This window comes from Falco rusticolus, chromosome 4, assembly GCF_015220075.1.
Source record: "Falco rusticolus isolate bFalRus1 chromosome 4, bFalRus1.pri, whole genome shotgun sequence".
Lineage (NCBI taxonomy): Eukaryota > Metazoa > Chordata > Aves > Falconiformes > Falconidae > Falco > Falco rusticolus.
This window is the reverse complement of record NC_051190.1, coordinates 54,027,458-54,315,815: the sequence shown is the minus strand read 5'-3', so window position 1 is coordinate 54,315,815 and position 288,358 is coordinate 54,027,458. Positions and strand designations below refer to the sequence as shown.

General features: G+C 43.6%; 1 protein-coding gene across 1 annotated transcript; it reads left to right on the top strand.

The window, feature by feature from the left end:
• The first annotated feature begins 114,540 nt into the window (after positions 1 to 114,540).
• On the top strand, positions 114,541 to 230,570 carry VIPR1 (vasoactive intestinal peptide receptor 1). Its single transcript, XM_037382537.1, has 15 exons — positions 114,541 to 114,652; positions 152,783 to 152,879; positions 171,146 to 171,253; positions 188,649 to 188,752; positions 193,159 to 193,259; positions 195,169 to 195,301; positions 209,175 to 209,328; positions 211,321 to 211,381; positions 213,789 to 213,863; positions 215,524 to 215,528; positions 216,825 to 216,896; positions 217,570 to 217,579; positions 221,670 to 221,799; positions 223,181 to 223,222; positions 224,774 to 230,570. The coding sequence occupies exons 1-15, from the start codon at positions 114,596 to 114,598 to the stop codon at positions 224,963 to 224,965; spliced, it is 1,341 nt and encodes a 446-aa protein (XP_037238434.1). The 5' UTR covers positions 114,541 to 114,595; the 3' UTR covers positions 224,966 to 230,570.
• Positions 230,571 to 288,358: the final 57,788 nt, after the last annotated feature.

Genomic DNA, 288,358 nt, shown 5'->3' with positions numbered 1-288,358 from the left:
CCATGTAGCTGTTGTCCTGTTAAACTTATCTTGCCATGGGTTTCCATCCAATTCAGCTTCAATTTGTTTGTCCTTTCCACCTTTTTTGAAAGTCTTTAATTGATGTTCAGTGTCCTTCTGTTTTCCTCTAAAATAGGTAGTGTCAGAAAGATGGGGAAGCAGAGACCAGGTTGTTTGCAGGAGTGGAGGAGAGAGAAAAGACTATAAACATGATACATGGTGCTGATGCGATATTTTTTTTCATCTTGGTAAGAGTCATCTGTGCATCACAGCAATGGACACAGGAGAAAATACAGGTATGTATTCAGTCTTTGAGTACCACTCTCACACACCTTTATAGCTGCACTATATAGTGCACATCTCCCTTCTTTGAGTATCAAAGACTTAGTGCTCAGTTCACATGTCCCACATAGGTGCCTAGAGCTATTAGATGCCATAGGGATCCCTCTTCCTTTCCAGATGTGCATGAGTTTCCTACAGGTCCTGTGCCAAATCTCCCTCTCTAAGCATGAGATTCAGTTCAAGATCAAGACATCCAATTTTAGGACTTTAAATGGAGGTTTTCCCATGTGAAATGGGTATATCAGCTGTATACATCTACAGTCAGTGGAGATCTACTCTGGTTGGTTGGTGGGTGTGATCAGTCCACTGGGATGAGCTTCAGTTGTGAAACAGAAATATACCATGTCCTTTTAGAGATTGTGGGGTACCCACATATCTTCCACTTACAATACCACATGAGTGCGTGAATATGAGATATGCATCTTGTGTAGTATCTAGCCCCGTGCAGATGTGTTGGCCTAGATTTACTACACTGGGAGATGGTCACCCAGTTCACATGTAGACATCTACATGTAGCTGGCCAAATACAGAAGTCTTAATCTCAGACTGTAGTCTGCCCTAAAAACTGTCTCACATGAAATACCTGGCTTTCAGAGGGCTGCATTTAGGTTGGAGGGATTCTGCTTTTAACCACAAAGCCATGCTGTTTTGTCTTACATGCCTGAATTTTCTTCCTTTTCTCTTTTTTGCCAGACTCAAGAATGTCAGCTCAGAGAAGATTAAATTTACGCTCTTTAGCATTGCAGCGATAATGCTTGATTAGACTTTTTTTCTGTTCACATCTGCAAAGGCTGGTGCCAAGTTAAATCACTTTGAACTACTCAGTGTCCCAGATCATGTAACAATCAGTTAAGGACAAAGCTGCAAGCATGATTTTTTTCTTCAGTAGGCACAATCAGATGTATTGACTAGGTGTTGCTTCCTGCCCCTTTTACAGAGGAGTAATCCAGCCTAGCAGATGTGTGCTGTGCTTCACTTTTAACACCTCAAATCAAAAGTGCATTTAAACTTTTGGGGGCTTTGTAAAGGTTTGGTGTTTTTTTTTTTTCTCTGAGCCAAATTGAATGTAAATGGGAATGAGGTTCTTCAGTTTATCATATCTGGCTTTCTATTTCGAATTTACACAAGAAAACCTTAATAATTGCCTTGACAACAACAGAGAAAAGATGCAGGGTTGTGTAAATTTAGGCATTTTGAAAGCCTTCCCCCAAACAGGGAAAAAACTCTGCAGACAGTGGGTCAGGATCCCTTTATTTGGTTCTAATACTCAAAATTGCTCGTTATTCTTAGAATTAATCACTGAAGCCAGGTCTTCAAAACCATGAAGTGGATTAAGATTAATGAGAATTTAGAACAGGAATATTTTAATCTATTTTACTCACCTTCTGGTGTTCAGGACTCACAGTGCATCCCTGACGTCTTTTTGGCCGTGACCAAGAGATCACAGGGACTTTCTTTAGACAAAAACAAGCAAGTGAGACGAGTTTTTCACACGTTTGTGTGACTTATAAAACTACAGATCCTTGAAAAGCTAGCATTAAAACCTAATCATTCAAAATTCTTAAAGTCTTCAAACTTTTTGGTTTTGACTGATTATATTTACAGCTCATTCAGACGATAAATAAGAATAAAAGCTGATACTGCCAAGGCTGGAAATGAAAATGTTAAGGAACGTTTTACTAGAAAGTGGCTCTTTTATAAGCCTAGACATTTTCTTTATCGGTTTGAGATGTGATGGGGATGATTAGATATTTGTCTTTTTGTGAGTGAGTGCAGGATGATGAGTTCCTCAATACAGACCGCCAATGCTTTGAGCTCATCAGGCTCTTGCTGTAGTTGATTGAGGTGTAATGATTGAATTCACCGATCATGTTCAGGAGCAGTTCGTTGCCGCTTGGGAAATAAGGTCAAGATTCCCTCGATAGCAAAATCAACCCTTGAGCCTACCGATTGTGATGTAAAAAACCCATGTATTAATTACTATTGTTATTATCATAAGCAATCCAAATAGTTTGATAAAAGCCAGCACAGGTTTAATCCATTTGGCATTTTGACAGAAACTGACAATGCTAAGAAAAGATAACACAAAGCCTGAAAGGAGTTCTTTTTAAATTACCAACCACCAGCAACTCAAGTCAAGTTTGTCAGAGAAGGACTTGAAGGACAGTAGGGACCGTGCCCAGCAAATGTCATGCTATCACCAAATGAATCATTATCTCTGGGTAAATTAAGTCTTGAGTGGTTAGCTCACTGCAAATTTCTTCCACGAGCAGAGAGGAAGAGACACGTATCTGTTGAAGCCCTGAATCCAGTTGCCATAAAGGTTAATATGATTTTTCCCATTAACTGATGCAACCGGAGAAACCTTAATTGGTACAAATTGCCTGGTGGAATTATAGGAAATAATTTTTTTACCTTAGTGGAAACAGAAAGATAAGCATTGGATTGTCCCAGGTGTTAACTACTGCAGCAAACCTAACATGTAAGAAAAGTAAGAATAAGATTAAGAAGAATTAACTTTATTAATTGCTTCGTAAATGTATGGTTGCTCAGACCTTGGGAGGGTGTCTTTAGTATGAAAATAATATATTGAAGACAAGCAGGCTTTTATATTTCTTTAAGGACATTCAGGATATTCCCTTCCAGCACACATAAATAATGGATTACCTAAGCTTTAGTACCTTTTTTTTTTTTTTTTTTTTTGCCATGATTTCTCCTTCTATCAGGTTTCTAGTTCTTAAAATTACATTTGCAATTTTACCATTTGCCACGGCAGTGCTGGTTCCCTCCTCCCGGCAGCTGGCATTTGCTTGTAATAATGTTCATTGCACAGTCCTCTGAGCCTATTTCCTTATGCTCCCTGCAGTCTAATGAATGGTCCATGCCGTTATTGCAGGCTCACTAATCTCCAACCAGCTATTGTTCCACGGATCAGTGCTTTCAATGTGATGACTCAGCAGGCAGCTCCCTAGTCCTAAAAATCATTGTTTTGATAATGAATTCAATCCAGTCCAGCATTTCAGAAAGGCTGCTGTGTTGCTGAGTCAGCACAGAGTGGGAGACAGCCTAATCTAGCTAAAAGACGCAGGGCTGGGGGTGTGGGGGGGGGGGTGGGGGTGTGGGGGTGTGTGGGGGGGAGAGGGGAGAGAGTACAAAGAAGAAAATTTAAAAATCATCCTGAATCCTGCAAGGGAAAAGGGATGATGGTGCCACAGTGAAGCAGAGCAACCCTGGGATACCGAAGCGGCAAGAATGTCCGTGCCGATTACATTGTTATGGCCCCATCTTCCTCTCAGCCACCAGCCAGCCTCTGTAAAATCTAATGTCTTTCTTCTAGCTTACTCCATTTCAAGGAAGAATTTAACTTCTTGGCAAGACCTGTAAATCTCATCGCCATAGTCTGTCTTCCTCACTATTGCACAGCTAGCTGTTTCAGTATCCATGGAGGGACCTGTGAATCTCTTGCAAAAGAGATGTAAATGCAAAACCAAAATAACAGACCTATTCCCACACAGTTTTCAAGCAAGGCAAAGTATAGACTTGGCTGCAAGCATTTAACAGCTAATTTTAGTCCTGATTATAAAATAAAATGAAGTATATAAACCAGTAACATTTTACTTGCTCATGGTAATGTTAAGTAAGTTCACCTCCCCTACTTTCACTTTCCTTCGATCACCAAGACATGGAAAAATGTCCCTGGCTTCTCTTGGGTGTTCTTTCAATTAGCTATAAATAAGGAATGCAGTCCAGTATCATAACACGCTCCTAAGGAAATGGCATGTCTTTATTTGACTATGCTTAGTGAAAACAGCAATTTTTTATTTTTTTTTTCACTACAGCCAATATATAAACTACACCTTTTCTGGATTATAATTAATTGCTGAAGGTCAGTAATGAATCTTTGTTTTACAAGACAGGCTGCACTCAGCTTCATGGAGACACAGCAGCAAGGGGGAATACATGCAGTAAGGTTTTCTTTGGCACTGTATGCAGGAATTTTGCTATGCACGGGTGGCACCAAGCTGCTAATGAGATCCAACCACTTCATTTAAATAGGGCCCTCTGGAGATCTTTGAGCAGACAATCATACTTGCCCAGACCACCACCAGCCATGAAAAGATGCTTTTTCTTGAATATGGATTTTTGGGAGCAGGTCAGAATTCACAACCTGGTACCATTGCGCTTCCTTCTATCGTCTTAGGATGGTGCCAGCCCACATACTCAAAGTCTTTTTCTCCACTTCTTGGGTACTTACTAACTAGCAGACATGGGGAAATGTTTAACCCACATAAGTAGTGTAAAAAGTGAATTCACTCCTTCAGAAAAAAATTAGTTGGGATTTGAATCTCATTCTGGAAATAATATCTGCTTGAAATACTTGCATCTGTACAATGAAATAATACTGAGAGCTTCCACACTTCTGAGAGCAAAAATTCTCAGCACACTTTTTGCATGAATAAGAGCAGGAACCGGAGGACTCTGGTTTGACTCTAAAATGGATGACTATAAGTTGCTTTCCTAAATCCTTCATTTTTTCAAGCTGATACAGTGTTTTTCACTTTTGTTTTGTAAACATGAAATAATTAGGATACAGTGCTCTCCGCAAGAAAAGCTGAAAGCTGTTGCCTACTTCTGAGGTTTTGAATGTCCCATATAGTTCTTGCTTTTAACTCCAAAGTTTTTCACACTCTTAGTTTGGTGTTGTAAATTGTAATGCTTATTTCTAGCATATGGAAATCTTCATCAGTTTCTAGTTTGCAAGGTGTGTTCTGGAATGTCAAAAAAACCCCAACAACAAAAGGCACAAACTTCACTGTTCCTGCAAATACTGAAAGAGGTGGGTTAAGCAATGCCTTTTGTTTAGGAATAGGAAGTCCATGAAAACATGCATTGTAGTGCTGCCAAAAAAAGGTCTTAAAATGGATGTTGACAATGCAAACAGAGCAGAATTCACCATAACCAGCAGCTCATAACTGTACCTCTTCAGCAAGTTTTCATCAGCCTGCAAGTATTGATTTAGCTTTCAGCACAGATGTGAATTAGACCTTTTGACCTCATACAGTACTTTTCCAAGGTGGCTAACCAATCCACATGACTTTCTAAGACTCTGTGAGTGTCCATGGAAACTAATTAAGAGTGAGAAGTTTGCAGTCCCTGCTGTTTGGACCAAATGTATGCCCAGTAGAGACCATCCTCCAGATACGTACTAGGGGATACACCATTAAAGCCTTTTCAGAGCAATGCCTCTAAGAGTCAGTATAGTTGGATAAATACACACATTCAAATATTTCAATCAAAGTGAGGAGGGAAATAAAATAATCAATGGTAAGTGTGTTCCAGATTTACTCCAGAATAATTACCTTGTAAAAACACACGCCTGGGTAACTAGCCAATGGAAGAGACAATTGTGGTCTCTTCTCTCCTGCTGTGCTAAATGTTTGCCTTTCCTCAACTTTCATTAGAGAAAAAATATTCACACGTGCTCGTGTTTCCATTCTCTTATGGGGTTTCTCCCTTTTTTTCCCCTCCCTTGGTGCATTTTTAGCTCGCAGTGACATTATGAAAAAACAAATAGACTCCACCCCAACAAAATCATTCTGCCTTGAAATGGCTTTTGTGTTAGTGTTCCAAGCAATTATGTTTCAGAAACAAATATTCTTTATTATTTTAAACATAGAGCAATCAACAAGATGATACTTTATTAAAAACCGGGGATATTTTGCCATAAAAGGAATAGGAAGAAGAAGTCTCAGAAGAAATATTCCTCCAGCAAATATTTCTGCTCTGTGAAATGTGTCACTTCCATAATTCATTCTGTGCTCTGGGTAATACACATGACTGTACTGGAAATGAGCATTTAATTAGTGCTCTAGTACAAATACCAACCACCTCCTGTGTTAATAACTAACGTCTGGGGCTGTAAATGTTTATCAGGTAAATATCATGTAATTATAAGAATCCATCTGACCTCAGGCACGAAAAATTAGTGTGATAAATTTGCTGGCACCATCACTCAGTGACCCAGAGAGATCAATTGATGGCATAACAGTGCGAGCTGAAGATGCCAGAGATCAAGGAAAGCCCATACAGTGGTTCAGGGGAGAACGAGCCTCAAGCACGACAGTGACAAAGCACAACAATTATTTTGATGGAGTTAAAAGTCACAAAAAAGGGTTTCACATAACCACACAGCGAATTTTATCAGAAATACAGAGGTGGCTAGCTTCTGTGAAACAGCCTGGGCTCAGTGCTCTCCACCAGGAATCTGGAGACTTGTCCTCCCAGAGGGGTTCAGGGCAGTGCTTCTGGAACTGCCAGCTTTTAAGTGTTGTGTGGATGGAGACAGGACTCCATGCAGGTGGGAATGCAAGGTTCAGGAGCCCAGAGAGACACTATGTAAGGAAGAGCTTGGTTCTGTACCAAGCAGTAAAGAAAACAGTAGCTCTGGAGGCCAATAAATTTATATGTGTTTTCAGATGGATTTTTAGCATGCACTAAAAAGAAATTGCTGGAACTAAGTCTTCTTCTTCCAGGGGAGAGACATAACCAGAATTCATTAACCAGAAAGTTGCTATACCACTGGTGGTAATGAATTCATACAATTATTTATACATATAAGCTGAATTTATACAAACAGCTCATATAAGCATAATCTCAACCTTGAGTTTACACACCATTTACAATGCAATTGCGTATCACTCACTTCTGGCAGCTATCCATGGCCATATCTGAGCTTGAGGGGCTCTGCTTCTGCAAAATCTCCTCAGCAATCCCACAGTTCCCCATTCCTGGGGACCTGTGGGACCTCAAATGTAATAGTTGAGGGTGACTCTTAGGATGAACCATAAATATTGGTGTAGACCCATCTTAAGGCCACAAAATAAGAAAAGCTGATTTCTGCTTCTGAGACATTGTTTCAGGACACCTGTCTTAGGATGTATGTCAGCATGTCCCTGTAGGAACGTCTACCCTTTCCTATGTCTTTGTTGGCTGGTTGAAGCACTCAAATAAATGAGTAATGTGGATCCCAATAGGAAATACAGAGCTTGATTCCCAGGAAAGCTATGTGAACTTGGGCACTTTATGCTGATCATCTTCAACAGGTCTAAACCCAGGAACAGAATTAATAGGAAAGACAGGGAGACTAAATCCCCCTCCTTAACATTGCTGGCTGCAGAGGGAACATTTCAACCACTGCAACTAGCTCCCATCCTGCCCAAAATCTCTGTGCAAACCTGACCTACAGCTTCCTATAACATAGTCCAGATTTGCTGTTGGACATGAAAAGTCCACATATAAGGAAAATTTGGCACCTCAGAATGGAGACTAAAATGCCTTTCTGTACTTTAAGAGCCGTAGTGGGGCAGCTAATAGGACACAGTAGACTAGAGGTGGGAGAGGGACATCGTTTAAATTCTTGTCCCTCTCCAGACATCAGCACTTCACAGAATTCTGTAAGAAAATTATTTTGACTCTGTGGTCTCCAGAGCTGGGAAACCTTTCCTCAGAAGAGGCTATGACAACTACGCATTCTGAGCACAGCCAGGAAAGTTCAAGCCAACCATGCTGGAGCCCACCTCAGATATGATAGTCTCATACTTAGGGCACACACAAAATAAGGCACTGGGATCCCAGGTCCTTCTCATTTCCATGGCCTCAAATACAGGTCTTCTAAAAAAGCACTCTAGGCACCAGACTCTAATTAGTGTCTGGATTAGGGAACCACTGTCTTGCCCTTTCATCAAAGTCCTTAAATTAATCTGGAGAAGAAAGTAGAGTGATAAAACAGTCTGATGCAGCCGAATCCTCAGCTGAGGAGCTGACATAAGTCTTGGGCTCTGGGTTTGAACATATTCAGTGCCAACAGTGGACCACACTGAGGGTTAAACAGGATTGTATAGGCACATAGACTGTTCTCTGGGATGCTTTTTTCCTTCATCAAGCTGGATTCATCTGAACAGATGTTGGTATCTTCTCTATAAATCTGTACATCTGAAAAAGTGAAAATAAAAACCCCCACATTTTTAGAGTCACTGGAGATGTATGGCATAGAGACACAGAGGAACATATTGCAAGTCAGGGTGTCCAAAAGTCAACATCTAAAGTATGTCAGCAGAGTCATCTTTTAAAATGCCTTTTCTTCTCCAAGGAGAGGAGTCCAGAGTGACTGGTTCAGCTAATGTTAACTCTAACATCACTGGTTACACCTACCCGTAGTCAGTCTAACATTTTGTCTATCAGATCATGCACTGAATTCACTTGTTTTTTATTAATCTTAAACTCTCTGTGTCTTGGTTTCCACCTGACAATGGAGATCAACATAGCACCTCACCTCACCATGGCTGTGAAAAAGAATTCCTTTGATGATTGTACAGTTAGTGTGGTGACAAGAACCTGGAAGCAGTTTCTACACTTCTATCTTCAAACCTTGGAGGGTCTGAGAAAGAATTGTTCGGTAAATAAGACAGGGAGCTATAGCAAAAATAAGATTAAACCAAACGTTGATAAGCTGCCCATTTGAAAGAGTGCCAGTACACTGAATAGGAGCACTGTCCTACTGAGAAAAGTACTAATGCAGCCCAAAATATGGTTAAATTTTAGGTAATCAGATAGAAAAGAAAACTAACGTTGCATAGGCAAATGCTTCTAGTGTTTCCAGACTTCTGAATGGTTTTAACTGCAGCTTCGATGTTACTTTTTTTTTTCAGATGAAACCTGCACATAGTATGTTCAGCACTATATATTCCAAACAAAGGCATCACTATATTACCAGATGAAAAACAGATTCTGTTGCTACACTGAAGATTTAAAAAACTGTTTTCTGATTTAAAGTTAGAACACAAATTTTTACCATCTGCAGTGAATCAGAAATTGTGAAAAGCAGATCTATTTCAGCATTCAAGTATGGAGTTTTAATGCCAGCTTCATAAAAAAAGAAAAAGAAAAAGAAAAAGAAAAATTAGGTCTTTAGAAAAGAAATGGGAGGGGAGGGGGATGGGGAAGGTTGCCTATAAGTCTAATTAATTAAAAGAAAAAAAAAATAAAACTAAATAATGACATTTTTATCCCCTCAAAAGTAAATGCTGGGAAAAAAACCCTAACAAATATCTTTTCAGTGTCACTGATGTTGATCTTCAGTTAGTAGTGAATTACACTTTTTGATGAGTTCAAGCTTTTTCATCTCACTTTGAAAGCATTGAAAAAAATGTTTGTTGATTAAGTTGGATCAAAATATATCCCAACATGTTTGGGATATATATGCCCAAATAGGCTTTGCATCATATTGCTAAAAGGTTTTTTGTTGATTAAGCGTATGCTACTGTACAAATAGTACACAAAATATATTCCTGACAGGATACAGCTAACAGTGAAAGTGCAACTGAACGAGAACAGATTTTGTACAGTGATTTTGAGCCCAATCTGCCACACTGAATCTTGGCAGGAAATCTCAAAAGTTTGTTAGGCTCTGAGCTATCGGTGCACAGAGATGAAACACATTTATCACATGAAATTTTAATACTGAAAGGTGCTATTTTAAAGGTCAAAGCCAGATCCTAATGGGTGGTGATGGCTGGAAGTTAACTATGACATGTAGCAGATACGCACTTCATTGACAGTTTATGGGATGTAACCCCAGCCTGCAGCTAGGTCAGTTCATCTGAGTGACTGGAGTTGGCAGAAGCAGCAAGTAATTTGGAAATCAGGTATCCAATGCATCTCAGGATGCTCACAGATCTGCAGGTCCAGGGCCGCTTTCAGATACCTCCTCCAGATTAGTTGTTGCTGTTCAAGCCCTGTCCTGGGAGATACTCCACCTCAAGTGTGGGAAATGTGTCCTTCGATATAGAACCACCCAATACACAAGAGCTGACAATCAAGAGTATCCTTCCAGTTTCTCTACCTGGTAACCTTTTCTGTGATGTGGAAAGAATATTTATTTTTATGTGATATATAAGGTGCCCTCTGGCCTTGTTTCTGATAATTATGCTGCATGGGAGAAACTGGCCTGTTACTAATTAGCTGGTTGGCATTAAAAGAATGTTTTGCTTCATTAAAACCAGGTTGGGGGATTTCTGCCTCTGCCCCACCCCATCTCCACACATGTGCCTCTGTCATTTCAACAGTCCCTCTTCCTGTCAGACTGGACTTATTTAAGACATTTGGTATTTTTTTTAAAAAAAAAAAACAAAAAAAAAACCAACAAGAAGAGAGAGAGAGAGAGTACTGTTTAATTAAAAACAGTCTCTGAGGAGTAGCCATTCTTCAACTTAATATTTGTTGAATTACTCTATTTTTGTTCTTGACTATGAAGAGCAGCACAGGCTGTTCATGGCCTTTGACTGAGGACATGACTGTACAGTTTGACTGATCAGTCAGTTACATTAGCAAGAAGTTACCAAAAGTATATATTTTTATTATGTTCTGCAGCATAAATTTGTTTTCAGTATTGTAAAAGCATGTACCTTGACAACTTCTTGTGAACTTCAGTCACAGAGCCATAGCTCATAATGGTATTCTCTGCAAGACTCCTTTTCCCCAGTGAACTTACACTGTCTGAACCTAAATAAACTTTCTGCTCACTGTTGTCAGATCAGCAGTCAGTAATCACACCTCTGACTGTGATACCCAAGAGGAAGTCACACACTTGCAGTGACATCAAAGTTCAGGACAACAATAAGTGTTTTAACCTGTCTGCTATCTACGCTTGTCAAAACCCAGTTTCCATGTACACCGAATGGAGAGAAGTCAAGGTCGTATCCAGATAATCTATTCAGATGACATGCTTATTCATCACGTTTGATTACTTAAAGCATCTTGATTACAGTGGTTGGATTCAACTCATGTATCATTCAGCAGTCATAATAGACATTTACACATGAAGCAGTCACCGCAGTCTCCCCTGTAGTCAGTCAATGGAAAGGAATATAAACCTCTAGGATACCGCTCAGTAGGTCAGTTTTGGATGTGCATTTTAGGATGGGATGGATTGTGCTCTAGACCCTTTTCACAGCTCTAGGGAGCCTAAAGGGAGCCCAGAGAAACAGCTGAGCTGTAACACCTGTGTCACAGACCTCTCTGTTTTCACATTTGAATCATACCCCAGATATTTCAATCCTTCATCCCTCTCTTAATTTCACATATTCCAGCAGTACCTAATTTTATTTGAGGCCACTGTTAGGAGGGCTGAATATGACCAACTTGGACTTACACCTACAACCCCTGTTGTTACTGAAAGCTATAAAAGTGGACTTCAGCAAAGCCTGGTGTGAAACATGCTGCCTCACACAAACAATTTGCCATCTAAGAAACCCAGGGCAGGCAGCCAGTTCCTTTAAATAAGCCCATAAGTGGGTCTCTCTCATCAGTACCCTGTTTCTGAAGATCTCAAAAGAAAGTACTTTTTCCATTTTTTCAGATGAACATGCAGCCTGTTAAACCTCTGGTTTAGGAAACCATTCCTTGGCACAACAGCCTCATTTCTATTTCATCATCCGCTGAATGCCCTTAGTCATCTCCTGCTTTGTCCCTAGCCACCATTCTGGGAGCAGCTGGATTAAGTAAACACGTGCCCAACAGGTTCAGCTTGATTTGCAGCCTCCAAATACAAACCTCCCAGTGGAAAGCTGTTGATATGTGACTTTACATTAAAGGTTATTTCCCATCCTGGGATCTGCCTGGTGTATTAAATCCTTTCCTGGCAAAAGGTGTGGACTACAGTAGCAACAGTTTTAATTGCCCATGAAGGAGGGCAGTGAGAACCCAGACATAGCAGAATGTAGTGAGTTTTATTTTCTTTACAGGCATTAGGGCTGTGCTGAATACAAACAAGGTCTCATGTTCTGGTCATTGCAGCTATAGAAGTGAACTCTAACAAAAACTAACAGGAAATGTTATTCCCCTCTCATTTAATTATTTTGCTAAGGGAACCATTGCTGCCACCTTGTTGTTAACCATGTTTAAATGCTTTAGTTTTGTTGTTGCTTGAAAGCAATTCAGTGGAGTGGCCTTTGATGGGGACAGTCAGAATGAATGGTGATCACTCCCAAAGGTGCCCTTGTTGCAAATGAACAAGAGATGTGGCACCTGGCTGGAGAGCATAGTCTTCCCACCCACCTCCCCTCTTTCCTACACCGTTGCAACCTACATAAATCTCCTCAATATCTCATGGTTGCCAAAGGCTTTATGCTTGTGCTGGCAGAAATCACCGTTACCCTGTTTTTCTAATTTTGCAGATTAATGTGAACACCCCTGTGAAAGCCTAGGGCAAGCGTGCTCTTAGCTACTTACAGACACAAAGCAGAGAAGTGTTAGGGTCAGGGAAAGCAGAGGCTTTTTTGCCCCAAAGCAAGGAAAGGATGATGCACCTGCAGAAGCAGCAGATCAGCTTACATGTAAAATTGTGAAATAGGAGTTTTTGCCACAACAGGTCTCAGCAATTTTTGAAAAATCAATCTTCTGTCTACTCCTTCCTTGTTGTCTTCAAGGCTGAATCACACGATGAAAACTAAGATGTGGGTTTGATTGTTCCTAAGGCTCTTTCAAAACCCAGGGCACCCTTATGTCAGGTGCTGTGCACAGTCAAACCTGCAGAACAGTTTGGGCAATTAATCTCTGAGTTTTTCAGTAACACATAAACAATATGTTGCATAAACAAGACAAAAATGTTGAATGTCAACCCCATGCCCTAAATCTGCTGCCTACAGCTGGCTGAACTCTCCATAGACTGTGGTCAAATAAATAAAGGCCCTTACCCAATTAGCTTTTTATCTATAAGGAAAGGTGCAGTCATGCTCAGAAGTATGACAATGTAAAAGAAGGGAAACTCCTTTTTTCCAGTGATTTCATGTGTCAAAGAAGAGGATTTGGAAATATCCTGAGAGACCAAGAATACAAGATTTTTGGGAAAAAAACTTTCTCAGCTGTCTTCTGAATGTTCTCCCCTACTTCAGTCTTTCCCAAACACCTTCATGTCTCTTTTCATATGTGTCACTCAAAAGGGGAGTACAAATATGCCTGGTTATTGTAGATCTGTAATAGTTTGGTTTGGGTTTTTTTTTTTTTTTTTTCTGAAACTAAACAGAGATATAAATAAAACTCACTGTGGTTATCTTTTACTGGAGCATTTTATGATAGCAGAGCAGTGCCATTACTTTATGGGAAGAAACTGTGTGACAGTGCTAAAAAATGTGATAGCTTGTGTAATATTTTCCCCTGTGTCACCTAGAGGGCATATTTTTATGCAATGCAGATGTTGAAAAATTGTGTCCCAGCTTCTTTTGCTGCTCACTTCCCCTTAATCTTGCCTGACCTACCTTTCAGGCTGAGATGTGTACATATCGTCAACGAAGAGAGCAAAAAATGGGAAAGATTTGAAAACAAAAGATGTAAAACACAGAAAGGAACAATATGTCAAAGGTGTGTGGCAAATGCCATTTTTCCTGCTCAGCAGGGTTTTGAACCATAGCAATAACCTTGAAATTTTACTTTGCTGGTAAGGAATACTTTTACATAGATGCTATCTATTTAGATAGGGTTGTTTGTTTTGGGTTGGGTTTGTTGGTTGTTTTTTTTTTTTTTGGGGGGGGGTGTGTATGTTTCCCTTTGGCTCTGAAAATATCTCCCAGAGACAAGATTAAAAAGAAACACAGGACAGGGTCAGGCTTCCCGAAACTTGAGATCACTTCACTGGGGAACTTCTATCATAATTATTTTTTTAAGCATTGGCAGTTTATCAGGTTGAAGTATCACAACACTACTTCCAATGTGTATGTGGTACAAGGTGTAAGATAGAGAACAAATGAATGACTACCTAGATGGCCAGTAAGGTGATACCAGCTGCATCAAAGTAGATTTTATGACTACAGAAAGGGCTTTAGGGCTTTTTGTCTCTAAGTCCTAGCTCATATTGTGGGCTTTCAATCAAAACGGAGAGATGACTCCAATTGCCATTCAAAATTTGGACATCTCATGACACTACCTGCTATGTCAGAGCCATCCAAAATTAAATTTATGGCTAGACAAGCTATGCTTTGTACAGCTCCTTCAAATCTGCAATGATTGTTAGGACAGGCTTCAAACACAAAACTTCTATTTCTTGACTAAAAAAGCCCAAACAAATAAATAATTAAATTATTATTTCCCACTCACAGTGCCTTCAGTGGGCTTGCCCATCCTCTGATGCCTCTTCAAGTATTTACCATTACTCCCCACCCATGTCTAGTCCAGTTGAAATTAAACAGAATAAAAGGGTTTTGTGCAGTGCTTACTAGTCTTTCATGTCTGGAATTAGGGAATCTAGCAAACTGGAATGCTTTGTGCCAGTCACCATATGTAATACAGTCAGTTTGGGGGTAACTTCAATGCAATAAATAATTTTCTTGAATAAACATACAGAGCTGGAACAATGCTTTATCACAAACCCCAGGAAAGCTCTCAGAAAATTTCTCACTTCCTACTGTACCAATTCTGTTTAGTACAATGTTCTACTGACCACACTCCCATTGAGATCACCTCTGGGCAGTAGGACCAAACCTATGAACTCCTGATCTCAGCCACATCCTGTGCTTTGGCCTCCCTTTGTACTGATGTTTTGTGCAACTGTGCTGTGAACCAGATCAGGGTGCTCATCTGGCTGAAGATAACTTTCCTGTCCTATCTCTTCTGGTGGGTTGATTTTTTTAGCTAGATCAGTCCCTTCACCCAGGTCATTATAAACAAACACATTTACTTGCAAAGATGTTTGTTTACAGGGATAGAGCCGCGGACACTTTCTGGTGTGAAGTGTTGAGATAACAACAACTTTAGGGCATGTCTACTCAATGATATCACTCCTGTTTATGGGGATGTATGACAGATTTTGATGCAACTAGTTCAAGCAGACAAGTAAACTAATCATAGAAATACAGACCTTCATGTGGAAGAACCTGTATCCAAACCATCAATTTTGCAGTTTGGTTTCGGTAGAGACTGAAGAGCCAGTAAGTAAATGTCTGCAAGCTATTATTTCATTTTTGGCATTCTGTGTTAAGAAACCTTTGTGGATTTACTGAGAAAGCTAGTTTTGCACTCTGATAAGTAAAGGGAACAGGAGTCTACAGAAGCAAAGGCTCATGTCTCTTGCTATGAAAGAACATAGAACACAACCTGGGTTGAACAACTTCTTTAGCTCTTGCAATGTTTCACAGGTGTCCTATAAATATAAAGAAGCCAAGATGATCCTGGTAACCTGGTCTCTTGGGTTTGCTGCAGAAAAAGCCCTCAGAAATGTGTTTGAACCAAAAATATAGCACTGTACTATGGCAAACTGACAACCCAACCCAAAACAAACAAAAAAGAGACTTGTAATCCATTATTTTATTTATCTTTGTTATTAACCTGCTTGTTCTGGTCACTCCTCTGTATATCAGTTCACTGTCTATCTGTAATTTGAGTTTTAGGTGAAAATCTGTTAACACTCTATCCATAAATCTTAGTGATGATGAGGCACATTCTTCAGTGTTATTTCACTGTATTGCATTGATAAGATTTTTACCCTTATTTTTTCATCTCAGTATATCCGATCTAATACTTGCCAAAGTAAATGTTGTTTGCTGTGACTCTTTCAGAACACTGGCCTTTACAGGTGCCTTGAATAAAGGGTAAGGACAAAACTCATCACGCTCTGAATGCCCAGTGATTCACACAACAAACAGAAGTTGGCTACATGTTGATATTTTCTTAAATAATTTTTGGAGCCACTTTGTTTCTTACGATGCAAAGAAATTTTGGGAGCTTGCTCAGCTGCTGCCCAGTGTGTTAATTGATCATTCGATATTCCTTAGCATTCCCACACCACCTCATTACCCTCTTTTACCCTGAGGGAGACCTAAGGTTTTGACTGGAGCTGTTGCCATTATCGAAATACAAACAGCAATTTAACATAAAGATGGGGAAGACTGCAGTTTCTTCCCCCCTTCCCACCACTGGAGATCTTTACATATATATTTTTTTCCCTACGCTTTTCTTTGTTATGAAAGAAATTTTTCTTTTCTTTGCTATGAAAAGGTGATGGAAGTCAGTGAGAAGAGGAAGGCAAGTGCACTACAGACGGAACCGCACAGCCAGTGGCAGACAGTGGACCCATTACAGAAACAGATCCCTTGAGATCTTTTGGATGCTCAAATCAGCATTGTTTTTGGCTGGGTCCAGAACTACTGGATGGATGTCAGGCTCATTTTATGTGGGACAAGTATCCAGGAATTCTGGAATATAAGTGTTGGCTACTGTGGGAGCCCATGCTGTAAGCAGACCATCCTACAGCTGGCTCACACACCCGTCAGGCTCGGTGCGGGGCTCCCGGCGCTGCTACCGGGCTCGGCAGCCACGGGCCGGCCCGGAGCAAACAGCCGCCCCACAGCAGAGGCCGGCCGGGCCCGGGCACCGCCAGGTTGTTTCGGGGCCGCGTCCGGGCACGACCGCCCGCCTCAGCCCGCCGAGGCAGCGCCGCGCGCCCCCTCAGAACCCGCGCGCCCGCGGCGGCACGTGCCGTTGTCAGGGCAACGGGCTCCCCCCTCCCTCGCGGGCCGCGCCACAGGGCGGGGCGGGGCGATCCGGAGACCGCCGCCCCCTCAGCCCTTCCCGCGCTCTCCCACCGCCTCAGCCCTTCCCGCGCTCTCCCACCGCCTCAGCCCTTCCCGCCGCCTCAGCCCTCCCGGCGCTCTCCGGCTCCCTCAGCCCTTCCCGCCCCCTCAGCCCTCCCCGCGCTCTCCCGCCGCCTCAGCCCTTCCCGCGCTCTCCCGCTCCCTCAGCCCTTCCCGCCGCCTCAGCCCTCCCCGCGCTCTCCCGCCGCCTCAGCCCTTCCTGCCGCCTCAGCCCTCCCCGCGCTCTCCCGCCGCCTCAGCCCTTCCCGCCCCCTCAGCCCTTCCCGCCCCCACAGCCCTTCCCGCGCTTTCCCGCCGCCTCAGCCCTTCCTGCCGCCTCAGCCCTTCCCGCGCTCTCCCGCCCCCTCAGCCCTTCCCGCCCCCTCAGCCCTCCCCGCGCTCTCCCACCGCCTCAGCCCTCCCCGCGCTCTCCCGCTCCCTCAGCCCTTCCCGCCGCCTCAGCCCTTCCCGCCGCCTCAGCCCTCCCCGCGCTCTCCCACCGCCGTTCTCCCAACGCCACTCTGCGCCGGGAAACGTTCCCGACTGGCAGCGTTTGGCCCCGCTTGCAGCTGCATCCCGCTCCGGGTGTCACACCGAGCCCCCGGCTCGGACCGGAACGCTACATGGGCAGGGCGGGCCTGGCGCCCGCTGGGGCATGAGCCGCTCGGGGTCCCGAGTGTGGCGGCTGGGGCCGGGGGTGCTTGAGGAGTTGCTCCCCAGAGGCGGCCGCCCTGAGGTGCGAGCGCGCACTGTCACTTGCTTTGACCCAGGTGCGCGCCATTCAGGGCCGTTCAGGGGGGGTCTGTAGAACAGCCGAGTACCCCCATGACAGCCCCGCACCGGGGCAGTGCAGCACCCGGGGGACACCCCCATCCTGGGCACAGGGACAAGGGCACAGCTGCACAGTGTGACCGAGTGGGCAGGACTGTAGCACCGGGCTTCGAGCTGGGAAGGGGAAAGCTGCAGCTTGTGCCACGCTGGCACCCAGTCAGTGCTGTGGAGGCTGGAGGCAGGATCCCCACTCACAGAATATTCACAAGGCCTGCGCCAGCCCTTGCAAGGGACAGCTGAAAGGGCAAGTAGCCCAGGCAGATTATATACAATCCGCTTTGAAAGAGTAGCTCCTCATGGGCGAAGACAGTTCTCTGCTCCCCCCCAAAAAATACTATCCCAGTAATGAACTGGAGGAAGCAAAGTCAAAATGGGACAAAATGGAGGTCCCCAACTGTGCTCTGCAACCGTTGGTGAAGGCTGAGCTTAAACATGAGGGTGGTGAGGATGAATATCCTCGAATTACTAGTAAAAAAGTTCCATGTTCTGCTAGTGAGTTGGCTAAATTGAAGAAAGAGTTTAGCCAGACTCATAAGGAGTCAGACACAGAATATGTTTGGGGGAGTGTCACTATCTGGGGGTATCAGATACTGTTAAGCAAAAAAGGAAGCTGAGGGCTACTGGGGGCCAGGGGATTCCTAGCCACTGGGAACTACCGAGTACTCTGGTCCCTGACCCAAAGAGCAGCCTGCTGGGCTGGGGGTCTTTGCCCTTTGGAAAGGGGGATCCGCTTGCTGTTGTGGGGACAGCTGACCCACTGGTAGAAAACAGACAGAAGGCAGCATGTCTGCAAATGATGTATGACTGGGAGCTTAGGCCTAAACAGAAATCCCCAGTGATGATACCGGTAAATGACTCCTCTCATAAGGGGCCTCCGTGACCTCTCCAAAGCGACTGGTATTCAATTACAGGGGAAAATACAGGTGGTATCCCCGGGCAAAGGGGCTGTCACCACATTAGAAGGGGTAGTGACCCCTAATCACAAACCCCAGGAAAAGAAAATGTGGACTTGGGGAGAAGTTGCTCAAGATTTAATATTTTTTGGATGAAAGTACAGCCCTGTCCGTGCTCCATGCACCAAAATGGACCCAGAAGGTTTAAGCCTCACAGAATTAAAGCCTTCCCCACACATAACTAACCGTAAAAGGATGCCTCCCATAGCATCACAAGTGGGAGAGAGATAGGACACAGACGTAAGGCTCTGTGGACCATGGGGTGGCAGAAGGGTATTCCCCGAGATCTTACAAACAGGTTGCCGACTGACAAACTGGAGAAGCTGGTGTTAGGATGGCCTGAAAGCCCACCGGTTAAGAACGAGAGCCCAGTTCCCAGTGCCCCCTTACCAAAGCCAACCGCATCCCCCGGGCCGATGGGAAACCAGCAGCTTTGGCCCTTGTAGCGAGCGGGGCAGTGAAGGGTGGGTACATACTAGGCAGCTCACTGAAAATCACTGAGGTGATCCCTCTCACAGCCGCGCCACTGGGCAGGGCAATCCGGAGACCCCTGCCGGCACTGGGCAAGGGAGCTGCAGGCCAGTGGCTGCTGCCTTCCCACTGCCTCCGGCCCTTCCGCCTCCTCAGTCCTTCCCACCACCTCCAGCCCCCCCACCACCTCAGTCCTTCCCGCTGCCTCTGCCCGTCCCACCATTCTCCCACTGATGCTCTGCCCAGGAAGCGTTCCCAACTGGCAGCATTTGTGCCCATTTGCGGCCGCACCTTGCTCCGTATGTCACACTGAGCCCTCAGGCCGGGCCAGCCCAGCAGTGCCCCAGCAGTGCTCCACCAGATCTAGCAAATGTTGCTATAGGTCTATGTGCCAGTTTTTCAGTATGCAATTAGGGATAGGCAGGCCCACCTACAGCTTAAAAAAAACTTCTGGATTTAGGAAAATTATAGATGTGTAAATCTAATCTAAACCAAACAGATTTTTGATGAAGATACCAGTGCTTACCTGCGCACATATACTAATTACTACCTTCTAATGTAAGACTAATTAAGGAAGCTATTAAAACTCAGTAATATTAGCCTGACATCTGAATTGTCTTTAATTTCAGCATGCGCTTTGGTTGTTCCTGTGTCTCTTCTTCAGCTCCCCTTCCCAAACTGTTTTAGGAGTAATAAGCAAATGAGAAATAGAAGGTGCTAATGCCTTTTCCTAGGTTACAAGATGTCTCGCCTGTATTACAGTTCAAGGTGAAGGTTTGTTTGGTATAGATATTTTCCATGTGAGTGGAGTGTTTAAGGTCGTACGCTTAGTAAAGAGCTAGGCACTGCAGCGTAGAGACCTATTTTGTTGACAAAATGCAAATGGGATTCAGTTGCCAAACAGATTTATAGTAACATCTGAAATACCAAGGGTACCCAAGACATCTGCACAAGGCTGACATAGGTGACCCAAGATTTAAGCCCCCCCACCCCCCGCACCCCCCTTCTGGAGCAGCTGGAGGCAAAGCAAAATAGCCTCGAGTTCCCCAAATGTCGCTAAATATTTATCTTCAGGCAGCTCAATCAAACTAGGAATCTACTGAGGATGAGCTAAATTACACTCTGGGCTCCACTAATTGCCCTGACTAGATTCCAATAGACTATAATGGGAGATTACACATCTGCTCATCTGGAGACATCTATTGGCTAGATTGATTTAGTAAGGGTTAGGCATCTGTCTCACATGCCAACACCAAAATTTCAGCATTTTATGCTATGAGCTGAATCATATACTAAAACAAGATCTCACCTCCCCAAGCCATTATGGCCACATCTATCCAGCTCTCATCTTCTATTAAGTTACCGCATTTGGCACAAAGTGAAGAGCTTGCACATAGCCAATTATTTTATGACAATTACTCCGTAATACCATGTGAAATAATAGCCCATATCTCGGGCACTGAGATCAATATAATGTACTAAAGCTCTCAGGACCTACCCTTCTGAAGGATTAGATGAGTTATGGGACACAGGTAGGAATGAGGTAAAGAAAATGTAAGGATCTCAGCCTGGAAAATTCTTTAGACTAACTCAGACCTTATATGTAAATTTTGCTAAGGAATGTAAGCAACACCATTCTTGAATGTTCTTCTATTGAGCTAATTCCTTCTCTAAGTCCTTCTCTTTCAACTCCTGTTTGTATAGAATAGTGCTGAGAGCCAGAATTATTTCAGCATGCAGCAACCAGAAGGTGTCTGTCAGACTCAGGAACAAAGCAGGATAATCTCAGTTGACAACTACCAGTGCAACAGCCATAACTTGTGTGTTAATATCCTCTTCATAAGGACCACTGCAGTAACAGGCTAATTTATTTGTCCTATAGGACTTTGAGTATTGCCTGGAAAAAGCTTATAAAAATGGACATGATCGATTCTAAATAGATTGAGTAATGTTGTCTGCTTAATTAATTATTAGCAGCATTTTTTTGCCACTGTCCAAAAAGACTAATGATTAAATTGCCTGGATTCTTGAAATTATTTTTATTGCATGCTACACTTGCTTCCAAGAGGAGTGGGTAGCATAGGTCAACATACAAGTAACTACCTGTAAAAAAACAGATTTCTATTAGCTTGTACTGAATTTTTGATAGAGAGTAAAAGGGCGTTTCTTCAGTCACTAAAGTCTTCCAGTAAAAAAAAATAAATGCAGTGGTATTACTACTTATCTTTTTAGTGAACAGTCAAGCAAAAGGAATACTGACTGACTCTTCACAAACCAGCTTCCAACAAATGCAGAGGTGTTTCCACAGACTGAGTGCCCAGAAAGGACGTGAAACTGTTCAAGCTTTTGGGAAACTAGGACATTTTGCATGCAAATAAGGGATTTAAAGGTGCAGAGAAAATATTCTAGCTCCCTGCAGATCCCTCTGGGAGGCTGCTGAGAAATGTCTCCATAATTTGCCCCATTACATCTCTTGGCATAAACACCCAAGTGCTAATGCCTGTGTCTGACTTGCCACAGTGCCAAGGAAATCATGTTGATGGATTTTTCTTCTTGCAAAGTCTCAGGAGGGAAGGCCTTTGAGCTTTCTGTACATGAGGTGCAATAAAAAAAACAAAACAAAACAAAACAAAACAAAACAAAACAAAACAAAACAAAACAAAACAAAACAAAACAAAACAAAACAAAACAAAACAAAACAAAACAAAACAAAACAAAACAAAACAAAACAAAACAAAACAAAACAAAACAAAACATCAACAACAAAAAACCCAACCAAAACCAAATAACTACTTATGTCATTGAGGGCACCAGGCCCATCTACAGTAATTTAAACCATGATAACACTGTAAGATAAGAGCTGGGTTCAATCTGCCATCTTTTCTAAGTCCCTTTGTTGCTCTACCTCCAAGCTATTCCTTTCTTTGAAATTTTCAAAACATGAATCATCAATTTTAAAACCTTCAGAAAGATAATGGGGTTAAATGTGTGATTCAACATGCACATCGATAGCACGTACATTTTATTCTTCTCCCACATCTCAAGTTTTCATGATAACTTGTTAACATGAAGGTGTGCCTTAACCTTAATGACGTGCTACAAATGCTACTTGATGTAGTGATATTTATTAATTTTTCAGTGGGTATGAATAAGCCATATACTTTTCCTGTAACAGTAGCTGGGAAGCAGTTAAATTCATTACTTTTCTAATATCCTGTGCATCAACCTGTTAAATCCTTATCAATAGCTGGATCAATGCTTATTAGTAAACTTCGTAGGGAAGGTCTCCCTGGCAATTGAGTCCAATCAAGAGATTAGCGTCTAACATTCAAAGGGAGCTCTTTGCTTGCTCACATAAATTGAACTATCCATCATGTTGCTGAACTCAGGCCCAATGGGCATTAGAAAGAGACCACGGCAATTTACACAAAGTTCAGTGAGACATATCTACATTCTCTCCAAATAAATGGAAGTTGAGCATGCAATTAAATATTTCAGATGCATGCCTGTGATTATCATCTTCTTTGTTACTCATTCAGCCCTGATATTTTTAAGCCTTTTATCCTTTACTGTGGCTGTGGTCAAAAAAGTTCTTCACATCACATCCAGTGTCACGCAGGGGCTATGTGTTTCCTGTTCTACAGAAAATGACTACTTGAAATGGGGTAATTAAATGTTGTTTAGTTTGGAGGACAGGTAGAAGTCCCCGTGGGATGTTGAAGGTTCCATAGTTCCCAGTGTTTTTCATTTATGTTTATCTCCAATGAAAAATAATAAGATTAAGAAGGGCACTTAAAATGTTTTTGCTCCTTTCCCTTCCCATATTGCAATGGTCTTTTATTGTCTGACTGCTTAACCGAAGGCTCAGGGACTGCATTGTTTATTTGGTTGCAGAACTGCTGGTCTCTTTCTGAAATTGCTTTACAAGGTCAGTTCACAAGAACAGCATCCCCTTTAAGAGCATCTCAAGGGATAATCATTACTCAAACTCAAATAAATTCAAGTTCAATAAATCAAGTTTTTGCTTCATGGGAGAAAAGATTATTAATAGGTATTTTGGGACCATTTGAGATTGTTGGCTGGGATAGGTGGGTGAATGCGCTAGGCCTTGCTAGGCTACTGTCTCTGGTAGGCAATGGCTACCAACTACTGGCACAGCTTAAACAGAAATGTAATCAAGACCAGAGCAGAAGGAGAGTCAGCAGTACAGCAGGCTTAATGAGGGAGAAGCACATGATCTCATCTGTGTTTTCAAAAGTAGCCACACTTTCTAAATGATAAAGCAACACCACATGTCAAAAAGCTCCTCTCAACAAAGTGACTCATCTGCTCTTTTTCCTGCATCCTACATAGCTGCCATGTGTTTATGATTAGCCATGAACTGCCATTTGGGTACATATCTGTGCTGTATCATTCAGCACATGTTTCTGAAGTGTTCAATCAAAGGCAATCATAGGAAGAACTGCATCAAAAATCTATGAAAAAGCAAAAGACAAAGTCCAGACTTGTCCTCGCAGAGCAGCCACTAAGGTGTGACAGCTTCCACTTCCAGGCAACCATCAGGACTTACTGCCCAGGCAGCTCTCAGTATGGGCCCAGGATCTGAGAGGATTCAACTCTTTTCAAAGCTATCAAACAGTTCCAGAAAAAGAAGAGAAAAGAAGAAAGTGAATAGCAGTTTCCCTTCTCTTTCTCATCTCCCAGGAGATCTTTTGGTAACCTTTTAAAAAAAAATACATGTAGAACAGATCCTTTGGGAACTTCAGCTTTCCATTTGGGCATGGGATCCTTGTTTTTAAAAACCTTCCTGCAGCCTCAGAGATCCACGCAAGTGCTACTTCACACGCTTTTCAGTATAGTGCAGTGCTCAGGTACTTTTGACAGTCAGTGCCAATAGACTTGATGTAGGTGCAAAGTGGGGAACAATTCTGTCGTTAAAAGATAGACTTGTAGTGCTGTTCTAATGTGGCTGAGTACTGGGCAACTGCAGAGAACATGCAAATGCAAGATGACCTAAGAGAAACCCATGCACTTCTGGAGACCAAGTGGGATATATTCTTTAGGAAAACTTACTGCCTTGCCACTTATTTCACTGCTACTGCCATAGCTGATACATCTCACAATTTCATCACAGCATCTTTTTCCTGCCAACTCAAAACAATGCTTCCAAGTCATTGTGTCCCTCCATCACTGTAATTGCACTTTCCTCTAGGGAATTTTTCCAAAGCTTATTGTAATGAAAAGTGTCACTGCTGAAGTGCATATGAGCCTTTTGTGCTAAAGATGACACAAACAAAGAACAAAAGACAAACACAACTTCTGGAAACTTAACCCTTTCAAGGGATACAAGAGAAAGAGAGACAGAAAGGAAACAGAAGACCCTGCACTAGACATAATAATGGTCAGAGGTATTCTTCACATTGCTTATCTTTTGGAGACACCTAAGTGAAGGAAGGATGCTTGCTGAGCAGGATTCAAATCTGTTTGGAGAGTCAGAAGAATGGAGTGCTTTTACAGAGATCTTTTCACTATGTTCTGGAATAAAACCTTTAGTTCTATGTTCCAGTTTATACAGTGAATATGAACACTGATTCCAATGCTAGTGATCTTCTACAGTCTTTAACCGTAAAAATCTGTAAGAAAAAACAAATATAATTCCTACTTAGAGACACTTCAAAGCTCTTCTTTTATTCACTTGCAATTAAACCAATATTTCTTGTTGAAAGCTTTGATATAATAGGTTGACTTGAGTTTCATAGATTTGTGTGAATTCAAAAAGGTCAGCATTTTCTGTCCTTAAAAGTATTTGTCAATAATAAGATATGAAGAACACCCCTCAGCATCAGTTATCATTGATTGATCTACGGGGTTGAATGCTTAGGTTACATTGTTGTATTTATGGCTTCCAATTGTTACTGAATTTCATAAATGAAACAGAGATAAAACACAGAAATACTAATGGCAATATATCTTTTGCATAGAAAGAGGAAAGAGTAGAGCAAAGAAGTATAATCTCTTTTTCTTGTCATTGACAGTGTACAAACAGGTCATTTAGCTCTCACTAAGGTAATTTAAACAACTTATATACTCAAAACAGATTTTAAGGACTTCTAGGAACTCCACAGAAAAAATAATGCGATAGATTTGAATTATATTAACTTGAGGTGTGTTTGAATATCAGGCCTTTAACTAGTGACTAGTTGGCCTAGTATGGCAAATCTTGACCTTGATTAGCTTTGGTCTGCTAAGTCCATCTAGGGCTTTAGTGTTTGCACTACTGTGGTCACTAAAAACCTGTTGTAGGCCTTGCTGGGGAATAAGGGAAATAACTACTGACCAGAGGTGGCCCAGCACCCTGTGACAAAGATGGGATATGAATATCTGGATGAAGATGCAAGTGTATTCTAACACAGACTTGTTCTGATATCTGTATATAAAAAGTGAGAAACTATGTGTGCTTTGATATGACTTAGAGGAGCCAGGACTGTGTTGTACCAGTACCACATCACAGATATACAAGTCCTAACAGCTCATGTAGTAGACAGTGAATATAGGCATTAGAAAAGAAATCCATCTTCTGCAGATAAAAAAATGGCTTTGGTGTCTCTCAGCAGAGGGTCTGGTAGCCCAGATGTTTCTGAGATTATCAGTTTGCTCTACAAGTATTGTAAAAACAAAAACCCAGAAAAAAAAATCTGCTTATTTCTTAGGATGTCCATTAACTGCAACCTCAGACTGAGCTATGAAAAATCTTTAAGTCATTGTCTTTCTTCGTATTCATGCTACTTTTTACAGAGAAGTTATTCCTTTAAGACAAATGAACTTGGAGGCAAGGCTGGAAACAAAGTTTGGGAGGAGAGAAATTGTCATTTTTGTCATTGCCAGCCTTGTCTAGTATTTGATTTTGAGAACAAGTTCCTCCCATTCTTCTGAAGGAATAGTACATGGCAGACAATAAACTGAAAGACACAAAACAAAGATCCCAATTAAATCAGAAGTATCACAGGTCAAAGTCAGTTGGCCCTAACCAGTTCATCAGAGGTAATATTGTGTTGGTACTAACAGACTCCTCACAAAATAATTGCATTGTTTTTCCCATCCATATAACTACATTAAAAATTAGAAGCAGGTGCCTAGGAAGTAAAAATCAAAAAAGTCCTTAGATTCTTCTCATCTGTGGCACATGCATGTGCCTCTGTTAGTAGGAAGAAGAGGGGTTATGGAAGATAACCTTGATGAAGGGTTACCATAACACAAGGATCACAGCGTATACCCACATGTCTAGTACCATACATTTGCAATCATGTTACCACTGAGGTTAATATTTCGATGGCAATTCAGAGGCAACTAAGCCATTTTGAAACTCAGTGGGGTACAGCCATTTTCCATGATAATCCTGCAGTTGTTCTTCAAGCCTACCTAACTTGAATCTTGAAGGTAATCAAGATTTCCCAGAAATCTATGACCGGTACACAACATAAGCAGAGAATTACTTAACAGTTGGAACATGAGGCTTAACACATTAAAAATATCTTTCCCCAGGTGTTATGCATGACCTTGTGAGTAAAAGCCATCAGCCTATTCACACTGAGTCACTTCCAAGTAAAACACTAGCGTAGCAGAACAGAAGCAGCCTATTCAAGGCTAGCTTCTTAGCTAGTCTAAATTAGTGCAGCTCTTCCAACGGTGCATTATATTGACTATTTTCCCTTTGAGTGATTGAAAATGCAGGCATGGAAAACACATTTTGGTGGAGGCCACTGGAATGTCTCTGAAACGGTGGCATCATATCCACTGGTGACCATTATGTGCCATCCTTGTTGATGCAGGAGCAAGTTAAAATATCCAGCTGCTGTGATTAGATCAATTAACTATTGGTGAAAGTATGGACCAAAACCCACATTAATCTTGACTCACTATTTGTTTTATAGATAATTGATACCTGCTGATGACAGTCAAAAATCTACTTGTTCCAAGAGATATCTGTCTTGTGAGCACTGCAGAACTCAGTGTTCCTATTCACTGCTCATGACTGATACCTATTAAGTGACATTCCAATGAAACACAGGTAACATATACATAAAATTAGTTGCTTAGTCTGTTCCATGCCAACTCTAAAAATTCTTTTGGCCTCAACAATTTGTAATGGACACAGTTTTAAATGAAGCTGGCTTAACAATGCTTTAAGCTGATTGTATTCGTGCTGATTTTTGAATAGACATTGATTTGATATTCCATTCTGGTCTATCACACCATCTGACTGTTGGTAAAATGAAGAAAATGAAACCTTGAAGAGGCAATTCTGAGCTCAAGACATGCAAGAAAACCGTTTTGGACTAGAAGTACCCTAAACAATATAAATGCATGGAGTCCTGTATGAACCAAGGAAACCATACTTGAGCCTCCCCAGGATTGCCCCAGTTATATTTGGATCCTTGACAGTAAAGGGAAGAAAAGTGCTACCTACAGAGCAAGCAATTCTTAGCTCTAGCAATGTTCATCTCTCCCTGATACTGAAACTGTTTTTCTTTGCTGTCCCATATTATGTCTCCAAATCTGTTTTGTAGGGCTTACCAAGATAGATTGTGGTACATATATACGTACAGCATTTCAGATAAAAACAGCTATCAATATTATCACTGTGATAATACCATAGTTGTAATAAACCAAAACCTACTCAATTTAATTTGCTGCTTGTGAATTTTCCAAAGTTTTTGGTTGGAATTACTTTTGCAGAGGTCATAATAAATACTGGTATGACGCATAATTCATCATGAGCTTTCTCAGATAAAAGCAGAATGATTCACTGGATGATCAGTTCTATAATGATTTAAATGGGGGATTCATTATTTATTTAGTATTTTGAAACATTTTGAGCAAGGTTCATGGAGTGCTTTGGAAACAAAAGGCCATTATTTCCCTGGAGTGGAGTCAGGGTGAATTGCAGTTGATGACTACACTGTACCAAGTGAAGGAGCTTCAACATAGCCCCTTGAAATATTTTAGAGGTAGTTCAAAGAAAGCAAAGGCATAAAATATTTTTTTGCTGGTACAAAAAGAATCTGCCTCCAAGCAGGAGTCTAGGAATAGATTCCCTTGATTGCCAGCCAGCAGATTTACCCATCTGAACAAGTCAATTTTTTACCCATCCAAACAAGCAGTCTGGAAACAAAATATGGACACTGGATTATTTTGTGCATCTTAGCCTTCAGAGATATAATTTCCACCCACCTGTATCCCGTGTTTCAGGCATGTCAGGCTGCTGTTGTCTGCAATAGCTGACAGCTGTCCCTCAGAAGGGGCAATTTGCTATCCTCACCCTCCTGAGTGTCTGAAGGTGTTCTGATTGCTGCCCTCAAAATGTCTTCAGACATTAGGAAAGGGCACAGTTTAAACAAGGTGAAGTGTCTCTGCCTAAATGCCATGTAAGCAGGATACAAATATGAAATGGAAAGATGCTGAGAAAGCAAAACAACTCAACTGTATGCACTTGTGGTAACTTCCATCCAAATCCAAAGAGGGTTTTTGGGGTTCAAGAGTTCAGCAGTACACTACACGTGGTTTAGTTATGTAAAAAAAAATTTAAAAATGGGATGGAGATATAGTTAAAGGCTTGCTTGCAGAACTGGAACAGAGACTTAGGAGATCAGCACCCTCTGGAAGAGATACAGAATGTGACCATGTGAGCACTCAAGGTCCATTTGAATGAGAAGTAAAGCAGACTGGCTGAAGTTCTGATGCACTCAAACACAGGCAGATTTGAGTTTGACTAAAACCAAGTGCTGATGGTCTGACATAGAGGACTATATCAGATTCTGCTTTTCTCATTTGGAGCACATTTGTGGTTTTTTGGTGTGGTTCCTTGTTTTTTGTAAGGAAGGTCATCTGGAGATGAATAAATTTATTTCTTATCCTGACTCATTGCCTGAGTGTTATTAATCGTGAAGTGTGGACTGGATACTTGCAGCACACTGATTCCTTAGAAACAGCCACCCACTTATTGCCATGACATCTAGAGTATTTACCTAAAGCCTGATCTTGACGACTGTGCTCCATGAATTTATGGAGATTTGGTGTCAGACGTGAATGCTGAAAGATAAACCGAAGTTAGGATTCATTGTGGAAAGTGACATATTTAAATTAAGGTGCCTCTATCCCAGATGGTTTAACTTTGTATTATACACATTGGAGTAGTCAATATAGGCAGCAGAGCTCCAACAACAATTCAGTTTATGCTATGGAGGGCACACAAAATGCAGCTTGAAATGACCTGGGGTAGTCAAGACAAGCAGGTGGAACATAAGGAAGACATAAATCATCCTTGAATGAAGCCTGGAGCCCAGAAAAGATATTACATGACATCTCATATAAGCTGTTACCCTCAGGCTGCTAGGTCTGCAGGCACCTGTGACTTTGCTGGCTAGATTTACACTAACTGTAATGAGATCCGAGACGCTCATCTCGCAGGCAAAGCCTCACAAGTAGACATCTAAATCTGAGTCAAATCTATGACTTGAAACACATGTTGTATAGTTACACCATGCATGAACCTTGTATTTTTCAGTCCTATAGCTTTGAATTTCAGGGCACTGGTATTTCACAGTACCACTTTTCATGGTATGAGAGATAAGCTGTGTTTTTACAAAGAGTGCCCAAAACTGATCGAAGGACAATATTTCATGCTCTGTGTATACAGTCTCACACAGAATGCATGGCCCTTGTACGTGGCAGCTTTGCATGTTGTGAAAAGATCAGTAAAGTTTTTCTTTTGGAAATACTGGATTGCCTGTGGAAGCTTCAAGTTCTTCTTCATCTACATGGAAGATAAAACCTTATGTATATGTATTGGACTGGTTTTACTGCTGAAGCACTGAAGTATTTTATTAAGAAACCTATTGCTCTGTCCCTACAGTTTTTACTGCTAAGTGCTGCTCAGGAGCTCACAACCATGCCTCCTGTAATCTCAGAGCGCACCTAAGGAAAAGAGCACCCACCTATACACAACTGAAAAAAGCATTTGATTATTCATTTAATTGGAGAAGGGTGATTTGGGGAGCAGATTAGTAGTTTAGCTGTTTCAGATATGCCACCAATTTTACCTAGCATAGATCTGGATCCGTTTTCCCAGAACAAACAGGTTATTCTCAACCAAAGTATTTGTATGGTACAGACTTACAAAAGCAAAGACTCAATAGTTATTTCCAATATGCAGTCTTATTTGAATTTCTCCTATAAAAGAAAAAGTAAATCTTAGAGTAGAAAGCAATTTCTAAGAAAAATCCAAATGTTAGCTTATGAAAGTAGCAGTCATCAGAGTAACCTGAACTCTGCTCTTTATTTCTACACTGTGCAAAAATGTAATTACAGCTGAAGGCATCTTGATGTATGGGTTCCAGAAAAAGGAGGAAACTATCATTTTAGAAATTTCTGTAGAAAAAGACTAGCATGTTGAAGTGCTTCAAATATGTGATTCTCTACCAGACTTATTTTCCATTTACAGCTACAGAAAAAGGAACTCAGAGGGAGCATTATCACAAACAGCAACAAATTCCTCCAATATATGCTATCAGTTGTGGGCCAGTACTTATTTCTAAGTTTAAAGGACACCTTTTCCAGTATATCTGAGTGATATAAAGGAATAAAAGCGTCTCAGTTATTTAAAAAGATTTGAGTAAAATTGAGGAGCTCTTCTATAATGTGAGTTTTGCATCAGCACTTCTGGCCCTTTGTTCTCAACCCTCAAATTGTTTTCAAGCTCTCCCTAAGAAAGCTCAAAAATTAAAAATAAAAGATACAGAGAAAGTCTTTGCTCCTCTACCTCAGTTTCCCTGAAACACTGCCTTGTTTCTATGTGCTGCAAGTCACAGAGAGTCTTTCAAGTACCATGTACTACCCTATGCAGTTTCACTTGGAGAATCTACTATAAACACCCTTGATACCTCCTCACATCAGCACTCACTATAAGGACCACTTGTTCCTGGATTGCCAAGATAAAGGCAGGGAATTAATAATGTTACCACGCTACCTTGCCAAAATTACCTTCCAAAAGTTAATCTGTTACATAGCAAAATTACACTGGAAGCTGCTATTTGGGACTCTTTTTGTAGAGGATTGCAGGTTACACATGGAGTCGTTCACTCCCATTACCCCGTTGGGACCTACCCCATGCCCCCTTCTAGAAGTTATGAAAGAGCTGGAATCACAAAGAACTGTGCTGATTTATTCTAGCTGAGGTTCTCTAACAAGGATGGTTGCATACATGAACAATTACTGTGATTACATATGTAATGCTCTCTTTTAGACATGGACTGTCTTAATCCCTTTTTCATTCATTTTTGTATTCCCGGAGCTGTTTTTTAAACACGAGGGTGAAATGTTATGCTACTTCTCCCATATTTTGCTTTAATGTAGCAGAATTTAATCTTATTGAACTTCTGCAGTATGGGAGTGGAATATTTTCTAGAACTAGAGAGATTTAAATGAACAGAAGACTTTGAAAATAAATAAGTCACTGAAAGGGGTTTTGTCACCTCACAATTGCTCCAAAACCCACTGAAGGTCATTAGAAAACTTTCTAGTTGGCAGAGATTAACCTTTAAGAATGTATCCTGAATAAGACAGAGGGAAAAAAATAATTATCAAAACAGCTAATCTGTTTTGTGTAGGTCTATAAATCTGAAAATATCACAGATTTTCCCTACAGAGCTACGTTTCATCCAATTCATTGTTGAATAGATTAATATCTTTATAGAAATTTGAAGAAAAACTTCCATTATAATTTTCAAATTTTTGTTATTCCTAATTTTGTCAATTTTTGCTCCTTATTCACTCAGTCCAAACATGATTTTACTTTCAGTTGCTGTCTTATTCCTTTGTGTTCATCTGTTTGTTCATGTAAGCTTGAGCTGAATTAAGCCTTTTCCTTGCTTTCGTCTGCTTTTGTCTGTTCTTTTGTTGAGCACACAAAACAAGCCCATATCATGTTCATTATGTTCTTTCAGAGACTCAAATGCTAAGAGAGGTAGATGCCAAAAGCTGGAAATTCTGCCTAGGAATAGCCCTGGTGAAATACTTCCCTTGTTCCAAAGGAAACCGATTCTGATTTGATTAAACTAGGTGACTTTGACATTTTCATGCTGTTTGCAACCACTTAGTTTTTGTGGGGGGTTATTTGCAGTACAGTCTAAGCCATAATTTAGGGCTGTAAAGAGGCTGCTTGTAAGTGCTGCTCAGGAGCCCACAGCCATGCCTCCCCTGTGATCTCAGAGCACACACCTAATGGTAAGAGTTCTGTGCACAAAAGTAAATTCATTACACACCAAAACCACACTGGGAGCAGTTATTCTGGGCTTTTTATAAAGGGTTACAGGTTGTAGGTGAAGTAATATTTGCATCTCACTGTTTCCTATAGACTAAAATTCACTAATCACATTGCATCCCCTTATAAGTTGGGCATGTGTCCCATCCTTTTCTTCATGCACAGCCATGCCCTGTGGGGGTCACACGGCCAGTAGTTAGTCCTGGGGAAAGTAGTCCAGAAGGGGACCACATCTGTGGGGTCTGAGGGGTGCAGAGGAGTCCTGTTGTGTTGGGAGGAGGACCTCTCAGTGGGAGAAAAGGGAAGCTGAGCAACTGCCAGTATGAATGACTGCGTTCTCACGAAGGTTTTGTTGTGGGTGTCCTTGATCTTTGCACAGCTGAGGTAAGCTGCACCCAGCTCATTTCAGAGTCTGAGAAAGGAGAAGTTCAAACACAACATGTGATAGCACAGCTGCATTAATATCAGACCACGCTTTAGTTGCTGTCAACTGTTGCTCCATGGAGACCAAGCTCCCCATCTCTCCTACCAGCTCAAGGTTTTCCAAGCTTCATGATTTAAGAAGCTTTAATGATTGAAACATTGTATACATGAATGTTAAGGACAGGGAGAACTTTATTTTCTGAGCACTGACCTCGTGAGTTTTTCAGTGTGTGGGCTGCAGGATTTAGCATCCTTCCCATCTACCTCAGCTCCTTCTAATCCTACCAGAGTGCATTGTCTTCATTTGTACCCTGTTGCGGGGAGGAGACACAGCCACAGAATAACTCACTCGGCTCCAGACCACAAAATTTACTTTCTGAGAAAATTGATTTGTACTGTTTGAATATTACATAGGGAGAGTAAACCTTGAACACTAGTGCTAGCTCTCAGCTGTAATGATTGCCTGGTGTCTGCAATCCCTTGGGACTGTGAAACAGGACCAGATCAGATCACTGCTCTAGGAAACCTGGCAATGGGCATCCAGCTGTGAACACAACAGTGCAGAGGTGAAATCCTTTAAAATGACCCAATCTGTTTCTGTAAAATTCTGTAAAAAAGGAGCCTTCAGGTTCCTTAGATGATCTCCTACCTGACCTTCCCCACCCCACCCCCACCCCCCCGGCATTGTGTGGTTCTTCTTTCTCCCAGTCCCTGCCTTTGCCTCAGGCAGTGTGGCTGGAGCACTTGCTGGTGAACAATGAGGCAAAGAAGACATTGAGCACCTCAGCCTTCTCCATGTCCCAGGTAACGAGGTTTCCCGTTTCCTTCTGAAAAAGGCCCAAATTTTCCCTAGTCTTCTTTTTATCACTGATGTACCTATAGAAGCTTTTCTTGTTGCCCTTGATGTCCTTGGCCATATTTAATTCCACCAGGGCTTTAGCTTTCCTAACCTGGACCTTAGCTGCTTAGACAATTTCTCTGTATTCCTCCCAGGCTACCCATGGTTGAATCAAACAAATGAGTGAAGTTAAAAATACTGTGATGATAGTAAACATAATTCAAACCTAAGGCACATCACATTAAATCTTGATGTATATAGCACATTTAATAATTTATGATAAAATAAACCTCACAGCTATCAGTGAAAGTGCTGATATACTGGAAAAATGCATTTTTTATGTGCATGTGAACCAAAAATGAGATTGAAGTTCACACTTCAGAAGCACTTTACAGTGCCTTCAGATCCAGATACCTGAGATGTCTGAATATAGCTTAAGATAGGTCTCAGAGGTGTCCTCTCATTGTCGTTGGAGATCTGGGACAGGATTGCTTAGTATAGACACCAGGTTTTATTTTGGAAATAACAGTGAGTTTTACCTAACTTCCAGCTTCATCCCCCAAAGGGTACAGATCTCCCATAGGTCCTGTATGATACTTGTCATCCTCACATATCAGTCATGAATAACCAAGACAAAAAACCCCACTACACACATATATATAAGCAACTAATTTTAGCTCAAGGTGTCTAGTGGCATCTTAGAAGACAGAGTGAAGAGTAGCTCCTTTCCACAGTCTGTCATTAGGTGACATTCAGACCACAGGGGACTCAAGCCTCTTCAGATTCAAAGATGCTTACATATTGGGAGAGGAGGGTTCCAGAGCCAACCGAAAGTGTGATGCCCAAGTCTGTATCTATCTGAAGACTCCCTCCTCTACATTTTGGCACACCCAAAGTCAAGTCTACGCAGTCACTTAGGAAAATGAGTAAGTTTTGCTAAGGGTGTGCACAGGTCCTGAGTCACTACCCAAGTTGTCATGAAACTTTCATGTTCTGGAAGTGACATAAGCCCCTTTTGTGGTTCACTTCTACATCCGTTGCGTGGCTTTACAATACAGTTATGAACAGGGATTCAAACCAGAAATGCCTACAGCTGTTTAGTATGTCTCTACCCTCATTTGCACAAGCATTTGTGATGTGGGAACTGCAACCAAAGCTTACTGCTCTTCTATCAGCAGATAGCTGAACATCTGGAGATCAGTTATAAAGCTGGTAATGAAGGTGGATTGGTGCTCAGCTACAAGACTTTGGATTGACTTGAATTCAGGGTGTTCATGGTTTTACTTTGCTGACTCTGCTGCAGAAGTTTACATATGGGAACTGTAACTTCCTAAGATAGTCTAATTTAGATTCTGTAGAGTTCACCATGGCTTCACATCTCTTGTGTATCCCCATGGGGAACAGTCTTTATTAGGCCCATCATTCACTACATGTTTTAGTCCTGTGCTATTAAATGTGTTGTGATGGTTAGGACCCACAAACCACTGCATTAAGGGGTATACAAAATAAAGAAACAATACCTGCATTTTCTTAACTATAGGGGTATTGCCTATAGAAGTCCACAGTTACGCACAGCATTATTTTCTTTCAGACCTATTTGAAGACTACCTGTCCATAAAGCCTGCCGATCACTAGGAATCTATTTGTGTGCCAAAACTAAAGTTATGTGATTAAATAACTTTTTTCAGGCCATTTGGAATAAAAAAGTATTCACATTTTCAAACCAACTGAAAACTTACAAAAGCTCTTGAAACTGAATAAAATGTTTTGTTTGAACTAAAAGGAAAATGCTGCATTTTTTTAAGACTTCCATGGTTCATAAAAATACATCACGTTCCAAAAAGAAAACCCATTTTGCACTGAGAAGTGAATATGGCTTTGTTTTGTACAAACGCATCAAGTTCTGTAGATTTCAGGGGGGTTTGTTTCTTATCTGTTCCCTGATGAATTCAGTAAATGTGTGAAGAAATTCACTATACTTCTTGGACCACCTGACCGTATATTTAGAGGGGAGATGCAGCTGGTAAAGTCTGATTAACTGCTCCCAAAAGTTTCAACAACTTCTGTCTGCAGCCACTCCACTCTTACAGCCACTATAAGGTCTTAAAGAGCAGATTAAATGGGGAGAGGAGGAAAGCTGTATTTGCTATAACATCACTGCTACCAGCACATAGTTAATGAAGCACAGCAAACACGGGAGAGCCTGACCAACTAGACAGCTAGACTTTGTACATGCTTGGAGCAAAATTAGACCCTGTTGAGCTGTAGATATTCATTAAAATTGCTGATAGCATCTGGAAAATTAGTTTGGACCATTTCAAGTAATAACTTCCCCTTTTTCTCCCAATAATAAGTATTTTTCTATCTCCTCTACATTGGCCATCTGATTCTCTTACTGTATCCCTAACAGTAAACTAATTCTCCAGTGACTTCCATATGTAGGACAGTTCATTTTATCTTTGGGAACATAACCTGGAAAAGAAGGAACTACTTTCACTAGCAGTAGTAAAACCCATTCATCTGTGTTATTCCCATTTGTCCTGCAAAATCCTACTACCCCCAATTATTTTATTTGGAAGTCCATTGGGACTGCTGTTGAAATAAGCCAAAGTAGTACTTGTCTGCCCTCCAAACTGCATCCCCATATGCCTTAACATCATTGCAAAGTACAAAGCAATTAAATGTGTGGGATTAAAGTTATAGGTGTAGTCCATTCAGTGCAAAACTTGACTGGAAAACAGACTGGAAACAACAAGTAAGAGAAGTTATTTTTGAAGAAAAAGAAAGATCTGTGGTGTCAAGTATTGAGGTGGTTTTCTGGTTTAACCACCTATTGGTGAAAATCAAAATAAAATTATTTGTTCACTTCTCACTATGTACCCAGATGCCTCAAGATAACATATTTTTGTTTTGTTCTATTTCTTAGAGAGAACTCTGTCTCCAGCCTTTTTCAGTGGCCCACAAGGGTGCAACATTAGAAGCTGTTGTAAATATGCATGAGAGCATCTTTAAGGTTTTCATCATGCATCTTTTGGCTGATGTGGACAAGCTGAAAGAAGAGGATCTGTCACCAAGAGAAAAAGAAAGGAAGCAGAGGTTTGATAGCAAACCCTGTTGTTATTTGTATTTGTTAACCCTTTGCATTTAGAAGCTAATGCTATACAATTGCCATTCATAATATGGGTAAGTTAAGTATACCCTGGACTTGAGTAATCTGGGCATATGGTAGGGGCTGTAGGCACTGACAGATCCTCTTCCTCCACCACAGTTATGCTCTTTTGAAAGGCTTTAACAATTTAGAGGTTACTTTGACAGATGAAAAGTAGCAAGTTTGCATTGTCAGAAGGCATAAAGGTATGAGTCTGTTAAGCCTTAACAGGAGCATTAAGTCTTTCCTGCAGTGATAAGCCTGTACCTAGTCTCTTACTACAGCTCATCTGACCAAGAATAACTGGTTAAAAAATAGTAAAGTGATTTTCAGGCTGAACCATTACATCAGACTCTCCTCTTGGAAAGCAAAGAAGAGACTGCTATTAAATGACAAGGACTCCTAGCCTGGCAACAGACTGAAATTTGGAGATGTATGATAAACCTTAAGAAATCATTTTCCTGATGCAAGAATTATTCAGCTGCAGTTCATAGTCAGCCCCTGTGGTAGGGATGAAGTGACATTGTTTTTGTGATGAAAGTGAATTTAAGCTTTAAAAACTCTTCATATACTTTATAAACTCTCATTCTTTACATAAGTATCTGTAATTCTCACATCTGAATAACTGTGTATTGTTTATTCTTTAGCAACTGTTGCATGCTGAGAAAAAGTCTATGGTGGGTCCTATCTTTATGTTCTTTTTATTCCTTCTACCCATTCTGCACAGTGGGTGAATAACAGGATACTGTTCACAGAATCACAGCGTGGCTGAGACTGGAAGGGACCTCTGGAAATCACCTGTTCCAAGCCACTGCTCAAGCAGGGCCACCTAGAGCCAGTTGCCCAGAACTGTGTCCAGACAGCTTTTAAATATCTCAGGGACCGAAGCTCCACAACCTCCCTGGGCAACCTGTTCCAGTGTTCAGTCACCTCACGCTGAAAAAGTATTTCTTGATGTTCCAACAGAACCTCTCGTGTTTCAGCTTGTGCCCATTGCCTCTGGTCCTGTCACTGGGCACCGCTGAAATGAGACTGGCTCCATCCCCTTTGCACCCCCCCTTCAGCTGTTTAAATACATTAATAAGATCCCACCTGAGACTTCTTTTCTCCAGGATAAAGTCCCAGCTCTCTCAGCCTTTCGTCATAGAAGAGGTGCCCTGGTCCCTTAATACCTTTCATGGCCCTTCACTGGAATCTCTCCAGTATGTCTACACTGAGGAGCCCACTTCTGGACACAGTAATCCACTTCTCATTCCATTGAATAACCTTGACCTCATACATGCTCAGATGAGAATAAAGACTTACACATGAAGACAGGTTCAGTCTCTCATAAAAGAAACACCCTTGAGGTACCAAGGAAGCTGCCTGGTTGGTGAGCTCAGGCTGGAGCTGCTCAAAACATAGAGCCATCCTTGATCCATTCTGCTGAGGCTGTGCCTTTTGGTGGAGAAAGATCCCAAAAACTGTTGGACCACCAAGGATAATTTAGGCAGCAGGATGATGCTTGCTTAGTTACCGTTAGGGGTCATCTCCCCAGGAATCAGTTCCTTCTCCAACATGCATCTTGCATACTGTGTGAGCAGGGCTAGAAACTTGGGACCATTTCAACAGCAAAGGTGAAGACTCTCCAGATTCATTCTATTTTTCTCATACCTTTCTCCTGGGAGCAGATGATGTTGCTCCCAGATACCCTTCATGAACATTTTAGCCTTTACATGTATATAAAACATGTCATTGGTACCACTGAGGCCCCACTAGCTGTTAAACAGAGGAAAGAAATTGCCTCTTTCCACTGCAATTCTCTAACCCATTTTTTAACACATGCTTTCAGGAGAAGATCAGTTTCTTCTCTAATGATCTGGATGCATTGAGTAGGTCTCTGTTGACCAGAATGAAAGACCAAGATGACGAGCCTGAACGTAGTGCTCCTCAGTTCTTGAGATGAATCCCACTCCAAAAACTTGGGTGTGGTGATGAATCTGCATCTTCTTTGGAAGATAACTCACAGAAGTACCCATGTCTGAAAACTCCACAGACATTAGCCAGTAGTTGTACTGGTTGAGTAGCTGCAAAAGCACCCTTTGCTCAGAAACTGCTGTCTTGTAAAAATATGGGCAAGGGCGCTAATATCAACCTCTTTGTGGAACTGCTGTGTTCTGGGTCATCTCCTTTTAATTTCTTCATTTACTCCGAAACCATCATATTCCAAACACATTATAGAAAATGCTGAAGCCAGCTTAGAGCTTTTTTGGCATTATACTCTGTGTAAATCTGTTTGGGTTTGGTTTTTTTGGTTGGTTTGGGGTTTTTTTGTTGGGTTTTTTTTCATAAATGATACTCTTTTTTTCAGTTCCTATAATGATTTTGAAATATTTAAACAAGGCCATGCAAAAATGTGCACTATTTTCCAGATTTTATCCTACCGTGATTACAGGAGTGTGTGATACATTTTAGAGCACAAGCCATGCTACTATTGCTCACACAATGACAATAATCATTAACTGGGGTGTCAGTGGCCAGTACCACATCTTCAGGGATGAAGAATGTTTAAAGTCTCAGTTATCCATAGTAACAGAAAATTAAAAAGTGATGAACTTTGGGATCAAGGTGAAGGTAAACACTTTGAGCTGAGTAGAAAATGAAAAGATGAGGCATCCTATAGAAATGAAAGATCTTGGGGTCATAGCACGAAATGTCATGTTCCAAGATTATTGTTCATCTTGGAGATTAAAAAACTGACAGTAAAAGAAGCAAAAAGGAAAAAAAGATTAAAATTGTAAAAAATTATGTGCAAAATCTCTTCAATGTGTATGCTATAGAGAAGTGGTTTGAGGGACTGTTCAAAACCATTCGGTGATTTTTTGTTGTTGTTGTTAAGGGTTTTTTTTTTCCAAAACAACTTTCATCTGTGGATGCTTTGATCCTAATATGTAGCTCATTCATAGTTGTGAGTGAAATGCTGCCAAGTAACAGAATATTTCATCAAATTTTGTTATAAATGAATAATATGATGATACATTACTATAATACGAGGTCCCTACAGAAGTAAGAGACTCATTAGTGTAGAAGCAGGTAGTAAGAGCCAATCTTCTCCTTGAAGGCTTATAGTCTAAACAGAGAAGAGTAGGAAGGGAAATGGGGAAGAAGAGAAGGAAAGTATCATTCATAGTCACCCCTGAAAACATAACAAAGAAGAGAATAAATGTTCCTCCAGCTTTTCAGAGTTCAGTTTATGCAAACTGCTCATTTTGCCAGCCTGACTGACAGGCAGCATCCTTAAAACATACCTCCTTTTGTATATCCATGCTCATATTTCTAAAGAGAGGGATGCAGTTTCTCACCACGGATCTTCAGTGCCTTAGGATGCGGAATAGAGTATAATGAAAGATTGGCTGTCACAGTATGTTTCCAGAAGCAGATGTGATTTATTGCGTGAGTTTAAGAACAAAGCCTTTTGGAGTCCTTTGGGAAAAAACCAGCAACTTCATGGGTTCAGATTTCCATGTTTTTCTTGTCTCTTAGATGTCTTAATTTAAATGTCATATACCACTAGCATCTCCTGCCCACACCAAAAATCATTCATTCTCTACTGATCATAGAATTTTCTTTTTAATATTTTTTAGTATCAAAAGTTCCAGCTTCTAAATAATTTTGAACTTTATTTCTGTAAGTAAAAAATAATTTCAAATCAAATAAAAACTTTTTTTTGTTTTCCTGTTGGAAAATATCAGGCAGTGCATTTGAAGAATTTCAGAAGTGTGAAACTTTTTTAAAGATGGAGCTTTGCCAGGCTTAACACTTTGTTTAGAACAATTTCCCTTTTGGCAAGTTGATGCTGCTTTTAAACTAAACTGACTGTGTCGGATAACTTTCACATGGCTCTAATTAAAACTGTTCCAAATTACTTAGTACAACCAACCACTGTTTTCTTGTACTGACGCCAAGAAGACAGTGGTGGTTGCAGTATACACCACACGGATCATCTCAACCTTTCATGGACAAAGCATGTTCTCTTGCCTAAACACATGGCAAATTCTACTGATTAATAAGGTCTCCTGAAACTAAGCACATGCCACATGTGAATTAGATAACCTATACTTAGACCTGCACAGCATATAGGCTTTTGCAGGAAAATTCCTATGTGTATTCATTGACCTCAAAGATCTGATGTTAAAGTCACTGCTTCAGACTTCCTGTAGAATTTGGGACAAGTCACCTAGATTCACTGCCTGAAGACAGGTATCTCAAAAATTATGGAAGTCTCCAAAACTTTGTATTTGAGAGCAATTATATTCGTATTCAATGGCTGCATAATTACCTTCATTAGAAATAAATCTAATATCATCAAATACAACCCTACTTTAAATAACAGGCTACTTTAAATAACAGGCTGGTGGTAGTATTTTTTTTTAATTTAATAGCACATACATCAACTAGAAGTGGCATAATTAATTGAGGTTTTGTTACAGTCTAAGCCTAAGACAAACTCTACAGGTTCATTCCTCAGGCTGCCGCTGTCTAAGAGTGGTAAAATATTGACCCCATGGGTGAAGATTGGCAGCTAGGGAGAAGGAGCACAACAGTTCTTGATAGTAGCAAACTACCCATATGCCTGGTTACACAGACAGTCTTCCATATTCCATATGCTGCCATTTAGACTACTACCAAATTTTCCCCGTAACAGTTGGAAAAAGAAATTAGGAACAAAAAGTTAAGATTTATGGTCTGAGACTAGCAATCATTATTTGTGCTTCTGCGAGGAAAACCATGTTATAGTTGTTCTTTTATTTTCTTTTTTGCAGCATGGCAGTCTGCCAAATTAAGGTCCATTAGCCCAAATCGCTGCTCTGCTCCCTCCTACTTATCTGTCAGATGCAGTAGGGAGGAATTACATGGGATCTCTAAGGAGATTCATCTTGATCATCAACTTCCAGGCCACACGATCTGAGACATTTACAACATCATACAAAGATTAGTTGAACAAATGTTGAACAAATAGTCATCGGTAATGTTTGACGGAGGAAACAGTCTCCCTGGTCTTGTATTCGTATGGTGTGGCCTGGTGGGTGACCTTGCATTTGTACTAGAAACTGAAGCAATTAGTACAGTGCATTGAGTTCACGAGTGGCCACGTGGCATCGGTATGAAAATGTCACTCTGTAGCCTTCCCTGTGGCCTGCTTTTTTGTAGACATTTATGTAAAGTTTCACAAAGGAGCCCAAATCTCCTTTAAATTCCAGTTGAGAATTTAAATTGCTCATAACATTTATACATGTAATCATAGATGGATAGAATGACATAGTTTGGAATGGACTGCTGGACATCCCCTGGTCCAATATTCTGCTCAAAGTAGGACCAACTCTGTCCAGACCCCTCATCCAGGCTGCCTCTCCAACACTCCCCCCTCACCAGTAGGCTGGGGGTGGGCAAGATCCTGGGGGGGAGGGACACAGCCAGGACAGCTGACCCAGACTGACCAAAGGGATATTCCATACCATATGGTGTCTGCTCAGATATAAAAGCTAAGGGAAAGGAGGAGGAAGGAGTGGTATTAGTTATAAACAGGGTTTGTCTTCCAGAGCAACTGCTATGCAGACCGAAGCCCTGCTTCCTGGGAAGCGGCCAAACATCACCTGCTGATGGGAAGTACTGAAAAACAGCTTTTGTTTCCCATCACTTCTGCACAGGAGACTTTTGCTGTTGCTCCATTAAACTGCCTTTATCTTGACCCACAAGTTTTTATCATTGTATTTTCTCCCCACCTGTTCTGCTGTGATCGAGCAGCTTGGTGGGCACCTGGTGTCCAGCCAGGGTCAACCCACCACAACCACATTTTCAAGCTTTTCCTTGTAGCCAGGAGAGCTAATGATTCTTTTCTTTTGTATTCTCTGTGACTCTTTCTACTATAAACTGGGAACCATGAGACTGAACATCTGCTGAGCTTTACTCATTTTCGGCAGCTAAGATATTTTTTAACACAATCACCAAAAATTAAGAGAATGCAACATCAGCAAAATTCTGGTGTGATTGTTAGGGACTGGCTGTGACTTTAAAGAGCTATAGAAAGCAAACAACAAAACTGTATCTTTTTTCCCTCTTCTTATTCATATGAATAAAATATTTTTCATATTTTTGCATGAGTTAATCTGGTTAATTCTACTAGCATATGCTGTCTATTCAACTTCCAGGCCTCGATAACAGTACAGACAGATAATCACATATTTTAGTCCAAAGTCAACTGAAGTCTTTTGGGGAAAAAAAAACCCAACAATTACAGGCAATTCTGTCCAAACTGTAAGCTTTTTAATCAAATTAGTCTTCTTCCGTGAGAGCTAGGCCCTCATTTCTAATATGGGCTGCATTTTTCCAGTAAAAATTTACTTCATAAATTGTCATACACAGATGTGTGCAACAAAGCCAATTTTGCTGGAATACCAAAACAATGATGTGCTGCACATATTTGTTTTTAATGAGAGACAGCCTGCACTGATTACACCAGAAATGAATTATTAATCCAAGTGTGACAAAAATTTAATTATCAGAATCTTGACTGTGTTTCAAAATCTTAATGTTCCTTTCTGTCACATGCCTTCAGAAGTGTGTAGATCTATTGTTTATTAAAAAAAAAAAAAACAAAACGGTTTGTCTTCTGAAGAAATAGGTAGATATTGGTTTGAAGTGAAATTAATAAGAAAAAAGGGAGGACTGTATCTCCAGGAGACTGTATAGAAAATGATTGACTTTCTATCAAGTTCCCAATCTTTATAAAGTTTTGCGAAATTTGCAGCTAACTTTGCAATTGTCTTGAAAAATTCCTCCAGAAGTAGCCAAACGGCAAACAGGTAAATGGAACCTCTCAGTAGAGGGCATCTTCTCCCCATAAAAATGCTGAATGACATATTCCCTTCCTAGGCAACCTCACCTTACCATGCTTCTCCATTTTAAATAATGGGGTGTGAAGGTTTTCTTTTCCTCCTTGCTCTGTTCCATTTTACATGTTGTTTTCTTTGTATTAATTTGTTTGCTTTGGTGGATACAAGAGGCATTCTGATGGGATATCTTATTTCTTTGAAAAAACCTTTTAGGATATAGTGCATGATGAGACTTTGCCCAGACTAGCTGTTTCAAAGTCAAGCTAAGGCCAAACTTAAAAATAGGTTTTGGGGTTTTTTTCACTTGAGGATACGAGAGGAGAGCTAAATGACAATGCTGAAGACATTTATTTCTCCTCAATGACCATAGAGAAAGTCAAAGAAAGCCTGGACCAGGAGGGTTAGGTGAAGTGTATTTCCTTGTAGGAAAGTGGTTTTGAAACTGGGATCAATGTCTTCAAAGTCGTAAGAAAACTGAGATGACAGAGATATAAAATCTAGGGAAACAAATGCAAGGATAGAGAATATTTCTGCAGCATGTATCGTGATGGGTTTTTGAAACCTTTATTATAGTAATTTTAACTGCCTTTCTTTACACATGCTATCAATTTTGGCTTCCATGATACTCTGTTTTGGACATGTCATTGTGTTCAGTTTTCCTTCTTGATATTGTTACGGGGGGGGGGGTTGTGTTAATTACTTTTCCTCCCATGTTTCCCAAGAATGAACTGTTGCAGCTGTGGTAAATATTGAAAAATCTGTGCCTAAAGGTAAAAAGGCATGTTCAAATTAGCTGACATTAAACAATAGCAAATGCTGCCTCACGGTCCTTGTGGCAAAGACAATAAAATAAGGAAATTACTGGGCATAAATAAGACTGCAAATAAAATTGCAGCTTAATCTAGCCCTCTGAAAAAGTGATAAAGAAGGAAATGGAAAGGATCAAGGAAATTTGGGGGGGGGGGGAGGGGGAGGAATGAAATTATACAAAATCACATTATCAAGCCCTAAGTGCAATTGTCATTTGAGACAGCTTTGAAAAGTGTATGTGAGAAAAAGCAAGAGAACAAAGAGAGAAAGAGCAGAAGATATTCAAAAGAATGCTAAGGAGAGGATGGTGACTCCTTTTCTAGTGTGTTTCAGATCTTATTCATATGGAGTTTTACAGATAGGTGTTTTCAGTCCTGCTGTTGACTCCACAGTGAAACCTGCAAGGGTCTTCCTGTGTAATCATTACAGCAAGAGAAAAGGATTGGGAGAGCAATGACAGTGACATGAACCACAAATGTCTCCCATTTATAAATGAAAAGGAGAAAGGAAGGTAAACCTCTCCAAAAGTACATGTCCAGTAAAGCCCAGCAAACAGGATCAGTGATCAAGAAATAGAAGATCTGGTTTATGGCTTTTTAAAAAGACCTTATTTTGAGCAGTAGTGGCTGTAATTTTACAGTGCAATAAACAACTAGAAATTAATGCAAATAATACTTTTGGGCACCCAGGACTTTACTAGTTGCAGTACATTAATGTTTTAGTCTGTGGTGAATCTATACAAAGATTCATAGGATTTAACAAATAAAAATTGTATATTCTTGTTTTTCTAAAGAAAAACCACCACCCTGGATTGGCCAGGCAGTTGGACTAGATGATCATTGTAGGTCTTTTCCAACTGAAGTGTTCTAATTCTATAGGTTATTTTAGCAGTGAGACCAGCTCTCCTTACTAATGTAGTAGCATCACTTTTGAAATAAGCAACAAGGTAAAACTATTAACTATAGCAAAATCTCCCTTTTTCCAGTTTATGAAATTGCAATCTTTCATCACATCTTTCTTTTCCCATTACATTCCACCAGCATCGTTTATTTTTCCCTCATGTCATTGTGATATAGGCATGCTAGAGTTCCACAAACAGTGTAAACCATTTAACAGGATCTGGGATAGTTCTTGTACCTGCTGAGGTCAAAGGCAAAAATTCTGCTGAAATCACACGACAGCCAAATTACATCTTTTACCACAATTTTGATCTCTTAAATTTCTTTTATCTCCTTATTAAATGCAACAACCACTGTTGGCCTTGCTGGGGAGTTTTGTAGACTGTAACAGGAAAGCTTGGAATTCCAGTAGAGACAAAGCACGGTCCAGCAGACAGGGCACCATGCTTGGGCTCAAGGAGACTTCAAGCTGCTTCCCAGTGGTACCCTGTAATATAAAAATGTTGCCTTCCATGCTTCACACATAGTTCAGCACACCTCTCTGTGTCTGTGCAAAGCATTGACACTGTCCCGTACGACACCTTTGTCTCTAAACTGAAGAAACATGAATTTGACAGATGGACCACTCAGTGGATAAGGTTGGACAGTCTCACTCAAAGAGTGGACAGTCTCACTCAAAGAGTGCAGACAACGGTTTAATGTCCAAGTGGAGAGCAGTGATGGGTGGCATTCCTCAGGGGTCTGTACTGGGACCAGTACTGTTTAACACCTTTGTCAGGGACAGGGACAGTGGGATCAAGCAAGTTTGCCAACGACACCAAGCTGTGCAGTGCGGTCAACATGCTGGAGGGAAGGGATGCCATCCTCAAGGCCCATGCCAACCTCATGAAGTTCAACAATGCCAACTGCAAGGTCCTGCACTTGGGATGGGGCAACCCCCAGTATCAACACATGCTGGGTGGAGAAGGGATTGAAAGCAGCCCCGAGGACAAAGGACTTGGGGTTGCTGGTGGATAAGCAGCTCACCATGACCCAGCAATGTGTGCTCACAGCCCAGAAAGCCAAGCAAATCCTGGGCTGCATCATGAGCAGCATGGCCAGCAGGTCAAGGGAAACCATTTTCCTCCTCTGCTCTGCTCTTATGAGACCCCCCCTGCAGTGCTGTGTCCAGCTCTGGGGCCACCAACATACGAAGGACATGGACTTCTTGAGGCAAGTCCAGAGGAGGCCATGAAGATGCCCAGAAGCTGGAGCCCTTCTGCTGGGAGGACAGGCTGGGAGAGCTGGGGCTGTTCAGCCTGGAGAAGGGAAGGCTCCAGGAGACATTATAGCACCTTCCAGCACCTAAAGGGGCCAACAAGAAAGCTGGAGAGTGGCTTCTTACAAGGGCCTGTAGTGATAGGAAAAAGGGTAATGGTTTTAATCTGAAAGAGGGGAGATTTAGATGAGATATTATGAAGAAATCCTTCCCTGTGAGGGCGGCGAGGCGCCGGCACGGGCTGCCCAGAGCAGCTGTGGGTGCCCCAGCCCTGGCAGTGCCCAAGGCCAGGCTGGACGGGGCTGGGAGCCACCGGGGCTGGGGGAAGGGGGCCCTGCCTGTGGCAGGGAATGGAACTGGATGATCTTTAAGGTCCCTTCCAACCCAAACCATTCTGTGATTCTGTGATTCTCTTTTACTTGTCTTCTTTCTCCTATTTACCACTGGTGCAAGGTTGCTTACTCAGCTGTCTCTCATTGTGATGTGCGAGGTTCTGGGGATTTCTGTGATTCCTCCTCCCCCCAGAACGTGATCAACATACTTGTTGTGCCATTAGATGCTCAGCTTAGTGAGGAAAATAATCACCCATCCCAGAGAAAGGTTGTCTGTCGCCAAGTCTGAAGTTTTGTAGCATAGATTAACAACTAATAGCTAAGGGTAGCTGCTCTTTCTGTCTTTTTTAAACTCTCCTGCCTGCATCCACAATTTGTATAAATTAGTCTCAGCTGTACCTTGTATGTGCAAGTTCCAATCTGAGATACCACGTGTGGTTTCAGCAAGTCACATTGATAGCAGCTCATGTTTCATAAAAGCTTACAATTAGAACTGTGTGCTCATTATATTTTTTAAATGTGAAAACACGGAAAACATGAAATACCTTTACACAGGCGGGCTTTTTTTCCAAGCTATGCCTGTATAGAAGCATTTCCATACAGTATTCACCACAAATACATATTCTGCTTTAGTTTTGACACTTGATGGTAATCCCAGATGACATCTCTTCACGCAAAAGTCTCATGTTCCTTATTATTTCAAACTGCCGTCCTCCTTGTGTGGGGGGTTTGTGTCTGTTTTCTATTTGCATAGGATCCATCTACCCCAGTCACCACACTTCTTTGCTTCAGTGCAAAACCCGCGATCAAGTGCCAGCAGCATGAGGAGTTTCCATCTGTCTGTTCAAGTGCATTAATCAGCAGGGCGAGCGCTCCTTGGGGTTGACCTGCCTGACTTCAGCCAACAGCTGGAGCATTTCCAGGTGTTGCTCCACTTCTGCCAGAGGCCATCACTGCTGCAGAGTGGTTGGGGAACATATAAACTGCTCAAAATGAACAAAAAAGCTGTGTCAGACCTTGCGCTGGAGCAGATGGGGTGTTCTGGTCTGGCAGTGCTTCGTGGAATGGGTGTTCTTCACCAGCTGTATGGAGAAAGCAGCTGAAGGCAGTAACGTCTCAAATGGATTGCATTCAGCTATACTCCCTCAGCTGATAGAGGTAATTGAGCAGCTCATGCATCCATCCCCTGCAACCACAGCAATGGGTTGTACCTGCCTTTACCTAGACATATTTTACACGCTTTGGTTACTCTGCTGTGAATTGACATTGAGATAGCGCAGCAACCAAGGCCGTGGGAGACAAACCAGATAGGAGCAGAGCCGTGAAAGTCATTCTGTCTGCTGTGCCAGCTGATTGCAAGGATTTTTTTTCATAAAGATTTCTCAAGTAAGATTTCAGAGGGTTCACATTTGGAGATGACAGCTGCTTTCTAGAAAAGTGACTCCCCTCACCCCAGGAGGGTGTACTTAGAAAGTACAGCACAGTTGTCTTTGAGACTACTAATGGTATATACCCTGATGTGTGGAAGGATAATGTTGTCCTTAGGGTCTGGGTAGAGAAGACTCTTTTTACCATCAGTACCATTTCATCATCTTGGAGGGAAAGAGAATCAGAGACAACTCATTTTTCATAATGACCTAATTTTAGAAGATTGATATTTTTCAGTATAGCAAATACAGCTCTGGGGTATGCTCACGTATTATAGCAAATTTAATCCACCTTCTAAAAGCACTTTATGGCATGTTTGATTAGCTGCTGTAACTTGAACATCTCTTCTGGTTCTGTCTTTCTAGTTTCACAATGGAAAATAAGGGAAATAAAAATATTGCCTGATATAAATCCCACAACATTGGTATTTCTGTAATGCTGTTTCCAAGGCAGCAATAACAGAATTAATTTGCGGAAGTTGTTGTTAGGAGGGTTCAGATTTATTTTTTTTTTTAATGATTTAACAAAATTGACTAATGCTAAAATAACTGGTTGAGAATAGTTTTGTCTAACAATGGACTAATTTCCCATTTAAGCCTTTTAAAACAGCCTTCCCTCCCAGTCATGCAGCCTTTTTATATTTTTTTCCACAGATGAATAACCTTTATTGCTATAAATTCATTACCTGGCTCTTCTGTTCATTTCGTTTTGTTTTTTTTTTCCTGTTCATCAGCTGCTAAATAATTTGACTTCAAGTTAAATGCAGTTTACAAAAGTACTGATGCCTCCTAAATAATGCCTTTTGGGCAAAACCACAGATGTTCTAATGTCAGATAAGTACCTGCTGTTAATTACATTGCATCTCTAGACACAGTGTAAAAAAGTGTAAAAAATAAAGATTAGGAAGTATATAGATTACATGTGAGCAAGCCAGAACACAGGAAATAGCGTAATCAGATTACTGCTACCTGATCCATACAAGCCCTCCTAGAATAAATACTTGAATGGTCACTCTTAGTTGGCTTTATATATATATATATAAAATTATTCAGACAGGTTTGAATCTTTAAGACGTCTCAAGCAACTTATCCCAAATATGCCAGGAATGATGTGTAAATTTGGCATGCAGAGATTCCTACCCTTCAGTTTTCTTGTGTAAAAGTTGAGACATAATGATTGTGGTACAGAATATTTATCTAAGGATCAAGCAGTATTTTTTTGGACTCCATATTTTGTATGCCTTCTCTGAGGGAAAATGAATTCCTACCACAGTGAGCAGCTAGTTGCAGCTTTACTCATGGAGGTGTAACCTATTTCTCCACAGTCAGATCGCAACAGCTATGAGTTATCTAGAATTAGTCTCTTACTAAGTGGTTCTTTTTCCTACTGCCTGACAACTGTAATACCTGATTTTCTGGAGTCTCCCAAAAGACAAGTTCATAAGACTGACAAGGAGATGTGCACCGTTTGGGGATGTAGAATTGTACGTACACACTTTGTATTCTTGATACTAGCTGTACAGGGCTGTACCAATCAGGGGAATTACTTCCATCACCTCTTCCAGGAGGTTCGTGACCTGAGAAATTCATACCCCAGAAGAGCTGTGGTTACTGTCCTTTCTGTCCGTGGCCAGCAGGTATACACGTGAAGCAAAACTATCCTAAGAAAATTGTCTGACTCTCCTTGGCTGGCATTTGCTTTGTTACTTGTTTGGAAAAACAGACAACGCCATTAGTGAATAAATAATTCATGCTTTTTATGCTTTTTTATCTGTATGCCAGGAATATTTTGCTGTTCTTTCAGGTCTGTTGTAAGCCAGAACTTTAGGGGTATGTTTGTTATTCTCAGCTCGTGCCTTGCACACACCAGCCTTCGGGGGGCAAAGCCCCTTGCAAAGTGAGCCTGGCAAGGCAGATCCCACAGGGGAACCCACTGCAATATGATTTGAACCGAGCAGCTGCCACAGCTCAGGTCATTGCAGTATCTAGGAACAGAGAGGAAGACAGACTCCTTGGTGGAGATTCAGCTCAAGATTCAGATTATCTAAATTTAGGCACTAGATGCGTATGTCTACTCGTAAGTTAGGCATTTAGTTTCCCACGACTGTCATTAAAACCGCAGCCAATAGAGTCAGTGGAGCTTACAGCATGATTCAGTTCACAAAGCTGATACTTTCAGATGAGCTGAATAACTTCCCAGTATCTATTGATGCACTGATCTCCTGCCATTTATTACACAGTCCATTGACATCAACATAATTTTATATACCTAATTCATAGCAAGATAATGAGAGTTAAACAGTATAAATGAAGCAATTCAATTTAGCTATCTATAATACACATTTTCATAGGGTTGTTTGAAATACCATAGGGTTTCTGAAGCATCCAGAAATGCTGAGAGGAGCTGCCAGTTGTAACACAGGACCTGCAAACTTTTAGACTGACAGCTGGAGCCAGATGGGAAGCTCAGGAATATCTATAGTGGCATCGGATGCCTATACAGGGCAATTGAATCAAGTTACAGATGTTTCAAACTCTTGCTCTCCCTGTTCTTCCTCCTCCTCTCCATTCCTTGTGCTTAGAATAGGGCAGAGTTGCAAAGGAATGCTTGCTGCCAGGGACAGAGGCCGTTGGTGCAAGGGTTCAGCTGGGAGCGTTACCTCCTACCTCTGGATGTGAACGTAACAGTGGATGGCCAGTTCACCTCCTGATTCAAAGCCTACAGGCCCAAATCCAGCATTCATATCTGTGGGAAGATACCTGCAGAGTGCAGGAGTGACCCATTCAGTTCAACCTTGGCTAACACTCATCACTGAACATTTGCACTGTATACTAGAAAACACCATCTCATTAAGGCAGAGTGCTTCATGGGTCGTGGGAGTAATCAACCCATCAAAATATGGACTTTTCACAATTAAAATTAACATACCATTTTCCAGTTAAGATATATTTGGTTTTTTTATAAGAAACAGTGCAGTACTACAAGGCAGAAACACTTTTTTGGTATCATTTTACTCCTGCAAGCTTCATAGAAAAAGACACCAAAATTAAAAAGTAAAAAAAAAAGAAGGGAAAAAAAAAAAACCAACCAAAAAACCCAAAAAAACCCCAACCAAAAACCAAAAAGGGAAAATAAAAGGGGGGGAGAAGAAAAAAATAAAATAAAATCAGCAGTTGCCAGACAGGAGGTATACTTACTATTCAGTGGATGCTTCATGCCCAGAGTCTCTTTCTCGTGAAGTTTACAAATGCACACTGCTCTACTGAAATGACCTTTACATGCCATCAGAAAAGAGTTACTGCAAAGAATACATACACCTAATACATCTCCCAAAAGCAAATGCCACCTCATCACGTAAATGTCAGTAGGCAAATCTTTCGGAAGGAATGCTGATAGGCAAAGTCATGTCCTCTTGCACCACAGCACAAGACATGCTTGGAGAGTTCAAGCCATGTATGTTCATTTTTTAAAGACTCCAACTATTTCTTTTGTCTTGTTGGATTCTTCCAGAAGTCTAAATGACTGACAATCCCTAATTAGTGTCTGATGAAAACTTTGAAAATAACAAGCTGCAGAGGAAAGACAAAGTTGAACAGGTTATATTTAAGGGTAAATTAAATAATCTAAAATGACTGGATACCTTTTTCCTTGTCTCATATGCATTGCAATTTTTTTTTTCCAGTGGTCATCTTACACTGTCTCTACCTGCAAATTATGAAATATGCCAAGCATGGAGCAGAACTTACTCCAGAATAAATGTGACTTCTGTGAAAAGCGGGTCTTTAAGAGTTTAATTTCTACAGTGGCTTTTTCTCCCCTACACCCTAATATATGTAAGGATTTCAGATGTTTCAATATAATCTCAGCACATGACTCTGAGAATGGAAAAGAACGGAGAAGGAATTTTTTCTATGACTCCTTGATACTGATATTAAATGTTAGCATTCTTTGCACACACATTTTATTCTTTTCTCATGGACACTAATTACTGTACATTCTGTAACAAGTTGAAAGGCAGATTCTGTCCCTGGAGTCCTGCTGACCCACATTATCGTATCTTCTTATTCAGAAGAGCTACTACAATTTAAATCAGCTGAAAATCTATTCCCATAAATTGTTCAGTACAGCAAGATGTAAGATACACTGTCATTCCTCATCTTTAATTAACTTTCTCTGCCACCGCATTAATGTGGAAGCATCAGAATAAGGAAAGAACAAGGTTCTTGCTTCTTTAAATCCTTCTAACAGATTTCTGTAAGTGCTGTTAAAGTAACCACTATGAATATCTGTAATTCACAGAAGATACTATTCCATGTGTGGAATGACAAACATTCAAATATGAGTTAACAGAACCAAAAAAAAGTCATAGCCTCTGAAAAGTTTCCCCTAGAGAAAGGAAAATCTAACCTAAAGATACAATTTCAAAGGAGTAAGGAAGATTAGCTCTGCCTTTCATGATCTTATTATTGACTTCAGCATAACAGAAGAAAATCTCAAGGCAAAAATTGACTTTCCTAGCACACACACACTCCATTCAATTATTTCTTTGTGCTTTTATGTTGTCCCATTTCTCAGCTTGAGAATGATTGACTGTGTTAGTAATTTTTACTAATTATTGGGAAAAGACAAGAATGACATTTCTGGTACAAGAACAAATGGATCTAAACTGGTCTCCAATAATTTTAGGCTACATTTTGGTAAGCATTTTTAACCACAGAACAGATTCCAGACAAACCTTTTAGTAGGGTGGAGAGGGCAACCAGTCTGCTTAATTTTAAAACAGAGTTTGATTAAATGATAAATATAATTGTTTCAGTACCAGAAGACTAGATGTGGACTGAGACTCCCTCAATAATCAGTAGAGAGAAATACATTAGATCCTATGTAGGACTGTGTGAACTGCTCTCCACAGGTCCCTATTTCTCTTACATTGTTTCTCATGAAGGAGAGAAAGCTGCCTTCAGCTAGACATCAAGCTTGTATATAGCTCCATGTTGGCATGTGACAACACCGACAACCCAATAGATCTTCCAGCCTTTAGCACAGTGCCCAGCTTCACCATGGACACAGGGTCCTGCATGGGAAGTTCACCTGCCCCTTTTACCGTCATTGGTAATCCATCTTGGTCCATCATGACATCATTTACTTGGTCCATCATGACTGGAGTGTGTTCAGGCATTTTGCACAAGATTGCTTGAGTTCCTTGAACTGCTTTGTTCCCAATTCAAACGTTCCTTTTCAATCTCTAGAGGTACAAATAAACAAAACCAGAAGAAAAAAACCCAAACAACCCATCCCTCCCAAAAAGCAGAAACCAAGCAAGTATACAATATTTTCTTGAAAGAGAAGATCAGCCCAACTCTTCTGGAGATCTATAGCCATTTTATCCAAGGATGGGTATCCTTTCTCTAGCTGTATTTATCTGCAAGAAATCACTTTCTCTGATTTGTCTGATTACATTCAAAGTCACCTGACACTGTCTTTCCTTAGTACAGAATATTCAGTGGTAAGACAAATCAGAAAAAAGACAAGTAACAGTAGTGTCCCTAAGTAATAAACTGATAAAATCTTCAGGCTAAATAGCCTACATCCCTGACAAAAAGGGTGGAAGTAGAACCATAACTCTTTTGTACACTTACACTGAAGCTTCTGATCCTTTCGTCCAAGGTAACGAAGGAATGGCTACATTTTAGGTGCCAGGTAAGGACATCTCCCTACATGCTGAGCCTTCTACCTGTTCCTCCTGTGGCTGACTTAACAAACTGCAATGTCAGTTGGTGTTGTCATGACCAATAGTTGGAGCAGAAAAACCTAGACAGAACTGGAGAAAATACTCCAAGTGCTGAAATTAAGCAGGAGAATAGAGTCAAGATATTCCTGAGCCAAGAAGCCAGTGTGAAACTGGGCTTGGAGAAGATGCACAGGGCTATGAATCCTAAAAATTCAGCTGCAGTAAAGGCAGAGAAGATTGGAGGTTAGTTATTTTGTTATAGTTGGTCTGGACTTAAATATCCTTCAGGCTGGCCTGCCGTGCCATCTTTGGGGGATGACAAGGAAATTCGGATGTAACTGCAGATATCTATTGTGTATCTGAGAATGTATGGAGGGAAAACACTTGGTCTTTCTCTGTAAAGCAAGAAGGATGCAAGTGAAGAGTGATGATTTAGATTATTCCTACATCGCAAGCATGCTAATAGAACCTGTAAACACATCCAGTGCAGTGTTAAAGCAGTTTTCTCCACCACTAGTCTCTCCATGACTCAAGGTCAATAGTTTTTATTAAAACTTGCAAAACCTTTCCAAAAGTCCTGAATAATGCAGATCTCAGATCCTGCACAGCTATTTTAATCCTGCCTTGAGAATATACACACTTGCTACAAGACCACCTTTGCATTGCACTGCAAACATAGCTTTAGTCTTGTTTTTCCAAAAGAGCTGGGCATTTAAAATTATTAATGATGCCCAGGAAACCAAACATCGAAGCAAAACCTCTGTGGCTCCACACAGTAACTACTCTGAGTGAAATGTTTGCTGGATACCAAGGCTTAAAATTGCCCCCACTCCCATATACTTCCCACATCTTCCCACTTCTGACGTGTGTTCAGAATTCACCCACATTGCACTTTGATCATGGGGCACACATCTTACCAAAAGTCAAAAGGATTTCCGTTCTGAAGTGACTAAGTAGCTTTTGAAAATACAGTGTGTGCTCCTTAGGGGCTTGGATCCCTTGGGAATAAAACATTATAACAATTAAAGCTCTCTCATCATAATTGCTAAAAGATGAGTAACAGACAAGTGTGGATTTGTCAGGAGGAAATCACGTTAGCAAAGTCTAATTTTTCTTGTGCAATTTGAGAACAGGAAAGAAAAAAAAGGTTGAGAGATACTATGGCATCAGCCAGGCTTCTAACACTATTTCTCATGACAGTTTAATGAGAAATTGGGGAAAAGCTAGTCTTGGTGAAATCATTACAGATTGGGAATAATGCTACTGTATACCATTCCCAAGGATTAGTTATCACAAGTGCAATCTAAAAATGCAAACATATCTCACATAGATTCCATAGGGTTCTCTTTCACATTTGATATTCTTTTCAATGACTTGAATGATCAAAAAGAGAGTATGTTCATTAAACTGGCAAACACAAAGGAGGGAGGGACTGGAAGAACACTAGAGGACAGGATTCACAACACAGAGAAAAAAATCATCTGAAAGAAGGGAAAAATGCAATAGGAACAAGTGTAATATAGTTCCCTTTATCAGTAATAACTGACTTTACATGGGCAGGGCGGTAATTAGCAAGTGAGTACAAAATTTTCAGGAAAAGGGGTTAAAATGGATGAATAAGAGTCAGTGATGGCTTGTGCTTGCTAAAAGTGTAGTTACCAGGCTGCCCAGAGCAGCCATGGGTGCCCCAGCCCTGGCAGTGCCCAAGGCCAGGCTGGACGGGGCTGGGAGCCACCGGGGCTGGGGGAAGGGGGCCCTGCGCGTGGCAGGGGTGGGACTGGGGGGGTCTTTAAGGTCCCTTCCAACCCAAACCATTCTGATTTTATAGGTAATCTGCAATCCAAGGATATGATGTTAAGGTAAATATACTAATGTAAGCATAATTATATGCTTATATATCATTAAACTGAATAGTGAGGTGCCCTCAATGGCATCACCATGACCCAGAGATGCTCATAAAGGAGAAGCTTGAGTTGGTACTCCAGAGATGGGGCCTGCCAGGTGGTACTCAGAATCAGGCATGGATGTAGGAAAAATAGCCCGAATCATTTTGCCAAACTATTCACCAACCTAAGAACTTGGCAAGAGTGTGATTTCCAATGAAAAAGGAAAAGCCACTCAGGGGAGTCAAAAAAATATTAATTTAAACAGTCAGGGCTCAGGAAAAATTGATGAAAGGAGATGGCAGGAATTGTGCTTGTTTAGCCTAAGGAAGAGGAAACTGAAGGAATATACTAGATTCTGAAAGCTTCTTGCAGGGAGGGAATGGGTAGTCTTCTCTGTATCCCTGATGGATGGGACAAGAAGAGATGGGCTTAAATTGCAGCATGGAAGATTCAGAATTTCGGAATTTCCCTATAACAAGAATATTGGGACATGGCCTAAGGGAGGTGTGGAGTACCTGTCAATGTAGTGTTTTAAAAACAGGTTAGATAAATGTTTTTTAGGAATCATATATGGATCACCATACGGGAATGATCCTGTTTTGAGTCAGGCAAGGTGTAGATGGATTTAGCATTTTACTTTTCTATTATTCTACAGCCTGAGTTACTGTAGCTTCATATTTTCATATGTGGAAAACACAGAATAAGAACTGCTGTCCTCATTAATTTTCTTAGTCTCCATTGAATCATTGATCTTAGAAATATGGGGAAAAATTTAATGGTTGAGTTCCACTTATTTTTAAGTAAATCATTCTAACTAAATGCTTTAAAATGCATTAATCATGACAGCAAAGTAATCCTGACTACTTTTCTGTGGTTCTATAGCACCAACAGAAGCATGAAAGTGTCCAGGTGATTTCTTTCGTAAACAAATGCAACTTGAATAGATGCATATGGAGAACATGCTGTAGAAGAATTTGCTCGTTGTACACTGACTTTCAAAGCAGAAGCACCATTTCAATGCAAATGCCTCTGGATGAAAAAGTTCTGATACACTTCCATATGAATTACCTGTGTGTGTGTGTGTTTCACTTTGATAAAGCCAATTAAGCTGAGAGAAGAATTTCCTGAAGGTAGAAATGTGGAAGAAGGCAGATACAGCTTGCTGTTGGGAATTTAAATATATTGAGTATCTTAGAAACCTGATTAAGACAAAACACGGTACCTCCTGGTGCGCTGGCATGGGAGTGACAGGCATTTGTGTGGGTTTGAGTCTTGGGGGTGACATACTGAAGTCATGCTCATCCCCATCGAATTTCTACCCTCAAAGATGCATCTGTTTATTCTTGACCACTAGTCTTTGCCAGAAGGACCCCACCGCATCGCACTGGTCATGTTAACCACCAGAGCAGGACCACAGCAGATTCTTCCTGAGTTTGGGAGGGAATGGGCAGCATTGCTCATCACTGAAAAAGCACATTTGATTAAATTAACCCCAGGCAATCACTGAAGCAGATCACACCCTTTTGATGCCCACAGAATGGGAAGAGAACCAGAAAGGTGGTTCATTTTCCTGCTCAGCCTTGCAAAGAGAGCCTGATTACTAGCCAGGTCGGTTGTAACATTGTGGTGTGAAAGTTCAAGCTGTAAGTGAGGTGGTACCAGCTCTAAATTGCCTTCTCTGGCAAATAAAATGGAGGAAGGTACTGATCTTCCTTCTCTGCTAGATTTTAGTGTGTGGTGGGGCCTAACGCTGGAAAGGACACATTGGCTTTTGACTTTTTCTCCCGTCTGAGAGAAAATGGAGAGAACTATAGCAGTGATATAAGCACCTCTTATATCACTGCTATAGTTGTATAGATATATAGCCACCTCTCTCCTCACCATCACCCTGTGCAGACAGGCTGAAAAGCTGGGGTTGTTCAGCCTGGAGAAGAGAAGGCTCCAGGGAGACCTTAGAGTGGCCTTCTAGTACCTAAAGTGGCCAGCAAGAAAGCTGGAGAGGGGCTTTTTACAAGGGCCTGTAGAAATAAGACAAGGGGGTATAGCATTAAACTGAAAGAAGGTAGATATAGGTTAGATATTAGGAAGAAATTCTTCACAATTAGGGTGACAAGATGCTGGAAGAGGTTGCCCAGAGCAGTTGTGGGTGCCTCATCCCTGGCAGTGTCCAAGGCCAGGCTGGACAGGGCTTGGAGCAACTTCTAGTGGAAGGTGTCCCTGCATGTGGCAGGGGTGGAACTAGATGGTCTTTAAGGTCCCTTCCAACCCAAACCATTCTGTGATTCTGTGGTTCTATGAAATCAGAGATCACTTGAGTTGTAAGCCCGGAAATGAGCAACCATGAAAAGAAAACCTTGAGAATCCTTAGTTTAAGAAGCTATCTTCCTATATGTATGTGCCTTTTCAATGAGTTCAAAGTAGAACTTGATTCTAGTGGTGGTGCTATAACTGTTGCTTTCTTTGATAAATCTGGTGCTTGTAGCTTTTCTCTGGCCTCCTTTTCCACTAAATAAATTTGGAACATAACATCATCACTTCAATATGATTCACGCAACCTGACTTCAAATGCTAATTTTCAAACACCTAAATCTGAACTGGTCAGTATGTGTTCCCTTTAGCAACGGTAACAGGAATCAGCACCTCTAGAGGGCAATTCATCTCCATCTAACACTGTCATAAAACAGCCACCAAATTAATCAATTTCTGGAGGCAACTTTTTCTCTCTATTTTCTGTTTTCTACAGAGAGCTTTCTTAAGCTCAGACCAGCTTAGAGTTGCACACCTAACAGTTAGACATGTAAAATAATAAGATGTGAATCACCGCTTGAGTTGCCTGAACCCCACTCTTCTGGTTTTGTGAAGTGCAACACTGTGCACAAGTTATAAATACGCTGTAATCATCTAGCAATGTTGTTCTAAATATTACTTCTCATAGGCAATACTTCCTCCTTTAAAGGAATTGTGTCTTTTTTTTTTTCTCCTCAAGCATTCATCAAGCAGAAGGTTAGCATGCAATAAAGCAGACAAGAAGAAACACCTTTCAGAGACAGTCCATTTGAATGATGGTCTTAATGTTCTATATCACAAGTCACGACCTTCCCTAAGGTGACTTTTACGGTGGTTTCTGCACCTGTTTAGTTCTCCTGATGGGTTCTTCTTTATTTATAGAGCTGTTTAGCAGAGCCTGTATTTCTAAGTTTCATCTTTTATTTTTTCTCATAAATATTATTTCCACCCTAGAGAGCCATTAACCTTTTTCTCTTACTCTAATACATTAGGTAATGTGATAGTTACCCTGCTCACATCAGGAATGTAATTCATCTTCGAGATGTCAGCCTGATTCTGTAGTAAATTTTCAATGTTTTGAGGAGAATGGAAGAATGTTTTAAAGAAAAGCCTAAGGATGTTTATGACCCAAGGTAAGGGAAGCCAGATTAACTGGACCATGTTGAAAATATTGCCAAAATCTACCCTCAGCGTCCTTGAGCTTTGAATAGAGAAAGCTTTGCATTCAGTCCTCAGCTCCTTACTTTAGGGAAAAGAAATGGGAACTAAGGACTACAAGCTGGAGAAGGGACCTGTCTTAGTTATGTACAACCAAACACCCACTTTTGCATGATATTTTGAAAAAAAAAAATTGTAGATTTGCTATAGACTTTCAAAGATTTCAAATTAAAGTAAGTCAGATTTATCGCCCTTTCTAATAGCTCCCAATTCAGCTACATTTCTCACTATCTAAGGAAGGGTTTTGTGTAGGATTTTTTTTAATGTTCTTTAGAATAACTATTAGGTAAAGAGCTCAGAATTTAACCAAAGGGCAATATTAGCTGCCTCTTCCAGTTAAACCCTGAAACCTCTTTCTGCTATGGCACATTAGATAGTGTCCAGCTTCTTTTTAATTAAACTGGGATTCAAAAGTGCTCAGTTTTATCTTGGGTTCTACATTTCTGTGAATCTCACTTTTTGCATGATCCATTGTACTAGGATCATTGTACTAGGTAACAATGGTTAAACCTGACTCAAATGCAACAAAGCTAAATGAGGTAGGCAAAGAAGCAAGCTACCAGGATTTTTACAGTATAAATATGTGTATATAAGAGCAGGTTAGGAACGTTGTCATCATTTAGAAAAGCTTACTGTGCATGTTGTTGAGAGCAGACTAACCTGTTCCCCAAGAATCTCACAATGTGGAAATGAGGAAGGGTGGTAGGTAGACTAAATATAGATATTTGTGGTAAAGACACCAGATCTGAAATATTAGCCTCCAGTCAATGGAAAGAAATAACCCTTTCAGCGAGTAATTCCTCCTCAAGTAGCCATCAGAGTATCTCGGTCAATCCTGGCCCAAATTCTCTTTTTTCTCTCCACTGATTGTTACAAGGGTCTGCATTGTGCCTAACTCAGCTGAAAGTCCAGGGAAATTATTGTCGCTTGGTAGAACTCACTTTTCTATTCCATTCTCTGCTTGGGAAAATAAATGAGCAATCCTCTCGTTCTCCAGACTAACCCCAAATATAGTGAGGTGCCTGCCAACTATGGAATTATAGAAGCTCAACAAGTAACAGTACCTTGTAAGCCCACTGACTGGGAAATGGCCAAGCGGTAGCAAGAGAATTTAGCCTGTGAATGTACCTGGATTTGAAGCAGGTCTGTAATGCGTCACACTATTCTGAAGTGAATGTTAGAAATGACCATTTGGTGAACTGCCACAGTTCTCGCTGAAAGCACCTTAGGATACAGTCTAGAAAGCCTTGAGCCATACCTGCAGTGCTGGAAATTTCTCTGGTCCCAGCCCAAATGATAAAGCATAGCTCATATCCAGCCTGTTTAAAATCAGCCATCTCTAAAGGACAGCATGGTATCCACCTGACACAGCATTTCATCTGTGTCTTCTCTTGCCTCTGTAGAGTGGTCCTGTGGCCCTAGGATATAATTACTGTTTTTAAAAGCATGTGGATAGTTTTCCAACAAAAAGTGTCTGATACAATGTGAAGGTTGCATCACAGCCCACAAGGCAAATGTTTTTATAGCATGAAATGCATTGCATGTCCAGAAGTAAGACGGGGAGTATGTGGTCATTGCAATGACCACAGTGATGCCTGCTGTTTAGCAGAAATAGATCTTATCTATTGGCTTTTCACTGTGACTTTGTGTCAGTGAAATCACTAAGGTGAAATGACAATAGCAAGAAGGTCTCCCATGGTGGGAACAGCTGAAGTCTGTTCCTTTGGTCTTTCATAACAAAAAGGAGGCAGAAAAGTGTCTTTTCAGTGCAAGTAGAAAGACAGTAACCCCATTATAAAGCTAATAATGGTTATTTAAAACAAATGGGGGGAAGAAACCCCTCTCTTACACAAACAGAAGCCAAACTTTAAGACTTGAGCAGTGGAATGGTTTTGCAATGAGGTGTTTTGCAAAAAGGCATCCTCTACCCATTGCTCCAAAACCACTTCTGTTTGGCTGAGAAACATGAGGTTAAAAAATAAAAGGTAGAAACACCAATGCTTGTCGGTGTTTCACACAGGATGCTTTATATTTTGGCTTGCTGCTAGGTTACAAAGTGTTGACTGCCTTAGTGGTTCAAAGGTCCAAATAAACAGCCGGTGGTTCATCTCTAACAGGGACTGGATGTTGAGTAATGTTTGCAAACAGTGAATACTGAAGGGCACAACCATGGCTGAACTTTAGAATTCAGCTTGATGTTTGTCATTTATTTTGTATTTGTTTTGGAGGAGGGATTCAACCAAATACCAATGACGATTGATGAGATAGTGAAGTTTAAGAATGAAAACTTTAACTCACAGATGCACATAGCAGAGAGCAAATATAAAACATCATCATAGGCAAACAGTCAGAAATTCCCCTTTTCAAGGCATTTCTTTGTGTTTTGTATAGGTGTTTACTGATCCCATAGCTGTGACTTAAAACTCACTCCCTGGAGGTCAGGCAATGGGAACCTTTTTGGAATCTGTGTGACAGCTGATTGAATAGCTGGATGTTTTATCATTCAGTGGCGACATGGTTACCATCGGCTGAAACTGGTAAATGAAAGGTTTCCCTTTTGCAAGAGTCATAATAATACCTACTTTCACAATATTTTTTATTCGGAGACTAGATAAGAGCAAGACAATCAGCCCACCCAAAAATGGGGCTGATCCCCAAACTCCACTTAGTGAAGAGGCATTACAGCAGTAAATCAGGTATACTGGACATTCCATCAAACAGGTTGTGCCTACAGGAATGTGCATCATGCTCTTTTGAATATTAATTGGTAACAAAAAGACTCATAACTTGGCCATAACTGAGGGATGAGGCCGGTCAAAAGAATTTTGAGGGCTTCATAACTGGGCAACCCCTTCACATGGCTCATCTCAGCAGTGACAGTGCTCTAGTGTCTGCCTTTCCACGCCACCCTGGTCCTGGACAGTGTGAGGTCCCACCACCCGGTCCCATCACTGCGGGGGATGCCGAGGGTGGTGATAGCCAGTAGATGTCACTGGTGGAGCACTGGGCTGTGAGACAGACACCCCGGGCCGTCCAGAAGACAAGTTGCAGACCTGCTAAACAAATAAGATGGTTAATTATCTTCTCATTGTACAAGGATCAAACGCAAACACACAGCCGAAAAGACATTGAACTTCAGGAATTTTCTTTTCTAATTATTTTTATTTATTGCTTTATCACATTGCACCTGGGAGAGAGAATTTTCAGACTAGCATCTCTGGAAAATGAGGCAGCAATTTGCTTTTCTGACACGCTTTTAGGGCTATTCTGGGGAAGAAAGAAATTGTAAGAGAGGAGGTACAGCTTGCTTTGTTCATTTTGCATTCTGCTCTTGTTGTGAAAACAGAGTTTACACTGTGCAAAAGGCAGGGGCTTGATGAAATCTGTTATGGGTGAGCGATGCCTGGTGCAGACTCCTCTCTACCACCTGAATGCCAGGAGGCCAGTCTCTCCACCAGAAAGTGCCACGTGTTGAAAGATTTATCTACACAGCAGTCTCAGACATAAGAAGATACCAGAAATGGCAGAACTTCAGCAACATGGAGCTCAGCACATGAGTCTTTGTGACCTTTAGTTGAAGTCTTCACTGAGGCGTTACCGAAATAAAGAAGGATGAGACTTTACCCTCAGTTAACCAGGCTGGAATCAAAGAGACAGAACCACCTCCAAACTATGGACTCCAGGCTCAGAGGTTTGCTGTGGTTATTATTTTGGCTGAAGTGCTGTGCCAACCCAGAATCCAAAGTTTTGTTTCCACTTCTCAACTTATAAAAAATAGAAATAGGTAACAGTTAATAAAAAATAAAAGAGGAAAAAAAAAATAAAAGCAACAACAGCATGGGATTTATCTGCCTAAAAATAAATGTGGATTGTCTCCTCGGCTGCCTTTCAGGTAAAGGAAGTCTAATGAGGACATTCAGAGGAGAGCAGGACATTACAGGTCTTAAAATAAGTGTCTATAATAGGCTGAATGAGTTGTGCCATGGAAGGCTGGGGTTTGCTGTTCAGTCCATTTTTTGAACCCTCTAGCTCAGACAGGGACATCTACACAGAAGGTTTCTAATCTCAGAGGTCTCCCAACAAAAGAAGCACCAACAAAAGGGTGGCCCTGGAAATTGAATATGTGGAATAAATGTAATTTATACCATAAACGAGCCCAAAAGTGTCTACACTAGGATTCTGATACAAGCTATTAATACCTGTGGCTAAGACGAGCATGATCTGTTCCCAAGCATAGTACTGATTCTAACACTTTAATCCAAAGCTGAGATCCTGACAAATCCTCCTAGGAGACTGTTTAATTTCATCAATAACATCTTAATATTCAGATTATGTATTTCTGCTCACTGTGGCATCAGATATCTAGGTCAGTGGTTTATTTTCATTTGCATTAACATTGGTTTAACTTCAGAGACTGGAGGGGGATAGGTTTGGCAAGTGGAATCAAAATATCTCATTTGGACCTGAGCACTTATGCCATGCACTCTTTCCCAGGCTTTTTGATAACCTGTTTCACACATTAATAAGGGCTGCGGTCTGTCTTTATATCTACTTTGTCTAGATTTACCTTCCAAGCCAACAATGATGCTATATTTCTAATTCTTTCCCTCTGTTTAATAAGAAAATCAGATCTAATTAATTTGTTTCCATTAAAACTCTGCAAATTATGGCTATATAATAGAAGCTATCTGATTCATCAGTGCTGATCCATAGATCAGAATAATTGCTTGGAGGTGGAAAGAAGTATAAATACACTGACTCATCAAAACAGGAGTTTTAGCAAACTATGAGCCAGGATTTTCCCCTCGTTTATACTAACAAAGTACTTTTTAAAGTGCCTTGCACACAGCAGGACACAGCAACAATTATGACATGGCTCTGATGCCCGCATCCTTAGGGACATCCATAAAAAGAACACTGCTTCAAAAATAACAGCCCAGGCTTATTTTTTTCTCATCTGTGGCCTGTTCCTCCTCCATAGCGTGTTCCCATGAATGTAACAGACATGTGTCTTACAAGCCTGTACCACAGGAGGGGAAACCTGGCCTTTCCGCTTCAAAAATGCTAGAAGTGAAAAAATTGCAAAACCTGCTACATGCCATTAATCACAATAAATGGAGAAATTTAATTATGCTTTACTAGCTGGTCTGAAAACCTCCAAGGAGAGACAGGCTGTTCCTGAAAGTGATGCTGTGTTAAAGACTGTAATACGATAGAGGGCAAGCACCTGGTTGTCAAGTCATAGGATGTTTAAGTTGGAGGTGCTTTGCCACTACTCCCACTTTACATCATGTACAAGGGTGGTTCACAAACCAATGAACTATAAGGTGGCATCACCCCACCGGAGACAGCAAAATAAAGCGCTGACATAAAGACACTAGCAAACAAAATAAAAATAGTTGATTTCTGATGGCTTCTGGTGGTTAATAAGGTGTTAGGATGGAGGAAGGTGTTCTACATGGATTTGAGCAACCTCAAACTTTGGATGCAGTGAAAAGAGGAGAAAGAAGCACAGATTCTGCATCTGAGTCTGCAAGCAAGCTCTGCAGCTCACAAATCCTCTGTGTAATGCTTCCAATTAGGACTTTGGATGCCACAACTCCATAATTTTTAGCATTTGAATCAGGCTCTTCAGTTTACTATTCAGACAAATCACATAAATAAAATATACAGTAGAATCATTTGCTTTCTTATTATAGCTACAAACAGACTAATAGGCAAATAAATGAACGCAATCAAACTGAATGTTCTCTTAGTTATTTCATGGGAGGTAAAAATCATCTGCAAACAAAATCAGCTATGTTTTGTGAGTTGGAGATACACAAGTATTTTGAAAGGATAAACAAAGTAATGAAACCTGGCTAGTATGAAACTCATTTTAATTCAGAAGCGGAAAAAGAACAGTCTATATGGGAGAAAAACAGACAGCAGCTCAGGCAGAAGTGTGTGGAGAATTCCAGTGGGTTGAGTGGCGTAGGATTGTGGTCATTTGGGGAATAATTTCTTTTCTATGCCTCAGTTCACCATCTTGAAAGTGGGCAATGGTTTACAAATGGCACAGATCTTCCAGTCAGAGGTGCTTCAGAAACTCTTGCCATACCTCGCCATTTTTTCCTGCAAGCCGTAAGGGGTGTTGTAATATACTGTTCGGTGTGCGTGCACGGTCGTGGGCTATGCAATAACACAATACAGTCAATAAGGTTTTATAAACAATGAACAATCCAAACAACAGAAAAGCAGAAATAAAAGTAGTGTTAAGAAAAACAGCCCAGAGCTGTACAGATTGCTTAGATAGTACCTATGAAGAGGTGTTTCATAAGAAATACTTAGTCATCACACAGTCTGGTCATGCAAACATTGTGCTGGGTGTTCACCACCATGATCAGCCTGAGCCCAGGTTTTCCTACACAAGGTCTAGTCTGAATTATATTCTTGCAAGGGCATTTCAAAAGATTAAATAAATCTATTTAACCATTCATCTCAAATAAATTCATTGGTAGAGCAGAGCCTTGTAACGGTTGGATCTCTTCTGCTCTCTTTCTGTTGCTCACTACTGCTGGTCTTTCATTAGAGGGCTTAGGGCTGCAGCGGTGTCAGGAGCTTCTTGTAACCTTGAGGTGATAGAGAAGGGAGGGACATGTGTGGAGCAGATCAAACAAGACCTGATCCATTTCATGCAGTTGTAGCATGGATCCAATAACACCAAATGAACCATTAGGACATGGTTCAGGTTAGTCAGTTGTTCTGGAGCTAAAGGATGTGCTTGGAGGTACCTCTGTAGGAAGAGAGACTCAAGACTCTTCCACCACAAACAACTGCTGCCTTTGCTTCTCTGTGCTCCTTGGACAGGGAAGCCAAGCTTGTAGGAGATGGGAAGAAATGGAGCTTTAGTGTTTGCATTCATAAATGGTCTCTTTTTTTCATCTTTCATATGTAAACCACATAGAACCTTATAATTATTAGTCTTTAACATAACAGGTAAGCCAATGGCTGTGCAAGGGAACAGGTCAGGGAGCAAAAAAGGCAGGAAGACCAGCATATCTTTCATTTGTGCCTTTCATTTAGCGATTGCCCTGATAATAAACAAAATTGTCTGATTCAGGATGCTCCAGTGGTACCACATTTCAGTCTGAGCCTTAAAAGGCCAAATGCCTGCAACAGGCACCAGCAGAAGTTCTTAAGGATGTTTACCATTGGGATCGGTAGGCACTTACAGTGTTAGCTGGCAGCTCAACAGAAATCTCAGGAATGTCAATAATTCCTGAAAAGGAGTGAGCTTGGAACCTTAGAAAACACTGTTAAGATTCTAACACCTTTTTCTATTAAGGTTTTGGTGTGTGGTCAAGAAAGCTGAAAACTAATGCACACTGGTTATTTTGAAGCAGTCCCTGCAAGCATAAATCTAGTTCACAGTAAAAGAGAGTGCAAGGCAACTTGCTTCGCTTTGAGAAGAAATAAATTACACACTGCATAACCAAACTGATCAAAACTTCCTCCAAGTGAGAATTAAATTAAATACCTTGGTCGATCTGGACCTAAGAATTTGCAGGTGAAGAAAGTATGTTTATCTTGCTGAGCAAAACACCTCACACACATATGAGCTCCAAGCCCCTGTGTATGACTTGAATTCTGAGTTTTCCTGCTAATATGATTCCTTGTAGTTAGGCAGCAATAAGTGTCTTAGAGACCAGTTCAGCAGGCTCAGCTTAGAGACCTGGAGCTAAACTCTGTTCTCAAGGTTGAGTCACTGCAGAGTGGGAGAGTGTAGCAAAGTGGTCACTGCCTCCAGGCATCTGCGTGGACCCTCATTCACAGATGGCTACACCCCTTGGAAATCAGGAGCTGAACCGTGCAAGTCTGTAGTACTGCGTTAAAGAAACTAATTTGGTGATGATTTTCTTTAGGAAGACTTTTATGCATGAAACATGGAATAGAAAAGCAAAAAGTTCTTTCTAATCTGCTGCCTCAAGTGGAGCAAAGTCCTCACATGGATCCAAGGTCTCCACTGCACAGGTGCTAATCTGAAGTGAATGGACAGAGCTCAATAGAGCTCAATAGAGGAGAAGAATGTTGCCCAGAAGCTCATCGCAGACTTTGAGCTGCAGGGCTGCCTAGGATGTGCTTGGTGGCAGTCCGTTTACATTATTTTTCATTGACTGCAGCAGTGAAGCCATCAATGTGACTGCTTAGTGACTGCATTAAGTATGTTCCTGACTGATTAAACCCAATAGATTTATATGGCTCAGAGCTGGAACAGGAATTTTGCTTGACGCAAGGGCAACAAGATTTAACAGCAATGGCATTAGCGGTGTCCTTTTGCCTGATGCACACATCATATGTGTAATCACATCAAGGGGAATAAACTCAATCAGAGCAAATGCTGTCAAAGATAACCAGCATTAGGCAAAATCATCTACAAATGAAACCATCACAGGCCTTCAAGCCTTATCTACACATCTGTGTGGCTGGAATAAATAAAGGCCTCAAATCTTGTTAGCATTAAGGCGATTGGCATTCAAAGCATAATGGACAGCTCTTTCAGGGAGATGTATCACTTCTCCCATCTCCTCCTTCTTCAAGGAAATCCTATGTCTATGTAAAGGAAAACAAAATCAGTTGTGCTAAAAGTGTTTGGCTGGGTTTATCTTCTCTTTTATCCATTCTTAACCATATTTTTCTTTCTCATCTCAGCATTTAAGTTCTTCATGGAGGAGTACAAGGTCATACCACTTACCAGACTGTATCAAATATCTGCTTCACTGGGAAATCGACCTTAGCCAGATGCTAAGCAGAGATGTTAAGAAATGTCACTCTGCGGCTGCAATTTATTCCAACATGAAATTTCCTTCTCATGTCTGATCATTGCAAACAGTTGTAAACTTTAAAGCAGGACACTTCTGTCATTAATGTAATTTTCCTCTCATTCTTGACACCATATAATTGTTCCAGACTTTCAGGAAACTTATTAGTACTTATCCTTGAAAACTCACTGCTGCCATAACTATGTCTGTATGAGGATGGCAAATATGCTCAAGAACCTTCCAATCTGAGTCCAGCCACTGCAGAATCACCCATGGGGTAATAATGAACTCTCTCAGCCATCAAAATAACGTGACCACCTATGAAATGCCTATTGAAATAGTCCCTGGCCTGTACTTGGTCCTCAGTGGTGCTAGAGAGGGCTCGCTGGACCAAAATTTAACAGTACAGAAAACGATTCCAGTGTCACTGCTCAAAGGTTTTAAGGCACTAGTATGATCATAGCTAGCAAGATGAATAGTGTAATAATCTGTTGAGTGAGAAAAATAATGCCCTTTTGTTAATTTTGTTCCATTCTCTTCCATACCTGGCTTTATGAGAAAGAAAACAGTATTAGTTGCATTGTTTATCCTTTGTTTTTATTGCTTAATCATTATTCTGTTTCTCTTTGTGAAGCCACCAGTCTTTTCCCAGAATTTTGCTATTTTGGTTACATTCTGCCACTCTCCCTCCGACCAATATTTTGAGCGTTACTTGTATCCTTCTCCAATTCATTTACATTACTCAAATCTTTTTCAGGACAGAGTAATCAGTGCTGTCAAGTGCATCCAGAAGGCACCAACCTGTAGTTCCTTCTGGACAGATTTGACTGCAACACTGAGGAAAAAATAAAGTCACAGTTGCTCATGAAGCAGAGGTGAACAGAGAGGAGACGGACATAGTAACACAGGAGACCAACTGTATAATGGAAGAAGATTACCCTTGCTTTACAGGCTTGGTTTCTTTGAACTCAGTTGTTCTCCATCCCTTCTTCAGGGTACTCTATCAGGAGGTTTGTGTAGCTCCAGTGGACAGAAATCCTCTTCTGGTTGGAGGTGCCTGGTGTGGTCATGCGGGAAGAGGCCATTAGTGCATGTAGAGCAAGTGATCTGTTGTCCTCAGCGCAGGGATCTGGTGTGGAAGCATGGCCACAGGTTGCTCAGGCTTCCCATATTCAAATTTCTGAGCTGGTTCAGTTATTATTCAAGGGATCACATATGAGTTATACAGATAACATTGCTGCTGATCCTGAAAAGCACTTTCTTCCTGGGATGTGTTCAGTATTACTCCAAATGCCACAGAGGAGCAGGAAAGGCAATAGAGCAAGACGTGTCTCCCTTGGTTGTGTTTGCCCACATCCTAATATTTACCGACCTTAGCTAGGTCTAAATAATCAGAGGCAATACAGAGAAATGAAGCTTGACAGAAACGCAGTTTTAGCTGATTATTATCCTAACATTCAGGGTAACATTTATGGTCAGACAGACTTCTTGTGAAAAATGTTACCTTGTGGATATCATAGAATCATAGAACAGCTCGAGTTGGAAGGGACCTTTAAAGGTCGACTAGTCCAATTCCTGATACCTGCCGACATCCCTGGATTTAAAATGTCCTTTTCCATAGTGAGGGTTGATGACTGGGCTTCAGCTAAGCAAAGCAAGAATATAGGAAGGAAGTAACAAGAAGAAAAGAAAAACAAAACAAAACAAAACCCAAAAAATAGGTTATGAAATGAGGCCACCCAACTGGAAAGCAACTCCACAGAAAAAGGACTTGGAGGTCCTGGTGGATGCCAGGTTGAACATAAGCCAGCAATGTGCCCTTGCCGCAGAGAAGGTGAATAGTGTCCTCGGCTGCATTAGGCAAATGATTGCCAGCAGGTCGAGGGAGGTGATCCCTCCTTTTTATTCAGCCCTGCTGAGGCCACATCTGGAGCAATGGGTCTGGTTCTGGGCTGCTCAGTACAAGAGCAACATGGACATATTGGAAGGAGTCCAACAAAGAGCCACAAAGGTGATTAAAGGACTGGAGCATCTCTCCTGTGAGGAAAGGCTGAGGTAGCTGGGAATCCCTGGAGAAGGAAGGTTCAGGGAGGATCTTAACAATATGCATAAATACCTGAAGGGAGGATGTAAAGACGACAGAGCCAGGCTCATTTCAGGGTGCCCAGTTTCCTGAAACTGACTGTCGGGAAACACTTTATTTTTCTTTCCTCTTTCTTTGCAATTCATAGTCCGTGACAGCAATCTGTGAATTGCTTTCACCACATCCTTGGGTACATCAGATGGGACGCCCAGTTCCAGTTCTTAGCTAACTGAATCACAGCATGCTGAGTTCAAGACCTGCTGGCAACTTGACGCTCCCAGGCATTTGTGGTCTAGGTGCCCATGTGCGGATCTAGATGCTCAATGACAGCTCTAAGCATTGTGGCATTGTGGTGTTCCAGCTACCAGCTGGGGAGAAAGTTGCAGAGGTGGGAACAAGCATTCAAATCAATCAGCTCCAAAACTGTTATCCCTTTGCTGTATTTCTGCAAACTGGAGTTAAATATCACATCCTTGATTTCAGCTGAAGGGGTACTATTCATATAGGTGCAAATGTGACCTCAGATTTGATTGCTGTAACTCCAAGATCACTTTTTTTCTTTTATTTTTCTCCTGTCGTCCTGATCAAAAGCACCAGAGAAGCAAAAGTCAATGGCAAAACTCAGTTATGTTAAATATCTTCAGCTGAAGCCTCAACCATAAATGAGATCCAACGGGAAGCAAACTCTTCACAAACGCTTAGGGAAGACTCTAACCAGCCAGTGAACAAAAATTAAAAATAAAAGAAAAAAATTAAAGTTATTCAGAGAAAGGAAAAAGGAAATTCTGAAGAGACAGTACAGTCCAGAGCACTTAGAAAGTGGAAAAGAAGATGAAAATGATATACTGAGGGAAACTGGAAATGTTTTTTGTATATCCACATATATTCAATGATAAAAGCAGGCTACATGCAAACTGGCAGAGCACTGTGAGCATTGCGTTCTTCAAAGTTCCAAGGGGGAAATTTGAGATTTTTGTATCACACAGAAAGCTAAGGCTTAAGGGGCACATTCTGCAGGGCATTGATTACTGGCTAAAAGGATGCCAGGATACTTAGTGCTGCCTTTGGGTCAGCGGGACTGGTTCCAGTATTGCTGCTTGACCTGCTCCTGCATCTCCTCTTCGCAGGCTATGTGCCTTCTGACGCCAGGATGCCTTCCACAGATTAGGCAGAGAAGTCTGAAAGCCTCCTTGCCTTTGCTTTACAAATAATACTTTCTTGAAGACTGAATTATAAGCCATCAAACGTAGTTCCTTTGCATACCCTGGAGTTTTAGCTGGATGGTTTTATACTGAAAGTAGGTGAAGGTTGTTACATTCCTTTTCCTATTCATTGTCTGACTTGCATGCTTAGTGCTCGACAAAGGTAACTTTAGCATTTGGTTTTAATATGCCATGTGCGCTACAGTGTGAAAGGCATGAACATGATTTATGATGTACACACCACGCTCATATTACAATGCTAATGCTGAGGTGCTGTTGTGAAACATTCCTAAGAAACACAGTTCTAAGAAACAAAATTGAGCACAATGACCTATAGGATATGTCAGCAAGTGAAAATAAGGAAGTGCTGTGGTTTGAATGGGGTTTTGCACTGCAGCACACTTGAGTTGACATACTCTGCATGGAGAAATCTAAGTTAAAATATGCAGTCTGTTCATCGTTTCCCTCTTCATTAGAAAAATGAGCACAACAGAAAGAGAAAGCTGTGACATACAAGCAGTGCTTTTATACAAAAGGAGAGAAACAACTCCCACACATTTAAATCCTTAGGATATAAGATGGATTTCAATGCACCCCTCTCAATCTCTTGAAGTGAAGGACCACCACTACTCCAAACTGTGTGTAACCACTACAATATGCATTTAGGTTGCTGCTTCAGATCCTCTGTTCTTCCAACAAGAACTTTACTGTTTTTTCAACTTTTTCTGTTATTCAGTCAATGTCAAATGGATCTTAAGCATCTGGAAGTGATGAAGTTCAGGCACAGCACACTGATAAAAGTAGTAAAGTTTCAGGGGAAAGTGTAACTACTTTCAGGATGGAGCTTGATCAGCTTGTGAAAGAGCTGTGGCTGTCTGTGATAACAGAAGACTAGAATCATTATCTGAACAGGTCTCCCCCATTTCCTAATCTTTAATCTCATCTGCACAGAAACATGCTCATTCTTCCTGCAGAATGATGAGCGGGAGTACAGGTGGCTGGATGGAGCCCAGCGGCACTCAGCCAAGGCTAGACCACCACTAGCCTTGCTCCTGTCAGCTTGATCCATTTGTTTTACATTTCCACTTCTCTGCAACACACCTGGGGACATTGCGCATTTGCTGGACTATTTCATCCTCTGAAAGGCTGAATATCCCGGTATTTCAGTGTATAGAGAAGTCTGAGCCCACTACTCATACGTAGAAGGGGTCGTTTTGTCCTCTTTGGAATTACCCTTGTGTACACAGCTCTCATGTTTCTCTTCTCCACTCTGTGAAACTCCAGTGAGAGTTTTGGCCCATTACAGTGACTCCACTACTTCCATTGAGATGTGAGCAAAAAAAAAAAAGCACAAAAAATTATCTATATTGAGCACATCTTTCATCTAATTGTTCAGAACAGAATGCAAAGGGGGGGTGGGGTGTAAAGTGCTGTGGATGGCGTAACTGCATTGAAGTTGTGTCTCGTATATTCACTGCTTCATCCAGCCAGACTTCTGAATAATTTACTCAACTAGGTAAAAATGTTTTATTGGCTATTCTTCCTTTAACCATCAGTGCAGACATCACAAGGGGACTTTTGCATGCCCTGGTGTAAACTTTGCTCTGCTTTTTCAGAAAATGATTGATACTAGGCTAGAGTAGCACTTTCTGGAAAGCAGGGGACTGACTGAAATGATAACCAGATGACTGCCACTTGCTGCCTGCTTTTAGGATAGAGCAAAGATTGCATGGCATCATATTAGTGACCAAGACTTGACTTCATGCCAGGACTTCCTATGGACTTGAATTTTTACCCCATATTCCATGTCTCATACTACACACTGCACACACACATATATTAGGTCAGCAAACACCTGCTTTTATTTTACAGGTTACATTGCAAGCGGTCAAGCTAACCAAGCAGGAATAAGATGTAAAGAATTGAATAGGTTAGACTATTTCTGTTGGAAGGGACCTGCAACAATCACTCATTCCAATTGCCTGACCAATTCAGGGCTCAGCAAAAGGTAAAGCATTGTCCAAATACCTCTTAAACACTTAACTTACTGTTAATTGAAAGATGAAAATAAAACGATCTTTTTTTTTTCTTTGGTTTTTGCTTGTATGAGGTTTTAATTTGTTTTACATTTAGGATCTCTGCCCTGATGAAATTAAACAGAAAAATCTTTCTGAATCTGACCCAAGGCTGAGTTTGGGGATGGATGAGTTGAAATGGTAGGAATATCCCAAGTTAATCACAACAGAGACTGCAGGCTGCTGCTTCTCCATGTCGCTTCAAAAGACAATTTTGCAAGGCTTTCAATAAGTAATGAAATTAACAGAAACAGGCATCTACATGGTACTTGGAGATGGTTTCAGAATGCGTACTATGCTTGGATACAGCTTCTCCAACCCCATACTAATTATCCTTCAACACATCAAATGCAGAAACAGAATTTTAACTAGCTGGGAAGCCAGCTTTCCACTGGAATAAGGGCATTATGTTGAAAGTTAGCAAGCTGGATGTTATGTTTGCAAGGTTTTTATTTGAAGATAAGTTATTGTAATTCATTAAATCACAACCATATATTGAAAAGACCTTGCAGATAATATTTTCTAAAGCATTTAGCAAAGCTAATGGTGAAAAGAATACATTTCCAAAAGAAATTAATGAGCTTCTCCTTACACCCTAGTTAAATTGTTTTCATTGATTTAGCCAGTCACATATATTCAGTAAAACTTCAGGGGGAAAAAAGAAAGAAAAAATAAAGGAGTGGAAAAGAATTGCTAATAAATGATAAGACAAAGGAACAAAATTGCTGGTGTATTTTAACGCAGCTAGTCTGTCAGAGAGACAGGGATGTTGGGAGCTTGTGAGCAGCCATGTGCAATGGTTACCAGCAGAATGGACTCATGAGCAAGGGGCAAGGCATGTAAAGGTGAGGAGCTAGACCTTGATCAAGGTAAAATGAAACACTGAGAAGAGGCCAAGCTGAAATTCAGGAGTCAGCATATGGACGAGTTTAGGATGGGACATGTGGAATAATGGTTATTAGGAGCCAAGAGCTACAACTCAACAGGAAGAAATTAGGAGAGAGACACACTGTGCTGTTGCCAACTGATAAATGTTCAAACACTGTCCAGTTCCTGACACGTGGTACCCCAGCCAGGTTCACTGGCTGCTCCTTCCTCAGCTCATCAGGCTTCAGGCTCAATGGCCTGCCACAGAACAACTGCTGTCAGATGACTTCAGACTTCAATTATCCAGATGAAGCTTAATGGAAGTCAACAGAATGGGAATCTCGGGTGGAAAATCCAGCTGCATTGCCTGGTGTCAAGGAATCATCTTCACCATTGTTAGCTGGAGATTAATCCTGCTTGGAAGCCATCTCTTGTCGAGGCATGAGTCTCTGTTTTAAATGCAGACTGGCTTACCTTGGAGGGTAAATTGAAGGATGGAATACTTTGGGCTGGAAGGGAACTCTGGATGTAACTTGGTGCAACTCCCTTGAGTAATGTGTAAAGCGCTTTGTGAAGGGGGTGGAGTAGCAGCTCTGACCTCCTGGTCCTCTGAGCATGCGCTGGGTTTATAGTGTGATTACTCTCACTCAAGTTAAATCAGAAGTTGTCAGTATGATTATAAGAAATTTCGGTTAATGCCTCTGAAGACAGAGGCCTGTCTCCACTGTATATTGTGTCTGGGCATTCCCTTTTTTCTAATTTCTACATTTTCACTGCTCTTTTCTGTCATTCACACATCATATGACACTGCTCAGCAATAAAAGCTTGGTGAAAGGAGAAGGAAGAGGGCATTGGTGTTATGGCACTTGTCTTCTCAAATAACTGTTGCAGGTGCAGAGGCCCTGCTCTCCAGGAAGAGGCTGGAATCTGCCTGCCGATGGGAAGCAGTGAAAAATTTCCTCTTTTGTCTCTGCTTGTGTGTGCCACTTTTGTTTTCCCTATTAAAATTATCATTATCTTGATCCATGAGTTTTCTCATCTTCCTTTCATTTTATTTCCCATCCTGCAGGAGTTCCACATAGCCACCTAAATTTACATGTCTTAACTGACAAGTTCAAATCCATCCCACAAAAGGACAGGATCCACTTGCCTAAACAGAGCTGTCTGGTTCCTTCTGCGGTCACAGCACTTCTGTGATTCCTGAACCAGGCTCACAGATGCGATGTGGAACCCACAGAACACCAGTGCCCGTCTGGTTGGGCAGCTGGTGGCTGGGGGTTTATCCAGCAGCATCTCACACAGCTCTAGATGGCTGTTTAGGCAACCAGATCCTACCCTAGCCGTTTGCAATTGTGATTTTAAAATGGAGTTTAGACCGTCTTTGTAGTTGTATCAGACCTGCTGACAGTCTTTATATGGAAAAACAAGGTATGTAACAGCTGGCCAGTAACAGAACTATGAAATAAAAGCAGAGAGCGCCTTGTGTGACAGGATGAGGATAATGGGATTTGACATGAAATGTACCCTGCAGTAAGAATAAACAAGACTGTACTTACTTCCTACCTTTTTTTCCCTCCATTTCAAGTTGAGTGTTTTTGAAATAGAGGAAAAAAAAGTAAGGGAGACAAGGCAGTCAGCATGGCTGAACAGTTTGGTGAACATGTGGATTTGGTATTTCTTTTAGAATCAGCTAGGACAATTGCCTGGACTTTATTATACAGAATTCTGCAAAAAAATTTCTTGATCATAAATATATACATCTCTCTACCACCCAACAGTGAATCACCTGATGCCTATAGCTCCTTCCATGTTTGGGAGTTCAGTCACTTAAGTATAACTGTCTATTGTCTTAGATATTTTTTTACTTGATTTCTTGTTGGGTTTTTTTGGTTTGTTTTTTGTTGGTGGTGTTGTTGTTGGTTTGGTTTTGTTGTTGGGTTTTTTTTTTGGGGGGGGAGGGTTGGTTTTTTTTCTCTAACTGAATCTCCATGTCTGGCTATTAAGAAAGAGCATCATTTTATTGCAGCTCTTAATGACACTCGAAATGTTTGGGGATTATGTATTAAGATCAGGGATTGATCTCAGAATGATTGTTTGATTCACGCTGTGGAAAAAGTCTGTATGAGTATCTATATAACAGCAGGTATGAAGTATTTCAAACATATCTTTGTATTCTTCCTTCTGAGTATTGTCTGCATTCCAGATCCAAAAGCTCCTCCAACCCCATTACCACAGTTTCTGTCTGCACCTGGTAGTAAAAGCAGATGTAAAGTGGAGAGAAGGGTTTCTCATCTCTGTAAAGGCTGCGGTGTTCAGAGCTTCCTGACTCATGTTGGTTTCAGCTGTTTGTGAAACACTGCATTGATGCAATTTAGAAGCATTACAGTTAGAAAGCAAGAACGTTTTTCAGAAAACCATGACGCACTGTGTGACGCCAAAGAAACTGTTTCCCCTTCAACAGCCTTCATGTAGCTACCTATAAAATAGCAGTAAAGGCACTCCTCTTAGCAATAACCCAGCTGAGTGTCTGAGCCTTCTGCAGGCATATTTGTGAAACAAAGAGAAGAAAAAACAAAATGCTGAATGGAACCTACAGCAGAGGTGAAATGGTCCTGTTTAAACTAGACACTCTAATACATACTGCAGGCTATATAGCAGAAAATTACACCATTAGGAAATGAAAACTCATTCCAGCAATATATAATCAGTCTTCCAGCAGCTTAGGGAGTTGGTATTGAGACAGTAAGTCTTTAACTTCAGTGGGTCTTTATTAATGCTGCTGTTAGAGTGGTTGCTACATCAACTTGTTTGCATAAATCCTGTAAAAAATGGGGGGAAAAAAAATATGGCCTTGTAACTGTAACAATTGTGCTGGCACACACAAGAAGTCATGTTGTAGCCAAACATGTAGCACAAATAATAAACTTAGGCCATCGGAGGTTCAAGTTGAAGCCCATTACATTCCTCCCATCCTCCTCAGAAGAAAGTGGACCAGGGTGGACCAGTGATACTCTTCGGCACTGGGTTTGGGGTTGACTTTTAGAGGTGGTGATCTGAGTGAGTCAGGCAGTATCTTTGCAGAGCCAAAGGCCTTTTTACAGACACAAAGCATTTACATATAATGCATATACATAAATATATGCATGTATTTACGTATATAGTTATATTTATACACTCATGCATGTACTCCAAAGGTAGTGTGGCAAAGTACTGCATCTGTAAATTCTCTCTTCCTTTCCCACCTCCTCCCAGATAGTCCCATGATGTTAGGAAAAAATGGGATGAACAACGAAGTAGGAGCACAGGCAGTTCTCCATGTCTGCATCTGGAAAGGTGAAAGGCCACTTTAGTGAGAGATTTTTGAAACTGTGGTGACTTGGGGAAATATATTCCAGCAAAAAAGCTCCCATTCTCACACACTCACTTTTTACAGAGGTCCCTACCCAACAGTGGTGTGTGCCCAGCTGCTCTCCAAGCTGCAGTAGCCCATTTTGAGCACATCCACAGTGAAAAACGACTGGCTGTGCAAGGACCTTGGAGTTCCTGGCTCTTGGATAAATGGCTGGGGCTTTTTGCCTGTAGCTGGGAGATTTTTAGTTGCAGGACTTTGGGCTTGGTAGTTTTTCTTGATTTTATTTTTTAATCCTTCTGCTTATTTATTCTTCCCACCTGCAGACTCTAATTCAAAGTATGTCTTGCTCTGTTCCTAGAATGCTGGGCTATATTTTGTTGCCCTTCATTATGCAGAGGAAAAAGCAGTCCATCTAAAAATGTGAACAGTTGAGTTTAATGTTAACTGAGTCAATGAGAAGACTTTGAGCTTTATCAAAAAAGGAGGTCAGTTAGTTTAGGTTTTCAGCTTGGTTCTGAGCCTGACCTGTGACCTCACTGGTAATTAATGTCACAGTTTCACTATGCAAGGAGACAAATGTGCTGTTATTAGCAATTAATATCATGGCTGACCTGAGCTCTAAAGGTTCACATGTAGCTGAAGGGACATTTAAATGCTTTTTGTTAGCAGCTGGAAATTTTATATATATGCCATTGTGTAGAGTCAGAACATTGTGAAGACTCTTAAGGAATTCAGAAACATGACAAAAATATTTAAATCTATACCTCAACATCCCATGCAAAATATGAAGTAAAGTCTCTGCATTTTGGAAGGAAGCTAATAGGCAATGCAATAACAAGCTGCTCACTGTTCTATAAAAAACTCCAACAAAACAGGTAAAAGAAGTAAAATGGTACCAAATGCTTCCCTCATGGCCTTTCTTTCATAACTGCTATTGGCATAAAGAGATACTAAGCCCTCCCACATAATCCAAATTGCACTTAAAATGGGAATCCAAACAGAAGCCAATACCGACATCCAACATAAGTATCTCAGGAGTCATCTAAACCCAGAGACAAACTCCTACAGCACCATCCCTTTTCCCCTGAACACTTTCTAGACACCTGCAGTGCCTCTCGTGCCTTCAACTGGACCAGTTTGATTAATTCAGAGACACACACTCTTATATGCCACTGGAGCTCTAGCACTAGCTGGAGCAGCAGGTTAAGCCCAATCTCCTATGTTACTTCAGAGCCAAACTACCCTCTGTAGACCCCTAGCTGGTACCTTGTGCCAAGCAGAGGTACTTTCCTTTTGACCTTTGAGTGGGAGAGTGAGACCTGTATTTATGTAATACCCTACTGTTTAGAACACAGTCTAAGACATCTCAAGCCTGTAACACCCACCTGACAAGAGAATGCTGTAACAATCAAAGCACAGATTGAGGAAAAAGAGGCAGAAAATAAGTGGCTGAAGATACTGTCTTTCCACAATAGTGATGCCACATTCATGGGGCTAGAGGAGTCCAGACATCAACAGGTTAATAACACTCCAGCAGTTCATGAACCTGCATCACAAAACACCAGGATCTATAATATAAAGGCACTTATCTGCAGAACCCTGTATGTCTGTATTAGACACATCTTTTATTTTCTCAGTGCAAAACATGTACAGTTGCATTGGCTCTGCCAGTACAGCGATGAACTGATTCACTGCTAGCTCTCCAAGAGTCGTAGAATCATAGCATGGTTGGAAGGGACCATCTAGTTGCAACCCCCCTGCTATGGGCAGGTGTAGGGGGATGAAGACAGTGGGTTGATTTGCATTGATAATATGCAGCTGTGAGCTTGCTTTGATGATGTGCAGCTATAACTCATCCCTGCAAAGTGGTTAAATAGCTCTGAGGAGTAGGAGGGAGAGGAGTCCTAGATGAGGGAGGAGTCTGGAGAAGGATACCTGGGTGAAGTAGAGACAAGGGCTTCTGGAGGATGGAGAAACACCCATGGTAAAGTTGTGTTTGGTGGGGTTTTTTTGTTTGTGTTTTTTTTGGGTTTTTTGTTTGGTTTTTTTTTTTTTTTTTTCTGCTTGCTAGCTTGTTTGTGCTGCAGCAATTGGTGCTTTGTGTGAGGCAAACTGATTTGGACTCAAATTGCAACAGGTAGGGACACTTTCTGCTACACCAGGTTGCTCCAAGCCCCATCCAGCCTGGCCTTGGACACTGTCAGGACTGGGGCACCCACAGCTGCTCTGGGTGTCTCACTGCCCTCACAGGAAAGAATTTCTTCCTAATATCTGATCTAAATCTCCCCTTTTTCAGTTTAATGCCATTCCCTCTTGTCCTATTGCTGCATGCCCTTGTAAAAAGCTGCTCTCCAGCTTTCCTGTCAGCCCCTTTAGATAGTGGAAGGCTGGAATGAAGTCTTCCAGAGCCTTCTCTTCTCCAGGCTGAACAGCCCTAGCTCCCTCAGCCTGTCTGCACAGCAGAGGGGCTCCAGCCCTCTGAGCATCATTGTTCCCCTCCTCTGCTGGGTGGCCTCATACTTCAAGTTGCCTGCTCTCTCCAGCTGTGGCCTGTTGTCTCCCTCTCTGTATTTCACTTGGTGTCCCACCACAAGACCTGTTGGTCACTAGGCTGTGGAACAGCTGTCCTGCCACCATGTCTGCTGTCTACTGGGGTCTCTTGGAGACCTGCCGGATGGGAGACTGATGATGTGTTGCAAGGTTTCTTTTGTGAGGCAGGTGGGTCCTGATGGTCCTGCACTTCCTTGGCAAGGTGATAGTAATTAAGCTACAGTAATGCCCCATGTGCTGACCCTGGCCTGGGGAGCCACACAATTCAAGAATTCTCTATGAAAAGAGCTGCCAGGCCTTTGGTTTAATAAACCAACATTTGTTTAAGTGGTTGTGCTTATGTCACAGGTATTTCTGCTAGAAGTACACCCATAATCTCAGGATTCAGAAAGCAAGAGAAGAACCTGAACATTTATCCTCTTTGGCCCCCACCCCCTAAATAGATGCACTGCATCCACAGCCTGAGGATGGTGAAAAGGTGCAGTGGAAGCTGAGGCACTGGCATATCTATGGAGCACGTGTCCCTGCCAGGCAAGTAGGCATCTCTGTTTTCACCAGCTACCCTTCTGTCAGGTATGTTAGACCCAGTACTCCACAAAAGCAGCACTGATTACTCTGTTACTCCGGGGAAATGGCTCCCTTCTAGCCTTGCCAAGTTTGTGGGGATTTACAGGCCCAATACTTTGCATTTGCTATAGGCTAAAAGACAATCTATGGTGACTCATAAAGTCCTGGAAATGTAATTACCTGTGAAATCTCTCTAACCTCTAAAATTCACCCCTTTTCTCTAAAAATGTCAGGAGAAAATGCAAAGGCAATAAACTTTGCATAATAAGGAAACTTTATCATCTAGCACGCCAATGAAACCTACGTTATCTTAAATAGCCTAAAGTTATTTAGACTAGTCACCACATAACGAATGTCATTAGGATTGAGAGAAGTGAATATGTGCATGCAGATCATTGTAAAGAATTTGGATGCACTATGAGAGATTAAAAAGAGTGAAACACCAAAATCAAAAACCATGGGACTGGAGATAAGGTATTCATTGTCCTGGTACTGCTCAGAGGTACAGAAATTATTTCCTCTATTCACAAAGCACAAGTGGGCAGACATCTCCATTTGCTTGTCATTGTTTCTTAGTAAAATGTGGTTGCTCTTATGCAGAAATTAAAGTTGAGTAAATTGATGATTAACAGCTTGAGGAGGAAAAAAAACCTCATAATAATGTAGCAGTCAAGATGAGGACAGGCGGTTCTGAAAATAAGCAGGTGACAATGGCATTTTCTCATTTTCTCTGCAAATACTACATGACTCCTGAGGCATTCATTAATCAGAATCATGAAACAATTCAGTTGGCAGTTGTCAAGTCACCTAAGTTTGCTCACCTGATAAGCTTTGGTCTCCTGCTATGACCTCATAACTTAATGGAGTCATGATGTGAACAGAAGCCAAAGAATTGCCCCAAAATTCTGTTTCCTGACATTGCTGATATCACACGAGCAACAAGGTAAGGCAAAACCGGTATGACTTAGATGACAAAATAGATGAAGAAACACTTTCCTAATTTTTCTGTGTGATGATGATTAATTGTGCCCTATTATAATTTGCTCTTTGAAAAAGGCAGGGTTTGTAGGCCTTTTTTGGGGCAACCCGGGGATTATATTGTCTTTCCTGGTAAGAAAATACCTACGTTAAAACCAATATTTCTAATTGCAGTTCGGATTTTCCAATTGGGAAAGGTGGGATTAACGCAAAGGACCCCCCGGGTCGGCAGGCGGGCGGGGCGGGAGCGCGGCCGCTGTCCGTGGTGCTGGTGCTGCCCGCGGAGCCGCCCGGCGCCCCCGGCTCCCCTGCCCGCCTGCCCACGGGGAGGGTCTCGGCAGCTTTCTGCGGGTTTGGGGTAACATCACTGACAACACCAGTGATTATTAATCGCCTTTTCTTTGGCAATCTCTAAAGGGCTTCTACACCTCAACGTCACGGCTGCCTTCTGTGGCTGCTAAGCGTGAGGGTCAGTGTAATCGCCCCAGGGAGGATTCTTTCTGATGGCACCTGGATGTCTGGAGCGATGGCTTTACAGCCAAGCAGATCGCAGTCAGTAGAGTCCAGAACAGAATTAATTCGGTGCTAAACAAGATGTCTGAATAGGTCAGACAGGTAATGACTTCAAAATTACTGGTTTTTTTCTTTTGTTGATAAAGCAAGCTGTCTTGCATTGGTGCGGCTGTTTACACTGCTACACATCTAAGTTACATAAAGATAATTCCACTCCATTCAAAATCACACCACATTAATCCGAACTACAATAAACTCAGTCCCTCAAGGTGGGATTTGTCTACTCCACTACTGAAACTCTAACACAGACATCCATTCAGACCTGCATTATTTCAGGCTCCTTCTGAAGTCAGTGAGGAGAGATGGTCGTATTCAGAGTGTGATCCTAAAATTGTTGCCGAATATACATGAGATGAACCCCCATCCCCACCCTTACAAAAAGGATGAGGTCAATTAGCTGAGCAATAAAGGAGAAGGCTGCTGCTTTCGTTAGCATTGCTGTTGCTTGCCAAATATCTCTTCTGTGGATGACTCCAGCTGACTTTGCTGTCAACCCATGTGCCCACATGAGCTACTCAAGTGCCAGCTCGTGTTTTCTTGTTAAACATTCACTTGCTTAGATTCTTTTATCTCTACAAGAATGCCTCTTGTTGCTCTTTAATGACCCTGAAGTAATTTCCCAGATATTGTTCTATCAAATGCAAATCCCCAAATCATGTTACGACTAGGTCTATGTGGTTTTTTTTCTCTGACTCTCAACAAAGCAGACATTTTCCACTCTTGCTACTTTATTGTCTCAGTAACACATACCTGACCATGATGAATTCTAGCAAATTCCCTTTAAAAGTATACAGATTAATTAAAGGTCTGCTGCATATTCTGCTCCTAAGCCTCTAGGCTGTTAATAAACAGAGGAAAATCTTATTTCAATAACCTCTCTTCTAATTAACATTCTTCTCTGCTTTTCTCTGGATATCTTAAATGTCTAGTGCCACACTGGGACTCAGTGTCTTCCTACAGACAGTGCATAGCCCTGATATTAGAAGTTGAATAAATAGCTATGTTCAATTTATGTTTAAAAACTAAACATGCATGAAAAAACCAATGTCTAAAATTATGCACTCCCTTCTTTTCCTTTCCCTTTGACTTTGGCTTGATTTATGGTCCATTTGTTTGATCTGATTATCTTAGGCACCTCAGTTTAGCTGCCTGATAATCTCCTGCCTGAATGCACGCATTGGTTCTTGCAGAGGAGATCATTAAGACCAAATGAACACACAATAAATAAAAAGCCGAATAATTCACCCTCGTATATAAGAAATGCAAGGTTGAACATATTCAAAGCTAGTTTTAAACATGACTTGAAGTCTGCATGTATGCCATCTATTTCACAGATCTCACATACTGTAACTTAAGACAAAAGCAGTTTCAGGTTTCTGAAAATCCTGTAGTGAAAATTTCTGCACTGTTGTTTTAGCTTATGCCTGTGTACAAGCACCAAGTGGCAGCTCTGCAAAAAGACCATCTCAGTGCTTGGTGGGATCTCATGCATTCATCTTATCCCAGTTAATGATCTTTTAGCTTTTCCAAGAAAATTAATTCTTAGGTATGCATATAACCTGACCACTGTAGCAGGTGCAAGTCAGCTGCCAAATGAAAGTCAAGTATATAGAGGATAAGGTGGTAATACAGCAGACCTCATAAAGATTGAAGTTTTCAACAGAAATCAAAAAATCCTGGATTACAGTTTAGTGATATTCTAGAGGGGGCTGCTTGCTTGTTTACCTTCATGTAAGGTGTTTTGGTTTTTACCTAGAAAGTGCTATGTCAGTTGAGTGATGAAATTAGTACAATTAGAGAGCCACAGCTGTCTTTTTTTATTTAATAACCAATCCCACTCCTCAGACCCAAAAGGAAAAGAGCAAGAGAAGGAAAAATAAAGTATATTGAAATAAAGAGTAGTGAGGGGAGCAAAGCTCGCTCTTTCACGTGGTTCTTGGCCACCCCAAATTATTTTGATCAAACTGTAATAAAACCCTGTTTCATTTAGCATTTAGTCATTGCTTTTGTATTAATTCAAATGTATTTTTAGAAATGAAAACTGCAACAATTAAATCAGCTACTCCTTCACTAACAGTTATATAAACAACTGCTTTCAAACACTTCTCCCGGTTCAATGTCATGCTGTCTCTCTGCTGTTTCAAGCACAACAGTGTAATATGGTCAAAAGGTTCAAGCTGCAACACTACTTGTGAGTGACAAGGAGTTGCCGCCAATTATGGGATACATGTGGATTTGTTTCAAGATGACTGATTCTGAAGATTTTTTTCCCCCCTTTGATTTGATCTTTTTGAAAAGGGAACTCATTTTCATTGCAAAGTCATTGAAGGCTCTTCAGTAACAAATTTACAAGGCTCATGTGTCACAGCACATTACTGTTCAACCCATGAGAAAATAACCACAATTATTAGGTTATTTTAGTACCTTCCATTAAACTTGAGAGTACAAATGAAAATACATTAGTCAAATGAATTCAACCGGCTTTGGAGAGATAAAATTTTCAATGGGTGTTCTGATAAAAGTATTTCACTGTGTTCCTTCATGTATTTACAAACATTTGTGTCATAGTCTTCTGTGACGTCTTAGATTTCACCCCTAAAGAACCTTATTTGATTGGAATTATGCTGCATTTTTTTCCCTTTATGCAAGTATTTCTGCACTAGGTTTATTTATTGAACTAGCAGTTTAAACTGGGTTTCAGAGATTGTTTTGCATCTCAAAATGCTATTTTAGACCCCAGCAATTCTGATATTTTGCTGTGTACCTGATAATTTTCTTACAATTCCCTTTTTTTGTCCTGGGTAATTTCTGTTCACGTCTCATTAACCCAGTGAGTCTTCCAACTGCGAATTACTCTGACAGTTTTGGATGGGAATGTATCATGTTCTATCCTGTGGGGCTCAAGTAGCTGCATTTGCTTGGTTGCAGATTTGCCATAGTCTCTGAAAATGATTCCGCATTATTTGTGGGTTTCATAACTTGAGATGAACACAGGCTGATACTCATGGATAGCTTTCATTACAGCTTTTTACATTCAGAACATTTTCAAAATCATTAATTAACATCGTTGTTCAATCTCAGGAATTAATACAGGCATTCGCTGAACGCATGGTGTCTGTGAAAGCAAACCTTGCAGTTTCTGGATGTCATGCATGCTTCATTGTTCTGCTCCACCTTAGCAGCTAATGGGTTCTGCTTGGACACTTCATATTTTCTGTCAATGGTGATAGCACTGGCTGCTTCTTTTTTTCAAAAGCAAGAATATATTTTTTAATTGCTCTCAATTCCTTCAATATTTTTTCCAATTTTTTATCCTAGATCTGCATGTCAACAATTCAGGTTATCTTAAGTTTTCCAGTGAATTTAAAATCAAATGTTGTATATCTGTCTGTTGTAAACTATCATTGTTCGACCATGTGAAAGCACACTATAGAAATTAGTCTCAAACAAAACTAGAACAATGACTGTTTGAAGCCTCTGCTTTCTGCCGTGCAAAGAAAAATTTCACCAGATTCAGTCTCATAGCCAGGAAAACCTTGAAAATCCCTTTGTCTTCCTTAATACACTATCTAGAAAGATTTATGCGTTTCAGAATAATGTACTTTGGGCACCGTGGAAATTCAGTAACTCTCAAAATAGGGCTGACATTTTAATCTTGGCCTGACAGATCATATGGGCTGTGAATGTAAAATCTGGATAATCCCTCTTAAATTAATTTCCGGTTTAATATTCCAGATTAATAATGCTGATCTTTTTTTCATTATTTTTCACTACTTATCAGTATGGCCTGTAATAGAAAAAGCTTTCGCAAAGATTTCTGTAGACTTTGCTGCAACTGAAGGTTGGTGCCACTCCATTCACTGTCTGGCTTGACCATCACCAGGGTGCTACCCTGTCCCAGTGGTAGAGTTTTGGGTTGTACCCATAAGGAGCACTGAGTAAGTCTGGAAATAGTCTGAGACAAATGACCCTGGCTGCACCAGGATTTTTTTATGTTCCCATGTTCTGTGAACATATTTCCAGGTGATTCAGACACTTCCTGACAGAGTTGGACTTGGGGGTGAAGTGGCAGTTTTGAAGATGTCAGAAGAACCTACACACCTCTGGTGATGTGATCTGACACAGCTTCCCTGAAACAGTACTGGAAATTTATCATGAAATGAGGAATTGAAGGCAGGTCCCTCTCACTTCTTTTTAATCACAGATCTGCAAGGCCATCCCCTTTTATTTGTCAGTTCCATTAATTTTCTCCAAAGTGTGTAAAATAATGTTACTCTTCCTGTTAGGTTGATGCCCCTTCAGAGAACGTGCTTGATGTGAGACTCAGTTCACAGAAGGACATCTACATTTTAGGGTGTATGTGTACATAAATTGAAATCCCATTAATAATCTCCTACACCCATTTTCCACTGATCAGGAGCCAAGAAGGGAGGGAACGTGCAACACTCAGCTGTGGACAATATCAATGTAATACAATTAACTATCACAACAGGAATCCAATTAGTATATCTTCTTACTCAAGCTAATCTATCTGACTTGAGCTACAATGGATAATGTTTCTGATTTCTTTAAAGCATCAACTTTTTTCTTCCCTTCTCTCATCTCTGAAGCTGGCAGATAGGTATGGCTACTCAAAACTATTCACCTTGTTTCTCAATCCTCATTTATTCTATCTCAGACTCAAAACTAATGGTGGGGGGATAAAGAGGAGGTATGACCATGGTGTTAATGTCTTCATTTTAAACTTGTCAGATTAAATGATGGATTTAAGAACTGAAGTGTAATCTCAAATTTGGTAATGTTGCTGGGAAAAGGACAGACTGTTACTAACACGTTTGCATTAAATTGGTCTTGACATCATTAAAATGGATATTTTACCTCTTCTTCACCTGCCCAATTGACTAAGCCATTGAAGTCTTAGTCCTGCAATGTGTCTGTTCTGCTCTTCTAGCCCTGATTCCCAAATGAGACAGTGAATTCACTTGAATTGTGAACTGCAGTATGTCTTCCACACTACTGTCATGTGCCTGACAGTTATGCCAGTGTTCATCCATCCTAAGGTAAGCCTTTTTCCTCTCCCAGATATGTGCTGGAATCTTTAGCACTACTGCCATTTGACCAGATTAATGAGTAAGGGAGCCAAAATCACCACTTCTGGGTAGGTCTCAAAGCTGACAGCACAGTGAGTCTCCATTACCACGGGCTGGGCTCCAGGTGATACTCCCTATGATGCAGTGGAGGCTTTGAAGCCTGTCCTCTGAGTGTAAACCCCTAATGCCTACCAGAGCACTACACTATCCAACTGTTTAATAAAAACAAATGAATCAGTAACAAAAAGTACTGAGGCCAGACCCATCACTGGAAGTAATCAGCATTCCTCCATTGACTGTGGTGGTGATGATTTAAAGACATTATCTGACCATCAGCTCATCAAAGCATTAAATCAGTGTTACAGGAGAAAAGAATTCCCCCTACAACATTACTATTGAATAGGTCTATGCAGCACAGTGTATAGGGTGTTCATCTTGGTAATGCAGCCTCAATTCTATTTCACAATAGGGTTGTTTTTTCCGGCATGGAGTCATGCGGTAGCCCATGCGTTCAACAAAGGCACCGCCTGCATTCCAGCCTCTTGCCAACAGGCCCATGATTTGTGGTTGGCTTGGTGTTTGTTGTTGGGGAATTGTTTATGTCATTTAGTGATATAAACAATGCTGATTGTGTGGACAGAAATTTAATAACTGCATTGCACAAGTCTGAGGGTTGCATGTATTTTTAGCATATGCCAGGGTATGTTTGGGTTTTTTTTTTGCTTTGGTTTTGCAATTAGGATATGTGTGTTTAGTTTAGGAAATGCAAAACACTGACATTCCACAATTTGAGATTAAACTTGGTATTTCTGGATTTTAAATTTGAGCATTTGCTGCTGGACTTCATAGTTTCACCCCTTCTGTCTGAGCTAGTGCTCCAGCTGGTTTTGAGCATGTATCTGAACTAACCAGAAACCCGGGTTTTTCTGAGTCCTCATTCATCCCAGGAATTTGATAAAAACTCTTGCACCATGCTCGTGTGGACTGTCTCTCCTCTGCACCACCATCAATATCTCTACACAGCTGTCCCTGCTGAGATTGTCCCTCATGCTAAATCAGAGGCATCAGCAAGCAACAGGGAGGTCTCATGAAACATCTGTGATGTGAATTGACTAAAGAAGGAAGAAAGAAGTTTTCCACTGAATCCTGCCTTTACTTCTTTTCATTAGTTAGTGCAAGTTTTGAAATCCCAGGAAATTGGTGGTTTTCCTCTTAGCTTCATGTTCTTCCAGTGTACACAAGACAAATGAAGCTTACTTATAAACAATAAAAATCTAAGGACAGTTGAAAGGATTTTATCAAGATATATTAGCTTTTTAAGGAGAACATATTTTGAAACCCCTCATGCTTTTCAACCAGCAGTGGGTTACACATAAGAAAATTTAACTGTTACTGACTCTACTGAGTAATAGAGTTATATTTTTTAAGGTGAGTGGGTGAGATCTACTTTTTTTATGCTCAAGGTCTGCTTGCTTTGCTGTTAGCTTAAATGATGATTTTTCCTTTCAAAACCCATGGCAGCCTTCCTCCACCCTCACCTTACTCAGTACTGTGACAAATATATAGAAAACTCATAAGGGAGAAATAACTCCATGCAGCGATAATATTTACCATTGCAGCAACTTTGGTCTCCTAAGCAAGCATCCTTCCCCTCAAAAGAAATATTCTCATCCACCCTGTGCACTTGGCAGCGATGTAGCATGTGTGGCCCCCACAGCCACTCGTACCATTTAATACCAGAGACAGAGTTGCAGAAAATGTGACTTAGGTTGTAAACACCCCTAGTGAGAACTGGTCTCTTTGCTCTGTGTCTGTACTGCACATAGCATAGCAGGTCCTGATATAAGTCTGGGGGCTCCTAGGTCCTGCAGTCACACAAATGCATCCATAGCGTTACTCGTAGCTGGAGATCACAAGGACGGCTTTGAACTTCCATGCTATCTGAACAGTACTGGGGGATGCAAAGAGAATCTCGAACTCTGAAAATGAGGTAACATTGTTCCCTACCTCTGTCACATACGAAGGGTTGTTTGTCTCCCTCAGCCTTCTATGTTAAACAGGTGTGATGGAAGCTGCAGTGGTTTTCAGCTCTTTTGAACCCCCAGCAAGAAGGGTCGGACTGCAGTTTGAAGACTGAGAGATCTTTCTTGCATGATGGCAGGCTCCAATACAGCTGTTACGACTGAAAAATGAGGTCTTGGAGTGGCAATTCTCTTATGGAAATGTCACTTCAGCAGCAAGTAGCAGTCAAGAAAGCAAATGAAATTTTAGGAATTCTGAGGAAATAAATAAAGGATAAAATGGAAGGCGTTGCTGTGACGCTATGGGCAATATGCTCGCATCTTGAAAATTTGTGCATTTCTGGTCACCTTGCAGTAACTCTGAAAAAGCTGCTGGGAAGGTTCATCTCTAAAGGGCTGATCCATCACTGATGTATGGCATCTGAATGAGAAGCAACTGGTTGGTAGCTAGCCTGGCAGTGGGATGGCCGGAGAGGGTATGATGGACACCTATAAAATCAAGAGGGATGTGAGCAGTGGCAGAAAAGATGAAAAGGCAGCAAATGTTCCCTACTTCTCATGCGTAGTAACTATTCCGCATCAAATCAAACTAGCAAGGGTCCAATTAAAAACAAACCAAAGGAGATGCCAAAAAAAGGGGATGTTGAACTGTGAAACTCTCTGAAGTAGGTTGCAGCTAAAAAAGTTGCATCAGTTCAAAAAACAAGTGGAGATATTCAGAAGAAGAAAATGCATAAAACAAAGTACACCACCTCTTCTCAGGACATTCTCCAAGCCTCCGTCTCACATCCAAGTCTCATACTGTGGAAGGCTGAAAGAATATAACAAGGAAGCTTGTCATATTCCTGTATCTGTCCCTGGGCAACTGCTTTGGACATGTTGAAAAGAGGATACCAAGAGGTGGATTTGGGGACTAATCCCATAACGATATTTTTATAGGTTTTACCTTCTCAGTGCATCTATTTTTAATGTTTGTTTGCTGCACAGAGTGGCACTAGAGTGGGAAGTGAGTACACGAACATGTTTGGTAGGTTAAATATATGATTGAAGTGTGGGGAAAAACAGCTTATTAATATTCCTTGAATGAGGGTGTGCTATCTAACCATATACGATTTGTCAGAACACCATCTAAGAGCTGTGTCATTCCAAATAAATAATGACAAGGGAAAAGACTACCAGAGATGGTTTGCAATTATACACTTCCTCAAACTGGAAGCTGGAATGAAAAACATAAGAAGCTTCATATTTACAGGAGACAGCATAACACACTCAGTGAGCTACAAAGTTTTTGCAGGAATGGTTATATTACCTAAAGAAAGGAAAAGGAAAAAAAAAATCTATTAACTGAATGGTAGCTGTCTTTCAGGCCACATCATATTATTTACTAGGGTGTGCAAGAAGTCTCACGGGGGCAGGGCAAGTCAGAGGGTATGCCACAGGTTTGGGAACCAGCGGGGTCCTGTCCTCTCTTTCTAGCTACTGAGATTTTCCCTGTCAGTTCCCTTCTTGATACAAGAACAAGTCTCTGTTGCTTGCAGATGAGTAACTGAATTTTCAGGTTTTTACAGTGCCAAAAATAGCAAACAAACAAAAAGATAGAGAGGAAATATTTGGGGTCAGCCTCAAAAACCTTAATTTCTTAATGAAATAAAAAGAAGAAAAAATAATTTTGAGGCAACCAAACCATTAATCCAAAATAACCCTTTAATTTTAGCTTTTATAGAGAATATTTTTAATAACATATTAATCAAAATCAGAAATGAAATGTTTTAAGAAAAGACTATTCAATGATATCAGTTGTTTGCGGTTGGGTTTTTTAACTGTTAACTGGACATCAACACTCTCAATGCTTTAATTGACAGATTTAAAAAAAAATATCCATGAAAGGATTGGTGCAAAAAGAAATTTTTCAGCTGTATTGCAAAAAATGTAAGCCAGGATTATCTCCCATAACGAGTTTGTACAACACATACCATAATTATATGCATGTAACCAGTGCTAATTCCAAGATAATAATAACAAAGTTTTAAGTGTATATCTGAATTTTACCCAAACCTTCTAATTACAATGAGATTACCCACAGAACTGAGATGCTGAATGAGATTCTGATTCAACAGCTGCGGAGATAAAAATAACTGAAACCTGCCCATCTTTTCACATATTGTGCTTGCCCCAGCAGCTGGTGCCAAACTCAGAAAGTACGGAAAAGGCAGGAAAATGAAGGTGGGTTGGACTAAACACCAGCAGAGTATTCTGACCTCCTCCATGGGCTGGTTTCTAACACGGGGTAAGACTTTTGAAACAGTGCAGCTGAAAGAAGCGAGCTTGAATAGGCTGAGATTTCACAGCTCACTTTCCAAAATAATTTATTTATATCAGATTTGAGCCCAATCCAAAAACCTAGATCTCACACTCCAAACATTAAAAAGCAAGGGAAAACATTCAGCCTTTTAACCTCACCCTGCTGACCTTTACACAGAGGATAACCATTAACCAAGGTTCCCTCTCTATTTTCCAGGTTTTCTGCCCTCAGAGCACTAAACCATTTTTTCCTGCCATCCTGCATTTGTGTTTATATATTTCTTCCATTCTCTGTATGTTTTGAGACTGAAAACTTTCTCAAGTATAATTTGATGGGAAGAAGCAGCTGTACAATAGCGAGCTTTCATGTAGCTTATGTTCCATTTTTTCCCTCTACTCTTCATCAAGGCTGATGTCCTCCTCAGATTTCTTTGCAACAAATGCAGACTTTTCATAGCTGAGCATGATAATCCAAAAATATCACTCTTATAATTAAGAAGAATATGTGTGTTGCATACTAACAAACAGAGTTAAGCTTGCTGGAATAAGTATACCACTTTACTGTGAGCTGGAGAAACTACGTCTCTTCATCCATCGTCTCTACATGCCCTTTCAGAGTTTCCTCAGCTTCTTGGTAGATGATTTCCTTCACCCAGCTGGGTTAAGAAGGCACATTAAAAAGTCTCTCTGCCTCTGAATTTGAGATCGTCCTTCTATTGAATGGCATTAAGGTCTACTGTGGGTTATACCCAGTGTGAGACAAAACCATATGTAAACTGGCTTGTGTCCAAAGTCAGTACATTTCAGCATGTGCAAAGCGAAAAGTATTAAAAAAATGTACAGCTTGAAGCAGCGTTCCAGCCAAAAAGCTGCAGCTCTCAAAATAAGAGGTGATGAAGAGTATGTATAAGACTTCTTGTTTCATGTAGTCAATGTCCCATAATGTTCACAGTAGACTACAAGTGGGGCTTCCCAAAACCCAAGAATCTCATCCCAGAAGGCAAGTGTGTTAAGGGAACTCAAGTGACTAATTTCAATGGGAATGATGTTTCTTATAACCCTTTAGAAATATCAGCCTAGATATGCATTGTTAGATTTCATGAGTCAACCCAGTTGGCTTACAAATGAGCCCCATCACAATCCCAAGACAGATCTTCTCCCCCTGAAGACACAGGAGGAGTCTTTTGTTTGGGATGCATCTCACCTAAGGTTGCATTGACCCAAGAAGGGCGCCTTCTGGAGGCGTCATCCTGCTTTCCTTTACAGTTCATGGAGAGAAACGGGCATTTTGAGGTATTGTCCATCTGTCCACATTCACACAGCTACTTTAGAGAGAAACAGACCTCCACAGACTGTACTCTCTAGGTCTTTCTTGTCCAGAAAGGGAGCTGAGGTTTCTCAGCCCAGCGGCCGATATTCAATGGACGTCACTCGCTGTGACCTAAGTAGTTTCTACGTATATTTCAAAGACTCTCACCCTTTCACCACCCAACCCTTCCTGGTTCTGGTTTGCTTGTCTGGATGCATGATCTACCAGGGCTAGCCTCAGGGCTTTTTCATCATCTAGAGCATTGGTTCACTCCTGTCATCCAAAACCTCTAACCCAGCAACTCCCAAGCTCTTCTCACCTCTCCTTTCTTCCATAATCATAATATTGCTTCCAGTTACACTTTCAGGCTGGCCATTCTGCTTGGGCCCCTGGTTATAGCAAAATAAAATATATGCTATTTTGGATAAGGATTACTATAATCCTGCCCATTTGCTAAATATCTTCAGGTGAGCCCTGAGCTTCCGTCCTTTTCACGACCAGCTCCCTTATTAAAGCACACCGACATTGTGTCCCTGCAATTACGTTGCCTAGGTTTTTTTGGAGGGGATTTAATTTCTATTCAAGATGAGAACACACTGGAGCTAATAAAAAGCAAGTGGCTCCCTGCCACATCTTGCTGGCATCCTAGTTCTGTTGGTTGCTATATATGTTTCTCCAAATGGTTATTAAGCAGATTGCTTTTCTTTCCAACTAGTTGAGAATGTGAATTTTTTCTGCCACTAGTGCCTCCTTCCACCCTGTGGACCTCTCTTGTTGGAGTCATTTCTCTGTAAAGATGACACTCGCTGACGTGCATTGTCCTCCCCGTCTTCCCAGAGGGGAGCTGGCACAGACCTCAAACAACATCTCTGACTGTATTTTGCAACAAGCCAGCCCTCACCACTGATATTAATATGCATCTGCAAAACATCTCACTCAGGTCATCACCACCATTAACTCCTACCTTGTGCTTTCCTCTGGAGAGCACACACTGCTCTGCAGATGGGAAAACCTGAGTTGCCAGTTCAGCCAAGCTCCAACCTGAGGTTCAAGCAGTTACCAGCCAGACTGCCTGCTCTGTCGCTCTGCTGGGGATTATTTTCACCACAGAGTTGGTGGAAATGAGTGTATGAGCTCTCATAAATCACTTCAGGGTGAAGTTCAGGAGCTGAGCTCACATAAATGATTTCAGGGTGAAGTTCAGGAGCTGAGCTCACATAAATGATTTCAGGGTGAAGTTCAGGAGCTGAGCTTAAGCCCTTTCTAATACCTGAGCACCTCAGGCACACGCACACTGCTGTGCAGTCCATAAATGCCACCAAGGTAGCAGGGACAGACCTGGCCCTGGATGTGGTGTAGGCAAGAGAGGTCAAAGGGCTGCTGCTTGCCTTTTTCATACCATCCTGGAAAGCTACATGGACCTAAGAAAGCCACATCCTACACCTGTTGCATCTATCCCGCAACTATTGCATCGATCCTGTCCTGTTCCCACCCCACAGCTCTCCATTCCCTGTACACACAACCTTGCTACGTGAACACAGCACATCCACCTTCCAAACGACACAGCGTGGTGGGCATTGCTGAAAACTGCCGGGCGTTCAGAGGGAAACAACTCAGGTTATTTACTGTGGCTCTCACTCATAAATTGTTTATTCTACCTCTCCCATTCATTTCTTACCCAAAACCATCATCATCATCAGGAGAAATCCTTCACACCAGATAAGTTGTGACGTTACTGGAGTATGACTCATCAGGCATATTTCAGGATTAATTGAACCACAGCCTAAGGGGTCCCTAGGGAATCAAAGTCAGACGTTGGTGTCTAGAGCTGTGTGGAATGAATCTATCTTGTCCTTATGCTGGCTGTTTCCACATTTTACCTTCTCTGTGGCCCCACTGTATTTCCACCAACCCTATGTTGAGGAACATAAAAATCCCTGTTAATCTCTTGATGGTGCATGCCTCTCTGTGCCAGCCATGCAGAGGAGTCAACTCCCACGTGCACCTGATCCTGATGGTTTGGGAGCGTAACCCCCATGTGGCTTTGTGCTCATAACACCTCGAATCATATTTGAACATTTTTTTCCCCAAAACAATGAAAACTTCAGATCTGGGGAGACTGTCATTAAAGCACCTTTGAGGGAGATCACAGGCAGATCACAATGCACAGAACAAGGAAAGGAGTGGGGGATCCATCCGTGCGACAGCACCTGCAGGTGCGGAAGTAACTTACTGACTTCTTATAACCACTGTCCAGGAATAGAGCAGAAAGAGGAATTTAAATAAAGATACCAGTTCTCTCCATAAAACTCTTAGCAATTCCCTTTGGTTAAATTTGGTCCAAAGTTTCTCACTAGAACCACTGACGCTGGCTGCCAATTAAAAGCATCCAAATGGATAAATTTAATTTACCTTTTTGTCATGTTGCAGTGCTAAAAAAGTTCTAAGGCAGACAACATCAGAGAGGATTACTCATGTATCCAGAAGCAAACACTTTCCTTAAAAAGGAATAAAAAATCTCTTTGTGACTACCTTTTGGAAAATTCCTGGGAGGTTATTCAAGGCATCATAAGAGACCAGAACACTATTACAGATATCAGAATATGGATTTTTTTTATTTGTTCAGAGCATATAAGCAATGAGCCAAAGCTAGCAGCTGTACATTTAAGAAAGGGACTGAAAGAATCCTATATCTTTTAACCTCCTTCCCTGGTGTTTGACCTGTCAACACTTCTACTTTAGAGCTTCACTACAGTTATTGAATTTTTCTGTGTCGAACTGGCATCCCAAAGAAATGAAGCAAATGCTGAATTCCCAAGGAATCAGACGAGTCCCGAGAATCGATTTTGTGCGCTCATCGTTTCTCCTCTTGCCGCTCGACAGGTGAATCCATGAATGTGAACAAGACGCTAATGATGCTGTAGAACATCATTTTGAAAACATATTGACTCCACAGGCAGAAATGATCACTCTTAATGAATCTTCATGTTTCAATTATATTTACTTTAGCATAATAAATCAATAGTGAACGCTGTGACAGCTGGAGGATTGCTGCCTATACACCCAAACTAAATAAAAAATGTGAAGACAAATGCTCAGGATGCGGAATCAAATAAACAAGCCTAGAAGGGACCTCAAGAAGTGATTTAAACTGTGCCCTCCCCATGCTAGCCAAGCCCAGGCCCGAGAAATGTTTTTTAACCTGTGCAGAGATCATCGTTCCACACTCTAAGGGTACTGAATATGACTCATGTAGCTCAGTATAACCTACAACCAATACGAACTGATTGGGAATATAACCACAATCTCTTCCCTTTTCTTTCCCCCACTGTAGAGGGTGTGTCAACACAGCAAAGTACAAAGCTCTGTGGGTGGGTGTGGGAAAATCCCACGGATCAGAACCGGCTGGGAACTTCCCGGCAGGTAGCTGCCCTGCTGGACGTGGCCAGGGTGTTATGCTATGTCCCTCAGCATGTTTGCATGAGACATATGCTCTGAGCCTCTGACAGCTTTGGTAGCCCTTTGCTCAATTCCTTTTGTTTCTTCACATCCTTCTTGAGCCAGAATGGATGGGGGAGAGCAGAACTCTACAAGGTTTTAGCAGTGACCTTACCAGTGCTGGACAGGGGAAGGACAGCAGCTTGGCTTGATCTGCAGGCTACACTGACCACCATGGGTGCTGATAAGGGCTTTGCCTTAATCTCAGTTGGAGCACACCTTTGGTTTGTATTGTCTGATGTCCACCATAACATCCAGGCACTGTTACCAGGGCATATAGACAGGAATGTATCAACATCAGAGTTAATTGAAGCATACACGTAGGAGTGTATTTTCTCAATACTTGTTTTGCATTCTTCTATCGCACCCCTTCACACTCATCTCCTCGCTCCCTGCCTTCCCTCTGCCTCATGTGGGAATCCTTCCCTGTCCACCATCATTGCTATCACCTACCCCTGAAGATCTCTTTCACTGCCTACTCAATCTGTTGGGCGATGAGGCAGCCAGGAACTGGGAATGGGGATGGATTCATCATACTAGAATGGGAAGCACACCTTCCCTTGAGCTACTTACACAAGGTTCCCTTATATAGTTAGTGTCAATCCAGTCAGGAATACTTTCTGACTTATTAGACATTAATTCTGACAAATTAAGAGTTTGCTTTCTAATAGCAAGGGTGAGAAATCAGCAGCACAAGAAAGGAACGCTGTGGACTCTCCATCTCTTGACGCTTTCAGGCAGAAACTGCTCACCTTCCTAGGAGCTATGCCTCAGCCAAAAACTGTTCTGTGAACTCACTATACGAAGTCCACAGTCACAGTAATTTATACATCCTAGACTCAAATGTACATAGAGCAAAATGAATTAGCCCATGCAGGGAATAAACCTCTTCCATTGACTGTGAAAGGAGAAGAGGGAAGTCAGCTCATTTTACAGCAGTTAGCCTCTGTCTAACTTCACTGTTTAAATAATGGTGAGGTGAATCCCATCCCACAAACTATGTAAAAGATCAGGGAGGATGAGCTAATGATCCCATTTGCCCTTTAAATCCTTGAAAATCACTGAAATATGAGCTGATCCAAGGGACTACTTTCCCACACAGTCAGCCAACTTAACCAATTTCTGAAAGAAACTGAAGCCAGCCAAGATTTTAAAAAGTGCATGCAGAGTTAAATACTATGATTTTGAAATACTGGAGAGTTTTGGGGAAAGGATTTACATTCTCTGCTTCAGACATGAAGCAACCAAGAAACAGGGATTAAGGAGAAACTACCCATGTGGATAAATTATCACAGAACTGACTGCTTCATGACTCCTTCTGCTTGCAACAAACCAGACCTGTCTCATTTTATGCCGTAATCATAAGACACACATTTTAAATGTCCTGTGTTTGACCCACAAACATTGTGCCAGGACGTCCCGCACTTGCGCTGCTCTGCTCCCTCTGGAGAACCCCATGCATCAGGCATGGCTATCAGCAGATCAGCCAACTGTTCCTTGCATTTCAGTCCCAATGCGAGGAGACTGTGGTGATTTGCGACATCGCAAAGAACGTGACATTTAAAATCTCATTCCCCAATAGTGGATATAAGAATAACCTACTATTATGGGGTTTATCCCTACTGGTGTACCTGAGGCCATGTCCATCGCGTGGCTTCATACAGAAAGTGTGTATTCAAGACATGAACAGCTGACAGTCACCATCATACAGCCCAGTGCATGTCTTGCATCAGGTTTCCAGTAACCTGATGGTCTGCCACATGCTTGTCATGATCAAAGACAGCCTATTGGACCAGACAGACCAAGATTTGATCCTGTATAGTAACAGCTTGTTTAAATTTTACTTAGACAGCTATAATTGAAATGGAGCCACCTTCACAAGGCAAATCTCCATGTTGGATATTTTTTTAAAGTCCAGCATCAGAAGAGAATGTTCAATACAAAGACTAATAAATTAGTCTGAAAAATGAATCTAGGGACACAGTCTTACATTCCTCCTCCCAAATGAGCTTGTAATTAAACATGCTTTTTGCATTTGAGTAATTTTCAGTGAGCTTCAAGGCTTTGGGCTATATACTGGAGTGGAAGATTGATTTTATAGTGCTTCTGATGAAAAACTGGCTATATTTTTGAAATGTATTCCATTTCTATACTATGTCTGAATGAGATTCATCCCCCTTATGATTCCAGTGACTTCACTAGAGATTGATGTGAATTAAATATGACTGGTGGTGCCTCATAAATTTCCAGATACCCATATGGTAACTGGTTCTGCATGGTTACAGAACCTGTGGCTTTGGTTGTATCCACAACTGAAGATATTGCAGCATGTCAGATTGCTCTTAGAGGATGTTGTCACTGACATATTGTTACAGATGGCCTCTTCCACAACTACAAGACAGCTATCGTAGCTGTTTTGGAATAGCAACAAAACACACCCCAAACCCAAAGAGTTGTCTAAAATGTTGGCAGAAAAGCCAGATCTGGTGTAAGTAGTAAACTAATCACATCATTGTGGTGATGTGCGCATGTTAATCAGCCAATTAGTTTATTAATTGATTAATCAATAGGAGCATCATGCTTTCGTCATGTTTTCATTTCACTGTAAAGGCCTGATCTACTTCCTACCTCCCAAAATAGCTTTGGAGAGTGTACATGACACCTCTGAGGAGAGACCCTCCTTGTGGGTGTTTGTCAGCCAAGGGAGATCCTGGGCTGTTGTGCTCAGATCGAAACAGGGTCGTCCTCCCAGAGCTGATTCAACTCGTTGTGGAAAAATACATCCACTTCTGAGGACGCAATCTGTGCTCCCTGAAGTCTGGCCAGATTTGGAGGTTGGGTTCTGCTTTGGGTTCATTCCTCATCATGTTGGTGTTACGTTTCCCTGGTTCCCCTAGTGTAATCAATCTTTTTGCCTGTTGATCTAGCTTATCGATGATGTGGCATGCTCATGAATAATTGCCTGAGGATATAAACACTGTGCTGATTAGACCCAGCATTTGAATGCTGGCTGTGTCTGCATGACAGCCTAGCTACTTCTTGAACTCCAGACAGCGCTCTCCTGAAACCACCTTCTGTGCAAATACCAAGGACTTGATACTTTTCTGCAAGGCTGGAGCCCAGCCCTGTGGGATCGCCTGGCCAGCGTGGGAGAGCAGAGTCCTGGCACTCCCCGATGTGCCATGTGAATCAGCCCAGAAGCCAGAAATCAAGCCCTGAGCAGACACACCTTGTGACAATGCTGAGCAGCAGACCTGGAAGTCACACAGGCACAGTCAAAGTGTTTTGCCACACAGAGCTCACTACAGTGCATGCAAAGTTCATATGTCTGAAGATAAATGCTGTCACAAGTTCTCCGTAGCATATCCATGCAAATATTATCACTGTAATCAGATACATGTGGAAGGGGATGATAAGTACATCGTATGTCAAGGTTTCATGGCTTAGCCACTGCTTCCATGATGTGATTATTAATCCACCCCTGGTTAGGTAAGAAAGGATTTTTTTTAAACCCTTCTAATGAAAATCATGGGGGTTTTAGCTGTCTGCCTCTATTTTTCCCTCTCTTTAAAAAAGAAAAAGAGAAATCTTGATGGGCTTTGTAAATGAATGGAATATGAAGGGTTACATCAATATATCTACATGTTTTATGGTAATTTATCGTCTTTATAGTACATGCTTGTAACAGTGGATCTCAAGCTGATGACCATCCTTCGAAGAATCCCACAGGTTTTCCTCTTTCCCAACTGAAAGCACAAGTCAGTCCACACAGATAATTTCAGCTCAGATTGTTATTGTTTGTATAACCATTGCGCTTATCAGCTTTATGGATTCAACACATAAGCCTAAAACCTAAACAAATTGAAGGGGTAAAAAGAAGTGTCAGCTTGCTGAAATAGCTGAAGTGTCAGATTTGAGCTGAGAGTCCTGGTTCACAGGCTGTGCTGTCTCTCTGAATTAAACCCTCTGTAACACAGTGTCTGGGAGCATTTCAGCATCAGGATTTCCATTCAAGCCACAATTTTAATGCCTGAAGTGACCTACTGCATGGCCAAAAGCAGAGCACAGGGCACGTTTGGAGAAGATATCACTAGCCGTGATATCTTCTCCATAGAAGAAGATATCCTAGACTGATTCCTAGACTGACAAGGAGAAAGGTCTAGACTGTGATCAAGACGAGTGGGTCCCACATGTTTTCTGTTAACTAAATCACAGTTGGAGACAACAAAACTCTGAATCCCAGTGAATTCTTTCTCACCCAGCTCTAGACATCTATGGTCTAGGCTTCTGCACTTGAACCTGCTAACCCCAAACTGCATCACTGTTGAAGGACAGAGATAAAGTTTTTTCCCAAGGAGATTTATCTGACTTTTTTCAGATGTCTACATCAGGATGAGCTACATCCTTACGTGGATTGAAGTGATTCAATTCCCAATGATAGTTGAAAGCCTGGGGAGACATCTGAACAGCTATAACATGATGCTTTGTAGCTCAAGAGCTACAACCACAGTTTGAAAGAGCAACACTTCTTCCAGCACGGTACCCACACCTTGCCCAGCCTTAGCTGCCTATCCAGAAAAGCACCGATGTATTGCAAATCCTGCAAATCCTGTATTGTGTTTGCCACACATAGCTGTGATGCAGCATGACATTGTCTGCCTGTGTTTGAGCAAACAAATTCCACCCAGAAAACCCAACAAAGAGGCTATAGAAGGGAGCAATGCTCTTTTTTATGTACAAAACACACAGTGGTTCCAGTAAAGCTGGAAGATTATCTAAAGATGCAAACTGTGGTGCACTGTGGTAACACTTCACTACAGACTGGCTCTTGATGGGGAATGGGCTTGCTTTTGTGGCCACAATTAAAGAAACACATGTAAATACTGTCTTTTATTACAGGACCCTTTTGCTGTCCAGGAGTAGACCAAGTCTTGCATGGCATGAAAGGCACAGGTAGTATGGAGCATGCACAGTGCTGCGTTTTGCTATCCTGACCACCCTCGAAGATCTCCACTGTGGGGAGATGCCTTGGAAATTAATGTGGTGAGTGGCACTGAGATTTGCTTGCAGTGAAACTCTTCCTGCTAGGGACTTCCTCAGCAAAGAGCTCAGCTCTATGGCCTTGACAAGGACCATCCCTGCAGGGAGGAAGGGAGGTTATCAGAGGAGGCATAAATGCCATTGCTTCTCCTTGAGGTGAAACAGACTTCATCCTGCTTGCACGGAACAGTTAAAATCAGCCATCTCCCTTGCAGAGTGTGTTTTTCAGCCTGTGGTGAGGGACTGTGGCATGCACTGGCAGCAGAGAGGCGATGGGAGACAGCCACTGTTGATATCTCACTCTTTATGTGACGTCTGACTCTTGTCTGGGCCTGACTGGTTGCTGGTACACAGTCCTATCTATCTGATCTGGGATGCTTTTGGCCCAGCTCAGAAAAGCCCTGAGTAAGCCCCCAGACAGCAGTTTGAATGCACGTTTAGCTTTAGACACTTACTATAACCCCACCAGGTTCAACTGAAATCTTGAATAAGTCTATGGTTGGGTTTGTTTTTTTCCCTGACTGTGGATAATTTCTTAAAATTAAGCCTTAGCTGATTATATACCCCAATTAAGAGATTCCTTGTTAGCTTTACATTGTTTAAAAATATTATTTCCTCACTTGTAAGCAAATTGGAAGACTGGACTTCATTTTGGAGTTGATTAGTCTCACATTTTATAGTCATCCTTGGTATTCAGGGTAGCAGAGAACTTTGGTTTGACTGAGGCATAGATAAATGGGTAAATCAGAACACCTTTAGATCTGCACATTCTATCTGTGTATCTGATGCTGTGTCCTGTGTCCACCCATACTGCTGGATAACTGGGATGGAAAGTGTAGAGACTTGATGCAGTAAGTTTCTAAAGCCGCATGCATCATCGATCAGATATGCCTGGAACACACACATAAACAAACGAGAATTGGTAAGCTGCAGTTAAACAAGATGAGGATGACTCACTGCAGAGTGAGTACAACCCACTCACCTCCCCAAACAGTATGAGATATGGCACAGCTGCCTTTGAATTCACCCTCGGAGAACCAGTGGCATTTAAGAGGGAAAAGATACCATAAGCCTTCTAGCCCAGCTGCTCTTGTCAATGGGTTGGTTTATGTGCAAAACACATCCATCAGCCCCAGTTTCTCCTGGGAATCTTACCTGCTGTGAATGCCTGAAAACAGTAGGATCTCAGTGGGGTCAGCAGAGAGATTTTTTCTAAAAAAGTCAGTCCCCTCTCATAAGTGTAACCAAAACCATGGGTACCTGAGAACAAAATTTCCCATAAGCATATCCACAAATGCTTGATGCTGTCCTCTGTATTTGCCTTAGAATGTTTGTTCCTTTGCCAACTGCATACAGCCCAGTTCCAAGCTATCTCTAGCCTGGAATAAACCAGTACAATGATGCCATTCCCACCCTGCATGAAATTGCGGAGCATGAAAGATTGCTCTTTGCTATTCCTAGCCCAAGCACTTGTTTGCTGACCAAAATGTGCGTGAGGCAGCATGCAACAAAAGTGTTAAAAAGTGCTCTGCTCTGAAGGGTTTACAGTCCAAGAAGTGGACACAGAAAAGAAGATGCTGTAAAAACACAGAGGCCTGTGTGTAAATAGAGAGAGAGAAAAGGTAGCCTTTAGGGAGAAGATTGATGTTATAAATGCTAAGGGTGATCTTTCTTGTTGAAGCAAATAAAATTTCACTGAACCCTAACGAACCTCACTGGGGCTATGCCAAGCCTTTAATCTGTGAGGGGTGAATCCAAGGCACGGCAATGTAACACCTTGGAGGCAAAATCCAGTACCGAACTCTTCCGCCTTTCAGAAAAGCCAGTCACCTCTCTGTGAAACCCTTTTCAGAGTCACCAGCTAGTATAGGAGACATCAGCACAGAGCCTACACATCAGGAAAGCTTAATAAATTCAATGCCATTATCTTAGCTCAAAAGCACTGGAGCCTGATGTTTCACTTCTCTCAATGTGTATTATGTCATTTTCTTGGATGATGTTTAGCTCTCCATGGGAAGCATGTCTTTACATGCCTGATATTTTCTAGGTGGCTACAGCAGCAACCAAAGCTGAAACTGAAAAAGCCAGTGCCAAACCTCCTGGAGATGGTTGCAATTCGCAGGCATCAAAGTAATGCCACACACTAACTCCTTCGCTGTCATTCATCTCTTGATACAGAAAATGAGAATGAGACCTCTCTGGGGAAATGATCGCTTCTGGAATATCATCATGTCATTGGCATTTACACTGTCAAAAAATGACAAGAACCATGGAAAATCTGTTGTTGTCAATCCAGTTAACTCTGACACGATTTAGTCTTCAAATACCCCTGGATTAGAAAGGGGTTTCCCTGATTTTTATAGTGAGTCTGGCAGGTTTGAGGCATGAAACTATTTTCTGCTTACATGGAAAGAAGAGTTGTCTGGAAAAAAATCCCCACACCAAAGTGGTCTGGAAAATTACGTTTATGTGAGACAAATTCTTTGCAGACAGCATTCATTCAAGAGAATGAACTGTCATTTCTTATTCCCCCCAGAAAGTGAGTTTCATTTTTCATGTGTATTGAAGGGACTTAGAGTATAACACTTCTCTCCTTTATTAGATGTAATGTTTTGCTAACATATAGTAAGGATGTTTAATTTACTTACAGAAATGTATCCTGGAGGCAGCAGATATATAAGAAGTGCATCAGACGAGGGAATCAAGCATAAACCCCTAACTGTAATATTCAGCAGCTCAACCAAGAGACCTGAACTGCAGCAGACAGTCACTCTTTCTTTAAGATCTGACTCACAGTAAGAAGGGGTGCAGGAGGAGCTCCCAACCGTAACACCAGGTTGGATGCTTCCTCTCCAAGAGATTAGAACTCTGAGCAAAAAGGGACGAGCAGAGCTTATTCTCATTTCTTTGCCGCAGGAAGGATTTTGAATAGCAGGTTTGAATTGGAAACAAGGGATATCCCAGCTAAACAAACAGAAGAAAAATCAATAGTCTTACAAAGGGTGTTCATCAACCGCCAGAAACAAAAAGGGGGGGTGGGTGCGGTGGGCTGCAGAAATTCCTTCATCACTGATATGACAGCAGCATTGGTTTGTTTGAGGTGAGACAGCTCATGGGGGAGCCCTCCAAGCAGGCAGGTACCTTCACACTAACCACTCAGGAAGCCTCTGATTTAATTTTTTTCTTTGAAAACAACCAGATTTCTGAGATGTATGATAGAAAGCCAGCAAGTTTCAAATTCATGTGGTTTCCTACTAAGCTGCAAAAACCCTTTACCTCAATCTGGGGGAAAGAGGGGGCTGTATTCCCCTCTCTCTATTCTCCATCACCATGCCGGAGCCCCAGGCTCCAGCAAGACCCTGTGATCCCTGCGCCATTTGCCCAACTGATGCCAGCAGGCAGCCCAGTGCTGCTGGGGATAAGCCTGCGTGGTCCGGGCGTGCAACACAGCTGGCCAGCTGCCAGCCAAGTGTACCACTCTTGTGCAAGCAATTGACTTGAACACAGCTGAAAAAAACAAAGCTGTTGTCTGCTGAGATGGAAGAGCTCCCTCTTTGCATGCAAAAGAGGGGAATGAAAGCAGGCCGAGTTTGCTGTTCATCTTGGAAGAGGAGTGGAAAATCAGAAAAAAAAATAATATTGCAGGAGCTCTTGTGACAGATGAATCCCAGTGAGTGTCCTGGTGTATGTTCAGTGCTTTGGCTGTCAGCTGGACCTTCCCTTGTGCTGGGGTTGGACTTAGAAAAGAGACAAAGGTAACAGCCCAGCAGGTGTAAAAAAATGGGATAGCGCTCTGCAGTGTGGTCAAAAATGCTCTGCTGAGCACTGACTCCCACGCTCCACCTCCTTGCCAGGGTCTAGATAGTCATAGATCAGAGTCCACTGCCCCCCAGGGCTCTGCCAGCCTGAGGCTCCAGCACACTGTGCACAATCCAGCTGGATGGACCGCCCTGATCTTCATCCGTAGTGTGAAGGCAATGAATAACGCTGACTTTTGAAATGTTACCTTTTTTCCTCTTTCATCTTTGCTAGGACAAACGTGGCAGTTCAGACTTTTCAAAACAGGTTTCAAGGTCCCAGTCAACTCAGGCACATCCAGTCTCAGAGGTTTTGGAGATTTTGTCCACAGCTGGTAAAGCCAGAAGTGGATGAAAGCTGGGATGCTGGAGAACCAGTACAAACAGACATCTTGGGAAGAACCCTGAATCTATTATTCATTATGTATTGCACTTGTCAGTTTACACCATGGCTTACAACATGTATTTACAACATAAACCAACATGTATCACAGAAATCAGTCACAGTGTAGAAATTCATGTTTTCAGCTGGTAAGGTTCATATTATTAGCCACAGAGTTTCTCATCACCCAGTCAGAAACTGGGGCTTGATCTAGGGACAACATTAGCAAATAGTCCCTGTACAGAGCGGCTGCATGATTCATTTGACCTGGCTGTGTAAAATGTTCCATTTCCTGCCTCCTCCACGGAAAGATCAGCACATCCTCTAATGTCACATCCTCTAATGATAAGGTGGAGCCTTTATCTCAATCTCTAGAGCATCGTGTTTTAGCCCAAACTTTCAGCTTGTGCAATCTCTGGTGTCAATCGATAAGCTGGTTGCCCTACTTCATGTGGTTTCTGCTGCCAGACTTTTCTTCATGAAGGCAAAAGGTTTCCTCGTGGTGGTCACAACCTGGGAGGAAACCTACCTCTGCTGGACACAGTTTATCTTAAGAAATATTCTAAAGATATTCTGGGTAGTCTGCTTATTGGCTTTCTACACGCTAACTGCCATTACTGTTGCTTCTCTCTTCTTTTGCTCTGCAAAGCTCTACAGGGAAAGTGAGGAGGGAGAGGCAGACACCCTGTTTCCACTGTGTCTTTAACACATCACGTACCCTGGAGCAGTTTTACCATGTTCCCAGCATAAATAGCACTGTTTTGATAATGCATGGGTTTCTACTCACCTTAATTTATTCTAGTTCCAGCAGACTGCCACCTTGAGTTCAGAGAAAGTTATTTTTTGTTTGTTTGTTTGTTTGCATAGGGGTTTTTGGGTTGTTCTTCCTGAGCCCAAAGAGTTTCTCTTTTTCTGCCCAAATATAAATAAGATCAATTTTTAAAAATAATTTTTAAGAAAACTATTTTATCCAAGTACTTCATGAGTGAATGGTTCCCTGTGGATATGTAACAGTAAGTGCAAAGCTTATTTTTTTGCTCCCAGTGGCATTGATTGTGTGAAAATAAATGTTGAGTACTGTGAAGCAATTAATCCTTAACTCTCCTGGGAGTTTGGTAGGTAATTATTACTATCTTTAGCTTACAGAGTGAGGTGAGCAACAGGAGCTGGATAATTTGCTCTGGCCTCAGAGACCAAGGACAGGATTGTACTCTGCCTGTATCAAGTAGATCCTTTTGATTGAAATATTCCACTCATGCCCTTCAGATGTTACACGTTCTGCTCTGACATACCCACCTCTGCCACTCTCATAGCTTTATGAGGATATGTCATTGGACAGGTGAAGATTTCTAGAACTTCTCCACTGGGTAATTGTTGGGGATGAATGGGGATGGAAAGGGAAGAAGGTCTGAGTTGGGTGGTGGTCAGCTTGCTTTAGATTTCTCCTGGTAGTATCTGTACACCTGGCCACACCACACTGAGCTGTGTTGTTGTACCAACAGGGTAGCTAGCTCAGAGACAAAGCTAGGAGATGAACAGGGACCATCAAGAGTTGCTCCTCTGAATCTCAGAATAACCAAACCTCACTAAACTCCTTGGGTGGGATTCAACTCCACATCCAGGCACCTGAATTTTAGTGTTGACACATAACTCTCTAAAGTTATCCAGCTCATTCTGCACAGACATTTGGTTTGCTGAATATCTCCTAAGGCTTCATTGACTTGAGGCCCCATTTACCTCCCAGTTACAAAACCAAACAGATGGAGCTCATAATTTGTTGCAAGAGGGAAGGAGCCTTCCAATACTCCCTTGCTCTCACAGCTCTCACCTGCACCACTTGCAATGCCTCAGCAGTGCTCTGGATGGTTGGCCTCACAGCCAGGAATAACATTTCTGCTCCAAGGGCAGTGGTCTTCACAGCTGAAGGTTCACCTTTAAGGAACCTTGGTGGATGACATCTACTTATGAAGCAAGGTGTTGATACTTTGAGAGAATTCAAAACAGATGGTAAGTGAAGGAAAGATGCTTTACAGAGGAGGTATTTAGAATTAGGATCACAACTAATTCTCAGAAACACATTCTCAGAAAATGTACCTTTTTCTGGTGGGTGAACCCGGGCATTGCAAGTGATGTTTTTGTTTTGTGCATTAACTAAATGTAATGATTAGATTACTCTGTCTTAATCAAAGCTTGCAAGTTTTCTCTGTGTCCCTTTCCTCAATAGTCTCATTTACTGAGATCCTAAGGGTTCTCTCTTTTGCTCTACTCACAAAAAAAAGTTTAATAAACCAGTCACATGTTGAAGACCTCAATAAACATTTCTGCAACAGACTAGAGCACTTAGCTGCACCTACGCTTATGCCCACAGTGCCTCTAGCCAAAGTATAGTTATTAACACTCAAAGCTCATGACTTTTAAAAGGATAATAGCCTGTTTCTATATTCTGCAGCCAGAAGAAACTGAGAACAGGCCAGGAAATAGTGTTGTAACCCACAGCCTATCGCATTGACGGTATTGCCTCACCAAGACTGAGTCTACGTTCTGTATCTTGCATTTTACTAGTACCATAAACTTAACAGACTAAAACTTTTTTTTCCTCTGTTAGTACAGCATGGTATGATCCTGACCCACAACTGGAGGCTGCAGGCACTAAAATAATACAGATATAAAAATTAACAATAATTTTTAATGACCTCAAAGTGCAATACTGCTTGAGTAAAAGGTAAGTATGACCTATATTTAGAGGATTAGGCTTCCAGATGGCAAACCCCCAAGAAAATCCCATGGATACAACATGATATGATATGATATGATATGATATGATATGATATGATATGATATGATATGATATGATATGATATGATATGATATGATATGATATGATATGACTGATTTACACCAGCTGAAAATCTGGCCCATCCCGGTATTTTGAGCTTGTGCAATTGCTTTTGTAGAACCATCAAATCAAATGTGTTTTTTCTGCATTCAGTTTCATCATTCATTCACTGAAACAACTGGTTAGTGTTTCAGTTGTTTTAACTTCTCTGATTTTGATAGTTATATGTACGCTATAAAAGGGGTTCACCATACTTATTTTATGGACTGTTCATAAAGCTGACAACTGTATACAAATACATTAGACAGCTCGTTTCAGTTTTAGCACCTTGTTTATCTTTCTTCACTTTTGAAAGCTTTTTCACCATAGCATAATATCTCCCTGTACACACATGAAATATTTTTTATTGAAGTGCCATGGCCTTGATTCTTAACTCTTTTTGCTGGGCTTAGTACAGAGTAATCTGAATTGTGAATGGTGAGGACAGAGATAATTCAGGTTCAGTTGGATGCTTGCAGCCCTAGCTACACTGAATGACACCTCATCAGCTGTCTATGTCTGCCAAGAAAATCATTCAGCAAAGAGGTTTTAGGGATATAGGCTGACTTCAGGTGGTGACTGTAGGCGTCTACCTACAAACACCTACGTTTTGTGCTTGTCGTAAGAAATCCCTTTAGTTAGTAGAGATCTCATCAATGCAGTCAATAGAGCCCAGCGCACAAGTCGCTTCATCCCAAAGGACGCAAAATAGATTAAAGAAAATGTGCTCAGGCAGCAATATTTAAACTCTAAACATAGACAGCATTCATTCATTAAGCTTAGAAGGGACTGGTAAAGCCCATACTCATGCACTTCTCAAGTCATTGTCTCTCATTCAGCTGCTCTCCCTGTCCGGAGCCCATGTTCCTTGAAAGGCATCCAGTCATTATGTGAAAACCAGAGATGGAGAACACTAAACTGTGTGGAGTTTGCTTGGATCATTAATTACTTCTGTTAATTTGAGGGGGTTGCAGGTCTCATTCCTCTTTCAGTTGTTCCTGTTTCAACATTGTCTTATGCTATCCTCTTTTTTTTTTTTTTTTTTTTTTCTACTGGTGTCATTTAGTATGCAACATCTTTTTGTGAAGCTGCTTAAATTTAAATAAGTCACCTGCCAGATTTCATTAATGAATTGGAGAATGAAATATTTCACATTCTCCGTTCCTGGTGTTGCTCTGTGAAATGGATTTTGCTCTGATGTAAGAAATGTATTAAAATCTCTCTTGTTGCAATTAAAGACTTGGGAAGTAACTTTGGCTAAGTGCCCCAGCAGGTTTACAGACAAGATGTCCTATTGGATCTGATCAGTTGCTCATATCTGTGGACACCTGTACTTCTTGGCAGAGATGGGTGCACAGATCAACAGAACTTCATTTTGAAAATTCAGATGGCTAAATTAATAAATTCAGTATCACATTGCAGTAGGAGATTGCACTGGATAAATATTTGGAGTAAATTGAGAGATCTCTCCATATAGCAGTGGAATGATGCTGGTTAAACCAGCTCAAGGTGTGGTCCAATGCATCCATAATAAATCAGGGATACTACAAGAAAACCAGGGGAAAAGCTGGAAAAAAAACCACCTTAGATTCAGCAAACCTGAAAGTCTTTCGCTACTGATTGATAAATAAGGAGACTTAAACACAGGAAACCACCAGTTGTTTATGCTACGTTTTGAAATAATCAAGTTGTGTAGGTGGATGTAATTGTCATGTTTGCAAAACAACACAGTGAGTGTTTTCTTGCCTCTAATCCCGATGCAAATAATACCTAGAAATACATTTCACAGTTGTTTTATGGAATGTGATGCTATTACTTTTATTTAAATCAAGTCACAAAATGGAAAGCAGAACAGGTGCACTGTGTTGAGTTTGGAAAGGAAGATAAATAGGGAACATAACCCCAAGGGCACAGAACAGCAAATCCAGCCTTCAGTGAACTACCGCATGAATCAGCTCTCAAATATTGTCCTTCTAGACACTATCATGAACAGTCTTTGTATTTCTGATTTCCAGGGGCAGAGAGAAAAAAAACCCACCACAGGCAGAAGACAACCCAGCTGGTTTTCTTTACCCCTGCTCTCACTTTCCACCAAAATTTCTTACGTTTGCATGATATTTTTCCTCAGCAATATCCAGAAAGATAAGCCATTTTATGATAAATGCCTCAGCTCAGATGTTAATTACCTTTAAGAAAGAGGGTTAACTAATGGTAATGAGGTAAGGCAGCCACAGGCAAGATGTGCTAGCCCAAGATGGCCATCACTGAAGTAACTGTGCCACTACTGATGTGAAGGGGAATTAGAGCAAGACTTTCCTGAATTGTTCATGACTGAGATGAGAAAAAAATGCCTTCTAGTCTGCTACATCTGTTAGCAGAGATCCTGTCCAACACCAAGCAGCTACTACACTCCCACTCCCACATTGCCTAGTAAAATCTTTTGCAGAGATACGGAGAATGGAAACACAGTGGGGCGAGTCCCAACCTCCCAGCAGCACAGCGAAGTGGAAGGTGAACTTCAGCATGGTTAGATGGGAAGTGAAGCAAATGAGCAAAACCTCCCACAACATATTTAATTGATTTACACAGAGATAGGATCAAAATAGAACCATCCTTTGAGGGGAAATACATTGTGGTATTATAACACATCAGCAAGTCAGCTTAATGCTTGGGAATGCTCCTGTCCCCACCCACATAAGGCAAAAAATAAAGGTTTCAACCATGACCATCTACACCACTCCATAAAACCACAGTGCAGCAAAGTTTGAATCCTTCTGGCTCCCTTCCTTGTCTCAAAGAGGATACACGGGCACAAGGATGGGTACAAGAGGTGGCAAAAAGGATGCCAAAGGTATGGCGCAGGCTCCAGGTCAGAGACCATGGGGCGTTTCAGCCTGCAAAAAAGAAGCTGGATACAAAATCTTTAGCCACATGGAGAAGGGAACGTGTGTTCACTGGTACTGGTGGTGTAAGGTTTGCGGGCGGTGGGATGAAATAGCAGGAGGTGGGTTCAGATCAACCCCAAAGGCTGCTCCCAGCACCGTGGAGTTCACTTGATGCCGCGGCACATCGGACTGGCTGGACCCCCACCCAGTGCAGGGCAGAAGGGACCGCCCAGAAGCGGTTGGGACTTTTCCTGGAAAATCACTGCCACGAGACACGCAACCTTCAGATTTGCTCTCTGCAAAGAAACTAAAGAGGAACATCTGTCAATACTTTTGCTTCTCCCCCTCGGGGAAATCTGTCTTTAACAGGCTACTTGAAAGCATTCAGGCTGCATGAATGAATGAAATAAGCACACACAAAGTGGCTATTATTAGCAGCGAGAGGCAGTGACCAGCTAATCGACCATTCCCCTGTCATTTTACCATCGGAACTGAGCTTTGTATAGCTTTGTCGCGTGTTCAAACCATTGTACAACTAATTGATGTAATGAATATCTTGTCCCTCTTTTTACACTGGCAATTATAAGCCACAGTCAAGCCTACAATGAGAAACAAGAGAGAGGACCAGGATTTTTCATACCAAATGCAAAAGAAAAGGGAAAAAAGTCCTTCAGATCCCAACAAAAGCTCAGGTCTTTCCATAAAGAGTAAAGGGGAAAAAAAGATATTAAACTGTTTTTCTGACCCTTTGCATGTTATATTTAAAAAGTGAATGGTTTAGTGATTTGTTAACAAGAGCTAAAGGCTAGATACAATTTTAGGTTTTGAACTATTAAGCCCTTTCCCTAAAAATGGCAGATTCCTGGTCGTGTTAGTAAGTCAAACAGCCTGGAATTAGGGAATTAGACTCTCTCCAGGGCCTCCCAAATCTGACTATTTCGCTTTCTCTCTTTGGCAGGTGGTTTAAAAGACAACAAATCTGTCCATCTGTCTGAGCTGGACAATCTAGCAGGATTGAGGAGAAAAGAACTGCAAGGAGGGTACTATTTTTCTTATTGTTACCTTTATTTATGGGACTTGTTCAGGTGTTTATGCTAAAGCAAGCCTATACCTTTGGGTTCTTGAGTTGAAAAGAGCATTGCCCTTAATACTAACGGAAATGCTCTGTAATGTGCTGGAGAGGGGAGGGATTTCCACATTTGCATCCAAAATGAGGATTAATGTGGTCTTGAGCTGCTCGTCCAAAATGAGAAATTCAGAAATGTCATGTCACTGACCGGCACCTTGGAACTTTCTTTCTTTGAGGAGAAAGACAGAGAAAGGACATACAGACTCACTCAGTCTGGTTGGGATTTCCAAACTTTGGTCCACTTAACCCCCTTCTAACCAAGCAGCTATTTCAGAGGAAGCCAAACACCCCAACCAACCTCTCCTCTCCACCCCAGCGGCGCTGGGTCCCTTTCCCAGCACAGCTCAGCCCCGCTGCGGAGCTCACAGCAACACCGGGCCAGCTCCTGTGCCTCTGCCTGCTGCCCCTGCTAACAGCAGTGCTCCCATCACCCTGCTCAGCCTCTCCCAGGGCCATCCCAGCAGGGACCCCCGCGCTCGGCAGAGAGGGGCGATGCTCTTGCACTGCAGGCTGGGGGTCTGCAGGCTGCTTGCCCTGGAGCTGGGGGAATCCTGCAGTGACCGCGTTGGCTGGGGGTGAAAATGGAAAATTAAGCTTTGCTCTTTTCCTCAGCCTTGGTTCCTCTCCACCCTATTGCAACGCTTAATAAAAAAAAATAAATTAAATTAAAATAAAACACAAGTTAAATGGTGAGAAATTAACAAAGGAAGCAAAAAGGAAACAGAAGAAACCAAAAAAATAAAAAGGAGGTAACAGAAAAGGTATAAAAAGCAGAAGAGGCATAAAAATTAGGGGAGGCGTAAAAAGTGGAAAAAGGGGGAAAGGGGAAAAAAAAGGAAAAAGGGGATAGAAGCGCAAAAAGAAACAGGGAAACAAAGGGGAAAAGGAAGAGGGAGGAAAGGGGGAAACGGAAAAGGAAATATGGGAAAGGAGAGAAAGGGGGGAAGAAAGATGGAGAAGAGAAAAAAAGAGGAAAAGGGAAATAAAGAAGGGAAAGAATGGAAAAGGAGAAAGGAAAAAACGAGCAGGGAGAAAGAGAGAGGAAGGAAAAGGGAAAGAGGGAAAAAGGAGACAGAAAGGGGAAAGAAGGCAAACCAGGAGGACAAGAGAAGAGAAAACCAGAGGAAGAGGCAAAAGAAGGGAAAATCAATAAAGGGTGAAAGAAGAGGGGGCGGAGGAAGGGGGGAGGGAGGACTCGGGTGAGCTCAGCGGGCGGCCGGGGCAGGAGTGGGGCAGGGGCAAGAACCGGGACAGGGACAGGGGCCGGGGCCGGAGCGCGACCGCCCCGCGCAGCGCAGCCTCCCCGCGCAGCGCAGCCTCCCCGCGGCACCTGAGGCTGGGGGCGGTGCGGCCCCGCCCCGCGCGGGGGGTGGCGGGGGCGGCGGAGCGCGCGGTGCGGAGCCGCCGGTGTCCCCTCCCCTCCCCTCCCCTCCCCTCCCCTCCCCTGCCTCCCCTCCCCCCCCGGCTGGCGGGGCGCGCGCAGGCGGGCGGCGGGAGCGGGCGCAGCGCTGGCGGCAGCGGCCGGGGCCGGCGGTGCGGGGTGCCCGCGGGTGCGGCATGGAGAGCGGGGTGCTGGGCGTCGTGCTGCCGCTGCTGGGCTGGCTCCTCTCGGCGGTGAGTGCCGCGCCGGGCCGCGTCCGTGCAGCCGCGGGCAAACTTTGGGACAACTTTGCAAGTGGCGCCGGGTCAGGCAGGTGCGCCCTGGGGGGTCCCGTCCCCCCCTGCCCCGTAACTGGCACACAGCAGCCGCTGCATTTTCCTGTGCGAGGTACGGTTCCTCTTCAGGAGCGAGAGGATCTCTCGATCTGGAGGAATCCGCTGGGTGAGGGGCTGTTCGCGTTTTATTTCAGACTCCTGGTTTTGTTGTCATTCAGGTTTGCAGCCTGGCTTTTCTGATGCTTTGCTTTGGTTGCTCTGTTCAGGAGCTCGGTCGTTTTGTGCAAAGCTCCCCCTGCCCTAAAACAGGGGGTAAGGGGATGAAATTCCCCGGCGGCGGGGCAGGGGGCTGCCGGTGGGACCTGCCTGCCGTCCGGGAGCGAGTGCCCGGGAGAAGTTCCGCAGGCGCCGCTCGCGGGCGCACAGCCGGCGAGGGTGCGCGGCCCCGGCGCGGAGCAGGAGCAGGAGCCGGGAGCACTGGGTGCGTTTGCCGGTTGCTGAGTCCCTGCTGCGTGTCACCGCCACGCTCGCAGGTCCCTGGGTCGGGGCTGTGTCGTCCCCCCGCAGGTGGCTCGTCGCAGCGGGTGCGATTATCGAAGGGGCTGGTTTCTGCTGCCGACCGGCCGTGTGCGCACACGTGGGTGCAGGAGCCGCTTGTCCCCGCACCCTGGGCAGACACGGGGCTCCGACGCTTTTGTTCCTGCAGCTCGTTCCCCTGCAGCGCCCGGTTCCTAGCGGGACCGTTTCTGCTCGGCAGGCTGGGGTGGCGCGGAGATGGGGTGCTGGCCGAGCCTGCCTTCCCTTCTTACTTCGGATCTTCTCCCACACGTGTTTTCTCCCTCTGGAAGGTGAGGTTTCCTCACCAACGTTGTGTTGGGTTGGCACCCACAGGAGCTGAGGTGGTGCCATCGGTACTTGGTTGTAGCTCGCTTCTGTTGGCTCTGCTGGGCTGGTGGCAGCGGTGACAGTGGCGTGCTCCGAGCAGCACCGACCCCCAGTAGAGTCAGACCGACCAAGCCCAGCCTCAGAGAGGGGAAAGTAACCCCCAGTTTTGTCACTGCATCGCTCCTCTCACCTTTCTCCCCCCCCCCACCCCCCCTGCCTTGTCCCTTAAGAAATGAGACACTTATTTCATTTTTTTTCCCTGTCACCATGAGCCACCCAGCCATCTGCATTGCCAAAGACTTTATTTGAGAAAGAACAGGCTGGGAAAATGGATTAAACTATTAAAAAAAATGACCAGGCAATTATTTCCTGGAATTCTACAGACTTTGCTTTAGGGAAGATCCAAAATAGCTCATGTCCAAGGCTGGAGCTGGGGAAATGAGAGGGGGGCAGCGGTCCCATAAGCTGCTGGGTCTGCTCCAGCTCTCACTTCCACTGAAGCCCATGGCAAAAATCCCATTTCTTGAAACACTGTTGGCATTAAGAGGTCCTCTGGGGCCAGATCCTATGGAGAGTTAAGTCCTGTAGCCCACTGAGGTTTGTCATGCAAGTGGTGGCAGGATCGGGCCCTTCTGGTGGTGCTGTTGGTGTCCTTGCCATCAATGCTGGGCTGTCAATAAGCACAAACCCCTGAAGCTTTGGGACAATGGCATGGGCACAGCCCCGGTGCAATCCGGTACTGGTTCCTTTTCAACCCTTTTTATTATCTTGTTTTTTCATACTTTATCTCACTTGCCCTTGGTTTAGTAGAACCGTTGGTTGTTTTCTCATTCTTTTGTTGTGTTAATGTTCCTGGGACCTGGTTCATACTAGTAGGTTAAAGAGATTCACATGCTCCTTATCAGTGCTGATCTGCAAGGTGACTAATGCTGAAGTGCCTCAGTGCTAGAGAAAATCACCTTTGGTTTTGTTTCTCAGTTTAGACCTGGGATTCGGTGCTCATTTTTACAGCGAAAATAATTCAGCAGTTGTAACAACCTGGCTCTGGGACTGCGATGGGTCAGTAGAGTTGTGGGTGGGTTTTTTTTTTTTTTCCTTCTTATAATTTATTGTGATAATTTTTATTGGTATGTCCTTGGAAAAACTCTGAACAAGAGTGACTGGCAGATTGAGAAGTTCAGTGCTATAAAACTGTTGCAGCCATGTGGTTTCTGATTGCTGTTATAAACTTTCACCTCGGCCTCTCACGATCTACAAATGTGGTAAAAAAGGAAATTGGGCAAATCTCATTTGCTGTAGTTCATCAGACCATGCTCACCAGAGACCTGCCTCCTGCAGCCATCAGCCTTTAACATTCTGAAGTGCTAAAGGTGGGAAGGGAGGGCAAGGTGTAAATCCAGAATAATCCCTGTTAGGTTCTAGTGGGTCAGTTTACCTTTTCAGGGGTGTAACTAAGATAATCTGGCCCAGAGAGCTACATAGTGGGCTATTTTTTGTCCCAGTGTGTGTCTGGTAAATGAGATGTGGCTAATTCAAAGCAGTTGGTGGATTCCGCATGCCTTCAGACTGCAAGCTCATTGAATTAACCAAATCTGGCCAGCTGGTGTAATTTGTGCTTTTCTTCAGAGTTTTATTCTACTTCAGCCATGAAGTAGATGTGTGATGGAAAGGAATAAAAACCTCAGATTTGATCCTTTAGCTTTAGCAGTCCAAGTGTAAATACTGGAAGCAGGGCCATTGTAAAAAAACAGTTAAATTTAAGCTCTTGGGACAACCACTGCAGCTGCATCTGTATCTCTTTCATCCTGTCATTGACTGAGCCTGAGAAGCGAGATAAATGTGTTTAAAACAAAATAATCAATGTTTCTGACAAAAAGGCAAGGTACTCACCAGAATCCTCCAGCTGAATTCCTGCATGCAACACACAGATCCTTTCACAGTAACAACATGTGTTTAACAAAGGCCTTGCCACAAACCCTCCGTGTGTTACTGAGTGTATGATTTATTAAATTTATACATGCATAAATGCATGACTGACTTTATTTAGGAGAACCAGTTGCCCAACCCTGTATCTGGGTAGCTTTGAGAGTCTCATTGCCTCTTTATAATGCTGGAAGTTTTCAGAGTACATATTTTCAGCAGTACATATATTTTAGAAGCTCTTACTTAGGACATAATGAGGCAAAACAGAAAAATAGGCAAAACCACAGTATCTGAGGCAAGAAAAAAATATTCCATGTGGAATATTTAAGGCTATTTCCAGCAGTGTTTTATTCCAGCCTGCCAGTATGTCAGCAAGGGGACTCACACCATAATTATTGCACCCTCCCCACAGCTGAGAGGTCTGTCTCCAGCAGGAAAAGTCTGGAGAACCAGACAGGAGGGGAACCTTGATGTATTGTAAAAGGAGATGAGTCCACCTGGTTTTTTTTTAAAAAGAGGGATAGTTGCCAAATATGCAGCACCAGGAGGTAGATGGGACCATGGACAGAGAAAGCTGCCTGACTCATGAATTTGGGTCTGTATCTGTGTTTCACCCTTTTTACGGTGCTTTAAAAATACTCTGGTTCAAACTCCTTCCTGTTGTTATATCAGCAGCAGTGTGACAGCCAGAGGGCTGCACCAGATGAAAATGCAAAGTAAGGTGTGCTGTGCTTTGTGCTGAGTCCTTCCAGTGCTGGCTTGTGAGGCTGCCGTGACGTTTTGTTCTTGTTTTATTGTTTCACAGTGGTGTGGCTTTGCTGAATGCTATTTGTCTCTTCTCACTTCAGTATCCGGGTGCGGGGGGAGGTCGAGGTAGTTGGTGGATACAAAGCAGAGAGGTGCTGTGCACATTTTGCAAGTGGGAAGCTGGGGCATGAGTAAGTGATGGGATCAGTGTCGTGAAAGAGGGCTTTCAGCCCTCCCGAGGCACCAGCTGCAAGGCTGCCTTGGAAATGGCAAACCTACATTTTCTTTATTTTTCGGGGGGGGGGGGGGGGGGGCAGGGAAGCCTGGTAGGAGTGGGAAGTTACCTGGTATTTGGGCTAGTTTGTAGGCACTAATCTTAGTTGGAGGAGAGGGGGAAGAGGGACAGAAAGGAAGTCTCCCTGTTAAGCATCAAGTGTCCCATTTATTGGCAGTCTGAGGAAGGGCACCAGACACTGTGTAGATCAATGAGACCCAAGACGAGATGATAATTTATTTTTTTTTAGTCAGAGCTGAGCGCACTTGGAGGAGATTTGTCACACTCTGCATGGCATCTGCGGCTCAAATTCAGGAAGGGAGTCAAATTATCTGTGCAGGATAAAAGGTGTTACTCAAGTTTTGATGAGGAGCAGGACTTAGCTTGGTTTTATGAACTCCATAGGTCACATCCTGCCCTCAGACCAAGTCAGCACAAGTGTGACAGTGTCATTTCACTGCTGCAAGTGGGATCTCTGTTGCATCACGCTGGCTCAGTGGAAATGGATATGTGGTTTTCCAGTGCCGGTTGTGTGGTTAAATACAGCCCCATTCTCTGGCCTCAGCCACTTTCTTCCTACTGTATTGGGAAGAAGAGGAAAGTCATTTGTAAGGACCAAAATCTAGGAAATGCAGCCAAGAAAAATCCTCAGTCGTGGGCCAAAACCATAGACAAAATGGGTTGGAGGTGCCTGGAGGCCCCAGAGCAGGAGGGGCTGGAGTTGTGGTCCAGCAGGTGGGATGGAGAGCATGGATGGATAAACAGACAGGCAGGTCAGAAGCTCCTGCTCCCTCCGTGAGACTCGCTGAGCCTGCCGTTTGCCCTCCCACCCTGTGCAGCCAGGCAGGGTTTCCTCGGTGAGTGCTGAATGCCTGTGATTTCCCTTCCACGCTCCCAGATGTTTTCCAGAAGTCAAGAGCTCTCACAGCTTCATTTGGGTGGGAACCGAGCCAAGAGGGGAGACGTCTTGGCCTTCGAAAATGAGATCCCAGAGGACTGCAGAGGAAGGAAAATCAGGTCCTTGGTTTTGAGGTGTGAGAGGGGCAGGGCAGGGATGCCAGCCATTCTGGCCTCCATCCAGAGCTAACACAGCTCAGCCGTGATGGGGAGGTCCTGTGCATGGCTGGGGAAGGCTGTTCACCAGCTGAGCGGTCTTCTTGCCACCGTTCCCTTTTGGAGCAGCCTGCAGCATGCTTGGCTTCATGCCTGACCACCAGGGATTTCTCTGGGGTGGTTCATCTCTCCAGGCACGAGCTTCACCTTTCACGTTACAGGACCCATAATGCAGGGGAGGGTTCGTTCATTAGGTCTCAGAAAGTGCTGGGGGGAGGGTTTGAGAAGAAGATGGGCTCCCCAATGCCACCAAGTGCTGGATGCTCTGTGCACCCTTATGCAGCTCTTTTATTTCTTGAATGGGGTGTTGCCAGACTTCTTCAGCACTGGGTTTTTAGAAAACCTAAAGGCTTCTGGAGATGTGAATAAAAGTGCAGTTTCCTTCTGATAAGGATGTTGTTAATGAAGTACCAAGACTTTCTATCCTGAAACTTCAGCTTCGTTAGAAGCATCTACTGGCGATTAGCTTTGCTACAAATCACTTTTAAACTGCTTAACCTCATGCATAAACCCTAATGAGGGAAGAGCTATAATAGCAAGAGCACTTATGTTTAATAATTGCCAATCTGCACAAATATAAATAACCTACGTGAACACGGCCTGACCCGCTGGGAGCGAGCAGGTAAGGTTAAGAGGCGGAAGCAGGTGTGATTTTTTTTGTTGCTGTTACAGTCCTTGCCTTAGATACTCTTTCCCCCGCTCATCCATCAGTCATGCGGATGCAGGCAGATGCAGTGCCCTGAAGTCATGCAGCCCTGGTGCGAAGTTAGCGTAGGTGACGACAGAACTCAGTTCAGTAATTTTTAGATGGTTGGTTCATAAAGTGAATTTAGGGACGTTTTTGCGCGCAGGGGTATGTGTTGTGGTTTGCTTACGGCTGGAAAACACACATTAGGGCTGCTTTACTGGTGGTTTATTGTGCCAGATTTTATCTACAGCACTAACTTTTATATATACAGTATTTCTGTGACTTAAAGGCCTATTTTAGCTTGTGAGCTGTACATGAATTTTAGAGACACTGGTGTACTTCACGTTAACAAAGTCACTTTTCCAGGCAACTGAAAGAGTGGATGGTAACAGCCTTAAACTCCTCTATTAATGACATTAGATAGTTAGTGACTGCCCTGGGGGTGAGAAGTCTAACCCTTTCATTTTTTGCACTGCTGGGGAATGGAGACTTACCCTTCCGTCGGTTGGATTTTAAATTCAAACGTTAGAATTGATTTGGGATTATTTTCTAATTCAGAACCAAATCAGGATTATTTTCAGATGCATTTCACTAGTGGGCTGGACAACAGACTTGGCCATGTTGTTTTGATAAAATCTCCTGGATGTCATGCCTCAGCTTCATTGATTTGCTTTGATTTAAAGTTGAGGAGAGACCAAAGGAACTGAGTAGGGAGCCCCCAACTCTGTTTGCTGAGCCACCATCCCTGTCATCCCCTCCTTGTTTTTGCAGCAGGCTCAGGGATGTTCCTAATCCTGATGGTTGCGAAGCTGAGTAGAAGCTCCAAAATTTTTTAATTTTCATCCCTGTGAAACTGCACCTCATCAAGAGGGAAGAAAAAAAAAATCTCTTTAAAATCTATTTAAATACGATTCTTGTCTGGAGGGGAAAATATCAATACTTTGTCTTCCTTTGTAAAGCTGAAGTCTATTTGGTACCTTTTTAAAAGATGTTCCTTTGAGGCTCCAACCTTGATTCTGTGTTTAACAGATGTTTCAATTAATACCTGGTGATCTGTAACATCACAACCAATATCTGAGCAGCGAGTGTCTCCAGGGGCCTTATAAATGTCATTGTCTATCACAGCTAATCAGTCTGTGGGCTTCCTTGCAGGTGGCCTTGGGGTGGGATTCACCTGGCAGATCAGGACACCTACGTTTTGGCATTTCTGCATAGGTGTCTACATGTGACCTGCGTGGTCTGAGCTCCTGTTGTGGTCAGCATTGTTGTCAGGTTGGGTTTGGCTGCTCCATCTTGGACACCTCAGGCCATTTTGGAAAATATCCCGTTGTCCCACACCATCCGTTTGTGGAGAGCGAAGCCCCTGCAGCTGCTGTGTTATCTGCCAGCCCCATGTGGATGCTATGAACACAGAAAATAAAGTTATCTGAAATGGCACCACGTGCCTCTGTTATGCATGTTTCTGAACCCTCATTGACTACAGCAGCAGTTCAGTCCTCAGGTAGACACCTACATTTAGGGATCTTAAGCTGCAAGCTGAATCCCTCCCTGGGTTTCTCTTGTGTTGTGTAAGAGTGAAAAAAAGAAGAAAACCTGCTCACGCTGAGCTTTCCCCTGCAGCCTGCTTTACTCATTACTGAAAAGCAGCTTTTATTTCATCTTTCCTTAGTGGCCAGACTGCTGCAGTTCAAACTTTAAGCAGCAAGTCCCTTTGCAAGGCAAAAAGGAAACAAAATTAAATATGCTCAGCCTGATGCCCACCCCTCCAAAAAAAAAGATCCATAACTCTGTAGATTTGCGCCAAAATGAAAAGCTGCCTCAATGCTGATACAGCACTTTTGTGCACTTAGCTTGGAAACAGCCAGAATCCAAATCCTGCTGGAGATTATACCTCTTCCACCTTTATTTTGCTGTAGCCAAATTCAACTCTTATCTTAAGTGAATGTAATAATTATGTTTTTTATAGCTGCTTTCCCATTACAGATCCCTAGCCGCTTTTCAGGGGAGAGGTGAACCCCTTTAGAAAGTTCATCCCATTCATGGCTATGTGGGATGTATGTCCTTATCTGTTGGTTGTTTTTTTCTTATGTCACCTTTCACAGCCCTCCGGAGTTTGCTGAGAAGAGATTAAACCCCCCTGCCCTACCAGATGTGTCTTCTTGCAGAGGGAGGAGGCGAATGACATCCTTGCCCAAAGGCAGACTGCTCGGCCGTGGAGCTGCAGCAGTGCTAGCTGACGTGGTTGCACATATCCTGCTGCTAAAGCTACTTTATCCTCCTTGCCATCAGTGATTGGGCTCAATCCTGAGCGGTGCCCAGTATTTCTTGGCTGCTTTTTCCCCTGTAATTTAGGGCGAGTAATTTGGAACAATTCAGCAAGGAACGCAAAAGGATGTGGCTGCTTTGTTCCCCTTGCTGAGTCCTGCCATGTGGTGGGCGCTACACGGAGGGGTGCTGGAGACCCTCTGCCAGCCCTGTGCTGCCTGGGGACCCCTTCGGGACTCCCTTCCTGGGGAGGTCACGGGGTTTTCTTGTTGCCCTGGAGTCATTTCAAAGCAAGATGCAAGTGCAAAAGAGCCAACACTGAAACAAGCCACTTGTTTCCTGCCATGTCTGCATCCATCTGGTTATTTTTCATTTTCATCCTGGCTCTTAAGCATAATTAGGCTTTCCAGCTTTTTTCACAATAGGAACATGTTTTCTTTTTGCTTGACATGCTCAAAGGCAGAGAAAAATGCTGCTGCTGAGACTGTTCCCAACTTCACAGGGCACCGAAAGGAGGCCAGACACTAGGTGAAGGATTACTGACGTGCTCAAGTGTTGACTGCTAGGCTGCTTACGTTTTGGGGGGGAATGACATTAAACACAGTTGCAGAGCCGTGTGGGTCTCAGCTATGCCACGCACTTCATTTCAGTGCTGCAGTGATTCCTCTCAAGGAATTTTCCCACCCCTTCTGTTTTGCTCTACTCACCGACTCTTGTTGTAGTTTCCTTTTTGCACAGTTTCTCAGTGCAAAGCTTTATTTCACCTGCTGGTGCTTTGCAGCTGGGACACGGGCTGTGGTTTTGAGTGCAGGGATTCTTGTTCTTTTCTCATGCCCACACAGTTTCTTTTGTAGCACCATTTTAGCAAAATTAAACTTTGTTCCTCTTTGGCCCGTTCTCTGCTCCTTCCCCTGGGAAGTCATACACATTTCAGCAAACAGTATACTGTCAAGGGCTTATTAGCTTCAGACTGGATGTGTACAATGCAGATGAGGCGAGATTTATCAAGAGAAATAAAGGCTTGTATTGGAACAACTGATATATATATATATATTTAATAAATAAAAATATATGCTTTCAGGCATAGCAATGCTTCCTGAGGTCTGAAAGAGAAAGCTGAGTAACAATTGCTCTGGGTTTAGCCTGGAGCTGTTTATCAGTGGGACAAGGTGAAAGACAAGTGTGCTGGTCAGAGGGAGCAGCTTATTGCAAACCCATCGCTACCATCGTTCTGTGCTGCAGACCTGCAACGTCTCTCCAAAAGGCAAGCCCGCAAATTAACATTCATGGTTCTGCTGGACGTTTAAAACCTCGAACTCAGTGGAGACATTGATTTTTATGACATGCCAGTTTTCTTCACGTCTCACCACCTGCTAGTTCCTTGCTGTTGCAGAGGTGATAACTCACCCACCCCTGCAGCCCTACAAGGTCTGATGGTCCTACCAGCTCCTCCCTGGCTAAGCGATTTGTCTGCTCTGCAGGTGCTAATTACCTTTTTTTTTCTGTAATTAACAAACCTGACTAAAATCAGAACAGTTATTTCAGACCTATGCATAGACTGAAGTTTCCTGAGTGTGTTTCAAAGAGCTTCAAAAGCTTTTTTTTCTCTCTCTAGCTGTACTAGTCGGTCCAATAAAAAAATTATTATGTTCCATATATCAGCAATCAGTCACAGCTGTAACAGCACTTAATAAAACTGTGGTGTGAGATGTTCCTCTCAGAGATCCGTCATCTTGGTCCCTTGTTCTGTTGGAGACACTCGGTTGGATGTCTGTCAGTGGCTGAAGTTGTGTTGGAAGTGCGTGATCTATGCTATAATGAAACACCTTGTGAGGAAGAGACTTCTAACATTGGCATGTGTATTTGTGTATTCCACATTGACTGGTTTTTTTCATTTGGATCTTACAAGCTTGGAGTTGTAAAGCAGGAACAACCTTTCTGTCTCCCTGAGTTCTTTGCCAACATGAGGCTCCTATTGTATTCATAAGGTTATTTACCTTCCACTTCTTAAATTTTCACTGTTTTGCTGTGCTCCTTTGACTGGGAACCTGTTCCTAGAGCCAGACAGCTCTGGTGGTTAAACTGTGTTAGCCAAGCCCTGACGGTTTTGTAGATGGAAAGGAAATTAAAAGTTGGAGGTTGCTGCCTTGGGTCTACTTGACCTGAGCCTCAGAAATGTCTTACGGGCCCAATAAGCATCTGGAAATATTTTTAAACCGAGCTATATAGCTGAAGCTATGGTTGTCTGTTCAAATTTTTTTTGCTACATATCATTGTTAGAGATGCAGATAAAGCCAGGATTTATTGAAGGGCCACCTTCCAGAAATACTAAATTCAGTTGTGGAAGTACGTCTAAGTAAAGGTATGAGTAAAGATTGTGGTTTTCTAAAGGAAAGACACCTAATGTGCTCAACAGCACTGTATTTGCTCAGGAAGAAGAGACGCAGAAGGAAGAGAGTGCAAGTGGCAGCTGCAAGCTGTGATGGAGGCCTTGGGGACTGGCTGAGACCTGTGATCCCAGCATGGTATTTCCCTAGGGATGTGGTGAGGACTAGGATGAGGTACAGGAAAAGTACTGCATGGAAGGGCAGCTGAGAGCAACAGGGAAGAGAGACATGAGGGCGGCAGTTGTGAATGCCATCCGCAAAGGGGTTAGGAACCACAGCCTTTGGGTGGATCCGTTGTGGAACAGCCCTACAGTGGGGTGGGATCTCTTGTGCAGGTTGATCACTGGGTCTGCTGATCCCACTTGGATCACTGCTGTCTAGAAGCATCCCAGACATGTAACAGTCCTAGGGACAGCCCGTGCTGGGAACGCTGAGCAACCCAGGTGCAGTTGACTCTCCCATACTGCCTTTTTCCAGCATGCGTTTTTTTGTCTTCAACATATTGCTCTAATACAGGATTTCTCCTCCTGTTCCTCTCTGCTGCAAATTTGACAGGATTTGTTATTGCACAACTGAAATCATCATCATCATAAAGCAGCAACTGTGTCTTTGATTCGGGTTTGCTTTCTTCCCCGCTATGGAACTGTCGAGAAGTCAAGTCTCTGTTTCTAGAAAGGGTATTAACATGCTTGGCAGGTTGGTGCCCCTCTGCTTTGTAATTATTTCTTCTCTGCCAGTTCACCACTCAAGCTTCCTGGGTTGTCAGCTCTGGAAACAAGTATTAAATATATATTGCAGCCCTGGGAGGAGAGCCCAACCAGAGTACAATGCACCTAAAAATAAATGCTTATTTCCCTTGCAGAGTAGCCTGGGTAGAAGTATAGGCAAGGAACAGCCTCCACTGGGGTAACCATGCGTAGAAGGAGATGAACAAATAAATTCAGCTACGTTTCAGGCACAGGATGAAGCTGAGAAGCTCTTAGTTCCATTCAAGGTTTTGTAAATGAACTTTCTGCTAGGGATGGTCTCGCAGCTGAATGCCTAAAACACAATCTGGAAATGAGAGAAATATATTTCCTTTACTTGCCCTTTGCCTATTTGCGCTTTTGTCTGCCTACATCATAAAGACTTTGTAGTTATCTCTATAAATCGTGGATTAGCTTTGCAAATCGATGTCATGGGGGTGATGCCGTTACATGTGCTCTCATGGTAACCTCAGGGAATGGAAGCATCTTCCAAAGTAAAAGGCTAGTGCTGGTGCAGGAGTGTTTGGGTGCTGGGTGGGATTGAATTTGGCTGGGCGTAGGCAGGTTTGTAGCAGTGAGCGGAGTGAGATGTGAGAACGACCTGCCAAAAGCAGCGCTGAGAGCCAGAAAGCCAACTCCTTTTGTGATGGAGGTTGGCCCATTTCTTAAAGGGGTGTGTTGTCTGTCACAGGGACTGCCTCAGGAGGAGCCCTGCTCTATGAAGTGTATGCACCAGGCAGCTATGCAGGGGGAGCGATGGGTGTGATAATGTTCACGATGGCAGCTCGCCCTCCTGCGTAAGGGAACACTGAGCAAGGCAAACCACCTTTCACAGGAGCAAGGTGTTATGCAGTATGGATATACCCATCAATGCAGGAACAGGAGGTTTGCCAGGCTTGGAAACATGTCCATGTTTGATTCTGGTGAGAGTAGGAGATGGAAACAGATCATCTTAGAAAGCTACTGGTTTGTTGAGAGATGGGGAGGATCTCTCTATGGTTTCATGTTGTCCCCCCAGTATTGCAGCTTGCCAGTTCTCCAGTGGGAAGATGATGCCTCTTTTGGCCATCTTCCCTTTGGTCTCTTTTTTAATAATTTTTTTTTTTTTTTAAGGTATGTGTGAGTGTGCTTGGGCAGGAAACCCAAAGCCAGCTGGAGGGCTTTGCTCTGCGCGTGGCTTGGATCACTGCTCTCTCCCACCGTTACCCCTTGTTTCAAGGGATCCATCCATGGTGGACTCATGCTGCTAGCCAACTGTGTCATCATTCAGGCTGTCATGGAGATCATGGCCACAAAGGGAAACAAGTGTTTTGTTAGGGAGCAGAGACGGAGAGGTTTTCATCAGGATGTCCCTGGCCGTATACTCAGCGTTGAGCCAGGGGCTGCCAGTGCCGGCAGGGTGTTTCGCAGAGCAGATGCCGTCTGTTTCTTGCAAATCTTTTGTTTCAGATGGGAGGGAGAGGAGGATTAATATTTTCGGTTGCTCTTATACAAGCAACAGGGAGTCTCTCCCAGATCCTTCACACCGCACTAAAATAACAACAGCGAATTTAAAAATAGCGTTTCTCTCCAGAAGAGACGCGGTCAGCCATCTCCGACTGCGCACGCACAGAGCTTGCTCGCGAGGGGTGAGCAACTGGGTGAGAGGGAGAGAAATTTTAAATCGATATTATACACTGACAGTGAGGACTGCAATGGGGCAAACATTACACTTCTGCACTGGTCACCCAGTTAGTGGCTGCAGCTGACCTCTGAGTGGGGGATGTGTGGTTACTGTGAATTAATCTTAAGGCCAAGATATAAAGAATGTTAGCTGGTCACTTCACATTAGCCCTTGCTGAACGTTTGTCTTGCAAGTGTATTTTCCGCAACAAAAACCCCCAAACCCCTAACCTTTTACTTGAGAAATATTTTCGTGAAGGTGAGGTCTTTTACTTGTAAAGTTGCGGGGGGTGAGGGAGATATTTATCCTTGGGGATTTTAATTCTTGATTGATGGGAGAGAAAAAATAGAATAGCTATTCCCTTTTTGCTTCTCATCAAGAAACTAGAAAAATTCACAAGTTCTGAGTTATTTTTCTTGACAGAGGGGCGAATAAAGAAAAAAACCCTTGCTTTCTATGGATTGTTTTTAAATGTTCTTTTTTGGGCCAGAAGATGGCCAGAACATGCCACACCTTTAAATGATGGCCCAGCCATTTCAGGGAAGGAGAGAAATGCCACCGCCCTGATTTGCTGGTTGGAAAGCTGACACACTCAGAGAAAGGACCATGACCTGTATTTTAAATTGTAGATCAGATAGTGGAAGAGTTTCAGTTTTGAAAGCTGTTTGGTCACAACTCTTAGTTTGAAGCATGTTCAGTCTCAGAGCCTGGGGATCTCTAACTCACTTCACCAGCAGCAGATTTAATTGGGGCAGAAAATTTCCAGGCCTGGAAATACCATCTTGGACTAAGCCTAGAGTTTAAAAGTATTTAAGAATCTAAGAAAGTCCTGAGCAATGAGATGGGGGGTTGGTGTCTCCTGTGGAGCATACCAGCGGGTTACCCCCAGGTTGTTTCCTGCAGAAGGGTGGCAGTTCGGTGGTGTGGCTGCAAGCAGCACGTCTGGGCGCCAGGAGGGAGAGGGCAGAAGGTGCTGCCAGGGTAAAACTGCCTTGTCCTCATTACGTGGGAGACCCTTGGACATCACTGTGTCTGTTCTTGGGTTCGTCTGGGAGATGGTTATTTCAGCCTCTGTATTCCAGCACCTTGTGGCTGCAGTGGTCTGACTGGAGCTGAAAATGGAGGAACTTTCCCAGCTGAAGTAGCATCTGATCCCCATTCTGCCTGTAAGGAAAATGCCGCTGAGTTCCTGTGATAGTGCTGTTCCGATGGAAAGTCCCATAGGATCATTGCAAACAGCACGGGTTCAAGACCTCTGTTCTAGCATCTGCCTTAACATCCCTTTCCCCAGCAGGGCCTGGCACTGAAAACAGAAAGATAAAAGCACGCAGGCACTCGGTCACATATTCGTTCAGCCCAAGGAATGTAACTAATAGTTGTGCTTGGGAAAATCCTACCCTGCAGTTACCATCCTCAGCCAGAATAAATCAGCTTAGCCTCACTGATGCTAACATTGCTGTGCCGTGCTGTCTGAGGGTCTGGCTGTGAGGTTAATGCTCATGAAAATGGTTACGGGAGCAACCCTGGAAGGCTGAAACCCACATGTAGCACCAACAACAGCAGTCGTCCCCGTGGCCCAGAGGCTGTGACACACAAGGTGCTCTTCATGGTGGGTGGGTGGCACATTGTGTGACCCACCCTTGCCCACATCATGACTCGTGAATTTTGTTGGCACCATATGGAGAGGCCTCCAGCAAAATACAAAGATGCTCTAAGAAGCCTGGATGATAGTGCTTGGGGGGAAAAAAGAGAACCTTAACCACCGGTGTGGGATGGTGGAGTGTATCTTCCAGGAATGGGTCAGGTGTATGGTTTCAGCCTTTGGCCTGAGGGTGCCTTCGAGACAGTGGGAAACCTTTCAGTTGGCTATGAAGATAAATTAAATCTGAAATTAAATGTATAGAGATTCTTTGCTTCCATAGGGAATTTCCAGTAGTCGGCAAATTAAAACAAGAGTGAGCTCCAGCAGGTTCAGCCAGAGAGAGCATGCTTTTGTATGTACATTCTGTAGAGACTCTATATGTCCTGTATGACTTTTTCTGGTCTGTAAATGGCCTGAGGAGAGCTCATATGGGATGGGCTCCAAAGGGTTACACATGGTTTAGCAGAGTGAGTTTTCTGCCCAGCCTGGCTGGAGAATGGGGAACAGGATGCCAGAGGTTTCCATGTTTCTTTTGTAATCATTTAAGTGTTCTCACTCTGATAAGAAAAGTATGATTTTAATTAAAGAGCCATTCCAGCTGGATTTAATTTTTATGCCACTGAAGTGGCAAATTACTGTGGATATAAAAAGAAAGAGAAAAAAAAAAGGTCTTCTCATTCCAAAGAGTTTTAATCCACAGTGGCTTGGATCCCAGGTCAGGGTGATTTCCCTGCTCCTCGGAAGAAGTGTTGGGATGTTTTCCCACATCTCCTCAGTCGGACCAGTAAGATATCCTTGCTTTGACTTCACGTGTCAAGGAGTTAATTGTGCCATCCCAGGGGCTGCTGCACTGGAGGAGCCCACCTTGACCTTTGTCGCCTTTTAAACAAAGGCTTTTCAGAGCAGAGCTGTACGTTTTGATGTGCTGTGATGCTGCAGAAAGCACTTCCCTCTCTTCTGTCCCCTCTCATATGCTGTATTTAATTATGTGGAGCAAAACTGGGAGATGGTGCTGGGCTAAATCTAGGGAACATTTAGCCGTGGTTGGTAGAAAATAGGTGTACACCCAGGAGAAAATAAAAGATGTTATTCTGTTCACTTACATTGTTTGCTCTTATCTGGTCATGCTGTTTAGCTGTGGCATGGGATGCCGCTGTCACATAACTCTAGTAACTGCTGTCTGATAGCAACTTCTATCACCGAGGATATGACAGACACGTATCTTTCCCAAAGGCTGATGTACAAAAAGCAGCTGGACCAGAAATGCAGCAAGATGATAAACTCCATCCAGACCTCTCAAAAGGTCTTGCAGATTTATTTTTTAAGGTTTTTTAATTATTATTTTTTTCCTCATTTGTTCACTCACAAAAGTCTTTCCAGTCCACATAATCACAATTATAGTCTGGAGGGTCACTATAAATACATGGGTCAGGATCGTTGAGTTTTGTTTTCCTCAAGCACTTTGCAAAGCTGAGCTTTGGGTGTGTAGCGGGGCAGGCGTGCTGGGAGCAGGCAGCAGCGGGTGGCTCCTTGCCCAGGGTGGGAGAGCTGTGGAGGAAGAGCTCTCCCTCCTTGCCTGTGGTCCTCCGAGCATGTAAAGCACATCAGTTACAAGTGACAGTAAACACAGCTATGATTACTGAATTAGTAGGCTTTACATTAAAATACATGCCTCGTAATAAGCTACTGAGATTTGGTTTTAGGCTTTGTTGCTTCTTCTCTTTCCTCACCCTGTGCTGCTATTGTTTCTTCTGTGTGATTCCCTTGATCCTGAGCCTGGGAATTTAGGAATGAGATGGAGAGACAAAGCAGTATTTCCATACTTGGAGAAGCTTTCTCGCAGAAATACTCATAGCTTGATAAACCTGTGAGGGATGCGCAAGGCACAGCCATATCCCGGTACCAGTTTTGCTGTGATTTAAAAGCATTCCAGCTTTGTGCCATGTCAAAGTGCCATAAAATTCTTATCTACAAATAACAGTCCTCAGTAGTGTGTGCAGAGCTGGGAATGGGATGTTCTGGGCAGGAAGGTAACCCCTGGAGGCAGGAAACCCAGTTAGGGAAAGTTAATAGCAAGAACCAGAACACAGTGAACATAATTTTTCATTGCAGTGGTCAGGGACAGGCTGCTGAGCAGAATATCGTCACGTTTCACTCATCTGGCTGGTAGGCTGTGGAGCTAGGAAGAGCTTCTTAAGGACTCCTGTCCTCAAACATGATGCCTGTTGACAAATGCCTGCACTATCTTGTCTGAAAGATCTTCCCTAGTTGGAGCAACCTCTGCCATGACAGAATGAGCTTGCGCCACTGAGATGTGTTTTCAGCTCTGGCCATAGATGAGCCTCAGGGAAGAGGTTAAACTCTTCACAGGAAGATTAAAGCAACTGGGTTGTGAAATCCCGGCACTGCAGATGTGTTCTGGGTCTGTCTTCCCAGATTAAGACCCAGATGAGTCTGATAAGCCACATACAGTGCAACCCTCCTTTGTACAGATCGGGCATCGAAGATAGCAAGTGGGTTAAAACTCTCCCACGGCACATCTGCGGTCACAGGGATTGCACAATCCATTTGTTTTCATTAGGTGAAGTACATCCAAATAGTTTGTAATTGGCAGATGCAGCCAGAGTTCACTGTGTCCCGGGCTCAGTGCTGCAAGCCTGGGCTCGTAGGGTCCAGCAAACCCAGAGCCGATGACGTGGACGTTGTTGCTTTGAAGACCAGGAGATAGCAAAGAAAAGTAAGGATGGTGTCTCTTCCCTGGAACAGCAGGACAGCTTCTTTGTTCAAGGTGGGTTTCTTACTCCCATATACTGGAACAGAGGAAGATGTTCAGCAAAGGACAGCTAGACTCCCAGCACCTTTCATCCATTAATAAGAACCGGCTGGTTGCTGGAGCATTGAGGTTTGATTTAGCTGCCCATGGGTAAGGTCTTGCACCGTTTCAGACAGCTTAGGGCTCCCAAGTGCCCGTGCAGTGGGCACAGGTCTCCCATACACCCTTTCTCACACCAGCTAGCCCATGTGCTGTCCCAGCTGTGCTTGAGCATTTCATGTGGGACTGGGTGGCAGACTTCAGACAAATGGAATCTGCCTTGAGCTGCAGTGTCTGTGTCTGGTCGTGTGTGCACAGAGACCAGCTCGATGTCACCAGTCTGCACTGGTGAAATACCAATACCTGCCAGTCACTTTCGGAAACCCCAAAAGCTAAGGAAGCAAAACCAGCAGCAAAAATCATGAAACTATTCTGAAAAGGTTGAATTTCTCATTTATTTGTCTCCTGGTTGACAGATGTTTGGTACCTTTCTTTTCTATGCAATTAAGATGACTAGAAATCTCCTGCTGCTGCTGGTCGGTTGGCTGGGATGCACTAACCATGCCAGGAGAGAGGGAAAATACTGCAAGAGTGCTGATGAAACCTTGGGGACTGGCAGCACCCAGTGGCTCCAGCAGTATCAATGTGGCTTTTCTTTGCCTCTTCTTGCTTCATGACATGTATATTTAGACCTTGATTAGGCTTTTTCTAACAAAACAGTGTTAATCAAACAGGAGTGGCCCTAAAGTGGAGTTTGTCAGGACTTCTGTGCAGCAATTTCTCCTCTTCTTGAAGTTCAGAACATTACTGAAAATCCATTATTTGAATATGTGTTTTTTTCCAAACATACAGCAGCCAGAGTAAGTGGGCTTCCATGATTAGAGGCCAGCAGCTATTTGAGAAAATCCAAGTGGAATGTAACATCTCGATGCCTGGGCCAAGATCTGACATCAGAAACCCAGGAGGCCTGTGCAGTTATAGCTAGATTAAGATTGAGTGGTCTCTGATGGGAAGGGTAGATTATTTTATTTGGCTAATTATTGAAAACAACTAATTTTCACCAGTTACCTCCAGGAAATGGAGTCCAACAATGTGTTTCTGATAAAGCATAACTTGCACTTTGTTGGGCTCTTTTTTCAGGAGCTGAGACGGACAACTCCCTAGCTGTTAATCTAGATAACCTGGAGAGTTATTAATTTGCATAGGTTTGCACTTTGCATCCCGTTGTGCCTTGCTCTGCTATGTTGAATTACCTTGTAGCCAAGTACCTCTGAAGACATTCAGCACCTGAGTTGCCTAAATGTAGGTGCCTAGTGTCTACTGAGATGACCTTATAGTGAGGGCATCCAGGTCTTGCTCCAGAAGGATGCAGAGCTCCTCTAATTGCTTTTATGCTTCCTTTCCACACCCTCCCTTGGTCTTTATCACCCTTTTAAAATGACTGATGTTGGTGTCACAGCACAAGTCTTCCCAATACCATGTAGGAAAGGAGTGTTATCTTCTTTCTTACTGTTCAGTTCATACAGCAAACAGCTGTGTTCGCCTTTTCTCAGCAGCGCATACCGGGAGTTCATGCTGAATTATTTACCTCTTTCGATCCCCCAATCCTCTGCCACATTACCTCTTTTCCAGAACTCAGGCTGCCATACCGGAGGTCTGCGCTGAATCTGTTCTTTCTTGAGTACAGCTCTCGCATTTGGCTGTGTTCAAATAGCCCTTCTCTGCCAGCTTTTATAAGTGCTCTTAGGTGCAAGTTATCTAGGCCTGCTGATTTTAAATGTTTATCTCTCGTAGATGTTGTTTAACATCTGCCTTTGTTACTAACGGACTGGAAAAAGCTGCTTCATCATCATCAGACACATGCACGTTGCTCCGCTGCTTTCCAAATACAGATCAAGATCACAGGTTCAACTTTCCTCTGCTGGCTTGTACCATCTGTAAGATTTTCATTGTTGTAACGCTTTCATTTAAAAAAAAAAAAAAGAAAAAACAAACAAAAAACCACCAAAAAACCCCCAATACAACAAAACCCAAAACCAACCAACCCCCCCCCCCGCCCCCGCAAATAATAACTTCTAATTAGTCTCTTATTCTTACCAGCAGCAGATTTTTCCTGATGTCTTGAGGTTCCCATGTAGTCCTTCTAAGCTTCATGAAACATCATTTATATTTCTGCATCTGTATTTCTCTTCCATTTAGTACATATTGCTGGGTTTGGGTTTGTTGGTTTACTTATTTATTTTTGCTTCCGATTCCCCCTTTGAATTAATAGTTGAACTGAGATTAGGTTTAACTCAAAGTTAACCATTTGGATTGGGAAATCACACTTGTCTTGGATCATTATCTCTTTGGCTGCCTGGCCTGTCCTTCCAGAAGAACCATGACCTGTCTCACAGCATTGTGTGCAAACAGGGCAACGAGGGACAGGTGGGGCAGGAGGTGCCCCATCATCATGGTGGTACCTGGCCATCAGGAGGGGAAGGTTCTGTGGCAGCATCACAAGAGAAGTGAAGACATTGCAGAAGCATTATTTGGGGGACAATGGGGATATTTCAATGGGGCACCACAAGATGCTGGCGTTGCTTTCTGGAAGATACTGGTCAGAAGCGGGAGGTGGGAAAAAGATAGCATCATCTTAATGGCATCGTTCTGAAAGTATAGGCATACATTCCCTGAAAAGGCAGGAAGGATCGACAGAGAAGAGCACGTTAAGTGCAGCAATTAATTTGCTACAACTGTTTACTCAAAAATCAACTTTTAATAAACATTATAATCAGTGCAGTGAAATTTCCCACAGATCAGAGAGAGGATCTGAGAGGGGAACTTCATTCATTTCACAGGGAGATAGCTCTAACATTGCTATGAACAATTTAAGTGCTGTTTCATTAGTGGTTTTATGGTTAGTACAATTAATAATACCAGAGAAAAAAGAAACATGCATTATATTAAACTCAGCTTTCAGTAAGTAGAATGCATGCAAACGGGATCTCCTGTTCGGTGTCATTGTTTCTAGAGACATGTCTGAGTTTATAGATGATATTCCTATTCATGTGATTTGGATGTCAAGCTTAAGGACTTGGCTGGGGTTTGTCAGTTAATGTTTTTAGAAAAATTCTTGGAATACATTTGTTGTGTGTCCACGCTTGAAGTGCCTTCTGCGGGAAACCTGTGACTTCCAGAAGTTTGTAATGTGGCCAGGAAACCTCTGCTCAAGATAAAACTTTGGAGGGAAGACGGACTTGATTTTTTTATTCTTATTACTTATTTTTTAAAAATTATCCACCTTAATTGCTTTAAGATGGCTTGGGTTATTTGATTATTCCCCTAAGGCATTTTGAGTCTAGAAGCTTTGATGGCATCTTGAGCTATTGCAGAAGGACTTTTAATGGGGTTTTAACTCTACTTGTACAGTTTCATCTCTACATACATCCAGAGCTTCTTGGAGCTGTGAGACTTATCCTCCTTGGATGGAGACACTTGGCTGGACTCATTGTTAGTCATCCATTGTGCATGTGGATGGCTGGGCAGGTGGCTTCTTATTTCCAGTTGCGTCTCCAATTTAGAGCCTAATAAGACCAGGCAGGACATTGCTAACATGTGAAGGTGTTGTAGGCAAAATGCAAAGGAATATCATGGATCATAAATGTACTGACAGGGCCCAGGCAGCTGGGCAGGAGGGACACAGCGTGAGGAGCTACAGCCATCTCGGCTGGAGTCAGGTGCTTGGAGGAGCTCTCGGCCATCTGGGAAGCAGAGCGAGCGTTGCAGCCGTGTGAGCGCTGGCGCCTACACGGCAGGTGCCTGTGTTTGAGCCAGAGGTGCAATGCCTTGGGGTAGTAGGTGCACCATGGCTGCTCCAAGGAGATCTCGCGCTGCTTTGCCCACAGCTCCCTGGAGACCTGCACTGCTCACATCAACGTGTACTGCTGCTGAAATCCCACAGAGAGCTCAGGGTGGAAACCAGCATTTTCAGGAGCAGTAATGTAGTGTGTTAAGTGTCTCCCTTGGCGAGATGCTGTGCTCGGGGACAGAGAGGGTCAGGTCAAGGGTGACTGTATTTAGGGGTGATGTCAAGCTCTGCTGGCTGACTGCTCCTGGTCAGCTGTACCAGCCCTGCGGAAAAATAAAAACCGCAGCAGATGGAGATGCCTTTTCTGCAGAATCATTTCCCTGGTTACCTCCATTCCTTCGGTGCTGAAGCTTCCTGATGCCTGAAGGCGATCCACTCCTTATTTCTAGCAAGGGGAGTCCCAGGGGTGCCGCGAAGCCGCCTGTCTGGGGAGCTCTCCGTGAGGTTCACATGTGGAGCTGCTGGGCTGAATAAATGGAGAACAAAAATAAGGGAATGCTGGGGTTTCTGAACAAATCTTTTTTTTTTTCTTTTCTTTCTTTCTTTTCTTTTTTTTTTTTAATCTATTGCCATTGCTTTTGCAGAGCAAAGCTGTATTTTTACCCTTCTGTTTCAACATGAAGATATATATCCAAGAGATAATTGTGGCATTTAGGGAGTCGGAGGGTGTGAAGGGGGATGCCCTTTTCTGATAGCTTTTCTGCTTCTCCCAGGGGATGATGTTGTTGCTTGCAGTTTATTTTCCTGTTCAGCTGTGACTCTGCGACACAAAGTTCATTGGAGTGTGGCATTCACCTGCTGCGCAGATACTGCTGGAATTTGCTGAAAGGTGATATTGTTACTAAGACTCGGATAAGGGACCTGGAAGAGTTACTCTTGGTTCCTGCTTTTGATGTTTTGTCCTCCTCAGCTTTGTAAGGTTCTCTTCTCCACCTGCAAAATCAGGATTTCTCAGGGGTTTTTTTTGCCTGTTTTAGTCTGTTTTCCATGTCGACAATTCAGAGGAGGGGCCGAACACGTGGATGTGTTGTAAGAACTCCCATCTTATGTTTGGCTGCTGATTATATTAGGCAGTGAGTAACGTAAATGATAAATTGGAGCCAAACTTGTGTTTTGGTTAAAGAGGCAAGGGATCCCTGATAGACTTGACTGGAGCAGATGTATCCACTTTGGGGTAAAAGCCCTTGAAGAAACTTATAAGGTAAAAAAAAAAAGCTTATTCAGATAAAAGGTCTGAAAAGTGCTGTGGTGTGGGGGGAAGTTGAAAGAACTGGGGAAGTTTGTTCTGGCAAACAGAACGCTGCAGGGATAAATCACAACTTGTATTTAAGTATGTGAAAACACTACTGCAAGTAAGAGGCAAGAGATAAAAATCTGCTGTCCTTAACTGGTCTGGGTAGGAGTAGGAATATGGGCCTTAAATTGCAGCCACAGAAATGTAGTGTTTCACAAACGGGCAGAATCTTTCTGATGGTCAGCAGAGGGAAGCCTAGGAATTGATTAGGGTCTGTAAGGACACTGTGGAGTCTGTCACTGGGGATACTTGACAAAGGATGGGACAAAAGCTTGTCAGAAAGCATTACTGGCACTTCTTACGCATCACACAGGGATAAAATCGTTGGTCCCTTATGGACCCTCCTAATCTCTGTTGGTTCTCTTTTTTGTTTCTTTGCCCTTGATCTGTGAATATGCTTGCTAGCTTGTTTTCACACAGAATCAGGCTGGCTGAGGTTGGAAGGGACCTCTGGAGCTCATCTGTTTTGTGAAGTTTAGTATGACCATCTGCATAGCCCCAACCATTAGTTTCTGCTTTGGACCTGCAGTACAGACAGACCTGAACGATTTGAAGGGACAGTCCTGAAAGACACTTCTGGTAAATCGTGCCAGTCAGTGTTAAACCATTTCCAAGCAATGCTTTACTTCTAATCCTCATTTGTCTCATTAGAAAATTCAGTCACAGGAATTTGTTAAGCCTTTTTGGTTTGGTTTGGTTGGGGTTTTTTTTTTCATATTAAATAGATATCCTTGGTAGGAAATCCTCTTATGCTTTAGGCATTTGCTGGTTGCAATTGATTAGACTGTTTTGTTTCTCTCTCTAAGTTTAGCTGGGATGTTTTGTTTGGCACAAGCAGGTTTTCCAGACCTTTATTCATTCTTATAATGCCATTCTCAATGTTTGCCGAGTCAGTTAGCCAGGGTGTATATTGTGCCAGCTACCTGGAAACTGGGTGAAATCCTGGCTGTTTCCAAGTCAATAGAAATCTCTTTGACTGAAGTTTGTGTCTTAACAATTTACCCTGCAAAAAGGCTACTGCCTCCCAATCTAAATTTCTTCATTATTACTCTTAAAGGTGGAAAAGTGGACACTGAACTATGTAGATGACGTTTTGCTGTATGGGATGTGATGGTATGGCTCTTTGAGTTCAAGTTGTGTTGTTCCCACAGTTGTATTCAAAAGGTACTTGAAGACCACCTACAAGTAATACCAATTTCTACATTATGAGGGTTGTGCAGCAGCTAAACAGTCACTCAGAAAGGTTGTGCAATCTCCATGCTTGGAGCTTTTTAAGACTTGGCTGGATAAATCTGTGGCTGAGCAAGAGTAGCATTGGTGCTAGTCCAGCTTCAAGCTGAAGGCTGGACCAAAGCACTCCAGAGATCCCTTCTAGCCAAAGTTTCTTTAATTCCATAATTAGATAGCACTAGACACTACCTGATCTGTAGTCGCCAGGATGCCTCTGCTAAATCCATGCATTGAATGATATTAGGATATTCCTTTGGCCAATTTTATTACTGAACAGGTTGTTAAAAGAATAATTTTAAGCAATATCTAACACCTATGTTAATCTGCTGTTATGTTGGATGCGCTTCCACCAGCTTCCAAGTGGAGAGAATTAGTTAATCAGGCCATGATTATGTTATTAGCTGGAGGCGTAATACCAGTGTCAGTAGTACAGGACTGAGCTTTTTCTGGGGCTAGGCTTTTGCATTCAGCTTGCCAGAGCATCTGACTCTCAGATTTATTTTGTCAAAACCAGAAATCATTGCTCAGTACCAGAGAGAGTATCAGTAGGTTCCTAGGCCATACTAGCAAAAATGACCACTCTTGGCTCTGTGCAGAGCTGTGTTTCTTTGTGCATGCACAGAAGAGCTGAGTGTCAGTCTGCAATTGCTCCACTTCACGGGGTCATTTGAGAACTGAAAGCCCAGCGAAATCAAAGGGACACCTGAAACCCTCCTTTTTTGTTACCCCATATTCTAGTCAGTGTTTGAAAGGCACACAAGACAAAGGATGGATAAGCCACAGGTAGGGCTGGTTTCTTCACAGCGGTTTTCCTTTTCTTCCCTCTTTCACCCTTCTGGAGGTGAATGCTGTGGAAGTAGGTGTTCCCTGTGCTCCTCACTGATGCTCTTGCTGCTCAGCATGTGTCTGCCTGTCTCTCAACTAATTCAGTTTACATACTTGAAGGAGTTCTGGGGAGTCAGCAAAATGTTTTTTTGCCTTAGTTTCATACTTTCTTCTCCAGAAGCAAAGTTGGGGTTAGTTGCTATCTTTTTCCCTATGGTTTGTTTGGGGTTTTTTTTCCTCTTTTCTTTTTTTTTCCTCCTCTTGGCTTTTCAGCATTATTGTAGCTAACCTGCAGGACTGCAGTTTCTGGGGCAGCCACCTTGTATCATTGCTGTCTTGATTTGATGTGACCAAGCATACAGAATCAAGGGATGCTGGAGGGGAGCCAGGAAAGATGAGGCTGTGAATGAGGAGTTGCTAGGCAGGTAGGGGCTGCTAAGGTGTGGAGGAGGTGGCTGTAAAGGACTGTCATCACTGTCATCATACTTTAAATTATCCCTCTCTGTCCCTTTAGTAATGATCCTTACTCCCATCTCTAGTTGTAGGCAGATCTGCCTCGGACATTTGCAGACATGCGTGCACACGTGTGAGCGATTCTGCACCACTCCACTCACTGTGGCTACCAAGAAGCATTGTCCTCTGTGGGATGTTCAGAAAATGCCCCAACAGGTGTTGGCTGGAGACAGACATCATGTGGAGAAGAGTATATTGCCTGTAATATTTTAGCTGGGCAACTTTGGTTTACGTGGTCCAGCATCGCTCAAGTTCAATCAACTAACAGGTCCTTCTGCTCTGTCGTTTCCAGCAGAGGTTTCAGGTTCTCACTGCCTTTTTGTTGCTTGCTCCCTCTTCTCCTGTTCGCTTTTAATCACTACATTTCATTCCATCTTTAGTGAAGCCAATGGATCTTTAAGTAATACCACTGCAGACCTCCCTGTGGCTCTGTGTTTCTGCTGTCATCCCTGCAGCCTTCACACTAGCCATTTCTGGAGTTTCCTTCCAGTTGTTGTATCAATCCCCATATCTGTCGTTCAGGCAGTCATTCCTTTTGGCATGCCATCAGTCGGTTTACTGAAGTTAGGAAAGGTTAAATCCACTGATTTCCCTCGTTCCAAAAAAACCCAACAACCCAGGAACCTTCTCAAAAAAAGCTATCAGTTACATTGCCGTGATTTACTTTTGATAACCATTTTGCATTTTATCCAAATCTCCATTTGCCGCCATGCTTTCAATTACTCTTTCCTTCAAGTGGTGTTCAAAACTCTTGTGTAGTTTTGTTCTCAGATTAGCTTGCTGGTAACTGTCTGGATCTCCCCACCACCACCCACCTCCATATAAAAAGGCATTACATTTGTTGACTTTCAGCCAGATGGTACCACTCCCACCACCCCATCTGAGCAGGTTGTTCTCTTTTGAGTGGCTTTCACCTCATATACAACAGTTTCCGTACCCTTGTTTGCCTTCACAGTCAGCCCGTCGTTGTTCTCAATTATTCAAGCTCAATCATTTTCACCATGTGTTAACTATTCCACTTTGTATTATTAAAATTATATTTTTACCTCCAGTTCTTTGAAGAAGCCAGTGAACAGAAGTGGGGGGTGGGGCTGCTGCAACTTCTCCTTTTTTGGGGGCTATGCTTAGTTTTATCTTGAATTTCAGCAATCTGAATTTGCACAGCAATCTTTTTTTTCTTTTTTTTTTTTTTTCTCCCTTGTTGCTGTTCTCTTTTTTTTCATACTGCTGAAATAGTTTTTCTGCTTAGCTGAGTTGGTCTTGACAGCAAAGGCTAGACTTCTAGCAGTGCTCAGAGGTTTTGCTGCTTCTCGTACTGCTCTGAACATCATTTTCTTTCCAGAGCCATCAGCCACTCTGCCCAGGTGTTCTTATCACTCCTAATTCCATCTCAGGTTTTATCTTCCTAATTTTCTAATCTATTATTTTCCTCATACCCAATATGCCTAAAAGGAGATTTGAAGTCTTTCTCTTCCTCCCGTGGAACAGGGGCTGACTTCTCCCATTCTTTTTTTCCACCCAGATTCTCTTTTTCTCTGTTGGCTCTTTGCTGGCTGAACCACGAGCACGTTTTGAGAAGAACATTTAAATATTTCATAGAAAGCAGGGTATGTGTGACAGAGGTGGACATCAGAGTACACTGGCATATGGAAAGGTCTTTCAGAGACATGCAAATACTGGTAACAGGGAGTGTGAAGTATTTAGGTTGTTGGTTTTTTTTGTGACTGCTTTTGTCTGGTTTTGGTATAAGGAAGGTGTTTTGGGAGGCAGCCAGAGCAACCTGACATTTTTGTTGTGGTTTCTTTTATGTGGGTTGTGGGTTCTTTTTTTTTTTTTTTTTTAAGCTACTAACTTGCTGGATGATCTTGGGCTTTCTGCCTTGGTTTCTCCATCTGTCAAAAGATGCTAGATATGCTAACTTTGCAAAACATTTTGAGATCTACAGCCAGTGGCATCACCTGAGAGAGGTCTGATGATACTGTACCACTAAAAGGTGGTTTTGCCATCTAAGCATTCATTTTCTGTGTCATTTGTGCCCTTGTATATTTTCCCTTTTAAATACACAAAGCAGAAACGTCTTCCCTGTAAGCTTTCCCCCTCATCTGTGTTGTTAGCAGGTAAGGAATGACAAAAGGAAATGCCCAGCACAAAACCCCTAGGATTAATTATCTGCCTGCTTAGCCGGTTCATCACAATCTAGTTGCACAGTGGAAGGCAGCTGCAAGTTGACTTTGCTTCAGGGACCGACGGGAAGCAAAGCTTCAGCTAACAGCCAAGCTGGAATGATGAGGTCCTGCGGGAAGCGAGAGAGTGAGATACTTACTTCCTTAAAGCCATTGGTAAACTCTTGCCTGGCCAAGCCTCGCCATGTTCAAAGCATGGAAATTGCTAGCAGGTTGCTTTGATTTGTAATGGAGGTATTTCTAGCATCTGACACTTCACTTTGATCATCTGTTTCACTTGACACTCAGCTGTGTACTCAGCAGAAGTGACGGTAGTTGAGATGCAGCCCTGTTGCAGCAACACGATCACTTTGGGATCATAAGTCTTTTCTGAGCGTTATTAAGAGGAAGGTGGTTGGGGCTGTCAGAGAAATTAGACGTGGTCCTCAGGCTCCTGGAAGGACATCAGCGTGCTCTTCAGGTGGAGGTATTACATGCGTGCCTGGCTTAAACAGCTTGTGTGAGTGTGTCTCATGTCGTATTTGTTAAATTTTCAGGTGTAAAGTCTCTTAGGCTCGTGTTTCAACCTATTTAGCCTGTAGCTTTAAGTCCTTTTCAGCTAGGAAGAGTGGAACCACATTTTGAAGTTATTCCCATGTTTTCATACTGACCCTTCACATAGACCACTCAAAGCTGTGCAGGGCAAATGCTGATCATTTCAGCTCTGGTTTACTTTCTCCTGCAGAACTGTAAGTCCCTCCTAAAATTTCCATCTTTAGTCAGTCCACTAAGTCCTGATGGAGTATGTTCTCTTTATCAATTGCTTAGACGTACTGTGTTCTCTATGCAGATGAGCCATTGGGCACAGTGAGTTTTATCAAAAACATCTGAATCCAAAGCTCCCAAATGTAAATGTAATTAGCAGCTTTCCTCTAGGAGAGCTGTGGACAACCAGACAGTGCTCTCCAGCATGTTCTGTTCTAAATCAAGGCTGTGTCTGTGTGTCCATCTTGTGCTCTCTTTGGTAAGGATCTCTTCAGTTACTCTCTGCTTGGTTTTCCCCATTCTTGTGGATCTTTGTTCTTCATGACAGCAGTGCTTCCTATGATTGTCCTTATTTGCTCTCCCTCACATATTTTTGCCGTTTTGCTTCCTTCCATCCTCAGCCAACAAAGGGAAGGATGGCCCCGTCCCGATTTGTGGAAGATAGCAGCTCTTGTGCTTGGAGTGGCTCCAAATCGCTGGGGTACTCTTGGCTGCCTTATTATTAAGAGAATGACTTGATCCTTTGTTCTGAAACAGGGTACGGAGCTCATCCCAGTAGGCTCTTATTCCTGGAAGACACACCTGGATGCTTCAGACTTTCCATGACGAATCTTTTTAGAGAGCTTTGATGCTTTATAAAGGATGGTTTATAAACCCATAAGTAACATCTTCACCCAGAGCCTTCTTGACTGAATCACTTCTTCATTTGAAAGGGGGAAGATTCATTTCTTCTTGATCTCCGAATGAACTAAACTCATCTTTTGCCAACATCTTTGTATTTTTTGTACTCTCCCTGGTAGGTAATCAGTCTTTTGAAGTGAATTCTTTGAAATGAATTGCATTTATAGATTGTTCCAGGCATGTACCTGGATTTCAATAGAAAGCTTTGAATAGTGGCACAAACGAGCCCCGTTAGGGGCACTTTTTCAGAATGCAGAGTGGTGTGTGAACAGTCAAATCATCCTGGAATTGGTCCTACTGTTGGTTGAATAAAAGATGTTGAAGGTATTGATAGCCAAGAAGATTAAAACCCTATCACCAACTGTATTATTGAAAGGTGCTGTGGAAGACATATGCCATAGGGAGGATTATTATATACGTGTGGGGTTTTTTTCTTATGTTTTCTGTTTCTTGCTCCTTTGTCTCCTCCTAGTTGCTCTTACAGAAGTGGTACTGACCTTGAAAAACTTGTGTTCTGCCCCAATTGACTCTTTCTTTATGGTTGCTGGATCACAGGATTGGAAGTTCCATGTCCTAAAGTCATTTAGTGTTCGGTGAGCTCAGGAAGGTGTCAGGTACCGGGTGCTCCAAATGCTGAATGTGTCCCGTTTTGCCTGTTCAGCTGGAGATGCTAAGGCTGCTTAAGTGAAGCAAGGAGACAGCACTGAGTAAATGCCAAACACCCTCTTTTGTCCTCATTGCTAGCTGCCACTGAGCTTCAGAGTGCCTGCTCTGCCTAGGAAAAGCCATGCCAGGAACGCTGGCTGCTAGACTGCTCTGTGACGTTGCCACTCTGCTGTTCACAATCCTTCCCTGAGTGCATAAAAAACCCACAAACAACAAAAAACAGAGTTTACAGTGAGAAGCTGTGCATGGGAAATGTCCTCTCCAGACAGCCCCAGAGCTCCAGGTGAGGCTGCTGCATATTGCAGCTGTAAGGGTTTCCAGCATGAGTGGTGGGCAAGCCCAGTGTCAGTCACTCCAGCCCTTGCTTTACTGATGGTGCAGTAGCCCTGGCTTAACACTGGGTTTCTAGAGACTCTCAGAACTTTCAGTTCCCGTAAAAGGTTAAAAGGAGCTGCCCGTGTTGCTAGCCAAAACCATTGTTCCTCAAACCAGACCACTGCAGTGTTTCTGAGAACTAGAGAACATCCAGCTTGCTTTAACCAGCTCCCTGGTTATAAATAATATCCCATAGCCAGCCTTCCAGGAGGCTTGCAGAGTCCTGTTTGCCGAAGGTGTTTTGTACATGACATGTGTGCAGCTTCCAGGCAGTGGGAGAGGTCTAGGGAATGCTTGAGAACTTGAAGGGTAAGGAAGAAACCTCAAGGACTTCACTGTGATTTCAATCATATTCCTAATTTGTCACAGCCTCTGGGCTGAACTGCCCATTGACATACCCGTGGGCTCTCCAGGATATTACTCAAACTGCCAGTCTCCATTGCTTTGGATTTGGGAACCCTTTCTGCTCTACACCCCAGCCCAAGTCCTTCTGGGGCCACCTGAGCAGGTCTGAGTTCAGTCCATGTCTTCCACACTGTGGCAGGTGGACCTGGTGGATGGTAACATCTGGGTTGGTTTGAGGAGGAAAACAGGACTCTAGTGCCAGAGTTGGGGTGAACTGGAAATGCAGTGGAGAGCACGCAGGACTGGGTAGCAGCCCTCTGTGGTTGCCCAGGACAAGAATCAGAGCTGGATGATGGAGGCTTTGTCAGGAGTTAGGATCTGGCCCAGGACAGAGGAGAGAGGAACACAAGCAACTCACAGGTTTTGCTGAGACATCCACTGAGGGCTTTCTAGTCCCTTCTGAGCCTGAAGCTGAATTGGGGACCATTTCTTCTGTGCACAGCAGTCAAGAGCTGGCTGCTCAGGAGATGGCTCTGTGCTAGTTGAGCAGCAATTCAGGACAGTATTAACAGGTTACCTGCAACATTCTCCTGAAGCCCAGTACCTTGCATTCAGAAGCAGCATTTCAAGGTTGATCGTCTTGAAAACAACGCAACCTGTAAACAAATCAGAGCACTTACCAGCCTTTCACTCAACTTCTCCATAGGGATCCTGCCCGGTACCATCTCACATCTGCTCTTGGCATACACTGGGGAAGGTCGGGGCTCTCTGGAGGGAAATCATTCAGTTTAGACATGAGCCCAGGTCTGTGGGTTTTACCTCATGTAACTGTAGATATTTGCAGTGTAGACATCCACGCCTCAGCCCAAGGCTCCCTGGATGAAGCAGTATAGGGTAAGTTTCCTCTCACTTGTTTTTATACAGTCCTTTTATTTTGAAGTGACTCATGCCATAAAAGTGCCTGCTTCTCACTTCAAGTGGGGAAGGATGATCAATGTGAAGTAGACAGATGTAGATGTTTATATTATAGACACACTTTTTGCCCATGGATCCCCAAATCACGTTTCTGAATCCTGGGGGTCACACAGTTCTGGATCTGCATTTACCTTGTATTTCTGCTGTTCCTGTAACTGGCTGAGCAGAAGCTTTGGAGGCAAATTTCCTCCAGAAGCTTTGATGAGTTTAGTAGTTAAGTTTCTGAACAATCTTTAAAGAAATAGAATTTTCCTCAACAGGGCTCTGCTCCTTAGACCCAAAGGAAAAAAGAAATTGAAAGCAGTCAATGACCAATAGTTCAGGGAAAACTGCAAGTTAATTTGCTGCTCTCCAGTTTCGATAGAAGTCAGGTAGTGGAGTCCTCTTCTTTCCTTCCTTTGCTGCCCCTGCGTACTCTTAGGATAATCAGTACTGTTACTTGCTTATGTTTTCTCAACCATAAGAGAGATATTATAACACTTTGCTTTTTACTCTGAATTGTAGTTCTAAGCACCACTGATCTTAGTGTTGTAGCATCCCTTTATTTCTGCAATAGCCTGAATTGTTTTCCTTTGTCTGAACTTCCTGGAAAGGAAATTCTTACCACCTATTCCAGATGGTAATTTAAAGTAAGGAGCCATCAGAGCTGTCTCCTATTCAGTTGTGAGAATTTACTCAAGTGCTGCCTTTCTTTTAATTGCTGTGTGTCATTACTCCGGTGCCAGGGTGTCACCTCTTTAAGACCCCAATTCAGCTCTGCTTTCCAAGAGAGGCATATACAAGCTTGTCACTAAGGAGTTAAGCAACACAGCTGCTCAGCTTCCCTTTCCTTCTGGTTCTCCAAGCCCTTTGCAAAACACTCTGCACATGTTTCCTTGATCTTCCAACCCCTCACAGAGAAAGGGGACAATCAGACTAATTGAAGTCTCCGTGCCTCCAAGCTGCTGGATTGATTTGGCCAAGTTCTCTTTGTTTAACAGGACTTGCTTGGATGAGCCGGAAAAAACCACATCTGCTTTCCTCATCAAATGATAGATCTGATATTGGCATGATTATATTTGGCAGAAACATGAAATGGAGTGGTTTGAACAGCAAAGTGGGAGTCAGGATACTTGGGTATTTGCCTGGACCTCTTTTATTTGGAAAAGTCTCCTGGGGACACATGCTGCTACCCATGCTCCTAGAGTCCCTTACTGATGGCTGGTTGCAGAGCAGTGTATTTACTACATGAGTAGAGGTCATAGCAGAATATCGCTTGCCTCTGCTTAAAAAACATCAGTTTTGCAAGTCCTTTATTGATCCTACAAAGGCCATACAGGGCGTTTGGTATGTTTTGAATGTGGTCTTATCTCTTAGTTTATGTCTGTATTACTGGCATCTAACATTTACTTCTCCATGCTGTCATGACATATTTGTAGCATGTTTTTGGATTCTTACACAAAGGTCCTTTAGAAGAGCAAATAATTATAGTACTCCATAGATACTGTCTTTTTTTTTCTTCTTTTTCCTCAAGACCACCAGAGCTTTTTCAGCTTTTAAATTTGACAGTGTCATCGTTGGAAACTGTGTTACCCATCAGTATAGATAAAAATCCTGTGTCGGTGTCTACCTGTGGTCCACCCTCCGTGCTTATTCTTGCACATGTACACAGTATTTCTGGGGGCTCGCTCAGAGGGCTTTTAGGAATAAAGCTGCATTTTCCTGAGGATGTTCAATAGGAAGTAACTAGAAAGAAACTGAAAATCTAGTTTTAAGACAGAGCTGAATGAAGTTATGAAAGAAATCAAAGCCAAGATTGTTGCATAGGAAGTTTCTTCAGTTCCTGTGTTGCTACAAATAATGAGCATAAATGAAAGCCCCTGGTCTGAAATTAATGTGGAGCTCTTCTGGCAACCAGCCAGAAGTAGCTCCTTCAGGTTATGCTACTGAGGCTTGAAATGAGACCTGCCTGCAAAAATCTTTCATTTCCTTTGCTGTCCACGTGAAAAAACATTAAGAATCTCCATCTCTACCTAAAGCAGTGACCAAAGTCGTGTTACAGAAACTGTAGGAAGGCAACTGATGCTCTTGTCTTACACTGTCACTACCTTCACAGAAGCTATAGGAAGGTAATAACAGCCTAAGAAATTTTCATTCAGATAACTGGAAGTGTCACTACTGTGTAGGCTCTGGGAGCTGAACAGAAATGGGCGAGGGGTGTGATTTCATCATCTGCAGGCTTTTCAGTTCTAGTCTTCCTTGCTTGACTTCAAATCCTGTTATTGCTGTGGTCACCCTACGTCTCTGTACGGTGAGCTTCAGGGGAGCCCAGGAACACTCCGGGATCAGGAGAAGGGGAGATACTGAGGCTCACATCACTTCTTGGGGGTCCTTACTCCTGCTTACCTGCACCTGTGGCTTTGCTGGGAATCCCACCTGCCTTTGAGAAGTTCCCACATGAGCAAAGGAGCCGTCCCGTGGTTAGCCTGGCCCTGCTAATGGCCGGCAGCGTAGATGGGACTAAATACTTCTGTGGCTCCTTCAGTCTGTGACAATCCTTTGAATTGTATTTAATTAAAGAGTGTACACAATGGGTTTATTTGCAGTAGCAGACTGTGTGGTAATCCTCTAACAACTGTTGGGATCTGGCGGGAAGGAAAACTCTCATTAATAAAGTCTTTGGGGATAATTCCACATGAGAGTTGCTGCAGAATTCAAGAGCTGCAGCAAATTGCACCCAGAAAAACATTCCCTTCGCCTGTCTGCCCAGGGCTTCAGACTGTGTGCGGGAACAATGACCCCTGACAAACCCACCACAATTTTTACCTGGCATCTTGGGCATGCCAGGAGGGCTTAGCAAAGGGGGCTTGACTGAGTTTCAGCTTCACCCACAACAGACATGCCCAGGGAACCAGATTACTGTTCACTGGCTGATGTTAATGTGAGCTAACCAAAGCTAGTCATGCTTTTCCTTTATCTACACTTTTTGGATGGGAAATGGGAATTAGTGTACTGCTCAGCCTCATGTCTGTGTGGCCAGTTGCCCACTGCAGTGAAAGATGCCAAAGCCCCAAATCTCTGCCTTTTACACAGGAAAAAAAGCAAACAAACAAACCAAAACAACACAGCAATAAAAAACAGAGCTGGGGATGAAGTACAGTGAGTTTGTACTAAACTGTCTGTAAAGTCTACTTCAAAGTTTTCTAGGAGGAATACAGCAAGGAAGGAGACTTACTTAGCCTTTAATCCCAGGGAAGATTCCCCTTGGCAAGCAAGACTCACAGCTCTTGGGAAGTCTTTTCAGCCATGGGCATTTTGTTAACTGGGAGGTGAATTCAGGCAGCTGGACTTGTTGCCCTGCTCACCATCGTGCCAACGGAACTGACCTGCCAACAAAAAAAGACACAATTTCCTGTTTCCAAATGATGCCCCAAACTGTGATTTTTTAAAATGTATTTTTTTTTTAATGTGAGGGTTATTAGTGTTATCACTAGGGAGGTAGAAGGAGGTTGCTGTGATTGTTTGGGTTATTTATTTACTTTTTAGTTAACAAGGAAAACGAGCCATAAACTAGGTAGCCTCCAATGTGAGTCTGTTGTTTGACCTTGATGATTCAGTTAAAGGTCTTTAGACATGAAATTCACACATCACTGACCTCCAGCTAAATAGTAGGTATTTGAGTTTGAACTGGTCCAACTACAGTCAGTGAAGTGGGATGAAAGCCTTCAGGGCTGGTGCTTGCTAGCTCTCTGTGGACTAGAAGGAACGGTAAAAATCAGTTCAGATTAAACATGTAGCTTTTACCCAGCTAAAATGAAGGAAGATGTTTCCAGCTGAGAGAGAAGGTGAGATGCATCCCACTTTTTGTTTGGTTGTTGTTTATATAATAGTTTAGGTCAGAAAGTATTTTTAAGATCATTGAATCCCATTGTTAAGCTAAGGCAGCCAAGCCCACCACTAAACCATGACCCTAAGCGCCACATCTGTGCGTCTTCTAAAAATCTCCAGGGATGGTGACCCCACCACCTCCCTGGGCAGCCTGTTCCAGAGCTTGACCATCCTTACAGTGAGGGATTTTTTCCAAATATCAAATCTAAACCGCCCCTGGTGGGACATGAGGCTGTTTCCTCTTGTCCTGTCAATTTGTCACCTGGGAGCAGAGACGACCCCCCCTCGCTGCACCCCCCTGTCAGGCAGCTGCAGGGAGCGAGAAGGTCCCCCCTGAGCCCCCTTCTCTCCAGGCTGAACCCCCAGCTCCCCCCTGAGCCCCCCCCAGGCTGGTGCCCCAGCCCCTTCCCCAGCCCCCTGCCCGGCTCTGGACACGCTCCAGCCCCTCAGGGTCTGGCTGGTGCTGGGGGGCCCAAACTGAGCCCAGCATCCGAGGGGCGGCCCCCCCAGTGCCCAGCGCAGGGGGACGGGCACTGCCCCGGCCCTGCTGGCCACGCCGTGTCTGACACCAGCCAGGGCGCTGCTGGCCCCCTTGGCCACCTGGGCATGGGGGGGCTCGTGCCCAGCTGCTGCCCCCCAGCCCCTTCCCCGCCGGGCAGTGCCCAGCCCTCTGCCCCCAGCCCGCAGCTCCTGGGGCTGGTGTGACCCCCAGGCAGGGCCCGGCACGGGGCCAGGGTGACCCCCACACAGCTGGGCTCGGCCCCTCGGCCGGCCTGCCCAGACCCTGCAGGTCAACACTCCCCCCAACTCGATGTTGTCTGCAGCCTTAGTGTTTGTTTGAAGTAACTAGTACTGGTTTAGAGAGGTTAGTATGTAGGTGAGGTGTCTGGTTTGGCGTTGGCAGATCCAACATCCAGTTTACATGGGCCCATGCCCCCTGCAGTGACAGCTGTTGGCCAAGAGGGATACCACGGAACATCTCAACTGCACCTGTCCCGAACAGATCTGCTCTGGGATAAGGCTGGATACCTCTGCTCGGGACACTAAATCCCACCTCAGTGTCTGGCTCTGCTTGAAATCCGTGAGGATCGGGGTCCTGAATACTCCTTCATGGCCTTCCACAGAGCCACCCACCTTGCTTAGAAGCTCACAGCAAGGCAGCACCAGCAGTGCATGAGTCAAGTCCACCTGTATTCTGGTGGTTTAGCTATTGGACACTCTTTTTCCAGTGGTTTGCCTAACATAGATGTCTTTCCTTTGGACTGGATGAAAAAAAAAAAAAAAAGTGAGATTTTTAAAATTCCATCTATGATCAAGTTTACCTGAATCCATCATGAGACCACTTTTCAGAACACTAACAATGAATTGGCCTGATTTTTTATTTTTTTTAAAGGTGATAAAACATTTATTCAAAAGTAAATATCAGGCTGTTGAGGTAAATATGTAATCAACCAATTTAGGCATGCATTTTTAGTGAAGGGAAGATGCGGCAGTGAAGTACTTACTAATGGGCTTGGTAGAAAATTTACTGCATAGAAAAAAAATAAAATATGTTGTAGAAGTGCACAGCGCTTTGCCAATCCTGATCAAAGTTAGAGCTGCATGAATTAATTTATAAAGTAAAAACTTGAGTTATTTATAGATGTGAGGTGAATTTGGCAATAGTTTAAGTCCAGAGAGTTAAACTTTCCTTTGAAAAAGTCAGAATGTTTTGAAAACATTTCAATCTTTATTTTTACAGCAAGTGTTCTGCAGATCTCTCATGCTTCCCCTCACACTTTTTTTAAGGTTAAAATAAAACAGCAAGAAGCACTGTAAATCAAAACAAAATGAATCTATGGTACTTTAGATGAGCCAAGATAAAATTTCATAAGATCTCTTTCCCTTTGGGAAAAAGAAGCATTTGAGTACTGAGAAAACTCCAAATAATCCCCCCCCCCCTTCTTGTGTTTGGTTTTTTTTTTATTTTTAATTTTACTAGAAAACCATATAATTAGTTGTTTATACACTACTAATCAAGGCCCTTTCCCAACCTAAAGGAAGTTACAGTTTGAACAAGACATGGAGTGAAATAGGGAAGAGAGCAGGTTGAGTTAATAAAAAATGGTGTGAATAAATTTACTGTGCTGTATTATTTTATAATTTTAACTCAAAGGCAATTTACATCAAACAATTGTTCTTTCAAAAGGTATCTGGGCCTTCTGTCTTACCAGCTTGTCTGACAAATATATGGATGGAGAAATCGCTCACACATTTTGAAACAAGACATGAAATTTTCTTTTTTCTTTCTTTTTTTTTTCCCTCAGCCTACTTCTGATAAAAATATATGCTTTTTCCAAAATCTGGCAAGAGTGAACACTGAATCAATGACTTCTTACAGGCAAAAGCTCATCCTGTGTCCTCAAAATCTATCCCTGAAGCTCACACGACTCACAGTTTTCCCTGCATCACTTTTTTAACAGTGACAGTATAAACTCAAGCTGAGACTTCTGCTCTCTTCACATTATTCCCCTCTTGCCATCTCTTTGCAGCTGAGTAGGTTTCTCCCTGCCAAGTGCCGTTTCCAGTCTCTCTGACCGAGATGGGGGCTTGTGCATTACGCCACGCATAACGGGACCCCAGTTTTTGCTGGCAGCTGCCACAGCAATGAAGCAAGGTGTTCCCTGCAAGCTGAGCGTGTGTGGGTGACAGGGTGTTACCTGTGAGCTCATGGCTCATGGTTTGGAGTGCAAATTGTCACTCGCACATTTTATGATTGAGGTAGTTAATGAATTGCATGTTGTGAGGAGCCTGCAATTAATTACCTGAACGTTTATAGCCGCTGTTGTATTGCAAACACAATATAATTAGGTCTGACTAAACAGAAACCACTTGGGGGAAAAAGTCTTGTCATTGAGAATTTCCTGCTTTTTAGCTCCTTGATCTCCTAATCTGCATCAGAGATTTCATTCTTATTTGATTTGGTTTTTGTTTTGTTTTGAATTAGCCTGAGCCAGGAGGCAGACCATGTGACAATGGAGGGAATAAACCATGTAAGCACAGATCCCGCTGCTCTTGGCATGAATATTAATACTGCCATCTTCCTGCCCTAGATAGCAGTTGGCGTTAGGTTAGTCAGGCAGGGTTCCTGGAGCATAAAGAAGCAGAATTGCTCCTTATCATCAGAAAAATATAGGTTGGTTTTTTTCTTAAGGAAGGAGTGGAGGGAAATGCTATTTTTTTCAGCAGGCTCTGGGTTACACTCCCTTCTCTCAAGCAAACATAAAATAAGGCTGGATGTGTATCCCCATTGCGCAGTGCCCCAGGAGAGCTCAGATGGGCATGGATCCCCAGCAACGCATCTCTGAGTGTTCTGTGGGTTTTGCTCACTCTCTTCTTCTCTGCCCTTTCTGCAGGCATCCAGCACGCGTCCGGAGTGCAGCATCATGCAGGAGATTGAAGAGGAGCGCAGCCAGTGCTTGGCAGAGCTTATCGGGGAGAACCAGACTTCAGGTATGGGGATGCTGTCTTCTCTCCCTGGCCTGCAAGGCAACATCGCCCAGCCTCACATTGTCCTTGCCCATGCCGTTGCTCACCCCTGCTGCTGCTGGATCAGGGCAGTCCCTCCAGCTGATGTTGAGTTCTTACATTACAAGGGAGAGAAATAGGTATTTCCAAAGTACGATTCAATCAACCAAGAGTTTGAATAGCTCGTTGGGGATGACTGGCTGCCTCCCAGCTGGGTAAGCCTAGCTTAGGTGTCTCAGTGTGTTTAATCACAGTCATCCATCTCTCTCTGAACTGGAAGTGCCTTAACCAATTTTTCCCTGGGATCTGAAAGCCTGAAGTTCTCATAGGCTTTGGTTTGCTTCAAGGGAAGTCATGGCAACCTTGTTCTTCCATTGAACTGCCCTCCCATCCCCATGCCAAAGTTGCTCCTGTCCTGGTGGCAAAGCAGAGGAAGTAAGGTTGTGCTCCGAGGCTGCAAGACAGCTATGAAGTTGGACCAGGTGGCTGAGATCCTCTTCTTGTTCACATGACATGGAGCACACAACACACTGAGCAGTCCTTCTGGAAGGCTCTCCAGCCCCCTTAATCCAATCCTTTCTTCAGTCTCCGTCCTCCCAAGGTCCCTCTAACCTAGCCTCAGGCAGCAGCTGCGGGGCTGTTGCTCCCTTGAGGAGCAGGCATGGCACACCACACATGGGGCATGCGGGGTTTCAGAGCAGGAGAGAGGCTGTGGGATGCTGCTGAGAGCAGAGGAGCTGCACACCAACCTATGAGACAGGACACAGGTGGGTGATGTTGAAAAGGTCTATGCTAGCACAATTCCTCCAGTGGGCAGCCTGCAGAGAGCTTGGGGAATTTTGACACAGCCACCCATGCTCAGTCTTAAATTGTAGATGTCAGTGAGGGAGAGAAAGAAAACTTTTGGGTTTGGTGCTGTCCCATCCCATCACATCCTGCGGCAGTGCTGTCAAAGCCCCGGGTTGAGGCATTGAGTCGGACCTCTCCCCCTCCAAGTTCCAGATCCTGGTTTTGTGAGGGAGGGTGTAGGGACCAGTGGTGGGCTGTCAGACACCGAAAACAAGGGATCACATTCCTGGGGGAAGGGCTGAGAAGATGTGTATCCTGCTTGATGTTTGCGTCCCACCTCCTGAAAAAGTGGAAGAGGATGTCTGCTCATCCTCTCGCCGCTGGCATTGCTTGCAGTTAGGCTACAGACTGAAGGACTCTCCTGTGGAATGCTGCTTAATGATAGAATTACGTCCTGGGGACAAGCTGATCCCTGGAGGTGCTTTACTGAATGCAAGGATGGCTTTTGGCCCCTGCTTTTATCTGCCAAGATATGGTTTTCTTTGATTCAAAAATGATTTTAAGTGTCCCTGTACAGTTAAATGGAGCCATCTGAAGAAATGTTCTCCTGGAATCCAGTAAAGAAAAAAGTCAGGGTAATTAAAAACACTAAACTAAATGCCTCATTTTGTTTTCATGGATATTTAAAGAAATTCAATTAAATACAGTACATTCAAAATTGAAGAATACTTGAACTGTTAATATTTTTTTCCCTGCTTTTTCAAAATTATTTTTCTCATTGGAAAGTTTAATCCAAAACATTTTTTTTTCCTTCCTTCTGAATTAAACCATTGAAAACATTTTACCTGATTCTGATGCAAAAATACCACTCAGTCATGCTGCAGGCTCTTAATGCGCAAGCACTAGCAAGTATATAAAAATCCTTCGGTGTTTGTTTTTAATAATGGAATAGTGAAATATTGGACTGGGATAATTCTGCATTTCCACCAGTCACTACCCATAGTCATTAAGTGGGGCTGATTCTGGAATTGCAGCTGTGAGCCCTATAAACTGGGTTTTGTCCATGGAGACAGTACCTGCTACTCCTGAGTTACTCAGATGCCATTTGTGTGTCTGCATGTCCTGGGTAGAAGTAGTCATTGATGACACCAGTGTGGAAGAAGCATGTGCAGGGGCACAGCACGTGTCCAACCAAATTTTACAACGCAAACTGAGTGGAAAGCAGTTGGCATCCATTTGCCCCAAAGCATCAGCAGGTATTTAAGAGCTCAGCACCTGACTCATCTGGATACCCAGGGGTGCACTTGCAATCAGTAGAAAGCTACCAGCATCTCTGAAGTGTTGGCTCTCAAATGGGTGACTATGGGTGAATCATCTTATGGGGAAGTCTGTTTTGAAAGCGGTGCGGACAGGTAACTTCAAAGTGCGTAAATGGGTTGTTTTCCCCCCTTGGAGTGTACAAGGCACAGCGTGTGAGCACAAGTAGGTAAAAAAATATGTTTTTCTGGAATGGGGCTTCATCACTCAAGAAATGTAGCTGAGCATAGCTGCAAAATAAAACTTTGAACTTTGATGGTTGGGGGTGAGGGGGGAGTTTGTTGGGGAGAAAACTTACGAAGGTGATGATACGCAATCGCATGAAGGTGATGACTGTTTAATCTGAGTGTTGCTGGAAAGAAAAAACTCCCTAGTATAACTCCCAGGGAAAATGTAATTTTAACACAGTTCAGTCCCCCAGAGAAGGAGAGTGGAAAGTAATTGAGATTCCCTGCCATCTATAATGCAATACCTTGATTTACGGCCAGATGGGTGCATTGCCTTCTGCACATTCCACATCCTTTCAGCGAAAAGAAAATCACTTGAGGTTTAACAACTGATTTGTTATCATTTCTAATTAAATGAGTGGAAATAAGGAAATACACCATTTTGGTACAGTCTGGAAATAAAGCTTTGTTTAGAAGCCATTATCAATTGTATTGATCAGAGGAGCTTAATCACGGATGTAATTTGATGTGTCAGATAGATTAGTCACTTATTAAGAGCAACTGATGGTAGGGCTGAGATCGATCACCAGCTCAGGATAAGCAGGTAGATTTCCACTGATAAACAGTAACATCTGTCTTAATGCCATTTTGTCTTCAAACACCCATTCCTTACAACGGGTGCACATGCACAGGTGAAACTGATGCTTTCTTTCCAAAATAAACCTCGGTGGTTTCAGTTCTGGTAGTCGGTGCCAGCTGCTGGTGCCAGCGGTCCTGAACCGTAGGACTGCTGTTTACTATTAGCAGGATGGGAGTATCTCTGTTCCCTATTAGGAGTGTGATTCAGTACCCGTGAAGTTACCCACATTTGAGGAGACTTTAGCAATGACACAGGAGAGACACAGGAGGTCACAAAAGCATGACCACCTCTGGTGAGAAGAGGTTAGCTGCTCAGCATGGGAAGGTCTGCAGAAGATGCAGCTAGGGAGAAAACAGCAGGGGAGACCAGCTTAAGCTGGTAGTGTATACACAGGAGAATAAAACGGCTGAGAGATCAAAGTCTGGACTTTAAAGGAAGTTTGTAACCATCAGAGGATACTCAACAGCCTTTCTGGATGTCTGCAGGAAGGAGTGTTTTTACTGGCTTCATGGCAGAGCTTGCCCAGTTTATGAACATGTGGGATGCGGTGGCGTATTGCAGCACAGGGTGGAAAGTCATGAGCAGGACTGCCCTTGCGGTCCTCTGCCCTTCGAGACTAAGCAAGCTGGGACCAGTTTGTTTCATGTGGGCAAATAGCTGTTGCATGGGAATGACTTTTGGTGAGGGATTTCTTTCGCTTGATGCAGATCTAGTGTATTCTGGCCAGGCGTAGGCATCTCTTTTAGGATGTGATGAATCACATTCAGATTGTCTTTCCTGTTGATGGCAATACAAAGGGATTCTTAGTGAGCGCTCGGCTGTGTTGGAAATAACCACACTTCGCAGGTGACTCCTGTCCCTGGTGTTCACTGGCTTGGAGGGGATTTGGCCAGGCTGGGTAAAGTCCCAATTCCATCATTAGAAGTGATGAATCTGCTCATTCACATACAGAATTGCATTCAAGCTAAACGTTCACTTGGGTGTTTGTTAGATGATCGTTCCAGCCCTTTGGCCCCCAAAGAGTGCTCACCATATAATTCAAGGCATTATTTAAAAAATCTTTTGAAAAAACTGTTGCTGTGCAAGTGGCAGGATTCTTCCCTGCTCAATGCAGGAGATGATGTACAAAATCCCTTGTCTCAATCTCAGTGCAGACTGTGTTCCGACAGGCCTAAAGCAGTTCAGTGAGGTTGCCTGCATCATTTCTATGAAGAGCAGACTTTTTTGCTGGGTTTTGACATGTTGGGAAAGGAGGTTTGGTTATTCCTCCCCTTATCACATAGCTAAGGAGAAGGTGCTGCTGGATTTACTCACCCACAGGTGCACCTGGGGGTTGGACTAGTGAAATCTGTAGTTTTGTTCCGTGTGAGGTATCTGCCTCTCCTTGCCAGCAATGGCCCTTCTCATGGCAGGCATGGCAGGGATGCACCAGCTAAGTGCCATTAATGACACAGATCATGTCTGCTTGTAATGGTGTCATGCAAATGTGAATCATTAGCTGTGGATGCCTTAATTTCCCACCCTAAGCATATTTTAATCCCACTCCACACTAGTCTCTCAGTTGGTCTCCCTGTAAACTTTGCCTTACTTAATATCCATTATTGCAACAACAGCAGCACTGCTGCTGCAGTGAAGGTGACTCCTGGGTCTCTTGGCCTTAGTTTTCCTCCTATAAAATAGAAACATTAATATTTTCCTGTCTAGCAGGGGTAAGGTAAGGACAAACAAACTGAGAGGTGTCCAGCTGGTTTACAAGTGGGACTTATAAAAGTACTGTGGGTAGACAGAGGAATAAGAAATGCCATGTTTTGGCAGCACCCACAATTTAAATGCACAGGAAGCAACTATATATCTAGGGAGAAATAACACCCAAAAGAGAAAATTCATGTCATCCAGGTGAGGTTGCCTCTTCTCTTTCTGCACCTCTCTTCTCTCAAATAAATCTGGAAGTGGTGTCGTACATCAGTGTGCAATGGGTGCAATTGCAGATTTGTGTTGGTGATGTTTTCCCAGCAGCTGCCTGGGGAGTTCCTTGGGGATGCTGAAGTTATATCTAACATATACAAAGCCACATTGCCCTATATGCTGGTGCCAAGCAATGCAGTGCTGTAATGAGTATGCAGAGGCAGGAGCGAAAGCCCTGACAGTGCCCCAGCCTCCAGAACAGCTGAGACGTTTTGCTCAGGAGCATCTCGGTGCCATCACAACACCAGTGACCCTGCAGCGCTGCTTTCTGTGAGATCAGGGTACTGTAAGCAACAGGTAGCAGGTCACGTTCAGGGGTTCAGCTGCATCGTTCAAAGGGTTCCCTGGTCATCCCAAATTTTCAACAGCCAGCGTCTGTAGGAGTCCTGCCTGGGCACCTGCAGTATCAGCTCAGTCAAGTCAGTCCCAGGATTTTCATGCGTTCAGTGAGAGCTCTGCTCGCCACCCCACTGGACAAGTGTGATGAGAGGGTTTTGAGCATTGCTTGGCAGAATGTGTTTGCACACTGCCAGCTGCTGCTGTGATAGCAGGCTGCGAGCTGCCCAGCAGCTGCTTGGGCTGTCTCCTTTCCCCTTCTCTTTGCTCTCTGGCTGCACAGGGCTGCTTCTCTGGTGGCATCTCTCACCAGTGCAATATAAAAAAAAGAAATAAGGCATTTCCACAGCCTGGGGTTCTCTAAGGCACTTGGTAGTTTCAGGAGCCTATAATAAACAGAGTTCCTCGGTCCTCTGCAGTATTTCGAAGATGCTTGCAAACATATTTCGAAAGTGAAGGATGCAATCCCAGCCCCACTGAAAACCAGGCTTTTACTCCAGATACTTTTCCAGCCAGGATATCTGTATGCAATACAGTGACTGCTTAGCTGATAATCCAGTTAGCAGCAGTAGGGAAGCTCTCCCAAGGGTTAGGAGGAGAGGATAGCTGAAGGGGGTTTTGCTTTCCAGACTCACAGATGGTGGCAAATCTCTCTCTATGTGAAGTGTGGCTGAGCTCCTAAAGGCTTGCTGCAAGGCAGGTCTCACCACTGCCTTGCTTCTTGCTGATTTCTACTTGTTATTTTTTATGTAATGATCCTGGAGCAAAGAGGAGCAGTTTTTGTTTTTAGGAAAGCTGCCCCTCTCTGTGGCTGTAGTTTGCAAACAGTTCAACTTAACCTGAAGCACCCAAAAAAGAAAAAAAAGAAAGTAACCCTCTCTTTTTTGTTAAAAAGCCAAAAAAATTATTCCGGTCTTAGGTCAGTTGACTCAGCTCGTTATCTGTTTATCCCATTATTGCTAATCAGCTTGCTCTGCAATCAGATATTCTTTCAGAAGCATCATTTAGGGATGGCAGTTAGGGTCCTGTGACTCATGTTTGGGTGGCACAGGCAGCTCTGGAGACGGTGCCGCTTTGCAGGAATTATGGCATGGTAAACAGCCCTCATGGAGAGTGGTGGGAATATCAGGCAGCACTTGGGCACAGGAATCCTGGCCCATTTTTGGAGTTTACTTTAATGGCATGGAAGTTTGAGTTAAGAGGGAAAATATTCAAGAACAGAGAGGGGAGACCTTTAAACCACAGAAGACTCCTGACACTAGCCCATACAGGTGCATGGCATTATTGCTTCCCACATGCAGGACTTTGCATTCCCTTTTGTTGAACTTCCATCACTTTATGTTTTTTCAGGACTTTTTTTTTCTCCAAAACAGGAGACCTGCAACTGGATTTGGATCCTAAGTTCTGGAAGTTAAGTGCAAGTGAAACAAGCTCACAGCTGGAGGCTGTCAGCATCTCACAGATTCTGACCAGCATTTTGTCTGTCTGTTCCCCACAGTTCAGTAGTGTGGAGGTAGCTGAGATGATTTTCTAAGTGTCAGTGAAAATTGTTGATCGCCATCAAGGAGCTTATACAGTCGAGCTGCTTCTGCTACCTCAAGTACTTTATATTTGCAATCTAGACCTGTCAGTCTTGCAAGCAGGGTTTGAAACCAAGTCAAAAAGTCAGAAAGGTGGAAAACATGAAAGAAAACAGTGCCACTCCCCCTGCCAATGCCTGTTCACATCTGCTTAACTTGTACATGCTTCACACTTCTTGTGGGCAATAGAGTCGAGTCCTGCAAGCTCATCATCAGCATTGTCACATGCAAAGAAATCCAGGTGGGAAACAGCCTGTGTTGTTTAAACTCCAAATACTGCTTTTGCTGTTCCATAGTCCTAGAGAGGAGGCTGGCTTGAAAAGCCAAATTTGGAGCTTGGGGTTCTTTATCAGTCTCCCTTGAAGAAACCAAGGCATGTTTGATGGAGAAGAAGCAGTGAACATATGGAAATTAAAAGTCAGGCTGGAAAAACATTAAATTAGGAGTCTGTTTATTCATCACCATCTGTTTATAGTGCAGTAAGATAAGAAATAATTAATAGTTCCTTGCTTGCAAAAGTTTAAATGAATTCTCGCCATCCAGTTGCATAAGACCTCCTGGGATAGATGATGTGTTGGTCAGATTTGTGTGACAGTCCGGTTATCGGCAGCTCTCCAGGTGCTACGTTGCTGGAGCAGGCACCGCGTGGCTGATAGCAGCTCAAGCACTCGAGATAGTGCACACAGCAGGGTGAAGAAGGGGGTGGATGGACCACTCCCCCCAGACTGGGGAGATGCTGTGTTTTCTGGCTGCATCAGGGCGGATACATCCCCAGGGGCTGCCAAGTGTTTGTGTGGGTACTCCTTACACCTTTACGTACATGAGGGTGGATGCTTTTGTTAGCAAAAAGCCACTGGTTTAAACTCAGTAGCAGAGGAAGCTGCTGAACTGGCAGATTTGCAAGGTGGTAGCTCCCAGGGGAAATACACATCTTGGCAGACATCTGAGGGGGACTCTGGGTAATAACATAAGATGGCACTGGTACAGACAGAGGAGAGACTTGTCCCCAAGCTGAGAAGGTCTGCAGAGAGGCTTTGGTTGCAGGGGAAGCAGGTGGGTTTGTCCCCATCGTTGAAAACAGTCGAAAAGAGTCCAGAAAAATAGTCAGGCCCTTGGACAGAGGTTGACTGTGATGTGTGGCTAAGGGCAAAGTTCTGAACAGATGCTCTGGGATAATCAGCGTGGCCTCCAGTTGTCATTTCAGAACTGTGTAGAGCTCTCATAAGTGTGGTACCAAATCCACCAGCCCCTCCAAAAATCTCATCTATCTGGGACATCAGGGATGGCATTAAATGGCTACTGCTGAACAGCTAAATCAAGGCCTGAGGATCCAGTCAACATACTCAATGAAGCCTAGGGAACAGCTTAGTTCAGTCTAAATTAGATACCTACATTTGATTTAAATGATCTCTTTAAAGGCAAAAGGACCTGCAGGACTTCTTTCCATGCTGTCTTTCCTTAGTTTTTCATTTACTGTTCTTTATTACTCTGGTCTGGGTGATACAGAGGGCCTCTTGGTTTCTGTCTTGCTCTGACCAGCAGCATCAGGCAACTTCCAGATTTGACATCAGTCCTCTCCATTCCTGAACAACGTGGCCTCTCCTACGACAGAAGGGAATTCAGCCGTGTGACATCAAGACCTCAAACCCCAGACTCTCCTTTATCTCTCTTAGAGGATCAGTGCCAGGGCTAAGGTGCCTTTTATTTAATGGACATTTTTCTTCCAGTTATTAGACAGTGGTCATGATACCCAGTTGGGACAGGCCACTGCATGGTACCTCCAGGTGCTCTTCTTTCATTAACGCTTTCCTCATCGGCTCTGGGACTCTTCCCAGCCACCAACACCTCATGCCACAGCTCTCACAGAGGTGCAGCCTACTCTCTGGAAATTCAAAAGAAAGAAATCTGCCTTGGAGTTTTCAGACGATAACCTTCTGTCCCGGTTTTGGCTGGATAGAGTTAATTTTGCTCCTAGTAACTGGCACACTGCTGGGTGTGGGGTTTAGTAATATAACGTTGATAACACACTGATGTTTTAGTTGCTGCTGAGCTGTGCTTACTCTAAACCGAGGACTTTTCAGTGTCCCGTGCTCTGCCAGTGAGCAGGGGCACAAGGAGCCGGGAGGGAGCAGAGCCAGGACAGCTGAGCCCGGCTGGCTGGAGGGACATTCCATACCATAGAGTGTCATGCCCAGTATATAAACTGGGAGGAGTTGGCTGGGAGCCACCGATCACTGCTCGGGGACTGGCTGGGCATCGGTCATCAGGTGGTGACCAAATGTATTGTGCATCACTTGGTTGTTTTTTCCCCCTTTGGGTCTTATTCCTTTCTCCTTCTCTCTCCTTTTCATTACAATTGGTTTTTGTTATTGTTGTTGATACTATATTTTATTTCAATTATTAAATTGTTCTTATCTCAACCCATGAGTTGTACCTTTTCCCCCAATCCCCTCCTCATCCAGCTGGTGGTACTCAGTTGCCGGCTGGGGCTGAACCACACCACCTCCCGCGAGCACGCAAGGGAAGCTGGCATCTGAAACAGGAGGAGGCAGCACATGTTGCTGTGGTGGTAAATGTGGTAGATGTGAGCAGCTCCCAGACTTTTCTGCTGGCTGCTTTGATCCAGTCTGAAGCTGATGGCCATTCCTCCAGGCCATGAATCTCAGAGAAAATAGTACCCAAAGGTGTATTCCCTACAAAGCTGTTACTTGGCTGTCCATCCTCGCTTGGTAACCCTGCTCGAGGAGGGTGCACCTCCCCACTGGGTAGTGCTGATTCCCAGTTGGGCAGTGGTACCTGCTCAGCTGTCTGAGCCATCCCTGTCACCCGCAGTCCAGACACCTACCAGCGACAGGATGAACTGCAAGCACAGATCTACACAGCACCTCATCTTTCTGCCCTGTGGAGCTAAGAGCTGGCTTTTGCCTTGACCTCACGTTTTTAACAGACGCAGTCACAGGATAAGACTTTACATCTGTTTTCTCCCTTATTACGCTATAGGGGTGGAGGTGGAGGCTTTGCTTTTGTTTTCCCTGTTGCTGACATGCCCTGGCTGGAAGCTTGCTAACAAACAGCACTGTTTATTTGGCTTGGGAACAGCTGTCTTGTGGCTTGTCAGGATTAACGGCCATTTAGCGGACGTTAGTCTTGTACAGAAAAAGGCATTTTAGTTTGGAGAATATGTAACATTTTTAAATGCCATCAGACTTTTTGGTTACTTTTTTTTTTTTTTTAGCGTGGTATAATATATGAATGCACACAGCCTTAGTTATGCAAGGGTTATAAAAATAAGGAAAAAATGCCGTTGCTACAGACCAATGGAAAGCAAATTCAAAGCAGTTTCAAAGCTCTGGATGATTGCTCAGATGAAATCCATCTATGCAGAGCTTTTGTTTCTGACAACGGCTTTTATTTGTCTCCCTCTCATCCTGTCAGATTTCTGGTTAAAAAATCTCTTCTTCCTCATCTTTTTTATTTCCCTTTTCCTACTGACTATATCAGAGCACTTTCATGATGGTATCCACCCTTTTTCCTTAGGAGAATTACATTGTAAAATGTTGCATATGCCATAAGTTATGTCGAACTCCTGTTACAATATATGGCCAAGATCCAAAATCTGCTGCAGCCGGTGGAGATTTTTCCACTGATTTTACTATGCACTGCACTTTCTGTAATCTAAGTGCCTTTATTTCTTGATGTCCAGACCTTTTAACATAAGAAGGTGAAACTGTGGGAAACATGAGAAGCTGAGGTCAGAGGTGCCACACTTTACATCCATCAGGCCCAAGCAGGATTTCTGTTATGGAAAGCTTTTAAATTACCAGTGTCTCACAAATTTATCATTTCTTTTTTCTTGCCTTCTAACCATTAAATCTGCTTCCATGTGAAACCGAAGCTTTCTGGTCCCTCTTTGTCCCTTCCTACAGAGCTGAGGTACAGGGCTTCTGCACAACCTTCCCTGCTTCTGCCAGTGTCCCTCTATATCTATGGGACAGAAGCATATTTCCAGGACAAACCCCAGCACATTTAATAAGCAAGAGCCAGATCATGAAGATTTTACGTGGTGAAGCACTCTCCAGCTTTGCATAAGGACTGCAAGTATCTTTCTAGTAGTAGGACAGGCAGTCTGTGGCTTGCAGTTTATAGAGGAAAATTCCACTTTGCCCTTCATTTTTTCAGCGGGGTGTCATATCTTTTTATTTATTTACCATGTATTTACCATGAAGAAGAGCAACACAGCACTGGCCGAAAATCTCCTCCATTGCAAAGTGCATCGTTTGGTCTTGAAGGTACAAGGATGATCCTTTAAAGTACCAACAGGGTAAGATTCCTGTTAATCATGCCATAATTGCTATAGGAAAGACTTCTCCACATCTTATTCCAGGTTGGTAAGCCATGAGCACATTGCCACGGGGGGCTGTCACTCACCTGTTGCCTTCAGTGAGCAAGTCAGTGGGAGGGTTTGTGCTTCCTTAGGGTGGGCAGCTCTCCTGAGCTCTCATCTCAATGCTGCCGTTCCAGTTGCCGTATACATTTAAGCAAGTCAAGGAATTCCTGCAGCTTGAACTAAGTGTGGGAAAGCTGAGAAGTCTCCTGACTCTCACGGCACTTAAACCATCAGTGAGAGCTGCTGCGCTCGCGTCCTGTCCTTGCTTGGGCTGTTTTGTTAGGAAGACCCACAAAAATTCTAATGCTTTTCTCCTTGTGACATCCCTCTCTCCTCCTGGTAGGAAAACCAGTGTGGTACAGAGGAGCTACAGCCTGGGTGAGTCCCATTTTAGGTCTTACATTATCAGGGTAGTCACTCTTGCCTCCCCAACAGCCAAAAAACCATTTCTAGAGGTTGACCCCTAGTCATCTTCACTATGAATCGCTGTCTGGAGGCGCCAACGTGGGAAAAACCGTACAGGCAGGGTAGGTACTTAAATGCAGAGTCTGGTACTCTATACATCCAGTTCTCTGCAAATCCAGGAAGAGCAGGGGGGGTTAAGAGCCGGGGGTGGGGGGGTGGGGGGTGGTGTTGAGTGAGGAATGAGGAAGCTCTGGAACAATCCTTTAAGCACACTCCATGTCAGAGCACTAAAGGTCTCGGTCTTGTTTAGATGCTGGTGAGGAGATAAGTTGTGTTTTAGGCAACCCACTTTGTAAATCTTTGCCTTAAATCTTGGATCTTTTGTTTCAGCTTACATGTCTTGGACTTGGGCAGAAGGGCTCAGCTCACAAATTCGATTTATAAAAAGAATGATCTGGAGGGATGAAAAAAGTCAAGTGTTTATTTAGTCTGTTGGTTAAAGAAAGACTGAAAGATTAGAAACTTTTTCTTTTGACTTGTTTTCTAGTAGATTTTGATGATGGAAAAACTCATAAGATTTTTGTGCTTAAAAATAATCCTCCAGAAATAGTCTCTGGTGATTTCTTTCACGCTGCTTAGAATGACTCAGCCTGGGGGCTTAAGGTGAGGTTTCCTTCATGTGTCTTTGAGTCAAATTTCTGCAAACATTTAGGAAGAAAGATCTCTTTTAACATTTCCTGTTGAGTGCTCAGCTTCTACTGGAAGCCGCTGCAGAATTGCAAACCATTTTGTATAGCAAGTAGCGGTGTTCCTGTTCCTCTCCAGCTTGTACACAGGGTGGGGAAAATGAAATCAGTATCCCTGTCTTGCCACAGATAGAGGCAAAGTCCAAGGTAAAGTCTTTTCCCTTGCCCTAGGTCTGGGCATCCTTTTTGCGTTCGGTGATTGCCCAAGTCCATTTTCTGCCCCATTGGAAGTGCAGATCCCACACTGAGGGGTGAATGAGGGAGCAGCAGTGCTCCACCAAGAGCACACCAGTGGTGGGAAGGAAATGCTACAGTGACAGGGTTTTGCATGCCCTGGCAGGATTTCTAAGTGGTTTCTCTGTCACATCCTGCCGACAGCACTGGAGTGATAGGAGGCACCAAGTCAGGCAAAAAATACCCAAATTAAATGCAAAGCCATGGAAAGTTCAAAGGGGAGCTCTGAGTGGATGGGTTTGCTTCAGAGCACGCTATCAGTGCTGATAAAAATAAAAAGGTGATGAGATGGAGTTGGGGGAGGAGAGATGCCCGCAGCATGCTTGAGTGTATGCGTGGGGCTGGGGGGAGAAGAGGGCTTAGCAGTGGGTACAGGAGGGAAGGGGTTGAATTTTGCAGGGAAGGGTGGGAGGATTCGTTTAGTGGAACCTTGGAGCCAGGCTAGCCCCTGTCAAACCCAAACTGTCACAGAGAAATAAGGTAAAACCCTATTCTGCAAGCCCAGGGCAGGGCATGAGAGGCTGGAATTAAAATCACAGAAGGTACCGGCAAGAAACGATAGGGAGCTGCTTCCATGCTAGAAGCAACTTCATAGTCCAGGACACTTCAGCTTGAAAAAGAGATGCCTTGAGGAAGGATATGAAAGAGGATTTGGGTGGGGTTTTTTTCCCCAGGGAAAGGGGTATTGTGGTTAGGTTATGAATATTTCTGGTTTTGTAAAAAAAACCTAGGCAATTCCTAATGAAACCAGCAATGAGCAGGTTCAAAGTGAATTCAGAAAAGGATGTATTTTTTCTTTCAGTGGACACTAAAACTGCAGCCCAGGAGACTGTGAATATTAAAAATTTCTATGAGTTTAGAAGAAAAATCAAATTGCATTTAATGTAAAATATTTATGCAATAAGAATAATCTAAGGTATTTTTTATTATTAAAGACAATTTTTAAGATTTAAATAGAAGATTATCTCTGATTCAGGACGTCTCTGCTCACTGGAGTCTGGGGCAGTAGTAGTAACTCAAGGCTCATGATGGGTTTTCCTCACCTCTACTGGAACTGAATTTGAGCTACCTGTCTGGAACCGAGTTAGTAGATCGTTGGAGGGACCATCTTTTGGGGTCTGTTTTCTTCAGACAGGCAAAAGCTTAGCGCTCAGCTGGGACAAGGAGGTTGATGCAATGATAATTGGTCATAACGAGATCAAATTGGGCAAACCGTAGGTGAGCACCAAGGCTGCACTTCTGCATGAGCCTGTCAGTGGGAGCATAAATGTCATCTAATAGCTATTTACAGTCCTAACTCCCAGGTTAGGGAGGTTGGAAACTGCCTGCTGATAGTCAAATTGGAGTGAAAATGAGTTTCCATTTTGTAATGGTACCCAGCCTGTGATGGTACCCAGTGATATCTCAGCATGGCTTAAGCTGCACCTTTACTTTGCTGTTATCTACCTGCGCATAGGGAGAGGCATGAGATAACCCCAGGCATCAAAATTGTATCTTTGCATATGAATGTGGATTTGAAGAGCAAAAGTCTTGCATGTGAATGTCCTTCAGAAGAGACCAGGAGTGACCCCATTCATTAGGGAGAATTTGGTGTGAATGGCAGGTGTGGTAAAAGGGGGTGTTCTGAGCTGGGAGTTCATCTGGGTTAAGAGAGAGCCTGGCACCACCCTGCTGCCATTCCTTCCAAACCCAGTCACATCTCAGAGCAGTGCCAGAGCTCTGGAAGTCATGTTTATTCGCAAAGGAGTGTTAGCCTCTGCTGCTCCCACATAAGCTTTGGCCGTATATTTGCTGTAAGTGTAGATATGACTCAAATAAATGTTTTTTGTGCTGTAGTCTGATGCTTCTGCAAACTACTGTTTACCTGTGCCTCATGATGATTGACCTGTTTTCTGTTCATTAACCTTTTAAAGGAAGAGAAGATGAGAGCCTGAGCTTTGATTTACATTTAGCAGAGACAGTGGAAAAGGTTACCACCTTCTGCAGCTGGGGTGAGGTTTCCTAACCCCCTGCAGCCAGGACTGTGTCAGTGGTCTTCAGCCACTTCTGCACCAGAACCTCTTAGAAGAGGGCTCTCCAAAGCCCATCTGAGGCTGATGCCACCCTTGGCTTGCACTTGGGGCATTTGGCTGCAAAGAGGGGGACTGAGCTGCTGACTGTAAAGATCTGAGCTGCAGCGTGTGGCCAACAGCCTTCAGCCTATCGAGCAAGACTGCAGGAGCTGGTTTCAAGAGGGAGAGAGAGAGGTGGCTGCTAGTAATTACACTAATTGCGTGGCTTACAGTGCAATGATGAGCAGCTTGGTCTGCTTATCTGAAAGAAGGTTAAAAGACAGCTTTGTTAGTCGTGACGGATTTCTCCCTGCAGAAGAAGGTATTTGGCTCCAGAGAGCACTTCATGATCTACCAGGCAACAGTAGGACAAAGCTGAGTGTCTGGAAGTCATGGTTAAAATAATTGGAAAAGAAAAGACTCTTTTTCAGATATATATATATGAAATAATGACAAGAGTTTAAGGAGTGTACCTGATTACCCAGGGATGTGGTAAATGCTACCGTCTTTTAAAAGTTACATGCTTGTTTTCATACTGCTTTTCCAGAGTCACCTGCAGTCCTTCCTAAAGCAAAGCCCAGCCCTTGGCAGTGGAACTTTGCTTTCAGTAACAAGCAAATGAGCAGAGCAGCTCTTCTGATTAAACTGGAGCTGAATGGTAGGTGTGTTCATGGCTCATTTGCACCTGCTGCCTTGGGAAAGCATTGATAAATACCTTTGCATCCTTCCTGCAGATACTGAGTGCAGGGGAGAAGACAACATTTATAATTAATTAATGGAGAGGCACTTAGCAATCACCAAACATGATTTCATCAGGCAAAACAAGTTGTCATTCTTATAACATCTGTGAAGGCCAAGTGGTGCCCCAGGGAAGAGAGGGATTTCCTTTTTCTGAGGCAGGTTGCAATTGTTTCTACCCTCAAATAGTTGATCTGTTGTACTGACATGCTGGAATATTGCCTGCTAACCCCCTGATCCCAGCAGTTTTCCTGTCAGTTTTGGAGGAAGAAAATAATTTTCTGGAAGGCTACTTGATAAAGTTTGGTTGTGTCTGCCTTTGGGTGGACAGGCACAAACTTTTGCCTGATGTTATGATGAGATGACTACAGGGCGAGCAGCAGCGTTGGGCTACAAATGCAAAGCATCTTGCAGGTATCAATTTTTGTATTGTTCCAGTTCCTTAAAGTCAAGGTACTCTTGCAGCCCCTCTTCTAGTCACTGGAGAGAAGAGGATATCTGTATAGAATGATTCAATTTCTGAGCTTCAGAAACCATCCTGTGGTGACATGAACTGCCAGCCAGAGCTCTGGTTTCCATTGACTTCTTTAAGTTTACATGTTTGGTTTTTAGATGCATAAAGTTAGGGATATGAACCCCACCTTTAAAACCTGGACCCTTCCAGGCAGCCGCACAAATTTCATCAGCGCATCTTGGGGGGCGATAAGGAAGAATGATGCTGGAAGAGCTAATAGATAGATATAAGAGGTCTTTACAGACACAATAATTTTTAAAGATCCCTTTTGTGTGTCTTGCAAAGCCAGTCTTGTGGGCCTTTGCTATATTTTAATCAAAGAGAGCTTTTGTTACAAAAGTGAACACCTAAAAGCTTTTTTTGTGCATCACAAGTGGTGGTGGGAAAATGTTGACATAGAAAAGATTCAGATCACAAAAATTTTCAAAGTGTGTAATTCAGGACATTTAAAAAGCCATCTGATACTATCACTTTGTATTTTATTTTGCATTATAACCTGTTCTGAGGTAAGGGGTGCACTATAATTTATTGAGGTTGATGGAGGGAAAGATTGTAAAACATGAAAGATCCTGTCATGAAATCATCTATTTTCCCTTGGACAGAATATCTAATATCTTAATACTTTTGGAGCTGCTGGCTGCTTGGTGGCAGATAAGTGTGATGCTGTGGAAACTGAGCTTTGCACCTGATATTATAAACCTGAAAACTGAATTTTAATGAATGCTGCAGAAGAGCATGCACGAAGAAGATACCATCAGTTATTCTGTTTTTCAGGCTCTGATAAACTTACCTCAGGACTTCATCTGAAAAGTTCTGTTTGCTTATGAAAGAAGGAAGGGAAAACCTGTAAAATATCTTTCAAAGAGCTGAGGGTTCTTTTTCAGCTTCAGAGCATTTTTGTGTGCTCTCTTTATTGATCTGAGACAACATGCTGCCTCAGTCTGAGCAGACTGATGATGACACCAGCCTTTTTCTTAGCTCAAGTAGTAAAAGATGATTTAAAGGAGGAATTTCAGATCGGGATATAATTATCAAGAAATGCAGCTTGACAGTGGTTTTCCTAGTTCCCTTTGCTTGCATGTGAAAAGTATTTTCTCGAAGCTTTTTTTCTTCATATTCTCCTTTCTTGTTAGGCTGTTGACCTTAACAGCAACACGTTAGTCACATTTGGGGAAGTGTTGCAATCTAATGGGGCATGACAAATAACTGAGAGCAGAGGTGCTATAAAAAAGTGAGGTCTGCTGACAACCCATCTATCTAACCCAGGCAGCAATTGAAGTGCCTGTCTGTTGGAAATTTAAAAGGGGGAAAAATGTTTTCAGAATTCTGGTAAGTACTAGTTCTAGCAATTCTAAAATAGTATTTCTAAAATTTTTAGTAATTGTAACATTTGGGAAATGTTAAAGCAAAAACACATCTGTTTTTTTTTTAAATTCAGGTCTGCCAGCTCCTTTTGACTTCATTGTTAATGTTACATTATTCAACAGTGCAGCGCATATGCGATACCATTAATGTCTTCTGAGAAAGCATAAATAAAAGGGCAAAATCGCAACAATATACTGTAACTCTGTAGGAAGCACATGAGGGTTTTATTCTGTCAGAAAGACTTTATTCTATCCAGAACATCTTCAGAAATGCTTAATTTAAGCAAAATCCTTTGGTTTTCTCCCTGAAGTTAGCTCCATTGGTTCTACCTTTGCTCCTAGCCTGGATAGCTAGGGTTGTACCGCCGTGCTCCACCCCTCCACAGAGAGCATCTCTGGGCAACAGCACACTCCCTCCTCAGCCTCCAGGACCATTTTGTGTCTTCTCCCTTTTTAAGGAGAAAAACTGCTTCTGGGGAAGGGATTTGGCTCCTGATCCCTTGATTGTCATCGGTGTCCCCTTCCTGCTGAGCACATCCCCTGCACAGCCATCTCATTTCAAGGGGAAGAGAAAGCTGGTGACAGAAGTTTGGGGGAAGCAGAGAATGAAGGGAAGCATGTCTCACATGTTCAGACCAGGTGTTTTAATGCAACAGGGAGAGATAAGGTCAAAGAAAAGAGATATATAATTAGGTATTTCTGCCTTTTTCATCTGAAAAAGGTGCTGCTCTCTATTAACTCTGATTTGCCTGACTCTTGCAGTGTTCTGCTGTTCTTTCTGTACCGATTTCTGGGAAAGTGCAGACACCACCAGTGCTGAATTTCAGGGACTGGGGTAACTGAAAGCTACATGTTTAAAGAAAATATTTTTGTGCCTTTCCTTCCAAAAGCTGCCTGCACCAAGGTGATAGGCTCCACACACCTTTGCACAGCTGCTCTGCTCTGCCCCGGTTCCTCTGCTGCATCCAGCAGATACCAGTCTTGGTTGTTCTACAATCCGCTTTTCTCTTTCCCCCAGGTTGCAGAAGGCAATGGGACAACATCACATGCTGGCCTGAAGCGGAGGTGGGAGAGGTTGTGGTACGTCCGTGCCCCAAGTACTTCAGATTCCTCACCACATTTCTCGGTAAGCAAAACCAGACACCTCATCCCACTGAAATGGGTTTATGGCTTCACTGCTCATGGGGCTTCACGTCATATCATAGGGAATGCCTGTCAGTATAATCAGAGGGAGAAGCAAGCTCTTTGCACAAGGTAAGGGAGGTTTCCAAGCTGAGCCAAACCATTAGAGCATCCTCCCTGTCCTTCCTGCAGCACCATGTACTGCTCTGGATCATAGGGATGCAAAATGGCTCCTGGTGAAATCCAATAATAGAGATGTGGTGCAGTGAAAATTGAATCGACCTGTGTAACAGTATGTTTGTTGTACGCAATGAACAGTTTGGTGCTGTAATTAAGTAAGTCTCTGACATAAAATACACAAGCTGAAACTGTACATAATAAAGTGTGTTTCTGCTGAAATGACAAATCTGGCCACAGGCCAAGAAATTAACCTGACAAATAATGGGCAAGGAAGGTTAACGGGGAAAGTAGCTTAACTCGCTGTTTGGGGTGTTCTGGGGAGCTTTAATTTAAAACTCAGGTCTCAAGAGCCATGCAGCAACAGGACTCTTTCCCTCCTGGTAGTTTATAGTCATTATTTACTATTTTTATTATGGTACCCCTGCAGGCTTCCACACAGAAATAAGCTCTTTTGTACTGGAGATTATGCACCAAGCTGATAAGTCTCCAGTTTTACAGCTTTGCAGTCCAAACACACATGATAGATTATGAATGGGAGGAAGGGTACAATATCGTCCCTGTTTAACAGGCCAGGGCACTTCACTGATTAACCAGCACCCGCTGATTACATGACTTGCCCAAGGCCACACCAAAAGTCTTGGCAGACCCAGAAGGGAAATTCAGAATCCCCGGAGTCCTATCCTAGTGCTGTAACCTCCTTGTTTCCAAAACTGCCCAGCAGTTCATCACTGCTGCGTCAACACCCAGGGAGAGCAAGCAGAAGCTGCTGTAATGTCCCATTTTGCAGGACAAGACCCCTGAGCGTTGGTTCAGCCACATGGAATAATTGCTGGCTGTTGATGCTTTGTGCCCTCTCCTCTCCTAAGCACAACATTCACTAACTGGGCTTTACAGACCCAGCAGAGTAAAGTTAGTTTAGTTAGTTAAACAGACCTTTTTTAAGAAGTTTTTCTAATACTTCATCCCACCAGAGCAGAGGAATGAGGAAAGTAATATATATATATACACACACATATACATACATATATATAAATTGTGGCAGTGTTGAACTTAAGCTAATGAAAGTGGGATGCCTTTAGTTGTGTGCTAGGATGGGTTAATGAGACTCCATGAAGTTGTCCATTCAGGGACAACTACTGCTCTCCAAGATGTCCTAGGACATCCTGATCTCCAGGTTCCCCTGAAGAAAGGTGCAGTTTTCCAGTGACACATGAACTATGGGAGCTCTCAGGTACTTAAGGGTATCTCAGAAAACCTGTGCTTAGGCAAGTGAATGGTTCTTGTTCTGGGAGAAGTCCATCGCTGAGAGCAGTCGGGGCACCACTTGGGCTCTCTGCACTTAGCTCAGTGTGCCAGGCCAAGAAAGAGCCTCAAACACAAGCCAGCCCATGACCCTTCCCTGCATGCCCATGTTGCAGCGTGGCTGCTGGCATTTATGCTGTTCTGTGAGCAGTGAGCTCAGCAAATGTCACCCAGCCTTGAAGCTGGCAGGGTCAGCTGCCTTCCAGCAGACTCTCACATTGCTTTGGATGAGTTTTCTCCCATTAAATTTAGTTTTCTGCATCTGACTGTCATCCAGGGATTCCTTACTGGAGAGCTGGCTAGTTTGGTCAGTGGTGGCTAGGGCATGATTCATCTCATCATAAATCAACCACTTAAAGAGATCGGATGAACATCACCATGAAAATACCTATTTCTCCTCGTTTAGTATGGTAAAGCACACAGGGACTTCTTTGTTGGACAAAGCAGATTCAGCACTCTGAATGTTTCTGCTGTTTCTAATGCAGGTATGTCTGTGAGAGGGGTGCCTAGGATCCCAGTAATGTCAGCAGTGATCTGGTCAGTGCTATCAACAGACAACTGTATGACAGAACCTGAACAGCTCTTTAGATGTCATTTGCTGTATCGATAAATTTTCTGTTGAGTGCAGTAGAAATGCAGGCGCTAAGCTCGCAGGTAGGCACCTACACTGCAGACACTGAGGACTCCAGTTTCCTCAGCATAAGCATCTGATGCTGTTTGAGCTACTCTGGGGGATCTAAGTAATCCCTGAGGATGCCTCAGCTGGTGCTAAGATACCTGTACTTAGGAAACCAGTTTCTAACCTGGAATGGCATTCCTATCAACTGCTTGTATAGTTTTCCATCTGTAAACCTGTCTCTGAGCTTGTTTTGTGGTGAGTGGTGAGAAATGGGCTCCTTAGAGGTGCGGCTTGGCTGGCTTTTAGAATTCAGCTTCAGGGTGGGTTGAATAGCATCAACAAACCACATCTTTCTCCCCATTTACAGTTGGATGCTTGTAGAGTGGCTCTGGCAGATGTGAATGTCTTACAGTCAGGTGAATCCCACCTGTGCAGAGCATTTGTGCTAGCATCTCCTTCTGTAAATAAAGTGATGCCATTTCCAAAGTAGAAACAACAGCTTTGATTTTCTCTGAGCTGTGCACTTTGAACAATCATGTACAAATGTGGAAAGCAGATATGGTCTTAAAAAAAGGGAGGGTAAGATTGTCTCTTGTTTTATAGGATTTGCTGCAAAATTAATGCCATTAAAGTTTGTGAAGCAGTTCTTCCTTTGTAGTAGTATCATTGAACAGCTTTCAAGGAAATCAATCATCTGGTTAATGTTTATGTCTTACTCTTTGATCCTTTTGCAGGAACATGAAAGCTTATACCAAGTTGTGAGCAAGAGAAAATCTCTTATTTTTATAGAGAAAAAAGGTGAAATACTGGGAAACAAAGAGTTAATGTGAATTTCCTGCCTAATGAGGAACATGCTTTCAAATGACTAATATCCTATCTCCTGGTAAATAGAGGATAAAATATCTCATGGCATTTAGAAACCTTAAAATGCCTAGCATAGTCCTGATGTCATTTGACATTAAAGTTTGATGCCATTCACAAATCCAGAAGATTTTTATTATTTCATGACATTCGTCAGTACCATGTGAAGGAGAAAGATGAAAATATTTTTGGCACTTTAATAACAAAAAGTGCATTGCTTGCCATCCCTTTCCCCTAGAGCGTTATAACTTTCTTTGAATACATGAAAAATGACATTTGTAATAGGGATTTGTTTCCCACAGTTCCTCCAGAAGCAAATTGTCCATCATGCACAAATTAAACAGTGAAAATTAGCACTGACAGTTTTTAAGCTTCAGCTGTGAGATTAATTGATTTAAGAGGGCGGGAATGGGAATAACCAAACTCTGGAATCCCACTCAACGAGGTGAGATCCTGCTGAGTTTCAGGCTTTCCAAACTCCTTTTTCCCTCTGGGGCTCTAAATTTACTTCTAGTCCTCTTGCCTTGCCATCACAAATGTGTTTTGCTTGTCTTATGTATTCTACTTGCCTTCCTTGTGCTTAGTGGGCCTACAGACCGCAAGGACTGCAATTCATCATTAATTCTTGTATATTCCTATTTTCAAGCCGCCAAGAGCGGAGCCACCCGGATCCTGCCTCTCTGCAGGCAGGTGGTGCCCCTTCTAGAGTCACCCAGCCATGGCAGCTTCCCTGTGCGGAGCTGAGCACACCAGTATGTGCATGAATTTGTATAGTTCAGCTCACACTCCTCCAGTGTTGGTCAAGCCCGTTGAAGCAATACCAGCACTGTTATCACATATCCCAGCAGCTTTAGTTGGATCTTCCCTCCCCTGCTCCACAAGTTCCTGGTTTCCTCCCCATTCTCCTATACGTGACGTCTTCACCCCCTTATTTATTTTGTCCAACATTTTCACACCAAACTCTAACTCTTTCCTGGTGTTAGGAACACACTGCCAAGCGCTGGGCATGAGTGATACAAGGAACTAAAACTTGTCAGTGTTGATGGTTGCTGCACCATGAATTTACAGTCTTGCTGAACTAGTGGAGAGTGCAAAACTTCGCAGGTGTAGCTAAACTGTGACATTGTTGTCTGGAACAGGCAGCTATCAGTGCATTTTTATGTGGGTAGGAAGTCATCAGAGAGTCTAGCTGGCATTGCCATTCAGTACTGGTCCATGCTCTGCCATCCTCCTGTTGCATTTAGATATAACCTGGTGCAATGGATTGACATTCTGAAACCACATTACAAGAATTTAATCAGAAATTCTCAGAGCTGTTGTGACATTAATGCACAAATATTGAAAAAGAGATAATGCAAGGAAGCAGTCAGGGCACTGATATGGAAACTTGCCTGGCATATCACAGATCACAGACCGTGACAATACCACTTTGATTGCCCACCTGGAGCATTTATTACGTTTCCACGTGTCCTCATGAATGCTGGACGTCATCATTCCTCAATCATGCCTTCTCCCAGTCAGATTCTTGGGCCAGGGTTAGTACTTGGAAGGCTTCTGAGATAAACCGCGAGCCACTGGAGGAGGGTAGCTTCTGCAAGGCTGCGGTCACTCCTCTGGAGTACAAGAGGGTAGGGCATGACTTGCCTCTTTCCAAATGTGTTGCCACTGGGGTTTGTTCTCCTCCTGTTGCGTGTAAATGACAAAGATAAACTGAAGCTCTGGAAGACATATATTCTGGTAAATCCCATCATGTTAAAAGAGACTGGAAGATTGTGGCTTAGCAACACTTGCTTAGTTTAGTAACACAGAAGGTGAGGGTCCCCATTGCAAGAGTAAAATCAAGGAGGGAAAAGAGTAGTACAAGCTGATATTCAACAAAAGCAGAATGTGCAAACTGCCATGAATAGAGTCACAGTAGAAACGAGAGGAAAGTTCCAGTGGGGATTTATATCAGAAGTAAAGACTAACTTTGGAGATAGCTTCGATGGGCTTTTAAAGTGATTAGATGATGTTAAGGATCAAGGACATCTCCAGGTCTGCATCTGTGTGTTCTTCTGACAGACCCACCACATTTCATATGCAGTGAGCCAAAGAGATAGAGAGGGAAGGAGACTGGACCGCGTCACTCACTCAGTTCTGCACCTCTGCACTGAATATTCAGCTACAATTTGTGCACTATGAGTTATAAAGCAAGCCAGGACTTGAAATATTGGTCTCAGTTGAATCTTGAGGTTTCTTAGCAAAATTATGCCCCCTCCTTTGAACGTCATTCCTAAGAATGCTGTCTCGCTGGCTCAGGATATTTCCTGGCTTCAAGCTGCTGCTCTGTGTCCCATTTGGCAGTCCCAAATCCCACATGCTGAGAAGCAAATCCTTCAAGTCATATCTGGCTTTGCATATCTATGGAAGAGATGCTTTTGCTGGCTACCTGGAGTCTTAGAAGAAGCATGAAGCTGTCTTGTTGTCAGCTTTTATGTGCCCTCACCATTTGTTCAACTTGATTGCCATGGTGCTCATTCAGAAGGTTTTGTGCTGTTCTTCAGGCAAGAATTAGGGTGGGGTGAGAGACACATAGCCAGACTCCTGTGGCTAACATCAGCTACAAAAATTGGCGGTTATATTGTGTGTCACCTCAAAGGTACATATTTGCACAGAGCAACGCTAAGTGTTTAGGTGTGCAGTCTTTTCTCTTAAACAGGCATTTCTCTCAAAATAGGGATTTTGAAAAGACAGGGATATCTATCAGCATCGACTCATGAAAACAGCAAGCTTTTCTTCTTCTGCATGGCAGCTGGGATCTAAAATGTCTAGGCTGCATAAGAGAGATGATTCAGTCCATTCAAAGGATTTATAAAGTCCTGAATTTAAACAAGATCATGTGTAAGTTTCTACTGATTTCAGCCGTGCTCCTTTCTGTCTACAGGTGCAGGTAATCAGGCTCAGTATCTCACGTCAGCCATATGAAAGGTCAACATTACATCTAGCCAGATATACGGGTTTTCTCCCGCAGTAAACAGGGAGGCACATCCTATATGTCCTGGAGATGTTTCTTTGGGGTTTAAATCAGCCTGTGACTTCCCCACTGTTCATGGAGGGAGGTCTATAGAGTAATTCAGAACCGATGCTTAGGATGTCAGCTGTAGGTGAACCAAATCTGCTCATCTGCAGACACACAGATAAAATTTTCAGGTGTATCTAAATCCCTTGCATGTTTAATATCATTGCAAGTTGTATGCAAATATTGTCTTGTATCTAAAGAACTTGGAGACAAATTCTTCTCTGGGTTTACAGTCTTTTAAACCTGGAGTAACTAAAGTTTATACCAGCATTAACATTCAGAATCTGACCTAAAGACATTAAACAAGCCCTTTTCTGCGTAAGCAGAGTTCCCAGGACTTCCCTGAGAAATAATGGATCTTACTATTTTATTGTGGATATTTCAAATCATAATCCATCACGAAGGTTACATTATTTATTTACTTATTTAATGTCATCTTAACATTTTAAACTTGCACATTCATACTCTTCTGTCAGCAAGCTTTTTCATTTGAATGTGAAAGGTGCCTTTTCCTCTGTGGTACATTTCAATTCAACAAATATAAATCAGTAGTTCTGTCATTCTCTTTTTCTGATATTGTACCCGAAGTTATTTTAACTACTGTTACACTACGCACTTACACGCAGATCGTGGTTCATACTGTTCCTGGCCTCTAACTGATGTCCTTTTGGCAAATTCAGTACAATGGACAGCCAGGTCTAATTCTGGCATCTCATTTTTTTCCCCTGATTCATCTGTAGAGGGATTTGGTAATGACACCCTCTCTCCTTACCTTCACTTTGAAAGACATTGACTAATCCTTTGTAGCATCATCCAACTTCAGTAGGACAGAGGCAATGAAGTCAAAGTCATTGAATATGTGTCATTTGCTGTTAACATCCAGGCCCAGATGGTTCAGGCTGAAGCAATACCCAGCCATCACTGCTCCCCACCCTTCCAGTTCTAGCACGTACACCCCCAGCTCTACAGAACTGCACAGAGCCAAAGGAAGAGCTCCCCATGAAATCGCCTGGGAATGAGCTTCTCACTGAAGCTCCACTGATGCCCCCTGCAAGGTTGCAGGGTTCTCACATATGCTTTGTGTGGAGCCCGCCAAACACACTTGAGTCCCTGTTAGCTCAGAGTGAGTTGGAGCAGAGTTATAACCATCTCCTGGGACAGTCAAATGAAATTTGTAAGTAGGACACGGGCAGGGACTCCAGGGAGCTGGTATTCTGCTGCCTTCCTTTCTGGTTAGTTAAATATACAAATGAGAGTCCTTCTACTGAATTGTGGGCACCTAATATTAAGCATCTAATCTAAACTCCTTGTCGAATTTCTCCCTCCAGCACTTTAAGGACATTGCTTATCCTATGATATTTCTTAGGAAGGGATGAGATGACTTTTGGATGTCTAACATAGCCTCTAAAGGGAACCTGGTAGTCTACGTTCAACTAGACTCCCTACATTTCCATGGCAGAAGTTAAGTGAGATGAATCCCGACCTTTTGCAAAAGAGATATATAATGAGTAGATGAAAACAAACAAAAATGCAGAATCATATTAATTTCCTCTCCTGCAAAAATTGTTCTCATTTAATTCAAAAACATCTTGATCTCTCTCTCAAGCCAGCATTTTTTCCTCATTCCCCCCCTCCCCCTTATTCTATACTGCTTTTAAAACTGGAATGAAGACTGAAAAAGATGAGGAGGGATGAGCAGATAGCAGCAGATAAGCAGAAGACATTGTCACTACCATCAAGAACCCAAAAATGAACCAGACTCACTGCTTATTTACTATGATGCTCATTTAAAAGGAAACAAACAGCTGAGTGCATCAGTTATGGAGGTTTGTTCGCTGAGAGACCTCAACCTGCTCAGGTGCTCTGCTGTCCAAACATGCTTTCACATCACAAAGGCAGAATTGCCAGGAGACCTCCTCATTGACGTGGATCGTGCCCACCATTTGCACAGCCCGCTCTGAAGGCGCAGAAAAGGGGACTAGACAGCCGCCACTCCTGTGCACTGTGCCCAGCAGGGCAACCTCCAGCCTGTTTGCTCTTAATTTTTCTCATTTGTCATGGACAACAGAAGGTCCAAGGCAGAAGACAGTGCCAGATGACCCCGTTACCACAGATCAGTGGCATTTTACATTCACATTTAAGAGTGCACTTTTCATGTAGGCCAGCTCCAGCAATGTGCATGGGTGCAAAAAAGAAACAGGTGCCTTTCTGGTTATATGCCATATTTAAAGTTTGGGTTTGCTTTAGACCTTTGCAATTTGTTTGCAGCTGAGGTGTCACAATGAATGTGCCCCACTCCTCTGAAAGACTGGAGCTGAGAAGGTTTTGTGGGCAGTTGCTGAACCCCTCCACCATCCTACAGAGCGCCCCAAGTCATGTCTGTCCAGTGATACCAGTGCACACTGTGTTGAGGTCCTTAGGCTGAAAACCTACTGCCAGCTTGTGGAATTGCTATACCTCCACTTAGCCAGAAATGTGCATCTTTTTCTGATAAATATTTCCTGGTATACTATGATTGCAATATCAAAAGATCTAATGAGAAATTTGTCCTAGAGTTTGACAGCTCTGCTTTTAATGTGAGAAAACAAACAGTTTACAAAAGGTGCCTAATTAAGGGAAACATGTGATGTTAAGAAGGGAGGAATTATCTGTATTTATCAAGGATTAAGATCTTCACACTTAGAAATGTAATGTGCAGGAAGGGAAAAGGAAGACAAGGGAAGATGGAGGATTGCCCAAAATCCAGGGAGCAGTAAGCTTCAGGGCATGGGAGGTGTGGCAGCAATAACTGAAGGCCATTTGATATGAATATGAATATTCATATTCATATGGATATGAAAAAGAACAGATGAAGGCTGCGTCCGTCGTGTGATGTGGGGACACCGTGCCACAGGTTGCACTATGGCAATAAATGTCGAAATACTGAAAATATGAAATAACTTGAAACACCGAGCAGAAGTTGTAATGAAAGAATGATCTTGTGAGATCAGGGCTGAGGCAGATAAAGCAAGTTTGGAAAACTTACCCCACGAAGTCATGACTTACCCCACAAGTTTCTCCCAGATGTAACAACTTCAGCATCCAGTTTACTGCAAGCTATAGCTGACTGATAGCCTCAGGTGTTTCTCAGTAATGGTAGGACAGATCAATAATAAAAACGGAACTAGAGACGTTCCAGCGGATTCAGCAGCATCTCGAGAAGAGTAAATGATAAGAACTGCTATTGCTTTAATAGCCTCTGCTTGAAAAATCGATTTCTGACCATGGAATATTATGACAGAGAAGCAGGACAGATTGCTGCTCAGAGCAGACCTTCCCCTCTCCTGTAGAAGCTATTACAGAAAAGAGCAAGAGAAGCAAGAGGGAGACAAAAGTGAACACCCCCTAGCAATGACTGACCTTATATCTCTTTGTATGCATTCAGGCTCCCATTAAAAGCCAATAAGAGGTTTTCTTCATTAAGATCAAAGAGCTAAAACCTCACCTGTGACACAAACTTTCAGACGTGTTTCTGAGTCTGAAGTGTGTATTTGAAACGGATGAGAGGCAAAAAGAAATCAAGACAGAGAAAAACCTGAAGAGCTAGGCATAGGCAACAGATCACTCGGAATACAGTTATCTCTCTGCATTTATTCAGTTCACCTGCTCAGTGTTTAGCTCATGGCCAGATCAAACACCCCTTAGAAAGAAAATGTTCTGGTTTTATCTTGGTTCCACTAACTCCTCGCTTCTCTTCCACTATGTCATGTATAAATCATCCCATTCCCCTACCAGGCCCTGTACTGGTTGGTATAACCCAATCTGCAAAGTCATTGTGATTCATATCTCTTCCAAATCACTCCCACATAGATTTATAAATCCAGAAATTGAATTGGAAGTTTTTGTGTGTTTGTTCTTGTTCCAGAAAGTCTATCCCAATTAATAGATTGTGTGTGCAGTGTTTTGCTGTAGAGCAACATCCCTCAATTTTTGACAAGTGATGCCAATAAATATTCACTGCAGAGCACAGTTAGACTCCTTCTATAGGGCTGTGAGGGTCCTGGAGGCAGAGGAAGAAGACTTGGAGTCATCCCTCTGGACTGTTGATGTGGGCAGTGGAAGGACCAAGATCAAAGCCAGAAGACCTCATGGAAGGTGCAGCTGAGCAGGTCCATCAGACGATAGTGGGAGGTTCACATCCAAAGGAGAATAGGGCCACTGCCATTGGAGTAAAGTATGAGTAAAGGTATGGACAGACGCTGTACAAGTAGAGTAGCTAGATTAATTCTCTTCCATCTCAAAAAATGCAGATTGAAAGGGTGTACGTTAGAGGTAAATACACTCCTGAATGTTGTGGAGAAAGTAGGTGGGGAATGATTTTTTCACAGGGTATGAGAGAAGAGCTACTAAATGAAATCATCCATTGGCAGGTCTAAAATATGCATATGGAGGTATGTTTATGTTTTCACACAACATCTAAAAAAATCGTAGGGCAGATAGACCTAGAAGGTACAATTGAAAGCCAAAGGTATAAAGAGCTATCAGAATTGTTAGAAAGAGGTAAGAAAAATTTAGAATATAGGAATGAGATAAATTCAGTGATTAAGTGTGTGGAACACTAGTTCATATGCAGCCTCCATTTCAGGGAGATGAGAATATGTTTCCACCATCAGCAGGACAGGCAAGATGCAAAGCCATAAAGTCATTTAGCTTCTTAACCTGCTTTTCTTCCTACTAAGGTTTAACAGTTCTTCACCCAGCTGGGTGGAAAAAAAAAAAGGCATAGAATAAAGACAAAAAAGACCTCCTTGTCTCCTGATCAGTATCAGTACTGTCAATTCATTTTTATTCATGAGTCCAACTAAAAAAGATGAGTGGTATGGGATAGGAAGAGGAGAATCCTTCTTTCCTCAGAAGAAATTGAATTAAAACAGTTTGTAAAATCTGAATATCCAAAAACTGAATTAAAAACAGGAATATTTAGACATAGAATGGTTTGGGTTGGAAGGGACCATAAAGACCACCTAGTTCCAGCCCCCTGCCACAGGCAGGGCCCCCTTCCCCCAGCCCCGGTAGCTCCCAGCCCCGTCCAGCCTGGCCTCGGGCACTGCCAGGGCTGGGGCACCCACAGCTGCTCTGGGCAGTGTGGTGCCTCGCCGCCCTCACAGGGAAGGATTTCTTCATAATATCTCATCTAAATCTCCCCTCTTTCAGTTTAAAGCCATTTCCCCTTGTCCTGTTACTACAGGTCCTTGTAGTAAGCCCCTCTCCAGCTTTCCTGTCGGCCCCTTTAGGTGCTGGGAGGCTGCAATAAGGTGTCCCAGACTCTTCCCTTCTCCGGGCTGGACAGCCCCAGCTCTCCCAGCCTTGTCTGCACAGCAGAGGGGCTCCAGCCCTCTGGCCATCTCCGTGGCCTCCTCTGGACCCACTCCAACAGGTCCATGAGCTTCTGTTGGGTGCCCCAGAGCTGGACGCAGCACTGCAGGTGGGGTCTCATGAGAGCAGAGCAGAGGGGGATAATGCCTTCCCTTGACCTGCTGGCCATGCTGCTCATGATGCAGCCCTGGATTTGCTTGGCTTTCTGGGCTGTGAGCACACATTACCAGTTCATGATGAGCTTTTCATCCACCAACACCCCCAAGTCCTTCTCCTCAGGGCTGCTCTCCATCCGTTCTCTGCCCAGCCTGTGTTTGTGCTTGGGATTGCCCCGACCCAGGTGCAGGACCTTGCACTTGGCCTTGTTGAAGTTCATAAGGTTGTCAGGGGCCCACCTCTCCAGGCTGTCAGGGTCCCTCTGGGTGGCATCCCTTCTCTCCAGAGTGTCGACTGCACCACACACCTCGGTGTCATCGGCAAACTTAGTTGAGGGTGCACTCGATCCCACTGTCCCTGTCACTGACAAAGATCTTGGACAGCGCTGGTCCCAGAACAAACCTGAGGAACGGCACTTGTCACTGGTCTCCACTTGGACATTGTGCCGTTGACTACAGCTCTTTGCATCCATCCATCCACTTCCATCACAAGTTTACAGGTGGTGGTTTGTTTGGTTTTTTTTTTAATTTTACTGGGGTTTTTTTAGTGCTAAAAAGGAACATGTAGGGGGTTTTAAACAAAGCTTGTCTCATAATTTAGCCAGTCCTGATTGTTGTCATTGAGAGGAATTTCCTTCCCTCTGTCTTTGCTACCCGAAGCAGAGAGTTTCTGAATCACCCTGCAAGTGAGAAAAAGCAGCTTAGGACAGATGTGAGCCAGGTACCAGAGTCTGTACAACCACAAGAGCTAATCAGACGGAAAGATGGGAGCACTGGGATAATCACTTGCAACCATCAGTTCCATTTCCATAATAGGCATGGTGCTAAACCATGCAGATTAGGAAATGAGGGAAGGCTTTGTGGGCTGTAAAGAAGCATTTGCTTAAACCAGGACCAGCTGCTGGGCCAGATGGCAAAGTCCTGTCCTACAGCAGACATGATACTGGAAAGATGGAAAAGTGTATGGAGGAAGTGCAATCTCTCCTTGTGCTTTGTGTACACGATCATTATTCACTGTGGCACGCTGCAAGCAGGTTTTCAAGGAATAAGGGCAGAGGTAGCACATGAGGAAGAAGCTGTGTTTTATTATGCATATGTATATTATACATACAGGACTTTACATTGACTCGGATGGCCCGTCCTGTCTGCTTAACTTTGCAGTTGGGTAGCATTTAGCGTGCTGCAGAGCTGGTGTTGAGCTCAGGAGGGACCTTGCCGATCTCACTGGGGCTTGACCTGAAGCCAGTGACATGGGTTTGCATTTCCATGGTCCGTACGTCTGCAGAGAGGCAGAGCTCACGTCTGAGGCTCGACCCAGGAAGGTGGTGATTTGATGAAACGATTATGGCCTGTCATGCTACACGTGAGCCTTTACGGCACTGCTGCAGTAAAACTGCCTAAAAACTGGTTACCCGAGCCTACAGCTTCAGCCCTTGCCTTTCAATAGTGTTTTATGTATCGCCTGTCATAAACACTGATATAAATGAGCCAAAGGTCTAGCCTCATATTTACACTTGTATTTCCCTCCTGTAAGCAGTGGCTTTTATACCACACCATACTTTTGGAAAGCTGACTGCTCAGTTTCCCATCCTGGTTCTCCTGCAGCAGGTATAGTTCCTTTAGCTGTTTAAGTATTACCTCTGCACATTATATTTATCATCACTAGACAACTAACTTCGCCCCCCCCCCCCTCATTTCTGCACTACTGTTTTGCTCCCTTTGTACATCCATTCCCTCCTACCTGGCAGGGAGCCTTATGAAAAGGTTATCGCCTCGTTCCCTTTAAAATCTCATTTTTAAATTCCTTTTTCCCCCGATACCTGCAAAGAGAGAAGACAGCAGTGAAAAAGCTGGGGTGCTGAGATCCCTCTAATTGTCTTCCCGTGGTGCTTTGCTCAGGACTCAGATACACAGTCAAGTCGTTGCACCTTGGCAATCATTGTGCTGTCTGCCAAGGCAGGACAGCTCCCAATATGCATGATTTACAGCTTTGGAAGCCCTGGAGGGATTTCAGTGAATTTACACTACAACGAAACTGGTTTAGCCTAGTTGCCTTACCTCCCCTTTGCCCCACCAGACTTGCTGTGGATGAGCTGGAGAGCAATATATCATTGCAGCATCAGCAGCAGCATCTCACAACCAGTATCCCATCCTCCTGGGACCATACGCCTGGTGCTTTTGCAGAAATTGTGCACCCCCAAAACGGGAACCAGGACTTTTTTTCTGGACAACTGACACATGGCCGTTCTAATTTCTGTTTTTCTAATCGCTCCTTCTAATTGCCTTTGCATTTTCTAACCATGGTCAAACTGAAACGTGGGAGGCTCCATATGAGCATAAGGCCACACTTTGTTACTGTGAGGGTGACCAAGCACTGGAGCAGGTTGTCCAGAGAGGTTGTGCAGTCTTCATCCCTGGTGGTTTCCAAACATACCCCAAAGGCACCTGAACATGCTCCTGAGCAGCCAGCCTCATGTGGCCCTGCTTTGAGCTGGGGGGTTGGATGAGATGACCTCCTGAAGGCCCTTCCAACCTCAACCATTCTGTGATTTAGGGAAAGCAAGAAGCTAAGTTCTTGTTGTTATCGTAACTGATAGTTGTGACTTTTACAAATTAAACTTTTTTTTTTCTTCTTCTAAATGAAAAACCTCATCTTATTCAAATGGATGTGGCTTTTAAGAGCAGATGCACCAGTTTGACGGTTGTAATGTTTCTGATCAAACTGAAATACAAACCCCACAAAAAGGCAGATTATTTCATGGCAGTTAACTAATACCAGCCTACTGAGGGGACTCTGTTTGCATGAGCAACTTGAACCTCCTCTTCCCACAATGTGGAGGAGATCCCACAGCACAAACCTACTGGCAGTAGGATGCTTTCCAGCTCTCAGTGAATCTCCTCCACCATGCATTGCTGAGTTAAAAAACCCTGATACCCTTTCTCATTAATTCTCCAGGAATACAGTTGTTGTTGTTTTTTTTTTTTTAAATAGCTTCAGTCTGATAGGAAATAGGAAAGTTTTGGAAATGTTCTGAACTTTCAAAGGCTGGAGATTCCATTTGCAAGTCCAGGAACTCTTGTCTTTTCTGATACGGCCACTTACATTTTGTGGTTTCAATGTACTTCATTAGTGCATCATTCTAGGGAGAATTTGTGTTACACAAAGTATTGAGAAACACAAGTTAATGGGAAATGGTTCTGGAGAACAGCATATAAAACTTCTGGTACTTTGAACACTTTGCCTTCTCGTTGACAGAAGATCAGACTTTATTACCAAAGTCCTGTTGTTGGTGGGGAAACTGATACGCAGAGATGTCACAAGAACCAGCTGCAGTTTCACTGGAGGTCTGTGGCAGAGCTGGGATTTAATGTTGTAACATAAAAAATTCAGTTTAATACTTTGGTCTGAAGTTTGCTGCTGTAAATCTCAGAGTAAGACTAACCTTGTGAGGCACTTTTCCAAATGTTATGTTCACTTTCAGTATTGAAAGTAGTCTGGTAAGTAATAGTAATTAGAAATGTTGTTTGCTCTGAGAGGAGACATCATCCATCACTTGAGCCAAAACTGTGGTGTGTAAAATCTGTCTTGTAACCTTGTAGTTTTTGCACCTCCCAGACATCTAATACAGAACATGAGAGTCAGTAAAACGACTTGTTGTATCACACCATGTGTGTGAATTTGCACATCAAAAAGTGACATGAGCAGCAAAGGATGGTAGAAAAACTTCTCTGGGAAGTGAGTTTCCCCAAAACCAGGGACATTTGTATTACTATTTTTTAATCCCAGTGATTCTGTATCATTGTGCTTCCCCCCTAACTTAGTTTCCACATCTGCAAAATCATTAAGACAACTTTTGAAAGTATTCTTGGGAGCAGTGAGAAGAACTACAAAATAATCAAGTAATTGTGAGGGAGTGCACTTAAAAAGAAGAAGGAAAAATATGAGAAAATTAAGCTGAGAAGCACTTCTCAATTCACTGAGAATAAGAAGCAAAGAATCAAAGCCACCATGAAAGCTAAGGGGATCCCCAAACAGAGAGGAGGAGTTTTGAGCAGGAAATAGGAGGCAGAAAAGTTCAGATAATGGGATCCATTGTAATGAAGAAGAAATAACAGAAATTGCATAACACCTGGGGGGGGGGGGGAAAGTACCAGTCATGTCCTTGATTTGTTTGCACAAGATCGCTTATGATCCCGATACGAACCCTGGTAAAAAACAATGCAAACAGTGACTGTGCAGAAAAAGCCTGGGGAACAGCAACCCACCAAACTGTGCTAAAGTTAACTTTGTTGTTAAAATCAAGAGAGGCACCAGAGCCTTTGTGGGGTTTTGATCTGTTGTAAAGACAAATTACAGAGGCAAGTTTTAGTGTTAGATTCCACCTGCTACAGGGATTCAAGCAGTGAATTAAGCCAGGGGATAGGCTGCTGCTGGTTTCAGTGCAAGACAGGTCTACAGTGAGGAAGATGTTCAGATGACTCAGTTGTCAGAAAGTCCTGGAGGTGATGCTTTAATGTTTTCATGACTCATAGCTGCATACCTGATTTGCTCCTGTTTTGCAGAAGTTTTATTATTCCTGTGTGCAAAGAACCCCATTGTTGGAAATGTTTGCAAAGCTCTTGAGTTTGACTGATGTAATTCTTTGTCTAAGAAGCAAGTTGTGACTGCTGTTTGTTCATTCTGGTTTACCGTACCAGCTTTCCAGTCAAGGATGGCAGGCAGTTTTCTGTGATAAATAATGCCACAGTACTGTGATTCACATGAGATGGACAGCATAGGGGCCAGGAGTCGGAGTGGGAGCTGGGGAGTTTGCAGTGTGCTGTTGGATGTGTTGCTTCTTTCTTATTTCTGTGTGACAAACATCAGTCTTGGCCTTTTAGACTATGAACCTTGTAGGGTGAAGCCTGTCCTGGTCAGGTTGTTGGTCTCTCCTTTTGTTTGATGAATGTCTGTACAGCCCCTGGTCCATGTGGGTTAGAGGGCCAGCTGGGGCAGGATGCAGAGATGTCCTACAAGGTGAGAACTGGGTTGCACTGGACAGCCCCCATACAATACGGGGGTGCCAGGAAGCAGAGTGCCAGAGCACCACGCCAACCTCACAGTTTCATCACATTTGGCTGAAGCAGAAACATGCTCATGTTAATTAAGGCTCTTTATAGCTGGTTGGAGGCCCTAGGCACTCAGCTTGCTTAAAGAGCCCAGGAAATCCTCCTGTCTTTGAGTATACATATTAAAACCTGCAATACAGGTTGTCAGTATCTGGTTTTTCTCCCATCATAGCCAACTTTTGAAGTATTTGGTTGTCAAACAAGAGTGCAGTAGATTCCCAGGAATCACATTTGATCTGAGCTCATCATGAAGGCAAGGTCTGAGTTCTGAGGACTGCATTCAGTTCCCAGACCTCCGACCTTACCTGCATAATGTGAAACACTGAAATGGAGCACTTCATCCATCCCTGTCCTGGCTTCTCAGGAGCAAAGTGAAGTATGTAAATACTTCACTCCCCATTTAGATGAAAATTTTCCCATGAACAAAGGCAGTATGACAATAACACAAACCGTATTGGTGCAGTGCCAGCAACAAAAGGTCTGGGTACAACTAGCTTTATGGTACCATTAGAAAAGATGTTTTGTGGGCACCTTGGTATTAAAATGTACTTGGTTTTGAGGTCTGAACTTTACAACCCAACAGGTCCCTCCCATTTGTGTGTTCTGTGTAATGTGAGCACTTCATAACAGAGAAGAAGTATGAGAATTTTACTCTTGTTACAAGAAATGTGCTCTGTCATTTGAGTCCACAAAAGGCAATCATTTGTTTAACAGCAAGGTGAACACTTCTTTTTAAATCATCTTTTTTTTTTTCTTCCAGGGAACGTGAGCAGGAATTGTACGAGCCAGGGCTGGACGGATGTGTATCCTGCACCATATGCCATAGCTTGTGGATATGATTCCAACAGCACTCCAGGGGAAGAGGTTTGTAAACCTGGATGAGTAGACATCAAGATTTACCAGGGATCACTATCAGAATCACACAGTCTTTTCCCATGCCCGATTTTTTTCCATTCCCACTCTGATTCCTCAAGAAGGAAGTATCCTCTTGAGGCTCCCTGGAAGCAGACATCAATGTCTGGTCAAAGAGATGATCCTCCCTTCAATTCCCAGGGGAGTGACAGAAAATTAGCACCTCAGAGGATCATACCAGTGTCTCCTTGATGCCCACACATAACTTCAGGTGCTTTTTCCATGTTCAACTTTGAGACAAGCCCTCCCTGTTTCTATTTATCCTGACGTAGATATTGTGATTCCAGTATTTCGAGGCCAATATAAGCATCAAAAAATCAAAAGGGATAAAAGGATATAACTCATTTGCCCTCAGTGCTGCTCTGCTGATCTCAACCAGATAAATATCTAGACCACTGTAGGGAACATACAAATTTTCAGGCAGTGTTACTGAATCGTGTAAGGAAATCCACAAGCTCCCTGGGATACTGTCTGTGTGTAAATTAGTAATCACTGACCTGGGTATAATTAGCTTTATAGAGTATTGTCATTACAGAGGAAGGAATTTGTTACTGGCTTGCTGCATGCTGAGACATGAAGGGTAAAGTCTAAAGAGGATAACAAATGTTGTTATAAGCAAGATTCACCTCACCTAACTGAAAGTTCAACATCTAATCTAAACTATTCCCCTACAGCTGTCCCATAGTCAACAAGGAAAAGCTTATGCTGGCAAACAATTGTATTTCACTGTGACCACATGTTTCTATTAAACCTATGCCCATGTGGTTTTTTTCTGTTTTATGTCGGTGTTTGCAAACATTGGACATAAGAATCTCAATAATGAGTAAATACGGTGAGAGGGCTTTGTGTATGGCCACACATTGCCAAAGCACTCAGGGAGCTAAAGGAGAATCTGAACAGGACTGACCCAGCCTTAATAGTGAAAGAATACAGAAAACAGCAAAGGGAAATCTGCACAAAGAATTTCAGGGCTCTGCTGAAAAGAGCCTTTAGCCTGCCTTCGAGGTCAGTGCCCCTTCACATCCTCAAGCGTCCCGTTTCTCACATCGAGCTGTGTGGCACCAGTTGCGCGTTGTGAAAGACATTGTTACGGGTCTGCCCGGGGAAGGTCCTCCACCAAGAGAGAGCTCTGATTTATGTTCCAGCTGCGAAGGGGATTTGGGAATTCCTTGGACATGCTTTGGCGATCCAATGGATTGCAGCACTGCCAGAGTGCCGTGTTACCAAGAGAACATGTATTGTGTTCTTTTAATTCTTTCTTAATTATTTTCTCTCAATTTCCGTGGTTTTGTCATGCTGTTTAAGTCTAATTTGTGTGAAAGGTGGCTGAGGGGGGTGAACATGTAGTCCTAGCCTGTGAAGAAGAATAGATTTTTGTTGTTGAATTGGCTGTCAGTTTGGGCGGGAAGGAGTAAAGGGAATAGAATAAAAGGAGAACAGCAGGCTCTGTGGCACATGAGGTCCAGAACAGACTGATAACCTTCCATGCTTAAAATACTTCATGCACTTTTAACAGCTACTTGGTCTCAGGTCAGAAACAACAAGAAAAATATGAAAAATAAATAAGGGCTGTGTGTAAGATTTTAGTTGTGAATTCTGGCAGTCCCTAAGGAGCAGATGATGTAGGCACCAAACTTGTGCACTTATGATCTTTGCAGTGGTAATGATTCCTTCTCCAACCTGACCTTTAAAAGCCACGTGTTAGCAAATGGGGGGTTGGTTTGCTGTCCCACTGTCAGATGGGGTGCACAACTTCTCCCTCGTGTGCCTCCATCTGCTCAGAGAGGGACCGTCCCAGGTGTCCCCATAGGCTCTGTCTGAAAATGGTGAAGAATACAGACACCTCCAGAGATCAGTTCACCCCACATTTCTCTCCAGAGGGACCCCTTTGCATTTACTCTAGAGGAAGCCCAAGATGACTTTAGGCTTGGTGACATGAACCCAAAGCATGTTTGGGTGCAGGACTAATGAAAGACTTGATATCAGTATTTCTGTTCTTTTTCTCTTACAAATTTAAATCTTTCACAGTTTAATCTCAGTTACCAAGGGACAAATGTAGAGGCTACTGAACAGAAACCAAGGAAGCTAATTCTCAGTTAATCTTAGTTTAACGTCTACCTTAACTAATTGTTGTTATCACATTTCCGTGAAATTACGTGGAGGCTTTTAGAAGTTAGAAAGAGAATGATGAAATTGCCTAATTCCATTCTGTAAATCAGTCTAGGTCTACAGCTAGAACCCAGGCACCCTAGCATGCATTTCCTTCACTTCTCCAAATCCCTCTTTTTTCTAATATGAATATTCTAGTAATCTGAGCTCTTGAGTGACATTCCAATTCCATTTATGATCTTGGGTCAAATTCTCTGCTTTGATATCTGTAAAATAGGAAGCGTTTGTCGTTAGCAAGTGCAAATGAAGAGTGGGAAGCCACTATGTGCTGTTCCCAGAACAGAGATGACCCCACATGCTACATCAAAGCTGAATGTAGAATCATCTCTGTACGCAAGAAGAATTGGTCACTGTAAAATATAAGGGCAGGGAACTGGTTGTTGAGTAACACCAAGATCTTCTTGTCCCTAACTTGCTCCTGTGAGTAACTCCTAAGAAGTAAAAGGCCTATACCTGTATACACACTGGAGAGTTTCCATCCACCGCCCCACTGCTGACATCTCCTATAATCCCTCTTAATTTTTTTTTCTTCCGTTTCTCTGCTGTCCTAAACGTGGTGTGGGACAACCTCTTCCTCAGACTCAGTCCTGTACCACAAGCTTCCTCCATCTGTTGGGAGGTCTTTCCTGGAACAGTTCTGCTCTCTTGGAAAAGTCTCAGCTGCCTTTGGGATCCCAAACTCCAATAAGACTGGAGACAAGGCTATATTTAGTTTTGGGTGGAATCTGCAAGGCGGTGGGGTAGAAAGGTGGAACCTCTGCTGTTCCTTGCTGCAGCACAAGTCCCTCCATGCAGTGCATATGAATGAGCCTGAGGAATGACCATACCGTAATGGGTGAGTCCATCACCATAGCAGCCTCCTGGCATCATATGGACAAGATCAGGTAGATAACTTGGCCTGAAACCCTTGCTATGAATTACGTATTCAGAGTTACTGACGAAAAGCTCTCAGTGGTGTGAGTTCATCGAACAGGGCTGTAAAGGCAGCATACTTGTAGCCATCCCTGAAGTCTGTGGGCTAAGAAGCAATAGAGATGCATCCAGTGGAGTCTTTGTGCTCTCTGAAAGCTCTGTCTTGTTTTAACACCACTCCAAGCTGGCTTGTGCTAATGCTAGAGGATTACTGCTCCTCTCAGCCTCACTGATTCTGTGAACTACCTAGTACTTGTCAAGGCCTGTGAAAATAGCATATAAAAATGTCAACCCTTACTGTTATTAAAGTGTTTTCCCAAACAAGGTTGGATTAGATTTTCTGTCTAAACTGCTGTTTGTGTGTTTGGTTGTTTGGGTATTTTTATAGAAAATGGTGACAAGGAGGGCAAAGGAGGGTCAGTCAAGAGCTGGAAAAATAAGATTTTCCACGAACTAAGTTAGTTTCTCATAAAAACTTGGGTTTTTTCATTGATGAAACAAATTTCCGAATACCAATTGATCTTTTGCTCTTTCTTTAAGCTCAAAATCAAATTATATTTATCCAGAGTGTTGCTGGAGAGCCTTAGGAGAGCTGGAGTTTTGTTGCCTTACTTCCTCATTTTATTTAGATCAGGATTCCCAGTTGGATTGAAGTCCCGTGGTGCCCAGGCTCAGAGATTCCCTCTGTGTGCTGTAGAAGAGAAAAGCTGTGAAATTATTTCCTACTTAACATATATTTCTGAATTAGCATATCTGCGATTTCAACGCAAACATTTTAAGTTTTTACTTGCCAAAACACAATGTCTAGCTTCCACAAAAGCAAATCAATTTCCAGACCAGTTCTGTCCTCAAACTTCCTTAATAAGATGAAGCTCATCATACCATCTCAGAGCCGACGTGTCAGTGCGCTGCTTAACCGAACATCAGTCATCCTTGTTCCACAAGATTATTACCATGTAGCTGTCTCTGCAGGTGTCAAATCAGGCTCGTTCCTGCATGAACTTTTCCCTTGTGTAGCTGTAACAAACCTGGTTTTGGAGTGATCCAAGCTCTACTGCAACCAGACACGTTCTTATTTGCACTGGTGGTATTTGAGTCATGTACTCTACTGGATGGGATTTTAAGGGGTGAAGGGCTGGAGGTTTTTTTAAGAGAATGGAGTAGGGTAATTTCCTTGTCTCACCGAGAAAGTCAGTAAAAGCTCAGTGATGGTGTATTTGGGAATGTGTGTTGGCAGCTCCTTGATAAACATGTTTTGTTTCTTCCCTTCACATTAGCAAACGACGTTCTATGGCACAGTCAAGACCGGCTACACCATTGGACATACCTTATCGCTTATTGCTCTCACAGCTGCTATGATCATTTTATGCCTCTTCAGGTAAGGCCATGAGTAAATAAGGTATAGGTAAGAGGATGACTGAAAGGACATAGTGGCTGTTTAAGTTGTAGGCTATGGCTGTTACAGATGGATGCAAAAGACTTCTGTCAAGTCTCAGTTGGACAGGGGAGGAAAGTTCCTCCATCTTTCAGTACCACTGTTTTCTGGTGTTTGATTTGTGGCCTTTGTGTGAGAGTTATAACCCCAGTCCAGTTATTTAGGTGGAATCATCTCATTGAACGTAGTTTATGATGTGATGGATCTCTATGTTAGAGGCTGTTATCCCATAATCTTGTTATAGTCCACAAAGACCTAGACTGTATGGTGTGTGTGTATACTGTGGAATGATGCATTTCTACTTAAGTAGGTATTCAAAATGGTACAGGGGGATCACACCCCAAATCTGCTTCCCAAAGTCTGTTTCACAGGTGCTTCCTGCTGTAGCTCTGTGGCAAGACACAGACACCCAGAGTCTCTGAAGGCATGCCGGAGCCTCTGGGCTGTGCACAAGGGTAGCAGGTATGATTCAGGACCTTCAGGAGACCAGAGCCCTTATGGGTTGATGGTCAGATACAGCATAGTAAGTGGCATTAGGTGCCTAGATTGCAGCAGAGTAATTCATCCTCAGTCTCTGTTGTTTGTAATCGTGTCAGATATCTAAATTGGGGTGCCTCTAATGAAGAAGTCTGCATATAAGGTAATCTCCTATTATAATGTTATTTACGTATAGGGAGAACAGCAAAAAGCAGACCTCTGTAAGATGGAAGAACCTTCTAGATGTGATTCCATCTCCTCGTGCCACTTTCCGATGGCTTCCCTGAAAAGCATTATATGGTTTTCCAGTTTATGACAGTCTGGTCCAAACATTGCCCCCAAAGAAAGCTGTGGGAAACAGCACGCGTGCTAGGGTAACTCACACCGAGACTGGCCTCACCCTTCAAGATCTTTGCACTTCTCAGCACACGTGCTCTCCCCACTCCTCTTACAAGGGGAGAGTGCATCAGACACACATGCAAATTATCTCATCTCAACAAGGTACAAGGTGCCAGCCAAGCTAGTGAAACTGTCGGGATTCATGCTCTTCACTTGTGGGAAACAGCGTCATTTGACTTGCCTTCGCCTGCAAGCACAGAGGACCTGGCTCCATCACGTTATCGTGCCATTGTCAGAGGTTAAGAGCATGAAGTCTGCCAGTGCACAGTGACTCATTAGGAGGTGGTAATGTGATCATGTTGCTGAGAGGTCTGTTGTGGTGCTGATGACTATACAAAGTGCCCATTTCCAGAGTGTCAGGCCTTTCCCTTTAGCTGATGTAAAGTCTCATTTGGAAAAAAAAGACCTATTGGGTCAGAATTAATCTTCAAAATATTAGTGGGCAAGGGACAGAAAAACCCTGGTGATGTTCTTTATATGATTAATAACTAGTAAATTTTAAGTGAAAATATATTCGTATTACAGAAAGCCTGTAATATGTGTTAATTTTGGCAGCAGCTGCTTAGAAGCTATTTCTCTTCCTGAAGAAACATTTCACTTTGGAAAGAATTATTGCAGTATAAACATTCTGTAGAAAACAGACCTTTATAGTGAGCACAGTTTGCTTAGTCAGAAAGATCTCTTTTCCAGTAGAGAACAGCATGATGGACCTGTTTTCTGTCATTCTGTATTCTGACCTTTTTTTCTGAGAATTGGAAGAGGAGCAGCACTGCTGCAGATGTGTGGATTGCTGCATGTTTTGTGGATTTTAAAAGGCTTAAGTGGATTTTCTGTGTTTTACATCAGAACACAGTCCATCTCAGGGCTTCTGATCTCTAATTGTAAGTCTATATCTTGGCAGAAGAAACATGTAAATAGATAAATAATGCTTTTGAGAAGCCTTGCTATTCAATGTTGTTTCATCCCTTCCCAACAGAAAACTACACTGTACTCGAAATTATATTCATATGCACCTCTTCATGTCCTTCATAATGAGAGCCATCGCAGTCTTCATAAAAGATGTCATCCTATTTGAAAGCGGAGAATCTGAACACTGCTTTGTGAGTTCAGTAAGTAGCCATGCACATTAAAGTTTCCACCTTATTCTGTTGCCACTCTTAAGCAATGCACCAAAAATTACCTGGCAAATGCATGTGAGACAGTACTTTAGGAAGATTTCAAGTTCTTTCTGGTTTGAAAGAAACAGAAACATGATTGCTACACTTTAATTTGTATGGAAAAGGCATTAAAAAAATTAGCAGGGTCAAAAGTTCACAGTCATCTGGTCCCTTCAAAGGTCAAACCCATAACTGGGGTTCTACAAGATTTTGGGGCTCTTGTCAGTCCTGTGTCCATCTCCAAGTCCCATGGTCATTTCTTAGATAGCCTGGTCAAAGGAGACTTGCAGTCGTGTGTTTAGGGATCCAATAAAACCTTTCCCTTGAGTGAGAGCAGCAGCCAGACCCAGATTCACTTAACTTTAGGTATCCACGGAGTAAGTGCCTGTACATAAGCTACATGTGTAAAGGGCAATCATAGTCAGTCAAGCTCTAGTTAATATACTCGGTGGAGCCTGGAGAGCTCTTCAACTTGCTTTGAAGAAGGCACCTGCATTTGGATGGCTCTCTGGGCTCCACTGATTGCAGTGACCAGATCCCTGCAGGAGTTTAGGCAGGAAATCTATGTGTAGATGTCATTGTCTATTTTTAATCTGTATCCCATGCTAGCTGTCTGCAACTGTGAGATTTCCCCACTGGGATGATAGATGAGGGCAATAAAGGAGCTGGGATATTTTTTTCCACTTTCAAACTCAGTGTTATCAGCTGGAGCAAACATTAAGGAGGGAGAAGAGCTGTTTATCTAAAGGCCATATTGACGTAAGAGGACACTAGTCATGAATAAATTTAGGCAGGAAATTGAAATCTCCAAAATAAAGAGATGTGATCAGAAGTCAGCCAAAAAATAAAGGAACCCTCCATAATAAATTCATAACATTAGATGAGCTGCTTGCTGGTAATAGCAGGGGACTGGGCACAGCAGTCCAGCAGATCCCTTCTGGACCTGTTTTTTCATGTCATACAGCACCAGAAAAAGATTCTCTTTTCTCTTCCACCCACCCAGTTTCTTCCTTGCCCTCTGGCTTTTCTGTATCCTTACCCTGAGTCCTGTTGCTGCTGTTTATAATGACCTTTCTGCCTGAGCACCTCTCGGTTGATACCAGAGCAGCCCGCTCCCAGCTTTTCCCTGAGAACTGTCCTGCAGCAGGGTGCGTTCCCATTGCAGTGACCCTCCAGAGTTTTTTCCCCTCTCTGGTTCACTGGGATCTGTATTCTTTAGCAATGGGGTTTTGTTGTGAAGGTCCATGAATGGTTTGAAGGACACATAAACTGCAATAAACAATTGCCTGGTGTCTGCTGGCACAGATAACTGCTCGTGCTAATTGGCAGAGGAGCCAAGAACCCAATGAGCCGTGGAGTTTGAACTAACCTCTTACCCCTGCGGGAGTTTGCACTGGGTCGTGACTGAGGCACAACTGCAGAAAGCTACGTGAGAAGTGTTTGCTTCAACCATCCATCCAGAAACAGTTCTGGGTAGTAATACAAGACTTTGTCCTGCAGAATCTACAGCTCCTGGAAGCCAGTGTGCTTGCAGGCAGATCCATGGCTACCACTATTGTGTGTGTTTCCCCCCATCAGAGGATTTTCATGTTAAATGCCAGCTCAGGGTGAATGGCTGGGTGATACACAAGGGTGATAAAAAGATGTGGAACAAATTAGCTCCACTACGCTAGGCTGAGCATACCCCTTGCAAAATCTGTACCCATCCTGACCCAGAATTTCAGACAACCTTTTAGGTCATGGGGAAAAAACACTACATGAAATGCAATCAAAATGCCTCTCCTAATATTCATCTGTTTGCAGAAATAGCTGTAAAATCTCTTGGGTTTGTGTGGGTGTGGTTGGGTTAGGTTGGCTTGAGTTAAGTTAAATAATTGATTTGCTTGTGCTTTGAACTTGCAGGATAAGGTTTTGACTTGGGAGGTGTGGGTACTAGTCCATCTAGCCAGGGCCTGATACACAATTTATTGAAGGTTTTGTGTATAATGGCAAGATGTGGCCTTGAGGTCCTTCAGTCTGAGGAGTTATTTGAACACAGTTCGATTTACTGCATGCTTTCACCACTGTTTTAGAAGAGGACAAACCCAAGGAATAACAGGGTTTTATTAGAAGAGAAAGTACTGTGCTTATTTCCTTTAAGAAAAAACGGATAAAGGCTTCCGCTTTCCAGAACACACTCGATGCTATAAAATCCAAATGAACAAAGACATCTCACAGCATTTCTGATGAAGGGACCAGATTCCTGAATCTGGTATTACCTGTTGCAGTGAGAAGACTTAAAATTCTGTTCTATGCACCAGCCACACAAAACTATTTTAAGCTTTCCAACAACAAATGCATCAATTCTCCTCCAATTAACTACAAACTCCACTACATGTATGTGTATATGTAATTTTAAAAAAAGTTTATAGGCTGTGCTGCAACAGCATTTTTACTTCATTTTGCATACTGTGGGCAACCTCAGTTACAGTATTAACTCTATGCCATTTTAAACTCAAATTATTTTGAGTTTAACATGAACACCCTGAAAAATTAAGTGTGTTGGGCATTTTTGGGCCACAGAGCCTGAGAATGCGGCAGTAAGCATTTCATGGCCAGTGCAGCCAAAATACATGTGATGAGTATCACTGAGCCATCACGTGAGCCAGAACATGCGCTGTGCTCCAGGTGGTTGTTACAGAGGGATGTGTGGCACCCGTAGCCTCCTTGAACTCCTTGAAAAACCCACTCCTGGGGAAAAGAAGTCTTGTGGCTTGGGTGAAAAATTCAGCCTGTTTTCAGGGGACAGAAACCCTGATTCAGCAAGCAAGGCTTGGTTTTGTAATTAAATGTAGCAGGCTTAAATGATAGCTTTCAGGACCTGCATGAGGTGACGCAGGCCCTTTGTCCCACACCAAGCATACTCAGCAGCAATAGCTTTACATGTCCCTTGTGTCTTCCCCTCTCAGCTGCCCAGATCAATTAGGCTTGTTCTTAGGCACAGTGGGGATCCCGTGGCTCATGCAGAGCACGGAGACTGCCCTTCCGAGAAGGCTGGCCCTCCGAAAGCCTGCTGTGGGATTTTCCAGTGGGAAACGAAGCACTGCAGGGACCTTGAATTTTCTAGAGGGGTAGAAACAGCAGAGTCTGATGGCCACAGCATGCACACAGCATATTGCCCAAGGTACCGACAGTCATTATAGACCAAAACCACTTTCTCTCTCTCTGTCAGGCCATTAGTCATAAAGAATGCCTGTTATTATTTGTAACTGAATCAACCTGTTGGCTTAAAGTGCTTAAAAATAGTCATATACTCAAGTGTGTTAAACAATATGGGCTTTAAGCACTTCAGACGCAGAGGTGAGCAGGCTAGGAGGGGGTCTGTGAAATCACCCACTCCAACTTCTTCAATAGCTATTCATTTTGATTCATCCAGAATATGTTCTGTCTCAGTAATCAGTCATTTCTGATGGAAAACTCAACTCGCCGCACGTGGTTTTATTGCATCCAGTGATTACACACACTGCATGAAAAACTGCACTACTTCCCAGCCCATGTTTGCCTGCGTTCTTCTTCTTCTCAGGCTTTTTTTACTGCTAGGCGCAAGAGGCCTTCTTACAAGTTGTAGTTTTTCACGTTAGTTTTCTTGAGCCTTGTGACCTTCTGTCTCTGCATTCCCACACTTTGTCCTTCCCTTTCCTTCTGCTGCTGGAGAACTCCCTGTGAAACACAGTAGCCAAAACAGCAAACCCAGTGGAAGGATTGAACTGAAGACTTCAGTTGTCATTTCCGTTGATTTTTTAATGTTTTTATGGATAGGTTTTGACATAGTTCCATTACTGTAGTATCTGGATAGCATAATGTGGAACCACTCACATTTCCAGCCCAGCTGAAGACAAAGAAGCCGAAAGTTTGATATAAATAAAGATCAGGTTTTACGGTTTGAATTCAGGCTGGCTTTTCCTGAGCTCTGCAAATTTGCCTTTGCTGAGGATTCAGCCAAGGGAGACTAGATCATTTATCTTTTTCTTTTTGCATTCCACTAAGACAATCAAATTCCAACAAAAAAATTCTTTGCAAAGGAGGGTGGGACTTTTAGGAATTGTGAATCTACACATATCTCATTTTCAGTGTGAAAAATTGGGTGTTTTCACATAAGCTTCCTTAGGCCAAATTAATGACCGCTACAGGCCCCTAAATGAACTTTATATGTGGAAATTAAAGACAGAGACATTTTCTTTTCCAGCGCACCCCCATCCGAGGCTACTCATAACCATATTCTCTGCCTTGTGTGGGAGTGTCCTGATATGCAGGCTGTTGGAGAGATGGAGGAGTAGAAGCCTTTTGGTGCACTCTGTAAAAGTGAAATGAATATTAGAGACTCAGCCCTTCCACTGGGTTACATCCTCTGGGAAAGACATCTCTCACCTATGGAGAGGAGGGATGAGCTCTTCTTGGCAGCCCAGACCAGCATCTGCTGAACTCTGGCTGACTGGCTTAGGGGAAAGAGCCTGGCAGAAATCTGTCTGAAGACAATGTGAAACTTTCCCTTGACTTGAACGGGAACTCAGTCAGTTCCCAAAATGTGTAAATACATCAGCTGACACTTTTTCAGTAGCTCAGCCCATTCCTGCAGAATTGTACCCCATCCACGGCGTTCAATGGGACCATCCAGGTGCAGAGGTGCTGCCTGAGATGACGAAGTGCTTTACAGTCTGTCTTGCCATGGAAAGGAGGCCCGATGTGAAATAAGGTTCACCTTGTTTTGTTCATCTGTGTAGAGTGAAGGGGACCCTCAATCTTCCCAACTAATAGGTAGCAGCCACATGAGGTTTGCATCCCAAGGAGCAGCACAAGAAGCAAAGGAAAAGTCAGTGCTCATGTGAAGTGTAAGTTTCTCAGTGTGCTCTTCCACTTGTGTCTGATCTGAACCACCTCACCCTGTCTACAAATTCCTGTGAAACCCAGCCAAGTGATTCCTGTTGGCTTCAGGAGATGGGTGTTGCAATGGACTGGATTCATTTCTTCTCTCTGAGCTTTTTGACAGCGTTTGGTTTCTACATAAGATTCTTCTGAAGATCTCTGTGATGTTGCTGTCACAACACAAACTTAACACACCCATCTCCTTGGTCTACATTTTTACCGTGAGGTTAGATAAAGAGATTTGAATCTGTCAAACACCTTCTGTGGAATATGATCCCCATAGCTGCTGATATTTCCATATCTGTTGATCACTGCTACAATCCGATTTTTACAGCAAAACAAATGACAGAGGAGAAGAAAAAAAAAACAAAAAAAACCAAAACAACAAACCCACAAACCTAGAGAAAGGTCCTGTAAGTGATAGAAAGAAGTGAAGAACAACCAAAAGAAAGCAGGGGGAAGGAATGGAGGCATTATATGCTTGCAAATTCTCTTTTAAATGTCATACTAACACTTCAAGTTTCACTTCACCAAAGGTATTGAGGCACTTCTAGAAAGGGCCAGAAAACGGAGACAAGACGGGAAGAGGAGACAAAGAGGCTACAGCTACATTACTTAATTAGCAGAGGCCCTAACACTGAAAATTTCACCCAAAAGTAAAAAGTAAAAATAAAAAAATAATGCCTCAACTATGCTTTCAAAAATCAGTGCCAGAGTTAAATTAAGGATTTAGCAGCAACTTTAGTGAATGAAGAGTGTGTGAAGTAACGAGAAGCTGTAAGTAGGAGGTTTGGAATGTTAACAGCCCATGGCCAGTAGTAGCCATGAGGACAGGAAATAGAATAACCATCCACCTCGACTGTTTTATGTTCTTGTGTGGATTTTGGAATTGTCCAGAGATACCCCATCCAGGAACATGTTAAATCATCATCTCTTCTAGAACAGAAGAGTTCTTTATCTGCCGAAGCCCTCACTGACATGTATGAAGTAGGCCTAAGTCATCCATGTGTCATAGGAAGAGGGATGGAACGCAGGTGAGTTGCTGTGGAGCTGATGGCAACCAGTAACCTCCTTCTGTGTTGGTGAGACAGCAGTTTGTGGCTGCCCCACTGGAAGCCTTGGTTACTGCACTGTATCCTGCACAGGGACTCAACCACAGTTGGGGCTGGCAGTAGCAAGTAAAGAATAAAAGGGATTGGGAAGAAGGGTTGTGGTATTGAGAGGCGAAGCTCTGCTGAATGGATGTGGGATGGGAAGGAAACATGGGCTTCAGGTCTGAGTTGAGGAAGAAAGAAACATGCAATGATGGAGAGTGAAGGAAACACTGAGTGTCAGAGAAGCTAAAGGTGAAACATCATCATTTTGGGGAAGAGAGGCAATGAATGGTAGTGGGGAATGAAGCTAGGCACTTTGGTGCTGGAAGCGTGCGAGGCTAGGAAGTGAGGAAGGTTTGTGCCGCAGCATTGGGATTCTGCTTTAGAGAGATGGGATTTGCAGTAGAAGGTGGGAGAGGCAGAGGATGGGGCTGTATTTCAGCTATGAGTTGGCCAATGTAGGCATCCCTACACAGAAGAGAAACAGGATATTCACTGACTTGTAACACAACAGAATTAGCAGCAACAGAGGAAGAGTGTGATGGGAGCTCTGGCTGGGCTCCCTCCCTGACAGCTGGCCACAGGTCAGGCCCACAAAGGATGGATGAAGTGATCCATTCCTCCAAGGAGAAATGTAGTGGAATGAAGTTGGGTTAATTAGCATGGATAATATACAGCTGTGGGCTGGCTTCATGGGCGGTGGGTTGGCTGATGTAGATAAGGTGCAGCTGTGGCTGGTTAAGCTAAGGGGTTGAGAGCCAATGAAGAGAGAGCAGCCGAGGAAGAAACAAGAGAGGAGAGAGCATGTGTTCTGGATGAGGCAAGATGAGGAGAAGGCAGCAGAGGGACTGTATGAAGAGTATGCTGGTATGACATGGTAAATGACCTTATTGCAGCTTGATAATTTGGAGAGGGTTGTGTCAGAGAAAGTATCAGATCTTGGGTTATGCCCCTTCTGCTCCTTGGACTGCTCATATCAGGCAACCCTTGAGAGGGCTGAGACTATGGACACCAACCTCTAACATAGTTTTACACATTTTTGCTTGGATGAGTTGTCTCCTTGTCTTCTCCTTTGCTCCTGAAAATAACCCAGGAGTGAAGACTGTGGAAGAGCTCTGGAGCAGGAACTTTCTTTGCGTAAGTGACTGTCGTTCTTGACACAGTGGTGCCCCAGTCACAGGCTAGCACCTTAGGGCAATGCAGTATTGCCCATAATGAGAGAAAATGTGATAAGTGTGAGGAAGGGCTGTATTATCACCTTCTCCCTCTAGTTTCTGCCTTGTGGTTGACTTCCCTTATCAATGAGGATGTGTTCAGAAGTGCTATTATTTTGTGGCTGATGAGCAATAAATAGGGACAGTTACCCCATTTACCAAGATAATTCTATTTTTACATCTCAACTCAACTCTGAGTCATCTGACGCAGAGACTACACCAGCTAGAGCTAAACACCACCTTGGAAATACTCACAAGGCTGCCCCCAGTATTTGAACGAGCATGCCTAAGAGGCAAAATAGAAAGGCCACGTCCCTCAAAGACTGACAGTTACATAAACCCTGTTAAAATCAGTGGAAGAGAAATGCTTAAATAGCCTTGAGGATCACAGTCATAAGGCTTTAGCTCGCTTCTTACGTGAGGAAAAGCAGACACAATTGCCTGAATTCAACAGGTAGCATTGTATTTGAAGAAGCCTGCATGGGAAGTGGGCAAGGTGTAAAGCGCAGTCATGTGGACCACGTTTTTTGTTGGTGTAAACTGGTACAGCTCCATTTACTTTAATACAGTTCTGCAAGCACAGGGTCTGACCCTGCTGTGCTTTACTGTGTTGCAAGCACATAAAATAGAGGTTGTCTCATCTAACTTCCATATTAGCAGAGACAAACTTTTAGATTTGCCTTGCCAGTTTCAACTGGTTTTCAGCTGGCATTGAAGAGGTGGAAAAGCAAAGAGAGGCCAAGATTATCTCCTGGGACTTTGGGATCCATGTAGGTTGAGCTATTGCTAGAGAAATTACACTTTAGCCAGAAAAGTAATACTCTATCCAGGTTCAGTAGTGGCCCAGCTTTAGTGCAAGTGGAAGTGGTGGCACGGGAGAGATGAAAATTGAGCCAAATAGCTTCTTCCTAATGTCTCCATCCTTCCATAGCCTTGATGGGAGCAGGCAAGACTTAACTTGCTGAAGCAGTATGTGTGTGCATGTGTATGGCTGTACGGCACAGCTCATCAGTTTAGAAATAGCGTTTCTGCTTTATGAAAGCAGTAACAAATCAACAAGCTCAGACACAAATCCAGGTTATAATGGCTTAATAAATTGCCCAGTGACAGCTGACATGGAGTAAGTATTGCAGCGTGTGCTCTTAGGCAATGATGGGTGCATGAAAATGTAATGTATTATGACCTAGAGGAAAGCAGGTTAAGATGAATGGAATTAATTTGTTATTGCCAAGGCTTAAGAACACTCTTGCATAATGTTTCTGGGGCACCAGTGATGCAGAGCAGCATGTTAACAGGGAAAATGTGTGTTTGAGGCCTCTTATCCCTGTGCCTGAGATAGATGGTGACCATGAATGCAGTTACATTGATCGATCTGCCGTACTTTTTATAGGGTTGACTTACAGTTGAAGCCACTAAGGACAGCAGGAGCTGAAGTGTCCATCATCAAGACATGAATTTATTTTTCTCATGAAGGTTTTTTTTTGGGGGGAAATTCCTGATAGATGAGAAATTGCTTTAAGTGAGGCTTTGGACTTGACAACTTAGGCCCTCACAACCTGAAGGCTATATGCCTCAAACATAAGCCACTTTGGATCAAGATGGCATGTTAAGTATCTCTTTAGTCAAATTCCTTTATTCATAGTTAGTGTGAAGTCAATACCCAAAATTTCCATGCATCTTCCAAGAAAATTTTCAGACCCGTCCACTAGTGTAGCAGTTTATCATTTGAGGTTACTTGCGTTTGTCAGACTTCAGGATAGGAAGGGAAGGAAGGAGTCAAAGGCACCCAATTGATTTAGGAGGAGATTTCTTGTTTGAAGGGACCTCAGTTCCCTTCATGTTTGAACATAAACCTTGTGGGACTTTTTTATTGCTAACCTGTTTGAATCTAGTCTACAACTGCATTAGAGTGAGGGAAGAAATAAATGTGATGGCTTTTTGCCAGGTAGTCTGGTTTGTTTGGCTTTAATTTGTTGTTTCTTTCATTACACAAAAGGTTGAGTGTGGTACAGGTAAATTAACACTTTTTGTTTTCCTTTTCCCTGTTTGTTGGGGGGTTTTTGGTGGTTTTTTTTTGCTCAGCAAATTGGTTTGACCTAAAGGCTCATTTCTGGAGGAACAGAATCACCCACTAAGAAGCTGGTTTGTTTCTGTCAACAATTTCCATTGACATCATGCTGAATTTCTGCAAATTTGGCAATGACAAAGCCCCTGCTGACTTCAACAGGGCATCGTGCTCCCCTGTTGAAGTCAGCAGGGGCTTTGCCATTGGCCTCTGTAGGGTCAAACCTACAGCCAGATTGTCTCTGCAGAGGACTAGGCACAGTAGTAGAAGGCTGAGATAATGAATTGATACTCACGATTTTCAGCTTGCCAAGCCAACATCTGGATATGTCTTTTCTGCTGCAGTTTCTCTTGCAGGAGTGTGGATGTGGCAAGCTTTTCCACTCTCCTGTCAAAGCCAACTTATTGAACAGATAATATGTAAAAGCCAATAGCCTTGAGCATAGGAATGAGACAAGAAATAGTCTGAGGCTATAAATACACAACATTATATCTTAGCCACCTCTTCCAGAGAAGTCCAAGCCAGGATCAACAGTCACTACTGAAAAACCACCTCTCTTTTCTCTGAAAGTGACTTGTAAGAGGTTGCTGTAGCCTGTAGTAGCAACAAATCCCCTGCTTGAGTGGGCAAGAGAAGTTTTCTTTTTGTTTCCAGTAAAGAATTCTGGCTAAGACAACATCTTTCTAGCCAGTTGAATACCTTCACCTTTCCTTTCTTAACAGAGGCAGTAATACCCAGGCCAGGACAGTATTTCCACTCCTCCCATCAACATTTTTTTTCTTTCAGAAAGTAACCAACCTTATAAGAAATAAGTCTTATTCCTTATAAGTCTTAAGAAAGACATTGGGGTGCTGGTGCACATCCAAAGAAGAGCAACAAAGACAGTGAAGTGTCTAGAGAACAAATCTTGTGAGGAGCAGCTGAGGGAACTGTGGGGGTTCAGCCTGGAGAGAAGGGGGCTCAGGGGAGACCTCCTCACTCTGCAGCTGCCTGACAGGTGGGGGTCAGTCTCTGCTCCCAGGTAACAAGCAATAGGACAAGAGGAAACGGCCTCTAGTTGCTCCAGCAGAAGTTTAGATTGGATATTAGGAAAATAAATTTCACTGAAAGGGCTGTCAAGCACTGGAACAACTTTCCAGGGAAGTGGTGGAGTCACCATCCCTGGAGATTTTTAAACGACATGTAGACGTGGCACTTACTTAGGGTCATGGTTTAGTAGTGAACTTGGTAGCATCAGGTTAACAGTTGGACTGGATGATCTTAAAGGTCTTTTCCAACCTAAATGATTTGATGATTCTATAAAATAACATAAAAGTTAAAAGCTGAGAGAAATACTCCATGAAAAACAACAACATATATTTGGAACCTAGAGTCTCTCCTGACATCTCTCTGCAACATGCACAGAAATTAATGGACAATGCATAATTGTCAACAGTGCTGTACAATATTTAGGTTATAAATTGATTGGGAATTTGTCAGTTGTATGAATTCAAATCCATGATAGCAAGATGGGGAATTAATCATACCGTGTAATCTTACAAGCAGAGCAATTACTTGGTTATTGCATCATCATTAGAAATTACATTATACTTTAACTAAGGTGGGTATCTCAACAAAAGAACTGGGGTGAGATTCAATCTGGTTTAGGCATGTGGCATGGGAATCAGTTCAAGTCTGAGACTCCTAAATTTAGTCATGAGTATGAGATTGCTGTCAAAAATGGCACTGTAGTTACAGAGACGTAGGATTAGGCCAGTGCCTGTGCTTGGAGACCTTAATTTCATCATCCCCAAAGCAGGCAGTGCTTCTCAGTGCTACCCCATCTTCCAAGTGTGCCCCAGCACCAGGATCATGACTGGGATCTATTAAAAGCTTTTAAATAAGATCAAGGAAGCCTCTTGACCAGGCTGGGGAGAAGAGCAGCTGTTGCTGTGGGCAAGTACAGCATGAGTCACTCAGCAGCTAACCCTTCAGATAGGGCATGTCTTCTGGGCAACGTAAAAGAAAAGTGCTGGATAAATCTGTCACTGAGAAAATGAGTTTTCATCTGTCTTCTGTTGAAGAGGCCTGCAGAAATCTCTGTGTAAATCTCTTCCTCCTGCATCAGTGGTGGTAGCCCAGGTAAAAGCACCTAAGTAGTTTAAAGGAAATTTTTAGACCTCCAGGTTTCATGATTGATTGAGGCAAATCTGAGCCCACACTTTTGCCAAAAGCACTGGGGATGGGCTAAAGGCACTGTCCCAACTTTGTAAATAAGCCATAGCTTCAATGCAGCCATCCAGAAAGGATTCCCCAATGTTCAATCCCCAAATCAAATCCATGTTTGAAGAGCATGTGGTTGAGATGCAGCAAAACTGCTCCCTTCAACCTCATGTCTCGCCTGTGAGCTGCTGAATTAGGGCCAGACACTTACAGAAAGAGACCATAAAAGAACTCGGTAGACCCGATGGAGCTGGGTACACTCACACCTGCAAATCCCCACTGGTGCAGACACACCAAGGCTTGGGGCAAAAGAAAGGAGGTCTGCCAATGTCACACAGCCGTATGCACACAATAGCAGGGAGAAACAAGGAGTGTGGGTGTGCCATGGGGAAGGTGCTGCTGCATCCTCAGCCCTTGTCAGCTCAGCTCTGCATGACCTTCCCTCCTTGGGAGATAGCTGCCTGCTCTACCTCCACCTTCCGCCATCACCACCCTGCAGCAAGTCTCTGCTTAGTCCATCTGCCTCACAGGAGGAAGCTGATGTGTGTATAAATTGATTAGCGGGAGCCGTTGAGGGCCCCCAGTGTAACATACTGGTGGGTGCAAGGGGAGGGCCAAATTGATTTTGAGTGATCAGTGGGGACGAGTCCCTCTCCAAAACATGTGGTGTTGAGAAAACACTTTCCTTGCTTCTCGTTTTAACCAATGTTTCATAGCAACTGTTCCCAGCAGAAGAGGGGAGTGGGGAGGAGGGAAGTGTGAGCTTGTCACTGGTGCAAATCAATTATTGCTCTGAATTCAACATACTGCATGTCCAGGGCACCAGGGACGAGCTGCTAACCAGCAAGGGCTAGATGCTCCTGCTGTTGCTCCAGTAAGTGCAGGGTATTACCCGAGCAGACTCATGGAAGGCAAGGCGGCTATTGCCAAATCAACATCTCGGGGATGCCGAGACAGTGTGGATGTGAGTGATGATGGTCCACTGCAGCAGGACCTGGATGCATCACATGGTGGGGCAATGGCCAGGGCAGACATACTTCTTTGGGCGGCTGATTTCTACCTTCAGGTGTTTTGCAGTGGGTTTGGCTGCTAAGTGTCAAGAGAGAAATTTCCCATTTTTTTGTTTTTATAAGATGACTGTTTCCATTACCTGTGCTGCAGTGAAATCTTTGCGCAGCAAGTTACTGTGTTTAATTATTCATTTCCTGAAGAAAAACAATCCTCCTTCCCTTCTCAAATCTCTCCCCTTCCAATGCAATCAATTCAGTCCATGCTTTTTAGGGTTTACCCTGCATCTCCTTCTTATCCATTGTTTTTAAAATACATATCCCAGGCCTCCTTCTCCTGAGTATTCACAATTCTTTGTGGACTTGGCTTTCTTCAAACCTCTGTCTCAAACTCCTTCAGTTTTTGCAGTATCTACCAGGCCATGGAGTGATTGCAGTTGGACTTTGCTTTCAAGGGCTAAATAACACAGATATTTTATTTTAGTTTAATTTAATTTATTTTGTTTTATTTTATTTTATTTTTAGTCCTGGGGAATCAGTTTGTTCAAGTCAGAGGCTTCATTTTTTGGGGTTTAGGGAGCCAGGTAATACTTGCAGGCAGCCCCATTGAGAATGCAGGGGGGGACCATGATGCCCAAGTCACTCAGAGTGTCATTCCTCGAGATGCTGACCTCAGTGCCAAAAACAGCCTAAGAAATTCCCACCCGTTCTTATTTACTCTCCAGTGCAGCTCACTTACATCGTGCTGAACCACATGTTTGTTGGCTGCAGCACAAGCCAGTCACTGAGCTGGTCTCAGTTCAAAGTAGCGCCTTTTTGGAGGGTTTTTCTGAACCAGCACAATGGTTTGCTTCACAGCTCAGCCCCATGAACCCGCACCTGGCAGAGCAGAGAGGCAGGTGCCTGCACATCAGGGCAGGACCTTCTGGCATCCCCTCTGCCACTAAAAGCCAGCTTCTCACAGGTGTACATCGAAAACCTACAGAGAGCAGCACCGTGCTGGTGAGGATCATGCTCCAGCGTATCGGTTTGTCACTGCTCAGCAGGGTTCCAAGCTTGAGCTCCAGGCTCACACAATCAAACAGCATCCAGAGCTGAGCTGGCTCTCTCAAGGATGCGCACTGCGCTCTCCATGCAGGGGTTATTGTGTGTCAAGCATGTCTACCCCAAGCAAGCTTGGTAGGGCCTTTAGCTTTTTGCTGCAGAGCTCATTCCATAAGGGCTTCAGATGCTGCAAAAAGCAATCCCAGAGACACATGCAGAGCAAGGTTTATTGGTCATTCAGCGTGTTTGCTATGGAAGCATGCTGCAGTTCACTGCTGTCCGTTTCTTCTCTTCCAGGTAGGCTGCAAAGCCATGATGGTTTTCTTCCAGTACTGCGTCATGGCCAACTTCTTCTGGCTCTTGGTGGAGGGGTTGTATCTTCACACCCTGTTGGTCATCTCCTTCTTTTCAGAGAGGAAGTACTTTTGGTGGTACATCTTGATTGGCTGGGGTACGCATCTTCTCAAAACTGAATGCCAAGAGGTGATCCTGACAGGCATTTTTAACAGCAATTTAATCCACAAACCCAGGGGTCAGACGGGGCAGAGATGTAGTACACAGGTTACCTCGTTGCCAAGAATTGTTAGGGCAACCAGGAGCAAGATCAAGTGATGGCCAGAGGTGTTTAACAGCATTCGCCTAAATCTTCAAAGGTATTTAAGAACTTCAGTTGTGCTAGGTTAATTGATAGCTGAGCACTTCAGTGTCATTAAGGACTGTGGTCCTGAAACTCGTCACCTTTATAGTCACTTAGTCTTTTGATCCTGACTGGGGTCCCAAATTGGATACCATGCATTGACCTTAAATTGTAAGGATGGATCCCAGCAAAGCAGCACTCCTGGACGGAACCAAACACTGCAGTCCATCCTTCTCTCCTTGTCTTACTGAATTCAGGCCAGCTAGCTATCCTGAGACCCCATCACCTGTGTGCTAATGTTGATAACCTTCTGCTTACTGTATTCATGATTTCTCCAGTGTTAATGTGAATCTAGTTCCAAACACACAGATAAAACAAAATAAAGTGAGAAAATGCCAAGGAAGACAGAATTAAACTGTTCAAAAAGTAACTCAGAGCTGAACTGCTAACTTAGGCAAATTAATCCTACCAGATCAACCTCTCCTCTTTCTCCAAAAAGGAAAGGGAAATCTCTTTTCCCCTTTAAGCCATTTAGCTAAAGATTTATGCTTAAGTAAGCAAAATGGCTTTCATTGCACGCTCTTGATAGCTGAAACTGAGAAATAATTAGAGCGGGGAAGAATCTTGAAAAGAAAAGAAAAAATAAAATTGTGTCACATACAGGGGTATGCCTGGACTCAGGATCTGATCTGTTAGCTGTAGAGTAACTTCCATTGAAAGTGACAGGAGTTACGCCTGGTTTCACACTGCAGAGAGACAATTCTCCGTGCTGTAAGATGACGTTAGCAGGCCTGGTTTCAGATGCAGTTAATCAGGTCAGACCTTCTTTAAACCTGCCTTGTGCATAGGTACCCTTTCCTTCAGCACAGTAGAGCTGGGAGAATTTAAAGAAAATGTGTGAAGCCAATTATTTTAAATTAGAGGAAATCTCTTGCACTTGTATTCCGAGGTTGCTTAGGTGAGGAAGGGCAATCCAAGAAAATTACAGGTGCTTGAAGGATCTTTTGGCCTTTCAGTCATCCATCATTTTCAAGAGCGTCAGTGATGGACCTGGAATGGATGATGCAAGAATTAATAATTTGGATATACTCATTACAGTTCTTACTCATTTTATTACCATAGCACTCAGAAATCACAGGTAATCAACAACACGCAACGCTATGACTAATGCCAAACAAAGTGACGTGGTTCTCACAGTATTTCCAGTCTAAATCTAATAAAAGACAAGAGACACCAGAAGGATGCAACAAGACCACTCTAGTCAGGCAGAAGATCATGGTGTGAGGAGCAGAGGCAGGTTCATCTGGCCAGCTACAGACTCCTTTACAGTCAGTGGAGACTCAGGCAATACAGACAGCCAAGGGTGTCCCAGCGCATATTTCTTGTCCTAAAGCAAACATCTGAAGTAGCTCAGATGACCTGTCTGTTAGAAGTACATATTTCTCGTCGTTGATGCTAAAGTGAGCCTGTGGTGACAGGCTTGGATACAGGTGTCCACATTGTAGATGTCTCAGGTGATTCCTATTCTTTGCATTTCACCGTCAGAAGTTTGGATGGGTTTTTTTGTAGGCACTGCAACAGGGAGGTAAATCGGCTGGGGAGCAGTTACAGGAAACTCACCTTACATGGCCAGTGGGAGAGAAGGGCAACATGTTGCTTGTTTGGCCATTGAAAACATGAAGCATTTGCCCACTCTTGAGGGAAGGCGTGACCCCAGTCACTTAGGAGAGATGGGGGCAGGGGGAGAGCAGCTCTGGAAATACTGATAATGATTTCTGACAGTAACACCATCTCTTCTCTTGTCAGGTGCCCCCTCTGTGTTCATCACTGCTTGGACTATTGTCAGGATTTACTTTTTCGATGTTGGGTAAGCCTGTGGACTCAGTTATCTTTCCTTTATAATTCCTCCTTCCTTTCTTTCCAAGGAAGGCCCAGTTTTAGCAGCCCAGTCATCCCACCCTAACCCCAACAGTAGGTGGAGCAGAGCTTTTCCCCCACCACCAGGAACCGGGAAGGACTCCAAGGTCTCCCTGAGGACACACAGTTTATGTCAGCTTAGGCCAACCACCCACCTTCTTTGTTTCTCAGTCCCTTGATCAGGATATTTGCAGGGAATTTTTGCACAGACCCTGATGGTCACATTTGGCCCGGTGGTCCTGTGCGTAACAAAGATGCCAGCTGAGCAGCAGCCCCGTGCTCAGCATGGAGCTTTGCATCCTGCAGAATTGACCCTAAATATGCTCATGCAGCAGATATTTAATAAACACATCCATTGTTCACTCTACCACAGGAAAAGTTTAAAACTCTTTTTTTTTTTTTTTTTTTTTTTCCCCCAGGCAGATCTTGGGATCTGTTCTTCATCCTCTTTAACATGGCAGCAGCCTTTGATATTTTATATAAGAAGCAGTTAGAATACAGCTAAGGAAATGAAGCAGATACCAGAGCTATCCAAGGATATATGCAAGTAAATAGGATCTGATCTTGCAGTCCTCCCTCATGCTTTTATTGAAGCAGTCAAACTATAGTAATTGGAAAGGCTTTTATGAGAAAACACTCCAGAGAGTTACAGAATCAGGTGCTTATTATGTACTCACTGTGCTTGCCCTCGCTTCTTGCATTTGCAGCATATGGTTAACTCCATTTTCTCCCCATGCATTTTCCCTCTCCAAATGTGTCCTGATTTGTCCTTACTTCAGTAAGAGAAGCAGCTCATATTTCTCATTGCATTTTTGATTTATAGCTATGCTAACACGTTTCCTGAGGGCTACTGACTTCTTTTATGGTTTCACTCTATCTGCATAAAACTGACCTTATTTACTCTGGTTAATAAACAGCTTCTACGATGAGATAGAGACCAAAGGATTTAACCAGTCTGGATACCAATTCTTCTTACTATATATTCCCACTCAGCTCCAGCAATTCTTAATAGAAATACAGACTTCATTGCATTTTCTGGAGGCTTTAAAGCTCCACATTTTTGTGCCAAGTAAAACAAAGTGTGAATTTACAGGATATGCTAACAACTAACATAGATATTTTTTTGTATACTAAAATTGCCTACAGAGAAAAATGACAGGAAATTAATCCAGATTAAATAAAGCCTAATTATGTAAAATTGTTTAAACAACATAAAGCCTCTATTTAAACATTCTAACTCCAAATTAAAGTGACCTTCATTCAGACTGCCTGAATTTATTTTAAAAATGAAGTGCACTCGACATAATTAGGGCCACTTTAATTCTAAATGAAAGGGCAGCATGCATCTGACTAAGTATAAGCATCTGTATGTGAGCAATTCGCTCTAGTCTCCTTTTATAGCTAGTGGAGATTTAGGCACTGCAGTCTGTGGAGTGCGAGTCTTTTCATCCTAAAGTTGATGCCTAAAATAGGTCTCGGGAACTGTGCCCTAAAAGTGCCTCTCTTCATCTGCTGTTACCTGCGCCGTCAACATTTTGATTCAGATGAGCTGAATGCGGGTGAAATTGTCTACAGTAGGTTCCAGTAATCTATTTCTAATGTGAATGCAGACCAATTTTTATTAATGCTCTCCTAAAAATATACCTTCTATCACCTGGCTCTTGTGAGATCTGCAGATAAATGTGTCCCAAGCAATATTAATCATTTCCACATCATTCCTATCCTGCCATTTCCTTGTTGGCTTTAAGATAGAGTTCCAGATGACCTAGGTGAGTGGTGTGGTTGGCAGGCAATGCTGAGGTCAGGGTGAAATCAATCACACCCTGGAGCCCATGGACCTTTCTGACTAGATCCATAGCTCAGGTGTAGTTAGCTAGATTTAGTCAGACTAATCCCACCATAGGCTGTCATCTGTTTCGGAGGGGCACGGCTGGTCTTGTTTCTGACGGTGCCAGTTGCTCTGTGCTTAACAAAACCCCCATCCGTGGTGGTGGATAGCACTGGAGGCCTCACAAATCTGTGGCTTTGGCAGCATTTCCTTGTCGCAGACCTCAGTGCAGGGGAAATTAAGCAAATCACCATCCTCCCCTGCATTCATCCAGACGTATCCTCCAGCCCATTCCATTACCAAGGGGAAAAGAGCACACAGCATTATGTCAGGGGCCACCGCGACCTACCCATGCTCAAAGCCACTGCACAGCAAGTCTTTAGCCTTTCCCAGTTCACGGACACCAGGTTTAGTCCTCTCCACATAGCACAGCTATCTTCAGCATCTAGGGAAACCAAGTACCTGAGAAGGTTGCATAGCTGCTTGCTTGCTTTGCTTATGTTTTAAGTCTGGTTTTGTTTCTTTTTAGGTGCTGGGAGGAAATAGTGGAATCCCCATTCTGGTGGATCATTAAAACTCCTATTTTGGTGTCTATTTTGGTAAAGTATCAGCACATTCTGCTGGCTGCAAAGCCGTCTTTAATACTAAGTTGGGGGGGTGGAGGGGTGTTGAGAAGTGTTCTGTAAATGTCCATGGAAAATGCACTGACAGGTAAAATCCCACTGTATATTGAATGTCTGTCTTAGGATGAGGAAGTTCACCTTCCAGATAAGCATCTTTACCTTTTAGCATTGATCATGGGAAGAGTTTGAGTGACTAGGCAACCAAGGTGGAGCTCATTTGATTGAACTTTGACCACCTGCTTCTCATTTAGTCATTCTGGGCACTCCGGTGCAGTAGCTACGGGTGTGTGTAGCCAGAGGAGGTTGAGGAATGTAGTTAGAGATCCAGGAAGGGCTCATCTTGTCTAATGAATCAGTGAATGTCTAAATTAGATCAGATGAATGCTGCCACGGATGGTTTTGCTTCTTTGAGTTGACCATATGCAGAGCCCAGGATGACTTGTTCAGAGGTAGATGTCAGCACTAAAGTAAAATGGGATTAGTGCTACCATAATTTTTTACCTAAATAAAAAGAGGTTAGATTAATTCCCACAGATATTTGCTTCTTGTTATAGCATCCAGTTCAAGTTGGATTCCAGTTATGTGTTTTTAAAGTAAGTTCTTGAGAAGCTTGGCTAATTTCCAGATAAACCAACAGAAGTAGTTAACTGCTTACTTCTCTGGATATGATCAATTTGGACTACAGAAACCATGACACTTCCGAGGAACTTGTGAGTCCTTCCATCCTTTTTGAATATTACATGTTTCCTCTGTCAGATATCCAGGAAAAACTTAAAACTAAATGAACTTGAGTTAAACTTCGAGTTTTCTTAAACGAAGCAAGTATGTGGGAAGGGAAGAAAAATAAATGCAACAGAAATCAAACCAAATATATCTCTTTTAAAAAGAAATCTTTTCTTAGACATACATTCTTCTTATTCCACGTATATTATGACCTTTACAGGAAGACTTTTTGTTCTGTAGCAGTTGTCATACAGGGATTCCAAACTGAAACCGTTTGAATAATTACGTCTTACTCTGTTCACCTCACTGAAAAGCAATACCATACTTGGATGACACATCTCAAAATATTTATATCATCATAGAAAGGTATAGCTATTATTTTCGGTTTCCCGAGAAAACCTTTTGGTCAAGAAATATACCCTATTCTCCTTGAATCAATGAGCCTGTATTTTCTTGTGGCCGATAAATCATTTGCTCATTGCCAAACAAAACTTACCTAGCAATTTCTGATTTTCCTTCTGCAGATGTCATATAAATCTGTCACAAAGGAAGGGCATGATCACTGCTATCTCATGAGCAGCAGGTTTCTTCAGGGAGGAATGCAACATTTTCTCCATACCCGTGGGAATAAAGCATAGATCTCAATGGAGGGAAGAAATACATATATAAGATATATAAGATATTTAGCACTGGGAACAGATCCAGAGCATAATCAAAGGATTATACTCAGTTGAAAAATAAACTAAACAACTTCTCCAGTGGCCTGATAGCCGTATCTTCTACTTTGCAGTGCTAAGGCTGTACTAAGCCTGTAAGTCACACCCCACCTGACTCACCACTGCCCTGGGTCCTTCTTTGCTCTTGACCACTACGAGCCAACACACTCAGTATTTACTGCTCCAGTCTTCAGTGCTTCAGCTTCTGTGCTATCAATGCTCATTAGAGTAATTGCTCTATAAAATACTGTTTTAGACTGATGAATTTTACTTGCCACCAAATCAGACACAAAACATTTTTATAAGCAAACACTTACAAATAGAAACTATGATAATTGGCATGGGCTGGATAAAAAGTGATTAAGCAACGCACCATAACCAAGAACTACAATTAATTTCCAGTCATTCACTGCCTTTGAAAAAGGAGTGTCTAATTGAGAGTGCTTCAGTCTATTTTATTCACCTTTTGTTGAGATAAATGTAAGAATTGCTGGAGGAAGTTTTACAACCTCTTTTTGCAGGAGATCAGATTGGCTGGTTAACACGATCCCTTCCAGCCACTGAGTCTCTAGAAATCAGAACCACTTGCACACTCACTAACCATGAAAGGATAAAGAAAGATTGTGTGCCAAATTAATACTAAACAGAGTCCATAGAAGTCTGTCATCGCTTTTCTATCATATACGTTGCATGAATGGCAGCATGATGTGATGGGTAGGACCTTAAAAGCAAGTAGATACGCATTCAGTTCACGCCATCTGCTACATACCGTTAGGAAACTGCCATTCCTAGCTCTGCACCTTTGCTATTAAATAGGATTAACATTGCTTGAGGATGTTGGTGGAGCACTTTGGGATTTTTTGCGTGAAAATCACCATCTCAAATCTAGGTCCTAGCTAGACTCCTCTGGCCTAATGTCCTGGGAGAGAATGTTTTCTGCTGTGTGGGTGAGGTGTATCCCTTGCTGTACGAGGTCTCCAGCTTCTCTCCGGAGAAGACATGCCCAACAGCATTGAGCAGAGGCCCGCTTGAGTGGATACTGCTTTGTGCTTTGTTTTGGTTTCCGTGGCTCACCGCCTCAGCCTTTGACATGCTCAGCAGCCGGTCCCATGCCACCGTCTCCCGAGGGCTTTGACGTCCGTCGCTCCGCTAACTTCCAAGGCTCTTTTCCCACCCTGTCGTCGGCACTCCCCCACGCAGCAGGACGTCGTGCATAGCTGTGCTCTATGGGTTTGACATCATCATACTTGGGATGTATGACACGAAGTCCCAAGCAGGCTGATGTCAGGCCCAAGATGGCTGCCATCCTGTGTCGGTTTACTATGTGCTCCCAGAGCGGGGTTCTCTGCTCATGGCTTTTTAACAACAGCTTGCTCCATGGCAAAACTACTGCAGTGAAAGGAATTCTCCTCTAATGATGGGCTCTTTTCACTGGAGAAAAAATACTAATTTTTCTTTCTCTCTCTGGTTTCCTTTCTGTCCATCCCAACAGGTGAACTTCAGTCCTCTTCATTTGCATCATTCGTATCTTAGTTCAGAAGTTGCATTCCCCAGATGTTGGACACAATGAAACCAGCCAAGATTCGGTAAGTCCCCAGACTTTTTCAACCTTATCATACAGATTTTGGGAAACCTGTTCAGCTGTTAATTCTTATTGCTTCCGTCTGCACTGATTAGAATCAGGATTTGTTAATTGATTAGAGCTGATCAGAAATCAGGGAATGGGGCTTTTGCTAAAAGCTGGGCATGTTTTATGGCAGTTGAACAGACAGGTGAGAAGGCTTTCTCCTGGGATTAACAATGAAGTGAGAGCAACAGTAACGATCATGAAACAAAGGTGGTTTGGGCTTGGATATTCAAAAATTTCTCAGATTCTGAAGGCAGAGGGACCTGATGGAGATCAAAGAGTAGCTGTCTGCAGTAGACAGGCCTTTGTTTTTTCTGAACTAGTTACTCTCCACTCTCTTTTTCAAAGAAAGAGAGTTCTGGAAAATTAGTACATTCAGTAGAATCTATGGCAATTTTTCCTTACCCATAAGCAGACCCCTCAACTAGATTGGAATGATTCAGCACACTTCTCTGTTGAGAAGTAGCACTGTCGCGGAAGTTTTGCTTGACATAATGCTTTTATTCCATGGAATAAGGTTGACCTTAATGGGGCTTTTTGTAATTAACAACATGCAAGTGTGATCAGTATCCATCTCAGTGGCCAAGGCTGGTCTTAGCTGCAGTATTTTAAAAGTACAAGAAATCTATCTGTCTGCATGGATTTATTTTGGCTTCAATGCAAGTAAAAGAAAAGTTCAGACCAGCTTATTTTTCATTCTTGCCACTGTCCTGGCTCAGCATTTCAACTATCCTGGATATTATTAAATGTTTCCCTAGAAAGAACTGAAAAGAAAACAGCCCAGTGTCTACATGGTCACTGCTCATAAATCTTTGTCTTTGGAAGGAGCTGGGTACTTAGGTGCCCTGAAGAATCTGAGCTCAGTTCATCTTTCTGCAAGATGGAAGACAATATCAATATGGTCCTTAAATACTGACCAGCCATGACACTGAGTCTTTCTCTCTAAGGATGGTAAATTCTGCATTTCATCCACCTCGAGAGATTCTCAGATTTATGAAATGAAATTCCAGTATTTGACCTTAAGTTCTCCCTGCAGCAGCCAAAGCCAATTACCTTTTTCTGTCATCACAACACATCAACATCACCAGACTCCGTGCTTTGTATCACTTCCCTTTATGTATTTCCAATTGGGCATTGTATCTTTGTACCCCCAGGATTGCAACAGTTTTGGCCAGGTACATAGATTAAATCAGCATATTGAAATATGTTCCAGTACGAAGCAGCAGCCCGGAGCATTTGGCTCCCATTCATCTCAGTAGAAATTCTGCCAGCACGTATTGGAAGGGTTATGCCCAGATTACCTCAGAGGTCACGCTGATCTTGGGTTCAGGGGTTTTTTTACTTCACATTTTCAATGAAGCGGGAGCTGCCAGGAAAACTCTCTTTGCCTTGTAAACAACACAGCACAGCCGGGCAGTAAGTAACACAAACTTCCCCGCACTGGGCCTGCCAAACAGGAGGTACTGCTGAAGTATAAAATGATCTTCACATCTACAGTTCCTCACCTTCCATCTCCACCTGGAAAAAGATCTCATGTCCATTAGGGCATGAATCAGGTGCAGCTGGCCACCAGCCAGAGTCTCTGGGGCATCAGGGAGTCTCTGTTGACTGTATTGACTGCACTGGGACATGAGACACCACACTTGCCTACGGAAAGGAATATTGAGTGTCCCAGCCTGAAGGCTGGATCCCATCAAGGGGACTTCTCAGTGTGGTCCTAAGTTTTTAACATTTAGACCGTTCTCTGTAGAGACACTGCGGTCCAGACCCTTTTATAAATGCCATTAGGTATCTGTTCTGCAATTGTAGGTACCTGGATCCTTTTACGTGCCATTCTCTTATTACCTGAAATACAGCTGCTAGCTCCAGGGGGTTTGCCTGCAGGACCTGAGAGATCTTAGCAAAACACTGCTGCTAATGATGTGTGTGGGCTCCTCCTGCCAAATCTCAGATAATGTGTTTTAAACTACAGCATCAGGGATGTCACATTTGCATTTCTTCTCCCTCATCTTATTTATTTTGTGTTGTTTATTTATAAAAAAATAACATGTTGACATGTTGACAGTATTGTTCAATTCCAACTGGTTTCAGTTTAGCTGCAGGCTGGAAGTTCAGGTGTGCTGCTGACTCACTCATTAGTGCCACAGACAGTGAACTGGGCTTTAATGTATTGCAAACTGTGAAAACAAGTCTCCCAAAACAGTTTTCTGGAAATGACAGAGACAAGCGCAAGAGCGGGACAACAATATTTCAGGCCAATAGAAGTTGTTTTCTGCAGCAGAAATCTTGAGCACAATTCACCTCTTTCTATTCTGTACGTGTTCGTAGATCAATATTATCGTCAAAGTTTTCTGAGTAACTTTTCCATCATGTGTTCAAGGAGCATGACTCTTACCCGCTCCCAAGGAGAGGAGCGGGTTCAGTGCAGGCTCGTGGTGCTGTGTTATCACTAAATTGTTCCTGTTCCCATGTCTGTGTGTCAGAGAGAGTATTTCTAAGAAATGCACCCTGTGCGGGGAGTGCACATAATGATTTTTTTGAGAAGCCGTGACTCCCAGCAGGTACCTTATCCAGCTTTGGTCAATCTCCCAAGCAGTTCTGCCTCCTGTACAGCTAGGCTGTACCTTCCTGAGAGAAATTACACCATGGCTGGGGAAGATGATTTTCCTCCTTGCAGTCTTTAGGGGAGGGAGACTTTTAAATATCACAGCGCCCTTGCCTTGAAGCCAAACTGAGATGTAAAACATCAGTCGATATTCTGGGGAAGCTCAGTGCTGGGAACCAGAGACTGGTTTGGGGTGTTGTGCAGACTGGAGGAAGGGGCTCCTAAGGTTGGCTTTTATGCTCTTTTCATTGCCACAGCCTAGCTAGGAGGAAAAATGCTATAACTGAGGCCCCAGTGTTGCCTGCAGTGATAAGATAAAAATTTCTAACCCGCTGGAGGTTGCAAACAGTGTCCCTGTGGATATGGTACACAAAGGTAGCATTGTATCAATCTCCTCTAGGTTGACTGTTCCTGAAACACTTCGGAGAGAGATCTCTGCGAAGCCAGGGCTGATATTCACTGAAGTGCAATCTGCTTAGAAAATGAGTTGCTTTCTCGTGTGGCAAGAGCTGGTGGGATTAGGGCTGGGTCATATTAATGTGGGTCACACTGGCCAGAGCTGCTTCTAAGAGCAAGGAACATGGTACCCTGATGGTCACCAGTGACAGTGGCAGTCCTCTGGCAGAGCAAGCCACCTAAGAGGACGCAGATTTTGGATCTACTCACTATGAGCAGGGATGTGCCTGCTAGTGAGGGGTGTGGTGGGAAAGGCAAATTCCTGGAAAATTTCTCAGCTTCCTACAGGCACTCATTTTGCCTGGAATGAGTTGCCCCCAGCTGCCTTTCAGCCAGGAGGTATTCCCTGGGGAACCACAGCCTCCAACCACAGCCTTAATGTCAAGCTGCCTTTGGGCCAGGACCAGGCAAAGCTGGAAGGGTCTGCTGGGAGATACGGTGATGAGCATCATCTGCATAAAGCTGGCACGTCAGCCTTCCCAGTGGGCTTGTGCAGATGGCAAATAAATGAAGATGATCTGAGGGGACTGAGCCTAATGAGACTTTGGAGGTGAAGGGCTTGCAGATGGGATTCCCAACATCCCAGCCCTAGCTTCAGTTCCTCCAGAAGCCTCTGAAAGAAGGTGATACAGGAGGATGTGAGTGACCTGGGGAGCCAAAACCCCCATAAGCATCCTTCGGCTCTTGGTTTCATTTTCTTTCCTTAAGCTATATTTTAATAATGATTATATTTAATAAATTATCATTTCTTCCTAATTAGACCTCTGATTACCCAGCCTAATGCCATTGAGCACTAATACTGTTCATCTCCCTCCTTTGGAGATGTTCATTGTGCAATAGCCTGTCATTATTCTGAGCTAAACATACCATTTTTCTCCCAGAAGCTGTAATTTTCAGAAATCCCAAGCAAACAAAGACAGTGCTAGATGATGATTTAGCTTGTAGAAATGAAAAAAGATCTCTGGTGGGAGGGGAAGAAGAGGGAAGGGAGAAAGAAATGCTTCCATTGAAGTTACTAGGAATAAAGATGTCACATTTTATGTTGTCACCACATCTGAAATCACCAGCCATCTGCAGTCTGCGGGCCAAGGAGAAGTGATCTAGAGCTGATCAGTCTGCCTTAGCTGGAGGAGGCACATATATATCTATGAGAGCTGTTAACAAGGAGGAAAGCAAGCCTGTGGAAATGCTCCCAGCGTGGTCCTGGGTTGGTTTGAAATGCCTTACAGTGCCTGTGACCTGCTGAGAGTCCACTTCCAGGTGTCACTGCAGCCCAGCCCAGGCCATCAGAGGGATCCTGGGGAGGTTAGGCTGTGAGGGGCTATCTCGGCACCCTCCATTTCACTGTACCAGACACTCCTTCCCTCTGGGCAAGGGCAGCCTCCCGATGGACCCTGTCTCCGTCCTCGCTGGAGGCTGCTGTTGAAAGGCTGGCTGTTCCCAGGACCTCGGGGTAAGTGGCCCGTATCAGGTCTCCTAAGGGTAAACAAAGGCGCTTAACATGCATGATACTGGCTACACCATCATGATCCAGGCAATCAGCAAATATGTACTGCAGCAAATTAAAGTTGCACAGGGCTCAGCTGCAGGATTTCTCATCGGCTTACCCTTTAGCTCCTCTTCCCTCTCCCCTTATGACTCATGTTTGTCTTTCCGACAGGAGGCTGGCCAAGTCCACCTTGCTGCTGATCCCTCTCTTTGGCATTCACTACATCATGTTTGCTTTCTTCCCTGACAATTTCAAAGCAGAAGTTAAGCTGGTCTTTGAGCTCGTGGTTGGGTCGTTCCAGGTAAGCCACCAGTCAGTCATCGGGTCTGTCGGCAGGGAGAAGTGTAACAAGCTTGATGAGGGAATAAGCAAACACATGGGCTGGGTTTTTCCTGGATTTACCCAATACTGCTCTTACACCTTGGGGGAAAAAGCTACTCACTCCAGCTTGGTCAGGGTGGAAGATAATGTTATATTTTGCCTCCTGGAATTCGAGAAGGAGATTCTGTCTCCTCATTTTAGGCACCTGAATAGAAAATGTACCTCTACAAGTTATTCGCTCTGGCTTTTATTATACTTGAGGGAGAAACATGAGCACCTCAGTTCAGTTTGTATATTACTGACATGGTGTAAGATGAGATAAATCACCCTTGGGAGGAGTGTCTTTCTGTCCATTAACAGGAACCTAGTCTGTCTTCAGCCAGTTGACTTGCATGAACTTTCTCCTCTGTTAATAAGTCCAGGTCCTGCCTGTAGATCCTGCGCAAGCAGGATTCCAGTTCATTGGCATAGGAGGCAGGTTCCCCATGAGGATGGATAATAGGGCAGTCCTCACATTAATCTGTAGGAAGCCCTGATAAAGTGCTTCTTAGACCCTCCCATACGCTTCACTTCAGTCAGTTCCAGTGCTGGGCTGCTAACCTTGGCCCTGCTGTTGCATGAAAAGAAGCAGTTATTTATGTATTTCATCCCATTGCATCCATCCATTAATCAGCTCTAGCCACTTTGTGTTCTCACAGCCTGCCAACAGGACCTGTGTGTCACCACGTCCCATGCACATGTCAGTAGCATGCTTTGTTCAGTGGTGAATGAGTTAACGTCCCTGCCTAAACCATGTCACTTCACATCTGGCATCTCTCCTGTGAGAAATAAATGGCTCTGTGCTCACTGCCTCTCTTTAATGTTTGCAGCCATAAGGGCTAGGGAGAAGTTTGGTTTATTTTTTTTCAGTGGAAGCTTTGATTCTCAAAAACAAGGTGTCACTGCAGGGGAAGTGGGAAAGGAACAATTTAGCCCTGTACCCAAGATCATTCTGACCTTGATGATGTACTTGTGAGCATGCTTAGATCTCCCCAGTTTCAGCTGACAAGACCAAGCAGGAAAGCTGGGTCTGGTATCTCATCCAGATGCCTCTAACACCCCGGGGTGAGTGACCAAGTTACCCGTTTATTGCCGAGCTGACTGCTGATGGCTTTAAACACCAGCCTGGAGCAATCTTTGAACTCACACCCATACATCTGCTGCCAGGTACCTTAACCAGTCTTCCCCGGCTCCTTTTATAGGGAAAATGCAATCAAGTGGTTTCAAAGGAGCATCTTAGCAGTCCCCCAGCAGTGTACCCTTTCTCCAAGGCTGCAGTGAGTTTGAGAGGTGCTAAAAGCCTGTTCTCTCCTTTCCCCTAGGGATTTGTGGTGGCTGTTCTGTACTGTTTTCTCAATGGGGAGGTAAGATCGACAGTGTTGTTTGGTTGATGTTTGCAGCTAAGGCAAACAATGCTTGTGGAGAATGTTTGAGAAGTATCCCATTCCTGACGTTACCATACCGGGGGGGGGGGGGAAGCATCCAAGTCTAATTGCTCACTCCAGAAAAACAACTCAATCATTTGCCTTCCAGTTTCCAGCACAATTAATAAATATATTAGGACTTCCATGCACACTGTAGTATTGCTGCTGCTGAGTCCATCCTTTACTCACAAGACAGAATCAGCAGGACTCCCCTATGACCTTGTATAAATCTTGATCCAAAAGAACCACCTTCAGCAGGGAAGGATAAAGCCCGTCTTCCAAGCCCTACTCATGCTTAGCGCCTCAATGAATCCCCTACACAATCAGGCCCACTGCCAAGATGGAGGCTCGTTAGTGCAGTGATATTTTTGTACCATGCTCCATCTGCCCATAAGAAATTCAGCAGAGACTGATTAAACCTATATCACAAAGGCTAGCAGGTAGGTGTGAGCAGCTAAAAACTTGGAGCTGCTGTCAGCTGGAGTACTTTCAGCCCAATAAACTGAGCACGGGCAAGAAAGAAACAGCTGTGATTTGGGCTTGTGTTCCAGCTTCCTAGGGAGAGGAAGAGTGTCTGGAATCACAATTTGCTCTCTTACAGCTCTGATGCTGCTTTCAGCCATGGTGATGCCATGCGTACATCACACAGCGGCATGCAGGGCGGAGAGCCCAGCTCCGGCAGAGACCTTTGCCACTAAGCCTGCACAGAGCCAGGCAGTACCACACAAACTTATTAATGATCCAAAACTGATATATTTTTTGTATTGACATGACTTGTTAGGCACAGACCAGTGCCAGGTAAACATGTTTCTACCTTACAGGCATTGATCTTGCCTTTCCCACGTTTCCAGTCCTGGGGTTTGCATCCTGGTATTGTACTGTTCCTGTGCTTGCTGATCCCAGGGACCCTCAGACACAGCTGTTTTATCTAATTCATAGTGTTATCTAAAAATTTGGACCAGAAGGCTTCAGGGGGGACGGGACAGGGACGGTGGCCAGATTTGTTCAGGATTTGATTCTGGACGGTGTAAACCAGATGATGTCTGTAAACTCCCTGAGCAGGAACAAGTAGCTTCTATCAAAAAAGCACAGCTGTATCGACAGCTTTACAAACAAGCTGCAGTTAAATCATTTGTATTTGGACAAAAACAGGGTAGTGAAAAAAAAATAATAAATCTTAATTATACTCACAAAGTGTAGAATATGTTGCCATTAAAGTTAAGTAATCCAGCACATTCGCTGTATCAGCTAAGAAATTCCCTGTGCTCATCTTTCGGCTGAAGCTCGGGGGTTTCTGCTCTAGTAGTTTAATGTCTGGAGTGTGACCTTTCTTCTGTGTGGCTTAAAGTTCTGGCCAGGTGGAGTTTAGTGACATTTATAAATAATTCTTGGCCCCTTGGTAGGTGGGTTGCCCATGGCTGCTCATGCAATCAAGTCAGAGCAATAGAAGGTGCTCCCCTCTGCTGACCTGCTTGTCTTTCCACTGCCTAGGTACAAGCCGAGCTCAAGAGAAAGTGGCGGAGGTGGCATCTGGAGCGGTTCCTGGGCTCAGACATGAAGTATCACCACCCTTCCTTAGGCAGCAACGGCACCAACTTCAGCACCCAGATCTCCATGCTGACCAAGTGCTCACCAAAGACACGCCGGTGCTCTGGCTTCCAGGCCGAATTCTCTCTGGTGTGATGGGGAGAGGCTCTCCAAGCACTGAGCATCCAAGAGAAACTGAGAGACAGAAAGGTCCCCAGGAATCAGTGATACGATGACAAATCCTTGTGAAATGACATGCTTTGCATGAGCCAACAGAGGACACACAACTGGAAAAGCCACCGGCATCCAGAAAAATATCAGATGAGCCAAGAGGCAGAGAAACACTTTTCCTCTCCCTCTTTTCAGGCCTTTCACTCTGAAGTTTCCAGCCTTCAGGGGTTGATAACTATGAAAAAAGGTCCCAGTCATTTGGGGAGAGCCTGGGAGACCCTGATGTGTCATAAATGATGACGTACTGGGCGGGGAGGGAGGGGAGAGCCTGAGTCCTTGGTGGCTTTACCAGAACCAACATCTCTGAACCAGAAAAATTGCACTTTTTAAAAAAATGAGCCAGTAAAGGAGAGAGAGAGAGGCAAGAAGCCACGGGTGGTGGAGGGAAAGCCAAACATATGAATGTGCCAAAAGTCCCCTTGATAAGAGGTGGTGATAAGGCACTGAAGACAAGAGTTGGGGATGTGGGGAGAAGGGACAGGAGCAACATGAGCAGGAAGGGGAGAAGCCAGCACACGGCCCCTGCCTCTGCATATTACACGTGTGAAGATAAAGCTGCAGCACCAGGAAAGCCCCTCGGAGGATGCCACAATGCTGCAGCATGTTCTGCTAATTGCCTGCCATCCTTATTAACAAAAGCTTTCCAAGCACCCTCGAGTGCCCTCTGGAAAAGCAGGTCACTGAGAAGGCACAGCATGACTGCCCTTCTCTGCGCTATGTTCATGCCATCGTGTCTTGTTTGGTTGTTCTCAATGACCAGGAAGCTCAATTTGCATGTATAAAAAACAGGTACAGATGCCAATTGTGGAGCACAGCTGTGTTTTTCATTCTTTTTAAGTTCGCCCATAGGTCTTGGTGCACCCAGGATCATTAAGAATCAGGGGAAAACAATTGGTCTGTAATTTGTTTGCACTTGCTGAGCACACACTGCCAGGATAGGGAGATGTGGAACCTCGTAATCCTTAATTGAATCAGACCTGCCATAAGGAGCCACACTCCAGGTGAAAAAATTAGCGTTACAGCAGCAAGAAAAATTGCTTCCATCAGAACAAGGTTGTCTCAGCACGTAACTAGCACTCCAGGAGTCAGGAAGGTGTGAAGGAGCTATTAAATTGATTTCTTCTTCAGCTTTTGCGGGGAGATTTCATCCTATGATGAAGACATTGTTAGACTTTTAAGATGTGCGCGTGTGTTTTACCTCTTTTCTGAAGGCCCATTTGTTTCCATATAGGGGTGACCCCCATTTGAAGAATGCTTATAGATCTGTTAAAACCAAGGAAATATGTGTTTTCTTTTCTTGGTTGGGGTCTGAATGAAAGGCGTGAAACCGAATCCTGCTCAGACATGCCAGGCTGGTCGCTCACAGGGCATCCCATGCAGCTCGTGCTCCCAGGGACTGCATTTGAGACAATCCCGCGATCCCAGACTTGGTCAGCAGACAGGCAAGACAAGGATGTGGGTGCTCATGTTTGTGTGCCACCCAGTTGCATCAAATGGGGTTGTGCCAGTTTTACACTGGGGGTGGGAAATCCCTGCCCAGCTCGTGTACATTTAGTAATTGGGCTGCTGTCATCCTAGTATAACATGTCATAGCACTGTCCTCGTGAAGCCATGAAGAGTCTGGGACACCAGCGCATGTACATGGAAAGGAAGGTGGGCTTGTCTTTCAGAGTTCAGAGACCTCAGCTTATCCACCAGGTACTAACAATGCCTGGACCTCTTTTTCTTTGTAATGAAAACTAGTTCATTGGAGGGAAGCATCTCTAACCTAGGGGTTTGGGGGTTGTTTTGCTTGCTTGTTTCCTTGCGTTAAGCATCTGTGATACACTGCCAACAAACCACACTAAGCCAGCACGAGTGTTGTAGTTCTGGACATCCAGTTCCTTTCTCAGTTCTGAGAGGGCAATTGTTCCGTGCGTAACCCTCCCTAGAGCTACGCCTGTTATCCTCTGAGCCATGAGCAGTGAGACACGTTGTGCATTCTCCCTCTGGTCTTCACCTTCCTTTTCAACTCCTTGTGCTTGTAAATCCATCTGCAGGAGGACCTTCTGCTTTGTATTTACAGCTTCTCTTCCATTTCAGCCCTGTGCTAACCTGTGCCAGCATCGACCGTATGCCAAAGGCAGCAAGAATGGGCTTGCATTTTAGAGACATGACAGGGAAAAATTCAGCTGGCTCTTTACCCATGCCACAAAGCCTTCTGCAGCCTGTGAGATTCACCACCAGGCTGTTCTGCACAGGACCCTGAAGACAGGAGGTGACCTAAACTGAGGGGCTCCTTCAAAATGTATCACCTACATTAGCATGCTGGGAACTGTGCCCCTGGGCATCCTGCTTGCAAATATTTCATCATCGAGCATCCAGCCACAGCGCCGTTACGCTGTCAAGGGTGTTTGAGAGACTAAGTGAATGCGCTGCATGTACCTGCTGTGACAGGCACGGCGATACCAGTGATGTGGGCAGTGCAGGGCTGCCAGCCCAGCTGCGCTTTCAGGAGAATGGAGGAGTCAGGGGTGAAATCAAGAGCTTTACACTCTGGGTATATGAGCAATCAAGTGAACAATGCCATTCGGATCAGGCTGTCTTTTAACTGGCTTAGTGCAGGAATTTGGCCCGACAACTTGGCCTCCTCTACGCTGTTTTTCATCCAGCTCATCAATAAAATGGAGTTTGAGGACCCTGCTGCAACCACAAATGACAATCCCGGCTCTGTTGTCCTGAAGCCATGCAGAATGCATGACACAGCGCTCAGGACTGGCAGCCCTGGTCACTGGTCTGGCCCCCTTAGCTCTGGTGTAAGGCAGGAACAACTCCAGTGAAGGCAACTGCATTAACTTGCTGCAAAATAAGATTGAGAGGCATACCGGGGTGTGACAGGCTTTGAGATAGGTTTGAGAATCATCAATTTGGACCCCAAAAATCTTTTGGTCAAATTCTCTGCCCAAAATCCTTTGGTCAAAACTCTCAGGTCAAATTCTGATCCCACTTGCACCACCCAGTTCACTACGGTGACTCCTGAATTACACCAGCATTAAACTGGGATTTGCCTTTAGAATAATTCCTTCCTCTTCAGCCTGGAACTGTTTACTCCCTTTTTATACCAGTGAGAGATCAAAACTCTCCTGTTAACTAGTCACTCTATATTTCAGTGATTAAACTATTAAAAAAATTATTAAGAAGTACAAGTCAATTAAAATATAAAAATTAAATTATTGTCTCAAGGTCTAGAGGTACAAGGTTCAATGCTAACCCTAGACTAGATATTTCTGTTCAGCTGGGATCTATATTGCCCTGTGGCCCTTGTGTAAGCAGCAAGAAATGAGAATATGACCATGTTTAGAGTTTAAAAAAGAGCAGTAAAGAAATTCTAGGCTGTTGCAGAATTTCAGGGAATTAACTTGAAACTAGTTTTTAAAATCAGAGGTGTATATGCAGCAGCATCGTTATGGCAGTTAGAGAATGAAAAAGGAATCCCAGGGATGTCCAGAAGACTAAACACCTGAATATTTCTTTTCATTACATTTCATTTCATTACATTTTTTTGGCCTAGGAAACAGTTACATTTTTCTCAAGAAAGGTGTTACTGGAGAAAAAGTGTTCTGTGCATTAACTGGTGAGCAGATTTACTTCATTCTCAAGATCCCGCTGGGTTCCTGCTCAGAAGCAATGAGGGGGGTGTCTGTGTCACACAGCTATGCGAGCGAAGGGATTAAAACCAAATCTCTGTTCCAATCTGACAGAAGTACTTTCAGAGCGAGATGTGCCAGCTGATTAGCAAAAGACTGCCAGTGGTTTTTAAAAAGCAAATTCCAAAGAAATCTCAGGAGTGAACATCGCTGGGCTCCATGGAAGAGATTAAAGGGCTTGGTGGGATTACTTTATCTCCATTCCTTCCACATTCACCATGGTGTTTAAATAAAGCAAACCCCAGTGGGTTTCTGCAGGAGAAATAAGAAATATTTCCAGACTAAAAGGGAATCTCTCAAACTTGGAAATGCCAATAACGTGTCTTTACGAAGCTTATTTTATTCTGTCTGCGCACGTTCAACTCGGTTTGATAAATGGCCTGTGGAAATAGATGTGGTATCAGAAGCAAGGAGGTCAGGAAGCAATGTTTCTTCTCTGGAAGGTGACTCAAACACCAAAGCCCACGTACAACATGTTTCCTCCCCGCTGTTGCCCAGCCTCTCTGCTCTCAGGTAGAACACTGAGCTGAGGAAAGGATCTTGACTGGGGTGTTGACGCAGCCCGGTGCTTCCTCCCAGGGCATCCCCGCACCAATGAATGTGCCAAACTCTTGGAGACAAGGGCTACAGTCCTGAGCTCCTTGGCTCGCAATGCAACTTTGCACTTTCCACACACCGATGCTTATGGTGGCAAAGGACCACGATGCTGCTTGATTGTAGATGACCCTGGAAGAGCAGGAGGCCAAGCTCTTGGGCTCACGTATACCCATATTGATCTGGAATGACTCTGCCGGTATCATTCTGGAACTAAACTGGTGTAATAGGGAAAAGAGTCAAGTCAGATGTCACAAAATCCGGAACAGCATGGATTTAAATCCATTTTGTTTCAGTCACCTTTTCATCCCCTCTTTAAACCCAGCATTTATGTGCCAGCCTGATGAGGTATAATTACAGTGGCTGATCTTGTTATTTCCCCTGGAGTCCTATACCCTTGTTAATTAATTAGGAGTTTCTTGGGCCCACGGACCATCTCTTCCACCTCTGAATGTCCTAACAACTTGTTTGCTTGCGTGGTGTTGCGCTGTGTTCTGAAGAGCCCTGAGTTTGAAACCCTGGTTATTTCTAGCATACGGTGAAATCACAAGGAAGAAGACAAGCATTGGGACTTGAAACGCCGCAACAGGTCTGTACGGGAAATAATGCCCATTTGGGTTCTGAGGGCCAGCCCTACAGGACACGCAAACCGGCATCAGCAGAGCACGAGTGTTTTATACCCCAATTTTGTGGATATTGTAGATTTGTACATACAGGAAATCTGAATAGCACATTAAAATAAAAACAAAAACAAAAACACACACACATTTTTGATACTCCGATAATGGTAAATTAAGTTCAAAAAGGCACTTTTGAATTCAAAAGTGCATTTTTCAGACTCTGCTTGAGACACCTCAAGCTGTTTTTCAGTAGCTGGTGCCAACTGACTTCTCACCCAAACCGTAAGCACCTCTGCTCTGCCCTCCTGTACATAGGCTTTGGCAGCAAAGAGTGATGAAAACTGGCTGTGAACAGAGCATCACTGTCTCTGTGGACTTTCATGTACCTAGGTGCTTGTGATGTGTTCTTCATGCCAGTGAGAACAGGCCTGCTTGCTCAGCACAGGTGATATCTCCGCCTTGTTTCATGGCCTTTTGCCCGATGTTATTTATTTTGTTCTGACTCTGTACATATCTGATGAATTGGCTATTTTTTCCTTTGTATTTGGTTCATCTCCTTGCTTCAGAGGAGTTTCTTCTCTGTGGTTGACACTGCTGAAAACAAGCAATAAAACCATTGTGAAGACATTGTGTCTGAGATGTTCCACCCAATATTTTATTTTTCTCAGTCCTGAAGAAGATACGGACAGAGGAGGAAGGGCTAAGGAGGAGGTGGTGAGCTGGTGAGGTGGTTGCCTAGAGTTAGGCATAATGGTCTCATAGTTAGCCAGATAGAGATTTCTCTCAAAATGGGAGAACTTCTTTGAGAACCTCTGTGCCACCAGCAATCGGTACCAGCCCCAGTGTGAGCAATCCCCAAAACAACCACAATGAAGGCAACACCACTGCATGAGCTAGGTGGCTGGAGGCAATGTCTTCTGGAGGTAGGACTCATGTGTGGTGGTAATAATCGTACAATAACAAATGCGCTGTGGTTCTTTTGCCATGATCAAGAGATGTTCAATGATTCCTGCATTTGTAGGTACATGCACCCACGCACACACAGACACATGGATTGGTTGTTACAGGTGTAGGGCTGGATGCTGGAACTTCATCCCACTGTCTCACTATACCGTGCCGTTCCAATTCATGCCCATGAGAATCCCCCCAGCACCCTGGGCGCACAGACCAAAGCTAAGGTCTTCTGTCTTTTCTGTCACAGACTGTAGCAGTTCATAACCACCCTCCAAGAATAGGAAGACCCCAGAACAGGTGAAAAACCATGCTTGTTCTCATCCCTTTCAGGACTGAACACAGGCTGCCAGGCATCCAGGCCACATGGTAGGAGAACCCGTGAGCAGCTTCTCGAGAGCAGATGTGACGGGTCTGCAGAATGCAATTTGCAGAAATCTGCAATTTCTGCAGATGCACCTGCAGAAATCCCACATAGCTGTGAGAAACCAAAATGCTTTACCCATGAGATACACAATAGAGCTCCCATCCAGTGCTTTCTGCAGCACTTACATATAATGAGTAAGGGCATCTTACAATGCAGTTTCCAGCTCAGGGCGGTGGTTTGACTTGGACTTGTTGCAACCCGATGATTCCAGAGCACTGGCGGTGTAAATTCTTAATCTGGGCATCGTGACAACTCCCTGCCTGCAGTTAGTACAACTAGACCCTCGACCCGTCCACCTCAGTACCGCTGTACATGCATACCATCGCTGTACATGCATATACAAGCACAATACATCTGACTGCAGCAATAATTATGTGAGTGGATAATTAACAACTTGCAGGTATAGAGGGAAGCACAACAGCTGGGTCTGGGGATGAGCATCCCGCTGCTCAGTTGTTACTTTAGTTTGCCTTTGGGACACAGGTTCACATGCTCTCTGGGCTGAAGGTAGCTCTCTCCATGGAAAGAAATGGACTGGTGTTTGAATGTGGATTTTGCTCCAAATCTCTGCTGGTTGATTCCTAACCATTAGAAAGCCATTTAAATTTACACTTCTTTCAGGCACAGAATTGCACAGTAGGGCTAATGAGACTGAACACCCTTCCTTCCCTTTTGCACTGCCCTGCATGGAGCTGGAGGTACCACAAAGCTGGGCTCTGCGTCTGCCTCCTTGATGCACTGTGCACGCCAAGCGCTGACATCTTGTACCCTGGTCCCTGGAGCAGCAGGCGCAGCAGCAGTGCTCAGCCTGTGGGGACTGCGTGCTCATCCCTAGTGGCTTTCCCACCCTGCCAGGTGACCAGATACCTTCCGAGGTTCTCATGGTGACCTCAGCTTTGCAGCTTCCTACAGCTTTCCCAAGGGTGCTGCACCCGCCTCTGCACCATGGCTGTGTTTCATGCTTGCCGTGTGCCCAGGTCAGCACTGCTGTCTTTCGGAGTCTTCATTGCTCATAACAAAGTGTGAGCCTTCCTCTGCGTTGCAGAAATGCCTAGCAGGCAACTACAAGTGAACAGTAATTGTTCATATAAAAGACACGTTATTTAATGCACATGAATGTTAGGCAGTGAAAATAGATGACGGGGAGAGGTCAATGAGCTTTTCCTTGTCCATAGAGCCCGTTCCATAGCTCGCCCCCTTTTGAAGCTGCTTTACACCCACTGTTCACTCTACTGATAAAGGCCAAGTCTACAACTAGGGATGACAAGTCTTTGCTATATATGGCCCTCCCTTCTGCATGGATTAACCATTTTCATTTAAAAGCAAAGTCTCTAATGCTCTGGGCCATTCGGAGAAGCAGAGTTGTTGCATACTGACTGTCACTGGATCCCTCTGCGGATTAAATCAGGAATCAGAAAAACCAGTGACAAAGGCTGGGGAAAGGGAAAATGAGCCAACTACATTTATTCTGTGTCTATAGAGGTGATGACAGTTACATACTGCCAAAAAATGTCTTCCATATGAGGAACTCCCATCACTGCCCAGAAATTAATTAGTGTAAGGGGCTTTGATGAAGGTCACCTAAGCATTCTGCGGCAAAAATCAACCCAACTATCTTCAATTCCTGCTGTGTGTCCCCTGCACAAGAGCCGTCCTTCCTGGCTTGCAAGGACCATAGCACTGCTTTTCTTGGACACGCACCGTTATTCTGAATTGGATAGAACATGCAATCACATACATCTGGAAATTTTTCAGCTTGGCTTTTAGAGCTTCTTTGTGTGGCTTTTCATAACTGTAAAAACATCATTCTCTCTGAGAAAAAGCCATGATTAAGAATGGCCAGTGGCATCCTTTTCCTTTGATCCCCTGTGGTTTCCATGGCAAAATGCCAGGGCAAGGACTTTTGTGATCTCCATGGCATTAAAGCAATTTTCCATGTAGTGAATCAATTTTAGCAGTCAAATTATCTTCATTCTACATGCAACCAGATGCATTCACTCCCTCCCACTGGGGACATGAAGTGTGAACTGTGACTCAATACAATCCACGGAAAGTCCTCCTGCCCTCAGAGAAGCTCAGAAAGGGTCTGGAGTGTCCAAGGATCACAAGGGGGGGTGGCACAGAGAGCCTGGGCACTGCATCACTGCTGTAATACCATACACTTCGAAAGCCTTAAAAACTCTTCCGATGCTACCACATGCTCACAGAGGAATCAATCTGATTGATGTAACTCCCGATGCATTTCACGTTTTGTAGGACCATCTGAACAAAGCCAGGTAAACTGAGATGTCATCTCAAAATAGCCATTTCCCACCTAGCGGTATTCCCAGAACCCAATTGGCCTTGCAGCCAAAGACAAGGCGGCAAGAGTTGGGAGTGTGTGGCGTTAGGACCCCCCTTACAGTGCTCAGTGATGAGCCCTTTCCTAGAGCCCGTCCCTGCCCCATCACACTACAGATTCAACCTCTCCCCTGGGAAATACGTCCACTCTGCCCAGTTAAGCTCAAAGCCTTGAACTCTTCCCACACACAGCCTAAGAGTACAGGAACTCACCTGGTGTGCTGAAACCAGCCAGCACCACTCCTGCTCTTGGTCTTCAAAGCAGCTCAACATCATTATTGCACATAGACTGGGACAGAGGAGGGAAAGAAAGGAAAGCAACATCTGACTTGTAAGTCTGAGGGTTGGTGTGCTGGGGGGGGAAGCAAGACCAAGACACCCTGCAGCACACTTTTTTGTCCAAACAATGAGAGGACAATCACTTCAACCTAAAACTTCAATACCTTGGTAGTTAGATGTTCTGGGTGACAAACAGGAGTCCTGTCACTTAGTATCAGCTCCAAATCAAGGAGGAAGGAGATTCAAAGTGAGATTTCTAGCCAAGATGTCACATAAATGAGCAGTGCAAGCATGCCATCAGCTCTGGAGAGTTCTCCTTTTTTCCAACAGGTGAAACAAAAGTCCTTAGAAACTGAGATGCGTTGGTGGTAGCTGGGCAGTGGCCTTTAAAGCAGTGATGCCAACATGAGATGTGAAGAAAACTAGAGTAGAACCTTGTCATACCAACACCCACACATTTGTTTATCTTTCCCTTTATTCTGGCAAGTCTCAACAGCTGGTTGCACCCCACTGTCACTTTTTACCTGAATCCACACGTGAATCTTACTTAACAAGGGAAGGAAAGTACCGGCAGCAAGACCCCAATACTGAGCTGGCCACTGCTGCCACCAATCTGCCTCCCTCAGCCCTTACAGATGTACTTCACTGGGATGCCTAATCAATGGCTGTTTCTTATCAACCACTTAACTCCAAGTTCTTTGGCGTAAAGCAGTTAGAAGCCATAGTATTTGATTACACGTTATCTGCTCCCAGCTAAAAAAATATGGGGATCTGATAGAAACATGGCTTCAGCCTGCAGTGATGAAGGAATTTATTACATCTAAAAAATTTATGTATGTAATGTGATTTCTGGTTTGGACTGGGTACAGCTTTTCATTGCATCCCATCATGGACTTCCCACCAAGTCAGTGCCTGCGTGATCTAGTTCTCCATCCCTCCCTCCTTGTGTTCCTCCTAGTTCATTGCCAAGAGTCTAAACAGAATGCTCCTTGGGAGCTATTCCAGCAATGCTCTTTGGCTTTTGAGAAAATGCTGGGCATGTTGGTCTGTGATGGGAGAAGGTCCATACACACCTCACAACCCGCAGAGATCTCCCGCAGGCAGCAGTAGGCAAGAATGCAAGGAGCTCAGCCTGGTCCTCCCACTGCCAAAGCACGTCTGCCCTTTTCCTCTTGCTGAGTCTGAAATCACTCCTTTCTTGGTTCACAACAGTCACGTTTCCAAGGATCTTTTTGTAAATTAGAAGGTTATTTACAATCACCATCATTTATATGACCTGAGGCAGAAGACTGGACAGTTTTCTCCTTTCCTGCTTCCCTTACTGGCCAGGCAGCAGCAGTTTCTGAGAGGATGGCTGTCATTGTGATGGGCAAGGGTAAAGCTTGGAATCAAGGCTGTAGAGTACAGGTCACTGCCGGGCTCTCAGCAGCTCCCCCACCCCAGAGGAAAGCTCTGGCACTGGTCAGCTGTGTTGGTTCTAGGGCTTGTGTGAATAACTGTGTGCAGGGGTGTGCTGAGAGGGGAGGGGAGGGGAGGGAAGGGAAGGGAAGGGGGGGGAAGGGAAAAATCCATGGTTTATTTGGGGAAAAAAAATGTGGTTTATTTTGACTAAAATGTTACATGCTATGGGTCTTTCTCCTGAAAAGAGAAACATAAAAATACCATTTGAAAACAAACAAACAAACAAACAAAAAACTGTGAGATTAAATGAAACATTTCACTTCTGATATTTGAAATTATATTAAAAAAAAAAGGGGGAGGTGAAAAAAACCAAGGTAAACTCAAATGCATTTACAAAAAAAGAAGAAAAGTCAATAGTCTCTTTTCCACTAACTCACCTTACAGCCAGAGCAACTAGGTAGTGAGAGCAACAACCTGGATCTTCAAGAATGAGTCCTTTTAATTGGGCATAGATGATTTAGACTTATTTATTTACTAGGGTTTAAACAGAAGAATATGAAATCCCTCAGTTCTTTCCAGCTGCGTTATAACTTTCTGTAACTGGAAGAAACTGGTGCTCATGGTCTCCCACCCCTTTTCCAGCCTGGTCAGTTCTAATCACTAACCTGAGGCGCTGAGCTCTGTTGCAGTAGATTTTGCAAATGGTACATCTTTTAGATGCACAATCTTCTTTACAGGGCATCACAGGTCTGTCTAATTCACAACTGAAATTAGGTATTTATTCAAGTTAGGAAAGACTTAAGACATCAAAACAAAGTGTAACATTATGCAAAACAACCCAACCCAAAGAGCTGGAGCCTGGGCCATCCTCTCAGAACATCATATGGGCTGGGTGAGTAACCTCTGCTGTCCAAGGTGGCCACTTGTAAGAAAAATTCAACTCTTTGGAAGCCTTAGCAGTTAGTTTATTTACAGTAATCTTTCTACATGGGTGAAGTTTCCAAAATGGTGAGCAAAATTAATTCTGGTTGCTGCAACGTCCTACTAAATCAGCTCATTTTTATGTACATGATGATTAATTTGTATATAGATTAATAATATGTATGTACAGATGCCATTTTTGTGGCAGAAGAAGCACAAGGGTTGCATCTGTGGAGCTAAGCAGCGGTAAGAGTCAATGGGCACCTTTCCTAACGTCAACAAAAGATACATACATAATTCAGTAACTCTCATTATTTAAATGCCAATCTAATTAGACTGCAGAATGTAAATTAATGGAATGTTCTTTGAGAGCTGTTTAGATCCATAATAATATTCCAGTTCTAGAAGTTTCCCAAGGCTTGAACAAGAGTGAAATTCTTCAGATTCAATATTATCTGAAGTGCTATGGCCTTTTCACAGTGAAAAAGATTTTTAGGCGTTATTAAGTCAAAGAGTAAAGTAGCAATTACTCTGGCAAGGGAGAAATTCCTAGGGAGCATTTGAGATGGGTTCCAAGTGGATCACACACACTCAGCTAGAACATATCTCTTGTCAAAAGAAAAACAAGTACTTGAAAAAGCAAAGAATTTGCAAAGTGCTGGTGAAGTGTAGTATGACACATAGGTATGAGGCACTTCAGCGATGAAAATAAATTACAAAGTCCTCACTATTGTACAGAGAATCTGGCTGCAGAAACTCATTACCAAAGTTGTTTTCTTTTCATGAACCAGAAGGAAAGCAAATTAAAAATAATGCAGTACAACTTGGTGAGGTGGACAACGCAGCTTCTCATTATTCTGAACCTCTTCTGACCTCCTCAGAGGTGAGGACTTCAGTTAAATAGCTTTGCTTTCTTCATACAATCTGAACAAGGCAGGTACAAACCCCTACCATCAGCCAGGAGAATGCATCTGACACCCCCCATTCAACCACAGGTTGCATTTAGCCACCACATGTGGAAACACCTTCCACCCAGCACCTCTCTCCGCAACACCCTTGTCTCCCTACGGAGGCAAGAAGCTGAAAAAAACCACATTTCATTGCACACAGAGCATCACTGTTTTCTCTCTGTGAAGTGGACCAGAGTGTGAAAAACAATTGTCAGCTTTGTAAACAGAAAGAAAAGAGCAATTGTTATTGAATATTGACTTTCTGGGTGAAATTCCTCTCACCCAGTTTTACGTATCTATTACGCAGTCGTTAATGTCAGAGCCACTCATTTGAACGCCTTTCCAGGGAGCTGATGTCAATGTAGTTAATTCAGTTTCGGGGGAAATGCATCTGTCCAGGTGCAGCAGGTGCACTGAGGCAACTGAGAGACATAATATACTCAAATAACTCCACATTGTCTGATTTAGGACTTTGGAAACTGAAAGACAGAGCAGACAGTGGAATACCAATTCTTCTCTTTGAAAGGGACAAAATGTCCCACCATGCAAAGCCCCCCCCCCTCCCAGCATGCATTGCACGCAAACTGTAAAGAAGGGTTTAGAAATTCCCAATGGATGTGAACTGCAAAGGTCTAAGGTGATGGCTACAGAGACGTTGCCAAGGGGAACCTGGACGTTCAATGAACGGATGGATCACCAGCATCCAAAGCTGCCCTTGACCCTCTGAGACACAGCGGGTCTAGTTCCTGTCAAATCAGTTAACACAAAAATTAGTAACAAGCTCTTGTGAATGAAAATGTGTATTGTGGGAGGAAATGCCAATAAAAAGATATGATGATGAAGAGGAAGACGCTACACAAACTCATTTCAAATCAAAGCTGGAGGAGGAAACAGCAATATTTACAGTTTTGCTTGAAAGACACACCTGTAAGCCTCACGGTATACCCAATATTCTTCCCTTAAAAACCAAAATTGTTGTTTGGCTATGTTCTATATTAATACTGAATAGAAATTTTTGTAATAAGAATTTTTTGGTGACCACCCAGTATGAAAACCTTGAGTATTATAATATAAAACTATACTTACAAGCAGAAAGAACATTGCTGCTTGTCCTTTTTTTTTTTATTACCAAATTTTTTTATTTTTTTATTTATTATTTTTTTATTACATAATTACCCTTACTACATTAGCACTCAGGGAAGGTTACCATTTGTAAGTAAAATACAAATTCAGAGCTTTTCAAAGAAGTAAAGAAAACATTTGCTACCTCCTATATATATAATAATATACCTAAAACTCCTGACCTTGCCTCATTGACAACACTCTTTAGAATAATGTTTTGGGCAACGTGGGTTCAGCAGAGAGTGAGTTTGACCATGGCTCCAGTAAAGAGATATTAGCTGGGATAGAAGAACCACCAGATGATCATTAACATAGTAATTTTCCTTGTAGGTCATAAAAAGTTCTTTCTCTCCCCAAAGATCATATGAGAACAAAACTGCACTTGAATATATTCCATTTCTTTACTAACGGAGTGTTAGTTTTTCTTTTGCACGGGGCTGTTTGGGAGGTTTTGGTTTAATATATTGAAATTGCAGCTGCATGTATTTAAATTACTTATGCACCCAGACATGTAGACTGTGATTAAGTTTCTTATTCGGTTGTAACATAAGGTTCATTTCTTTTGCTGGTTGATTTAGCATGAAGAAACCTTCCCTGTGGGTTTGCTTCACAATAAATTGCTATTGGCAGATAGAAATGTCAGGTTTACCCTCCAGATGGGAGCAATAACAAATCAGACCTTTGCTTGTTCCATTTTTCCTTCTGCACATGTGACAAGAGATGTGTGTTTCTCTCTACTAACTCTGTCCTCAGATATAGAGTTATAGGGGGGCACTTATTCACATATGAATTTCATGGCCACCAAAAAAAGAAGCAACGTGGCTCAGGGTCTGTGAAACTGGCTATGACCGACAAAATTCCCAGGGCCAAATTTCAACATTACTATTAATCTATTGAAGCTGGGATTATGTTGTTTTGATTTCCCCGATTGCACTTTTATAGTGAAGTTCTCTTTATAGTCACTGGAGATCTGGTCAACGTTAAGCAATGCACCAGCAATATAATCATTTCATCTCAAGCAGGCAGCTAAATTACATCAGATTAATTATACATTAATAGGACTCCATTGTGTCTAACGCCACATGAGGCCCCCAAAGTGTTGCAGACATCTACAAGGGAACAGAGGTAACACGCGACTTACATCACATAGACATCGCTTTGTAAGGACAGCTGTACTCGGGGAAGAAAAGCTCACAGCATCTACTATGACTCTTCAAGCCTGTGTTTAGGCAGCTGAAAATCTCACCCAAAGTGCCTATTTCTTGTTTTGAATACAAAGGGTTTACTCGGATTATCTCAGCTGGACATGTCAGCAATGGCAATGTGTAATGACAAGCCAGGACAATCCACCTGCTGTTGCGTGATGTGATTTATCGTGACTGTGAGCACTACATAAAAAGGAGTCTTTTTTACGTGGGTACAGAATATATTGATCTGAATCATAATTTACTGGTAGTGACAAGGGACAAGGCAGTACAGCCCAAGGACAACACTACGGTTTCCAAGCTTCCAAACAGAAAAAAATTTACGTCAAACTCTGGATAAAGCTGCCACTGTGGGAGAAACAGGACCATAGCTGAAGATACAGCCAAGATCTATGGCTTTTAGGATGTCCACACACCGACTGATTTCCTCCACCTTCTCCATTGCCTCCATCTTCCTGGACATGAAGGTTCTGCCTTCAGCTTCTTCACTAAGGCTCAAACCACTTGCTCCTGCACCTTCCGAATGACTGTCTGGAAAAGGCAACTAATAACAGGTGCTGCTTGCCTCTGGTGGGACAGGGAGTGGTTAGCCACTGCCACCTGCCATTTCAACATGGTTTTGAGACCCTCTCTCCCTCAGTTCAAGTTGAACTGCAGCTGGCGAGTAACCTGGGAATATATTAATTTTATTTCCTTGCATATGGTTATCAAAGAACTGAAGTGACAGTGCTAGAGCTGCATTTTTTCCTGTTTTATTTTCTGTAGACGGTTACTCTTAAGGAGGATGTAAACACTCTTGCACATTACGTCACTGCCCATAAACGCAGGAGGCAGTGGGAGGGGGAGGGAAGTGGCTGCTCTCAGGATGGTGACCTTGCATAGTTGAGCCATTGCACTCAAAACACCAAAGCCAGATGAGGACTTCCATGCAACAGATGAAAGGTTTGTTGCTGGAAGTTTTTCTCCTGGCTCAGTCCCTCACACTGTCAAGGAACATAGGATGCAAAAGGGTCAGTCACCTCAAGCAGCAGATGTCTTTTCGATAGCAAAAATGGCTATAGTCCGGCTTTGCCTTTCCCTGCTGCCCCTCTGCCTTGCAGCAACCCACATGAGTGATGATGCTGCTTCTCCAAACCAGCTCTGGACTGAAAAAAACCATCACAGGGCATAATTGTGTGGTGTCCACAAAGCTATGGGATGTCAGAGGGAAGCACAGATGGAGAAACATGCTCCTGCTGAAGAAGCAGCTGACCATGCAACCTCACCAGTGCCCTCATCAGCATGCTCACGTCTGCACTGCTAAATGCAAGGGTCAGGGGCTCATTCCCCACCCTTGAGAGAAACGGGCTAGGACAGCTTGTGTCCTCATAGATTCTGCAGAAAAAATTACGTATTTCATAGTACCTTCAAAGAACATTTCCACAAACACACCCCCAAAAAAGCCAACTGAAAGTCAGACACTTGAGATTTAGATATTTCCCAGTTTCCCGGTGATTGGTGGCAACTTCCAGATCATGCAGAAATTCAAAGGGTGTCACGGTTAAGGTCTTGACCCAGTGGTAGCAAGCAATGGCTGAATTATGCTTGAAATCTAATGGGAAAAAAAAGAATTAAAATTAAAGTACAGAGCGAGCTCACAATCAAAGCTATAAAAGGCCATCTTTGCTTCACCATTTTTTTGTCCCTCTTTTAACTCATCCCCCCGACTCTGCTCTGGGCTCTTGCAGCAGTTATCACCCTGCCCCAGGGCACCTTTCCACAGCATCTTTGGGAAATATTAGATATTTGTCTACCAAGCAAAAAGACAGAGAAACAGGGGCCGTGAAGAGCATTCACAGACCACCATCCACCTCTGAGATAAGTGAGTGGGCCCGTGTTTGCAGCAAAGAAGCTATTTTTATCTGTCCTGTTCCAGTCACCCCCATGATGGAACATTCCTGCTGGCTGGCCAGAGCAGTGTTGTTCTGGGCAAACGTGGGCAAACGAGACCGTTTGTCTAAGTCATGGCAGCTTGCTTAAATATGACCTAATGTGTAAGCATATCAGATAGCTTTTTATAGGGTAGGTTTTAGGTTTGTTTGGGTTTTTTTAATTGCTCTGAACTCTGGGCAATACTTGGCTCAGACTGCGCAACACGGGGTTCTTGCTGCTGGGACAGTGCAAAGGTGCATTTGAAGGCTTCATTATTAATTCATTTTACATCCATTAATAAAAAAGCCTTCTGATCGATGGACACTGGGATGATCTAGGCACACAGAGACATGCACAGCCATCCTTTTCACTGAAATGGACTACATGATTGAGTTTTATGGAAATAAAAGCATCCAATAGTGAATGTTTCCTCTGACTAGAAGGTGAATTAAGGTGGAGAAAGGAGATCTTGACAAGTGGAGGAGGAGCTCTGTTGCAATGAGTCCTACCACTCCAATCTGATTTTATGGCGCTTCATCAAAAGGAGCTTTCACTCCACATGCGGGTATGTCAGCTGTCAGCACGAACATAGACTGTAGCGTTCGTGCTCAGCAGCACGTACACATCAACACACCCATTCCTGACTTTGCCAAAGGTGCACACTCTGGATGTACTTTCTCAGAGAAAACAAATAGATGCACCAGTTTCCAAAAAACAACATCAGAAATGTAAAAGTCCTCCTGTTCTTCAACACCTCAGAATAGGTGTTGCACTAAACATCTCTAAAAACTTTATTACTGAAATTCATCTTTTCCTTCTCAGTGCAGGGTTCAGTGTCACTCTTATCTCTGTAATTTTGATATTTTTGTATCTTTGACTAACAGAAATTGGGCTGACATCCAACCCCCTGTCCTGTGAAGGGATGTCCCAATTCTACCTGTTTCCTATTTAAATGCCTTGCACATGACAGTCCTTTCTAGTTCTTCTTGACCGCCAATAGTCTTGACAGAACCAGTTTTATCTCTTTTCTAGAGCAGGGAGAGGTACCTTTATTGTTGGTACCACCCCATCAGTGTGTTATTTCTTCAGTAAAATGCTAATAGGATTAGATTCACCATTTTTGTTAATTCTCCCTTTTTATCAGCTAAGTAAGTACAAAGGACAAGAAATTGTTTTCCATTCGTTTTTTACAGGCCCTTTTTTTTTTTTTTTTTTTTTTTTTAATGGTGCCTCTAGCTTCTCACTAGGCTGGATAACCATCACCCTCAACTAAAGTATACCTCAAAGTAAGCCTTGCATTCCCTGACTTACAAACCCCAGCAGCAATAAGAACTATCAATTAAAAAATTAAAAATAATAATAATAAATTGATTTTCCTTTCAGGAATTTTCTTTGACCTTCAGTCACTTTAGACAAAACTCCTTGGACCGGTATTCCTGAGCACCAGCTATCCCAGCAAGTCAAGGAGCTTTCAGCTGTAGGGGAACCATCATTTTTGATGATCTCTTCGGTCTGGGAGACAATAGAATGAATCTACATTTTTATAAAATCCTTCAGAATGCATAAGCTATAGTCTAGGAACTTCTAACAGAGGGAAAAAAAGAAAAAAGCAGCCCAAAATGACACATATATATTAAGTCTTTTGGCTTTTTCTGGTGGAAGGCTGTTGAATTCTAAGCTCTCCCCTAACTCTAGGAAGTTTTCTCCTTTCCTAATACACGCAACAGCAAACTGACCTTTTGCACCAGCACCTGAAGAGAAAATGACAAGAAGGATATTATTCTAGGTGAAAAATCACCCCAAATCTTTCAGGCAAAATGATTTTTCTCTCAGCATCTGTTTCCCCACAAGCAGAGGAGAAGCTTAAAAGAAAGGCAACCAGATGATTAAAGCAGAGAGGGGAAAACCCAATAAATTAAAAAAGAGAAAGATGGTTGTGAAAAGGGCCCTTCCAGTACTAGGGGCTAATTTTCAATCCTAGTTTTCCTCTTGAGACTAATGGTTTTAGAGAGTACGTGTTCCTACAAGGGTTGAGCAAGTTCCAGTAACGAGGGCAGCTTTTTCTTCCTTAATCTTGCAATCTGCTTCTTCATTGCATTCCTAGCCCTGCTGCAGAAAAGGGATTAGAGCCTGAAGGGTGATTGATGTCGCAGGATAGCGGTCCTGGTTTTGCATCTCCTTCTTTTTCAGAGGCTAAAATACTACCCACTGATATGTTTGCATTTCAAAACCACTTTTAAAGAAAGTCAAACCTGCAAAAGTTAGGCAGTGCCAGAATATGAGGGTTACCTGTCTGTGCTGGGCCAATACACAATGAATAAGAGCATTTGTGCATGAAATTTGTAAGAAACGCAGACAGAAATTTGAGGAGCTGCTCAGTGATGCCGTCAGCACAGTCTCTCCATGGACTGAACCAAGCAGGTCCAGGGAGAGGAGAAACTGGGGTTCAGAAGCATTAAGGCCAGTATTTCCAAACTTAACAGCCTTAAATGAGTCACCCTAAAAGTCATTACTCAGAGGACCCGACTAAACATTTCATCTCTGTCTCCCAGCCTGTTTTCCTGGGTTTAACCCCGAGTTAAAAAATGGGAGTTTGACAATCCCAGTGCTGCCTCCAGGTGAAAACCGAATAAATGAGCTACAAGCCAGATCAGTTCATTTCCATGCTTCTTCTGCCTTGAGGAGAGCCTAAAAGAAAGGAGGCGTTGCCAGAGACTGGCATGAGTTACTGCACTGCCTGCCAGGCTGGACGAGGCTGGGATCCCTGGGGCTGTGGACTATTTGCTGCTAAAAGTAGATAATCTAAATCTAGATCTAGGTCTAAATCTAAATCTAAATAAATACAAAAATAAATATAAGTATCAATATAAAATAAGCATAGACATATAATGTATCATATATTAAATAAATCATTATCATACTAAACTGTTTTATTATTTGTTGTCATATTTAATATTAATCATATAAATGTATCATATAGACTCAAAGCTGTACCAGGACATCCACAAATCAGTTCAGCAATCCTACATGTAACAATACATGGATTTTGCTGCCTGTTTCTGAGAAGCTGGGCTAAAGAATAAAAAAAAAATAAAATCTAAATGCAGAGCAGGGGGTGCCCTACTTCATGCAAGGTTAGATTTCTTCATTGTGACTTATTCTGGTAGTACTGCAGACAACTGTAAAGAGAGCTGAGGGATGCTGTTCATGCCATCCAGCTGTGTAAGCAATATGCTGCATACCCATGTGCCCCGTGTGGTCTGACAGTGCAAAGGAGGGGCAGAAAGCACTTGGAATAAACAATAAGGCTGCAGCTATCGCAATAAGTGAAATGGGTTTGGGATCCTTCTCTGGTACCGAGGCCTGCTGGCATGGCATGGTCCGCTGCTATTTTATTAAACTCTTAGTTTCCAAAATATGAGGCTCCATTCAAGCTGTTTCTCAGGAGCAAGCCACACTGACTTCTCCCAGACATTCTTTGGGAAAATGCCGTTTAGCCCAGGCACAGGGCATCACAGAGCGGCATCAAAACAATTTCACAGTATAGATGATCAATTCCATTGTCTGGGAATGTTCCCTGGCACTTCATAGACATAACCTCAAACGTTAGCCAGGCTACTTAGGTGGTTAAATCCTATGTGCAGACCTGGGTTTACTGTAGCAGGGTCACAGGTCAATGTGCTAACGCTGTTGTAATTTTTGCAGTGGCTAGGTAAATGGGGAAAAAAGTCCAGAAAAATGTACTCGGACAAAAAGAGGCTATTTTTGCCAGGATAGCAGAACATGCTTTGGAGAAGGAGCTGTGAGGCTTCAGTGAAAGTCCTTGATTCGCCCTGTGATGTATCCTTACCATTGAGAAGATGCTCACGAGGTTTAACAGAGCTGCAGCACAGAGCTGCCCAGCCAGGAGCCACAAGGCGTGCTTTGAGGGAGGTCAGGACTGCAGCCCATTCCTTTACATGCAGGGAAACCTAGGCTTGTGCAGAGACATGGCAAAAGGCCACCTGACAAACGAGTAAAAGAGCAAGATGTAAGCCCTCGGTCAGCTGAACCACGTCCGAACCTGCCCATCATGCTGTGCCTCCGTCGTGGCTCAGCAAAGCACCAACTGAAAGAGTAATTTCTGCAGTTACCAGCAGCTGCTTGCTGCACAGTTCATGGGGGGGTGTAGTATTTTCATCATCCTGAGATGCTGTGGAAATAGAGAATGAGAGCAGGACAATGAATTAATATGCTTTGATCTCTTTTTCAAGTGCCTCTAACAGCTGGCAGGCCCTCCTCCTCATTTTGGGCTCTCGGCCAATACACTGCACCTCCTCAGCAAGGAGAGAGCAAACTCTCCTGCATATCAATGTCTTAACAACTCCTACCTGGGCCAGGCTGTGGTGAGGAGATGCCTTTTACAATGTGCTTTTGATTCCTATTAGGCAGAAAGGGTGATGTGCCATGCAGTCTGCTGGGGCATCACCTTGGTGGGTCCCCCCTGAGCAGAAAGGCTCAAATACAGCCTTGGCACTGCAGAAAAGTGTGCAGGGCTGCAGCATGCACCACAGCCAGAGCATGTATTTGCTGCTTTTACTTGGCAAAAAAATTCTCCAGGTGCCAGATTGGCAACTGAAAAATAGCCCATGAGGGCAATGACAGCACCCAGTGCTCACCTCCTTCCCACCTGCCGTGGCTACCTCACACATCTGGCATCTGAGCCATCACTGAAAGATTTCAGGTCATCGTGTTTGCTAAGAAAATGCTTTTGGAAAAGGTAAAAAATTGTTTGAGATTATATACTAAACTCGTGGCAGATCTAGGGACCCCTGGCTTATTTCCATTGCTTGGGATTTAGCTCCTGGTCTGATTCCTGCTGAGAAGTCTACTCTTTGGAAAAATGGGCAAAGTGCCTGTGCAGTCTGTCCTTATGCTAAACAAGATCAAGCTGGGTTCAACCAAAGAGCAGATTATCTTCTGCACCAGATAATTTTCTTTTAGGATAAAGCAGCTTCCTTCAGTCCCAAGGCACACACAGAAGGATTATGGTGTAACGCCAGCATACCAAAATCCCCCCTGACCATCCTGCAGGAGATCTCCTAGCTTTGCCATACCCTCCTTGCTTTGGAAATAGAATACCACACACAGAGATCCGTCCGTTCATTTCTTCCCTACTACTGCTGAGCACATTTAAAAGGCCACTGGCAACTTTTTTCTGTGCTGTTGATAAAATTTTGAAGCAGCTGCAGCTTCACCACTCATTTCCAGGCAGACCTGAAGCTGATAAAATTGTGCTGCTGAGTTTGGAAAGCCTTTTTGCTTTTATTGGAGCAGTGGAAAAGGTTATTGCTCCTTCAGCCAGTCACATCCATTGCAAGGCATGGGGGTTTTATGAAGGGCAGGAATGTAAATGAGATTATCCACAGGACAGCTTTTACAGACAATGGAAAATCAAATGTGCCCTTTCCCAGGGGAGAGCAGGTGGGGTTTTGGGCACAGGTCTGGTTCTGTGTAGAGCCAAGACCTCGCAAAGCACTTCATTGCTTCAGTAAAATGCTTTGACATCAGCGACCATGTTAAAACTCTCTTCATCTGCTGTGTTAGCAAATCTATGCAATAGCAAACATCTACAAGTGCTGAGAGTGGTGACAGCCTGCTTAGACCCTTATCGCTGGCCCAGGCACTGGGTCCCCAGCACAGGAGCTCATTTGCTGGTGGGACTCCATCCTCCAAGTGGTGCAGCCACATCCCAGACCTCTTCTAGCAGACCCAGCCTGCTTTGCTGCCAAAATGACCTCCCTTGCTGGTGCATTTAGCTGGTTAGCTCTTCACCCATGACAACACCAGGGACAAGCAAAGAGGACATTAGAAGTCCAGTTCAAGAAGTTGAGTTCCTGAACCTGGGATTCATCTCCTCCAACTGCACAGCTCTCAATATGATGTCTGTTGATGTCAACAGACATCAAGTCTCCCAACTTCACAGGCCACCTCTGAACCAGAGGAGAGAACTGCCTACCTGCCAACTCAATAAACTACCAGCTGGGGTGGCTGAACAGTTCTTCAGAGGCATCTGCATCCCTCTGTTGGCTCTAGCAAGAGCTTAGAGCTCTAGCAAATGAGGTTGGGCTAGACAACAACGTCATTTAACAGATACAGATGAATCCCACCCAAAATCATCAACCTCTTCCCCTTTCTCCATCCAGTCCTGGAGTGCACTATTCACTTTTCATCCCAGACTGAGGATTCAGCCCTGTGGGGGACTGGTCAGGACAGCAAAGATGCTTTTATGAGCTGCTTCCCAGGCTCATGCCTCTGAGCTGTGCAGCAAGGCTTTGGGAACTGAAGAGCAGGGTTTTTGAGAAGGAGCTTTAATTGAGTGTGGTTTAAAAGTTTCCTGGGGTTTTTTTTCAGCTCACTACTGCTGTCTATATAAAACTGTGGTTACAAAAGTAAAACTAATTAGCCGTAGACAACCAGTCACTTAGAGAAATTGCTGTCACAGCTACACCAAGTAAAACAAAGCCACAGACAGCTCAAGAAAAGTTCAGCCAGAGCAAGCCTGACAAGTCTCTCACCTAAAGCCTTGCATCTTGCAAATTCCGTGCAAAGTTTATGGCCTTTTAGTAGCAATGGCAACACTGTGTTGCAGGGCTGCATGGTTACATACCAGGCATCTTTCTCTTGCAATTTCCCTGGTTTAAGCCTTCCAGATCACTTATCTTTGACGATTTTTAATCAAAACAGACAGTTCATGGAGGTCAGCTGCAGGCATGGTGCTAATTGGAGCTCTGGCTGAACTTGGCAATGACAGCCCTGGCGCCTCAATAGAACTTTTTTGCCAAGTGGAATCTTAAAACTCTCAGCAGACTCCTCATGCTTTGTTTTGATCCAAGCATGGTCACAACAGGGAAACCTGTCACACGATAGTAGCCACAGACCTGTCTGGATAGATAGAACACGCCAGATAGACTATCTGACAGACTCACCTCATGAGATGTAGAGCTCTCCATCCAAGTTCAAGCTGCTTCTTTCAAACATGCTGCGTTAATGGAGAACTCGTCTGAGTGGCCAACAGTGCCATTTGGTGCATCTCAGTCAATCTACATGGTGCTGCAGTGTCCTCTGTGGGCTTCCTGGCTTGGATGCACCCCTAATTCAAACACCTCCTCAGAAGCCCTGTCCTGCAGTGTTGTACTGAGTCTTTCTCATCCTCCTGAATGGGCAACAGAGAACATTATCTCTGCTGCTGTCCTCAGATACTGAGAACTCTCATCTAGCTCAATTAGCACAAATCATGCTTTGGAAGATAACGCAGATGTCAAATTCATCACTGACATCTCTTCCTCTATTTACATTTTCATTCACTGAATCAATGGCACTCATTTTTTCCTTGGGTGATTAGTTAGGTCTCAGCAAGAGGCACCATATAAAAGTGCTCACTAAAAAAAAAAAAAAAAAAAAAAAAGCCTAAAACTTCCCTTGATATTTTTTACTCCAATATTTATAAGAATGAATCAACTTCCACCCATGTACCAAGCATCCAGCTGTAAGCCTGGTAACTAAGCCACACGAGGGCATTCAGCTTGCTGCCTGCAGTTTTCAGACTGGAGTCAAGCTTTTAGCCTCACACAGCTTAGGTGAGGGCTTTACCCAGAGGGATGCTGCCCACCCTCCTTCCTGGGTGTATTTCCACGTGAACCCAAAGCTAGCAGACAGTTTCCCAAAATGCCAAATTAATCAGGCTGTGCAAGGGTGGGAGATAACTGAACACCTACTTTATTGAATCCAGGAGGGCTGCATTGGCTTGTGAGGTTGTACGTTGCCATCAGCAGAAGAGCCAGTGCTTTCACAAAGACATCTTTCATGAAATTTGGAGCAAGTTTCTATAGCAAAATACTGTGTCCTGCAGGTAGCAAAGTTAATTTTGAACAAGGCAGCTAAAATACCTCCGCCTGGAGTGGCTTTGGGTTTTATCAGCAGCTGATTATATCTATCAAGGGTTAACCACCACCTAAGCATTAATTTTGATGACCTCACTTTAAGGAGTAGTTAATGACCCTGATCTGTTGGGAACTCACCTCAAATCATTTTCCAAGGAACTCATTAGCATTTGTTTTCTTTTTCAGGTAGAAAAACTGGAGTCATAAGGGAACAGCACAACTAGTTAAAGGCTACCCAGTGGTCAAAGTCAGGAACAAAACCAGTACCTTCTGCACCCTAGTCCAACCATAGTAGGCAGTAGCCTTTCCAGTTACAAGGCAGAGATGGTCTAGGAGAAATGCCTGATGAGTCTCTCCATTGGCCTTATTAGGACTTGGATCAAATATAGAGGCTAATCTTTCTATGTTCTTCTATGGATCTATGCTCTTAAATGATTCATATAAATGAGGTGCATACATTACATTTGCAATGCTGTAGGCATCAATATGCAAGTGTTAGAAACAGCTCTTTATTCAAGCAACCTGGGCAAAACCCTGATTCTCCTATGGGGGAAAAAAAAAAAGTTAAAGGAGCTGGAATAAAGATGGTTCTTTTAAGTACATATCTAAAGAAAGGCAGAATAATTTTGAATGTATCTGTGCCCTCTATTATTCACTAGAAAAGGTCTCATCTTTTGTTCATTTGTAAATATACTCAAGCCCATGATTATGCATTGTCATGACTATTTTGTGATGAAATCATCAATCTGGGCTGCTCTGAAATTAAGCTGAATTTTGCAAGTGACTTCTTTGTCAAAGAAAATGGTGTAGAGCAATCCCTTCCTTCTTGTATTCAGGCAATCAGCCGTATTAAAAAAAAAAAAAGAAAACCCACTGAGTTAATCCACTGATGGTTTGCCAGCCCAGCCTTCCAATTCAAGCCTTGAAAAGCCTTGGAGTATCTTAGTTCATACCTGAAACTCACCTGTGGGCAGCCTTGTTATGGACGTGATCACTGCTTTTGAGAAGCAGACTTAGTTCAGCTACCCGCACAGAAGTGTCTCTTGCCATTTGAGATGCTTCAGGGTATATCACCAGGCCCCAAATATTGCTCCAGGAGGACACAGGTCTCTCATTGCATCAGCATCATAACTTCCATCCTCTTATGGATGCCTTGGGTGCCTCCAGATACCTGTTCTGAAGGTCTCAAGGAAGATGAGAAAACAAAACTACCACTCTCATAATTTACAGATGATGGAATGACTCATGATATAATTTAGCAAATACATTAATCGTTGACCCCGAAAGAGGTAGGTTTTAACACCAGATCTCTCCAGACTCTGTTCTGTGCTGTCACTGGAAGCAAATCCTTCTTTCCTCATGAGCTACAAAGATAAACCCTCCAGAGCAGGCTGGTGCACTGGAGAAGTCTGATCTGAGAAAAAAACCAGGATAAACTCTCCAGCAACAACTTTACCAGTGACCAAACTCTAGCAGTCTCCCATGTGCTGTTAAACCCTGAGAAAGACTCTTGTTACAGTTTTGGCCCAGGGCAACTCCCCATCCAGCATTTCTCATATAGTCCAGGCACAGTCAGGAGTGACACGAGTCAGGGACCATTCGCTGTTTCACTAAGGGATGTCCCTTGTGTCCATCTGGAAAACAAACACACTCAGCTGCCTCAACAAGGGCTATGTCCATGTGGGCATCATGGCTACAAACCCATTCCAGATGCAATTATACAGCCAGTAATGTCAGCAAAATTACATTTTAAGGTCTAAGTCCCTCCAATCTGGAGACTCCAGGGAATACAAAACCTCAAAAAGGGTTTGCATATTTCTCTGACAAGCCAGGCAGATCTGCCTGAACAGGAAAAAAAAAAAACCCACAGATTATTTTTTTTCCCTCCTCATTTCAACAGCAGGAAAAAGCAAATTTATAGTTGCATCTTCAAATATAAGTTTCTAGTACCTAAAGCAAAATATGCCACTTTCCCATATCAATGCAGTAGCACAAGTCAGAGGGGAAAAAATACATTTCCTAAGTATACAGAATAATCTGAAGTTCTACTTATAAAGTAGCTTTTCATCAGTTGCAGCCCACAGGCTCTCATAACACTTACTAATAGAGCTCCAAGAACATTGCTTTTCCAGCTTGTGCACAATTCAGACAGAAAAAAATATAATGTAAAGATAAAGCTAATTCCATTTAAAAAAATATTAAAGGTAATCAATGGTTCAAAAACATTGTTTACAGGTAAATAACACTTTCAGTCTCAGCTTCAAATGTTTTCTTTAAGGGATTCTCTAGTAAAAGGCTTTTTGCTTAAATGTCACTGTTAAAATTCAAAATTCCATTCAAATCAAAAAGCCAAAAGATTTAATTCTGAAAAGCAGGGAAAGGGGCAATTTAAGTGCTTTGCAAAACGGCTGCTTGTCTGATTTCTACACAAATAAATTGACAATACCAGCAATAAGCATTCTGCTGCCTCTAAATCTGAACGACTCCTCTGGAAAAAAGTTTTTGCCATAAAACATGGCCAAGTTTTTCATTACGCTGTTCCCTGCCTAGGAATATTTTCAGACAAGATACCATTTCCTAACCATGCAGCATCCAGAGCTACAGCAGAACAGCTTTTCAGAGCAAATAGGATGATCCAGAGCTGGAAATGCAGCACAAATATACTTCAGAGAAATATACTAGTATCACAAAAATCTCGACATTTCCACAATAAGGTGTTTGCAATATTGTCTCTGTTTAGCAGAGAGAATTTCAAAACCTCAGTAAACGTTACAGCAGCCAGAAGCCCATGTGGAATTGCCCAACGGAGAACTCAGCCAAATGGCTATTATCCTTCTGAGAAATGGCTTTTTCCATTTTAATGGTTGTTAAACATCAAAGCTCTGGACTGACGTCTGGTCTGAGAGGCAGCACTTCTCCTAGCCTGTGCTCCCTTGCACGGTGTTGGGTCTTTTTTGATCACTCCAGGGAAGCCCCTTATTAATTAACACGTCCCCTGCAAATACAGACTTACCGGCTCCTGCATCGTGGGTCACCCACGGACCCAAGCTGGACAGAAATCCTGGATAAATGACCCTTTAGCACATATATGTTGTGTCTATACCATATGCATGGTAAGTCCCTTATATCCTGGGGATATACGTATATTCATTGTCTGTGCAGAGTATGGTCCATCCGATATGGGGAGTGAGCCTGGGGCATGGTGTGTTTGCTGGTGTTATGGGAATTCCACATGCCAGCCACCATAACAGGGTTTCCACTCTAGGTTTCTGCTGAATCAATAAGCCAAAAAAAGATTCTTCTAGAAAAGTCCTTTTAATTAATAGCACTGGAGCTTGAGCTGGGTGCCTCTGAAGGAGGACCTCAAACAAAGACATCCCTGGGCAATTATACCCTTTACAATCCAATTTCCCCACCCCTCATGCAACAGTTCGGACCAGTGATAATCTTAGGGTCTCGGGTCTTCCCGGTCTTCATTGGGTCCTTTCATTGTCTCTAGGGGGGCTGTTTCTTTTCCTACCTCTAATGTCGCAGCTTCTGTTAATGCATGTAGCATCCTTATCTTCTGGATTGGACCACCTTCTTTTACTTGACTAGGTAAAGTTCAACATATCTAGGTGAAAGTTCACAGCTTGCAGCCTAACTTCAGCAAATTTAGCTACTAATGCTAAGTGAGTTTTGCTAAACCAGTTCTATATTGCTAGTACAGCAAGTCACACAACTCTGGGCATGTACTAATCAGTTTTGTAGCATCAAGCCGAGGGGGTTGGTACATAATCTGTTACCCCTCCTGTTTTCAGAGCTGCTTACACAGCAGATCTACAGATGATACTTCATGGTGCACCCTTGGCCCTAGGGATCCATCAGGGTTACGGCACCCTTGGTCAGCAGGAGCTTGCATACAAAGTGTGTAAAGGGTGCTTCATGTCCTCCAGGCTGCACTGACACTGAAATTATGGCTCTTCCCAAAACTCGTTTCTCAAGCCTGGGGCTAAAAGTCATTCCCTAGCTAGTGCAAATCAGCTAGAGAGTAAGATTGCCACCACTGTTTCTTTTCTGGTCCATAAAAGGTTCATTAGCTCTCTTCACTGACAGTGAGAGCAGCTTAGTCTATTATGCTACAGATTGTTTCTTTAATTATATGCCATCACTCTAAACTCCACCGATTTTCCAGATATATTTCTTTCTTTTTATATGCACACACATGTGTGTAGGTAGATAGATATATAGATAGATTATTTTTTCAAGTTCAGCATCAAACTGTGGGAAGAAATGACCGCAGTCATGCTTGAAATTAAAACTAGTGCACGCTCCTGAAATACTTTCTTCACTGTATCCCCCTCTTCCCACCTCCTTCTCACCCCGCTCCCAAGTCACAAAGGAAATACTAATTAGCTTCCAGATCAGGCACGTCTGTATTATATGCTGCTCTCATCTGACAGATACTGTACAGTAATTGGGTCAAACACACAGAGTAACCAAAGCACCGTAGGTTTGCCCGCAGCTCTGGTGGAGGAAGAATGAAGAATCTCACAGTAAAGGAGGGCCCAACACAGTTACTTGCGGCTCAACTGCCTTAAGGATGCTTGACTAGAGCTCTTTAGTAGCATTAAAGATTTATAAGGATTTTAACAAAAGTTTCCAATATCTGACTGGTAGCAAAATCATTTTGCCCTTATAGAAACACCAGCAGGCTGAAGGATCACAAATAGGTTATTCACTTTATATGGGTAGCGTGACTTTCCTCTGCCACTCTTCAAACCCTTCATCTTCTCCAAAACTGAAATTGGAGCATCCCCTTTAGTGAAAATATGGTGGCATCATTAAGATCTTCATGTTTCTGCAGTAAGGTATTTGCAGTTTTGCCTCTACTTAGCACAGAGACCATGAAAATAAAGACAATAAAACAATTAGTGCTGGTGGTTCTTGTCGACAACACCCTGAGCTGCAGCGTGAGCATGGTCTGAAGTGAATCCTCTCACCTGTGAGCCCTGAAGCTGGTTCATTACACCGTGGCCAGCTGGGAAGGGTACAGCAGCACAGAAAGCCAGGTCCTGAGATAATACAGCCCTGCACACACCACTGTCACAGCGGTACATGTCGGAGTAGCTAGGTGGAAGTCACCTTGGGTTTTCACTGGTATAAACGGATGTATTTCCCCGGCAAGCAAATATCCTTATTAGTGAAAATCAGTGCCGGCAGCTGGTGTTGCCCTGCCAAAGCCTGTGGAGTTGTGCTCATTTATGTCTGCAGGGGTGTGGACCTGGATTTTCAGAGTTGGAGCATTTTCAGACTGGGACACAGTCTGTCACACAATTCTGGCACTTTTCCTTCTTTCCAGAGATAAAGGTTCTATGGGAACTCAGATAAAAATCCTACAAGGTACAACCCCACTAACCTCCGCTGCAATACTGCTACAGGGTGGCTTGGGCGAGCTCAGCAAGGAGATGGGCTATACGATCATGAATGAGTAAAGGGTTTCCAAGAGATGCTTTAGCTTAAGCCAGCTCCAACTACGGAGAAAAAAAGCAAGTGAGTGTAAAAAGGGCTCCGGAGAACCAGACAGCTTTTGAAAGGAGAAGTGGAGAAGCAGATGGCCTCTGCTCCTGGTAATAGGTCTGCAGAACCTTAAAACCTTTCAATCGGGAAGCTTGGCCATTTGCCCCATCCCAGGGAGACACCAAAGCACCTCATGCAAAAAGACATTAATAGGGTTCCCCCTTTTACTCTTCCAAGATAATACTTATGGCCAGGCAAGAGTGTGACCTACATAATGTTCAGCCCCACTTTCCCCTTTAGTTTTGTGGGCTTGTCCAAGCTGTTCAGCAGGACTGTTGCAGTCTGTATTGTTTTCAGCCTAAGAGGAATGCAGCTTTGTGCCTGGCATATAATTTAACAGGGGCAGACGAGACCTTGATCCCAAAGGAAAGATCTTCAGTGCCAGCAGGGCTTGACACACCAGGCAGACAGATCCCAACTTCAAAGAGCAACTCATCATTACCTGCACAGCAGCTGGGGCTAGCGCAGCTTTTGAAGATGCCCACCACAGACACTCAAGTCCTGACCCAAAATAAAATAAATAAACACCCTCCTGTGGTGGCTACCCTTTGCTGATCAAAGTCAGAGCCAGCACTGGGTGTATCGGGGAAAACCCTGGAACCAGGTTCACTTCACACACACTCCCACTTTTAACACAGCAAAGGATCCACTGGGATTTTACCAGCAGCTCAGCACAAAGGCAGGCTGCCTCCTCAGGTAATTGCAGGGGATGGGAAGGGGTGCTGGGTCACAGCTGCTGAGTCCTTCTCTAAGGGGCCATCCTAGAGGCACACAGAACCTAGAGAACCACAGAACTAGTTTGGGAGCTGTTCAGGTTGGGTGAAGCACAGGGAGATACCGGTGGCCACAGGGCTGAGAGGAGCTGTACCACGCCACAGCTTCGGTCCTGCCTTCTCCAGCCCCTCCGTCCCCCTCAGCACTGCTGGCTCAGCTGCCTATGGCTCATGGGCCAGGGGGCCACCATGAGGCACCACCCTTGTTGTGGGTCAGCATAAAGTCAGCTCACATTCCACATGGGAGACTTGACAGGCCTCCACAGATCAGCACAAACAAGCAGTGAGCACCAGAGAGCCTTGTTAGTGCTGCTGGCTGGAGCAGAAGGGACAAGATAGCTTCATCCTGCAGGAGGAAAGAGGGACAGCCCAGGATTAGATACACCAAACCTCATGCGAGAGATTCCCAGCTCTCAGGATAGCTTTCTTCTGCTGGAGCTCATGGCCAGGCTCCAGCTGGAGAGCCTCTTACCTGCTTTGCAACAGCAATGGTCAAAACTGATGTTATCAGGTCAGGCAGACTCTTAGCAAGAAGGTTTGATGTCTGGCTGTACCCATCCCACCTGGGCTCCTTTCAGCTACCACCACCTCCCCGCTTACCCTCCAACACCAACCTATAGCCCAGCAGCTCTTAAAAGCTGTTGAGATCTGCCACGAATTTAGCACCTTCCCCAGTGAGTCACGTTGAGCAGGAACCTCTCATCCACGCCACACACCTGCTGAGGCTGCAGGGGCCCTCAGTGCAGCTCAGCTGATGCTAAGCAATCCCACCCTCACCCCCACCCACCTCACCTGCATAAGAACCAGGGCTGAGATAAGGCACAGCAGCCTACTGCCCCTTTCTTGTCCAGGTTTTTCTGATGCTGCCAAAAACTAGGGCAGCTACAGGCACGTAGCTATGCATAACTTCTGCTGTCAGTCTGCAAAGCAATATCAAAGAGGCAGTTCTTGGTACTGCTAATTTCCCAGGAAAATGAGATGGACCTACTTCTCTCTTATGGCTGTGGGTTGGCAGACAGTGCCTGTACCCAAGGGCATCAACTACAGGGCAGAAATACCCCATGTGCCACCAGATCACGCTGTTCCTGCCCGTACAAGTCGGGTGCCTGGAGCTACCAACTGCAGTCACGTGTGGTTTGCTGAGTTTTGAGAACACAACTCTAGAGAGAAAAGCATAAGCTGTTACTTTCTGCATGTTAATAAGCACAACACACATGCATATAATATGCGTATAATTCTGTGCATTGGACATGCAGCAGTTTCTTAAATTGGAGCACTTGGAATACAGAGCTGTGCTTTCTCACACAATCACAATTTATTACTTAACACAGCTGGGGCAGCAGCCCCGCTTTTATAAGGACCAGCCACAAGGTGAGCCTGAGTTTATGACTGCTTTTCCAAAATGTTCTTAAATCCCCAGGTGCCCTGGGGCACCTCCCAGTGCCATTTTTCCCTGATTTTGCCCATTAGCTCTCATGACTAAAGGTAAAGGAGTATCCCCCTACACATATAAAATCAAAGATCCCATGTGGTACAACTGCACGTGCACGTACATTGGGAGGGAAGAGGGACCGGTGACAAAGTGAGTTTGCTTGTTTTCTTCTTTTTTTATTTTCTTCCTTTATATTTTAGCTCTGTGTGTATATATCGGTTTCTTCCAGGTCATGATAACTATCAAAAAAAAGAGGACAAAAAGTCTTTGTGTTTTTTTCTTAAAAAGAAAATGTCTTGACAGTATCTCCCGACCAAACCCTTTGGAAATCTACAGCAATTTTTGCCATGAGGAGGGCTGTTACTAGCCTTGCAATCTCTGACAAAGCAGAGGAATGGAAATGCTCCAAGTGCTATATAGCCTGTGACTAATCTGAAAGAAGAACATCAATAAAACATAATCTGCTTCTCTTCAGCTGATAGAGACTCATAAATAATAACGCTATAAGTTGTAGAGTCCAAAGTGGAAAGACTTTTTTCAGTGTCAGAAACAGTAGGAGTAAAATCCCTGAAAATGATGTGGGAGAAGTTAATTGAGAAGCCCCTGTTGTTTTTTCAGTGCTTTGCTTCCCTTCACACTCTTCCTGCTGCAGCTTGTCACCTGCACAGAGCATCAACCACCCAGCCTGGAGCATCCCCTGAGATTCCAGTGACCCCCTGGGAAGCAGCGGTGACCTAAATCACACCCCCAGGCTTTCCCCAGCTGTACTGCCCAGCTGCTCGGCAAACCAGGTGTAGGTGCCCTCCTCACTTGGGTGCTGCCTGCCTGGCAAAGCCTGTGATATCCTCCAAGGTCTGTGCCTGCTCACATCATGTGTCACTAAAGGAATGCCACGTTGGTAGAATGATGTCAAAACAAAGCAACTTGTTATACACAGGTTGAAACGTATAGATGTGGAAGAAAGCTTTGGAAGTGCCCACCATATCTGGCAACACACAGGGTCATGGCTTAACCCCAGCTGGCAACTGGGTACCACGCTGCCCCCCGCCGCCATGGGATGGGGAGGAGAATCAGGAAAAGGTAAAACCCATGAGTTAAGAACATTTTAGTAATCGGGAATAATAATAAGAAGAAGAAGAAGAAGAAGAAGAAGAAGAATGTAATTGAAAGGGAGACAACAGAGAGATGAATAAAACCCAAGGAAAACAAGTGATGCGCAATACATTTGCTGACCGATGCCCAGCCAGTCCCCGAGCAGTGATCGCCACCACCCCGCAGTCATCTCCCCCCAGTTTACATACTGGGCATGACACTCTATGGTATGGAATGTCCCTCCAGCCAGCCCGGCTCAGCTGTCCTGGCTCTGCTCCCTCCCGGCTCCTTGTGCCCCTGCTCACTGGCAGAGCACGGGACACTGAAAAGTCCTCGGTTTAGAGTAAGCACAGCTCAGCAGCAGCAACTAAAACATCAGTGTGTTATCAACGTTATTCTCATACCAAATCCCAAACCTAGCACTGTACCAGCTACTAGGAACAAAGTTAACTCTATCCCAGCCAAGAGCAGGACATATGGATATTATTTTTTTTTGAGGTCTTCAGTCCCTGTCCCCAGCCATAACACCCCATTTCTTCCAGCATGGCCTCTTTCTACAAACCAGCTCAATTCTGATTTTCCTCACTACAATGAAGGAAAAAAAAATTTCATGGAGAGTTATAGGCTGGCTTCATGCTCCCTGGGGAGGAGGACAGCTCGCAAGGCTGTGTTCTCCTCCATAGCCAGCATGGAGTATATTAATATTGGTAGTATATTTATTAGTACAGCACAGCTTCAGATAGCAACACACACAGCGCCTTTAGGAGATCATGAATAAACATCAGAGCTAATAGACACACACACTCCTTGACTCCAGTCATGTCAGCAGAAAATGGTCTGCAAGGGGCAAAAGGTTCAGGAGGGGAAACTGAGGCACAGACTTTCCTTGACGGTCGATCAGAAAGCGGAATCAAATAAATTATTAACAGCTTGACATACCAAATGAGATAACCTGGTGCTATAAACAGTTATATGGATGTACTTTACAGAGGTGAAGGTTACTTGGTGTTAGTAACATCCAATTGTCTCCAACCGATTAATGTCGCTTTGTACTTGCAACAACCACGGCAGCGCTACTGCTGTGGCCAGGAGCCCGTGGCCCTGCCCGAGTTCCTACCTGCAAACCCCCCAGCTCATTGGGAACTTAGTCTCTGAATCTGAGTAAGTTCAGGAAGATTTCACCTCTGCTGTTTTTAAATGATCTTCAAAGAAAGATTTTAATCTAAATTGCCATTTTTAATCTGAAGCTTTATTTCCTTTGGCATCTATTTGCATCTATTTGGTGGGGTTTTGCCTTCTCTCCTATTACACATAGAAAATTCATAAGCGGCATAATACTGCCATGTAAGAATTCTTTGTGCCCTTATTTCAATTACACTTTATTTACTAATTAGGATATGTTTAACATTTTAAGCAAACATTCTTTCTTTCCTATTTGCTTGAGTGACTCTTTTCTCTGGGGAGCTGCTTGAACTCTCCGTGTTGCTGTATCACGGCTGGGGGTGCAGCAAGATCCAGAAAGCTTGAAAACCCACCACTGCATCTGCTGCTTCCCTGGTGTTTTCAGCAGCGATGGTTGGAGCCCGGCTGAAGATTCTCTGTCTTTTCAAGCACTCTATAGGCTGTAATCAGCACTTGGATCCATTCAGAGCAGTAGAGGAGCTGCCACCTTAGACTATCTCATGGTGGAGTCTGGAGAACCAGAAGTACTGTGGTCAGCTGTGCCAAACACAGGCAGCTCTGTTGCTCCAACATGCTGGAAGCCAGTGGAAATGAAGAAAACTATAAATGTGCCAATGCAATGCAAAGTGGTTGTGTGTGCATTGCCCAGAAGAGGGAGGTGAGCTCTCAGATCTGCTGCTCATGGTTTTCTCCTTCACCTCAGGTAGCTGGCGACTGTCCTCTGGCCCAGCATGACCTACCCTTGCCGTTGCAAAAAGCCCATCCTCCTCCAGCTGTGGGCTTTTCCTAGCACTTAATGATAAAACAGCTAAAATTTATTTTCTGGAACAGCCAGCTCCCAGAAAAGTGGACAGGACACCAGGCTGAGTCTCTGGTATCACTCAACACATTCAGTTTTCATGACTACTTTCGTAATTCAGCAACTGCCAACATCACAGGTGAAATGGCATTTAGGTTTTGATTTTTAATGACTACTGGGAATGTGTGTAAACTTAGAAGGACACCAGGGTTGCTAGCCCAGACAAAAAGAGGGGCTGATACAGAAAAATATTAACAAAGCCAAAGACACGAGCTTGGAAGCATATCTGGTCCGTGCTGGGAATGCCTTCTGGGCCTGGCCCTCAGCAACAAATGGGAAGGAGAACAAGCCAAGGCACTCATCCATCACCGTGACAGTATCTGTACAGACAGCACTTTTCATCTGAGGAAGCTTTATGCATTTATCATAGTAACTGTCCCCAGAATCTGCAGTACACTTCTCCGCCTGGTATCTACACATCATCCTCAACCCCCTCTGTGCGAAACAGAGATAAATGCACGGTTCAGAGGGAGCTGGAGTGCTGGGCAGTAAGGGAGGAAGAAAACAGCTGTTCAAACAGTGAATCAGCCCTGGGATTAAAATACATGCAAATGCATTGGGCTAAGAGGGTGAAGATCAGCCATCTCCACCATTCATGTTACCGGACCCACAAGGAGGGAGGAGTGATGTGCTGAAAGGTGGCACTGCTCTCTCCCCCATGGTGGGATGCTCTTCAGGGGCCTTCATGCTCTCCCTAGTGATGCCCACCAGCCTACACTCACAGCAAGGAGTTCACCCCTGGAGACAGTGACAGAGACATGGCACCTGCAAAAGCCACCACGTAACTGCTGGGCTGCAGGGACTCCCCATGCGCCTGCCACAGCAATAGTGTGCTCATCCATTAGCCAGCAATTAAATGTGTTGAACCCACCCCAAATTATCCTGTATGGACCCCTCCCAGTGTTCGTGACCAGGTACTCATCTAATCCATGGCCACTTCCACACTGGGACAACTGGAGGAGTCTGGATATGTGAATCCTGCACTATGGGATCCCATAATGTCCTCACAGAGGTTGAACAGGGTCCTTCCCACCCATGACCCCATCTCCCCTGCCCTTACCAGGGGAGACAGGAGCAGGCAGCTCCATCCGTTTATGGGGAAACTTCTCCCTCTCTAGCTGTGAGGGAGAGAGCATCTGCAGGAAAGACAGCCTGGATCAAGCCCGGTCGACACTAGGGTAGGGGAGAAGGGGGTATTTGAGGTTTGTTTTACACCCTGAGCAAGCTGAGGAGAATTCAGCCCCATCTCATTGCCCAGGGATGAGCTGGAAGGAAGAGTACCGCTGGCACAGCCAGCTTGAGCCAAGACTGCCAATATACGTATGACACTCAAGCCTCGTATATACCAACAAATTTTTGCAGTTTTGTTGGTATAAATCAGTGCAATTTATTGACCTTTGGCAACAGCCAGTGCAAGTTTTAGAGTCTGGTCAAATGCAGTTTTAAGACAGGCCTCCAGCAGAGATCTCCAGCCACCAAGAGTGGGAGGCATGAACCTCTTCCTAAAGGGTGCCCTGGAGTTCCCATCCAGGGTCACCAGCACTGGGACCCCTGGACTTTGAACGGCTTTTGAAACAGTTCCCATGTGACTCCAGGCCCTGCTGTCATGGTTTCCCCTCCCAGATACACCCACACTCAGTGAAGAGGCTGACTTCTCATCCTTTTCTTCCATCATCAGGCTGAACACTGATGCGCCTGACTTTCCCCATCTGCCCTCTGGTCCTTCACGCTTTCCAGCTTCAGTCCCCAAAACCTCCCGACCTGCTCCCTCCCAGAACCAGTGGATAGCCAATTTGTCAGTATCTCTCCATCACTGTGTGTCTTTCAGAATCCGCTAGATCGGTATCATACCAGAGGCTTTCTTGGTGAAGAGCTGATAGGCAGACTCGCACTCTTTTTACCAGCAAGCACATCACGAGGCTTTCCCCTGCTTGGCCTCAGTCTCCACGGTGGCCCACAGAGGCTTGTTATTTTTCTCTTAATACAGCTCGAACAGCTGCTCTAAACAGATGCCCTACTAGAAGGAAGTCTCATTTTCTTTGTGCAATTTCAGCTCCAATACCATAATATCTGAATAATGTATCAGAGCTGTGATGTGCAGCATCCCTTCAGCTCCCTATTCGCCCCGAGTTCCCTGTCATCTCTGCCTGATGCAATCAAAGAGATAGCACAGGATGTTTTCCTAGCTCCTGGGTACCACTGCTGCAAAGTCTCTGATCACTGTTAATAACGTTGGTTCAGCAAGGCCCAAATTCAATGCAATTAACAGGGGAGTAACTGAATCAGCTTTATTGTGTCTCCACTGGGGACATATAAAAATGCCTCAAGGCCTATTGAGGCCATGTGTAACTCCACAGGCTTAAACACCCTTCCTCACACCCCCAGATCAGAAACTGCGAGAAGTTTAATCACGTTTTTCTTCCCAAATTACAGCTTCAAGGCGACTTGGTGACCTATGGCTGGAAATCTTTTTTACAAAGGCTCTTGATTTATTTTGATTAAGACGGATAAGCCCATCTCATATTCCCAGCAGAAAAAGGCAATTTTGGGTTGATATGCATCACTGTTAGATGTGCCTCCAGTGGTATAATCACAATTTCTACCATGTGGCCAAACGCACTTTAAGCAGCAGGCAGGAGAGGATTGGTTGGAGGCAATTTAAACCCTTTTCCGATTACAGGTCTCAGGAGGGAACTGGTTGCTGCTTATTCAGCATTTTGGATGTTTGGTTTCCTCTCTCTGTCATTCACTTTCCCCTTTCCCAATTTTATCTCTGCTAATGGGAAAAATAAGGAAAAAAGGAGGACAGGGCAGAAAGAATGTGAACCTTTAATGTCCACCCCAGGATGGGTAGGCAACCTTTGTCATTGCATTCATCATGTTTTGATCACTTGACTTTTATGTTTTGGGGACTGAATGTGTATGTGCACAATTAATGATAAAGAAAAGCGAGTGAGCAAGCAAGACAGACTCTGTCTTTCACAGGAACCACTATCATCATTCGTGGAAGACTGTATCTTGCTTTTATCAAGCTCAATGTGAAAGTTCAAAAAGTTACCCTTTTCCTGTGCCTGGAAAATAATCCAGCCTGAGCAAAGTGACACATTTAAGCAGACCCAATAAGAACTAGATCCTTCTTTGTCCAAAATTGTGCTCCAAAATGCCTCATATATACAGATAATTTTTTTGTAGTTTTGCTGGTATAAATCAGTGCAATTAAATGACCTTTGGCAATAGCCAGTGCAAGTTCTAAAAGGAATTTACTTGTGTGATGACAGCTGAGATGTAAAATGAATTCAAATAAATACTTTATGGGTCTAGAGGCAACATGCCCTTCTTGACCGGTAAACAACAGTGCATATTAGCGGGGGTGCTACAGATATGTTTTCTCGGAAATAGGCACAGGAAGGAAACCCAGTGCACCACAGATGTGACCATGAAAATTCAGAGTTCCCAGGCAAGACAAGGGGAAAAGACAGCAGCTGATACCTGTTTGATGTCATTTTAGCAGTACAAAGCCCAGCATCATGATGTTAGAGTTTGAGACCATCTGCCCTATTTTCCTAGGTGTGGCCTGCCTGGAGGAGCTCCATAGGTTATACCAGGTGGGGTTCAGTTCACCCAACATTGGTGGACTCAGCAGTGTTAGATTTACAGCACAGCTTGATTATTTTAAGGGTCTTTTACAACTTGATTCTATGATTCCATCTCTAGTGTGGACACCTCCAGCTGGGCAAAGCTGGTAGTCAGCACCTTTTCAGCACCATAGCTCTCCCCTATCATAAGCTGATTTCTCTAGACATGTGCAAGCTTATGTGATCCCAAGGATTAAAGATACAGTGGCTATTTTGGATCCCGTGATGTGCTATGGGCCAGATTCTCAGCAACTACCGCTCTCCTGAAGACCCGGGGTAGGTGCAGCTCTGATGGCAGTGGGGAAGGTGAAGGTAGGAACCTCCTTCTGGGTCTGACACATCTAAAACGCAGATACTTAAGCTTGAGCTTCTCACCCCAGTCTCTTTCTATAGCCAATAGAGAGAAATGGGCACATGCAGAGGGCAATTTGCCTCACCCTAAAATAAGAGCCAAAGGTCAGTCTGAACGGGACCCTTTGGAAGGGCTTACTCATGGCTATTGGTTATAGGGAGACCCCCAACTCAGGTGCAGTCAGCTGACTTTTAGATGCCTAAAATTAAAAGATACAATTCTTGCTCTGAGTCACATCCCTATCCATTCCCACCGCATCTCACAAAAGGACCAGACCCTCCTCTTCCGCGTGGCTGTGTCCCCGCACCACAGGGCTGGGATGAGTGGAAAGGTACCACCCTTCTTCATCTCTGAAGGGAACATCAAACTTCCCCACTCCCTGTACTTGGGGCTAAGGAAGCAACCCGTGTCTGTGTGCCCAGGGTGGGTGTTTGGCTACAGCAAGAGAAGCACAAACTGAAGGTTAATGAGAAGCAAATGACCTTCCTGGCAAATCTGAGCCTGATTATCCCACCGGATCCATGACTGAAGCGACTGGCACTTCACGAGCTAAGGCCACACTGAGGTTTACCTCCAGAGCCCTCGCTCACAGAAGGCACGATGAAATCCACTGTTTCCTAGAGAGCTTGGCTGGTTTGGGTTTTTTTCTACTTTACCTTGGGAACAGGTTTATAAGATCATCTTGATCACATGAGAAGCTGATCTGGACTGAATCGCACCCCATCAAGGAAGAGCCGCTTCCTCCTGCACGACGACACCGGCGGCACACCTGCACCCCTCGCCGGGCAGCGGGGTGGGTTCAGCCTCAGCTGGACTCATTACGCAGTCAGAGCAGCTCCTGCGCTCCGCATGCACTTATGCTCGGAGGCATTCACTGAAAGTTCATTGCTTTCCCCAGTACCAGGAAAATCACTTCGCTTGTCAGTGACACACAGCCTTTTTGATCAACCTGAGACAGGATGTCTCGCGGTAAATACCTCGCTGCCTGCAGCAAGGTGCCATCTGCGCTATTTTCCAGGCTTGATTTAACTTTGTTTTCCACCCTCAGGTTCTTTCTTTCACAAAGCAGCACTGCACACTGGGACGACTCACACTCTGTTGGAGCCCATTAGGTAAGTTCTCAGCTCCTGTAAGTGTTCCATTGTTTAATATTTTTTTTAATCTTCAGAACGAAAGGAGAGCCTAAAAGAATAACCTTTGCCGGACAACTTCTTGCTTGCATTCATCCCTAGATGTGCTCTAAGCCCTTCTGTGTGTAGGCTGGTGGAGATTTCAGCAGTCAGGGATTGATCTCAGTTCCACCATGCCTGGGAAACAGACCTGCCCACCCCATACTGGGATTTGGAACATTTGTTCTTGGGAACAGAGAAGAAAGGTGGAGAGGAGCAGGTGGTACCAACCTATGACACACCCATCTTACTGTGTTGTTCTCCTAAATGAGCAATTTCAAAACAAAAGGAAAGGGACCATTCTTAAGGAGTTCAGATGTTTTGATGACATTTTTAAAAGAAGCTATTTCCACCCACACAAGCTTTTAATTTTAAAAATGTTCTTAATTGCTCCATTGTTATCTTAATTCTCAAACTTTGATCAGAGCACTTTGATTCAAAATAAATGTTTTATTCTTAGAGTTGCCAGTAGCTCAAAACATCGCTTTCCCTAATTGCTCTAATTGCAGAGTCAGGGAAATTTGCCTGTTTAGTGCAGGAGGTATCAAGTGGCCTGGGAGTCAGAGCGGAGGCAGGCAGGCACCCACGGTTTCCCAGCCAGGATAAAAGCAGCATGCAGTTCTGTAAAGGCTGCTTTTGTGATGGCAAAGGAGATGGATGTGAGAGTCAGGGTTCAATCCCAACTCTTCCCTTAGGCTTTCTGGGTGGCACCCATCTCAGTAGTCATAGATGCCTCTGTCTGAGCTCCTCACACCGTACAAAACCAGCCAAGGGGGCAATTCACCTCATCCTAAGAAGGACATATAAATAGGTGAAACATATTGCTCCCTAAAAGTACCAGTGTCTCACCTAAACCTGTGATCAGAGCCTGGGGATATAATCTAGTTGCCTAAAAGCAGTTTCTAGTGCCATTTGAGACCCATGGGGCTCTCCCACCGAGTGTCCAGCTGCCACTTCAGAAGACCTTGAGTACCTCATAGGTCCTGCCAGCCCCATGCAGATGTCTAACATACCCCAGACCATGTAAAAAGGCACTAAACACATCTGTTCAGTCAACTGAATGGAGCTGATCACAAACTTCAAGAGAGAGAGAAAACAATAATTCCCTTAGGAGTTTGCTCTAGTAAGTGAATCACCTTCACTGTTAATATATTTCCCCTTGCTGTGTTGTGTACTTGTCTAGATTAAAGAGCCCATTAGTACCCACTATTTTCCTCTCAGTGATGTACTTTTAAAGACAGCAATCAATCCCCCTATTGACTGCAGCAGGGTAGGTAGAGTTTGTGAGGTCTTACTGTAAGATCTATTTCCCAGTTCTGAAATAATTTCCATGGGTGGAAGAAACAGGCAAAGTAGGGCAGAAATATTCTCTGAATGGAAACTGCTTCTTAAAGAGAATTAATTCCCCGTCAATACACTAATTTACAAGACTCAGAGTTGCAAGTGTACAAGAAAGTCTTCTTAAAAATAAATTTATCTTTCTTCATAGCATCATTTCTAGCACTGAATGTCATTCTTGTGTTCAGGGATGGATCTTTTCCCATGCAATGAAAAGCGTGTCCTCTGACCTCACATCTGCTCTCAGCTGTCACGAGGCAAACAACCCAGGTGAGCTCTCCAAAGGAGTTTCTAGTGCCTTCTACACGGAGTAAAACTGTTATCACAGGAACTCCTGAGTTCCCTGGATGTCAAGGGCACTGGGGAAAGGGAGCTCTGCTAAACCAGCCAAATACTTGAAGGGAAAGTAATTTGTTAAGTCACCCATATTGTTGACTTTTATTACCATGCTATTGACCTCTACAGCTTTCAACAGGAGGAACAGAGACTTTTATTACAGGCGTCAGCTAACGCAGGGAAGTAATTATGTTAATGAACAAGACAAACAGAGATTTGTGAGGCAGAGTCAAGGGAATTAGCTCATGTAACACATCAGACCACATTTTAGCAGGGCACAGGTGACAAATGTCCTCATGACTGATGAAAGAGGACACTGAACCAGCAGTCTCAGGAGCAGAAGTGCAAGCAGATACTGCTGCTCTGGGGGAAAAAAAAATCAACCAAAAACCAACCAAAAAAAAAAAAACCACACACCCCAGAGAAAAGAAAAAGATAAAATTAAAAGACGAGGACCGTAGTGTACCCAGCCAGACATCTGTAAAACATGCAGTTCATGGGCCCAACCTCTAAATTTTATCTAAAGGTCATAAACCTACTAATATATGTATGAATCCCACCCAACTGCCTACAAATATCATCAGAGAATTAACTAGCCTCTGGAACTATCTGCTTCTCTTGACTGATATAGAAAGAGCCTGGATGACTAACTTAAAATTAGCCACTATCTTTTAAACATCTGATGTTAGATGGAATGTGTTCTTCCTCTATTGTGTCGGCAGAAAAGGTTGGACACGCAGAGAGTAAGATGGCCCTGATACACCACCTACTTGGACTGCCTGACTGTGGGTACCGTACTGATTTTCTAACTGACATTTTGTGTTTATTTTTGATTTAATGAAACAGTGAGGACTTAGCTTCAGAATCTACGCTCAGTGAAGTCTTCCCTTATCAGACGGCTCTTCCCTCTCCTGGCTGCTTGCAGAAGGACTGATGAAACCACTCTTTGAAGCAGATGCATTTCAGCAAGCCTCTACTTCCCTTCTTTGCCAAGAGCTTCCCCATCAACGGGACCCAAAGGAGGCTGAAAATGATCTGTTGCCCAGCCTAACCCTCCACAGAAGCCACCACGTCCACTCCAGCTGCTCAAGCTGGCAATTGCACGGGAGGAGGCTCTGTGCAAACCTTTTTGCACCTGCCTCCTGCGCCCCAGCCTGTGCCCCCCATGCAGAGCCAAGGGGGCAGCCTGTGGTGGGCTGGCTGACCCCCAGCTCCCCAGCACCCACATCAGGCTGCCAGTATCTTCACAACCTGCCTTCCCTGCACTGGGACTCATTTGACTGGAGGGGGTCTGCATATCAGGGGGCTTTGATGAACAGTGCCTCTCACTTCTGTTTCATTGTGTAGAGGATACTTTCAGGGTGCACTGGACACCTCTGGCAAAACATGCTGCCTGGGTACACTTAAAAGCCAAGCAAGGAATCACAGTGAAGTTTTTGAAATGTATGAAAAATATTTTTCTAGCAGACTAAAAGCAAAGTGCTTGGTCTATTTTTAATGCAACTGGCAGTAGATCAGCATGAATATAAATACAATATTTTAATGGGTGACAAGTTATGGAACAAGCCATCAGTCCCCAGTTAATCGCATTCTTGGCTTGTGCCAATGTGAGTTGTCTTAATCTCTTCAGGCGCTTCACATTTGCTCCCTGCTGAAAGCTCACCTGTGACAAGTCACCGGTGCTCAGCTGATAGATGGCAGCTTGTCCTTGAGCCCAGCACAAAGGTTGCGCTGTTCAGATCACGTAATTAAAACTATTAAATGCTCTTAGGGCCGGTTCAGGCATAGGAATGCAGGAATGAGCATGTCAAAATACCTCATTCTTATAAGCCTTAATGATGGTAACATGGTTGAGATGAAACATTTTAAATCCAGAAGTGCAAACGTGAATGTCACTCCACTCCTACGTCCTAGACTGCTGACTGAGGTGTGAGTGAATATTTGACCCATCAGGTGGGAAAGACTCAAAAGTCATTCTAGACACACGATGCCACTGGACGACGCTGGTTACAGAAGCATTCCTGTCTTAACCAAGCTGGCACCTGGGATTGGGACAGGCTTTAGACCTATTTCTGTAGAGCAAACAGAACAGACCACATTGCTGTGATGTTCTGCCCTGGCCATCCTCTGCTTACCTAGAGGCTGGATGCCCCTAGGAGCTGGCCTGCCTTGGCGCAGCACCAAGCCTGGTGAGGCATCTTGAAGATCACTGGCCCCTGGATGCCAAAGGAGGAGCTGATGCTAAATACCAGGCCATAGGTGTGTAACCGATGGTTTGGAAAGGCTGCCACCACTAACAGAGCGGGAGAGAGAAAAGGGGGGAGTTACCTTCCTGCCAGCACATCAGCCTTTGATTCAGGGCTTATAAAGCTGTCAGATTTCAGAAAACATTACCTACTAACCCAAGCGGCTTTACAAGTTCAAAATATTATGTGAGGACCTGGCTTAAAGTTCATGTGCCCCTCTGCTCCTGGATGGAGGAGGAGAGTGCCCCGCATATAGCGCCGGGGGAAGGTCGGGCAGGGAGCCTAACCAGACGCTGAGCAGGCAGGACATCACCCGCTGAGCAGGGGCCAGCCCTGGGCACAGAGCCTCCTGTGAAGGACACACACGTTCTTTCTGCCCCCTGAGGAGGACCACACCATGCAGAAGCCCCTGCCCCCCCTCCCCGCTGGGTTCAGCACACATCAAGGTCAAACGCCTCTCCCTGTCACCCCGAAGTCACCCAGGAGGAAACCTCAACACGTTCACGTCTGGCAAAGAAATGGAGCGTGCTGACATCGCCGCGGAATAAGCCACCAAAGTCAGGAATGACCTGACACCAGGCAGCACAGCTTCTACCTCCGTGATAAATGCTTCTCGTTTGGCAGGATGGATGGGAGCTCTGATTTCCTGGACTAATCCTGGCAGGGAAAACTCAATTACACTGAGGTCTTTTAAACTTATCAAGCAAATGCATTAAGAGGTATATGCTGTGTGGGCATATGCACAGGCAGGGAGCTGAAGAGAAAAGAAAAAGGGGTTGCAGAGCTTGCTCATGATGGATTTCAAACATATATTCAGAAGCAAAATGAGGGCTATACTAGTGTTCACTCTCCAGAGAATATCAGTGTGGAATGAATAGCTGAGGAGAGCTGTGCACACATCTTGATTTTTCAGGTGAAATAAGGAGCCAACACAAATTAAAGGAATAGAAAATTATGTGCTTCTTGGGGTTATTGATTAGGGCAAGAAGCCAACTGTGGCCAAAGCAATTTCAACCTGAAAGATGCTTTCCTGTAAGTCACCACAGCATTGCCAGCTGCAGGGATGTGTGTGCTTCTGTCAGGACTGTGCCTCGAAGCCACAAACTCCTTGCTGAAAGCCAGCACTGCTGTGGTCACCTAGAGAGGGTACTGATGCACTGACACTTGCCTGCAAATGCCAGCATAGGTCAAGGCCTCACTGATCCAGGCACGAACTGGACACAGGAACAGACAACTCCTGCTGCAAAAGTCTCCTAACCCAAATATAAGATAGAAAAATTGAGAGGAGCATGTTCTGCTTTCATAGACAGGAAAGTGAGGTGCAGGGGGAGTGCAGGATTCCCCCAAGGTCACTTAGGGAGTCAGCAGCAGAACATGGGAGTAAATCCAGGTCTCCTGCAATGTACTGAACTGCCGAAACCTTGAACGTATCTTTCTTTCAAGACACCGTACAGACATGAAGCACAGGTAGGCACCCATGCTTTGAAAATTCAGCTTCACATCAGCTGAGTTTCTCTTAACATCACGGGGCTTCCCTGAAAGAGCAGGGTAGCAAAGCTTGCGCTGGAGCTCTGCACTCCAGATGTGGCTTGGAAGGCAGATTTTATGTGTTGGGAAAGAGACTGCATTCAGAGGGGAGGTGAAGGCTGCAGACCATGAGCTCTTAACCCCAGAAACAAGAAAAATTTTATAGGAGACAAAATTAATTTCTTACCAGGGAGACTGGGATATTGTAAGGCAAGAGTTTTGCTGTCACACATAAACATAAAATAGATGCTAAAGACCAGAAATGCTGTCACTTCATGAGTGCAATGAAAGAACGCAAGTACCATTATTTCTGCTTGACTTGTGCTTGACAACACAGTTTTCTTCCCAATGCTTGTTAATGCCAGCATAAACAGAGGCCAACCACCGACACATACCAGCAATGCTAACACAGTTGCTTGGCACACAAAGATCCTTCCGAGAGCTCCTAATAACCGAGAAGCTCCTGCTATTATCACTGCAGCCTCTGTGAATGTTAGTCCGAGCACCTCTAAATGAAGGGAGTAAACTGCAAGGGAGCCATATCACCTCAGCTGACTTTACGGCAGCAATAACATTTTGATTTCTAATCTACCGTCATTTCAAATGAGAAACTCTCACAGCTAGAGCTCAGCCTCTCTCATTTCTTTGTCACATTGTCCTTTACGGCAATTTGCAGGTGGTCCCATCACTGGGGTATGTGACAGCCCCTCGGCTGCTGTGCAGTGAGCGCTATGGCCACCTGGCGGGTGAGGGCAACGCTCGCTTCCCAGATGATGGCACGTCTGTAGTTGCTTGCTAGGTCCTGTTCTCCAGCTCTGGGGCTGGTAGGTTTAAATCCAAACAGAAAACGTTAATGTTTCCGCCCACCCTTCACATAATCACTCTCATGGCCCTCCACTCACAGCCACCAGCTTCTCAGACACCCCAGCTTCTCATTGCCTCCCTGTTGATGCAGGCCAGCCCTGACTCATAGGTCCCTTCTGCTTCCACCAGCTCTGAGAGGCACAGGCTTAATCCCAAGGGCTGATTGGGGCATTTCTTTCTCACTGCAACATCTTTTCTCAATCCTTCAGTGTAACCAAGCCCTTTTCCTCTGGCCTCGTGCCCCAGCCAGCATTCCTCCTGTTGATGCTAGCCAGAGGTCCACCTTTGCTCAAGACAGCCTCGGAAGCACTGTGTTACAGGATGAAGTTTAGAGAAAGACCAAAGTGATTTTGATGAGAAACCTGCAGTCACATAGCCTCAGGCTGCATCCTTGACAGATCTAAGATGTCATTAGCACGATATTGCATTTATTTATGGAATTTGTAATACAATTCAGGATAAAAGGTGCTATATAAATTGAATATCACCAGGATTCTTTATAGATATGGATGAAGCAATAATTAGGGCTTTCAGTGGCTTTTTGACTTCATCCCTCACCCCTTTCCCTGTATCACTGCACACTGAAACAAATGATGGGGTGCGCAGAGTAAGGAAAGAGGTTCAAAGGGTACCAAGGGGAGTAATTACATCAATTCAGTTTGTGGAACCTGCCAAAGAAAAAATACTGAAAGTCTTTTCTTTTTCAAATGGGGCTAAGAAAAGAAAAGAAAAAAATTATTGGAATGTATTATAAGGCCTGGGCAATGCAGTGTTTGTACCAGTGTAACCAGTGATGGAAGTGGATGTGTCTTCTATGAAACCTTGTCCTACACAGCCCCTGTGTTGTGAAAAGGGCCAGTATGGTACCAGTTTGACCAGCACGGATAGTTTGGTGCATTAAGAAGGGCCAGCGTGGTACACCTACAAGAAGCTGTTTGAGCTGCTGGTTATACCCATTTCGGTCATGCAGTATGCTTGCAAGACACCAGCATTGCTGCAATTACCATTGGGTGTAATTGCAATTTGGGTTGCAAATTACAATTTTTGTAATTGTAATGGTGCAATTACAGTGGTGTAATTAGATGATTTCTGCTGTGTGCATCACGCTCTGGTGATGAAACGTAAGACCTCAGGCTATAGGCAAACGACAAACAGAAAAGTATATGCAAGAAAAAGCCTTCCAGATCCAGCTGTGCTGGTGAGAGACGACACAAACCACCCCACCGTGTTTCCTCCAGTGCTTTGGGTGACTCCACTAGTGGCTGCTTGTGTGGGGCCTCCCAAAGCGCTGCAGGCAACATCAGAGGGAATTAGCTCAGCTACGGTGGTTTAGTAGGGAGTTTAAGGAAAGCGCACTGCTAAGCTGGAGCAGCCTCAACTCTCCGTCAAGATGGAATGAGGCCGGTAAGAAGGTGACTATTGCCTTGCCTTGGGAGGCCTGGGGGAAATGTCCATCCATCATCTCCTCTCACAGAAGGGTCAGTTTCGTGGTCTGAGTCAATGTGTGTTTGCTGCAAAATCAAATCTAACCTTTAAGAGAACCGTGTGCAACCTGCACGGGTTGGGTTTCCTATGTGGGTTGGATTTTCCTTCCCAAACCTACTTTCACCAGTACGAAGTATTTTTCCCCTCTCTGAAAACATCTTTTCTTACTGAAGACCAGTCTTGAGGAGGAAATTCTCACCGATGTGTTATGGTCACAGTCTTTGTTGTATTTCCTGTGTACATCTTAGTTATTTCACAGTATTCAAGAAAATTCAGTCAAGAAACCTCTCACTGCTCTTGTGCCCCAGGCTGCAGTGTAGCAGGAGTAACAGAGCCCATCGTGGAGGAGGTGTTTGGAATACAGTGATCTCAAAAACCTGACCAAAGCTGGCAAATAGCAGTAAGATGCACTTAAGGTCCTTACAGTCCTCGTAACTGAGGCCTTCACCAACTTCAAACCTTTATTTTCACACACCCCTCTCTAAAAGCAGTATGGTACTCACCTGACCGATCAAAAACTGAGGTTATGTGACCTCTACAATGAAACGGGATGTTTCTATACTAGTAAGTCAAGGCATGAGCACATTCCAGTGATCACCCACATTGTCACTGTGGTCTGCTGCTCAGTAGAGGGGTTTTCAGAGACCATTTGATGACATGTGGGCATCTGCAGGGGCAGATCTGGGCTTAACCTAAATTAAGGGGAACATCAAAGAAGGCATTCACTACAGTGCTGGAAAACAGAGTGGAAAGAGAGGAGAAGAGAGCTTCCATGAGTGAAGGACAGCCCTGGTCCTTCCCAGAGACATCAGCCTGATGCATGCGTACCGTCCCTCTGCAAGCACTGAGTGAGCTCACTGCGAGGATGTGTTACATGTTTCAGGATTGTCGTTTGTAAGCACACGTGCATGACTGCAAGAAAAGCTTGAAACACCCCCACACTTATCTGTTTATCTAAATGTTTCTGTTCCTCGCTCTGAGGTAAGCAGTATGTCCCCAAATGCCTTGTTGATGTTCTTGGTGGGTCAGCTGCTAGCACTGTGCAACAGGCAGCACCCTGGTCATGCAGGCTGCAGTGCTCTGGGGAGGACTGCATCTTTACAACTGCGGATGTAAAGATGTGACCAAGGCTGAAGCACAGCCATCAGATGGCATAACCGCACCATTTCACAGCAGTCTTGGAGTCATTTCCTCCAGCTGTGTTTTCTGACCGCAACTTTAAAACAGAAAGCAGACATCCTCTTGCGATCACGAAAAGAGACTGTAACTTTGAAGACTGGGGAGAAGGGGGAGAAAGAAATAGCCCACTTAAAAAGGAAAAGGCAGCTAACCAGAACTGATGCTGCCTGAGATATGAAGCAGCTTGTAAATGCTGACCATGCTGAAAAAGCTCCCGCTTGTCTCATTGCTCCTAAGACTGAGAGAAACCCCAGAGAAATGAGCCTTCCCCTTTCCTTGAGGGAGGCTGAGGCTGGAAAGCTCTGAGTTCCGAAATGACACCTCTCCAGCAGTCTCCTGGAAGGGTGTCCCTTGCCTGACCCCACAGCCTGCGAGTGCAGGAGCTGAGTTCAGCATCAGGGCTTTCAGTTGCCTGCAGCACTTATCCACCCCTCCTTGGCATACACTTTTAGCTGGAAGAGATACGCGCTGCTTCTGAAAACCATGGTACCACAGGAACAGGAATCAACATGTCCTGAGTTCTGGGGCCAGGGCAAACTCTCCTCACCATCGCCCCTCCCTGCTTCAGGAACCTCAACAGCACCCAGTCCTCCTGAGCATTTCAACAGAGACATTGCTAATGCCCGAGTGAGGGCTGGCTATGGGAGCAGAAGGAACAAGCAGCTCTGTGCCACAGCCTGCTCCTCTTCTCCCTTGTGCCATGGTGGAAGCAGTCTGACTTTGGCTTGTATGTGGCAAAATTCCAGAGAACGCTTGACCCAAAATCCAGCACACGTTTTGGCCAAGATACCCTCATGGAGCCAGGCTGGTCCTTGTCCTGCACACAAAGGGCTGGAGGAACACTGAGCATCTCTCTCCGTACCACCACACCACATGTGGCTTGGATCCAGGTAACAACACTTCCTAGGGATTAGTGGACAATTCAGAAAAGGCACCACCAGTCCTCTCAGACCACCTCTAATCCCTGGTAAATGCAGTCTAACATGAGGATAACTAGCAATATCCCAAATTAAATGAGCTGTGGCTGTTATTACGGATTTACTTCTGTATAGAGCACGGCTCAGAAGGAAGCATGCCCCAAAGATACCGGTGGTCAGAGGTCAAAGCCATGGGTGCGGTAGGAGAACATCTTGCCGTCACCCAGCACCACCACAATCCGCCCTTTGTCACAGCTCTGTGCACAGTGCAGGTATAAAGGATATCACCCAAAACCACAGGGCAGAGATACACTGCATCGCTGAGGGCACAACAGATAAAATTTCTGGTACTGGCTCTGCGCCACTTCATCTCTTCATCCCAGAGCAGAAACTTGGCATCAAGCCTTTGTGCTGCTCCTGGTTGTGATGTAGGTCGCAGGGCTTTCCAGAAAGCGAAGAAATTAAGATTTATCTTTTGGCCATGGCCATTTAATATCATTAGAGGAGCCCTGCAGAGAGCAGTTCGTCAGCCATTTGCCTTTCTTTGGCATTCCCAGTCATGAAAGCCTAAATCCAGGCTCCACTCCAGAGCTACAAAGCTAGGCAAACCCTCCTCAGTGAAGAGCAGTCCGCCCAGCCTCCAGCAAAGTCTGACAGGCTAAATCATTTCCAGACCCAGGAATGCTGAGGACAATTGCTTTTTCCCTACCAGCAATAAGTGCCTCTGAGCCATGGTACCCTGGACATAAGCTATGGTCAATCACCATGAGGTTTTAAAGAGCTCATTCTCCCTTTTTTTCCCCTCGTGCGCTGTGTAGAAGTGACAGCTTTGGGTTTGCTGAGGGTGTAGAAGGGAACGAGCCCACACACACACTAACTAGCGAGGCACATGCAGCTCGTAGTCAGGCTGGGGTTTGATGCTGTTCCCTTCCTTCACCTGTATCATTAATAAACTGTTTTGATCTCCCAGTACCTATCAGATGGGCTTTTGCAGACCGTGGTAACAGAGCTAAGAAAAATGACGGTTGTTCTTCATTTAGAGTATAAATAACTGAACATTTTCAATGCACTTCAGATCTGTGAAACCACTAGATTTCTTCTGTTGGGCTGGTTGTGATAAAGAGAGCAACAGACAGAGCAAGGGAGCTTCTGAGTTTCCTCCTAAGTGAAAACGCTCCACCTGCTACCACAGTCACACTGACGGGCACAACTCGGCGCAGTCCCCTGGAAAGTCAAGACCAGCTCTTGCACATCCTCAAGAGGGGTGGATCAGATCTGCAGAGCTGAACGTCCATCCTGGGAGCTGTATCCCAGCTGATGCAGAGGGAAAACGAGCTTGTTTCGGCTCCCCAGCACCTCCAGAGCGCCCTGGCTTTTCCAACCTGTGTGTCACAGCCTGCATGTTTAAGAGGTCCTGCCTCAGTCAGGACCATGTCAGTAATCACAGGGACACATTGCAATCGGGGCCACTTTCTGTTTCATTTGAAAGAGGAAAAAATAGGACAAGCAGATGCAAATGGACACACTGATCTCTCTAAAAAGTCATTTACCCAAAAGACACCATTTGCAGCCAGAGGACAGTGATGCAGCTATTTTTAAAAGACTCCTAGGGAAAAACAGAAAGTGGAGAAGATACAGGAGATAACCACAAGGATGATTCATAGGCGTGAGAAAAGTCCTTGCAAAACTTAAAACCTGAATCTATTAACAGAAGGAAAAGTTAAAGGAGACTTGACCAAGGTGTGTGAGAGCCTACCCAGGGAGATAACCCTGGGTACTGGTGGGCTCATTAGCAGGGCAAAAATTCAAGAGTGAAAACTAAACCTTTATGAATTTAATCTGGAAATCAGAAACACGTAAGGGGAATGGAGCTGGACTTAGGGAAATGGCAGGTTCTTCCTTTCCGACAGCTGCAGGTGCAGACAGGCGGCTACTAAACAAATACGCACAGGTTGGGGGTTGCCAAGCACAATTTCAGCAGGAGTAAGAAGGCAAAAAGCAGCGACCTGCTTCGTACTGTCCACATGTTGCACCAGCACCTCCAGTCTGCCAGACCTGCCTTCAGCTCATGGAAGAGGCACCAAAGCACGGGGATCAAACTCTTCTGAAATGCTACGAATCTTTTCATGGCTGCTGGGTTATGAACACATTTCTGTGTTTACATCAGGAATAACCTGGTGAACTGCTCTGCCATCCATTTATACCCTTCACTGAGTATTTGGCATTCTTTGCATAGTCCCCTGCCAGGGGAGGCTTCTGCCTATCCAAATATTTACGTGGGTGTCATCACTGGAGTATCTGAACATTTACTTTTCTTTAAACAACCTCCCCTTAGGTGAAGCAGCTTTGTTCCTGGTCATTAAGAACATCTACAGCAGGATGCAGACTGGGCTAAAGCAGCGTTGCTCGTGCTGTAACAACATAAAACTGGCTTTTTAACGACTCCAGGTAGCCTGCATTCCTATTTTATGCCTTTCAAGAGAAACCAGGTCAATTGTGTTTCATGCTGCAGAGATTGCCTACAAAACAGAGGAAAAAAAAATAAAAAAGAAAAAAAAATAAACCTGGTGGTGAACATACTTACCGCAGCAGTGCTGCACCTGCCTGCATGGTTTCTTTACGTCCTTTCTCTGGGAAGAAGCACTATAAACTGGCCCTGGCGATGCAGATGTGAACAAATCTCGATTAACCCAGTGGCAACCGGTAAAATCTGTGGTGCCTGGGCTTTCCCTGGCCACCAGAGCAGCACAAGGGCTGTGTTTATCACTGACATGTGCTGGCAGCCCCATTCCTGCTCACGCAGCCGTGAAGACTTCCAGAAGCGATCAGGAAAATGGGGTGATGGCCACAGCTTGGTGTTAGCTTCAAGGTCGGCTAATACAGGCGCTGCTAAATCCCTGCTGAGACTAATATTTACTGCAGCCTCTCAAAGGCTGCACTGCACACAAATATGCACACTCACACACGTACCCATGCGCCTCCAACTCTGCCTACGGTAAATCTCTCAAAAGCATCCATCTGTCGTTTCTTTGGGGAAATCCAAGAAAACTGTGTCAAAAATGAAACAACAGTGGACTCAAGGTCTCCTGAGTGCCTGGTGTAATTTGGTGTGACCTCTGTTGATCGTGCTGCTCTCCAAATGGCTTTTACAACACTATGGGAGAAAGATCCAGCCTGTCCCAAGAAGAAATGTCTACGTCTCTAAAAAGCAAGAACCAGGTTTGATACAAGAGGCCACACAATTGTACAGTGCTCTGAAAGAATCAATTTAAGCGGAATATGGGCAATTCCTGGGTTCAAACTAACCAAAATCAGTACTGTCTCCAGTTCAAGTGCCCCGAGTTTTTAACACCTCATCTTCAGACAACATCTTTTATACCTTCCAATTCTTCTCTGCCCCATTCACTGGCTCAGTTTGGTCTTGGGATTTAAGTATCATCATCTAGCTCTAAGGGCACTTCACTTTTATACAAAGCAGCTTCAAAAATCACAGTGCAGGCTTGAAACCAGACAGGCTCCTCCAGACGAGAAGGACTGTTATTCCCTCTCCAAGAAATAAAACCTCTAAGCAGGGGAAGAAAGGTGAAAAGACAGTGTGCTGGCACCCAAGACACAAGAGATATACCACTGAGTATTTCCTTCTGGAGGCTAAGAAGAGCATCCAGTAGGAAATTCTCCTCCAAAGGACCAGAAGAGTTTCATATTAAAGCATTTGAACTTTTCAGGCTTTAATTCAATTTCTCATTGTTCAAAGCTCAGGCAAGGATGCAGGACATGCTACAGTGCTGGTGCTGGCTTTTCTTGGAGGCTTCTTCTAGGAAGCACAGAGCTCCTGCACTGGCATAACACTGGTTTGATCCCACTGCTGATCCCACCCATCACCAGCGTAGCTCAGGAAGCACTATTGGAGGTTGGGGTTTTGCAGAAAAATATGCCAAATGCCATCGATTCGGAGCTTCTAGTCCTTGCAAGTCTCTGCAGCCCCCCTCCATGTACTTCATTTAGCAAGAGAGAGAGCTCTAACCCTGCTGGGTGTACAGCACAGATATGAGATGGAAAAAAAGAGGTGAAAAGCAACACGCATATTAGTTGCTGCATTGGAGTAGGATTAGTGGCAAAAAAGAGGGTGTTCAGGGTCTAGTCCCTCACTGCTGACACCAAGGAGGACACAAATGTTATAGGGGTGTTTCCAGCTCCCACCAGCTCTCCTGGGCTCGCGATGTGACACCATGAGGCTGCTGAAGACCAGACTTATCATTTTTCAAACCAGCTCGTCACAGTCAATGAAAGCCATGGAGAGCAAAGCAGCGCTGAGACGTTTGTGTGTGGTTGTTTGCTTATTCTGAGTAGGCTGATTTTTTTCCCTTCCTGTTCCTCTCAGACTCTGAGTTTTCACACATTAACCCCTAAGACAGCTCAAGTGAGGAAGGTTTTGATCCCAAGATCAAGCCACCATGGCCCTACTTGGTTCACACACCTCCTTTCATCTCGCTCCAGCGGTGCATCCCACCCCTTCCCACCCTCCCTCCCTGCCTGTGTCAGCAGTGCCGGGGGAAAATCTGCAGAGCTTCATCTCTACTCCTCTTCCTCTCCTCCCCCGGTAATTCCCCTACCAAAAACCTGAGGTCTCTGTCCTCCCCATCGGATGCTCACTGCCCATTTCAATAGCAGGGGGGCAGTGACCCACTTTGCTGTTCTGCCCCCCCCTTCCCCAGCAGTCCCCCTTCCCCACACACGTGGGATCACCCTCCCCTAACCCATTTTTCCTTTCTTTGAGCAGCCATCAAAGGATTCTTTCCTTTGTGAGAAGTTTAAGGAAATTCCTAATTTTTCTGACTTGAAACTCTGCAGACTGTGTCTGTCCTGCTTTCTCCATCACCACCTAATGGCACGCGAGAAAACAGCATTTGGATCCCGCTGAATTCTGTATCCCCAGTGTTAGGGGAGCAGGTTCCCACAGGGGACTTTGTGTGCAGCTCTGTCACCCTGCATTTGCTCGAGAGACCAGTGCCCGTGCACAGCCCCTGCCAGAACAGCCCAAACTGGTCCTGACGCACCAACCCACCGACAGAGCAGACTTCCCCAGGGACACCAACCAGACATTAAAAATCATTATTTCCATTTTACTTTAGGGAACAGAGACCCAGAAGGGCAAAATGGTCAAAGGACAGAGGCAATGCAGCGCTGGGAGGAATTAGCTTGGGCCTTTCAGTGCTGCCGAAGCGGGAGAGCTCCCTCCCCGTGTGCCTGCTTGCTGATGTGCGGAGCCACTCCGGGACTGCTGAGTACAGCCAGGCCCTTCTGAATTCATCTGTACAGGCATTAAATGGCGCTGGGCAAGGACCTTCTGCCTCCCCCTTACACCAAGGCAAAGCCACCAGTCACAAGGTCCAGTTCTTATACAGATCCTCACCTTGATCACAAGGAGTTACCCTATCTGCCTCACCTGCCCACGAGCAAGGCAGCTAAGCTTGAGCTGCTTGACCTTTTTCTTTTTTCCCCAAAAAATCTTCTTTCCTTTTGCACTGCTTCCAGCCATGCTCTAAATGTGCCACTCAAAGAACACCGAAAACATAATTTTCCTGACATGTTCCTGCAGACAGATGTGATGATGCTATATGGTTTATGTGGTCTCCAACATGCAACGTGTCTGTAAATCCTGCACCTTGGTTCAGCAGATTTTTGGTGCCAGGAGGTATTTACTGCCCTAAGACAATTATTTAATGATAAGCTTAAGTGAATATTTAACACCAAGAAGCCTGACTTAGTTAGCAATGGAACCCTAATCAAGAACATACACTGAGAGATCTATCTCCAGAGGGGACAGTACTTGTGTCATGGAGAAATAGAAAGCCAGAAGTTTTCTGTCTTGGCTCTTTCTCCCCATAAACAGCATAAGATTGCATTTTTTTAGCAAAGGAAGTTAAACCTAACTCAGGAGTGACCTATCTCTCTTACCAAAAAAACAAAGCTGCAGGCAGCCAAAGCTGTGTCCGGGCACCCTTGACCACTGACTCCTTCTCACCCAACACAACCACACACCTTGCCCAGAAAAGTGGACATTTGGCTCCCTGGTTTGGGTGTCAGCCGTGCCAGACCTGTCACCAGCTGTCCAGACAATACCACTTTGCTGGGGTGCTCCTTGGCATCACCAAACAGAAACCATCCTCTGGCAGGCACAAGAAGAGCTGTGCCTGGCTGATGGGCAGCTCAGATTTGCTCTTTTGGGAGGTAACAAAATACTATTTTCCTCCCCACCATGCACAGCAGCTAATTAGAACATCTTCCCTCCAGGGATCACCCAGGCTTAAACATTTCCCTGGATTAAAAACAAAAACAACACTTGGCACTGACAGGCACAATGAAGGGACAGTGACAGGTCTGCCAGAGCTGAAAGCCACTGGCAGTGTAAGGAAAATGCCAGGATACGAGGCATCTCAAGGATGTCCTGTCCCTTGAAGGGTGAAATACAGGGAGAGAGCTTGCTTTGCTACAGCTAAGCCTCATCCCAGGCCTCCAAAGAGGGAAATTATCCATCCTCAAGAGCCCAGCTCCATTACACGTGGGCAATGGAAACTCCAAGACCTGTTCCACTGCTCTCCAGTCCCAGTTATCACAATCTCAGAGAAGCCAGAAGAGGAAAGGAAGGAAAGAGTTGTGAGAAGGAATCAGGGCTCTTAGTTTGAGGCACAGCGGTGGGGTAAAGGAACTGGGGGCATAGGGGTAGCATCCTGAACTCAGGTGTGACTTGAGCCACCTCTTTGCTGCTGCCCACGTTGCTCAGGGTGTTGGCAATGCCATCACCCTGGGTAAAGGGGAGAAAAGGCAGACCAGGGACATCTGGTCTACTGCTCGGTAGCTCAACGACCAGCCTAACAAAGCTGCTGGTTCTCTTTCCACCTTCGCTACAGCACAACCCTATGACTGTGGCTCTCACCCATGCCTCGGTTTCCCCTGTTTGAAACTCGTGGTGTTGATCATGACCTGATGAAAGTGAAACATGGTGATGAGTGCTGTCAGCACTGGGGTCAATACCCTCCCATCACAATTCTGTTCTGTTCAGGATCCCCAACTAGTGATGATGCTACAGGAGGAAGAAACTAGCAATGTCAGGAGACACGTGTGGCTTCAATTCCACACTCCCTCAAAGGAAGGCACTTGCTTTTCCTCCATCCTTTCTATGTTTCCAGCAAGATAAAGCATACCTTGTTTATTTGTTAAAACTACTTATGGCACTTTGCATCATTCTTGCTAAGGCAGAGGGGTCTATTCCACCACCCACAAACAAGGTTAACTTTGCTTTCTCCTAATAACAATTTCACAGTTCTAGTTTTTCATCAGGACTTTGAGTTACAAGTTGCTGTGCTTCACAGGCAAGGAAAGAGCAGGTTTTCCCTGTTCGGTCATGTCTAACATGGGTGTTTGTTCCTCGCTTGTTAGGAATGCAGAAGGAAAACAAGGAACACATTTACCTTGGTCAAATAAAAACTAGCCCAGTCCTCCCCTGCTGCTACAGAGCAAAGAGAAGGGAAAGCACCAGCACCCTGGTACCTTTTATATTCGCTTTGTACAGACGTAACTGATAGTGAAAATAGAAGGGCAATCCATCACCTGCTGTTTGCTAATGGCATACGTATTTCTGTCACCTCAGGACCCATTACACTTGAGCTCAGCTCTGCAGTGTTAAAGTGTAAATTTATACTCCCATTGCCAAAAGCTGCACGGGGCTGGTGGAGCCCCTGGCAGAACTGAAGGTAGTTTACAGCCTGGTTTGGGATTTAGCTGCCTGCAAAGCTCCCCAAGGGGCTGCTGGGGCTGGAGCTGGGAGGATGCTGGAGTCCACCATAGCCCTAACAGCCAGGTTTGGGGATGAGAAACAGATGTTGTGATGAATGAGGTCAGGATTTTATCTGGCAGCTCCAGTTCTCCCCAGTGACATTGGGATCCTCACACCAGCTTTGAGAGTCCTTGTCCAGCCGTGGCTAAGCCAGCCTTACACATAAAATCCAGCTGAGCACACACTGCTATCCCCTCCCTCAATGTAACCTTCTGAACCTCGACCCTGGGGCGGGCTGTGGTTTCCTAAATCCAACATCAGGAGGCACACAGAGGGTGTCCCAGGCAAGTTTCCTTGCTCTTCTTTCTCATTCATTTCTGAGGGGTCAAAGGGACTGGTTTTATTGTCGCTATTTATAGCTATTCCAGATAACCTCTAGAGATAAAGCCCTTTCCAGAACACATCTTTAACACAAGATCCCTGGTCCCAAGTAATAAAACTGGGGAATATTTTTCCTATGCAGAAGTTCAGGTTTTGTAACCTGCATTTTCACTTTCCCTATCTCTGTTGTCTCTGCCTTCATACACTCGCCCAGCCCTCCTGACACCCAGGATTGGATTCAGAGGTCAGCTTCAACCCTGGCTTGATCATGACCTGCCACACTCTTCCCTAGGATTTCCTTCCAATGGCATCTCTCTCAAACTGCTCCAGCTGCAAATATTGAGCAGCTAAATCCTGCCTCTAGCTCACACGCAGACTCCTTCATTTGCACATCCAAATGAAGCTGTCTCAATCTGCCAAGCGCCTCCCACCTTTAAAGTAGAGTCAGTTGCTTTCATGCAAATGTAAACTTCCAGGGTTTGGGCTTCCAAGATATTCCTCCTGGCCTCCAGCTGCCTCTGCAGATGGATGCTGGTCTCTTGTGAACCCTGTGTCACACCTGCCATTCCCATGCAAATGTATTAGATAGCATCCCAAATGGTGTTTGGCAGCTCTGTACAGGCAGTGGAATCACACACGAGATCTGCAGGGTAAGGGAGCTGAAATATGTGCCACCAGTGTCTGTTTCTCTGCAGTCAAAGGAGTCCAGGGTGGCTGGTTTAGACTTGAAATTAAATTTTTACATGTTAGGTAAGATTAATCATCTGCTGAGAATGCTGGGCTGTTAAGCCTCAACAAGAGAAAGCTCTGGGGGGACCTTGTTAATGTATACAGATACCTGAGGGCTGGGGGCGGGGGGGGGGGGGGCAGGGGGCGGGGGAGTGATATGTGTGAAGAAAACGGAGCCAGACTCTCCTCGGTGGTGCCCATTGACAGGACAAGAGGCAACAGGCACAATTTAAACATAAGGAAAAACCTTTCCACTGTGAGCGTGTTCAAACCCTGGAGCAGGCTGCCCAGCAAGGCAGCAGATTTTCCATCCCTGGAGACGTTCAAAACCTGACAGTGCACATCCTGCTCTCACTGAGCCTGGCTTCCCCAGGGGAGCTGGAGCCCTCCAGAGATTCTTCCCAGCCCAGCTATCCTATGACTCTGCGCATCCTGGCCATTCCTAGGGCATGGCCAGAGATCTCAGGGAAGTGTCCAAAGTCTCCCAACTCTACCTGACATCATTTCTGATGAAGAAAGAGGCCAGACTCAGACACATAAAGCATAAGGCAGGTGCTGGCTTAAGAACAGCTCAGTGCCCCACTGACACTCTACTTAACTAAACTAAACAAATCAAAAGTATGGCCCCAAGGTGTGGTTATTATTTTGTTTGTTTCTTCAGTTTGATTCATATGAAGTAAAGCAGTGGGCTGAGCTGCAGCCCAGCAGGGAGGAGTTTGCATGGCAAGAAGGCGAGGGGTTGGGGTGCGTGCCCAGGGGTGGCATGTAAGGACACAAATGGGTGTTGGAGGCTGTAAATCTGCTCAGGTAGCAATGGAAGAGGGTGCAAGGAGAGAGACACTATGGTGGGAAATAGTGCCTCTAGTAAATTAGTCCTCAAACCATCCTTTGGTCTTGGAAAGGTGTCGCTGGAGGTGTCCAAAGCACAGCCCATGAGTTCTCCAGCCTCTAGCACCTGAACCCAACCCCTGGCCCTTTGATTCTGCAAACTAGAAGAACCATTTTGTTTACCACGATGGTTTTACAGATCAACTCACCTCACCGTTTCCTTTTTATGTAGCAACTTCACTCCTGGGTTCCCACCCACACCCACAGTACACACATACTCGGACATGCATTTCTCACACACCAGCTCCCGTAAGCAACAGGCAAACACACCCAAACAAGTATGCACCCAAGCACTCTCATGGTCCACCCAAGAAACGTGAAATTGCTGAGTTCACCTTTTTTGCTAGCTTCCCAATTTGATCAGATCACTCTCATTTAGCTTTCTCCGCTGAGTCCTCATCCATTATCTCATTTAATTGCAGCATTTCTGAATCAATGTCATTTCACCGATTTCTAAGGAGTCGCTCTGGATCTAAGCAGGTCAAACAGATCGGAACCAGTTGGCAGTTTCGTTAAATGTTCTCCCTTCAAATCAATATCTAATAAATGAGAGGGATACTTGAGACTGAATACAATTTCTCCAGAATGGAAGATACTTCATTACAACATGACTGTCTGCTCGGTTTCCTACAGCCAATTTGCAGTCTTTTAAAATGATAATAGATATAATTTAAATCAAAAGAAAGCAAATATCCCATGTGAAAGATAATGCAATAGTGCTCTTGGCAAACCTCCCTTTGGAAAGATAAATGGATTTCATCAGTATTTTTAAAGGATTAATCCAAGTTCTAGAGGCAAAAGTTGCATTTTGAAAGAAAATTCAATTTAAGGGGGACCTGGTCCTGGGCTACCTGCTCTAGGTGGCCCTGCTCGAGCAGGAGATGTTGGATGAGGTGACCTCCAGAGGTCAACCTCAACCATCTGTGACACCTCCCAGTACAAACCCAGAGAAGCAAAGAATTACCATATCATAAGATGCATCTTCACACTGCTGTCAGCTCATGAATATGCGTCAGTCTTGCAGTACTTGTAGTTTTTCTAAAGCTTCAGATCTTGAAACTGCGCAAGAATGTAAGTAGATGCAGACTCAGCAGGCCAAAGCCATTGAAGCTTTATCCCTTCTTGTGATTTCTGCTTGGGATAACTGATGATGTAAGGAATGGTCCCACTGTCACCTCATCCTCCCATTCAAACCAGGCTGCAGCTGCTCGACTTATGAAATGGTAAATTGATCCTGGAAAAATAAATCCAAAGGTAAGGCCCAACAATAGCAATAAGAAATAGCTAAAGAGAGAACTTCATTTACAGAGGATAAGCCACAACTGGCCTGGACTGGCTTTAGACTGTGGTGACAGACTAGACTATAAACCTCCATATAAAATAGGAAACCAGTTGAATGAAACACCCCGTTTCAGCAGATTCCAGAGGAACTGAGCAGCATTAACCCCACCAGGTGTGTGGGTGCTTACTGATGACTTTGGCATGCGAGACAGCTCTGTATTTTGAAGGAGATGCATTTTTGCTCATAATGATCTGAGAAAAGAGAGTGAATCACTGATTGAACTCCTGGTGTTCTCCACATCCTGCAGAGCAATGCAAACTGCCAGCTTCAACACTAGCCATCAGCTGGGATTGATGTACATACACAAGCCAGAAAAAGAGTGTATCGCTTTGCAAGTTGTTGATGTTTCCTTTTAAAATACCTGTTTGAGGGGTTTTATTTGTTGACTAATGGATTCCCTCATCAGTGGCAGCCTCTCAGCTTTAATGCTGATTTTCTGAATTTCTCAGCAGAAGCCAAACATTGCCAAGTCATGCAGAGAAACAACATATGAAGATGAGGCCGACACAAGGCCCTGAAGGATGTGGGATTTTTCACACTGTAACTGTGGTGGTGAAGACGTTTGAGCAGCAGAGACACTCTCCAGAGCTTTGAGGCCACAACAAAGTAGCAAATCCCTTTTAATGTTACTATAGGAAACTTTGGAGGAAACCAAAGTTCTACAAGACCATGCCATACACCTGCAAGAAAATAAGCATAGCTACTAGCACAGAGCAGACTTAGCTGGTTAATATTATCACTGTTATCTCCACCTGATAATGCAGCTGGGTCTGGCCCAGCATAGTAGCCTGTCCTTCCATCCACACCTGCTATAAGCAGAGGCTGTGGGGAAAGAGAGCATCCTCACACACGAGAGCCTGCCACAGTTGGGAGCCAGCCACAGCTGGGAGCCTGTCACAGTTGGCTTTGCATGCTCAGCTTGGCATGAGGACAGTGAGCTTGGCTTTGCTTAGAGGAAATGTTCCAGGAGATCATGGGGATAAAAGCAAGAGTTATTCTGGGAAATCCACACGTGTTTTGGCTGTGGTCCTCAAGGAAGAAGGAAACACAGGGCAGTAGACTCACTAAAAAAGCAGATCAAAGTTTCACAACATAGAGGTTAGCTTCAAACAGAGCCACAGCTGGGTTTTCTTAGATAAGCATGAATAACTAGAGTGGATGGAGTGAGAAAAGGCTTGTCCAGCTACCTGTGCTACAACAGTCATAGACAAGTGAAAGGTTAACAGAGGGTGCTGGAAAAAACAGACTTCAAGAGAAAGGTTTTTCAAATAAAAATAACTTCAGGTTGGCTCCAGCTTTACAGAAAAGACGGAGATGAATTAACTCCCCCCAACAAAATCACATGCCCAGCTAGTGCCAAGATGTGAATGAGACTGGTGCTATTTTCTTGGGTAGAAAGAGCAAGTTTATGCTTGGCCATGTCAGGTCTGCAAGATGATGGACCTGTGAAATATGGAAACAAACAACCTCTTCTTCCACACATGCACACAAACACAGCCTCTCATGGATATGTAACTCTTTACATACCTACACAATGCATATATGTCTGTGCATGCGTGCCTTTCTGTCACCCATGGCTCCCTCCATCCCTCACAGAGGTCTGCTAAATGCAGTCCAGCTACAGATCATCTTGTAATAGTGCAGCCATCCAAGCAGGGAAGAGGAACATGTACCTTCAAAGTGCTGATGTGGACGGCCACAGGAATCTATATAAAAAGACTTCAATATGAAAAAAAAGGTAACTTAAAAAAAAACCAGAGTGAGCATCTGCAAGGACAAGTAGAAAGTATTTCATTGTTTAAGCTGCTACCATCACTGATGTCCTGGACTTACATGCAACACGCAGACCACAACTGCCACACAGCAGGGAATTCTCAAACTCAGTGGCCAAAGAATGCAGTTTAAACATCCCCTCCAGTGACTTAAA

What these genes read in the sequence shown, in the direction of transcription:
- VIPR1 (XM_037382537.1), top strand. Translation starts at nt 114,596, where the DNA reads ATGGAGAGCGGGGTGCTGGGCGTCGTGCTGCCGCTGCTGGGCTGGCTC. An exon ending in ATCATTTTATGCCTCTTCAG is followed by an intron (nt 193,260 to 195,168) that starts GTAAGGCCATGA and finishes CCTTCCCAACAG; the next exon opens with AAAACTACACTGTACTCGAA. An exon ending in ATTTACTTTTTCGATGTTGG is followed by an intron (nt 211,382 to 213,788) that starts GTAAGCCTGTGG and finishes GTTTCTTTTTAG; the next exon opens with GTGCTGGGAGGAAATAGTGG.